The 271584-nt window shown below is 47.0% G+C and overlaps 1 protein-coding gene across 4 annotated transcripts; it reads left to right on the top strand.

Moving 5' to 3' along the window:
- The first annotated feature begins 135030 nt into the window (after nucleotides 1-135030).
- TP63 (tumor protein p63) lies at nucleotides 135031-265240 on the top strand. 4 transcript variants are annotated; one of them, XM_054982854.1, is made up of 12 exons: nucleotides 135031-135201; nucleotides 161834-162088; nucleotides 224150-224336; nucleotides 227246-227361; nucleotides 230360-230469; nucleotides 232155-232279; nucleotides 234109-234191; nucleotides 236346-236482; nucleotides 255695-255852; nucleotides 257452-257596; nucleotides 260346-260439; nucleotides 262406-265240. In XM_054982854.1, the coding sequence occupies exons 1-12, from the start codon at nucleotides 135160-135162 to the stop codon at nucleotides 262700-262702; spliced, it is 1749 nt and encodes a 582-aa protein (XP_054838829.1). In that variant the 5' UTR covers nucleotides 135031-135159; the 3' UTR covers nucleotides 262703-265240. The 4 variants fall into 4 exon arrangements, with proteins under 4 accessions (XP_054838829.1, XP_054838828.1, XP_054838827.1 ...); XM_054982853.1 differs by having other exon boundaries at nucleotides 232155-232291; nucleotides 255698-255852; XM_054982852.1 differs by having other exon boundaries at nucleotides 232155-232291.
- Nucleotides 265241-271584: the final 6344 nt, after the last annotated feature.

The following is a 271584-nucleotide window of genomic DNA, read 5'->3' as shown; positions in this document are numbered from 1 at the left end:
CCCTCAACAGCCATTTAGGGGTCTCTGGCCATGGAACCATCTCTGGCCAGAAGGTGAGTTGATAGCAAACGGCCGTTTCGTATACCCATGTGTGGGGGAGGGGGAGCAGGAATAATTCTGCATTCTGGACCTGCGCCCTGAGATTGAATCCAGGTTCCGAGGCCAAGTCCCGGTGCAGCGAGGCTCAAATGAAGGATCAACTGTGAAGCATTCCAGGCTCGCCGATCACGCCAGGCACGCCAGCATTGGAAGAGATGCCCGTCATTCTTGAGACTGCTATGGAATCTTAATCCGTTCTGCTCTCTCTGAAATAGTTTTAGCAACCGGAGAAAACTGGGCGGGAGAAAAATCAAGGACCAAGGTGAACTTTCTACTTGGGGAGGGCTAAACCATCTGAGAATTCACAGGGGAGGTGCAGTGTCCCACTTTCAACCGGCACATAAAAGTTTTTTTGGTACCTTTCTTGAGTGCTGCCTTCTGACCTACATGGACAAGAAATTTCAATTCTGTCTCAGAAAGTACTGGCTAGTGTTTGGGGGCATGGGTTCCAGACTAGACTCAGCCACCATCTTGCCATATATTTCTGGGCAAGCCATTCTATCTCAGCCTCGGTTCCCCCTCTATAAAATGGGTATACAGAGAACAGACTGATTGTGAGTAAAGGACTGCAAGCAAAGCACACCTCCCTGTGGCTTTCTCCGCTCCAGGTTCATAGACATGAAAAGCTCAGATGAAGGCCGTTTCCACACATCCTTAGCAGCACAGCCCACCCACAGAACTCTAGTGGCTTTTCCTCAGGCTTCCTCATGTCTACATTTGCAAAATATATGCATACTGTTTCATTACCACCTTGGTAGGTGCCGGGCCTCTGACCACCCGGGGCGGGGGGGGGGGGTCGAGGGACCTGGTAACTCTACTCCAAACTAAAAATCCCTGTGTCTATGAAGCAGAAAAGATTATAAGAGAAGCCAGGCAGTATTTTATCTAGCTAGTCGGCCCTGAAGGCCTGTGGAAAGGATGGAAGAGCAAGAGATAAATTCGTCAAAGAAACCTGTGAAAAGTCCCTGCTAGAGATGGACGTGAACTGGGAAAACCGAACCATGCAGTTTGTGGTTTGTTGCGTTTCATGAACCATGAACTTTCGCAAACTTGCCCCGGTTCACAAACTGGTTCGTTTGGTTTGTGAAAACGTCACTTACAGGGCTTCAGAAAGCCATCCCCCCATTGCCTAGGAACAGGGCCGACGCGTCCATTGAGGCAGAGCCGGCAGCTGCCTCGAATGCAGCTCTCTGAAGGAGGCGCTGTGGCCCGTGCCAGCCCCTGACAACCCCCCCGCCCAGTCCGACCTGGGTTCTGATGGACTGCTGGTTCGTGAACCATGAACCGGCCTAGTTTGTGATGAACTTTGGTTTGTATTTTGACTCATGCCCATTTCTAGTCCCTGCCCATGGATTCAGACCCAGAACCTCCTTTTTGCAAAACGAAAGTCTTCCCATTCTTAATCGCACTAGAGCCTTAGTAACCCATTTGTTCTGGTCAGGTGATCCTCTGCAAATTCCCAGCTGGCCATCAATCGAATAAAACTGCAGTGCCCTGCACACTCGCCACACCTTCTCCATCTGTTGCTCTTGGGTTCTTCTGCACTCTGCCTCAGCCTTTCAGCCTGCTCACAGTAGCTTGTTTCCTTCTTTACAAAATCTCTCTGTTGCCTCTCCATAAAGTGTTTGAAGAAATGTATGACGTAAAGCCATTAAAATGGAAACAACCAACCCAAGTAAAATGAACTCAGCCTGTAATAAAACTCTGTCCTGCAGCCACAAAAACATAAAACAACATCAAAGTGCATATCAAAACCGGGATAAAACTATGGAATGCAAGCCCTGGGATCTATACTAACAACCTTCTGAATTTCCCAAATCAAAGAAGATGAACTGGTATAAACCAACAGAACTCCGGCTACATAGATCCCTCTCCTAAAGCATCTTTTCCAATTGGAGAGTTGCAGGGACTGGGCGGGGCAGGGGGGAGTCAAGTCAATACATGACAGCACTGTTGTGGCTTGGCAAGGAAATATGAAATTGCTTCCAAAATAGAACACTCAAAGAATTTTAGTTTTCACGGTAACACACATTTATCATAAACTCAACCATTTTACAACCATGGGTATAAATGAACCACAGTTGCTAAGAACACAGCAATCTTTGCAGAGACGGGCTTTAGTGCCCTTCAGAAGGGGCACTCTGAACAAAGGCAAGCCCTAAGCAACGGTGTCCAGTTATACTAAGAGAACAGCGTGTCCAAAATGTTCACTTAAAGCAGAAGAGCAGGGCTGTTTCTTCCCCATTGTTCCTCCATTGGTGCTGCAGCTCTTCAGGCTTTCTGTTTCTGCCTTAGACCTGCAAAGAAATTAACAGCAGGGAACTGGCAACCCTACCTGGAAGTGATGTCATTGCACTGCCCTGGGAGCACACCTGCACTTTACAGCAGGCTGTTTGGGGCCCAAATCGGCCCTCTATGAAGCACAAGAGTGCTCCGTCCTGACTAGAGATGGGCACGAACCGAAATACGAACCAAAATTAAGCATGAACCAGGCTGGTTCGTGGTTCGCAAACCACAGTTCGTCAGATCCGATGATCCCCCACAAACTTTTAGGCTGGTTCATTTGGTTCGTTTTTTGGCTCATCACTGCAGACAGCCTGGTGCCAATCAATCAGTTTCCTAGGCAACAGGGGATGGACTTCCTGCAGACCTTCTGCTGACCCGGAAGTGAACTTCTGCTGACCTGGAAGTGAGTTTTCTGACCCAGAAGTGACATTTTCACAAACCAAACAGGCCAGTTCGCAAACCAGGGGCAGGGTCGTGAAAGTTCGTGGTTCGTGAAATTTGACAAACCACAAACCACATGGTTAGGTTTTTTCCAGTTCGTGCCCATCTCTAGTCCTGACCCCTGTGCAATGGCATCACTTCCCAGAAGTGATGTCATCACGATACCCCAGGAACACGCACATGAAGATGTTACGAAATGTGAGTGCCAGGTCCTCCCCTCCCCCACCAGGAGGGTAAGAAGACCCAGCAACCCTATATCTAACAAACTTCTACTTTGCAATATTTCCTAAAAGGGAAACTCTTAACGTGCAATTTCTCCCTGGTTGGGCCCATTGTTTACCTGCAAAGATATCAGCTAGTTTCCTCAGCAAGACAGAGGGCTCTTGTGGTTGGTAATACAGGAGCAACTTTATCAATGGTCCAAGAAGAAGAAGAGTTGGTTTTATACCTGCCTTTCACTCAGAGAAACTTAACAATCACCTTCCTTTCCTCTCTCCACAAGAGATACCTTGTGAGGTGGGTGGGGCTGAGAGAGCTCTGGAAGAGCTGTGACTGACCCAAGGCCACCCAGCTGGCTTCAAGCGGAGGAGCGGGGAATCAAACCTGGCTCTCCAGATTAGAGTCCTGCTGCTCTAACCACTGCAACAAACTGGCTCTGTGTGTCCTTTTTCTCTCTATGCTCTAAATTCTAACTTTTAATAGAAATAAAGAAAAAATGGCATGCACACGCTTTAGATTTCAGGGTTCCTCTGGAGTTTAGTCAGACTCGGAGCTTGGGATAGTTTGTGGATTTATTTAGTAGTTGTATGGTCACAGGAGGCCCTCTCTACCCTACTTTTCTACCGGGACCTTTCAAACAGCAAGCACAGTGAAAGAGCTTTGAGCCCCTCCGACTCTGGGTTTTTTGAAAAGAAGTATGGCAAGTCTTCCGGCTGTGTCAAGTTTATTGGTAATGCACAGCCCCAACAGCTAAAGCGTCTTTGAATCCTTCCCCTCCAAATGCATTTTGAATGTTGCTAGTAATCGTGTTCCTCGCTGTCACCACCTCTCTAAACCAGGAAAGCAAAACTACAGTCTTGGAGATGAGTCATTTGGAACCCCAAAAGAGTAGATTCACATGAGATTGTATCTGTACTCTGTCCTGCCTCCTTTGTGGCCAGCTAGGCCTGGGGGAAGCCCCTATAACAATCCCAAGGTAGCATAGCACAGCTGCATTGCCAACACCAATGCCTTTTTTTGTTTTGTTTTCTAGGCTCTCTTGGGGTGGATTTTTCTGCCTGTGGTTTGCAGTTACACCCCAGGCAAGATTGCTTTTCTAGCAGTGCAGAGAAATTGCAGCCTGTCCTGATTTTGCACTCCAAACCCCTAGATTCTCGGTAAGCCAGCTGGTCAGGCCGGGGGCTATTCCTTTGAAGCTGACCAAATATGTATTTTCATTAAACCGTTATCCAATCTTTCCATCAAAAGCTCAGGGCCATTTCCACACTACTTACCTTCATCTGGAACGCCATGGAACGTTGCAAAAAAACCATGGAAGATAGCATCTTCTTGTGCGAGTTTTCCCACATTTTTTTTCACAACGTTCTGCAGCTTTCCAAATGAAGGTGAGCAGAGCTTTTTTTCTGGGGAAAGAGGTGGTGGAACTCAGCGGGTTGCCCTCAAAGAAAATGGTCACATGGCTGGTGGCACCGCCCCCTGCTCTCCAGACAGAGGGGAGTTGAGATTGCCCTTCGCGCCATTTGGCGCGGAGGGCAATCTAAGCTTCCCTCTGTCTGGAGATCAGGGGGCGGGGCCACCAGCCATGTGACCATTTTCAGGAGGTTCCGGAACTCCGTTCCCCTGCGTTCCCCCTGAAAAAAAGCCCTGAAGGTGAGTAATGTGGAAACGGCCCAGGATTGCCCACTTGACCTTCTTTCAGTTATTCCTCACAGCAACCCTGTTAGATGGGAGCAGGGTTGCCCATCTCCCGGTAGGGGGCTGGAGATCTCTTAGAATTACAACGGATCTCCAGACTGCAGATATCCACCCCCTGGAGATAATGGCAGCCTCAGAGGGTGTACAACAAAGTTTCACATCTCCACTTAGCTCTTTCCTCTCCCCTAACTCTGCCCTTCCCAGGCCCCGCCCCCAAATCTCCAGGAATTTCCCAATCTGGAGTTGGAAAGCTGTTGGTAGTTACAGCAGCAACGAGATATGATAATAATAATAATAATAAATTTGCAGAGTAGCAGAGTTTGATAATAGCACAGGGGAAATAAGTAGACAGACTTCTGTGATTCTAGCTCTATAAAAATACTTTACTACATAATAGGGTAAAAAGGGTACATTTGATAGGAAAAACAAATAACAGCTTCTGACTACATCTTGATAGTCTCAACTAGGTACTAGAGAGAGAGAAGCTTAGACTGCATGGTCTAGTGAAGTAGTAGAAGTGTAGTAACAGACTGAACAAAGAGCAATAAAACCTTAGTACATGGTGCTAGCTAATTGCCCTCCAATAACCTGGCTCATCCAATAGACAATCCTGGATTCCCTCATTAAGACTAAAGGCTTCCACTTTCTCTGGCGGGAACTTCTCTCCAGGCCTAAGTGGTCCTATGCTAACTAGCTATCTGACTAAACAAACAGAACAACAATTTAACTCTTTCACGACTGAGCGTAGGACACTTGCAGATTCCAACACAAGCCCAGATGGGTGAGGAACCGACCCAGGCTACTCAACTTTCCTCATGCCATGACCCACTCAAACAATCTGGACAAAGACTAGAGTTGCTAACTCTAGACTGCCAACTCCAGGTAATTTCTCAGAGATTTGCCATAAACTTCACCCTCTGAAACGGCCATTTCCGTCACGGAAATTTTCCTCATAGAGATTTGCCATTCCGGGAAATCTCCAGGCTCCAGCTTCAGGTTGGCAAGCACATTGGAGACTGGTTTTTAAAAAGTCCCCACAGGACCCATTTATTGTTAACCTCCAGCCTCTGAATATATCAAATTTTTATCCTTTTGGTCTGCACCTCTGAACATAAGAATCTACAGCCTGCTACCTTTTTCCTGTACCTGTAGTTTTAAGCTAGCCCCTGAGCATTCACAGAGTGCAAATGCAACATTTTTTGCAAAGTGGTAAATTTTCACACAGATACTTGGGGTGAAATGCCATTTGTCCACATTGATATTAAAGGCACTCTGAAACAGTACGAGAATACAGATTTTCTAAGAATATGTGCTATCTGGTGAATTTTGGAGTGCCCAAGAATGAACAAGTCAGGATTCACAAAGTCCTTACTTCACTCAACCCACATTTTGTTTGTATTGTTTTAGGAGAACAAGGTAACGCACACCAACATTGTAATGGTAATTAACAATCACATCACATTTTGAACTACAACCACCACCATTTCCTACAAGCCACTTTCTTTCTAAATGGGCTCTGAGCTAAAGAGGCCAAACATGATGCGGAAATGTTGCTTTTTTCAGCAACTGAGTTTGCTTTGTTTTGTGTATTTCTTTGTTTTTATATTTCTGATCCTGATCTGCTAATCTTCTCCTACTAGTTGTTAAAATAAAAAGAAACCAAAATGCAGCTTCGGTTGTCAAGGTAGCAAGACAGGAACTAAGCATGAAAAACAAAAATATCCCAGGGCTTCGCTGGGACTTTTCAGCCAGTTTTTGATATTTTTTTTTAATTCAAATCTCAAAGAGTTTCAGCTGCAAATGTGGAAACCCCCCAAAACGCACCGTAGGAAAAGATACAAGCAAATGGGACCAGGGGTAGCCGGCCACAACTGCAAGAACAGGCTGGCCTTCTATGGGGTGAGAGGACAGAGTGAGAGCAAAGGCAAGGAAGCCGTTATTGGCTATTGGCACTTCTCTTGCAGGGACCACATTGATGGCCAATTCTTATCCCATTTAATTTCATAAACTCCAGTCCAAGCTGAGCAGCTTTGCATGAAAGCACTTTTTGGAATTCATTGTGCACTTTGGTGTATGACAGACGTCACTAAGCTTTAAAATGGAGGAGGTAAAGCCCTGGTGGGAATTTTTCATTGGCTATTAGGACCTTGTGCTGATAGGTCAAGAGGCATTCCTGGACCTTCACCCAGTGACCTCTGACTTCTCATTCCCTCTGAACAGAGGTTCACTAATCACCCGTACAATGTGGATAAACAACAACCTGCCAGATAAAGCCTAGGCATCACATCATGAGCTACTGTGTGTGTCTGTTGTGTGCCATCAAGTTGCCTCCAACCTATTTATTTATTTAATCAATCAATCAATTAATTAATTAATTTATATTCCGCCCTCCCTGCATCAGCAGGCTCAGGGCAGATTACAACTGGTATAATAATTTAAAATACAAATAGCTTTAATAGCTTTATGGTGACCCAATGAATGAAAGACCTCCACAACATCCTATCATTAACAGACTTGCTCAGATCCTGCAAACTGGAGGATGTGGCTTCTTTTATTGAGTCCAGCCATCTCGTTTTAGGTCTTCCTCTTTTCCTACTGCCTTCCACTTTTCTTAGCATTATTGACTTTTCCAGAGAATCTTGTCTTCTCATGTTGTGACCAAAGTACAATAGCCTCAGTTTTGTCATTTTAGCTTCTAGGAAGGATTCAGGCTCGATTCAATCTAGTACTCACTTATTTGTCTTTTTGGCTGTCCATGGTATCCACAAAATTCCACAAAATTCTCCTCCAGGACCACATTTCAAATGAATCAATTTTCTTCCTGCCAGCTTTTTTCACCATCCAGCTTTCCCATCCAGGAATACCATAGTTTGGATTATCTTGATCTTAGTCCCCAGAGAAACATCTTTATCTTTAAGGATCTTATCTAGCTCCCTCACAGCTGCTCTTCCAAGTCTCAATCTTCTTCTGATTTCTTCATTTCATGATGATTGAGTCAAGGAATAGAAAATCCTGAACAATTTCCATTTCCTCATTATCAGCTTTAATATTGTGTAATTCCTCAGTAGTCGTTACTTTTGTCTTCTTGATGAGCAACTGAGTTTTATTTTTTTTCTTCATTTTTCTTCATTTAAACCCCAACTTTCTTCACAATGGAGACCCCCCAAAGAGGCTTATATCATTTTCCTGTCCACCAATTTATCCTCTCACAATAACCCTGTGAGGTAGATTAGTAACAAGGTGTGACTGGCTCCAAGTCACACAGCCAGCTTCCATGGCGGAGTGGGGAATCGAACCTGGGTTGCCCAGATGCTAGTCCATCACTCTGGCCACCCATTCTATAATTACAAATAAAGCATCATGGATAACTCCAGGGCTCATTTCGAGGGGGAACGCGCAGGAACGCAGTTCTGGCAGTTTCCCAAAGAGGTCACATACCAGGTGGCCCCGCCCACCTGACTCTCAGCCATTTTGGGCCCATGTCAGCATGGATTTGGCCCTTTTCAGCCCGGATTAGGGCTCTGATGGGTGGTGGATCACTCTCCCGCTCATCAGCGGCCTGATCCTGACCATTTGGGGCCCCTTTTGGGCCATTTTCAGCCCCTTTTTGCCATTTTGGGCCCAATTTCGGCCCTGAATGGCCAGGATTGGGTCCAAAACAGCTAGGATAGGTGATGCCAGGGGGTGTGGCATATGCAAATCAGTTATGCCAATGACACACTTCCGGTGATGGCAAGGGGCGTGACATATGCTAATGAGTTATGCTAATGAGCTATGCTAATAAGTTCCTCCAGCTCTTTTTCTATGAAATGACCCCTAGACAACACCAATTCTCTCCTCAGGTGGAGGAAATCTACACAGGGACATGGGAATGCCACCTCCAAAATATTGATAGTTGAAACTCTTTTAGTTTCCCTTGAAGTGGTCCAGATGCTCTGCACTGAATTCTGCTTTATCGGAAAACTAGTGACAACCTGGTGATGTGTGCAGCCCCTCTCCCCCTCCCAAGAAATTCTTCTAGCCTTACAGGAACAATTTTTGCATTTCTCAAATAATGCGCCTCAGTACATTTGGGATGTCTCTATAAGCTACATTTTGGAGGCAAAGCAATCCGGCCTTTCCGTTCTGGGCTAGCAGGCACACTTCACCTTCTCATGTCAGTACAAGATGGGAACAAGAAAAAATTTAGTGAAGTAATTAGCTGTTTCCATTGCAGGCTCTGTCATAGGATAATTAAGTACTGCCTGGAACTGAAATGTAACAATTATCAGCATAATTACCTGAATCTGTCCTCACCGGTATTTTTATGACTGTGTGAAAGAGTATTCCCATTCCATGGGTAGAGAATCCGAGTGCCACTTTCAGGCAGTGTGGTTTAGGATAGGGGAGAGTTTTTCTTGCTGATAGTTTTAGGCGGGTAGTCCTGTTGGTCTGTGGTAGAAGAGCAGGATATGAGTCCAGTGGCACCTTAGAGAGCAAGATTTTCAGGGAACGAGCTTTCGAGAGTCAAAGCTCCCTTCTTCAGATAGTTTCAGGTAGGAAGCCATGTTGGTCTGCAGTAGAACTGGAGTCCAGTGGCACCTTAGAGACCAACGAGCTTTTCAGAGTATCAGCATTCAAGAGTCAAAGCTCTCTTCTTCAGATAGTTTCAGGTAGGCAGCCGTATTGGTAGAAGAGCAGGATTTGAGTCCAGTGGCAACTTAGAGAGAGAGCAGCAAGATTTTCAGGGAATGAGTTTTTGAGAGCCAGAGAACTGTCTTCTTCAGACACGGGTTTCTTGTCGATTCACTTGATTGCAAAAAGTGCACTTATAGGACATACATGAACTGCTATGATGGGGCACCTCCATAAGAGCTCCAGGAATCATACTTTTGTGGGCCTGGGTCTTCTAAAAAAACCAGGACCCTCAAGATTTCGTGCAGGACTGTTCTGACTACATGAGCCTCCCCAGTGTTCCTTGTGGGGACTAGAGATGGGCACGAACAGCAATATGAACCAAAAAAAGCCACAAACAGCCCAATCTGCTGTTCGCGAACAAGCTCTTTGTGAGGCCCCGTTCTAAACAAACAGGTGGTCGTTGCACGCCTCGTTCGTTGCTGTTCATTGCTGTTCGTCAAGCCAGACAGTCTGGCACCTGCAATCAATTCCCTTGGCAACTCAGGCAGGGATTGTCTGAACTCTGTCTGACCTCCTGCTGTTGCCCTGGAAACCCCGATCTAAGCCCAATTTAGCTTGATAGGCAGGTCTTCCTTTCAAGTGTGGAGCTCCAAATTTGTTACAAGGAAGCAAAGAGCAGGGGGGAGGGGGGCTCCCAGCTTTGGCTTAGTTTGCAGACAGTGGAGAGTGAGAGACAGTTGCTGTTGGCATTTTGATAGAGACAGGGAGAGTGCATTGGAGCTTGAATTTTCTTTGTGTGTGGTGGGATAGGGATCTACCCCTTCAAGTTCCAGGGCTGCTCCCAGGCTCTGGGCCAAGCTATTATTTATTATTGGTACCTGTCCTGCTGCCTGCTCAGGTCAGGTTTCTGGGAGTGGAGCAGTAGGGATCTTGACTTGTATGATGGCTGGAGGAGAGCCTGCTGGCCCCCATGAACAGCCAACCATGAACATGTTCATGAACAGGGCCATGTTCGTGGTTGTTCGTGAGTCCCTGTTCATGGATGGAAACAAACAACGAACATCATGTTCATTTTTTTTCTGTTCGTGCCCATCTCTAGTGGGGACACAGTTGTGCCTCAGTGTTCTCCCCAACGTGTTCTGGAGCACAGCATTTGGATTCTGCAGTGTTGTTCATGGTGGGGGAATAGAGTTGACAGGCTCCAAGTGGTGTCTGGAGGTCTCCTGGAATTACCACTGATCTCCACGTGACAGTTCCCCTGGAGAAAATGTCTGCCTTGGAGGCTGCACTCTATGGCATTATACCCCACTCAGGTCCCTCCTCTTACCAAACCTCATCCCCTTCAGGCTCTACTCCCCAAATCTCCAGGAATTTCCCAATCCAGACCTGGCAACCCTATGGAGGAGGGGTGCCAAAATACCATGTGCCAAGCTGAGACTATCACCTGAGGGAAGCCTTTTCCCTAGGGAGGTGGCCAACATGGCCAAACTCATTTGACTTTGTACAGTCAGCATGCTTTCTGTGGCAGCTGTAACTCTCAGCTACAGACCTCCCCTACCCTGATGGTGCATCGTCCCCTGCCTCTCTTTCCCTTTTTCAGTCGGGTGGCCCCACTTGCAACCTGATGGGCCCCACACAAAAGAAGATGTCTCTTGGCATCCTCTCATTTAATGTAGGAGGTGTGTTCTGAGCTTGGGAGTGTTTCCCCTTTCAATGGGGGAGATATTTCGCCTCCTGAGATACTTGGACAATGCAGGCCTTGTTGCTGAGCCCAAAGAAGTTGCCGCCTATGGAGGGAGCAATTCATGAGATGGAGGGTGAAGGTTTTCCATAGCAAGATCTTTTCCAATCATGTCGCAACTGTGCATCCCAAACTGAGCTCATGTCTCATTCCAGTGCCCCATTGTGTGAGAACTTACCTGCCAGCCTAGTTCATGAACCAGAGCAAAACAACTTTTCACCATATAACTTTTTGCCATATCCTTGAAAACCTTTGGGCTTATCCTAATGATATTTCCCCCCTTTATTGAACATTGACCCCTGGACTCTCAAACTCTCTCCCCACAGACTGATATTTGGTCTTCACACTGTTCCCAGATTCCAAGACTAAAGATGGCATAATACTTGAGGAAATTTCCCTTTGTGTTATAAGGAAATCCATAAAAGGCTTGTCAGTAGCATTAAAGAATATATTGTTCCACTTCAAACCCAGCTGTCCAGATTAGAGTCCCGTAACCACTACACCAAACTGGCTCTCCTACACCAAACTGGCTCTCATTTTACAGAATGAGTTTCGGATGCTGGAAGATGGAATTCCACTAACTCAAAAAAAGATGACTAATTTGATTTTAAAATATTTTTTGCTACTATAATTCTGATGTACATTGTAGGACTGAAAATATTCTTTTGAGGATTTATATACTGCTTTTCTGTTATTTTATGCTTGTACTGCTTTTCTTCAGCTAAAACCCCAAAGTGGGTCACATCAGTAATCAATACATCAATTAAAATCAACAAAACATAATAAAAACCCAATAAGATATATAAAATTATGTATTACATTTATTTTAACGTATTTCATTAAAATATTTATAGTCCACATTTCCTCGTGGCTCAAGGCAACTCACAGATAAATACATTAGTAATCTTTAAATTGAAGAACGGTCACTGATTGGAAGTCCAGACCTTGGCTGGGGAGGGGCCAATTAAAATGGCCTTCAGGAATTTTTCTAAAAGCCTTCAACTGTTGCTAGAAGGCCCGTAGTGAGGGGCAATCCTCAAACAGGGATTCACGAACAGCCACGAACATGGCCCTGTTCACGAACATGTTCGTGGTTGGCTGCATTCTGAGACAGTTGAAGTTTCCAGGGCATTTTCAAAGGCAGCCCCTTGGACAGTGTGTTACAGTAGCCCAGCTACATCATCTATTTGTCAACTTGTTCATGGGTAGTAGAAAAGAGCAAGAGTCCAGTAGCACCTATAAGACTAACAAAATTTGCAGTAGGGTATGAGCTTTCATGAGTCACAGCTCACTTCTTCAGCAAGAGTCCAGTAGCACCTATAAGATTAACAAAATTTGTGGTAAGGTGCGAAATTTGTGAGTCACAGTTCACTTCTTCTGAAGGGTATCTGAAGAAGTGAGTTTTGACTCACGAAAGCTCCTACCATACTACAAATTGCTACTGGACTCTTGCTCTTTTCTGCTGTTGCAGATAGACTAACACGGCTACCCATCTTGATCGTATTTGTGGGTGTTCAACTGTGTTCCTTCCTAACAGTGCATGACAGCACAATCGGCTTTCTGTGCATGTGCAATTCTCACAGGGTGTGATAGATTTCCACTTCCCTCTCCTCCTAGGTGACACTGCGCCAGTCGGCAGGGAATTGTTCAAATAGTTAAATCACTCATAAACCAGTCAAAAATAAATAGTTTCTTTTAAAAAACTCCTTCCATTTAACGTTCATCTACTTACTTCTCATTGACATTAATGGTTGCTGATCTGTTTGAATCGGCTGCGTTTTTCCTTATGTGCAGTCCTGGGAAAAAAACAATCTAAACCTGTTCAGCAGGCGTCATTCGATCTTGAGCCAAACAGAATGAGTGATCAGTTCATATCTGATCATCATAAACGAGTGTGATAAGTCTGATATGTTCTCAATGACATTTGTATTTTAATATAAGTACGTATTGTATCTCTCGGTGTTTTAAAAAAAATGATGAAGGGGATGGTGGAGAGAAATACTTTGCGGTTTATGGATTCTGTTATATATAACTAGCTTTGATTTCTTCCTTTCTGTATCCCTTTTATTATTATTTTGTTTTTCACAATAAAAAATGACATTTGCAGCAGATGTCTGTCGATGAAATAAAATAGGAGTCCGGCACCACCTTAGGGATTAACAGGAATTATTTCACGCACCTAATGACGTGAGCTCTGACTCACGGAAGCTTCTGTAGGAATAAATCCCGTCGGTCTCTAAAGTGCCACTGGATTCCTGGTTTTAAAAACTGATTGTTTTATTTGAATCTGATGAGACTACACACAGCCAAGTTGTTGTTGTCAGTAGTATTATTATTGCTTGTTTTAAATTAACTTTATTTTGTTGCTAATCATTGTTGTTAAATTATAATTATGACTTTTATTTTAAATTGTTGTTAGTGTTTTGATGTTCGTTGCTTGGGGGACCCTTTTTTGGGTAGAAAGATGACATAGGAGTGGTTTAAATAAATCATCATCTTCATTTGTAGTTCACCTTTCTCAATGAGAATCATGCAGCAAAGACCTCCCATGAGCAATGCAATAGAGCTAGGGTTACAAAACTGTAAAATAGTGCAAAGAAAAATATATATATACAAAGCCAGTCAGTCAGTCATTTATTATTACAGCAAAAGCCAGTAAAACAAAACAAATCTGCAATAAAAAATAAGTTATTACATCAGGGCATAACAATAAGATCAGAGCATTAGTGCTGGAAAAATTGATGAAATAAAAACAATGAAGATAAAACAGAGTTAAGAAAAAATAGCAAAAGCAATTATACCCCATTTTAAGCTAAAAGGAATCTGCGTTTCAGATTCAGATTACTTTATTACAGCACTTAGCCAGTACATTTACCATAGAAGTTTAAGTGCACATTTTACAACCATTAAAGCATGGAACATATGAGTATATACAATTTGAGAACATAAAATCCTAATATCTATCAATTTGTAAAAACCAGGAAGTCAGCATAGTTCTAAGCAAGCAACCAAAACGGAGGTCTACACTCTAATGGGCTTTAACAACCAGAGCACAAAATTTCGCTATCTGGTGTAGTGCAGTCAAATCTGAGTTTGACAACAGTTTCTCTAATTTGATCTTATCTGAATATTCTGAGATACCTTCCAGAAAGGGAATAATAAATCTCGTACGGGCTTCCTTATAGAGAGGGCAACTCAGGAACACGTGTTCCTGGGTTTCAACCTCCCCAAGTAAACAAGGCCATAGCCTCTCATTCCAAGGAATCTTCCTGAATCTGCCATCGAGAACAGCAGAGGGTAGTCTGCATTTCCTAATGGCTAAGGAACAGAATCTGGCCACAGCATAAGTCACTGAGCTCTGAGTGTCTTCTAAAAGGAGGTTGCACAAGATTTCTGGTCTAAAGTTGAGATAGGACTGCAAGGGGTTAAATTTAGACAAGAGAGGCAGTATAAGACAAGCCCTTTCCTCTTGATATAGTCTGCAGAATAAGAGAACATGAGTGCCTGATTCCACCATGTTGGTCACGCATGGGCATAAGCGTTCATGCATTGGCACATGAGCAAATTTACCCTGCAATACGGCAGAAGGAAGTGGCTCAAATCGGGCTGTAGAGAATGCCCATCTGTAAGGCTCATGAGTGATATTGGAAAGGTAAGGAGCAGCAATAAAACTGGGGCTGGATTTTAGACATTTGAAGTTCTTGGGCAGCAGAGCTTCTTCATTTTGTAATTCAATATCAAGAAGTCTCTGCGTGATAGAAGTTCTTGCCATTTGTAGGCTTCCATGAAAGAGATCCTCTGAATATATACAAAAGCAACAAAAACTCTCTAAGGGCATGACATGCCATAATGAAAACAGGCATAGGAAGGTACAGTGCATTGCAGTAAATTATGTTGATTTCAAAGTGGGAAATATATGAACATATTGAAGCTAACTTAAGAATCAATGGACATGAAAGCGTTCATCTTATCTGGACCAAACACTCCTCCACATTTACTTTTATTTTAATTATCAGAATCTTAGTACGGGCTGCAAAAAGTTTTAGAGGTATTGCTTTCTCCAAAAGCAATTCTTTCCAAAAGTAAATAATTTATGCAGAGCTTAAGGATCCAATCCACATCACATAACTTGACCCAACTCCATCATGTGGTCCCAAACTGAAAACTGTCTATAGCTAGTAACCAAAAAGCCCCTTTCAACCCTGTCAAATGCCATCACTACTAGAGTGCAATTGAGCATGGGGCTTTTTCCTCTACTCGCCCCCCTTTCAGGGAATCAATCCTCCAGCATAAAACAATCGCTCGTTATGTTGTCTTCCTTGTTTCAGTAAAGCAGATTGCTCCTTGAATGCTGTTTGGGTCCGCCACCCCACAATCTCCTGCCTTTTAAAATGCATGATGGATCGAGGTTATTGCATCTATTTATGTACGCGTTAATCCTCTTAGCACAGAATGGAATTATTGTTTTTTAAATCTAGAATCACATTTGATCATTTTTAAACCTATAAATGAACTATTTCACACACATGCATGCACACATGCACACACTCAAAGCAGCCAGTTCACGTTTGGTGAATTGTTTCCATGTGTAAGAAGACTGTCCTGCAATGCTGGCCACTAGAGGGCAGCATGATGAAAACAGCCACTGGGTTTCTGGCAACCAACCTCAGGTAAATGATTCAAAATGCTGTTGTCTTTCTCTGCAAGGCAGTGAACCTTCTCCAGGGTCTTGACTCTTGAGCAAAGAAAAGCTTTAAACTGGAAATACCAGGGCTTGAACCCGGGACCTTGTGGACGTATGTTCTACCATACTTTTTGTCGTTAGAGTGTTTGTGTCTGGATGGCTCTAGCTTGTTCAAACAGGCAGGAGAATATGGTGGGAGAGTTCAGAGGCGGCAGAATGGACATACAGGGTTTCCAAGTCTGGGCTGGCAAATTCCTGGAGATTTTGGGGTGTAGTAGGGTTTCCCAATCCCCCCCAATTCCAAAAGGGGGGGGATTGGGTGCCGGGGTACAGGATACTCACCTGTGTGGGTGCACAAAGTGCACCTACGCAAACCCCTCCCCCCACTCACCCCTGGTGATGGCGTCATTTCCAGAATGACCTGTGGCTTCCAGATTGTGCTGGAAATGTTATACGTTGCTGAGTCCCTATCCTGCTTGGCAGTAAGAAGAAACCCTGCACTTACCTTCCAGCTCCCTGGACTTTTTCCCATGTGTGAGCTCTTTGTGTGTCCGTGTGCTCCCAGCATTTGCATAATGTTGTCACTTCATCAGGCCAGCCACTCACATGCTCTCGTGCTTTGCCCGGGGCAAATTCAACCCATCTGGGGCCAAAAACATTGAACCATGGGAGCCCTCCTGCAGCTGGTGCATGATGTCACTTCAAGGATGTCATCATGGTTCACTGGGAGAACACCTAGTGCGCTCTTTCTGGGGTTTGCAGGGAGTTTGCAACCTCCCACTGATCACCAGAGATCAGCAGGCAACGGGGCAAACCCCTGGGAGATTGCTCAGCAGCACTAGTGGGCAACTGGGAAGCCTCGTCTGCAGGCACATGCATATATCACATGCGTACTTGCCGGCCTGCCTCCCTTCTTTCTGGACATTTCCCCTCCATACTGGCTGAGTGAGTGGCAGTACGGGGCAACCATGGTGGTAGGGAATCCCCTGATATAGCTGGGGACCTGGGACTCCCAGGCTGGAGCCCTTGGAAGGGCAGGGTTTGGGGGATGTGGGGCCTCAGTGGGGCATAACGCCGTTGAGTTCGCCCTCCAAAGCTGCTGTTTCCTCCAGGGGAACTGATCTCTGTAGTATGGCGATCAACTGTGATTCCAGGAGACCTCCAGGCTCCCAAGACTTGTTCCCATGGAGGAAATGGCTGGTCCGCTTCTGAGGGCAGGTGACGGGGTCCTGCTCTGAATGCTCCTCGGCCACCTTTGCAGATAGAAAACTAGCCCACCAGCCTCCGGAACCACGGCAAGCCTTTGCCCACTTGTTCCCCCGCATGTTGCCAACCAGGCCTCTGTGTTGACCTGCTGTCGACACCAGTGGGATTTAATCGGCATACCATCTGCATTCTCACGTTCACATGTAAAGATTTGACCCAGAGTCACATCTTTCAAATGCCTGTGTCAAATGATATCCCAGCAGTAAAGCTCAGGCATTAGACTAGAAAGAAAAAGCTAGCTAGGCTTGGGAGAAGGTGGTAATCAGAAGAGGCCTGGCTCAGGAACCCGACAGCCTCCTCCACCCCATCTTTCCTCACAGCCTGAATGTAGCCAAGTGTGGTGCAGCTGAGCTCCCCAAACCTCCCCAAACTCTGTCTTCTGCAGGCTCCACCTTCAAATCTCCAGGACTTTTCCAGCTCGGTAACCCTGGGGAGAGGGTGATTGAACCCTTCATCTGCCTTCCAAACCTCTCCTGCAAGTCCCACCTCTGTCCAAGATGGTGGATCAGCAGACAGGAGAAGGCAGAGTGTGCAGAGACAAAGCCACTGGCCAGGTAGTGAGAGCTGTCTCATGCCTTCAAACCTAAGAGCATCTGAGCATGGCAAAAGAACATTTTATTGCATGTTCATAAGCCCCATGCTGTTCATTCCTTTAGTTCAGGAGGCGCAAGAGGTTGGAAAGGCACATGTGGGGGCTAGATGCCATATTTCCTGCTTCATCACTCTTAATACTGGGAGAAGCTTCCCTCCCTGTTCCAAGGAATGAATCCCCCAGCATAAAATAATGCCTGGGTTAAAAATACCAGAGTGCATGCCGTTCCATGCTATAGCATAGTACCATGCCCCTTTGGCAGCGGGCACCAAACTGGTAACATAATGCCCAGTGCGTTCACATTCTCCTGGGATATGAATGGAAGGAAGCAACTTCGTGTCACCCTAGAAGCAACAGCCCTCCTGGGGAAGCAAAGCTCTGGAGCCAACGGTTAGCTCAAAGCCATTTCTGCTACGTGCTGCAGGCCTCGACGTGACACCCAGAGAGTCATTTGAAATCCGCCACCTTCTCAGAGTCCTGACACTTCAGAGCTGAAACATAGAAGCTGCAATCTCACCTGATGGGTGTATCTCCTGTTAGGCAGTACCACTTCAGTGTGCAAGGAGGGGGGATGTTTTAATTGCTCCCCCTCATTGAATACCCCGGATCAGAGCACAGGTAGCCACTTCCTTTGGCCGTGCTGTCTTTATGTATGGGTTGAGAGGAGCACATTCATATATTTGATCCCACGCAGTTTCCAGTTCTATCGCCTTTTTAAAATCCTGGTCTTCCTCCATGAAGCTCAGAGAAGTGCTTGTGGCTCTCCCATCTCCATTTTGTCCTCACAATAACCCTGAGAGGTAGGGCAGGCTCTGTTAGCAGTCAGACCCTTCCTCTCACTGAGGGGCAGTTCATGGATATAAAACCATAAACACCCTTCCTCAAATATCACATCAAATTTCATAGTTGCAAGGCACTGCCTGGACTAAAATGAAACAAAATGGATGCCAGCCAGGTAAGAGCCTGGGAAAATATTTTAGGATTCAGAGTGGCTGACTAATGGCTCCCTCTATGCCCGGGAGAGGTGCATAATTTAGAACAATGGGTCTCCCAAGAAACTCTTGACTAATCTCATCCACGTCTGGCCTCCTTTCCCCTAACCCATTTACCTTAATGAAGCAACATTTAACACTATTCACCAAACCTGGTGGCTTTTCCCATCCAGTACTCACAGGGTCATCAAGCAATATTTATACTCATTAGTCACCTCTGGAAAAACCATCAAGTTATTGTTTGAGTTTTCTCTTCTTCTCTCTGAAAAATGCTGGTTGGTTGTTTTGCTACTGCCTTTGCAGACCTCCATTTTTGAGGCTGGTAATCGTAGCCTTCCCCGAAATTGCTTTCTCCCCTCTCCTCCCTGATTTCCTCTTAGTCAACCTCATACATGTTCTGTGCGTGATTGTATGTTTGCCCTTTTAATTCTATTTGAATAAAACCCATTCCAACTGAACATCTGCCCAGTTTATTTCAAGAGTTCTCTCTAGGGAACAATCCCTGTAGACATTGGTGGAGAATCCCAGTTACTCCCCCCCTTGATTCCAGTAGCACCTTTAAGAGTCCAGTAAGACTCCAGTAGCACCTTTAAGACTAACCAACTTTATTGTAGCATAAGCTTTCGAGAGCTGTGGTTCTTGAAAGCTGATGATGCATCCGATGAAGAGAGCTGTGGCTCTTGAAAGCTTATGCTACAATAAAGTTGGTTAGTCTTAAAAGTGCTACTGGACTCTTTGCTATTTTACAGACTAACATGGCTAATTCCCCTCTTGATTTGTCTCTTTTAAGCTAATTTCCCCCAACTGATTAGGAGACTGCCCATTTGGGTAACAGCTCAGAGAAGTGTCATGGAAGAATGGAGATTTGAACCTTGGAGTCTTCGTTCCTAATCTGATATGGTAACTCCTACACCACACAGGGTCTCTTTTCCTGAGCTCTAGACTGCTGGCAGATCATGGAGTGGAGCCCCACAGGATGGGGCACAGCCTGGAGGTGCCTGGTGGGGGCAGAGGATGGTATCTGACAGTAAAGCCTGGTATTACATGGTTCTAGAGGGGCAGGACCTAACATGGAGGAGCACAGAAATACACCAGAAGAATATTGCTGGTTCAGGCCAGGGGACCAGCATCCTCTTTCACATAGTTACTTGCCCTAGGGGGGCTGCCAACAGTTACACAAGCCGAGGCTTTCCTGGCACCAAGTTTCAGAGGTTTACTATGTAGATACGCACTACTCCAGAAGTTATTTGTGTGTTGGCACAATACTGAACCACCTCTCCCATTTTCCCCCTGTTGCAAGGTGTTGGAAAATCAGGGCCCCAGGCTAGGAGGCCTCCTGCTACAGGTGGAAACCTGAACCCCTTAGAAAAAGGGCTTTCTATGTATGTAGCTTCTCTGCTGTTCTCAGGTCCTCTCCCGCCACTGTTCCAATTTGCTTGGTCCCCAGATTATCCTATAGAATAGAATGCCTTTGATAAAGATGCTCTTCCCAGAAGAATGAAGGATGCTTCAGACCCACCTCTGCTAGGGATGGCTAACTTTTGGGTTCTTGACTGCCTTATTATTCTCCAGGCAACCATCCAGCCCTGAAGTCCAGTTTGCTGAATAACCTGATCCAACGCATGTGTGCCTCACCAGTTCTGCCTCAGGACTTTTCACCCATCTTTTGAGACTTTTTTGACTTCCTTTGATACTCCCAGGTCTTTCTGAGGACCCAGAACTTTTCAAATCCCCCTTGGAATTTAGCTTCAGGCAAAATGTGGTGACAACCTAGGCACTGGTCTCGTCGAAACTTTTTGTGTGTGTGCCATCAAAATCCCTTAGATGTTTCACTTTAGGCTAAATTTTGGTGACAATCCCAGCTTGGGAGAGGAAAATCTCAACTAAGGATCTCTGGCCTGTTGCCACTCCCCCTGCATCTTGGTTTAATATAGGACATTTCAAAAAATTATTTCAGAATTGGTGCAGTCAGAGCTTGCAGTAATTCTCATTTAACATTTCTCTCTCTCAGTCTTTTATGCCAACCTCACATCAGGATTCTGGGCTGACAGCCATTTACTGCAAACTGGACCCTGAGAACCAAGTCCTTAGATAAAGAATGGAAGTATGGCAGATCCCAATCACATTGGTGCCACCTAGAAAAACAAGAGCAAGGGATCTGGGACTGTCAAATTTAGCTTTTCATAAGCATCACTAATCTAACTTAGAGGTGCCACGGGCAGGGCAGGCATCTCAGTTAGGAAGTACACAAGAAACCTTCTTTCCTCTAGTGCAAGAAGAACAATTGCATCTGCTTCTTCCTCCTCGCTGCAGCTCCCCGTGTTGTCTCTTGTGTCCATGCTCCTCGAGTCACAGCATCACCTTTGAGTCAGGGCTCCCAGAAGGCTGATGGGGGAAGGAGAAGGTGGGAGAGATCTGCCCCCACCAGAACCTTCTATTTCCACTGGAACTCCAAGAAAGCAATAAAAGCGTGGAATGATGTGTTTTTCATGCACAGAATTTCTGGAAACATTTCCCCCTTATAGTAAAGAGTCCAGTAGCACCTTTAAGACTAACCAATTTTATTGTAGCATAAGCTTTTGAGAACCTCAGGTCTCTTTGTCAGATGCATAGAAATTTAGACAATTTTTTTCATGCCTGCTGCAGCTTGAAGGCCAGATTTTATTAGAGGGTTGAATTGAATTTATTTCAGTTCGCAACCAGCTTTAAACTAGTAAAATAAGACATTCCCTTATTTGGTAAGTATTATACAAGTTAAAACTTCAGTTAAAATAGTACAAATATAAATATTATAAAATCTAATTAGCACACGTCACATATCTTATAACAGTTATCATAAATATAGCCCTGCATAAACGCTTTAAAATTAGGAAGGCCAGATTAAACTGTGGCCAGATGTTGGCTGATCTCATCTCTTTCTAGCACCCCTCAGTATCAGACTCCAAAAAGACCTGCCCCTTGTGTTCCATCTCCAGGGGTGGGTTTAGCACCCATACAACCAGCTGTATGCCACTGAAACCAGATCCATGGAGCAAAATAAACAAATGAACAATTACACACACACACAAAATCAGTCCTGAACTTGACTTGTGGAATCAAGACCACAACAATCCACCAGGAAGTCTGCTTGCACAACAGTGGGAGAGAAACCCAAACGAGTTTCATTCTAGTCCCTGTGGCAATCAATTCCCTGTAAAGCATTTGCATCTGAGGATTTTAGAAGGGGGAGGAAAGGCCGCGTGGTATAGCCTAATCTCGACAGATCTCCAAAGCTAAGCGGGATCAGTCGTTGGACGGGCAAACACCAAGGATGGCTCTGCGGAAGAAGGCAATGGCAAGCCACCTCTGCTTCTCACTTACCTTGAAAGCCCCTTGCGAGGGTAACCACAAGTTGGTTGCAACTTGACATCACCTTTGTATTTTCATATTTGAAAGAAAGAAATTTAAAATAATAGTAACTGCACTTCTAGATCGCTCTTCTAGAGAGATTAGTGCCCCACTCAGAGTGGTAAACAAAGTCAGTGTTGTTATTATCCCCACAATGTAGCTGGGGAGCTGGGGCTGGGAGGAGTGGCGGATCCAAGGCCACCTACTGAGCTCATGGCAGGAATGGGGGTCAAACCAGCAGAATGATGATTTGCAGCCCAGCCGCTTAACCACAATGCTAAAGCAGTGCCTATAATAATATCTGCACTTCTAGACAGACTAGTGCCCCACTCAGAGTGGTAAACAAAGTCTGTGTTATTATTATTCCCACAATTCAGCTGGGGAGCTGGGGCTGGGAGGAGTGGAGGATCCAAGGCCACCTACTGAGCTCATGGCAGGAATGGGAGTCAAACCAGCAGAATGATGATTTGCAGCCCAGCCGCTTAACCACAATGCTAAAGCAGTGCCTATAATAATATCTGCACTTCTAGACAGACTAGTGCCCCACTCAGAGTGGTAAACAAAGTCTGTGTTATTATTATTCCCACAATTCAGCTGGGGAGCTGGGGCTGGGAGGAGTGGCGGATCCAAGGCCACCTGGCAGTGGTGGGGAAAAGACATGATCCGCAGCTATAGGCAAAGCATGCAAAGCTGTACAGGAAGGAGGGATGTCTATAGAGTAGCCCACGCTGAGCCCTTTTCCCACCGGCTCTCATCCTACAAGGATAGACAGTCCCTTAGGTATGAACTTCTCATCTTGTGAACGCTCCTAAAGACAAGAACAAGCGCCATGAACCGAGCCTGGAAAAGGAATCTCAAAATCATTGTAACATGTTCAGAATGGCTGCCTCCAGCCACAAGGAGAATAGCCACATTCTGCACATTGAAATGTCCTAGTTGCCTTCAAGAGGCAGTCCCTTTGAATGTGTTACAGTAGTCAATCCATTGCGCTTGCATGGATCACTGAAGCCAGTTCAGCCGAGTATAAAAATAAAGACAATCTACAGAGCAAAAGCAATTGAAAAAGGCACATTATGACACCACATTAAGCTGTTTTTCCATCAGCAGAGCAAGATCCAACAAACCTCACAATTTGTTGTTGAGTTGGTCAGTTATCGCCCCATCAAGACTTGGCCTTCTAGAACATCAGCCTTACTAACCAGAATCACCTCCAGCCAGGAAAATGCCTGATCAGGTAAGGTTGGACCATCTTGGTCCAGCCAGTTTGGTGTAGTGGTTAAGAGCAGCAGGACTCTAATCTGGAGAGCTGGGTTTGATTCCCCACTCCTCCACTTGAAGCCAGCAGGGTGACCTTGGGTGAGTCACAGTTCTCTTGAGCTCTCTCAGCCCCACCCACCTCACAGGGTGATTGTTGTGGGGTAATAATAGCATACTTTGTAAACCGCTCTGAGTGGGCATTAAGTTGTCCTGAAGGGCGGTATATAAATCGAATATTATTATTATTGTTATCTTGATAGAAAACATTCTCAGAAAAATAATAGAGTCCAGTAGCACCTTTAAGACTAACCAACTTTATTGTAGCATAAGCTTTCAAGAACCACAGCTCTCTTTGTCCGATGCATCGTCAGACGCATCTGACGAAGACAGAGGTGGTTCTCGAAAGCTGATGATGCATCTGACGAAGATAGATGTGGCTCTCAAAAGCTTACGCTACAGTAAATTTGGTTAGTCTTAAAGGTGCTACTGGACTCTACTATTTTGCTACTACAGACTAACACAGCTAAATCCTCTGGATCTATTCTCAGAAAGGGGACCTTATTTTTTAAACAAGAGGGAATATTGGCACAGTTTGGGATGGAACATTTTAGAACCTCCTGTCAAAATGCACATGAAATCTAGAGAAGGAGGGCGGAACTAAATGTAGTGGGGGTATTTTGTCCCCCCGTGGAAGGCATGGCCCACACTGCCGGGCTGCCACTTGCTGCGTCCAAGCCAATCCTCTGTGAGTCTCACACCAAGGATGGCCTGGAGGGAGCGCCATCCCTACAGTGCTTCGGTACTCAAGGCACGTGGCTGGGAGGCTGGGCAGAGAACCGGTCTTGATGGTGGGAGACCCTTCATCAAATCTTCAGATAGGATCTGCCTTTCAAATCAGGCACAGGAGGGGGACATTTGGATCCGGGCTACAGTGCTGAGAAAGGAGCATGGAAAATTGCACTTTGCCCCCCTTCAAACTACTACTGGTAGGGCTGCCAACTCTGGGTTGGGAAATTTCTGGAGCTTTGGGGGTGGAGCTTGGGAAGGGCAAGGTCGGAGCAGGAGAGCGACCTTAGCAGCATATAACACCATAGAGTCCATCCTCCAAAACTGTCAGTTTGGTGTAGTGGTTGAGAGCGGCAGGACTCTAATCTGGAGAGCCGGGTTTGATTCCCCACTCCTCCACTTGAAGCCAGCTGGGTGGCCTTGAGTCAGTCACAACTCTCTCAGAGCTCTCTCAGCCCCACCCACCTCACAGGGTGATTGTTGTGGGGATAATAATAACACACTTTGTACACCACTCTGAGTGAGTGTTAAATTGTCCTGAAGGGTGGTATATAAATTCAATATGATTGTGATTATGATTATGATTATGATTATGATTATGATTGTGATTGTGATTGTGATTGTGATTGTGATTGTGATTGTGATAGTGATTGTGATTGTGATTATCAGGACTTTTTTTCTGGGAAAAGAGGTCGTGGAGCTCAGTGGGTTGCCAGCACAGGGAGCAACTCCTGGTGGGAGGTGGTGCCCCTGGTACCACATGCATGTGCGCAAAGTGTGCACACGCTCCCAGGACTGCACAATGATGTCACTTTGGGTCAGCTGGAACACGGAGGGAGCTTTTAAAAGTTTAAATCGCCCTCGGCAACAATGGTCACATGGCTGGTGGCCCCGCCCCCTGATCTCCAGACAGAGGGGAGTTTAGATTGTCCTCTGCGCCACTCTTCAGCGTGCAGGGCAATCTAAACTCCCCTCTGTCTGGAGATCAGGGGGGCGTGGCCACCAGCCATGTGGCCGTTTTCAAGAGGCACCAGAACTCCCTTCCACTGTGTTCCAGCTGAAAAAAAGCCATGATGATGATGATGACAATTGTATTCTCCAGAGGAATGGATCTCTGTCATATGGTGATCAGTTGTAATTCCAGATCTCCAGACTCCACCTGGAGGTTGGCAAGCCCAAGCTGCTGGTCCGGGGGTGGCTGCAGGTTGTTGCCAAAGAAGTCCAGCTGCTGGTAACTGATATGATCTCCCTTTTAAAGCTTTTTCTTCCTCCTCCACTGAGAACAATGGCAGGCCCATGGATGATGAAGTCCTTAGAGTGTGGGGGTGGGGGGGCTCCTAATTGCTGTAAAGTTGCAGAGTTTGCTGAAGGCCAAGACAGGAATACGAATCAGATGAGGAAGGCAAGATTGATTGGTGCCTGCCTCAGGGCCTGCCGGAGTTGTCTTTCTCGTTCCTGAACGAAGACATTTCTAGAGGACTATAAATCTTCAACTGCTTCCCAAAAGGAGGGAGGGAAGAACTGCTGATTGTAGGTAAATTACCCTCTTGCTTTTCAGCTCAGAAATGTACACAAGCAGCACAGAGACTAGTATGACCTCGTGGGGAGGCTGGTTAGCTGCAGGCAGAATGTCCCCACCAAAAAAACCAGGCAACCAAGAGTCTCTCTACAGTACACTAAAAAAGGTAAAGGTGTGCAAGTACCAAGTCATTACTGACCCATGGGGGGGACGTCTCACCACCACAACGTTTTCTTGGCAGACTTTTTACGGGGTGGTTTGCCATCGCCTTCCCCAGTCATCTACACTTTACCCCCAGGAAACTGGGTACTCGTTTTACCGACCTCGGAAGGATGGATGGCTGAGTCAACGTTGAGCCGGCTACCTGAACCTGGCTTCCACCAGGATCGAACTCAGGTCGTGAGCAGAGCTTGGGCTGCAGTACTGCAGCTTACCACTCTGTGCCACGGGGCTAGATCTACAGTACACTAGACTTCTTAAATCCAGAGGAGTTAGCCGTGTTAATCTGTAGTAGCAAAATAGAAAAGAGTCCAGTAGCACCTTTAAGACTAACCAACTTTACTGTAGCATAAGCTTTCGAGAGTCACCGCTCTCTTCGTCAGATGCATGGAGGGTAAGGATCTAACGAAGAGAACTGTGATTCTCGAAAGCTTATGCTACAGTAAAGTTGGTTAGTCTTAAAGGTGCTACTGGACTCTTTACTATTTTAGACATCTTAGAGTTTCTTTACATGAGACAACTTGGCGCGTGTTTGTCAAGTGAAGGGAGATGCAATGTGAGCCGGGAAGCGTAGTTTAAAAAGACAGAGCCAAATTGCTCCTCAGAGGGTTAGTTAATTTCATCTTCTTCTCCCTGAAGGCTCTGTCAGTTGCACCTCTCCAGTCTACAACTGTGTGGGATGGCGACCAGAGGGCAGCAACAACTGGAAATGGGACGGAGCTGTTTTCCAGAGGTGGGCTTGGACCCGGAGAGGTTCTAATAGGCTTAAGGTTTCCTTCTGGCATTTCACAGCCCCTTCACACAGCTCCAGTGTATAGCAAAAGCCTTCGCCCTGCTTCCAGCTCTGTCTTTTTAAACTACCCTTCCCGACTACCATTGCATCTCCCGACATGTGTTCTTCACCTGTAAGACGTCTTGTGTAGAGAGACTCTTATACGAGTAGGATCAAGTGAAAGATCTTACGCCTGTTCTCCCGTTGTGGATACGCATGCACCGCTAGGGAGACAGAGTACACTTGAATATACAACCCCACAGAAAGTAAGTCACTTGAGCATCCCTGTGTAAGATATTTTGTGTAGAGAGACCCTAAGATGGCAGCCACCTTTCCTTGCTACAGGTACAGGGAAAATTTCCCATAATGCGTCAGTGCCCCTTATTGCCCTCTAATATCTCTGTTATCTTCGCAAATGCAAGTCTGGGAAGATGCATTTGCTGAAATTGCACACACAGCACACCATGCTCATTTGCTGAGGAGGAGATTCCCACAGGGAGAAAGTATATCGGCTAGCTAACCAGTTGGGAAGATGGTCTTGGTCCAATCCGGATTTGGAAGACACGGTTTGGTTTTCTCTGCAGCAGCCCCGTTAGCTGTGGCCGGCTCCCTTCTGCCCCTGCTCTCCTGCGCACACAGACTGCAGGGCTCTTTTCCCATCTGTCAGGAGCACCAACTGCTGATAGCATCATCCCGGGAGGCTGCTGTGGAGGGGACATGGACAAATAAGGCCAGATTTCTGGGGCCAAGGTCATTGATGCATTTCCTTATTTATACCCTCTCACGCCTGCTAATGAGCATTTTATGGTGACTTCAGGGGGACCATCCAGCAGGGACTTTCCACCTAGCTTTGCCTGGATGCGTCTCTGGTAATGTCACACATCTCCCCGGCCGATTATATGCTCCTCACCCCTAATTAAGGGTCTTTATCTGATCGAAAAGGACACCTGAGCACGCAGAGGAAATCAGCATGCATTTGGGATGGTGGAGGGGGGGCCCGTGCTAAAGTAATGTGAGTCAATACTCCTCTATTACTTCACAGAGAAGAGACCCCAGAAATCTGCCATCTAACTGCAGTCTTAATGGTTAGTGGGAGGCAGCAAAATGCGGCCTCCCACTGACATAAGCTGGAACTTCCACATCCTCAAAAGACTACCTAGATATTCAGGAAAAGAAAGCTTTTTATTTTTTTAAAAAAAGGGATTGGGGGTATCCAAATGGCCGGAGGAGGCCAGAACGTGCTGAAGGCTACCCAGGAGGCACAAAATGTTGGGCTGACCTGTTGGCAGTGAAAAGGGGGAAATGGAGGTGGGAGGGAAGCTGGCCTTCCGAAGTGCTGACAGGGTCCTGGTTTGGGGAGCATTTGTTTTTACCACCAATTTACTTCATACATCAACAAAGAAGAATGTGGGTTGGTCTTTTTTCCTCTGGGTGGCTCTGCCAGTACCACGGAGGCTGCTATTAACTGCCCGATGCCCCCCAGCATGGAGTAGTTCCTATTGACCCACCTGAGACGGCATTTCAGCTTTGGAAGTCAATAGCCGGGCAGACGGGTCATTAGGACTGTCCGGGAAAGTCCTGGTGGGCCAACGGGGTGTGTGTTACCCTCGGCAGTGCCATCCTAACCCAGAGTGAAGCAAGACTCACCTCATACAGTGGACTTCTGCAAGGCAGGCAAGTGGGCTTATCCACAGGCCCCCACTTATTGTGGGAGGGCAGGCAGGCTGCGCTGGCAGTCTTCACTTAGCACAGGGCAGGCACATGTGTTTAGCTGGCAGTAGGGCTGCCAGGTGCATGCCCAGAACACCAGGGAGACTTTGGGGGGGGCATAGTGGGGAGAGTCACCACATTGGGTGCCGCTCTAGGAATTTTCACAATCTCCTTGGTAAAAAGCATAGAGATGGGGGGGATGTAGCATAGTGGTTAAGTGGTTGGGGTGCAAATCAGCACTGTGCTGGTTTGAATCCCACTTCTGCCATGAGCTCAGTAGGTGGCCTTGGGTCAGCCACTTATCTCAGCCCCAGTTCCCCAGCTGTATTGTTGGGAGAATGATAACATGGCCTTGGTTCACAACTCTGGGTGGGGTTCAAATCTGTCTAGAAGAGTGATATATAAGTCCAATGACTTATATATCAGAGAGGAGACTGAGCCCTATGCAGGGCCGGCACCTCCACTGAGGCAGGTCCAGCAACCGCCTCCAGAGCTGAGGCACCAGAGGGGGCGCCAGGGGCGAGGGTGCACTCTGCGGAGCTGGCGGCAGCAGCGTGCAGGCGGCTGAACAGGAGGGATGGGAAGCCACCCCCGTGCTGCCCCGGCTGCCTGCCATGCCTGGCCCGCAGCTACTGCAGCCTCCCAGCCTTCCCGCACTGCCACCGCTGCCAGCACGTGCCCCCAGCTGGGGGCAGCAGCCACAGGCCGGACGCAGCAGGCGTCCAGGGTGGCGCATGGAGCAATGGAGCAGGAGGGCTGGGAGGATGCATGCACACCTCCTTAGCTACCCACCGTGCCAGGCTGGGAGCGCACACCAGCGGCAGCAGTGCAGGGCAGTCTGAGCGGGCAGCTCTCCTGCCCAGCCACCCACTCCCCCACAAGAGCAGACCTGAAGCTACCCCCGGCCTCAGGCGCCAGAAACCCTGGCACCGGCCCTGGCCCTACAAGGAAAGGCTGAGGGCCTTGGGAATGTTTAGTTTGGAGAAGAGGAGGTTGAGGGGGGACATGAGTGCTCTCTTTAAGTATTTGAAAGGCTGTCATTTGGAGGAGGGCAAGGAGCTGTTCCCGTTGGCTGCAGAGGGTAGGACCCGAAGCAATGGGCTTAAATTACATGCAGAAAGGTACCGGCTGGATATTAGGAAGAACTTTTTCACGGTCAGAGTAGCTCAAAGGTGGAATCAGCTGCCTAGGGAGGTGGTGAGCTCCCCTTCACTGGCAGTTTTCAAGAAGAGGCTGGAGGAATACTTGTCAGAGATGCTTTAGGATCATCTTGCATCGGTCAGTGGGTTGGAGTAGAAGCTCCGCTTGGCCCCTTCCAACTCTGTAATTCTGTGTGATTCTGTGTGTGAGTGATTTACTAATTGCTACTGAAATGTTTCCTAAAGTAAAGTCCAAGATGGATTTTGGAAGACGTTTTCCTAAGATTAGCTTCAGGGAATACTGCTATCCAATAGATTTCGCCTAAGCCAAATTTTGAAGTCATCTCTGGCAAAGGTAAAACAAAGTGGAACTCCCACATTCCACCCTTTTCTGGAATATGTCTCTGCACCGTAGTCCATTTTTAATCCTGATTTTCCACCAAGGAGCTCTGGGCGGTATAGGTATAATTTTGCTCCTCTCATTTTCTTATCACACCAGCAACAGGACAATATTAGTGTTTTACTAAATTTTATCCTGCCCTTCCTTTAAGAAACTCAAGGTGTCATGTATCATTTTCCATCTCCTCCACTTTATCCTAACAACAGCCCTATGGGGTAGGTTAGGCTGAGAGAAAGTGTGACCGGCCCAAGGTCGCCCAGCGAGCTTCATGAACGAGTGAAGATTTGAACTTGGGTCTCCCAGATCCTAACCTGACAGTCTAACCACTGGCTCTCTCACATGCAATGAATGCCAGGACGGCAGGGCCGGATCTAGGGGGACAGGGGGGTTGCTTGCCGCTGGCACCACCAAACAGAGGGTGCCAGAGCGGCTGCTGGCTGGGAGCATGTGCTCCTGGCCCTCTAGAGGCAGCACAGGCGGCTGCGCAGCAGGGCTGGGAGATGGTAGGCACACTCCCGGGGGTGCCCTGCATGATGACATCATGGAAGTGACATCATCATCACACTCCTGGGAGCACACACGTCTGGGGACAGGAGCACTGCCGGACTTGGGCCGTTTCCACACGTCCCCCCCTCCCGAAAAATGGCGCAAAACTTATGGACCGGTGTGCCTTCATAGCGTGATTTTCCATCATGAATTCGCTTCACGGCCCGTTTTCTGATGTCATTATGCCACGAAGCAAAGTCATGTTGGGAAAGCATGCCATGAAGTCATGTCATTCTGTATGTTTTGTGCCATTTTTTGGGAGGGGGAGAAGATGTATGGAAATGGCCTTGGATTGCCCTGGGTGCCGCCAACCCAAGATATGGCTCTACAGAACAGTGCAGGTAATGGTCCCAGTGTGGAGTCACACTGTGTGTGTGTGTATTTGTGTGTGGGTATGTGTAGAAAGGTTGGCCTACTTGTCCTTTGAATATGCTCCAGCATTGTGATTTTATGCCAGCGCGATATAGTTCCTCTGCTATCTTTTGTGCATGAGGCATGGACAGTCCTGCGATGTTGTTTTTTGTTGGGGTTCTATTCTTGGTCAGATTATGCGTCTCCCATCTGATCATTTAAATGCTGCATTTCAGCTTCTTCCATTCTGTTCTAAGTATAGCAGCACCTATACCAAGGAAGATATAAAAAGACAAGTCATGAAACCAACTTCTCAAGGCCGTGCCTCGTGGATCTTCAGTAATGCCCTTGAGACAGTTGCGTGTCCCGTGAGAGTTGTGCTGTCACCCTTAGAGAAGCAGAAACAAGTCATGGGTCAATGAGGCCTAGCCTCATGTACAGGCAGCACATTTTCTTCATTGAGCTTTTCACGTTTGCTTGACTTCTAGCAAACAAAATTCCCTCTGCCACAGTTAGCAACCAGCTTCGGAGTAACTTCTTTACCACATTGGTAACTAGTGTGGCGTAGTAGCTACTCTGTGGAACTAGGAACTAGAAGGCCCGTACTCAATTTAGGGTAGACTCTATGGCATTATAACCGAGAGAGGTCCCTCCACTCCCAAATCTCTAGGAATTTCCCAACCCAGAATGGGTAACTCTAGTTCACATCAGCCTTAGTTCACTGGTAACCTTGAGCCAGTCACTCTATCAGCGCCTATCCCATCTTGCGCTTCTGTGATTCTGCAGAATGTGTAGAAGGGAATTGTTCAGGAGGGCATTTTTATCAAGAGAATCATAGAATCCTAGGGCTGGAAGGGACCTCCAGGGTCATCTTGTCCAACCTCCTGCACAGGGCAGGAAATTCTCAACTACTTCCCCACCCCACGCACACACACCCAGTGACCCCTGCTCCATGCCCAGAAAATGGCAAAAACCCTCCAGGATCCCTGGCCAAACCAGCCTGGAGAAAATTGCTTCCTGACCCCAAAGTGGTGATCGGCATTACCCTGGGCATGTCAGAAGGGGCCATGAGAACTAAGCACTGATGTAGCCCTTCCTGCCCTCCCAAATGATCTGCCCAGGTTCACAGAATCAGCATTGCTGTCAGATGGCCATCTAGCCTCTGCTTAAAAACCTCCAAAGAAGGAGAGCCCACCACCTCCCGAGGAAGCCTGTTCTACCGAGGAAACCTGTTCTAACTGTCAGGAAGTTCTTCCTAATTTTTAGCCGAAAGCTCTTTTGTTTTAATTTCAACCCATCGTTCTGGTGCAACTTTCTGGATCAATGGAAAACTACTCCACACTGTCCTCTGTATGACAGCCCTTTAAATACTTGAAGGTGGTTATCAATAGGATAGTAGTCTATTGTTTATTAAATGTATTATCTTGGTTTTGCTGCCCCATCTTCTACATTTTTTGCATCATATATTATACAGTTTTTTTGTTTGAATTTTTTCCTTATTTTTGTAATCCACCTTGAGTCTTGGATGATAAATAAATGAAATAAATAATAAGCATCTCAAGGATAAAATGAGGAGGAGGAGGCCGTGTGCACTGCACCCAGATATGAGCGGATTTAGTGGTGACGAAGCAAGATAAGGGACATTGTCATTGCAGTAAGTGAAAAGCTGAAACGTTTTGAAGCGGCTCGAAGCGTTTTTGTCAGAGTAGCATGTCTGTGTTACCCACTCCTAAACTATTCCATATTTTCAAAAATCTGTGAACAATATTTCCATCCGAACAACTGAGAGCAAAACTCCATGAGACTCCCGTGAGACGTTTCAGGTTCCCGTAAGTTTACCTGGGAAGTGTAATCGGACCAGCTGCAGCAGAGCCAGAAGGATGGGAGGGAAAGAGTCAACGAGGGGAGTCCGCTATATTTGCACGTGAGACTAGTTAGATGTAAAGAAGAGTCATTGGTCCCCAGAACCAATGTGCAAATCAGCAAATGTGTTCCCTGGTATCATGTCACGTCTAGAGGCCTTTGGAACAAGCTGCATTTTAGGTGCTCGGTGTAGTGGTTAAGAGCGCAGGACTCTAATCTGGTTTGATTCCCCACTCCTCCGCTTGTAGCCAGCTGGGTGACCTTGGGTCAGTCACAGCTCTCTCAGAATTCTCTCAGTCCCACCCACCTCACAGGGTGTTTGTTGTGGGGATAATAATAATATACTCTGTAAACTGCTCTGAATGGGTGTTAAGTTGTCCTGAAGGGTGGTATATAAATTGAATGTTGTTGTTGTTATAAATCAGCTGTAGTACTGCCTCCAAACCAGAACACAGAATATATTTTTAAAGATAACTCGTAGCAAGTATAGCTAAGGCATCTGACAAAGGGTTCCCAGGTGCCCTCTGGTGGCGGGTAAACTCCTGGGGATTTGCTCCCTTGCCTGGCAATTGCCCAGCAGTTGGCAGGAGGTAGCAAGCCCCCTGGAGTTTGCCCACCACCAGCAGGCACCCAGGGAACATGTGCCACGTGTGCATTCCCTGAGGGCATGGCATCATCGCGCCAGCTGTGGGAGTGTTCCCGTACTTTGTTTGGGGCCAATCTGGGCCCCAAATGGGCTGAATCAGCCCTGTGCAGAGTGCAGGAGTGCTCATGCAGCCAACGTGGTGATGTCACTTCCACTTTAGGACCCAAAGGTCAAAGCCAGAGTAAGCAGAGTAAGTTTGGGATAACCAAAACCTGAAGTCTTAGATACTGGCTACTTCACTCCGACAGCCAGTTTGGTGTAGTGTTTAAGAGCGGCAGGACTCCAGTCTGGAGAGCCAGGTTTGATTCCCCACTCCTCCGCTTGAAGCCAGCTGGGTGACCTTGGGTCAGTCACAGCTCTCTCACTCAGCCCCACCCACCTCACAGGGTGATTGTTGTAGGGATAATAATAACACACTTTGTAAACTGCTCTGAGTGGGTGTTAAGTTGTCCTGAAGGGCGGCATATAAATCGAATGTTGTTGTTGTTGCTGCTGTGGTTGCTGCATCTCACACCATCCTTCTTTACCAAGAAAAAGGCAGCTCTGATTCTTGAAAGCTCACACCCTGAAAATCTTGTCTGAGGGCCAAGCTACAAGTGACGAATGACACTTGAACGGCAAGTGAACAGACTCAGGGCGAAGCTACAAGTGACGAATGACACTTGAACGGCAAGTGTATTCCTCCCTGTTCACTTGCCCTCCACTCAATCCACTTGCCGTTCTAGTGTCATTCGTCACTTGTAGCTTGGCCCTCAGAGCCAAGCTACAAGTGACGCCTGACACAGGTTGGACACTTGTCAGCTTCCCTCAAGTTTTGACGGGAAATGTAGGCATCCTGGTCTTGCAGCTGTAAAGGAGAGCCAAGCTGTAAAACCAGGACGCCTACATTTCCCATCAAAACTTGAGGGAAGCTGACAAGTGTCCAACCTGTGTAAGACGTCACTTGTAGCTTGGCTCTGAGGTGCCACTGGACTGAAATCCTACTGCTTTACCAAAGAGACTGAAGAATTCCTAGAGGGTCTCATGATGTGGTGATGTCACTTCTGGCGCTTCACCTGGAACCTCCATGGCCAGAAGCAGTCAACCTCTGAATCCCAGTGCCAGGAGGCAACTTCAAGGGAAGGCCTTGGCCTGTCTACCCTGTTTGTTGGCCCTCTAGAGCAACTGCTGGCCACCATGTAGAGCAGGGTGCAGGACTGGATGGACTTCCGGTCTGATCTAGCAGGGCTCTCCTTATGTTCTTCTTAATCGCACATCGATGGATATTGTGTTATCATTGTGCTAATTAGGGTTGCCAACTCTAGCCTAGGAAATTCCTGGAGATGTAGTTTTGGTGCCTGTGGAAGAGGAAATTTGGGAAGGGATTTCACCGAGAATTTATGGTATACCCAAAAGTTCACCCTCTAAAGCTACTGTTTTCTCCAACAGAACTGATCTCTATTGTCTGGAGATCAATTGCCATTCCAGGGGGGCTCCAAGAGGTTGGCAACCCTCAAAGTCATTTGCAACTCAGTTGTCTTGTCCACACAGGAAACTCTGGCGCACACTCTAAAATCGTTGCTGCGCACACTCACATACCCCTCTGATGCGTGGGTGAGAGAGGGCCACAATACAGGCCCATGACAACGTGCCTGGGGAACGTGACACGAGCAAAACAAATGGGTTATTTATTACCCACATTGCCTTGCTCTTGCCATTCACTGGGCCTGGCAGCTGTTTCTCCTGACTGACAGCCGACCCCTCCGCCAGCCCTCCTCCCCTTCCTCTCGGTTTTCACTGCCTGTCTTCCCCAGATGACCCTGGCTGAAAGAGAGTGCCAATGGAGCAATTATACCCCGGCCTGCCAGCCTCCAAATTCATGTCTGATGGGTCTGTCCTTTTTACAAGCTCATTAAACTGCCCGGAAGCCCCCGTGGCAGTGAAAGGGACTGTTGTGATTAGCGCCGAGGCACTGGGGGAATCTTCGTCTTTGGCTCTGGTAGCTGGTGTTTACTAGATAGAGGGTTCGCACCTCCGCAATGCTTTAAACTAGCTTAGTAAAGTGCAAGAGTCCAGTAGCACCTATAAGACTAACAAAATTTGTGGTAAGGTATGAGCTGTCATGAGTAGACATGGGCACGAACAGCATTACAAACAGAAAAAACCCACAAACAGCCCAATCTGCTGTTCGCAAGCAAGCTGTACGTGAGGCTCCATCCTAAACGAACAGGTGGTCGTTAAAAGCCTTGTTCGTTGCCTTCGGCAGCCGTTTGGCAAGCCAGACAGTCTGCAATCAATCCCCTTGGCAACCAGAGGCAGGGAGGGACTGAACTCTGTCTGAACTCCTTCTGGCTTGCCTTCTGGCTTTAACCCTTCAAAGTACTTCCAGCAGAGAGTTCCAGTTTTGCCACTGTGAAGAGAAAATGACAACAAAGGGGGAGAGCCATGCATCATGCCTTTCCCAGGGTGCAATCTCTCTGAACCTTGGGAGGTCTTCAGAGGACAGTGAGGACTAAAGGGGGAGAGCCATGGATCATGCTTTTCCGGGGTGCAATCTCTCTGAAACTTGGGGGGTCTTCGGAGGACAGTGTGGACTATGTCCCCTGCAAATTTGGTGGGTATTGGACATTGGGAAGGTCAGTTTATAACCCCTCAAAGTAGCTACCAGCAGACAGTCCAGTTTTTGCCACCATAAAGAGAAAGTGACATTAAAGGGGGAGAGCCATGGATCATGCCTTTCCCAGGCTGCAATCTCTCCAAAACTTGGGGCGACTTTGGAGGACAGTGGGGACTAAAGGGGGAGAGCCATGGATCATGCTTTTCCGGGGTGCAATATCTCTGGACCTGGGCGGGTCTTCAGAGGACAGTGAGGACTAAAGGGGGAGAGCTGTGGTTCATGCCTTTCCTGGGCTGCAATCTCTCTGAAACTTGGGGGGGGGGTCTTCAGACGACAGTGGGGGGACTAAAGGAGAGCCATGGATCATGCTTTTCCAGGGTGCAATCTCTCTGAAACTTGGGGGGGGGGGGTCTTCAGAGGACAGTGAGGACTATGTCCCCTGCAAATTTGGTGGATATTGGACATTGGGAAGATTCTCCCGGGTGCAAGAGGGATGGGAAGAATCTCTCCACCTCTCTCGCACTGGGCAGGCAGCTTGGCTGTGCGACTGCTCTCCCGGCCCTTTAAACTATCAGCTGGCAGTCGGCAGGGGGAATTCCTCCCCTGCAGCCTGCTAGCTGATAGTTTAAAGGAATCTTTAAAGGGCCAGGTAAGTGCATTTGAGGGGAGGGGGGCTAATTGGGGGGTTTGGGTGGGGGTGGTTCTAGCCCCCACGAACAATGAACAACAAATATGTTCGGGAACAGTTCATGTTCATCCATGTTCGTTGTTTGTTGTTCATGGATGGCACCGAACGACGAACAGCGTGTTTGGGGTTTTTTTCCGTTCGTGCCCATGTCTAGTCGTGAGTCACACAGCTCACTTCTTCAGATGGGTGTCTGAAGAAGTGAGCTGTGACTCACAAAAGCTCATACCCTACCACAAATGCTGTTAGTCTTATAGGTGCTACTGGACTCTTGCTCTTTTCTACTGCAATAGACAAACGTGGCTACCCATCTTTATCCAGCTTAGTAAAGGTTCTTTTGTCCCAATTGTACACTTGAGTGGTTCCCTTTGACTTCAGCCTCTTCCTGAGCCAGCAATCAAACATTAGCATGCATTAACTGTACCTTAGCATATGCACCTGCTATCTGAGGCGTTCTTGAGTTATCTGGGGTGTTCTTCACATCCCTGCCCTCTCTCTTGCTAGCTGTGGTCTCCTGGAGAGCAGGCACCAGGCAGCAGCAGTCCATTAGCCTTTGTGTGGCCTTCATTGGCAACCTCTGTGACCTCTAAGCATGTGTGAAGATGCATGAGAGGCGACATTCCAGAGCTCGAACATACAGAGGTAGAATTACCCAGCTGGAAGACTTGGGGGTTTCTGAAGCGAGAGATACAGTTACTGCGTAAGATAATGGCGACGTCATTCCAGCACAGCTCAAATACTCCAATGTTGGTTTCACACAAGTTCCTACAAGTTGGCAACTGTAGTATTAGCAGCAGCAATAATAGTAACAACAACATGAGCCGAATCGAAAGATCCAGCTCCTGGAGGGACCCGGTGGATTTTTTTGCTTTTTATCCTCTGGCGACAGATTGCTTTGTCACATCGCAAACTCTCGCTGAAAGCCCTCTCAGTTTCAAAAGTGGTAGGCCAATTGGTGAAGGGAGGCGTGGTGTTGGAACAGAGGTGTGCATTTGGATATTCCCAAGCTGAAACTATACCTGTCTGAAATTCACTGCTTTGGGGTCAACTCGGAGATATTTGAAACGACCCAGAGCACTCCTGAAATTTTCAAACTGGTGAAAATTAATCTCCCAGAAATTTGGGAGCATTTGGGGCCAGGAATAAGGAGAGAGAGAATTAGAAGAAGTTGGAGCTGCAAACAGTCTCTGTCTCTATGATATTTACTATAGCATATGAATTGAGCACTTCGAGCACACTTGTACTTTGTATAAAAGTCTTACTGATTGGACCGTAATTTGGGGTGGTTTTTCTCTTTACCTCCAGGTGGTTTGTTCCCTTTGGATACTAGCTGAGCTATACCTGGTGGTGTCCTTTTGTTTTTTGTTTAGTATGTTTTTGCTGCCGCAGATTAACATGACCATTGTCCAGCGGATGACAGCCAATCAGAGAAGACAATGCTGTGCTACAGGGAGCTTTGTTGGCTGAGAATTAGAATCTGAGAAAGAGCAGAACTAGTAGAAAAGAGACAGGCAAAGAAAGGGAAGCTGGTTGGGTGGAGCCCTGAGTGTCACCCTGGGGAGATGCAAGTTCAGGGCTGTTTCCAGATGGCTTACCTTCTGCCGCTCCATGCTGTAACATTGTGGCTCATCCTGGGGCGCATGCGAAATATCGCACGAGTTTTGTGTGACGTTGCACAAAACTCGAGCGAGGAAACGCTATATTTCGCGTTTTCCCCGGCACGAGCCACGACGTTGCGGCATGGAGCGGCAGAAGGTAAGCCATCTGGAAATGGCCCAGGTTGTCACTCACTCATGAATGTCACTGGATGACCTTAAGCAAGTCATTGTTTCTTGTCTTAACCTACCTCACAGGGTGGTTGGAAGCTTGGAAAACTATGTACGCCACTGCCAAGCTCCCTGGAGAAAAGGCAGGATAAAGTTGGAGGAAAAGCCGTAAAGATGATGGAATTCATGCCAGAAACTAAAACATGCTGGCAACTTTCCAGCTTCCAGATAGATCTTCTTATTCAAACAGTTCCTGGAGAGAGAACTAAATCCTTAAAAGGGTCAAAGGAAGAGGAAGACCTGATGCTTCAGAGATGTCATTCTTTGGTGACCATCCATGTCCACGTCTAATGAAGAGCCAGTGTTGAACTCAGAGTCCACCCAAACAGGCAGAGATCCAGATCACGCTTGCTTGCTTGCTTGCTTGCTTGCTTCCTCTACCTCTCTGCACTGCTCTAAATGGCCCTTGGTCCCCAATCTCTTTAACTGTTTTTCGGGATAGGGTTGCCTGCTCCAGGTTGGGAAATTCCTGGAGATTTATGGGACAGAGCCTGGAGAGGGTGGGTTCGGCAAGGGACCTCAGCGAGTTATAATGCCATAGAGTCCACCCTCCAAAGCAACCATTTTCTACAAGCGGATTGATTTTTGTGGCCTGGAGATCAGTTGTAATTCTGGGAAATCTCCAGCCACCGGCTGGCAATCCTATTTCCGGAGCATCGACCTGCTAGCAAGCTGCAAACCATGAACCATAATTTGCCCATCTCTGTACTTAAAAAATTCCTTGGAAGAGGAGCTCGGCAGAAATATGAGAAAATGCAGTAGAGAAAAGCTGGAGTTTGTCCAAAAGGCATTTTGCTGGGAAAGGCTAAAAAAAAATTGGCTAAATACAGGTTGGCACAGGCAGGAAAGGAAAGTTGTCCATTGTTGAGAATGACTCCTCCTTCATCGCTCTTGACTCTCAGCTGGCCTCTTGTCTTCTCTCCATTCAAATTCCTCGGCCTAGAACAGCTTCTCTCAATTTACCGACACCTCCCTTGCTCAGGCTGTTATCAAATTGGAGAGGTATTTGGGACTAGAGATGGGCACGAACAGCGGTATGAACAAAAAAAAAGCCACGAACAGCCCAATCAGCTATTCACGAACAAGGTGTTCGAGAGGCCCCATTCTAAACGAACAGGTGGTCGTTACAAGCCTCGTCCGTTGCTGTTTGTCAAGCCAGACAGTCTGGCACCTGCAATCAATTCCCTTGGCAACTCAGGCAGGGACTGCCTGAACAATGTTTGAACTCCTGCTGTTGCCCTGGAAACCCCAATCTAAGCCCAATTTAGCTTGATAGGCAGGTCTTCCTTTCAAGTGTGGAGCTCCAAATTTGTTACAAGGAAGCAAAGAGTGGGGGAGGGGGGCTCCCAGCTCTGGCTTTGGAGAGCTGCTGTTGGCATTTTGATAGAGAGAGTGCATTGGAGCTTGAATTTTCTTTGTGTGTGGTAGGATAGAGATCTACCCCTTCAAGTTCCAGGGCTGCTGCCAGGCTCTGGGCCAAGCTATTATTTATTATTGGTACCTTTCCTGCTGCCTGCTCAGGTCAGGTTTCTAGGAGTGGTGCAGTAGGGTTATTGACTTGGATGATGGCTGGAGGAGAGCCTGCTGGCCCCCACAAACATCCAACCACAAACATGTTCATTAACAGGGCCATGTTCTTGGTTGTTCATGAGTCCCTGTTCGTGGATGGCAATGAACAAAGAATATCATGTTCAGTTTTTTTTTTCCGTTCGTGCCCATCTCTGTTTGGGACCCACAAACCCCAGGAGGACCATGCCACTTGGGCCAGACTCACCACCACAATGCCAACAACACACACTCTCCACATACGGAGGGAGCGCTACCGTGGCTCCTCCTTTCCCACAGAGGCAGTTGCCACAGTGCCCTTGCAACTGTTTGGCTGCATCAAGTAGAAGATGTCCGCTCCCCTCTTCTCTCTTCCTCTCCCTAAGAGGCTCAGACTTGGCAGTTCTGGACACATAAGCTCCATTGCTGCCCGCTCCTTCATTCCTCCAGGATGGGTGCCATGGCACACCACCAGTGGCAAACAGGACTGCTTGTGTCCCTTCACTCCATGTGTCTCCCCAGATACTTGGAGCCCAACAGGTGGGGGGGCTTCAGGTGGGTCTGTAGTAGAAGAGTATGATTCGGTTCCAGTAGGACCTTGAAGACCAACTCGATTTCCAGAGTGTGAGCTTTCAAGAGATATACCTCCCTTCATCAGATACAAGGAGTGTGACAACGGGAGCTTTGACTCTCAAAAGCTCATACCCTGGAAATCTAGTGGGTGTTCCTGGACCCAAATTTTGCTCAACAGGTAGGGGGACACTCCTGATGGCAACTTGTCAGGAACCCCCCAAAATCTGGAACAAGTGACCATCCACCTTCTGTACCTTATCGTAACCCAGAGATCTCCAACTAGATGCCCATGGGCACCATGGCACCCACCAACATCTTTCCTGGCATGCACCAAGTATTTTTAGAAAGGAGACTGGGCCAGGTGGAGCTTTTGCCCAGCACAGCTTCTGATTGGCCAAGGCAGATCTGATTGACTATAGAGATGTTTAAAAAGTTACTTCAGCAACAGTTGACACCACAGCCCAAGGATTTTCACTGCACAACTGTATCTGTATGCGAGGAAATGTTTTCAAGCAGTGTGTTCATTTTAAAAGGCATCCTGTTAAATAGGGCGTCTGCCTGTAATGCTGAAGAGTTACACTGCATAAACTCCCTTGCTGACAGTTTGTGGTTAGCTCCGCCTCCTGCAGCAGCCATTTTGTATTTGTGCCCCCACCCCCCTGTGCCGGAATTCCAAAGGTGCCCGCTGGCTCAAAGAGGTCGGGAAACCCTATCCCAACCTCTTAACTTGTCCATGCGAAAACAGAGGTGCCCATTGAAGCCCTCCATCCCAATTTATAATTCATCAAGGAACGCCCAATTAATTACCCAGATTGACATTCGAAAATTAATCCACTTAATCATGAATTAGCAAGAATGCTTTGCATGCCCGATGGTGTTACCAGCGGCTCAAAGGGGTCTCTTTATACACTCTGCAGACTCTAAGGGCCAAGCTAGAAGGGACGAATTAGACTTGAATGGCAAGTGAACAGGCTCACGTGTATTCCTTCCTGTTCACTTGTGCGCCACTTGATCACGTAGGGCCAAGCTACACATGACGAATGACACTTGAACGGCAAGTGTATTTCTCCCTGTTCACTTGCCCTCCACTCAATCCACTTGCCGTTCAAGTGTCATTCGTCATGTGTAGCTTGGCCCGTAGTCTGTTCACTTGCCATTCAAGTGTAATTCATCACTTCTAGCTTGGCTCTTAGCTGAATCAGGAGGACTCCTCTGTCACACACACACACACACACCCTGCTGCCCCCTTCGTGCTGCAGATGGGGAGTAAGGACAGCACGTGATTTTCCCATGAAGGGACCAGGTCTCTGAGCCCTTTTGAATAGTTGTTGATATTATTCGAAGAATAAAGGGAGATAGAGGGTTCAGGGAGGCTTAAGCCATTTCAGGAGCTGGGGGCTTTCTCCAAAGCTTTGAAATAAGTCAGAATAAATGGACTCCATCTCCTTCCTGGGCCCACTCATTGCAAAATTGGGTGCCCCTCTCTAGCTTGGACCCACCACCAAAGAAGGACGTTTGGGCCGCGATAGTTTTGTATCTCGTGTCCCTGGTGCTGGGATCATAGCTGCACATTTACTATATGAGATATTTTTATCAAGTATCCAGTAACCAAACGGAAAGGGTCACCCTTTCTAGGGTTACTTGTGGCAGGAGGTGGCCCTGAGGTTCAGTCTCCAAGCATCTTCGCTTGCACTCAGAGCACGATTGGCCAAGGGAGGCTCCCCTTTGCCCAACCAGAAACAGGCCACAGGGTTAGGGAGAGGGGGTGGCTAGCAACACCTCGAGGCTTGGATATGAGACACGGAGAAGCTGAGGTCATCGGTGTATTTCAGAAGTTACCCAATCTCTCTGAAAGGTGTTGTTACCTAAGAAATATGTCACCAAGGCAAGGGCAGCTCCTAAAACATAACGACGCTGTCTTTTTAAAGATCCGTGTGTAATGCAGACCTAAAATAAGCTCTTACGTTACGTTTCCCAGGATGGGTGTTGATGAGCGTTGATACATTTTGGATGGTATCTCAAAAGGTCCTTCAAAGCAGTCCATCCACTTAGCGATACTCCAGAATCCACGCCTGCCACCCAAAGCAGTGTTAGATAATACAGATAACGCATGGAGCGGCAGGAAGTAGACCTGAGTCATACTTCCTGCTTGCCATGATATTTTGGCGCATCAAGAGTGGGGCACATCTAGAGGGGGACCTTCTGCCTGACTGGGGTGTGTGTATGCTATAGGTGTCAGTCTATGGGTGACAGGCTATGGCAGATCGACCCCTGTACCCTCACAGCAAGAAATCCACGGTCTTGGTTGAAAAGGCTTTATTCAGGAATCCAATCATATCCACAGATATGTCCATAGGATTGCTCAGAAGAAAAGCAAGCATACGAGCAAGTTGACAGGAATACCTAAATGTGTGAGAACCATTCTTCTTATAGAGCACAATTACTCGTCCCCCTCCCAACAGTAAAACATAACTTTTGGCGCGAAGCAGTCTTGAGTACTCTTCGCATAGTTTACATATCAAGTCTAGACACTAGGAAAGCACAAGATTAAAGTTGAAACAGTGATTCATGAGAACAAACAGTTTGCAAGGTCAGAAGGGCTCTGGGAGCTTCCAAGCAGTTAGATAAGGCACCTGCGGTTTCAGTCGGCCTGTGAAAGCAAGGCAATTTATGGCATTGGCAATATGACATCAAGACACAGCATCAATAATGGTTCACAGTAACAGCAATGGCTCATTGTAACAGCTCAGCAAAGAACTTTTGAGGAGAGAAGCTGAACGGATTTTTACATTGAATAGTCTTAAGCCCCATGGTCTAAATAATGAACTTTCATTCCAATGCTTCCTGAATTCAGTTCTTGGTTCTTTGAATTAAGAGGATGTTACTGCACCTTTAAAATGAAATTGATCTAAGAATTAAACCCGTGATCCCACAGCCCCTGAGGAAGTCTTGATGATGAAATCTGCCGTTTAGCCGGTTGCAGTTTGGGCTGTTCTCTGTTGGATCCTTGATGTTACATCCTGAGTGACACCTGAAAAGAAAAAAACAGTATTGGTTACAAACTTACCGTTTTGTTTACACCTGGAGTGTCCACCTTGTTCCTAAAAAAGCATTGGAACAGGGCACTGAGTCCCTTGTTTGAATTGGACTAAGAGACTTTGGACTTTTGGATGTATTATGAATACCTGGAATGCACTTGTTGCATATTTGCACATGTATTGAGGATGATATGATATGATAATACTGTTGAATCTCATGCCTTAATATATAGATATATTTTTCCACTTCCTGGGTGGGTTTCCATTTTCTCTACAGCTTAAAATAATGGCATGAATGAGGTGCAGACATGTCAATAGGTATTCCAGAAAGGCTAAAGAATACAGGAGTCTTGTCCACATTGAAATTCAAACTTGGTCCTTCTGCATTCTGAGATGGAGTGTTGCATTCTGTAGAAAAACCTTAAGGGGCAATGGACAAGTCCACAGAAGTCAGGTCCTTGTCTTCTAGTAGCCATGATAGTTATATGGAACCTCTGATGTACCCCTGAATACCACCTGAAGAAGGGAGTTCTGACTCTCAAAAACTCATACTCTGAAAATCTTGTTGGTCTCTAAGGTACCACTGGACTCAAATCCCACTGAATACCAGTAGCTGAAGCCCTGACCTGGATAGCCCAGATGAGCCTGATCTCGTGGGATCTCAGAAGCTAAGCAGGGTCAGCCTTGGACAATAATTGGATGGGAGACCTCCAATGAATAATTGGATGGGACAATAATTGGATGGGAGACCTCCAATGAATAATTGGATGGGACAATAATTGGATGGGAGACCTCCAATGAAGACCAGAGTTGCAAAGGCAGGCAATGGCAAACCACCTCTGTTAGTCATTTGCCATGAAAACCCCACCAGGGGTCACTCACCATATGTTAGCTATGACTTGAGGGCACTCTCTCCACCATCAGTAGCTGAGGACAAGACCACCCGTAAGGGTGGTTATCTTCCTGCCCTACTTGTGGGCTTCCTGGGAGAATCTGGTTGGCCAAATTCTGTGAGAAACAGAAGACAAGATGGACCTTTGGTCTGGTCCAGTAGGGCGGCTCTTAAAGTCTCAAGTCTGTGAAAAGCCAGATCTTCTTTTCTCCTGCCTGAGCCCCAAAGGAGCAGAAGACCCGTTCAGGGTATGTCAGGGTATATTTCTTTATAAAATGTTGAACCAACAGTTGATTGATAAGGAGTTGAAGAACTAAATGACTTCCATCCAATCCTACGTTTCAAAGGATGCGTTGTGTATCCTCTGACGTGTGGCATCCTGCTACACTCATAAAGGTTGGTCCAATAAAAGACCTCATGCTTTGACCAAACTAGCATACAAAGTTTGCTCAGCAGGACCCTCCAGAATGGACCGCTACCTCAATCTTCCATGAAGAGAGTTTCAGATGGGTAGCCATGTTGGTCTACAGCCGAAGAACAAGATTTGAATTCAGTAGCTCCTCAAACACCAACAAGATTTCTAAAGTATAAGCTTTCAAGAGTCAAAGCTCCCTTCATCAGATAGGAGGAAGAGAGCTTGGACTCTCGAAAGCTCACACCTTGGAAACCGAGTTAGTCTTTAAGGTGCTATTGGACCCAGATCTCCCTCAATCTTGTCTCATTCCCTTATGAACCTTAAGGAGAATGCACTTTGCCCCAATTTTCTTCCCTGACGAGTATATTTTTTCACCTTCTCTTTTTCTTGCAACATCCTTCAACATTTGCATTCAGTGAATCATCAGCCAAGATACAGGACTTCTGAGGAAACATACAACGAAAGGTCCACACCATCCTATGGAAATGTAATAAACGTGTTACTCAAGATGAGATGGATCAACTCCTTGGCTCCGGGATGCGAGCGACGGGTTCTCTTGCTGGGTTTTGGCTCGACAATAGAGGTACCTTCCAACTTTTAAAAAAAACCAAAGAAGGAAGGGAAGGCTCCTCCTCCTGTTTGGTGACCCCTGGGTGAAAGCAAAGGAAAGGAAACCGAGGCAGAGATCAGCATTCATGCACACAAGAAGTGAGGAGGACAAAAATACTTGGCTCTGTCGAGGCAGATCATGAGAGGGAGGGCAGGAAGGGTTGCATCAGTGCTTACTGCTCAGGGCCCCTTCTTACACGCCCAAGGCCATGCCAGTCCTCGCAGGACTGTATTAACCCACAATGAGGCCTCTAGGCTTTCAGGTATTTCAGACCCCCTCCAGCACTTCAATCCTTTACCCCACTACAGCTGACAGCCTGACCCTGGTATTGTAGGTACTAGACCACAGTAAAAGGTAAATGTAAAGGTAGTCCCCTGTGCAAGCACCGAGTCATTACTGACCCACGGGGGGACATCACATCACGATGTTTTCCTGGCAGACTCTTTGTTTTGGGGTGGTTTGCCATTGCCTTCCCCTGTCATCTACTCTTTACCTCCAGGAAACTGGGTACTCATTTTACCGACCTCAGAAGGATGGAAGTCAACCTTGAGCCACAGTACACAGCCCTACATCCATTTTGAGGGTCTTCTGAAGAATTCTATTCACAATTTTTAAAGTATTTTTATTACGTGAGTAGAACTCTTCAGGAAAGCATATTTTGGGGGTATTGTTCAATACTGTAATAATTTTTTATTATTTATTAAAATATATAATTTATGGATAATTGTTTTAATATAAGAGAAAATTTGTTTCACTTCAATAAGCAAGCAGTTAATTATCTTATTAATAGAGGTTATATGAGAAAATCAATTAATTGTAATTTATGTGGGTGTGTGCCTCAGCAAAAAAAATTTGGTGGGCCCCTAGTCCCTGCAGGGCCCCAAGGCTTCAGCCTTGTCAACCTTATGAATAATACGGCCCTGAGTCCTCGTGGCCCCTTCTTACACACCTGGGGTAATGCCGATCGCCACATTGGGGTCAGGAAGCAATTTTCCCCAGGCCAGTTTGGCCAGGGATCCTGAAGGCTTTTTGTCATCTTCTGGGCAGGGATCGGGGAGGGGCGGGGAGGTAGTTGTGAATTTCCTGCTTTGTGCAGATGGTTAGACTAGATGACCCTGGAGGTCCCTTCCAACGTTATGATTCTATCATTCTAAGATTCCATCACTCCAGACTTCCAGCCTATGAGGAGCAGTTCCAAAATGATTTCACTCTCAAGGAACCACAGGATTTTTGACAATACTTTAACTGTTCTGTAATTGTGTTTACAAAAACATGAGCAGGTTTGTAAATTTTTTTACAACATTAGTAACAACATGCTATTGTCTACTAGGCTCACAAATGCCCCAGAGCATCATTTAAAACTGCTACATTTCAAAAGCATGCCCTGCTTGCTTTTGCTCCTGCACATTCAGAGACGTTTGTCATGTTGGCACATGCTCAGAATGCGCCAGATTGAACTACAGTTCCCAGGTGACAGTGTGGTCATGCACAAAGAATTTGCAATCCAGTTGAGAACATTTGATAATCATAACTGATAAGGTGACAGAATGCCATCTTTGGTGGCCTTTAGGAGGCACCGTAAGGCTGTTCTTTTTGCCAAAACTTTTAACTGAGGGGAAATTGCAGACATTTTATTAGATGTGTATGGGGGATGGAGTTTTACTGTTATTGAATGGTTTTAATTAAGGATTGCAAGCTGCCTGGAGTAATGGTAAAGGTGGGATATAAAAGTTTAAATAAAATAATTTCTCAGGGCCATGATCGGGTTTGGGAGGCAAGGCTTAGAACACGGGTGAAGAAAGGGGGGCGCACCAAGGCAAAACGAAGATGAAGAGACAAGAGGTGCCCAGGGAAGGAATCTGAAGCGCCGTTTCATCTGGGGGAATCTTTCTGAATTAAAAAGAATCCGTAAAATTCCCCCTGACGAACCTGCACGAGAGACACATAATGGTTTCTTTTCCTCTGCACCGATTGTCTCTTCTCCTTCGTTAGAACAATGGAGAGACAAACCACGAAGCGTCCTCACTTCCCATCCCAGCAGGCTCAAGGCAACCAAGCAAGCCACGTCTTAGATTAAGGGATATTTGTCTCTCTCAGGTGCACGGGGTGGATGGTGGAGGAAAACAGAGCCAAGGACTGCAACATGCCAGCAACACAGGAGTGAGCATGGGCCAAGTGTCTATGATCCAGTTAAGAACAACTTTGGGGCGTTCAAAAAAAGGGAATGATTCCTTTTGTGTTCAAGCATTTTGATCATATTGAGAGTTTCCAAACAGGGGAGTGTTTGCTCCTTTATGCAGAGGAGTTAGCCGTGTTAGTCTGTAGTAGCAAAATCGAAAAGAGTCCAGTAGCACCTTTAACAGTAACCAACTTTATTGTAGCATAAGCTTTCGAGAATCACCGTTCTCGAACTGTGCCATGCATCTGACAAAGAGAACTGTGATTCTCGAAAGCTTATGCTACAATAAAGTAGGTTAGTCTTAAAGGTGCTACTGGACTCTTTTTGATTTTGCTCCTTTACTATTTCATGCCATGTTTGCGGATTTCCTAGTAACATTGGAATGGCTGGTGTTGGAAATTTGATGCTGTTATATGACATCTACTCTCTCTCTCTCTCTCTCTCTCACACACACACACACACACACACACACACACACACACACACACACAGAGTGACCCCTGCTCCATGCCCAGAAGATGGCAAAACACCTCCAGGATCCCTAGCCAAACTGGCCTGGGGAAAATTGCTACCTGACCCCAATGTGGCAATCGGCATTACCCTGGGCATGTAAGAAGGGGCCATGAGGACTAAGCACTGGTGTAGCCCTTCCTGTCCCCCCTCTCATGATCTGCCCAGGTTCACAGAATCAGCATTGCTGTCAGATGGTGATCTATTATTATTGTTGTTGTTGTTACTTGAATTATCCAAAACACAACAATAAGCAGAGGTCATATGTTATTATTGATATTATTATTATATCTTATATTTCGCTCTCCCCACTTGCTCTAGCCTCTGCTTAAAAACCTCCAAAGAAAGAGAGCCCACCACCTCCTGAGGAAGCCTGTTCCACTGAGGGACCACTCTAACTGTCAGGAAGTTCTTCCTAATGTTTAGCCGAAAACTCTTTTGATTTAATTTCAGCCCGTTGGTTCTGGTCCGACCTTCTGGGGCAGCGGAAAACAACTCTGTGCCGTCCTCTATATGGCAGCCCTTCAAGTACTTGAAGATGGTTCTCGTTTCACCTCTCCGTCGTCTCCTCTCCAGGCTAAGCATTCTGAGCTCCATCAACCTTTGTGGGGAAACGCCATGCAAACAGCTTCAGCAGGCATTCACGGCAATTGTACATCAGCAAGGCCACCAGGTCAAGCAATTGTACATCAGATTGTACATCGAATATTGTAAGTTCAACAGTTGCTTCTTCGTGTTGATTGATTGATTGATTGATTGATTGATTGATTGGATTTTTAGCCTTCCCTCCCCGCAAGCAGGCTTAGGGTGGGTTACATTCATAGATAAATTACAACAAATAAAACCAGTAAAATACAACTCAGTACCAACGTGGATTTCAACATTCCAGATGGGGCACCCTTCCCCCGCCCACCATACACAAGGGAAGAAAAGGGTGGAGGTGTGGGTTGGTGAACCTCTAGCTCCTCAAGCATGGGGGGGCAGATGCTCCCCCCCTCCCACTGGCAGGAGACCAGCAGGGAGGCTAATTAGATGGATCCAGTGCTGGCCTCAACCATGTGCCTGGCGGAACATCTCTGTCTTACAGGCCCTCTGAAAAGATACAAGATCTTGGCGGGCCTGAGTGTCTTCCGACAGAGAGTTCCACCAGGTTGGGGCCAGGGCAGAAAAGGCTCTGGCCCTGGTCGAGGCCAGCTGAGCCTCCCTGGGGCCAGGGACCACCAGTAGGTGTTTACTTGCAGATCTAAGAGCTCTCCGAGGTACATACGGGGAGAGGTGGTCCCTCAGGTATGCTGGTCCCAGTCCGTTTAGAACCAGAACCTTGAACCTGATCCAGAATTCCACGGGGAGTCAATGCATCTGCTGCAGAGTTGGAGTCACATGTGCCCACATATGTTAACCGAACTCAGAAGTCTTTATGTGCATATTGTCAAGTTTGCTTCATCAAACTTACACAATTTGCATGTAACATAAAAATCATGTTTTAAAAAAATGAACAAATTGTGAACACAGGCAACACTATATGGAAACAAAAAGGGCAAGTTTATACATCCCTCCTCATGAGTACATGTTCCTCTCAGGAAGCCCTCCTTGACTTTTGATCAACTTCCCTGCATTTTGGTTTAAGCGCGCTGTTCCCTCCCTCAAATCTTATCCAGCACTTCAAAATCTTTGGACAAACAGAGAGATACAAAGATCGGACAGATATTTTGTGCGCATGTCTTTTAAATGCGCATCCCTTTCCTTCTGCTTCTGTTTTCTAATCAGTGCTTTTGCTTAATTAAATCTAGAGGCAGAGGAATGGCATGAGACGACGCCCATAGAGAATTAATTACTCCGTTTCGTAACTGCTAACGGATATATATCTGCTTCTCTTTCTCCATCTTTTGAAATTTCTTTTCTGGAAAATTGTAAACAAACATTTTAAGCCTTGGTTCCTTCTGTTTTATTTGCATGCATTTGTGAGATTTGGGGTTGGTGGTAGAGAGGGCCCTCAAGTAATAGCTGAGGGCCAAGCTACAAGTGACAAATGACACTTGAACGGCAAGTGTATTTCTCCCTGTTCACTTGCCCTCCACTCAATCCACTTGCTGTTCAAGTGTCATTCGTCACTAGTAGCTTGGCCCTGAGTTACGGTAACCTCTGGTGGGGTTTTCATAGCAAGAGACGAACAGAGGTGGTTTGCCATTGCCTGCCTCTGCAACCCTGGTCTTCACTGGAGGTCTCCAATTACTAACCAATAATATAATAATAATTTCAATTTATATACCGCCCTTCAGGATGATTTAACACCCACTCAGAGCAGTTTACAATGTCATCTTTATCCCCACAACAACAAACACCCTGTGAGGTGGGTGGGGCTGAGAGAGCTCTGAGAGAGCTGTGATTGACCCAAGGTCACCCAGCTGGCTTCAAGTAGAGGAGTGGGGAATCAAACCTGGCTCTCCAGATTAGAGTCCTGCACTCTTACCCATTACACCAAACTGGCTATACCAAGGCCTACCCTGCTTAGCTTCTGAGATCTGATGCGATCAGGCTCACCTGGGATATTCAGGTCAGGGTCTACCTTTGATTTCGAGATGCAAAACCAACAGTAGTAAGCCAGCAAGGGAGAGCTGTTGTCTTCATGCTCTGTTTGTGGGCTTCCTAAAGACATCCAGCTGCCCCCCACTGTAAACCAGACGAGGATCCAGGTGGATTTTTCTTCTGATCCCACAGAGCTGCCATTATGTCAGAGAAGATATTCACATATAACAGGCGGAGGATACTGTTTTCTTTTAGGCTTATGGAACTCACTACCACAAGATGGACTGATGGCCTTTATCTTAACTAGTCATTAGCTTAGATGTCTTTTAACAAGGTTTAAATGCATGGAGGAGAGATCTATTAAAGGCTATTAGCCAAAATAGCTAAACAAAACTTTGGTGTTCGGTGGAAGACCATTTTTCACACGTCCTTATAGGGACAGCCTGCTCACAGAATGCTGGCAGCTTTTTCCCAGGATTCCAAATGTTTCCGTTTGCAAAATGCTTGCAGGCCGCTTGGTTTCCATTTTTTTGGGAGCCTTTTCTGGGACTGCACTTTCCCTGATCTTTTCTTTTGCCATGGCTGACAGAGTGCTTCTTCTGTGTTCTTGGGCATGTGAACGGTTAAAGCGCTCTGAAGAATTGTCCAGTTACAGCCCAGCTCCTCTCTCTCAGCATGCAATCACACATGTGCAGAGCAAAAAAAAAAATTGAAATGGAAACTGGTGATGATGACAGAAGTGACCGACCTCCCCTCCCAAACCACCCTTTATAAGAACTGTGGGGGCTGTCCTGAGACCATAAAGCGCAAGGTAAGGGCTTTCGGGAAGTGTGTGTGGAGGCTGAGTTTTCAGAGCGACTCAGCAATCACAGACACAAAAAGTGAGCAAAGGATGGGAACAATTGGCTGTGTGGAATCAGCTGAAGTGCTGGGTGGTAGAAAAGCAATGGAGGTAGGGCTGTACCTTCACTCCTGTTCTTCTTGGAAGCACCTGGCTGGCCATAAATGGAAACAGAATACTGGGTTAGATGGACCCTTGTTCTGATCTAGTATGGACTTGGTGGCCTTCCTCTAACATTATTCTGTTAAACCCACAGAGTGACCTATTAATGCATCCTTTGTACTGCAACATTAGGTATAGTCATAATTTACAATGGTATTCTGAGACCACAAATTGTTGGGCTGGAAGAACCTACTCTAAGAGTACTTTAAGAGTTTCTCAACCCTTTCATGAAGAAACACCCAAACTTTTTTGAAAAACTGTGCTCTCCATTTCAGCCAAGCTCTGTTAAGAAACATTTCAGTGAAGGGGTGTGACAGTTTAGAAACAGCTTTGCAAACAGTACAAGACTATGAGTCAGCCCCGGGACGGAGTGACCCCAGAGGAAATCATCCCGATCAGTACCAGGAGTCACCCCTTTCCACAGCGTACCTGATCAAACGGCACCGTCTGCAGCTGCCTCCAGCTAGCCAGGATGTGTCATGCTGCCTCAGGTCTCCACCTCATCAGGCACTCACTTGATGTGGTCCCTGTATTGCTTACGCTGCAGTCTTCTCCCTTTCAGTCCCTTTTCCTGCACATAGACCGTGGCTTTCTTGCTGTGAGGGTACAGGGGTCAATCTGCCATAGCCTGTCACCCACAGACTGACACCTATAGCATACACACAACCCTCTACCCTCATCAGCACACATTCACTTTTTCCTATGCAGCTAATTTCAAGAGGTGAAATGAAGTAGGGAATATTTACATTCCTGCCAAGCTTCCTGTAATGATGACACATTCTAATACGGGCAATTGCCAATGTGCAATAGCTGCTGTAAACCACTCAGAAGTGCTTCGACTACAGTCCAGAGGGGTCTTTATAGACAAGGAGGCAGATAATGGTCATGGGATAAGGGGCAGTGAGAATGGTTTAAGGGAGATTTAGAACCAGCTGTCTTGAAGAAGTGGATCTTGAAGAGGGATCAGAGAAGGAGCTGACCTGAGGAATACAAAGGGCGAAGGTATTGTGCAGCACCTTACACAGCAAGAGCCAGCTTCCACTGGCGGATGAAGGAGAGGGGACCAGTGCGTGCCACAGCTGTCACTGTTGAGTGATGCTTGTAGAAGGGACGAGGTGCTGGGCTCTGCCTGTGAGGTGTAAGTGATGCATCTGCAAAGGCAAATTGTGCATGTTCTTGCCCATTATCCTAAGACCTCTCTGCTATGCACCCTTGAACCCATTTCAGAACCCTCTGCAATGCACAAGGGTTCCATGGGGGGGGAGAACAAAGTAAAAAAGATGCCAGGAAGGGAAAAACACTTTGAAAACCCCTGAGAGGTGACAGTGTGTAACAGTGCCCACTGTTCTTCACTGGTCATTAGGTCATCCCTGACCTGGATAGCCCAGGTGAGCCCCATCTCATCCGATCTCAAAAGCTAAGCAGGGACAGCCTTGGTTAGGAATTGGATGGGAGACCTCCAACAAAGACCAGGGTTGCAGAGGGATGCAATGACTAACCACCTCTTTTAGTCTCTTGCCATGAAAACCCCACCAGGGGTCACTATAAGTCAGCTATGACTTGACGGCACTCCTCCACCACCACACTTAAGTCTCATTCATCCTGCTATGAAATACTACTGCATGCCAAATACTGAAATCCAATAGTATTGGAGGTAAGTAAGAACACATTCAATGTCTGATCCCCAATTGAGCATGAATAGGTGCTTGCACAGGGGACTACCTTTACCTAATATCTGTCATCAGACTCTGCGAAAGAGAATTTAGAGATGCAAACAGAAATTCTCGAGGAGGTCAGCTCAGCCTGATTCACCGTGTTCTGAACGGTTCCTTTTGTTCATCATCAAACAGAAAGCACAAGCAAACTTGTTCAATCTCTTGTCAACGCTCGAACAGAAGTGCATTTCTACAATCACACTTTTATCATCTGGTGTTTTTTTTCTGTTTTCTTGCCTTTCCTGTCTTTTTAAAATCTTCCTTCCCGGTCTGCATTTCTTTCTTTTGTGACTGGGGATGTCATTGTGATCTCCTGCCGGAGAACGCTCTATTCATGTCAAGTATCCCATTGTGAACTCCAAAAGTACTGATAGAAATGATGTAAATGTTGACTACATGTGATATTGCTGCATTAATCCAGAGGAGTTAGCCATATTAGTCTGCAGCTGCAAAACAGTAAAGAGTCCAGTAGCACCTTTAAGACTAACCAACTTTCTTGTAGCATAAGCTTTCGAGAACGATGTCAGAGGCATCATCAGCTTTCGAGAACCACAGCTGTGGTTCTCGAAAGCTGATGATGCATCTGACGAAGAGAGTTGTGGTTCTCGAAAGCTCATGCTACAATAAAAATCTTCTTGAAAACTTATGCGAGAACAAAATTGGTTAGTTTTAAAGGTACTACTGGACTCTACTGTTTTGCTGCATTAATGGCTCAGAAATGGTTGGCCAAGGTTTTCTCCAAGGGCCTTAATTATTTAGAAATGTTTTTTTAAGCCTCCATGAATGCTGGGAGGAGGTAAATGAAGGTGGGTGGTATGTTTCTTTATGTGCGTAGAAAAAGCAACAAGTACAAACGGAGCTGGCACACTGATAAAACAAAACAAAACCTTTCCGCTTAAGAAATTAAAATGGGTTCATTTCTTAAAAAGAAAAAGAGAAGAATTGCATGGAAACATTCATTCTGGGCAGGAAGAGGAGACAGTTGGTAAAAATATCCACGGGCATCTCATCTAAAGGAGAGGAAGGATCTTTTTAAAGCCCCATTGATTTCCAAAGGAGAAATTAAAAAATTTCTTCTCCTACTTTGCCGTAGAGAGGGAAACAATAATCCCAGCCCATTCAGAGAACCCAAGGATCTGCTGGCTGAATCTCAATAACTTCACTGCAAGAGTCCAAGACTGCAAGAATTAAAGATTTATTGATGATTCCCAGTTCAGAATCCCAAAACGTTCTTTGTTAGGAATAAAGTCTGGTTCTCAATACCCAGCAGATATAGACAGCTCTGCCCCCCCCCTTCTATTTACAGCAAATCTATCTACAGCGAATGGGAAGCAATCTAGCTACAGCAGATATCTACAGGAATGCAAGCAAAGAGAGTGTTTTTATAAAGTCAAGGTCTATGGCAACAGCTCTTTTCTTGCTAAAAGTTCAGCGTAATCAGATAACATAGTTTTTGCCATGTCAGCTATCAGGATCCTTTACACACAAGATTTTACACAGCTTGTCAACGAATATCAAGCCCCAGCATAATAGTTAACATTCATTCCCTAAAGTATGGCAGGGGCTACTAGACCATGAAGCTTGTAAAGTATAGCTTATGGTATAGGCCGTGACCCTGACATCTATGAACTAGACATTTCTTTAACATATCACATAATGGTTCCTATTTTACTCAAAATGATATCTTGAATTAGATGGCTGAAAAATAGACATTTAAAGAACAAACGTAACGAAAGAATCATTCCACATAGGGACAATAAGGCCCAGCTCAAATATTTTTTAAAAAACTATAAGAACCAGAATTTGCCAAGGTCTATGCATTCCTGGAGAATCTGGATTTTTTTAAAAAAAAAACCAAATTGTCTATTTAATTTTGAACCAGGCCACGGTATGAGACTCAAAAACTTTCCCAGAATGGAGCCAGGAACAGGTGGAGGCATTTCTCTACAAATCTGAAGGAAGCCCTAAGTTTGCAGAAAATTTGAAATATAAATAATAAAAAATGCATTAGAGGATTAACCTCCTCCCAAGATAAATAAGACACCATCTATAGCTTTAAGAAAAGAATGCCCACTGAGACTATGTTCTCAGATCTCAGTGGCTATTTTGGGGGTTGCTAAGTAACCACAATATTACCTAGCCTTCCAAGCCTTGGTTTCTGTAAACCAAAGCTTTGGGGCGAAAGAGGAGTTGGTTGGGAGGCCAAAACAGCCACGCCTGCCACTCCTGTCATGTCCCCTGATGGAATTGGACTCACTGGAGAGTGACCTCGCAATGACCACTGGAGACTCACTACTCACACAAACTGTCTGGCCCAGTGGTGGCGTCCACCACACAATATTTCACATTTATTTATTTCAGCAATACTTTTAGTAACCCTGCAAGATTGGCCAGTGTTATCCCCAATAATATTTGGGAGGAGATGAGGCAAAGTCACGAGTGGCTTTTCTGAAGCCATCTGGTGAGTTCCAGGATAAAGCAAATTTGTCTTTTCCGGGCTCACAGCATGCACTCTGAAGGGCTATACTGCAGGGATAGGGGAAATGTTGCTGCTGAAGAGCAGCAATAGCAGGCCAGGAAATGCTCGGAGAAGTTAACCAGAAGAAGAGCATCGGGAACATTCTTGAATCCAGACAAGCCTCGGGTGAAAATTAGCTTGGGAATCTCTCATCAGCCTTGGAGGAACGGGTGCTAGCCTAGAAAACAAACAAGTCCCAGAGGCACTAAGAGGGCGATGCTTTGAAACACAGACACGTTTTTCTTGCGCTGTGTTCAGCAACAAGCATTGTCCTTTTAGGCTCCAGGCAAGATAAGACGCCCACCGAAGATGGGGGCTCCGCTCCAGAAGGACTCTGCGGCCCACGAACGGGAAGCCTCGGCTTTCTCTTGAACAGATCCGTGGAGGGTGTAGGTGTTTGCTGTAGGCTACGATGACAAGAGAAATACCTCTGCAGGGCGAGGTCGGGGTGTATTTGGGCGTGACACAGAGGAAGTCAGCGCAGAGGGATTGGCTGGTGTGTGAGTGAGAGAGAAAGCTCTAGTCACTTTAATTATACCTCTGCTGGTAACTCGCTGTCTGATTTTATTTTGATTATTAATCACTGCTTAACAACTCCTTTCTTAGCTAAGCTGGGAGAGATTTCGTCTCTCGTTTTTGCAGCGTCCAAGATTTATGGCAGACACGCACGGCAGTTTGTAGCCAAGAATATCTGCCGGGAGGCAGGTGGGATGGACAGAGAGACCTGAAGGAACAAGACCGCTAAGCTCGTCACCAGAAGATGCTGCTTGCGTGAGGCAGCAAAGAGTCCAGGATATGGCCAGCCAGGGTTAGAAACAGGGTGCTGGATTAGAGGTGCCCATCTTTAGCTGACTCTGCAGTGATACTGGCTGATTCCACACACGTTGGATAATGCACTTTCAATGCACTTTAGCTATCGTTTGGAAGTGGATTTTTTGTTTCACTTGAAAAATTCAGGCTGATTCCGCACATGTTGGATAATGCACTTTCAATGCACTTTATCAATCGTTTGGATAATGCACTTTGGATAATGCACTTTCAATGCACTTTATCAATCGTTTGAGGTGGGTTTTTTGTTCCGCACACAAAAAATCCGTTCCAAATGATCTATAAAGAGGATTGGAAGTGCATTATCCAATGTGTGCGGAATCACTCACTATTCCATTTCAGAACAGGATGATATCCAAAGTAACATTAGTGGCATGACATGTCTGGGTTCAGTTGGATCTGGGCATTGAGATACTCCCTTCCAGGCATCCTAGGAGAAACAGAGATCCAGAGAAAGAGGTTTCAGAGGAATTTCTTTTTGGATTTCTCCTGGTTAGCAAAAGTGCTTCCTCTTTTTTCCTGAATGCAACATCATGGGAATATGAGATTGACTTCTGGTTTTCTGTTCACACAAGCTGCAAAGTTAGTAACACCAGAAAAGCTTACAAAACCAAAGCAGCTGTTGTCAAAGGAAATCTCAGGCAAATGTCCCCCAATTCTACATTGCTATTCAAAAAATTCGTATTTTATTATCCTAATTTTAGATTTTTTAGGATGCTATTTTGGTGTTTCAAAGTCCAGGGTGAAAAGTTCAGAAGTACTTGTTTAAATTTGAATTAAAAGCAACACTGTACAAGTGTCTATTTCAAATTTGCTAAAATGGCACATTGTCTTTAAAATGTCTTAAAACTCAACAACAAAACTTTTTAACCAAACATAACTTTTGACCCAAATGAGCTGTAGAATCGGGCAGCTAAATGTTTGGTATTAACCAGCCAAATTTAGTTTTCTCATTTTCAATGGAAAATCTGAAGATTGTCAAATCCTGAATAACAACAACAACAACAACGTTTGTGTGTTTGTTTGTGTGTTTGTTAAATTTATAGTCCACTCTCCCTGTGAGCGGGTTCAGGGCAGATTACAAATAAATACAATAAATAAAACAATAAAATCACAGAATCACAAGACCCAAATTCAGTGGCATAAAATATAGCTCCACAACATAAATTCCCGGTGCTCCGGGATGAGATTTCATAAATTTCAGATTTGGATTTTGAAAAGTTGATTACATTTGGTTCATTTCCCTTATTTGTTTGTTTATTAAAATATTTGTACTCTTCCTTTCTTCATTTTTTAAATAATTGCATTATTTATAGTCCACTGTTTTCACTGAGATTTAAGGCAAATGACAGTGTAAATCAATATGATAAATGGTTGGAACATTCAATCAACAATACAATAGCATACGGATTACGGTAATTTGGCAGGGGGAGCAGAAACCCAATACAATGCTGAAACAAAACATAAGCAATTTAACACGACATATTAAACGACATGGAAACTATCCAGTAGGAGCGTACTTACAGCAACAGACAGTACACAGTAGTCTAGTCTACAGGTCCTGTGCCTTTACCAGAACATCTCTCTGAACCATTTTTTACAGCTCAGCCGTGTCATCTGTGTACAAAAGCCTTCTTGAATAATTCAGTTTTGCATAGTTTGAAGAAAGCCAAGAATGGGAGCTATCCTGACCTCTTCAGGCAGGTCATTCCTTAACGCAGGGGCCACCTCAGAGAATGCATATGTACAGGTAGGTGTTGATTTTGCCCATTTTCATGGTACCACCTGCAGAAGGCCCTGTTCAGATGAGCAAAGTTGCCATGGCAGAGGAGGTGGTCCTGCAGAGATGAGGACTAGGACCATGAAGGGCATTACATTAGTCTTGTCTGGATTCCATCTCAGCTTGTTCTGCCTTTGCTGCCTGATCACAGCCTCAAAGCATTGGTTCACAACCAAGACCGATGCTTACGGACACCAAAGTATACAGCGAGGTGTTATCTGCATGGTTTTTTTAAAAAAAGATTTTTGATTGGGTGAGTAAAATTTAATATTACAATTTTTTTTATTAATACCCTCATTTCCATATTCCCCCACCCTTTCCCCTCCCCCCTTTATCTCAGACTTCCAACAGTTTTCCAACCCGCTGTCTAAATCTACTGCTTATATCTCTTTTTCTTTTCTTATTCATTCTAATATACTACTAAAATAGATATTATATGTTAAACTATAAAAAACCTAATATCAAATTAACAATTTCTAACTTATCTCTTCTCCTCTTGTAAAGATCGCCTTCTCTTCCCTTCTGCCAAATTAATAGTTATCTAGCACCCGTGTTATCTGCATGTTGATGACACCCAATTCCAAAGCTTTGGGCAAACTCATTTAGCCATTTCATATCAATATTACAAGCCCTGAGTTTGTCATAACTGGATCAGGCCAACTACCTAACCTGTTTCATTGTTTTTTTGTATCGCTGCACTGTGAAAGAATCCTTGTCCCTTCCCATCTCCGCTTCTGGCAAACAATGCTAAAGTCAACACAGACAGCAGTGACAGCTAATATAAACCACAAGGAGCGACTATAATGGCTGAATTAACTGCTGCTTTCAAATAACCATAGTATGAAGGAATGACTCAGGCCTTCCGGGTAATGAGGCTTCGCTCTCTGACAACCTTTTGTGTGCTTTTTCTTTTTCTTTCTTTCTTTCTTTCTTTCTTTCTTTCTTTCTTTCTTTCTTTCTTTCTTTCTTTCTTTCTTTCTTTCTTTCTTTCTTTCTCTTTCTTCTGCCTGCCTTTCACTTGTTTCCACCACCACAAGGGCAGATTGAAGATTCTGTGCACAACCCCCTGAGAAGATTCTCTTGGAAGATTCTCTCCGCTCCAGGGCTTTTTTTCTGGGGAAGGAGGTGGTGGAACTCAGTTACCAGCACCTGGGGCAACTCCTGGAAGGAGGTGGCAACCCTGTCACTGCATGTATGTGTGTGCGCTTCCAGGACCGTGCAATGACATCACTTCCGGGAAGTGACATCATCGCACAGGGCGTGGCCCCTTCCACTTCCCCCCTCCCAGCTGAAGCACCACATTCAGCTGAATGGAGAGGAACTCCATCAGCCTTATGAAGAAACTGGCACAGATACAGACATCACCTTCCTTTCTAAATGCAAAAAACTGGACATTCTACCCAAGGGACTGTGTATGAAGAACCCACTTAAATCCACTAACTGCACAGACTAATAATGGTTATCTCATTACCAAAAGTAACTGCCTTCCAGCATTCTATTCAGATTCTGCCATGGAGAGGAGGGGGTCACACCCAGCCTGGATTGTACATTCCACCTCTTTCATGAACTTAACTTATATTTACATCACTCCTTGCACCCTCTTCCCCCTCCTCTCACCACCTATATATCTCTGGCCAGTTTCTTCATCTCCTCCATGCATCTGATGAAGAGATCTGTGGTTCTTGAAAGCTTATGCCACAATAAAGTTGGTTAGTCTTAAAGGTGCTAGTGGACTCTTTGCTGTTTTGCTACTGCAGACTAACACAGCTAACTCCTCTGGATCTAAGGGCCAAGCTACACATGACGAATGACACTTTAACGGCAAGTGGATTGAGTGGAGGGCAAGTGAACAGGGAGAAATACACTTGCTGTTCAAGTGACATTCGTCATGTGTAGCTTGGCCCTAAGTAAAAGTAAAAATCCATGCATCTTACCAGCAGCAACATTCTACAAAACATCTTAAACCCCAGCATGAAATCTTAAAATCAATCCATTTGTTTACGTGCAAGGCAAATTTCTCAACAGATCGCCTTGATGTGACTGTTCAGGGTTTGAAAGGAGTCGCTTTCTGTCCATGCTATATCCAAGTTTTGTGTCTATGTTATAAAATTTCATAGCAAGCAATAAGGTTATATACAGAGATCTATTTCTCCTTCCCTTTTAGTATGACATTCACAATTTTAACGTTTTAATCTGTATTTTAAATCTTATGATGCATTTACCATATATCGGAAATGTAATGTGCTTCCTGTATTTGGGAACTCTGTAACCATTCACTGATGATTCTTAATGGTCTTAATGACTGTAAACAAAATAAACTAAACAGTAGCTGCTTTGATGGAAGGTGAAAATCATGCCATTGTCTAAGGAATTGTAGGTCTTCCTGAAAAAGAACTACAGTTCCCATCAGGCAGTGTTGGAATGTGAATGTGTGGAATATTTCAGATCTGAATAGTTGGCCCATCTTTCCTGTTATGCTGCCCAGTTCTTCTCTGTACTACAGCCTTTGTCCCATATGTGTCCATGCAGTTCCCAGGAGTCTCAGCCATTTTTTGGTGGCTTAAGAGGACCCCGTTCCTTTTTCACCATCAGAAAAACCACTTGGGTTCAACCCACTCATTATGCAGACATGATGGGTCATGAACACAGGCCATACAGCACAACAAATTTGTTTTCTTAGCAGAACATTTTTAGAATTAGAATTTGGAGGATGCAGGAGGGAGGACTACAATTCCCATGAGGCAGTGTTAGAATTTTCGATTCAAACCTGATTCATCCATATCAAGATAGGCCACCTGCCTTGAGCTTTAAGAAGCAGTGGGTCAAGCAGCTTTAAGAGACTCAGAGCTACTTCACTGTAAAAACACTGGGGATTTTCTTTCTTTTTTAAAAGCTCAAGCATATGACATGCCAAGACTGAATATGAAAGTTTTCAACTAACTCCATTTAGTCCTGACATTTGACTTAATAAACTGAGGTTAGTGTCTTTCCCTGGGATTCTTAAGTACTTAAACTAGTTGTGGGATTCTTTATTAGTTAAACTAGTTGTGTTTAGAACTTTGCAATGAATGTGATTTCCAGATGAATATACTGTGTCCGTATTGCATCCTACATGTAAAAAGATCCTCAGACGGTTTCGTCCAGTTCTTACTGTTTGCTGCCCAACTTGAACACCAAAGCTGATGCTGGTTGATAAATGTTGTTTCATTGCTTCTGAGCCTTTATGATTGATGTGTTGTTGACTTGTATAGTCGGTGGTATTTATTGACTGCAAGACTCAAGGCATGTGTGTGTTATTAATGTTTGTGCAGGACAGGTACCTAAGAAACAAACCAATAAATTTGGAAGAAAAGAAGCCAATAATTTATAGAATCCTCACCCTGCACCCTTTATTATTTGTTCATTATTACTTGGGTTAAAATATTTTTAATTGATAGAGGAGGAGATAAACTACAATTCCCATGTGGCTGTGCAAAAATGAGAGGGCATCGATATGCTTTGGATGCAGGCAGTTTAGCAGCCCTTGACATTTAAACAGCCAGACCCTGAATCAACCAGGAAGTGATATTATTCAAATAATTCATTTATTTAAACAATTGACAGTGGTGGTATATAGTGGTGGTGGAATTGCATTTTTGTGCATGAGCAGAGATAGCGATTCCCTGCCCAACAGGTTCGAAATGTTTGCATGTGATCTGAACAGCTTAGCAAAGGTTCAGTGTCTGTGGTCTCAATGTATTATTATGATGTGACCTCAACAAGTGGATGATCAAGCATGTTTAGATTAAAATGTGGTTCCGAGTCCCAGTTTGTGTGAAGTCATCAATGAACCAAGACGGGCAATCACAAACAAACTCCGAAGTTTGCTGAAACGAGCTTACAGTTTCCGTTTCTTGATAACTGGAGCTGGATTCTCACATCTGTTCTCTTAATTGCAGTTTTGGATGCCTTTTTTAGATAGCTGCATTGGGTGCTGCATAGCAGAAAGGTGAGCTAGGCATTTTCACAAGAAAACAACCAAGCAAACACTCATCTAAAAACAGAACCACCGATTTGTAATGGTTTTGCTTTCAGGCAGGATGTAGATAACCTCTTTGTGGTGGGGTTTCAGCAACTGGGTTGGAGGCTCCCCCTTTTAGATTTTCCAATCTTACCGGGCACATCTATCAAGCTCTCCCAAAGTTATTCCCTCCCCTGCCCGCAGTGGAGTTCAGAGAAGCCAGTGTGGTAGCATGGGATGCTCGCTCTCCTTTGCCCCAGGCTAAATTGTATTTGACAGCAGTGGATTTAATGCCTCCGTGATGTGAGCAATTGCTTTGGAATTCACCCTGAGTTGCCACGGAGGTCAGGGTACATGGCAGAGACACTCAGGATCTTCTTCCTCCTCCTCCCGTCATGTCACTGAGTCAAGCAAGGGCTGATGAAAGGGTAATCTCTTTCTCTTTGCTTAAGACATTTTCTAAAGTGAATGTCAGGATGGTTTGTCATCCCTAGAGCCTTAAATCTTGACATTCTCCTACCCCCAGGTGCTCAGAAACAATGGGTAAAAAACCAAGAAAAGAGTCATCAATTTTTATTACATTTTCTGCTATTAAAGCTCTCTGGACCACCAGCTGATAATGTTGCAAAGATTGTCATGACCAAGAAAAATTTTCCTGACTGGTGTTCTTCTGGGGAGACCTTTGGACCTCTGGCCAGGGGCGGTAGTGCAGAAAGGAGCATTTAGCAAGAAAGCAACCATTCCACTGCTGCCGTTTTGCTGTTAGGCAGGAGTTACACAGTGTTGAAGAAAAGCAACTTGTTTTGTGTGAGACCTGCATAATTTAATGCTGAGGCCAGCAATTTCCACACTCCAGGGCCAGTTTTGGGGGCAGGCATGGCCTGGGGGTTGGAGATAAGTCTGCCACACATTGTAACGTTGGAGGCTCCACATATTGTGCTAGCAGAATCCTTCACCAAGCCACCATCCCAGAGATACGGTGCGCATGCACCTAGCCATAGCATGACACACATGTATGTATATTTTATATATTACAAAAGGGGGTTGGAACACATTTTCATTGGTTAAAATACATTATACTGTTTGTAAAGTGTTGTTTTCTAATTTTGTAAACTAGTTTTACAGCATTGATTGTTGTATGTATTATACTGTCATTTTAGTGTGCGTTTTGATGTGCTGTGTTATATATATTTATATTGTTTTTATTACATTGCTTTTTTCTTGCCTAATCCACCTTGAGTGGTAATCCACCCTGACCTAGATAGCCCAGGCAAGCCTGATGTTGTCAGATCTCAGAAGCTAAGCAGGGTCCGCCTTGGTTAGTAATTGGATGGGAGACCTCCAAGGAAGACCAGGGTTGCAGAGGCGGGCAATGGCAAACCCCCTGTTAGTCTCTTGCCATGAAAACCCCACCAGGGGTCGCCATGAGTCAGCTATAACTTGCTGGCACTCTTTACCACCAATCCACCTTGAGCTTCAGCAAGCATGGTGTAATATAGCTGAAGTAAATATATGGAAACACCAGAGAATGAGCAAGCAAGGAATGAGCAGGGAACCCAAACTCTTTAGAAAAGCAAGTGTTTAGTTTGACCCCTAAGTAGAGATGGGCACGAACAGCATTACGAACGCAAAAAAGCCCACGAACAGCCTGTGCGGCTGTTCACGAACAAGCTGTTCATGACGCCCCGAATAGGTGGTCGTTGCAAGCCTTGTTCGTTGCTGTTCTTTGTCAAGCCAGACAGTCTGGCACCTGCAATCAATTCCCTTGGCAACTCAGGCAGGGATTGTCTGAACTCTGTCTGAACTCCTGCTGTTGCCCTGGAAACCCCAATCGAAGCCCAATTTAGCTTGATAGGCAGGTCTTCCTTCCAAGTGTGGACTGGAGCTCCAAATTTGTTACAAGAGGAAAAGACCAGGGGGGAGGGGCCTCCCAGCTCTGGCTTTCAGGGAGAGACAGCTGCTGTTAGAGAGACAGGGTGGAATTTGAATTTTCTTTGTGTGTGGTGGGATAGGGATCTACCCCTTCAAGTTCCAGGGTTGCTGCCTGGCTCTGGGCCAAGCTATTATTTATTACTGGTACCTTTCCTGCTTCCTGCTCAGGTAGGGTTTCTGAGAATGGTGTGGTAGGGATCTTGATGGCTGGAGGAGAGCCTGCTGGCCCCCACGAACAATGAACAACGAACATGTTCGTGAACAGGTCATGTTCGTCAGTGTTCATTGCTCGTTGTTTGTGGATGGGAACGAACAACGAACACCATGTTCGGTTTTTTTTTTTTTGAAAATTTTTTATTGGGTTAGAATCCATTATTTCCACATTTACATTCAATTTTCCCCAATTTTTTCATCTCTAACCCCCTCCCTTCCCCCCCCCTTTTTGTTGACTTCCAACAGCTTTCCAACCCTTTGTCCCCTTTCCCTTACTTTTATTAGCTTCCTCTATCTAAAACAAATATATATTCTCCATTATTCTAAGCAGTACATCCTTAACTATTTTTAACATTATATGCCCAAACTGTAAGTCTTTGTTTCCATCTTAGATAAACAATTTATCCCAATTTTTCAATTTCAGATATTTCTATATATCATAAACCATATAGATCATACATTCGTTTATATCAAACAATTTGACTTATTCTCTATATATATTACTCATTCTATCTTTTTATAATAGTTCTATATATCTCTCCTCACGTAGTCAATCAAGGAGCGATTAACTGACAATATTTTCTTTTTTTCTGATAAGTTTTGTACCAAACTGAATGTCTGAAGATATAGATGGGTTTTTTTTTTCTGTTCATGCCCTAAGCAGTTGTTCACATGGATCTCTAATTCTGCAGTCCTAGTCCTATTGCATTGTTCATTGGTCGTCTTCTGGTGTCTGGTTGCATCACTTTATCTTCTGTAATCCGCCTTGAGTCTCAGCAAGAAAGATGGGCATAGATGAAGTAAATAAATGAATACCTGTTCTCTTTCTTTTTCTCCTCTCTTATTCTTTGTATTTATTTTCCAGGAAGAGCCTAGCTCCTTATGAAACACCAGGAGTCAACCCACACAAAAGATGAGTTCCTGGTGACATAGTGCATCAGAGAGCTGGCCATCCCCCCTCCCCTTTCTTCTTTATTTTTGTCCTGCTGCCTACTGAGAATGTGGTAAGCGTGCCTAGGACAGGTACCCACTTCTGTGCCCGACCAGTGCCCAACTTTGGGGTAAATTAGCATGGTTGCTGGTAGGGAAGTTGCAAACTTCATGGCACTGGGGTTTGGCAGGTGAACTCGCCATGTTTAACAATCACTATCCCTTATGAGCTGAGCCTTGGACCAGTTCCCATTGCAGGCATTCACCTTGAGCAGTCACCGAAAAGCTTTGCGCCGGCACAGTAGCAGTCATGTTTCACTTGTATTTCCTCCTGCCTTGCAAGCTGCTTTTGCACCTGTGCAGTTGGGTAAAACACTGATTCTTCCCTCGGGTTATGGACCGTCAGGTCAGATAAATAAATAATGTGGGACTTAATGATTCTCATAAGGTCGGTGGACAGACACAAGCAAGAGAAACGGCTAACTCCTCTGGATCTACAAGCAAGAGATAACGTCAACAGTAGCACAGAGTTAAGCGAAAGCCAACTGGTGAGAGTTTTTTTTTAATGCCATGTCATCTAAGCTATCAGTCATTTATTTCTTTATTTCTAGTCCACCTTCCTTGCTGGACCTCAAGGCAGATTACACAGAAGTAAATACACTCAACAGGATGGGACATCCAATAAACAGTGGTTGATCAAAATGTCACACCTTTGAACCTCAGTGCTGAATCATTATAAAAGAAAAAAAAATAAAACAGGGAAATAAGAAGTTCTGCATAAGAAAGATTCCTCTAAAATGGTTGAACCTTCACTGGGAAAGGGGATCCAAGCCAGTTAAGTCCAAGCAGAAGCAGGATGTTTTCCTGCAGCTGTTCAAGACTCTGCTGCATTTTTGCACAATAAAACTTGCACTTGTAGAAATTGGAACCAAGAAGCCAAGGGGATAGCTGGCTGCCTGGTCTTCTGTAGCCAAGCCAGACACAACCAGATGGGACAAAGCCTGCAAAGCACCACCAAGAATTGGGGCCAGATCTTTCCCATAACTGCAAAGTTAGTTCTGTCCATCCCTAGTGGGAAACTTGGGCCCATCCAGCTCTTTGGAAACAGCCAATGAAGTAATTCCAAACACGCTGATTCTGTGACTATAGGAAGATCATGAGAGGGAGGGCAGGAAGGGTTACATCCGTGCTTAATTCTTGTGGCCCCTTTGTACATGCCCAGTGTAATGCTGATCACCACCTTGGGGTCAGGTAGCCGTTTTCCACAGGGCAGTTTGGCCAGAGATCCTGGAGGTGTTTTGCCATCTTCTGGGCATGGAGCAAGGGTCACTGGGGGTGTGTTTGGGGGGGGGAAGTAACTGTGAATTCCCTGCATTGTGCAGGGGGTTGGATTAGATTACCCTGGAGGTACCTTCCAACCCTATGATTCTATCTTGAGGTAAAACATAGAGCGGAACCACAAGTGACAAAAGGCACAGATTGGACACTTGTCAGCTTCCCTCAAGTTTTGATGGGAAATGTAGGCAGCTTGGTGGAATGTTGGACAAGTGACTAGGGATGTGCGTTTCGGCATTCAGAATGCCGAAAGAATGCCGAAACAAAAGTGTTTCGGCTTCTTTCGGGGAATGCCGAAACGTTTCGGGGAATGCCGAAACGTTTCGGGTAGCCGAAAGAAAAAAGCCGAAACGTTTCGGGATTCTTTCGGCTTTCTTTCGGCTTTTCAATGGGAAAATGCCTCCGTCTTCCCGGACGTCTGGGGGAGGCATTTTCCCACCGAATAAGCCCAAAATTGGTGGGGACCTTCCTCTAACCCTTCTCTAACAACCACCCAAGTTTCAGACAGATTGGACTTTGGGGGGCCATGTTATGGCCCCCCAAAGCAGGTCCCCCCATCCTCCCATAAGAAAGCGAAGGAGCAGCATATTGTTAGCATGCTGCTACTCATCTTCTTCATTATTTCCTATGGGGAAAAAATGAAGAGGCAGGCTTCCTTTGCCAGGGGTGGCATTTTGCATGCAAAATGCCCCCTCACCCTCAGGGGCCCTTCTCCCACCCCTCCTCCCACCCCCCACCAAGGCTCAGCCTGCTCCCACTTGGGGGGGCCATTTCATGGCCTCCCCAAGTAGGTGCTCTAATCTCTACCACTGACAGCTGGGGGAGGCTTGTGTTGCCAGGGGTGGCATTTTGCATGCAAAATGCCCCCAAGCCCTCAGGGGCCCTTCTCCCACCCTTCCCCCCACCCCCCACCCAGGCTCAGACTGCTCCCACTTGGGGGGGGCATTTCATGGCCTCCCCAAGTAGGTGCTCTTTTCTCTACCACTGACAGCTGGGGAAGGCTTGCCTTGCCAGGGGTGGCATTTTGCATGCAAAATGCCCCCCAGCCCTCTGGGGCCCTTCTCCCACCCTTCCTCCCACCCCCCCACCAAGGCTCAGCCTGCTCCCACTTGGGGGGGGCATTTCATGGCCTCCCCAAGTAGGTCCACTCAGCCCCTAAAGTCCACCCCTTACAGCCCCACACAAACCCAATTCCCCCCCAGCTGCCACACACAGACCCAAATCCCCACATTAGCCCCTCACAGACCCAAATCCACCCCCACCTGCCCCACACCCATAACCCCAGGAACAGGCTGGCAAAGGCCAGCCCTCTCCCTTTGTTCCCTATGCTGGGAACTTCTAAACTCTCTTTCCCTGGGCAATTCTGCACAGCCCAGGGGTGCCACAATGGTGGGCACACTTCTGAGTGCCAGCTGGTCCCTGTGAAAGAGCACCTGAACCACAGACACCCTCCCTCAAATTCCCCCACCACCTACAGAGATGGCTGGCCAGCCAGCCCCATTGTTCCCTATGATGGGAACCAACTGCACAACAAAGAATAAAACAAGAACAACACAAAATAAAGTTTTAATTTTTTTTTCTCCCTTCCAAAGTACAAGTAGGCAAAGCATTATGACACATTACACCAGCAGTCCCCCACACAGAAAAATAACACAACTCACTTAAGGGTTAGAGGAGGGCACAACAGGGCATGATAGCAATGTACTACAAAAAATAATACAACCCACTTCACCGTTTTTGACAGCAATTGTGTTTGTGTGATTCTCTGATGTGAAGTGAGTTGTGTTATTTTTGTGTAGTACACTGCTTTCCTGCTCTGTGGTGCCTTCCTACTGTGTAACCTAAAGCAGTTACAGAAATAAAGTGCTTTTGACAGCAATTTTTTGGGGTGATTCTTTAATGTGAAGTGAGTTGTGTTATTTTTGTGTAAGATAGTGCTGCCAGGCCCTTTGGTGTTCCCCCCCTGCTGTGTAGCCTAAAGCTGTTCAAGAAATAAAGTGTTTTTGACAGGAATCATGCTTTGTGATTCTCTGATGTTAAGTGAGTTGTGTTATTTTTGTGTAAGATAGTGCTGCCATGCCCTTTGGTGTTCCCCCCCCTGCTGTGTAGCCTAAAGCTGTTCAAGAAATAAAGTGTTTTTGACAGGAATCGTGTTTTGTGATTCTCTGATGTTAAGTGAGTTGTGTTATTTTTGTGTAAGATAGTGCTGCCATGCCCTTTGGTGTTCCCCCCTGCTGTGTAACCTAAAGCTGTTCAAGAAATAAAGTGTTTTTGACAGGAATCGTGTTTTGTGATTCTCTGATGTTAAGTGAGTTTTGTTTTAATTTTTCTGTGTGGGGGACTGCTGGTGTAATGTGTCATAATGCTTTGCCTACTTGTACTTTGGAAGGGAGAAAATAATTTTTTTAAAACTTTATTTTGTGTTGTTCTTGTTTTATTCTTTGTTGTGCAGTTGGTTCCCATCATAGGGAACAATGGGGCTGGCTGGCCAGCCATCTCTGTAGGTGGTGGGGGAATTTGAGGGAGGGTGTCTGTGGTTCAGGTGCTCTTTCACAGGGACCAGCTGGCACTCAGAAGTGTGCCCACCATTGTGGCACCCCTGGGCTGTGCAGAATTGCCCAGGGAAAGAGAGTTTAGAAGTTCCCAGCATAGGGAACAAAGGGAGAGGGCTGGCCTTTGCCAGCCTGTTCCTGGGGTTATGGGTGTGGGGCAGGTGGGGGTGGATTTGGGTCTGTGAGGGGCTAATGTGGGGATTTGGGTCTGTGTGTGGCAGCTGGGGGGGGGAATTGGGTTTGTGTGGGGCTGTAAGGGGTGGACTTTAGGGGCTGAGTGGACCTACTTGGGGAGGCCATGAAATGGCCCCCCCAAGTGGGAGCAGTCTGAGCCTGGGTGGGGGGTGGGGGGAAGGGTGGGAGAAGGGCCCCTGAGGGCTTGGGGGCATTTTGCATGCAAAATGCCACCCCTGGCAACACAAGCCTCCCCCAGCTGTCAGTGGTAGAGATTAGAGCACCTACTTGGGGAGGCCATGAAATGGCCCCCCCCAAGTGGGAGCAGGCTGAGCCTTGGTGGGGGGTGGGAGGAGGTGTGGGAGAAAGGCCCCTGAGGGCTGGGGGGCATTTTGCATGCAAAATGCCACCCCTGGCAAAGGAAGCCTGCCTCTTCATTTTTTCCCCATAGGAAATAATGAAGAAAGATGAGCAGCAGCATGCTAACAATATGCTGCTCCTTCGCTTTCTTATGGGAGGATGGGGGACCTGCTTTGGGGGGCCATAACATGGCCCCCCAAAGTCCAATCTGTCTGAAACTTGGGTGGTTGTTAGAGAAGGGTTAGAGGAAGGTTCCCACCAATTTTGGGCTTATTCGGTGGGAAAATGCCTCCTCCAGGCATCCTGGAAGACGGAGGCATTTTCCCATAGAAAAAAGCCGAAAGAATGCCGAAAGAATGCCGAAAGAATCCCGAAAGCCGAAAGCCGAAAGAGATTCTTGTTTCGGCTTTCGGCTTTAACGATAGAGAATCTTCTTTCGGCTTTCTACTTTCGGCTATAGCTGAAAATTTTTGGCTTGCACACCCCTACAAGTGACAGTTGAAAAGTCCGTTGGACAGCAGTCGGAGAGCGAAGCTGCGAGACCAGGATGCCTACATTTCCCATCAAAACTTGAGGGACGCTGACAAGTGTCCAATCTGTGCCTTTTGTCACTTGTGGTTCTGCTCTTAGGGAGCACACATGAACCATCATTGTTCCTATTAAATATGGTACAAAAAGCTGGAGATGAGGGGCACCTTGGAAAGACTTTATTCCAGGATAATTTTGCATGAACTAGCCTCGGCTCTGGTCTGCATGAAACCACCTCAGCTCTCGTCTGCAAAAGCTAAATGCTGAATTAAAATTAAAACCGAGCTTCATTCAGTTGACTGCAACTATTTCTTAACCCAACTGCCTTCCTCTCCGGGTGCCTGGGTTTTCCCCCACCCGTCTCAAGAGCAGGTGGTCACTGGGAAATTCCTCTGCGTCCTTCTAGACCACAGCTGCTCTTCCTGCAGCCTTTCAAACAGGACTGTGTGGTCCGGCAGACACATCTTAGGGGATGAGAGAATTGGTTTGGGACAGAAGACTCAAAAGCTCTCTCTAATTCATGGAGGATTCTGTGCCCGCACATCTCTTAAAACAAGGATGTTCCCGGAAGGAGAAGCAGTGACACAGCTGCAATGTGGGAAAACTGAGTATACGGCAGAGTTTTATCAAAGTCAAAAGAGTTCATTGTCTATAGCCATAGGCCGTCACAATTCACCAAACATTGACTAATAAACAGTTAAGTCCCTTATCACAGTTTATATAGGTTACTAAAATTAATTAAAATGATACAGTATGCCAAACTATCCCAGGGGTCACGAAACAGCCCCATTCAGTACCACCTTAGATCTTATCTTTTTGGCTGCGAGTGCAAACTGAGAGACTCTATAGGACGCATGATTATCAGTGCCAGATAACAAAAACACAGTCTTCTCGATTCCAGAGTATGTGTTTGTCACTGATAGAATTCTAGCAGAAAATTTAGCTCTGGGTACACTATATAATGGACAATAAAGTAGGCAGTGGGAAAGGTTCTCCACAGTAGGTAATCCACAAATGCAGGTGCGATGTTCCATAGGAGTGTGGTAGAGTTTTATCAATTGATGCCTGCATCTTTCTTCTTAGAACTTGGTGTGGAGAAGGGGTGGGTGTACCCAATGAAACTGACTGTCCGGAGATTGAGAGTCTCTCTACACAAGATATCTTACACGGGGATGCTCAAGTGACTTACTTTTTGAGGTGATATGATAGCCATCTTCGAGTACCTGAAGGGCTGTCATGGAGAGGATGACGCAGAGTTGTTTTCTGTCACCCCAGAAGGTTGGACCAGAACCAACGGCTTGAAATTAAATCAAACGAGTTTTCAGCTAAACATTAGGAAGAACTTCCTGACAGTCAGAGCGGTCCCTCAGTGGGACAGGCTTCCTCGGGAGGTGGTGGGCTCTCCTTCTCTGGAGGTTTTTCAGCAGAGGCCAGATGGCCACCTGACAGCAATGCCGATTCTGTGAACTTGGGCAGATCATGAGAGGGAGGGCGGGAAGGGCTGCATCAGTGCTTGGTTCTCGTGGCCCCTTCTGACATGCCCAGGGTAAGGCCGATCGCCACCTTGGGGTCAGGTAGCAATTTTCCCCAGGCCAGTTCAGCTAGGGATCCTGATGGTATTTTGCCATGGAGCAAGGGTCACTAGGGGTGTGGGGAGGGGAGGCAGTTATGAGTTTCCTGCATTGTGCAGGGGGCTGGACTAGATGACCCTAGAAGTCCCTTCCAACCATATGATTCTGATTCTCAGTGTAAGATCTTTCACTTGAGCGTCCCTGTGTAAGATGTCTTGTGTAGAGAGACTCTCATAAGAGAAAAAAGAAAGCATTCTTCAGCCAGTACACATTTAGATTTAGTTGGAAGGTTCCTTCTAGGCCATTTATCCAACTTCGAACCCAGGACAGGAAATCCAGAACTTGAGCCTGCCCAATAAATGTTTGATTTCTGAAAGTTCGTTGTGATTCCTGGCCGCTGGTTAGAAAGTCTTGGGGTATACACCTGGATGATTAGGAATGTGTACTCCACCTTGGGTCTCAGTAAGAAAGGCGCACTATAAATAAATGAAGATTTGGCCCAAATTATCTCCATTCCTAAATATAGGAAATACACACTGCAAAGAATTATTTCCCAACATTTGGGAGCTGTCAAAACTTTACTTCTGGAAATCTCCTTTCTTCCCTCACCCTCACATATGCAATATCAATTGCAGGGCATTTCTTTTAGAAGCATTTATCAGATATAATGAAGATGAGGGTGATGATGATGATAATGATAACAACAACAACATTCAATTTCTGTATCGCCCTTCAGGACAATTTAATGCCCGCTCAGAGCAGTTTACAAAGTGTGCTATTATTATTATTATCCCCATGACAATCACCCTGTGAGGTGGGTGGGGCTGAGAGAGCTCTGAAAGAGCTGTGACTGACCCAAGGTCCCCCAGCTGGCTTCAAGCGGAGGAGGAGTGAATCAAACCTGGCTCTCCAGATTACAGTCCTGCCATTCTTAACCACTACACCAAACTGGTTCTGGTGGGAGCTCCTTGTGGTACCCAGTGTGGCCTGTAGTACCCCTTCCATGCCACAAAGGCGTTATGGAACTGGCTGCAGAGCTAGGAAACGATGCCCTTATCAAGCGCATGGCCTACCAATGGCTGCCCCCAGGGGAATCTCACAGCTTTCCATACAGCCTTTCCTGCTCCCCATTTCAGTTAGTGGCGCAGGGGTGAAGGAGCACGGAGAGCGCATGATGTGCAGTTAGCCACTGTTTGCATCCAAGATGGAAAGAGTGTGGAACTCCTGGTTAGTGTTCATAAAGATTCAGCCAGAGCAAAAGGACTGGGGTGCGTGTGTGTGGTGGGGGGCAGCTGTTCTGGCATGCAGGAGGAATTCAGCAGTGCCCAGGAGAGGATGAGATGGGGAAGTTATAAGCAGAGGGGTTGGGGTGGGGGAATCTCAAGCCTGAAGCATGGAAGCTGCTCCTGGAAAAGTATTGGGCCAGGAGTGGAACAGTAGGACTTTAGGGTCGGATAGCCCCAACAGCTATTCTTAAAGACTCTATCCAGGGGTCCTCTTATAAGAGGCAGAAAGTCACACCTCATTCAGAAACTCATTGAGTGTTCCAAAGTTATTTCTCACATTGCGGGGAACACTTTGGCCTCCGAACTACTCCAGGCCAGCCCTCACTCCGCCAACTTCTGTTTCCCGTTATTGTTGTCTAACATATGACAGTAACTCTTCCGAAACTGATTGACTCCCAAACTCCCTGGCTTACAGAGCCATCCCAAGAAGCCCAGTAATCTCCGATTACCCCACACAGAGCCCAAGACCATTTGGCGTGGCTGGAGCACTTCTCATTTTTGATATAATCCCCTTAATGGGAGGATCAGTGTGGAGCTCTTGGATTCCAGGAGTTCGGGGTAATTTTAACTTGCAGGGCCATTTCTGTGTCTCGGGGTGAGGAACGCCGGAGAGATTGGAAGTAAAACTACCTGAGCTGGAGCAACGGGCACAGGGGGGCAGAGGGACACACAATTCGCCACCCAAAGCACTAGGCTTTGGTCTTTCACCGCTCAGTAATGTCTGAGAGAGGAAGAACAGGCGTCCCTTAGCAATGACTTCAGAGCAGGATCATGAGGTCTGGTAGCATGTCTGAACCATCAATTTTGGTAAGAACTTCATAGGGTAAACCAGGTACTTTAGCTTGCTCTGCTTTGATCATATCCAGCTTGCTCTATGCTTTGATCATATCCAGGTTAGATTACTGTAATAGGCTGTGCATGGGGGGGTGTCCTTGAAATCTCTCTGAAATGTGGAAGCCAGGTTATTGTCGGGACAGGGGGCAGAGATCATATCACCCCCGTGCTGAAATATCTACAGTGGCTGCCCATCAGTTTTCAGGCACAGTTCAAAACCCTGTGTCATGTATGCCAGCATCCCTGCCATTACTGTATTCTGCATTTTCTACTGGTCAGTGCTGTTTGCCAGAGTTATATTCTGTATACTGTGTCGGTCATCTGAGAGTGTGTAAACTGCTAACATTAATTGCAGGAGAGCCAGTGGGGCCCTCTCCGTTATCGGTTGAAAATATGTACTTTCACTCTTCCAGCAAGTATCCTTGAAGACGAGCTGCTAGCAGCGAACGTGGTATCTTTTCCCAGGGACTGGGATATTTTCACTTTGTACTTCATTTAGTCTAAACTAATCCGTTCCCATGTAACTTCTTTGGGGTTTCGCGCCAGAATGTCAATGGACCCCAAAGGGCGGGAAGTTTCCCTATAATTAGTAATGCCTTTGTTTGAATTCTCACTTCTGCCAGTTGCTACCTTTGTGTGAACCCCCTGAACTGCATGGATCTCAATAAAGTGACTTCAGCTGGAATACCTGTGTGTTAACTGTGGAGGGCTTGAGGGACCTAACAGCCAGGGACTGACAGCCTGGTTCTTATCTTTGTGGTGGTGGAGAGTACTCTCAAATCAAAGTTGACATATGGAAACCCCTGGTGGGGTTTTCATGGCAAGAGACTAACAGAGGTGGTTCGCCATTGCCTGCCTCTGCAACCCTGGTCTTCGTTGGAGGTTTCCCATCCAATTACTTACCAAGGCCAACTCTGCTTAGCTTCTGAGATCTGATGAGATCAGGCTCACCTGGTCTATCCAGGTCAGGGCGGTTCTTACCTTTCGGGCCCTGAAATGTCTCTGAGGAGCCCATATTTGCTCTATTGTAGAAACTTAACATGCTGTAATTGGCTACCTGTTTGTTTCTGTGATGGGGTACAGAGTGGCTCCCCAAGGACATTTCAGGTTGAGGAAATGGAGACATCTCTCCTTGCATGCCATGATGCCCAATCTGAATCAGGCCCACGTGTGCCTGGAAAACATGGATCTCCCAGACCACTTCTGTCAACCTGGCCTAGTGAGGTACTCAAGAAAAGTGTAGACCTTAAGCAGGTATTTGAAGCCAGGTTTCCTGAATTCTCTGCTAACACACCAACCACTTTACCCCTAGGGAGTGAACTCCACTGAGCTAGACTGGCATAATAATGTCACTACTGGGTATTCATCAGAAGTGATGTCATGCCATTGGTGCGACATCATTGCTACTGTCTCACCACTAGAGATGGGCACAAATAAAAAAAAAAACGAACATGATGTTTGTTGTTCGTTGCCATCCACGAACAGGGACTCACGAACAACCACAAACATGGCCCTGTTCAGGAACATGTTCGTGGTTGGCTGTTCATTGGGGCCAGCAGGCTCTTCTCCAGCCATCATCCAAGTCCAGATCCCTACTGCACCACTCCCAGAAACCCGACCTGAGCAGGCAGCAGGAAAGGAACCAGTAATAAATAATAGCTTGGCCCAGAGCCTGGCAGCAGCCCTGGAACTTGAAGGGGTAGATCCCTATCCCACCACACACAAAGAAAATTCTAGCTCCAATGCACTCTCTCTATCAAAATGCCAACAGCAACTCTCTCTCTCTCCACTGTCTGCAAACTAAGCTAGAGCAGGGAGCCCCTCCCCCCTGCTCTTTGCTCCCTTGTAACAAATTTGGAGCTCCACACCTGAAAGGAAGACCTGTCTATCAAGCTAAATTGGGCTTCGATTGGGGTTTCCAGGGCAACAGCAGGAGTTCAGACAGAGTTCAGACAATCCCTGCCTGAGTTGCCATGGGAATTGATTGCAGGTGCCAGAGTGTCTGGCTTGACGAACAGCAACAGCAATGAAGGAGGCTTGCAACGACCACCTGTTTGTTTAGAATGGGGGCCTCATGAACAGCTTGTTTGCGAACAGCAGATTGGGCTGTTTGTGGGTTTTTCTAGTTCGTATTGCTGTTCGTGCCCATCTCTAACCTGGACAGATGATGGGGGGGGGGGTGTGCAGAAAGGGTTACATCAATACTTGGTTCTCATGGTTCGTACTTGGTTCGTACATGCTCAGGGTGGTGCCAATCACCAACTTGGGGTCAGGTGGCGGTTTTCCACAGGCTGGTTTGGGTAGCAATCCTGGTGGTGTTTTGCCATCTTCTGGACATGGAACACGGGTCCCTGGGGCAGTGGGGGGGGGTATTTGTGAATTTCCTGCATTGTGCCCTGGCCCTGGTTGAGGCAAGGTGAACCTCCCTGGGGCCAGGAACCACCAACCAATGTTGGTCTGCCGAGCGAAGGTGGCAGGTAGACTCCAGGTCTTGTTTTGTAGTGGTACTTACCAGTACTGAGTACCAGCATCTGATGAGGGAATTTGATGAGGGAATGGGTGAAAATCAACGCACGCACATGCACTCATGTACACACTCCGCCAAATGGACTGGTAGACTCTATGCCATCACATCCCCGATGAGCTCTCTCTCCTCCTCAAACCCCGCCCTCTCCAGGCTCCACCCCCAAATCTCCAGGAATTTCTCAACCAAGAGCTGGCAACCCTAAAGCAGCTTCAGGCCCTTATTTAGAAGGAAAGGTGGAATAAGGCCTGTTTTAAATAAATGAAAATAAATAGCAACAATGTATAAAAGCTGCTTAATTTTATGGGGAGGTAAGGTCCAACCTTTTCAGGTGATCATATGTAAGCGTCTACCAACCCCCCCCCCCCCCCCAAGACACTGAAATGAAGATTCCTCCAGATGAATCTGTGGCTGATTCCACACATGTTGGATAATGCACTTTCAATGCACTTTAGCAATCGTTTAGAAGTGGATTTTTGGCCGTTTCCACACATGTTGAATAATCCACTTTCGATACGCTTTAGTGCACATTTGTAACTGATTTTCCATGTGTGGAACAAAAAATCCACTTCTAAAGGATAACTAAAGTGCATTGAAAGTGCATTATTCAACGTGTGTGGAAACGGCCTTTGTTTCATATGTGAAAAATTCAGTTCCAAATGGTCTCTAAAGAGGGTTGGAAGTGCATTATCCAACGTGTGCAGAATACACAGAGGTGTGCAATTATTAAAGAGTCTTCCCTTTAAATTATTAAAGATTCTTCCCTTTGCATCAATTGCCCCCCCCCTTTTTTTGTTCAGTACAGGAAAAAGACAAAAGGAGGAAAAAACCCAATCTGAAACTTAAGAACCAAAAGGTTGAGCAACAAGAAAATAAAATGCAGCTATTTATTAGTGCAGAGTATCTTAGGATCAAAAACTCCATATATAAGGTACCATTAAAACTCAGCTCGTAGTATACAATAACAAGATGAAGTTACACATCCAATAACCAAGAATCACTATAATGGTGACGCATGTATATTATTAACCAAAAGACCCAACACTTTTTGGCCCAGTAGCTAAATTTTGTTTTGCTTGTTGCTGAAACTTCTGTTTCCTATATTGTCAGCACCAGGGCTTTTTTTCTGGGAAAAGAGGTGGTGGAACTCAGCGGGTGGCCCTTGGAGAAAATGGTCACATGGTTGGTGGCCCCGCCGAGGCGAGTTGAGATTGCCCTTCGCGCTGCCAAGCAGCACAGAGGGCAACCTCAACTCCCCTCTGTCTGGAGATCAGGGGGCGGGGCCACCAGCCATGTGACCATTTTCAAGAGGTTCCGGAACTCCGTTCCCCCGCGTTCCCCCTGAAAAAAAGCCCTGGTCAGCACAACCAGAAAAAGGCATCCTTATTCTAAGCCCGTTGTTTAAAAAGAAAAAAAATTACTCCCACCACAATCTGATGGAGTTCATTTTTAAGGGCCCTCCCACCTGCCTGTTCGTCTATTGCTGGCATCGTGAAACGTAGAAGCAAGATCAGAAACCCTCCAGATTCCCTCCTTGATTGTTCCTTCTGAGACTGGGGGTGGCAGAATGTGGGAATGGGTGGGCCACAAATGTCCGCCCTGCTCTGCTTTCGTCTGACTCCCCCAGACTTAAAAACAGCCGCTCCGGGTGACTAACAGCATTTCAAGACCACCTACACACATTCTTCAGACATAGCTTATGGAGCCACCTGAATACTGCAGGGCCAAGAAGGCCTGCGCTGTAAATCCTCTGGCTAAACAGTTGTGCAGAGCCCCGGATTGACCCCGACACTCCAGCTGGTCTGTTGGAGCAGGGACTGTCCCAGCTATCTGGTTCCTGCCCCTATTCTGCTCTTCTTTTTTGCTTTTTAGGAAATGCCGTGTAAAAAGTTTTTGTGTAAGTGCTGGAGCCGTCATTTTCTGAGGGCCAGCTCCTTGACCAGAGTGAAAGTTAAATTTCTGAGTAGAACATGGTAGAACATTCTGAGCCTCTGAGAATGTGTAAACGTCTGTCTGTGTAACGGTCTAACTGTGTAGCTGTGAGTTGCTTATCTCACAGGTGGTTGCTTTCACTTTCTGGGCTGGCATGGGAAAATGTCCTTGAGATGCCAGCCTGAGCCATAACTCCCAGAGACAAGTAACGAGCTCATCTTTCCCTCTCCTATCCGCCCCCCATCCCCCTCCTAGGCCCTGTGTGCCTAAACTTTAACGTTCCTTATCCCAGGGCGGGAACTTCGCCCTATAGCTAACATTGCTTTCCCCCTTTTCGTCACTTCTGCCAATGCTGTTGCCTGAGTGCACTGATACTGATGGTTCTCTAATAAAGAAACTTTAACTGGGCTCTTGGGGTGTCTGCAGTGAAGTAACTGGGGATCTAACAGGCAGAGCCTGACACATAGTCACCTAGGGTAACCAGACAGAGAGAAGGGTATCCCCCCACCTCGTGGTACTCAATAATTCTCAGTCTCAAAGGAATGTAAATTATTTCAAGCAGTGCAAGAAGAAAGTGCAAATGTGCTAAAGTGCTACTAGTACAATCAATCTGCTTCCTAAATACAGAATACTATATACAATAATTGGATAATAAACAAGTTACATGAGTTATGACAGCCAAGATACAGAATGGCAACACAGTTCATAACCGTTTCTGGCGCCTGAGGCCGGGGGCAGCTTCAGAGCTGTTGCCGCCCCCACAGACGCGCGTTTCGTGTGACGTCATCACACAGCATGTGCTGTGAGCCGGCCCCATTGGCACAGCAGGCAGTTGGGTATCATGTAATTGCTGAGCTTGGGGAAATCCTTGAGATGCGGGGACAGAGTCTGGGGATAGGAGAGAGCTCCGAATTTATTACAGTCAAGAGACCAGCATTAGAAAATATCCACAGGAAATTGAAATTTAAAACATTTAAAAGTCAATTAAAAGTCATAAAGCTCAAACTATGCGCCTAGGACCTTTAAAGAAGAACACTAATTCAGAGTTCCCTCAGCCAAGCATTTCTGCTTTCTAATTGCTAATGTGCAAAATTTTGCTACCGCGTATGATACAGATTTCTGGGCATCTTCTAAAAGATATTTCCAAAGAGACAGCTCCCCAGAGATGTGTTTCCATACAGTCCACCCTCTGAAGCAGCCATTTCCTCCAAGGGAAATGATTTCTGTCGCCTGGAGATCAGTTGTTGTAACCCTAGGAGAACTCCAGGTCCTCCCTGGGGGATAGCAACCCTAATTGTGCCCTACCAGATTTAGGAACGTTTGCAGCCAGGTGGGAGAAAGCACAGAATGAGAACGAAGAGAGGAAGAAATTGGTGACTTGCACGCAGGTTTTTTGCTCCAGTTTGGGCTCCCAACCTCAGTGGATGATTTTTGAGCTTCCACACAGCATTGTTGCCCATCCATTGTCTTTCTGTGGTTTCTCCACGCTTTCTCCATTCCTCAAACCACATTTGATCTGACATTTCCTGCTGGCATACGCAGCCGAAGCAGTTGCCTTCCGTGCGGAAGGTATACTCCTCTTTGAAAGCTGCCTCTCACTTTTGCACCAGTTTCCCTCTTATGTCCCTCAAAGCTGCCCTTTCATCCCCTGTACCATTGGTGGGGGGGGGAGCTTTTTTTAAAAAAAATCAGCAATAGCTAGATGGCTGAAGTGTTATAGCCCTTAAAACAATTTATCAAATCCTCTGAATGCCCAAACTTTAATCATTTTTTAAAGTTAAGCGCTAATGTTTTCTGTTGCCAAAACACACTGTTTCCCTTCTATCTCCTCAATGAAAGGGGCTAAGAAAGGGACTTTCCTGTTTTTAAAAGGAAAACTGAGCGTCCAGAGAGTCTAATAGATCGATCATCATAACATTACAATGCTATTGTGATCTAGCTATTGCTGATTTAAAACAAAGAAAAAAGGTTCTGATTTGAGGAGGGAGGGCGCTGCAGAGGAATGGAAATGCAGATGTGGCTTCCAACATGTGGAAGGCCCATTTCCACTGCAGTGAATTGACAGCTGCAACGGAAGACAAAAGAGAATCATGCCGTGCTCTTGTAGACAGCACTGCTTAAGGAAGCCAAAGTGGGGCAAAATATCCATGCGGAAACAACCATACAATGCGCACCAATGGGCAGAGGCAAGAGGGAGTCAGGAAGTGATCCACGTTAGGAAAATTGGGATGTTCCTATTTTCCACCTGTGAAATGCTGGGTGTTGGTTATGTTTGTCCCTGGGCAACCTCCTCAGCCTAGTGAGGGTTGGCCAGACATATAAACGCAGAGGCTCTTCCACTCTGACCTGGTTTATAGGAAGCCTGGTGGATCATCCACACGGCTGTTTACTTGATTTCATTGACTTTAACTCTCGTAAAGCAGGCAGGCATCTGTCCTTGTTCTTCACTGTTAAGTTCCGATTATACGAGATGTGAAATGTGATCCCTCCAACTCGACTCTCGTTTCTCGTCTTGGGCAGTCAGATGTTTGGACAGAGAGCAAAATAGACTTGCGAAGCAGAAACACTGCAACGTTGGAACAGCCACGGGCGCTCTGGCTGCTCTACACCCTACTCAAAAGGAAGCCCTTTGTCTTTGGGGCAAATGCCCTGCTGGATTTCTGATCTGGCCTCTGACATCACTTCCTGTCTGGTATATTTTAATTCCACCCTGACTCTAGAGGAGAAACCCCCTCTCCCCCATTTTATCCTTGAAACAAACCTCCAAGTTAGGTTAAGCTGCGACTGAGTAGCAAGCATAGGGGGTGGATGGAGATTCAAACCAGGCCAACACTCTAACCACTACAACAGACTGCCACTACTGCAATAACGATTGGAAGCATTTGCGTGTTCAGAGGTCTCTTGTTCAGAGTCACACCAGTAAGGTCAATATCAAAGGTACCAAAAAACACTGTGGCAGTTACGATACAAAAATCTTTATAACTTATCAACACACAACCAAAGACCACAACGGTGTCACCAGTTTTCCAAACAATTCTGTAAATCACAGAGAAAAATCTCCCTTCAGTCTCTTTCGAGGATTCCGACAGCCGCAGGTAGGTGGGGAAGCCAACTCCCTGGCTGGAGATCCATATGGGACTAGAGAGGAGAATTTCGTCTTTGGAACTAATCTTGAATATTGCGGCTGGTTATCAACGCTCTTGAAAAAAGCACCACCAAAACAGGAGTCCAGCTTGCGCCCTGTTGAGCTGTTGATAGCTGGGATCCACTGCAGGATCGAAAAAGGCAGAGATCACTCTTCAGAGGGTTTGTCGATTTCACCTTCACCTCCCCAAAGGCTCTGTCAATTTCACCTCTCCAGTCTAAGACTGTGTGGGATCCCAACCAGAGGGCAGCGAGGAATGGAAAGAGCTGGAACTGCTTTCCAAAGCCGGGCTTGGACTTGCAGAGGTTGTAATGGGCTGAAGTTTCCTTTCTGACATTTTACAGCCCCTTCATACAGCTCCAGTATATAGCAAAGCCTTTGCCCTGCCACCGGCTCTGTTTTTTTAAACTACCCTTCCCAGCTAATATTGCTTCTCTCAACACTTATTCTTCATGTGTCAGATGTCTTGTGTAGAGAGGCATTATTTTTCTTTGTGATAGACTGGCTGAACTGGAATGCAAACAGGGTCTTCTTTGGATGAGAGATGCAGAGGAAGCCCGCAATTGTCCTATGTTACTAGCAGTTTGGAACAACCCTTTCTAGCTCTAGCAGGTGAAATAGCAGACTGGGCTCATTTTGAGGGGGAACGCGCCGGAACACAGTTACGGCAGTTCCCCAAAGAGGTCACATGACAGGTGGCCCTACCCACCTGACTCTTGGCCATTTTGGGCCCGTTTCAGCCTGGATTGGGACTGAAACAGCTTGGCTTGGGCCTCTGACGGGTGGTGGATCACTCTCTGCACAGCAGCGGCCCGATCCTGACCATTTCGGGCCCCTTTTCAGCCATTTTCAGCCCCTTTTTGCCATTTTGGGTCCAATTTCAGCCCTGAATGACCAGGATTGGGTCCAAAACAGCCAGGATAGGCGATGTCAGGGGGTGTGGCATATGCAAATCAGTTATGCTAATGACACATTTCTAGTGACGTCAAGGGGTGTGGCATATGCTAATGATTATGCTAATGAGTTCCTCCCGCTCTTTTTCTATGAAATGACCCTTACTTAGACACTATCATGCTCACGTATGCACTCTCATGTGCACAAAAGTTGAGATGCCTTTCTGTTGCAGAGGTTTATGCTCTGGAGAAGAGAAATGCCAGGGACCTACTAGGCTTGCCGAAAATGAGACACTGGAAGAGGCAAAAGTACATTCTCAGAGGACTTTGCCTTTGTTCAGTGACATGGTGAAATTAGGGATACCACGTGTCTTGGTCGTGGCAGAAAAACTGCCCTTTATTGTCGATCATTGACCAGTAGGAGAAAAAAGGGGGGAAACATCATTGCTGACATTGTGACATCACTTCACTGGAAACGATGTCATAGTGGCCATTTCCACACACCTGCCTGTGGAACATGGCGCGAAAGACCCGGAAGACAGCGTCTTCTCACGTGAAATTGCGCCAGGAAGACGCTGTTATCCGGGAGTTTTGCACGATTTAGTGCAAAACTCCCGGATAATAGCATCTTCCTGGCGTGATTTCGCGTGAGAAGACACTGTCTTCCGGGTCTTTCGCGCCATGTTCCGCACGCAGGTAAGACATGTGGAAATGGCCAGTATCTGCAACATATTAGCAAGAAGTTCCCCTAAACTGCCGTAAAGATTGAGGAAATTCCTAGAGTATTGGGGGACTTGCTAGGATATCACTTCCAAGTAATCCCGTGGATGAGGTATCACAACATTGATGGTGCTTCCCCCCTCCCTGGGCCCTACCCCTCAATAGCTCATGGGATTACCAGTTCACGGCCAGTCACCTTAGTGGAAACTTGGTTGTTAATTGTGCAAAGTGGCTATATTGATGCCTGCAAATTGCCCTCTTTTGGGTTGCTGCAAAACTCCCCTGGTGGGCATGACCACTACATTGGATCGCTAACAGCCCCCCTGCCCCCCTTTCTAGCCTAGGATATTAAAGCAATATTCTTGAGTTTATTTATTTGCTAGGAAGGGAATGCTTTGATTTCTGTTAATTAATCACTAACTGATGATTGTTGGAAGAGCAGGATTCAGCGCTGTCCTTTCATCAGGTTTCAGAAGGGGACAAACCAGAGTTAGAAAGATAGACAGGTCAGGGCACTCTGTTTACTGCTCTGACTGTCCTTTGATAGGTAGATTGCTATTCTCAAGATTTCCTCCTCCTGACTTCCTCCCTCCCTCTCCTTCTCTTCCTAGCTTTGTTCCAGGCAAAACTTCTCTCCTTCTCCTCCCTCCATCTTGGCAGCATGGATGCAGGCCTTGTCCTGCCATCCATGTCCATCCTTAGACTAGATAGGTAGGTAAGATGTCCTCCTTTCCTATCAGAGTATGGAGTTCCTGCAATAAAGAACTCTTATTTCTTTTCTAAATATAAACCAAGTGTATGCTTTTATTATTTTCATTCCTGCACACACACCAGCCAACAGAACCAATTCACAACCACCTATAATCACGCTTCCTATGCCACACGATAGACTCTGCTAACATGGAATCCTTTAATTAGATTTCTGGGGCCTACATAATGATTTCTTTATCAATGTTTCTTCAGCAAAGCTTTCAAATTGTGTATGTCTTGATGTCTTCCCCATGCAAATGTTATTCAACTAGTCTTCAATCAATACATACATTTTCTCACATCCATCTTGGAAGCCAAGTGCACTCCGTTTCTTGGACTCAACCCAAAAGAATCCATTCCTTTGCTCCCTGCCCCCCCACCCCCCAGTTCACAATTCACAGATGTTGAGAACTCATCAGACGGAGGGTGGGCGGTGGAGAATGTCAGGTTTTAAATAACTTTCCCCGCCAAGGCTGCTAAAGAAATTTTATTCCCCATGATAAACTTAAAGTTCCAATGACAAGACCTTCCCCCCACTTCCTCGAAACTTTGAGCAAAGGGGTCCACAGGTCCTGCTTGGGAAGTTAACATTAAGGAAAATGGAAATAATGGCACCATGAAACTGGACTAAGCTATGGAAAGATACAAGGTACAACCACTGCGCTCTTTAAGTATATAATGATTGGGCAATTGTGGCTGTGGAAGATCTTGTATCTTTCCATTAGGCAGTTAACGTTAGCAATGCCGTCCACAGCATATTGGGTACATGTGTGAAGCCTGCACTCATGTGTGGGACAGACCTCCTTTGCCGAAGTGCAATTTCTTCCCTGTTGGAATCCGTTTTTATTTAGCTCCTGATTAATAACTCATTCATCCTCCAAAACCACAAACGAGGTATAAGTTTACAGTTTATCCTCTTGGGTGAGGCAAGAAGGGACTCGGTAGGTTACCTCTTACGCTGCAAACCTTAGCACTGTAAATCCTGTTTTCTTCTAGACACTGGGCTGCTCTATTTATACATTTCCCCTTCTATCAAGCCTCTGTTTTGCTGTGAAACTTGCCCGAGTCCCAGAATCATAGAATCATAGGGTTGGAAGGGACCTCAAGGGTCATCTAGTCCAACCCCCTACACAATGCAGGAAATTCACAATTACCCCCCACACCCCCGTGAACCCTGCTCCATGCCCAGAAGATGACAAAACACCATCAGGATCACTGGCCAAACTGGCCTCGGGAAAATTGCTTCCAAAATGGCGATCGGCCTTACCCTGGGCATGTAAGAAGGGGCCATGAGAACTAAGCACCGATGTAACCCTTCCTGCCCTCCCTCTCATGATCTGCCCAGTTTCATAGAATCAGCATTGCTGTCAGATGGCCAAAAGTCACCCAGCATGGTGTGGTGGCATCATACTGGGGCTAGGGACTTCAAAGTCCTCCTCAGCCGTGGAAGCTCACTGGTGGCCTTGAACAAAACACTCCCAGCCTAACCCACCTCACAGGGCTGTTGTGAAGGCAAAGGGGCAGGAAGCATAACCTTGTATGCCATCCTAAGCTCCTTAGAGGAAAGGTGGGGGAAAAATGGAATTCTATGCTGAAACTTTAGAAAATGAGATCTGTGCAGGCCCCTCCCTTTATATCCCCCCTTTGGTGTAGTGGTTAAGAGAGTGGGACTCTAACCGGGAGAGCTGGGTTCGATTCCCCACTCCTCCACTTGAAGCCAGCTGGGTGACCTTGGGGCAGTCACAGCTCTCTCAGAGCACTCTCAGCCCCACCCGCCTCACAGGGTGTTTGTTATGGGGATAATAGTAACATACTTTGTAAACCGCTCTGAGTGGGCATAAGTTGTCATCAAGGGCGGTGTATAAATCGAACGTTATTGTTATTATTATTGTTACTTTTAAACAACCATGTATTGACTGCAAAGTTTCCTGCAGAATTTATTTACGTCATTTATATAACTTCCTGTAAATTACAAGCAGAAAATGCTTAGAAAGCCTCCACTCCCCCACTTTTAAAAAGTTTAATTGTTCAAGAAGAGAGACTCAAGATGGAGTTGGCCCCGGCCAAGGAGCTAAAATTCTGAGCTCGATAAATTTACCAGAGGGATTTCCCTCATTTTCAGCATATGCCTTATGAAACCACCATTGTTTGCAACGGGCTGATGCTGTAAATAAAATTTCCCTTTGCTCAGAGTTTCCGCTGCAGGCAGCTGGCCACCGAAAGTTCCAAATGAGTCCTACAACTGGGACCCACTTAAGATGAAGGTGCCCCCAAATTGCATGCTGCCGGTGTCACCTAGTGGAAGCCACCAATGGATGGAGGGATCAGAAGTTCAGCACTGGGCTGGGCCACTTCCCAAAGACCCATGTGGCTGGTGATGTTGAGGGATGCTGCCGGCCAAGGGGGGTGGGTGGGAAACATTTGCCCAGGGTGTTCATCTCGAGTGACAGTTTGCAATGCTCAGAGTCACTGGACGAATTCAATTGGCCCAGCCTCTGGAAGGCTCCACCCCGTTGCAAGGGTAAAAGAACCCTCGGAAAGCCCTATCTCCAAATGCCACCTGACCCTTTTGCTTTTGGCCGGCTGACCTTATATTCCAGTATATATTTATTTATTTGGTTTGGTGGGCATCCAAAGAGCAGCCTGGGAGGAAATGAACTTGGAGCCTGCCCCGTATTCCAGCTTTCAATGCTGCCCCGACTCCTACCTCCAGCGGTGAGTCTGTTAGTAACTGATTTTTTCTGCTCTCGGTGTGTGTCGGCTGCTGGGCAATGTTGGTCTCTCCTGCTATCAGATGGTGGCAGCTGCCAGGGCCAGCACGCGTGCGTGCGTGTGTCTCAGAAGAAATGTGCCACTCGCTTCATGCTCTGTAGAGCCGATTATTATTCTTGGCTGCCAGTTAGCAATTGTTCCATTTTAGGCATCTCTTCAGAATATCTCTTCTTTCCTCTTTGGCTCTACGTGTTCTGTAAATAGGAGGAAGTGTGTTGGAAACCTTGTACTCAAGAGAGAAGGCTTGACAAATGTCAGGCAGGGTGACTGGAAGCAAGAAGGGACCGGGCAAAATTTAGAGAAGCATTCCTTGACGGGGCTGCCTTTGGCACTGGGGGGAACCGGCGAAGACTGAACAAATTGTAACGGAAGTTCTGTCTATATGATTTCAGAACTCCTCATGCACACAGAGAAATGTAGGCACAGAGATTGTTTTGCACATATTGACCGTCTCCACATTCACTCCAAGAGAAGCAGATCCATTTCCTCCATCGAGAGGTAGAGGGGAATCTTTATGGGCAGTGGGGTCCATGTGTGCAATGCAGCTTTGGTGCGCAGCGTGCTTACATTTTAAAATGAACATAGCAGCATGGGAAGAAATTTGTCTTGCTGGACCAAAGGTCCACCTACTTCAGCGCTCTGTTCTCGTGCACTAGCCAAGCACGTGTCTCTGGCGTCTCACAAGCAATGCTTGAACATGATGGCGGCTGTCCCATTTCAAGGAGGTTCCGTTTGGCTATCGTGGCTAAGAACTGTTGATCAACTGGTTCACCATGAATTTGCACCTCATACATCTATGCTGGGAAGTTGCCACCATCAGATCTTGCGGCCCTGGCTTCCAAAATTTAATTTCATGTTATGTAAAGAAGTGCTTCTTTTGAACAACCAATACCTGTCACTCACTAGATGACTCATAGTTCTATTCAGACAAAACTGAGTATTAGGAAAGATGCTAGAACTCGGAGGTATCCTGCTTTTGGACATGGAGGTTCTGTTGAACTATCATGACTTTCAGCTTTTGACAGATCAGGCCTTCCTAGAATCGCAACTTCTGATCAGGAAGACTTTGTCCCTAATTGAAAAAGCATATTTAATATATTAATTCATCAAGACATATATAGCCCGTCTTTACATATAACACAGTGGGGGTTACTTTGATTATTCACTGGTGAAGGAAAGGCATCTTGCATATGCTCAGAGACACCATCTTTACTGCTCCAGAATCTCTGGGAGTCAGCCATTGTGCTGTAGTTCGACTCACAGTTTGCTCTGATGCGTTCAACAGTAGGTCCAACCTAACTGTGTTTAGTTATGGTCACTTTCTAAAATGAGAAGTTCTGGAATTCAGACCTTTCTAGACGTCTCACCTTGCCTAGAAGCCTTTCTCTAATCCCAGGTTTGTAAAGTCTGGGAGCTGTGTGGAAAATGAACTCTGCATATGCTCAGAAGCACTCTGAAAGAGTTCTTTCCTTACTGCACAGCTTTGCCTGGGGAAAATTATTTCTCGGGCAAAGGCGTTGTAGCTTGACTTTATGTAATCCTTGCCCAACCTCTTAATTAAAAGATATTCCGTGTCTGTTTTGAACCACATGAAAATTCAGTGCTTGCATTTCCAGCTGTCGTGAGGGCCTGGAGCAGCTAGAATGGGATGCCTTGGGTATAAAATTGCTTTACTGTTTTCTCTCCCCATTAAAACAAAATAAACAACAGAGAATAATAAAGCCCAGCACATAATCTGAGTTAAACCTGGAACCTGCTTTCGGTTCCCAGTGCCTGCTTTGGTACAAGGAAAGCAGTAAGAAAAGTGCCTCTGAGCATGAGCAGAGTGCCATGTTGTTCTGCACAAACCACAAGCATTCAATGTACCTAGGGAGCAGGGATTTTAAGAAGAGAATTCTAGGTTAGAGTGCAACTTTTCAGAGACATTTTAGTATTTAACTATTACTTATTTCTTCTTGGAACAAAGAGACTTTTGCTTTTTTCAAGATGTCTTGATGGGCTGAGAAAACTGGTCAAGGCATTGCAGGCTGACATGATCTCCCACCACTGGCGTCTACATCGCAGAGTTGTGGGATGCCAGAAGCCCTGCCTGGGGATTATGGATGTTTGGGGGGGGGGTCTCTCTTTAGTCTAATCAAATTTGTTCTTGAAATGCTTCCCTCTTGCATGCCTCTCTGCCGGCCTCCCAGTTGCTGCTCCTGGTTGGCAGAAAAAGTAGCACGAAAGGCTGGCCGGGAACGAGCAGAGCAGCAGCCGTGTGAAATTGCTGGCGGTCTTGAGCTCCAGAACCCTGGCTCGGGGAATGTGGCACGTGGCCAGGCAAGGGGTGGCGGAGGGGACGAAATGGGCGTGGTGGCACAGAGAACAGATTTGTTTTCCTGGGGAAGAAACCTTCCACAACAGAGGCTGTCTTGGACTTTCAACAAGCTCCGCCAGCTGCTGAGTTCAGAGAACGCTTGTCCCTTTATCCGCCTGCCATAGGGGAGTTCAGGCCCGAGGGCACTCCAAGAAAACGGAGGCAGAGCCATTCATGTTGCAGCCCCCTTCTACGCTGCTCTTGAGGGTCCCCAGGAGATCAGTGGGCTGCAGTGGGATGGGAAGAGGCAGGAACGTTCTGTTCTTCTTTGGAAAATTTAGTCGAGATTATAGGGTTACCAGCTCCGGGTTGGAAAATTCCTGGAGATTTGGAGGGGCTGGAGAGGGCAGGGTTTAGGGAGCAAAGGGATCTCAGCACTGTAAAATGCCATAGCGTCCATCTCTGTGGAAGATCAGTTGTAATTCTGGGAGATCTCCAGCTACTACCAGGAGGCTGGCAACCATAACGAGGTCCATCCAGTGACTGCCTCAAGAACTTTGGGTCTAATACGTGTGGGCCAGATATGAGAGGGGGCTTCAGCCCCCCCCCCACCTTGGGCTCTTTTCTCAATCTGAAACGGCCTTGGGGAGTCAGGAATAGGGTTGCCAACTCCAGTCTGAGAAATTTCTGGAGATTTGGTTTTTTTTAAAAAAAAATATTTATTTATTTACTTTGGATTTCTATTCCACCCTCTCCACAAAGGACTCAGGGAGGATTACAACAGTTAAAAAACATATTAGAATTAATTTATACAGTTAAAACTATAAATAGATTTAAAAGAGAATTCACTCATAAAATATACACGGCTCAAGAATATAAGGTGGTGGACGGCCCTAGTAGAGAGGGATTCAGGTTTTATATTCTCTTGTATGGGGGGGGGGAGGAGTTCAGCGGGGATGTGACCTCATGTCCTGTGAAGTCACATCATGTGGTGCCCCGGCCAGGTCAAAGGGCAGCTCCTCCAACTTCCCCCTGTCTTAAAAGACCCATTTCTTCCACCAAAATTCACATTTTTAATTTAAATTTCCTGCCTCGTTTTCCATCCCCCGGCCTTTTCCACCCACCTTACGTCACGTGTAGGTTTCTGCTTGCGTGTGATCTGTATCTCGTACTAACCCTTAGATCTTAAATATTTGTGCTGATATAACCGGCTGCTCTCCGGTTATCTTCCACTCAGCCTTGAAAACCTTAAAATCCTCTTAAGGTTTTTCGCAGAGTTGAGGAGGAAAACGCACCCTGGAGTTGGGTTGGGAAATTCCTGGAGATTTGTAGGAGGAGCCTGTGGAGGGGAGAGAACTCAGTGGGGTATCATGCAATACGTGCCATCCAAAGCAACCATTTTCTCCAGGGGAACTGGTCTCTTCTGCCTGCAGATCAGTTGTAATTCTGTGAAGTCTCCAGGCCCCATCTGGAGGTTGGCAACTCCACTGAAGACACACAAGAGGATCCCCCGACCAACAGAAGTCCGTTCCCTCTTTCAGTTCCCAAATGGCCTTTCGTGTCCTCACAGGCAACAATCAACCCGTTTTTCCTCGTCTTTATGGCACGTCAGGGCAGAAGCAGAGGGCACGCTTCACCGCTGCTTCTGCTTCTTTGTCCTCCATAGCTGTCACTTCCTGCAAGGGAACCAGTCTCCATATCCTGATGATCAACTGAAATTTCAGAATAACTCCAAGACCCATCTTGGCTAGGTAGCCCTAGTTTGGAATCTTATGCGTAGCGATCAGTGTGTGGCAGTTTCCCCAGTGGGCAAATAATGACTCCTTGGGGCTGTCTGGGGGTTGCCAGCAACACCTTGGGAAGTGCCAGGAGATGCCTGGGGGGAATAGAGTTTGGGAAGGATGTGATGTCACGTCCTGAAGAGCAAGAGAAAAAAGTGGTAAAGACCATAGAGACTGGAGGGATTCCTAGAGTGTAACCTGGAAGTGACACCGTGTCATCTAAAATTTCAACTGGAAGTGATATCACATCCTCCATGATACTTTAGGAACATCCCCAGTCTCTATGGTGTTTACCATAGAGAATAAAGGAAATTCCTAGATAGTCATGAAGGGTATTACAGAACATCACATCCCCTGAAAATGCACCCTCCCTAGGCACTGTCCCGCCAAAATCTCCCAGCAGGGGTCAATTCATAGAAAAAGTGCTGCAGGAGCTCATTAGCATACCTCATTAGCATACGCCACGCCCCTTGACATCACCAGAAATGTGTCATTAGCATAATTGATTTGCATATGCCACACCCCCTGACGTCACCTATCCTGGCTGTTTTGGACCCAATCCTGTCCATTCAGGGCTGAAATTGGGCCCAAAATGGCAAAAAGGGGCTGAAAAGGGGCCCAAAATGGTCAGGATCGGGCCGCTGTTGAGCAGGAGAGTGATCCACCACCCATCAGAGGCCCAATCCTGGCCGTTTTGGGACCAATCCTAGCTATTTTAGGCCCAATACTGGTCATTTTGGGCCCAATCCAGGCCAAAACTAGCCAAAAAGCAGGTGGGCGGGGCCACCTGACCTGTGACCTCTTTGGAGAACTACCGGAACTGCGTTCCTGCGGGTTCCCCCTCGACATGAGCCCTGTCTCCCGGCGTTTGCTACTGCAGGTTTGGCAAACCTAACTCCGACATGCAGATCGTACTCTCAAATCCCCAATCTCAGCTTAATGTATCTCAAAGCATTATTGTTGTTAGGATAATTGGAGGAGAATTTTGTAATCCAACTTGGGTCATGACTGGGGAGAAATGCACGGTATAAACAAATAAAGCATTAAAAATATAGTTTACCTTTGATGAACCATGCTCAACTTAGGTGTATAACTAAGGACGACAAACTTGATTCTGAAACAAACAACGTAACAAGTTATATTATTTTTTTAAAAAAGCGAGGAATAAGCATGGAGCAGGGGTCACTGGAGGTGTGGGAGGGAGGGAGTTGTGAATTTCCTGCAATTTTCAGGGGTTGGACTAGATGACCCTGGAGGTCCCTTCCAACCCTATGAGTCTATGATTCTGTACAAGCCCCCACAATCCAGGCAAAATTCTGAGATGGGTGGGTGTGGGAGCCCCCCCCTTTGAAATCAACATCTGCGGAAAAGGCAGGCAGGTCTGGGGAAAACAGCCCAGGCCTTCCAAGAATCACACCCCTGCCTGAGACAGAAAGCAACCACAGCCAAGTCCACAAAGACACAATAATTATGATCAAAGGCTCAATGCTCAGAGCTATGCAATTATCCCCCCCCCATCTCCATCCCAGATTAGGTGGGGGGGAGGGATGTTTGCAGCGCAGCCACTCCCACTTCGGAAATGACAGCCAGACTGGAGGGAAGCTTTGAGCGGTGCGGTGTCAGGATTAAGCGCAGGCAGCTTTGACATTGCTGCACCTGTTGTGGGGAATGCTTTCAGCGCTGGGCTGGGGCTCCAGTGCCCTCCTCCTCCACCACCCGGGCATGGAAAGCTCTCGACGCAGTTTCCCTTTTCCCGTGACTCCCCGAGATTTCACGCGCCACGCCAGGCCGCTCTGAGACAGTCGCTCCCCTCCTCTCCTGGGCCAAGGCTCAAGCAATGCCTTCGAGGAACTGGTGGGGAGTGAGCTGAAGGGGTCAGAAAGGCCACCCCATCTAAATGGCAAGCCCCAAAGCAAAATGTGCCATGCATCAGTCCAGCCAGGTATTTATCTACCAAACTATTTGTTGCACGCCGTGCCGCAAGGAAAGAGGTGGTGGACCTTATCAGGATGTCTTCAAAGCAGCTCAAACTAAAGAGAGTCCAGTAGCACCTTTAAGACTAACTAACTTTATTGTAGCGTAAGCTTTCGAGAATCACAGTTCTCTTCGTCAGATGCATGGAGGGCAAGAAGAAACTGGTCAGATATATAGGTGGAGAGGGTAGGGAGTAGTAGATGCAAACAGTAGCTTCTGATGTGGAGATCAGTTTGCTTCTGTTAAGGAAGTCAGTTACTTCTGATAATGAGATAACCAATCATAGTCTCTATTCAATCCCAGTCTGACTGAGTCAAATTTACATATGAATTCCAATTCAGCAGCCTCCCGCTGGATTTTGTTTTTGAAAGGTTTCTGTTGAACTACAGTGACCTTTAAGTCCTTGACGGAATGTCCTGGTAGATTGAAGTGTTCTCCCACTGGTTTCTGGACGTTGCCATTTTTAATGTTAGACACATATCTCTGTTCACTTGCACTCCACTAGATCACGTGATCAAGTGCAGCGCAAGTGGAGTGCAAGTGAACAGGGAGGAATACATGTGGGCCTGTTCACTTGCCGGTCAAGTGCCATTCCTCACTTGTAGCTTGGCCCATAGTGGAGGCTGCTTCCATTCCCAGAACAGATCTGCAGAATACCATCTGTCTGTCTTTCCCTGCCTATATACCTAACGTTAACCTTGCTTTTTCCCCAAGGAGGTCAGGCTTTAGAAGCGCCTTCTGGGTTCTCAAATATTTTCAATACTGAGGGTTTTTTTTTTAAAAGGAGCTATCTTTAATGTATTGTCGAGGGCTTTCACGGCCGGCGAACGATGGTTGTTGTGGGTTTTCCGGGCTGTATTGCCGTGTATTGCCCAAGACCACGGCAATACAGCCCGGAAAACCCACAACAACCATCGAGCTATCTTTAGTTTGCCTTTTTTCCCCTGGAAGTTTAGACATGCACAGAGTTTGATCTTTCTTTTTTTAAAAGATGTACAAGTTGCATTCAGACAGGCGATCCCGCCACTTGCACCCGGCATCCCGATGAAACATCACCGGTTGGTGCCAGGGCCTTCCCCTCTTTGGAGCCTTCCCTTCCTCCTTTGTTCTAAGGATGTTGCTTGCAAATTCATAAACACCAGAGGTGCTTATACGCTTTCAAGACAATTGTGCAGAGGAATAGACTAGTAAGCTGCCTGTCTGAGCGAGGCCTACACCGAGTCTTTGGAAGGATTACAGCGGCACTGACTCACCCATTCTTGCTTTGTTGTTGCTCTCTGCCTGCATTCCCTGAGAGGAGGCAGGTAGAGTATTCCTGGTCTTTCATGTGGTCCTTCCTGCAACAGAGAAAGCGAGAGAAAGAATGTTTCCCACCCGGTCCCCACCTCTGGGAAAGCTGGAGGGATTAAAGCATCAGGTGCTCCACGGCATCTCTCCATAGATTTTGCTTGGGGCAAAAAGGATCTAAACAGAATTCCTTGTTCATCTGCATCGGGTGCCTCTCTGCAGAGCGAGTCTGTTACGCCCTGGGATTGCGGCGGTTTTCAGTGGATTTCCCTTCCCCATGGTGCATAGTAAGAGAAAAGGCAGGTCCGAGGCCGGTTCCGCAGGCAGAAGATGAGAAGGATTGATTCGTCAGAGATTCGCAGTGCAAGCCTAAACAGAGTTACTCCAGTCTAAGCCCATTGACTTCAATGGGCTTAGACTGGAATAACTCCTTATAGGATTGCACTGTCAAGGGATGGTTCATGGTGTATGGCGTATATGCCCCTCCCACTTTCACCTCTGCTAAACAAGCAGTGCAGGGCTGCGAGGGGTTTTTTTGCACTCTTTCAAAAACCTGCAAGAGCTGTTTGATCAGAAGCAACGGTGGGCAAAAGCAACATGCACACATCCAGCGATGCTTTTTCCAAATGCCTTCCTACTCTCTTAAACATTATTGTCTGCCACTGGCCAGAGGTTTTAACTGGGGTCCTGAGGACCAAATACGGGAGGAGGCCTTATGCATTCAAAGGGGCTCCTCGGCTGCTGAGCCATCGCCCCAGTCCTGAATTCCATATAGTGGGTGTTAGTAGGTGTAGAGAAAAGATTTTTAGAGCTGCTGCAGCCCATCTGAGTGGGACTAAACTGCATAGCCCAGGCATGTCATCACATCTCAGGAGCTAAGCAGGGTCAGCCTTGGCTAGTAACTGGATGGGAGACCTCCAAGGAAGACCAGGGTTGCAGAGGCAGGCAATGGCAAGCCACCTCTTTTGCCCTTGAAAACTGCACTAGGGGCCACCTGTGACAGCACTCTCCACCACCACTGGCTCTTGTGTCTTCCAAGAGGGCCTGTGGCTCAGCGGGAGAGCACCTGTCCTGCATGCAGGAAGTCGCAGCTTCAGTCCCTGGCATCTCCCATTCAAAGGCTCACAGGTAGGTGATGTGAAAGACCTCCACCTGAGAACCTGGAGAACTGTAGCAGTATTATAGCTGCTAGCCAGAAGAGACTGTAGTGACCTTGACAGACCAAGGGTCTGATTCAGCGGAAGGAGTGCATTCGAGGTTCGGGGGGCTTTTTAAAAATTACAACCAGATTCAAAATGTGCAGTTCTAAGAGACCAATGTGCACTTCATACGGAACACTCTATCTATCTATCTATCTATCTATCTATCTATCTATCTATCTATCTATCTATCTATCTATCTATCTATCTATCTATCTATCTATCTATCGATCTATCGATCGATCTATCGATCTATCGATCTATCGATCTATCGATCTATCGATAATAATAACAACAACAACAACCTTTGTAAACTGCTCTGAGTGGGCATTAAGTTGTCCTGAAGGGCGGTATATAAATCGAATGTTATTATTATTATCCATCCAAATGTATTGAAGAAGTGAGCTGTGACTCATGAAAGCTCCTACCCTGCCACAAATTTGTTAGTCTTATAGGTGCTACTGGACTCTTGCTCTTTTCTGTGTGTCTGTTTGTCTGCCTCCCTATCGGTCTGTCTATTTACATTATTTATAGTTCGCCTTTCTCCCTGAGACTCAAGGCGGATTACACAGCGTGAGCTAGTACAGTCAATTTCAAGGACATGTCAATAAACAGTATTATAGTGTCTATAAGTGCACATTTGCAAGGATTTAAAAACAGGCAAAAATATAATACAGAGTTGGAGAAATGCTGGAACAGAGCATAAGCAGTTCTAAGAATGATACATTAAACCACATTAAAACATCCTAGCATGCATGCTGTCAAATTTCCAGCGCAGAGAATCCACCCTTTTTAGGTTTTGAAATATCAAAAAGCATCTCCCTAAGACAACACAGCATGCACGCACACCCCAGGAAAATGCACGTTGTGACAGCGGCTGCTAGAGGCACAACTTACACCCATGTGGCACTGCGCCATTCCAAATTTTCTCAGGGCTTTTAGTTCACGGTAGATAAAACGAACCTCTTTGCTCAGAGGCAGTTTACCACTGAATACTTGTTGGAGGGGGGCAGCCAGAGGGGAAGGCTGTTGCCTTCATGACGTGCTTGTGTGTTTTCCAGAAGAATTTGGCTGGCCACTGTTGGAAGCAGGACGCTGTAGTAGGGGGGTGTTGGTCGGATCCAGCCGGGATCTTCTGTCCATCTGTTCCTATGTCCAGTAAGAACAAGCTTTCTTCCTTTGTGACGCTGCTAGGGGCTGGATTGCATGCACTGGTCCCCACTGGACTGGTTTGTGACTCTTTCTGGCCTGAATTATCTGTACTGCAGGGCTGAATTATCTGCAGCATGATTCAACTCTGACGGTTTTTGCAAGCCAGTATTGGTCCCCCACTCGGCAGGAAGATATAGGGACCTGGCAAACCTACTGGGGTATAAAGGGTATAAAGGATCAGAGATCTCCATTCGTACTAGCGTCTGAAGAAGGGAGCTCTGACTCTTGAAAGCTCATATGCTGAAAATTGTGTTGGTCTTTAAGGTGCCACTGGACTCAACCCCTGCTGTTTTACTGCAGATCAACACGGCTCCCGATCCGAAAAGAGCAAGAGTCCAGCAGCACCTATGAGACTAACAGAAATCCAGAGCAGTTAGCCGTGTTAGTCTGTAGTTGCAAAATAGTAAAGAGTCCAGTAGTACCTTTAAGACAAACCAACCTTATTGCAGCATAAGCTTTCGAGAACCACAGCTCTCTTCGTCTTTAGTCTTAAAGGTGCTACTGGACTCTTTACTGTAAGATGAACAAAATTTGTGGTAGGGGATGATCTTTCACGAGTCACAGCTCACTTCTTCAGATGCAGCTAGAATGTGAGTCCACCTGACAGATTCTAGCTGTTAGTCTTGTCGGTGCTCTTTTCTACACCTACAACTAGCCTCAGTTTAGTCATTTTAGCTTCTAAGAAGAGTTCCGGCTCGTTTCAAAGATATCAAGGATTCTGTTTGGAAATGCAAAGCATTATCTGTGAACCAAAGCCTGTCTGGGATCTTCGGCTCACTAGAAATGTATAGGATTCCTGATTCATTCTGTTTTTTTAAAAGATGGCCTTCTTGATTTCCTGTTGGGAGCACGGGGCCAAGATCTCTTTGCTCTGAGGTTAGAGTTCTAAATTTGTGCATCTCGTCATGGAATGCAGGAGCCATGACTTCACCCACCCCGGCCGGGCCTCTTCTCCTTATCTCCCCTGTCCATGATGTCACCTAGGCTGCCTGTCACTCTTGCTTCCCTCACGGTGTCTGAATCTGGAGAATGCCTGACTTGCATGACCTGCGATAACACCCCCCCCCCCAGCACCTGCTCCCCAAAGTGCTGAGCGACTTGGTGTGCTCGCCAGCCTGAACTCCACAGAGCTTCGAGCCCTTGTAGATGCAAAACGGGCATGTTTGCAAACCCTTGTGGAAGGAACCTGATGCCAGCAGGCGGCATGTTGCAGCAGGGCCTGGGCTGACCTCGACAAATTGGAAATGTCCGGTCCCAAGATGTGTTAGCACAAATTTGCTCTGAAACTGAGCCACAAGAGAGAAGAGTGCTTTGCCAAAAGTCAAGAGCAGACTGTAGAAAATCAAGCACCTTCTGAGATGGAGTTCAGTATCGGTATCATTTTTTGTTGCGGTCCTTAGACCAAACATACAAAAAGAAATACATGCTTAAAATCCAGCTTCAAATATAATAAGAATATAAAACAGTCACATTACAATCTAAATACCCTAAAATGTCCTTAGCCTGAGTACTGCCATACAGAAACTGGCTGATTGGTAATAGATCCAGAGGAGTTAGCCGTGTTAGTCTGTAGTTGCAAAATAGTAGAGTCCAGTAGCACCTTTAAAACTAACCAGCTTTATTGTAGCAGAAGCTTTCAAGAGCCACAGATTTCTTTGTCAGATGCATCTGATGCTTTCCCACATGGGTCTTCTTCACCCCTAGCTGAAACAAGTCCCCAACTATACAGGGAGGCCCATTACTCGTCTTCACCCCAGCTTATCCTTGCTAGATGCCTTCGCTTGCCCTTCATCTCAATCTCTGACTGTTGTAATCTAGATTGTACCCTGCTTAGACTTAGATACAGGTCGGACACTTGTCAGCTTCCCTCAAGTGTTGATGGGAAAATGTAGGCGTCCTGGTCTTGCAGCTTGGCTCTCCGACTGCTGTCCAATGGACTTTTCAACTGTCACTTGTCCAACATTCTGCCAAGCTGCCTACATTTCCCAACAAAACTTAAGGGAAGCTGACAAGAGTCCAACCTGTGTCATTTGTCACTTGTAGTTTGGCCCTCAGTTAGACTTAGGGCCAAGCTACAAGTGGCGAATGACACTTGAACGGCAAGTGTATTTCTCCCTGTTCACTTGCCCTCCACTCGATCCACTTGCCATTCAAGTGTCATTCGTCACTTGTAGCTTGGCCCTTAGTTCCATTGAAAGAAACTAGGTGTTTACGTACCACCTCTATGCTGATCCTAGGCTGTAACTCACTTCCCCCATCATGTGTTCTGTTATTACCATGTTGAGCGCCCTCTCCCTCGCAGGAGAAGGCTGAGGAAAAGCAGGAATTGAGCAGTTCTGCCCTCTCTTCATCGCCTGTTACAATTTCAGTTCCCTGTCCTTGCAATGGGTCTGCCATGTCCTTGTTCTTTTTCTGACTTTGAACATAAGAAATTTGTTGTTGTTTTTAGCATCTCTTGCTAGCCTAAGCTCCTACTGAGCTTTAGTTTTTCTAACACTTTCCCTACAAGCATTGATTATCCTAGTACATAATTCCCTAAACGGGTTCCCGATGACTCACAGGTATCTCATGGCGCAGGCGCGTGAGTGTGCCCCTAGTGGGGATAAGGGGAGGGGGTCGCTTCTGGCTGCAGTCACCGCCTTCCACTGCCCGATCTGTGTCCACAAGGCCAGAACGGGCCACTGCCTGGTGCACAAGCCTGTCCGGTGCGCCCCCCACATGCCCTGCTGCTTGCGTGCACACCCCCGGCCAGCAGCTGCAGCTGGAGCCGGGCGGCCCCTCAGTGGCCCCAGTAGGAATGAGACGAGAGAGAGACCAACCTGTTTACGGGCTTAAAGGTGTGCCGAGAAGCTCTCTGAGGCAGCCCACAAACTTAGCAGCAGCCCTTCCCTCTGAGAAGGCAGGCAGGGGAGAAGCCGCACAGCTGCTGGCTAGGCAGGCAGGCAGGCACCCAGCTCACTCTGCTGCCTCCTGGCCGCTCAAGGCAGGTGGACGCCACATGACCTGCTCACTTGCGCATGCACCCACCGGCTGCCAGGATTGTCATGGCAGCAACTCTGGCTCCCCCACCCCAGCAGAGCCCCTGGGAGAGCGTGGAGCTTGGACCGCCAAAGGACATCACGGGTGGGTGGGCAGGCAGAGGATGCTTTTCCTTTAACCCTCTCCACACTGGGCCAGGCCGGCTGGGGGCTCCTCCTGAGCCAGGGGCTGACGGCCAATGGAGCTGCAGAGAAGGAGAGCCCGGCCGAGTCCCCGAGGCTGCGCTGCCCCTCCCTCCGCCCAGCTGGGGTTCAAAAAGCAGCAGGAGGCAAGCTTGTGGGTTGCCAGCTCCAGGTAGGGATATTCTGTGGGATCAGGGGTGGAGCTTTGGGGACCTCAGTGCAGTATAATGCAATAGAGTCCACCCTCCAAAACAACCCTCTATTCCAGGGGAAGGCAATCTCTGTCAGCTGGAGTTCAGCTGTAACTCCAGGAGATCTCCAGCCACCACCTGGAGGTTGGGAAGTAGGGTTGTCAGCTTCAGGTTGGAAAATTCCTGGAGAGGGTGGAGTTCAGGGAAGGATGGAAGCTTAGCTGGATATAATGCCATCGAGTCCCCTCTCCTAAGCAGCCATCCAGGGGAACTCATCTCGGTGGCCTGGAGATGAGTTGTCATTCCAGACCTCTGTCACCACCCGGAGGTCGACAGCCTGCCTTCGATGACAGAGCAAGTCAGGGGGAGAAGAGACTCTGAGGTTGCAGGCCTCTCCTGCTTGCTCAGGGGCAGAAGGAATCGCTGCCCCATGGCAAGGAGGTCCACCCAAGTCAGTAAGCAGAGACGGTTTCCATTTGCAAATCAGGCGCCCTTCTTGCCTGGGTGCACCCTTCTTTTTCTGAGATAAATGTGCCTGGAGATAAGAGGTGCAGTCACTGCTATTGGTCTTTAGGGCTCAGCTAGATTCCCAAGTTCACTGGGGTCTTGAGTGTGCACGTGGGAATGCGCTTAGACGTAAGCCCCACTGCGCACCGCAGCATTTAGTTCTGCGTGAAGGCTCAGTGCTCTAAAGGGTCTTGCGGTTGCAGGGTGGTACTTGCAGAAGGCTTTGGTCAGATGAGTGAAACTGTTGCAACGAAGTATATTGGGAGAAGTAAGTATGAGTCCCAGACCATGAAGGACTTCTTCTTGCCTATAAAGAACTTGAATTGAACCTGAATATGAATGGAGCAGCTGATCAATTGGTGCGATGGGCCTACTCAGCCTAGCAAAACTATAGTCCCATCCTAAAGAGAGTCACCCCTTTCTACGCCCGTAGACTTCAGTGGACTTAGAAGGGCATGTTTAGGAGCGCACTGCTGATCTCCTTAGCCTGGACTGTTGGGAAAAGTGCTCCAATCTCTTGATCATTCTGGATGCTTTTTGGCACCCTTTCCAGCACTACAACCGCTTTTTTGAGATAGAGCAACTAGAATTGTACACAGTATTCCAAATGAAGCTGCACCCTAATGCCATAGAAAAGCATTACAATATTGCTGCAGAGGCCCGGCACAGCGCATCCCTCCCAACTGTTTGCTAGAGCCCGTTGCATTTTTTCATGCAGCAGGTTTTGTTGCTAGTAATAACATACTTTGTAAACCGCTCCGAGTGGGCATTAAGTTGTCCTGCAGGGCGGTATATAAATCGAATGTTGTTATTATTTCAACTGATCTCCAGAGTACGAGATCAGTTCTCCTGGAAGAAATGGCAGCTTTGGAACGTGATTTCTACCGCATTACGCCCTCTCCAGCCCTGCCCTCTTCCGGCTTCACCCCCCCCCCCAAATTTCTGAGCCCAGAGTTGGCAACCCTAACTTTAGCCCAAACATATGTGACAGGAGTTCCAATCAGCTTTAGTCTCTGACAGTCATCACTGATTGGAAAAAGGAGAGGAGGGAGGCGGGCCGGCTTGAATTAGGGGAATTCCAAGGGATCCGGAAACGGCTCAGCCCGTGCTGCCACATCCTCCCCTCCCCTCCCCTCCCTCTTCTCCATTTGCACAGCTGTGTGTTCCCTTTCAGAGTGGTGTCTACCAATCACTATCGTGTTAACGGCAACACAGGGGGAATTCCAGAGAACCACGAGCTGCCAAGTTCCCTGGAGCTTTGAGCTGCATGTGCCATGAAATGTCTCCCCTCCCCTCAATCCCATCCAAGACTGGGGTGGGAGAGAATCAGTCAGGTCAGGAGAGCCCCCACCCTCCTGGCCTTCCACAAACGATGCAAAACCGAATTATGCAAAAAGGCTTTTTACTCAGATAGGAGGGAAGTATTGTAGGGAGGGGCTATTAGATGCTTCGCTAATGAGCTAGGGACCATAGACTTCACCACTATGTTGCATTGCATATTATCTGTTGCTTTCAATATGTACTCCTATGTACTGCCCCTGCTTCATGTTATCTGTGTCAGTCCTAGAATTGATTATGTTCTGTTTCAGCCGTTCTTCAACTTTGTATTGGATCCTTGCTAATGCTATGTCGTTGTAAAATCCTATGACATTGTTTATGGAAATGTCCTTGACATGGTATGGAAATGCCTGCCCTTGTCCTTGCTACTGATTGTACTAATCTCACACCCCTGCTGCCTTGAGTCTCAGTGAAAAAGGCGGACTATAAAGAAATAAATGAATAAATTGCACTGCCCTGCTAACGGAGAGAGGGCGGGCAGTGCGACATAACTTGAAAATGTAAAAAAAATCTCTAGCAGAAAAAGTTTTGGTTTCTTGTGTAAAAGTTTTTGTATTTTTAAATGCCTCATTATGTTGTCCCCCCCCCTTATTTGCCCTTTATAGTACTAGAAGGATTGTTCTGAGATCTAAAAGATTCTCTTGAGGATGCTGCCCAGTTCTTGTGAACGTAGCCTCCCAGACTGTCAATGCAAGCATAAAGAGAAGAGTCCAGTAGCACCTTTGTCAGATGCATCTGACGAAGAGAGCTGTGGTTCTTGAAAGCTTGTGCTACAATCAGGGGTCATTTCGTAGAAAAAGAGCTGGAGGAACTCATTAGCATAACTCAATAGCATATGCCACGTCCCTTGACATCACAGAAAGTGTGTCATTAGCATAACTGATTTGCATATGCCACACTCCCTGACATCATCTATCCTGGCTGTTTTGGACCCAATCCTGGCCGTTCAGGGCCGAAATTGGGCCCAAAATGGCAATAGGGAGCTGAAAATGGCAAAAAAGGGGCTCAAAATGGTCAGGATCCACCAACCGTCAGAGGCCCAATCTGGGCTGTTTTGGGACCAATCCTGGCTGTTTTGGGCCCAAAATAGCTGAAAGTGTGCCCGGATCAGGACCAAAACAGCCAGGACCAGGTTGGTGCCAGGCGGGGGGGGGGGGGTTCCAGGCTGTTTTGGTTCTGATCCAGGCTGCAACGGGCCCAAAATGGCCGAAAATCAGGTGGCCGGGGGCACCTGACATGTGACCTCTTTGGAGAACTACCGGAACTGCGTTCCTGCACGTTCCCCCTCAAAATGAGCCCTGTGGCTACAATAAAGCTGGTTGGTCTTAAAGGTGCTACTGGACTCTTTACTATTTTGCAACTGCAGACTAACACGGCTAACTCCTCTGGATCTATGATCATAAAGAGAAATAACCCTTCTAACCCGTTTGATTTCAGTGGACTCAGAAGGGCATTGACTCTATTTAGGTTTGTGCTGTAAGAGACTGAACCGAAACAGATCTTTTCAGAATCTACTCAGGTCTTTTCAATGGGGCTTACTCCCAGGAAAGTGTTTTTAGGACTGCACTGTTAGGAAGCTTGCTTTGGAATGCACCGGGAAGGGCGGGAGTCATGCCTCCGTCTGATACGTGACAGCCGCAGCAACCACCGGTATATCTATCCTAGAAGCTGGCAAGTCACTCAGCTCTTTGCATGCCACCATTCCTGGCACATGCCAGGCACTGCTAGAGTACGTCCCTCTGCTTGCATTTCAGACTTCCAGAATTTTTCTCTCTACTGATCTCCGTGTCACTTCTTCATTTTCTGTTGTCTCCCCTGTATACACAAACTTTCTTACAGTGCAGGTGCTTGCTCGTTGCTCCCTAACTTTAACCGCTATACTGTACTGCCAATGTCATCCTAGCAATGTTTGCTTCCTCCAGTATTTGACACAAGAGAAGCAGCAGGTGAAGCACTCAGCCTACGGCACTGCCACACCAATAACAGATGTGATCCTTGGATTTATTTATTTTCCCTAATTTTACATCATTCATACTTCGTCTTTCTCTCTGGTGGGGACCCAAAGGGGCTTAGCACATTTTCCTCTCCTCCGTTTTATCCCCACAACAATCTTGTGAGGTAGGTTAGGCTGAAAGCATGTGGCCAGCTTAAGGTCTGCCAGCAAGCTTCCATGACAGAGTGGTGATTCGAACCTGAGTCTCTGAGATCCTAGTCTGACCACTACACCATCTTGCTAGGTTTATTGCTCAGTCTAAGCCAAGATTCTGCTATGGAACATGTCAAATAATGACCAGGAGTTATTACAGAGGCAGCAAACTTCTGGATCCCAGAACCGGTAGGTAGCGTCAGAAGAGGGCCTCAGCTTCTCGGCCCAGTTTGTTTGGCCTGCCATGGCAATAGGTTGGCCACTGTGTGAGACAGGAGGCTGGGCTGCATTGGGCTTGCTGGAGCTCCTGCTATAGACTTCTCGCCTAACTTGCCCTTTGCTTGCCAGCAGCTGTGTGAGGGGTTAGGGAGTGGGTGAGCATCGCATTCCTGTGCCAACATCACTTCCGGCAAAACCCAGAAATGACATCACTGGACTTTCTAGGATTTTCATAAAACTCTATGGGCTAGATGTGTGCCAGGCCCTGCCCTCTTTTTGTTCCCACCTGTTGCCAGCTGGAACTCCTAGATGCTCACTGGTCTAATCCGGCAGGACTCTTAACTGTCCAAAGTATTAAGTGGAAAAATATTCCGTTTCTCCTAATAGAAAGAATATGTTCACATATCAGGGGTATGGATTTATACATTTCTAGTCCCCCGCTCTAGCTACAATTCTCACCTTGTATGAATTTCAAACTCCAGCCCAGACATTCAAAGCTGAGTTGGTCCCTTGGGCCATTGAGCCCTGCAGTCTAGTCCAAGTAGCAAGCGGAAAGAGATCTCTTCTGTTTTGTCACCCGAAGCCCTTAAACAGGGATATTCTACATATAATCTACATCCTTGACCACTGAGTAAGCTAGGAGTCCCCGTGCACAGATATTTTGGGAAGCTGACATAGAGGCACCCTATAAAGCTGTGCTAGAACAATGACAAAAACCTGAGGCAGTCCAAAAGGAAAATCCAAAAAGTCAAGTACAGGATCCACATAGCACCTTTTATTAGGACCAACCCCCTGGCACATAACAGTACGCCAGCTTTGGAGCTTAGCAGAACTCTTCAACAGGACAGATGTTTCAATGGGGATTTTTGGTGGCGAGAGGAGTTAAAAACCTGATTTTTCAGGTCATGATTTTAATACCTAGTCAACAATGCCATAACATTTTTTTTAAATAATGAATTCTCATTAATGAAACAAGACAAACCTTTAAGAACAAGCCAGTGTATACAAACAACCAGCGATCACCCTAAAAGAAAATCCCACAAAACAGACCTCAGTCAAGAAGCAGGGCTTGAGTGGGCACACGTGCCAAAGAAGGTTGCCACCTGGCCCTGGGGCAGAGGTTCTCTGCTTCTAGTTCTGCTGTACCATGTAGAAATTCAACAGGAGAAACTCACCTTTCGCGGCCTTCAGTTGCAGCCCAGCAAGAGCAGAGAAGGACTCCAAGATCAGGGAATGTCCTGAGCGTCCCACAAAGGGTTGCCAACCTCCAAGTGGGCCCTGGGGTTCTGCCGGAATTACATTTACGATTCGTCTCGAGACTACAGAATATGAGAGCTTCGGGGGTGGACTGCGTGGCAGTATACCTTGCTTAGATCCCTCCCTTTCGCAAATCATGCCTTACCCAGGCCCCACCCCCCAAATCCCCGGGAATTTCCTTTCCCAGAGTTGGCAACCCTATTTGGGTTGCCAACCTCCAGGTACAGTCTGGCAATTTCCTGGAATTGCAACTGATCTCCAGACGACGGAGATCAGGTTCCCTGGAGAAAACAGGGGCTTTGGAAGTTAGATTGTATGGCATTATACCCCCCAGAGGCCCCTCCCTAACCCCCCCTTCCCCCGGTTCCACCCCCAAATCTTCAGGAATTTGTTGATACTGGGGGTTGGGGCAGTGTGTGTGTGTGATGCTGTTTAGATGAATTGTATGTTGATGTTTTTATGTTTTTATTCGACCCGGTTTGATTTTATAATTTTTGGTTGTAATCCACTCTGAGCCCGCTTGCAGGGCAAGCGGAATATAAATCTAATTAAAAATATTAAAAAATAAAGTTTCCCAACCTGGAGCTGGCAACCCCCCCCCCCCCGGCCCCGTTCTGTTAGTGAAGGGCATTTAATTGGGAAGTATTGCAAGGGGGCGCGGTCGCACCTTCCATTCTCCCCCCGCTGGACTTTTGCAACCGAAGGCCAGAATTCCCACTGCAAAAGCCCCGCATTTCTTTCTCCCGGTCCTAATCTGGATTTGCAGCCGAGATTCCGTGCAGCGGAGGCGGGAGAAGGCCCCTCCCCCTGCAGGCCGCCTTCCCCGGAGCCCAAGGCAGCGGCCGCCTGTTTTTTGCACGAAGCAAAAGGGAAGTCCTCCAGGTTTAGCCAAGGGACTTGGAGTTTCTAAAACAAGGGTAAGAGTAAAGATTTAATCCTGAGGATCGGTTTCTTTTTTTGGCAGCGGCAGAAGAAGAGCAGGAAGCTTTCTAGACATCCCCTTTGCTCCCCTGTGAGGAGGAGGAAATGCAAAATGCAGGCTTTTTGTTGCGCAGCAATAAAGCAACGGTTTTAGGGCCCCTGGTGTATTTGAAAGGCAGGTCGTTTCCTAGAAACTTCCATCTGTTCCCTGTATAAAAACCCAGATTTTTGCATGCTCGGACGCCCCTCCTGTCTTGCAACTGGGCAGTGGAGAATTTTAAAATTGCAGGTAGGGAAATGAAAAAGAGGCCGGAGGTTCAACAGCCATTGGGTGTGGCTGTAGAGGGGGCGGCTGAGGAATGCTTTTGAAAAAATTTCCAGCGAGCCCTTCTGCAGCCTCTTTTTTTGTTGAGTTGTGGCCTGGGTTCTGTGCTGCTTTGCAAACCAGCATGTGGTGCTATTTAAGTTAAAAGCCATGCGGAGACCTGAATTCAACAAGACCTGAATGCTCTGGAGAAGTGGGCAGCTGTGAGTAGGATGCAATTCAACAAAGACAAGTGCACAGTATTACATCTGGGCCACAAAAATGGGAAGCACAAATACTGGATGGGGGATACACTTCTGGGCAGTAGTATATGTGAAAGGGATCTTGGGGTAAGAGTGGACTGTAGACTGAATATGAGCAGTCAGTGTGATGCGGTGGCAAAAAAGGCTAATTCAATCCTGGGTTGTATCAAAGGGGCCATAGCGTCGAAATTGCAGGAGGTCATAGCCCCTCTCTATACTGCCTTGGTCAGGCCGCACCTGGAGTATTGTGTGCAGTTCTGGAGGCCTCACTTCAAAAAGGATGTGGACAGAATCGAGAGGGTGCAGAGGAGAGCGACGAGGATGATCAGGGGTCTGGAGACTGAGCCCTATGAGGAAAGGCTGAGGGCCTTGGGGATGTTTAGTTTGGAGAAGAGGAGATTGAGGGGGGACATGATTGCTCTCGTTAAGTATCTGAAAGGCTGTCATTTGGAGGAGGGCAAGGAGCTGCTCCAGTTGGCAGCAGAGTTCATCGAGCATATTTAGCACTCGGGTATATCTGTGTGCTTTGTGCCCTTTGCCGCCTCACCTGCTGTGTCCTGCCTGACCAGACTGCAAACCGCTTGCTGGCCGTGCGGTCTCTGTTCCAGTTCTTCCATATCCGACTTGAAATGAATGCATGATGGTGGTGGTAGTAGAATGCCCTCAAGTCATAGCTTATGGTGACCCCTGGTGGGGTTTTCATGGCAAGACTGACCGAGGTGGTTTGCAATTGCCTGGCTTTGCAGCCCTGGTCTTCGTTGGAGGTCTCCCATCCAATTACTAACCAAGGACGACCCTGCTTAGCATCTGAGATCTGACGAGATCAGGCTCACCTGGGCTATCCAGGTCAGGGTGTAATGCAGGAGAGGAGCTAAGAAACGTTTATGCAAAAGTGGCTTCTCCTTTTGAGCAGTCCCAAATGACAGGTGTGGCTGGGAGGCTGTGAAGAATCCACAGGGACTGGGAACTTGCCTGCGAGATGCATTTATGGCCTGGCTATGACCTGAAGGGGCGCAGCAACTTGATAGCTGTCTGGGCTCTTCTTCCAAGCCAAGCCTGTTGAGAAGGATGGCAGAAAGAGGGGAGGGTGGCTTTTCATCCCTTTGGAAACAGCCCAGTCGGTCAGTGAACGCCAGGCACATTGCAAGGGATGAGTTGGACTAGGCCATCCGAGGGTCGTCGTTTCTGTGGGCCATCTGGCGTCTGTAGTCCTGTAGCAACTGACCGTTGAAGCTGAGCTGTAGTGGGTCGTGGGCTTTGCTGTGGCGGGGGGGGGAGCCATTTGGGGTAGGGGTAGGGGAAGAAAGGTAGTGGGTCATGGGGAGAGGCAAGCGACTGTGTATTTGTCCAGACTGGGGGCAGGGAAGCAGTATGTTCTTTTGCTACTGAGCAGCTACATTTCCAGCTGCAGGGGGCCTTCTGTTTAGGTCCTGGTGGGGAGAGATGGGAGGTGCTACTGGCTGTGCTGGAAAGCAGGCTAATTTCTGGATGGGGCTGGGAAAGCCCAGAGGGGGGTGGGCAGGCATCCTGGGGCACTCTGCAGGACATCGGACCCCTCTTTTTATTTTTACTACCTCTCTTCCTCCTCTATTTGGGGATATCTCCCCAAGTAGACTGGCTCCTCTATATTCACGGGCAGCGTACCTCCAGCTACCCAAGAGGAAACAATTCTCTCTTTCATGTCTTGCTTGTGAGCTTGCAGCATAGAGCTGTGGTCTGCTCCAATAATGGCAGCTCCCAAGTTTGTCCGACGTTGATGCTACTGTGTCACGCAGAATGTTATTTGTGTCTCTGTAGGTTTGTGGACCCCCCTGGCCATTTTTCCTGGACAGAGAGTTACTACCGGTCCACCATGTCGCAAGGCTCGCAACCCAGGGAATTCCTCAATCCAGAGGTTTTCCAACACCTCTGGGATATCCTTGAGCAGTAAGTAGAAAGAGGCGGTAACTGAAAAAGCAGGGGAGGGGGCTTGGATTCAATATTGGGTTGGAACAGCCTCTAGGCTCCCGCTGGTCTTGACTCCGGGTCCCGAGGTTCTGAAGGGGGTACAGCCTCCAGCAGTGAAGGGAAGTTGCTCTCTCACAAATGCCTTTGGAACCTGTGGTATTGGTGCTTCCGTATTGCAGTCGGCTCTTCTGCGTTCCCAGTTCAGTTTGCTGGCTCTGTAAGCTGAAATCGAGCCACGCACAAGGCTTTCACTCTGCCAGCAATTCGTACCGGTGAAAGAGTACCAGACGCAGGCAACTTATGCATTGTGGTTGGCTGGCGAAACTGGTACTTGCTCCATTTTGCTCCTCTGGACCAGAAATGGAAGAGAAGTGCAGATGCGGTAATCCTGGCACCCTCCCTCCCCACTTTTGGTAGGGTGCAATAAACCTTGCCTGCTTCCCCAAAAGCGGGGAAGAGAGACACAAACATTCTAGAGCTGGCATTCTGTATTTGCAGATGCCAACTCGATTTAGAATCTCCACTTGGTTCAGGGTTGAGTCTGTGTGATCAATCCTGTTGCCAGCCAATTCTCAGTAGTAAAAGAGGCGTTAAGGAACAGGTCAGCGACAACAAAGGCCCCCGAGAATGAGTGTGCGGCGCCCGCCTCCTCCTGCTTCCTCTTCTCTTTTGCAGGCCAATTTGTTCCGTTCAGCCGATTGACTTGAACTTCTTGGAGGACGCGACCGAAAATGGGCCCACCAACAAAATCGAGATCAGCATGGATTGCATCCGGATGCAGGATTCGGACGTTGGGGACCCGATGTGGGTAAGGGACACCAAACTGCTTTGGGGATGGTGGGGGTGGAGGTTGTCTTAGTTGCGAAAGACAGAGAGCTCCACCGGGTCGGCGCCAGGGCTGAAAAAGCCCCGGCCCTGACCGAGGTGAGGCGAACCTCCTTGGGGGCCAGACTGCTTTTCCGCTGACCAGAGCATTCTCGGGGGAACATAGGGCGAGAGACGGTCCTGCGGGTATGTTGGTCCCAATTCACTAAGCGCTTTCAAGGTTAAAACCAAAACTTTGAATCTGATCTGGAATTCCACGGGGAGCCGATGCAGCTGGCGCAGATCAGGTGTAATGTTCATCAGGAACGGTGTCCCGCTTAGAATATGCGCTGCTGCATTTTGGATCAGTTCTGGAGCAGGCCCAAGGTGTTTGTATTTGTTACCCGCCCTGAGCCTGCGAAAGCAGGGAGGGCGGAATATAAATATAATAAATTAAATTAAATTAAGGGTAGCCCAGCATCGAATGCGTTACAGTAATCCATCTTGAATATGATCCCCACGTGCAAAATCACGTCTCTTGTTACATGCACTCAGCTTTCAGTGAACAGCCAGCCAGGAGTGGAGCTCGGCAAGTTGCGAGTGCAATCTTGAACATGGATCCCGAGGAAAGGGACTTGGATGGGGTCTTTTTGCAGAACTGAGGCTGCCTGTTTCCAGAAAACCTGTTGGCGGCAGTTGCCTCTTCCCTCTGCGTTTGCAAGCACTTGCTTGTCTGCTGGAAGGCCTGATTGTCTCCAGAGGTGCGCTTGGGGCCACCTGCCTTTAGGTTTTTAGTGCCGCAAGGAGGAAGCGTGGGGGCTCTCCTTCTGGCACGCCGCTTTGTAATGCAATTCAGCGCAACTCCGGCGTGTGGCTCTAATCTGCTGTTGACTCAAGGCCGGCTCTAAGTGCTCTCTGCCCCCGTGTTCGTGTACAAATATGCCACTCTCCCGGCACTCCTGCGAACGCCCCCTTCATTCAGTCATTCATAAAAGGCTTTTGGCAGGGACTGAAATATGCTCCTCCGGGGACTCTGTGCAAACAGTTTGTTCTCGAAGCAGGGCGACGTTTGCTTTCTCCCCGTTTGGTGGATTGTCAAACATCACTTGACAGGTGGCAGCCCAGCCTGTCGGAGGAGCCGGTGTTTGCTTTGCTGCTTCAGAGAAGGAACAAGGAACCCGTAGCCCCAGGGAAGGTGTTTTGTTGTATTTAATCAGAAATGCCTTGTCTCCTCGGCCCTCCTCCCCTGCCCTTCCTCTGCATAGCCCCGGGCCGGGCGTCCGCCTCGCACCTGTCTCCAGTCTAACCCCTGCGGTGGCACTTTAGACACAGTGGCCTGGGTGCCTGACTTTCTCCTGGGGCGGGAGAGGGTTGAAGAGGGGGGCAGATAAACATGAAAGAATGCGGCAGGAACAAGAGGCCGTCTTCTTGTCCGCAAGGCAGAGCCACTGGCTGGCCAGGGAGATGGTGGGCGGTGGGGCAGAGATTTTGTTCACAACGCCGGATCGGAAGAATGTCTCGGTCTTTGCTTCTGAATAACATTGGCCGTTTTCACACGTCTCTACCCTTGAACAGAATCGCGCGAAACTCTCGGAACGACGGCGTCTTCGTGGTGCGATTTTCCATCATGATTCCGTTTCACGGAGCGATGACTTCATAAATCGTACCATGAAGATGCTGTCGTTCTGTGCGCTTCGCGCGCTTTTGTGCAAGGGTAAAGATGTGTAAAAACGGCCATTGCAAGGACGTGGCCCCGTCCCTTTCTGTGGGTGGAACATCAGAGTTGCCCATAAGGAGATTTTTGCATCCTTGCTTAGAGGAGTTTGCTGCCTAGCTTTTGACCCAGGCAGGAGGAGGGAGGCCGGGGAAGGGGCACAAAGGAGAAAGGGGTATTTCTGTTAATAGGAAAAGCATGTTGTCGACTTTGGCCTGGTGCAGCCATGCAATATGATGCGATCGTATGCTCTACTCTGCTCTGGTTAGGCCCTGACTAGCATTTTGTGTTCAGTTTTGGGCACCACAATTTCAGAAGGATATGGACAAGCTAAAACATGTCCAGAGGAGGGCAAGGAAGATGGTGAGGGGTCTGGAGACCCAGTCCTATGAGGAAAGGTTGAAGGAGCTCAGACTGTTTAGCCTGGAGAGGCGACGATTGAGAGGTGATATGATAACCATCTTCAAGCACTTGAAGGGCTGTCATATAGAGGATGGAGTGGTTTTCCGCTGCCCCAGAAGGTCAGACCAGAACGAACGGGCTGAAATTAAATCAAAAGAGCTTTTGGCTAAACATTAGGAAGAACTTCCTGACAGTTAGAGCGGTCCCTCAGTGGAACAGGCTTCCTCGGGAGGTGGTGGGCTCTCTTTCTTTGGAGGTTTTTAAGCAGAGGTTAGATGGCCACCTGACAGCAATGCTGATTCTGTGAACCTGGGCAGATCACGAGGGTGAGGGCAGGAAGGGTTACATCAGGGCTTAGTTCTCGTGGCCCCTTCTTACATGCCCAGGGTAAGGCCGATCGCCTCCTTGGGGTCAGGTAGCAATTTTCCCCAGGCCAGTTTGGCTAGGGATCCTGATGGTGTTTCGCCATCTTCCGGCCATGGAGCAGGAGCCACTGGCAGTGTGAGGGCGGGGGGGGGGGAAGTAGTTGTGAATTTCCTGCATTGTGCAGAGGGTTGGACTAGATGACCCTCGTGGTCCATTCCAATCCTATGATTCTGTGAACATAATGAGGAAGCAGAGGGCCAAGTGGTGGTATAGACTGCGCTGTTTGAGATAGTGGGAGAGGGTTAACTCTTTTTTTATGGGGGGGGAGTTCTCTACACTAATAATATTTTTTTATTTACAGGGAGTTCTTACAGGGGGGATTGCATGTGTGACTCTTCCTACACACTTAGTTTGCTCCGTTCTTCAATTTATTTTACTTATTTATATACTTCCTTTATACCTCCATTTTCTCCCCCGAGTGGACTCAACAACCCTGTGAAGTAGGTCAGGCTGAGTGTACCTGACTGGTCCATTAGCAGGGAAATCCTAAACAGAGTTAGTCTAGACTAAGCCCATTGACTTCAGTGGGCTTAGAGTGGAGTGACTCTGCTTAGAATTTCACTGGTCATAGATCCAGAGGAGTTAGGCTATAGACTGTAGTTGCAAAATAGTAAAGAGTCCCGTAGCACCTTTAAGACTAACCAACTTTCTTGTAGCATAAGCTTTCGAGAACCACAGCTCTCTTCATCAGATGCATCTGACAAAGAGAGCTGTGTTTCTTGAAAGCTTATGCTACAAGAAAGTTGGTTAGTCTTAAATGGGTCTTTTTTTCTGGGAAAAGAGGTGGTGGAACTCAGTGGTGGAACTCAGCACCGCGCAATGACGTCACTTTGGGTTAGCTGGAACAAGGGGGGAGTTTTTTAAAGTTTAAATTGCCCTCGGCGAAAATGGTCACATGGCCGGTGGCCCCGCCCCCTGATCTCCACCAGCCACCGGCCATGTGACCATTTTCAAGAGGTGCCGGAATTCCGTTCCACCATGTTCCCGCTGAAAAAAAGCCCTGGTCTTAAAGGTGCTATTGGACCCTTTACTATTTAGAATTTCACTGTAGTTCACCCAACAAGCTTCCTTGGCCTAGTGGAGGTTTGAAACTGGGTCTCCCAATTGCTAGCCCAGCACTAACAGCTGCACCACACTGTCTCTCATGTCAAGATCCAGAAGAGTTAGCCGTGTTAGTCTGCAGTAGCAAAATAGAAAAAAGCCCAGTAGCACCTTTAAGACTAACCAACTTTACTGTAGCGTAAGCTTTCGAGAACCACAGTTCATCGTCTCTGCATCTGACAAAGAGAGCTGTGGCTCTCGAAAGCTTATGCTACAGTAAAGTTGGTTACTCTTAAAGGTGCTACTGGACTCTTTTCTAGTTCTCATGTCAAAGCTGCTCCTCTTTCTGCTGCATGTTTATCCTAGGCTCTGGGCAGTGCTGCAAGCTGCAAAACGCACGCGGGATTTAACATTTGCACAATATCCCCTTTAGACTGGGCTGATAGCTGTGCAAAGCAGGTGTGCCTGTTTCATAGCTGCTTTGCTTAGCTGATTTAACCCAGAGTCCAGTAGCACCTTTAAGACTAACCAACTTCATTGTAGCTTAAGTTTTTGAGAACCACAGCTCTCTTCATCAGATGCATCTGACGAAGAGAGCTGTGGTTCTCTAAAGCTTATGCTACAATACAGTTGTTTAGTCTTAAAGGTGCTACGGGACTCTTTACTATTTTGCAACTACAGACTAAGATGGCTATCTCCTCTGGATCTATGATGTAGTCCAGGCACTGGATGAATGCAATCAAAATATAAAATTGGTTTTGGTCACAGATTGGTTTTGGTCCCTTCGCTCTCACTCTGAGCTCCTGCTCTTTGGCCCGTCGCAGGGTCCCCTGGATAGCCATCTTGGAGGTGTTCACAGTGAAAAGCCCTGTGTTGCTTACGGTTTTGTAAACTTATTCTATGCAGCTTGCAAACGCAGCACCATTTACAAAAAAATTATAAAATAATTCAACACCAGCTGAAAACTGAAATCCAAACAAATGACAGCGACGGCATTGAGATTGGTAACCAAGGGGAAAGTGAAAGGTTGGCATAAACAGGAGGGAGGGATATTCCTTTAATTTCTTTCATTTAGATCCTGCTTTTTCCCCCCAGAAGAAACCCAGCGGTGCTTTCAACGGTCTCCTCTTCTGTCTTTTTTTCAAATTAAAAGTTTTATGTAATGAAAAAGATAAAATGACAAAAAAAGTTACACAAAGTTGACTAAAGAAAAAAATGAACTAAAACACACAGAAATAACTAAACATACAAAAGAAAAAGCTATATGAACTAAAACTCGGTATCTGAAGAAGTGAGCTGTGACTCACGAAAGCTCATACCCTACTACAAATTTTGTTAGTCTTATAGGTGATACTGGACACCTGGTCTTTTCTAAGCTAAAAGAAGGCTTTTGGTTTTCTCCATGAGAAATATGTCATTTCAAATTTTCTCTTACTCTGTGTCAGAGATCAAAGCTCTCTTTTTTCTAAAGTCTAAGTTCCTTATTCCTTAAATCCACAAATCATTATTGTCTGTTGCATGCAAAAAGTATGTAAGGGGGTTCCATTCGACAATAAATAAACTTATCATCTTCTCTCTAATCAATGAAGTCAGTTTTGCCATCACTGCAAATTCCAACACCTTTATCAACCATTTTTGTATTGCAGAGGAGTTAGCCATGTTAGTCTGTAGTTGCAAAATAGTAAAGAGTCCAGTAGCACCTTTAAGACTAACCATTGTAGCATAAGCTTTTGAGAACCACAGCTCTCTTCGTCTATTGCAGGCAATGTTGGACTCTTCCAGTTTCGCTGCTGTGAACATATATAGAAACATGATTCCGGGACTTCTTTCCAACTGAGTATCCATCATTCCCAACAAAAAAAGTCTCTGGTTTCAATTGTATTTTAATCTTTAAAATCTTCTGAATTGATAATTGTATTTGTATCCCATTTTTTTGCTTTTTTACAAGTCCACCACATATGGGGAAATGTTCTTTCATGTTGAGGACATTTCCAATGTAAGTTCAAAGATCCAGCATTCTCCCCTTCTCCATTTCCAGCCATATCTTTCTGATCCAGTTTCCTGTGTTGATTGATGCAGCCAAGGAAGCCGAAGTTAGCTGCCCTTTGGCCTGTTGGGGAAACTTGCGTGTAGCCTGACAGTAGTTGGAAGCGGATAGAAATATCGGTCCTCCTTTCTTCTCATCATGGGCCAGGGGGTGGGCCTTTCAGATCTGGATTAGGACCATGTTCTCCCTTTAGATATTCCAAAAACTAAGGACACTGTGGCTCAGTGGCAGAACATCTGCTTGGCATGCAGAAAACGCTGGGTTCTATTCCTGGCATTTCCAGTTAGAAGACCAGGTGATATGAAAGACCTCAGCTTGAGATCCTAGAGAGCCAGCCTGAAGCCTTTTTTGCACGGATGGTTTTTGCCACTTTTGGCCCCATTTCTCGTTGGGCTTTCTTCGGAATTCCAGATAATTAACTTCCCCTTCGTATTTCAATGCAGTGTTTCAAGGGTTCTCTGCTGAGATTTCCACCTGTGCTTTTTCTGCCCAGGGAGGAAATTCGGAAGAGAACCCTTCAAATGCCGCATGGAAGCCTGAAGAGGTGTGAGGCCAAAAGTGGCAAAAATTGCCAGTAATCGATCGATTGCCTGATTCATAGAAGGCAGCTTGCTGTGTACCTGTTTATAACAATATAGTGTGTGATAGGGGACATAAAGGCTATGAAGAGCTGAAGGAAAGGGCTGTAGAAGAGACGATGTCCACGTATTATTGAGCAGACTTCTTATATTGCTCTGGAGTCTTCCAAGTGCATTGAGTACCTCTTCCAACAATTTTTACAAACAGCACTGTAAGGTAGGCTAGTATCCCCAGAGAAAGAGTCTGGAGATCAGTAGCTTGCTTAAGGCCGTCAAATAGCAGAGATGAGATTTGTACTGTGGCTTCCTCGGCTCATTGCTTTGCCCCATAGTGGTTCTCAGTAGAGATGGGCACGAACCACAAAAAAACCGAACCATGAGGTTCGTGGTTTTTCACGAACCAGGAACCACGAACTGGCATGAACTGGGGCTAGTTTATGAACCAGTTTGTGGTTTGTGGGGTTTAAAAGCCCCTTTCTGGCTGCTTAGCAGTGGCAGGGAAAGGGGCATTTGACAGTTTAAAGGGCCCTTTCCTGCCTTGCAAGCGGCTGGTCCCTTTAAACTATCAGCTGGCAGGCGGCAGGGGGGATCCCCCCCTTGCCGCTTGCCAGCTGATAGTTTAAAGGGACCTGCAACTTGCAAGCGGGGCCTTTTAAACTGCCCAAATTCCACGCCCCAGCCCCACACTTACCTTGCCCTGTGGGCCTGCGGCGTTCTCCTTCTCCTGTGAGGGGCGGGAAGGCTGTTTTTGGCCTCTTCCGTTGCTGTGTGGGTCCGCAGGGTGGCGGAGGAGGTTGAAAACGGCCTTCCCACCCCTCAAATGGCTGCTGCAAGGGGGGGATCCCCCCCTGCCGCCTGCCAGCTGATAGTTTAAAGGGACCTGCCGCTTGCAAGCCACAGGAAAAGTTTCCCGGGGGAAATGGCCATTTAAACTGTCCCTTTACGACCCAAACGAACCAGTAGACCAGTTCGTGGAAGTTCGTGGAAACGGGCTTCCACGAACCACTGTAATTCGATTCGTGCCCGTCTCTCATTCTCAGTGCTAGATCTTCAGTACCGTCTTTTTTCAGTCTCCTCGGCCTCCTCCGACCCGTTTTTTCACCACTGCTGCAGCGTTGCAAAGTTCTGTACAGCACCTTGCTCGAGCCAAACAGAGTTTGAGTCGATGCTCGTGGCTGCCTTTCCTTGGGGGATTTAGAGGAACCCTGTGAAGGCTTTTTTCAAGAAGGCCGGAGCTGGGATTTGGGCAGAGTGCTGCCTGAGGTGCAGGGAGTCAGGCTTAAACCCCCACCCCCACCCCCACCTCCACTCACCACCTTGGCTTTATTTGTGGCCCCTGTCCCTCCCTCCGCCTGCCTGCGCTCTTCTTCTCCACTACCCCTCGGGCAGTCTTGTCTTGCTGAACCAGTTTGACGGAATGCCTTCTTGCCAAAAGTCTCCTAACTCGGGAAAGGCTTTTTAACTTAAGGTGCTGCTTGCTCTAAAGTGTTTGTAATTTTTAAGAAGCCAGTGCCTTTAAAGGAAAGGGGCTTCCTCCATTCTCACATCCAAGCCCCTCTGCACTGCTGTGACTAGAAAGGCAGACACGAGGGAAGGCTACCATTTTGTTTATCTCTTTCCCTCAAGTTCAACTGTGGGCTGGGGTGAGTGTGTTTGTTTGGAGCAGCTTCTTTTAGTGTCTCTGGATTGCCCCATCGTGAGCTGCGCTTCCCTCATTGTAAGACCATTTTCCCTCTCCGCCAGTAAGCCATCTGACAGTGTGCCTCCATGCCTGCACAGCATTCAGCAATCGAGTCTCAAGTGTTAATACTTCTGTGTGGAGTCCGACGGCCAAGCAGTTGAAAAGCCTCGAGATTGAAATCTGTCCAGCAATCTGAGTAGAGCTTTGTATGTGTCCCGGAGAGTGCTCAGATCAGCAGGTAAACACCTATTGGTGGTCCCTGGCCCCAGGGGGGCCCAACTGGCCTCGACTGGGGCCAGGGCCTTTTCAGTCCTGGCCCCAACCTGGTGGAACTATGTTGGCGGAGACTCAGGTCCGCTCTGATCTTGTATCCTTTTGGCTGGCCTGCAAGACAGAGATCTTCCGCTAGGCGTGTGGTTGAGGCCAGTCCTAGGTCCCTCAAATAAACCTCCCGATCGGTCTCCCGTAAGGGGGGGGGGCTATATAGCTATCTGCCACCCCCCATGTAAAGTTACAGCAGGATTATACCAACTCATACCTCCCTTCTCCCCTATGTATGGTGGGTAGGGAAGAATGAAGGGGGCCCCATCCTGGGATTTGAAACCTATATTTATTGAAATTTCTGATTTTACTGCGTCAGTGGTTTTATCCTTTGTATTTTTATATATTACCATAACCTACCCTGTGCCCGCTTGCAGGGAGGGTGGGCTAGAAATTGAATTATTATTATCATCATTATTATTAATAGTAGTAGTAGTAGTAGTAGTAGTAGTAGTAGTAGTAATATTTATTTTTTATTTTTTATTTATTTAGGTTATTTATAGTCCGCCTTTCTCACTGAGACTCAAGGCGGATTCCACAGTATGAGATTAATACAATCAGTATCGCATACATTTCAATACAGTATCAAGGACATTTCCATAAACAAGGCCATAGGGTAAATAGATACAAGTTTAAAAGACATAGGATTAGCAAGTATCCAATACAGAGCAGAAAAAATACTGAAACAGAACATAATCAATTAACATTAGACAACACGGAGCACTGGTGGTACATGGGAGTACATATGTATAATATATATGTATAATGTAATAGTAATAATGATAATAATCGGCTCTGAGCAGATCTACAGATTGCTTACTGAATGTGTAACTTGGGGAGTAGAGGATGTGGAGCTAGGGTAGAGCTTGGCGCAGTTGCTGGTGTGTTGCAGTGGGCAGACTTCCAGCGGTAGAAGGGGATCGCAAGAGCCAGCGTGCCGTAGAAATTCAAGTGCTCGACTAGGGAGACCCAGGTTCGAATGCCACGGAAGGAGACTGGGTGATGTTGGGCCTGTCGTCCTCTCGCTGCTGAACCTACCTCGCAGGGTAGTTGTGAAGATAAACCAGAGAAGGGGAGAGCCAAGCACTCTTCCCTTGAGCTCTTTGCAGGAAGGGTTGGATAGGAATGTATTTTAAATGTGATAAAAGGTTTGCCAAAGTGCGGAAAGGGCAGGCCCTTCTGATTAGCAGATGTCCCTCTTGGCTGCGGCAAAAGAGCTCCTGAAATGTTTTCCTTGTTAGCTGCCACCTGAATGCCTGCTGCGGACCTCAGGTAAAGAACCCCTGACACAGGAGGCAAAGTTGCAGTCCAGTAGCCTGAAGCCCAAGCCCAAAGGCCTCCCTCCCCAGCAGGGCGATTCACACGTACAAGTATGTTGCTTGAGAGCTCTTGGCCGAACGTGTGGATTGTTTCCCCAGGGGTGATGTGGCGTTTTGGGTTGACATTGAGTCGGATGGGCATCTGGGCTATGCTGGTCCCACTGGCATGGCTCGTGCACACAAACAGGTCCTCTTCAGTAATAATATAATAACATTCGATTTATATACCACCCTTTAGGACAACTTGACGCCCACTCAAACCGGTTTACAAAGTGTGTTATTATTATCCTTACGACAATCACCCTGTGAGGTGGGTGGGGCTGAGAGAGCTCTGAAAGAGCTGTGGCTGACCCAAGGTCACCCAGCTGGCTTCAAGAGGAGGAGTGGGGAATCAAACCCTGTTCTCCAAATTAGAGTCCTGCTGCTCTTAACCAGTACACCAAACTGTCTCCAGGCACTGATGCTATAGCCAGTTGGCCAGTCTCAGCTGTGTTAGCCACCTGCCTTCTGAATCTGCTGCAGCAGAATTGCATGAAAGTGGAATCGCTGCCTGGGACACTGTCTCATGGTATGATCAGATGCTGTCGAAGAGGCCTGACGTTTAGTATAGTGAGGCTGGTGGTGGTGGCTAGAGACAGGGCTTTTCAGTGGTGGCACCTCAATTTTGCAGCGCCCATCCCCTTGATCTCTGCCTGGTACTGAACTTACTTTTAAATGGAAAAGAGCAAGAGTCCAGTAGCACCTATAAGACTAACAAAATTAGTGGTAGGGTAGGAGCTTTCGTGAGCCACAGCTCACTTCTTCAGATACCTGAAGGTATCTGGTATCATTAATTTTGTTAGTCTTAGAAGTGCTACTGGGCTCTTGCTCCTTTGCACTGCAACAGACTAACTGAAGAAGTGAGCTGTGGCTCAGGAAAGCTCCTACCCTACCACTAATTTTGTTAGTCTTATAGGTGCTACTGGACTCTTGCTCCTTTGCACTGCAACAGACTAACTGAAGAAGTGAGCTGTGGCTCAGGAAAGCTCCTACCCTACCACAAATTTTGTTAGTCTTATAGGTGCTACTGGACTCTTGCTCTTTTGCACTGCAACAGACTAACTGAAGAAGTGAGCTGTGGCTCATGAAAGCTCACACCCTACCACAAATTTTGTTAGTCTTATAGGTGCTACTGGACTCTTGCTCTTTTCTGCTGCTACAGATGGACCAACACAGCTACCCATCTTGATCTTACTTTTAAGTGAAAGGCCAAAATGTTGACCCTAGGCTTTTAATTTCATTTTAGCTTTTTGATGGCCTTTATTTTGGATATGTGTACCCTGTACATTTTGTATTTATTTTTTATATTTATATTTAATATTTTGACTTACAGCGCTGTTCTCTCGCCTACATTTTATCCTCATTGCAACCGCCTGGTGAGGATAAGAGACAGCGATTGCTCAAAATAATCCAGCATGCCTCCGTGGCAGAGTGCCAAGGATTCGAACCTGGGTCTTAAGTCCGACACTCTCACTTCTACATTATGTTGGCTCAGGCTTCTAGCAACAGAAAAAACAGAAGCACCTTTAGTATCAGCAACCAAACCAATAGTGGATAACGACACCTAAGGGACTCTAATAGAACATTGAGACACATAATAAATAATTGGAAATTTTAAACAATTTTTTTAAATTTAAAGTGGCCTAGTACATATGATATCAATAAATACAAATTGTACAATCTCATACAAAATTCCAAATTGCTGATTCTGCACACGTCGGATAATGCGCTTCCAATCCTCTTTAGAAATCATTTGGAACTGAATTTTTCGAGTGTGAAACAAAAAATCCACTTCCAAAAGATAGCTCAAGTGCATTGAAAGTGCATTACCCAACGTGTGTGGAATCAGCCCATGTTCACTAGAAAATGCCAGGATGTACAATAACATTTCAAAGGCAAACGGCCAAGCAACAAACTTCACCCTATCATTATCACAACTTCTGAAAAAGTTCTTTTATTTATAGGTGCGAAGATGCTGGAGCTGTTCCAAAGGAATCCGTGGGGATGATAAGATGCATTTTGTTACTTGGCCGTTTGCCTTTGAAATGTAATTGTATATCCTTGCATTTCCTATAAAGATTGTTTAAAATTTCCAATTATTTATTATATGTCTCAGTGTTCTATTAGAGTCCCTTGGGTGTGGTTATCCACCGTTGGCTTGGGGGCTCCGGCTTCTAGCCTGAGAATAATCCAAACTGGTTCTCCAGCCAGTCCACCCAAGAGGGAGGCAGCTGACAAGGAGAGGCTTGTGCTGATTTGGAGGCCCTGCTGGCGGTGGAGAGTGCCCTCAAGTCATAGCAGACTTATGGCGACCCCTGGTGGGGTTTTCATGTCAAGAGACTAACAGAGGTGGTTTGCCGTTGCTTGCCTCTGCAACCCTGGTCTTCGCTGGAGGTCTCCCATCCAATTGCTAACCAAGGCCGACCCTGCTTAGCTTCTGAGGTCTGATGAGATAGGGCTCACCTGGGCTATCCAGGTCAGGGCCGTTGCTTCCTAGACGCACCTTTTCGGTGGTGTGGGGTGTGAACTGAGCTCTTCCAATTGTGTGGGAGGAGGCACTGGGTGTCCTGTTCTTTGGCTGGCAAAATCTATTGAAGCAGCCCGGACTACAGACCTCGAGCGGTTTATAACGCTTCTGACCATTGCAGGTTCTCAAAGAATCCGGGCAAGTACAGAATGGAGAGGGGATGGTTCCCAGCTATTCTTGTTCCACCACCCGCAACTTCAGAGCTCTGTTTTCCCTCATGTTGATAATCCTGTTCAGGCCCCCCTTGTTTATAGGGCAGTGGCCCATCTCACCCCATTGGCAGCTGCTCTCTGAGGTCCTCAGTTGAGTAGGCCAACGACTGAACTTGCCTTAGTTTCTTATTTTGTGTCTTTTCCACGTTATAGAGATTTTCAACTTGGGTACTTATTTCAAGTCTCTCCTCCTTTGGAGGTTTTCAAGCAGAGGCTAAAGGGGCATCTGGCAGCAATGCTGATTCTGTGAACCTGGGCAGATCACGAGAGGGAGGGCAGGAAGGGCTACATCAGTGCTTAGTTCTCGTGGCCCCTTCTTACATGCCCAGGGTAATGCCGATCGCCACCTTGGGGTTGGGTAGCAATTTTCCCCAGGCCAGTTTGGCTAGGGATCCTGGAGGTGTTTTGCCATCTTCTGGGCATGGAGCAAGGGTCTCTAGTGGTGTTGGGGGGGAGGTAGTTGTGAATTTCCTGTATTGTGCAGGGGGTTGGACTAGATGACCCTGGAGGTCCCTTCTAACCCTATGATTCTACGACTCTTAAGTCTCGTTCAGAGAAAGACTGGACTTTTCACCATCTTGGAAGAGGTTTTGGCCTTCCCATGTTTGCAACTCTGAACGGAGTCCACTTGAGACAAGTCCCCGGGATCATTTCTGCGAATGAGTTTGTAGTCTTTCCTGCCAGAGTTCCACCTTGGTGTACAGTGGGGAGGACGGAAGGAAAGGAGACGCTCGTTCCAGGGCAAGGGAGAGGGCAGCTTTCCCAAGCTCTCTTTCCCTGATTTGGCTGCACGTGTTCCTGGCTTGCAGTATGAAGCAATCTTCCTGCCATGCTTCTTAACACTCAGCTCTGCGTCTTCAAAGTGCTGCGTAAACATTTAATTAAAAGTGATTTTGATCTCAAAGGCACGATGCCTCTGGTGCTTTGCCCTCTGGGCCTTGGAAGCAGAGCAAAGAAGAACCCTTGCAAAGATCCTCCACAACCCCCCTGTCCGTCCCGAATGTGCAAAGAGTTCCTCCACTGTTTAATTTCCTCCTGGTTTGGGGAGGCAGATTTGCCCTGAACTGTCTAACAGGTAGCAGGAAGGGTACTCCTGGTGCTGCCTCTCTGGGGCTCTAAACCTGTACACAGTTAATGTGTGTATATGGTTCCACTGGAATTGTGCTGCTGCGGTGGTTAGAGTATTGGGTGGGGAACTGGGTACCGGCGGTCTCCCAGCCACGAAGCTCGTTACGTGACCTTGGGGCAGTTGTTCTCTCAGCCCAGCCTACCTCACAGGGTTGTGAGTGCAAGGGGAGAATAACGTTTATTTCCCTGAGCTCCTTGGAGAAAAAGACTGCGTAGAGATATGAATTGGAGGTATTTCTCAAGGCGCGTCCAATGGACTGTAAATTAGGAGACGCCCATATTGCTTCTGTGTGTGTTTTGATCTCTGGTTAAAAGCTGTGAAAGAGTGAACTTGCAAGCGCCTCTTCCTTTGGGTTGGTCCACGGGAGGTTGGAAAACCTCCAGCTGTCCCAAATCTCCACCTGGCGATGCCAACGCTTTCCCTCCTCTCTCCAGGGGTGCCAAAACAAACTGGTCACAGATCCAGAGGAATTAGCCCTGTTAGTCTGTAGTTGCAAAATAATGAAGTGTCAAGTAGCATCTTTTAAGACTAACCAACTTCGTTGTAGCATAAGCTTTCGAGAACCACAGCTCTCTTCGTCAGATGCATCTGACGAAGAGAGCTGTGGTTCTTGAAAGCTTATGCCACGATAAAGTTGGTTAGTCTTAAAGGTGCTACAAAACAAACTGGGCAATTGTCTCTGCTCCCAGCAACTCTGAGAGTATCTCCTGCTAAACAGAGGTGCACATCTAGCACTCTGTAGCCGCGTTGCCATTAAGAGGCTGGGCCTCGTCGTTGCACCTCCTGCTTTGCTCCTGCAAGCGGGTGTAGGGTCGATCTGTTGCAACTTCACAGTTTTGAGCTATCGCACTCCAGGGATTGTGAGCTTACCTGCTGCCCGCCCCCTTTACCACACTTCAGATAGCAAGTCCAAAGAAACGTCGTGTGTCTCCTGAAATCAGGCTTAGAACATTCAAAATATAAGCGAGTTTAACAAACGAATAAACAGAATACACATGGTCTATTCACACATTTCAGGTCGAACAAAGCAACAAAGAAAAGATGAAAACATGCGGTGCTCTTTTCCTACACTCAGGAGTCGGGACATATCATAAGCAAGAGCAGCTAGCTTTAATAAAAGTTGCAGCAGTTTAAAGATCGGCATTACCTTAGTCATCATAGTTGGGAGGACTTCTCCCGTTGTCCCTTGCCATATTGGCGAGATGGAGTTATGCTCCCAAGTCAACAGCAAGATGCAGAAGAGTAAGAGAGGGCTAGAAAAAGAGAGCACTTCTTTGTGTTTGGAGAATGTATAATCGTCATCCCACTTTGGGATTTTAGGTGGGGAGCCGTGTTTGTCTGCAGTGGAACAGCAGGATTTGAGTCCAGTGGCCCCTTGGAGACCACCGAGAACTCCAGTATATGAGCTTTTGAGAATGTCAGGCTATGGAGGACAGGATATGGTAGACAGGTCCCTGTACCATTGCAACAAGAAGTCCAAGCTCTTGGTTAAATGGTCTTATTCAGAAATCCAATCTTTCCATATATATTTCCATAGAGTTACTCAGAAGCAAGAAAGCACCCAAGCAGTACACGCTTCCTTGATAGGAATAAAGACTTGAGGAAAGTACAACTCTAAATACCCACTAATTTCCCCCCTCCCAGCTAGACTCGTGAAAGGGTCTGGGAATGCATGAAAGTAAACTGTAACATTTCAGACAGTGCAAGGTCACGTCTGTGAGCTTCAAAGACTGAACAGATAAGACAGCTGCGCTCCCAGGCTGCTAGCGGGAGAAATGAAAGAGATGATTAGAGCATTTGCAAAATGAAATCAAGGTACAGTCTTAGCAATGCTTCAACACCTAGAACACATAGAACAATGACATGGATGTAGGGGTACAGACATGACAGCCAGAGCTTTGGTCAGAGCTGTCAGCATAACCCGCTTGTGCTTTGAGCTTGACGGCTCCTCCCCACCCCCACCCCCACTCCGCTGTAGAGCTGTTTCGGCCTGCGAAATGCCCTGAGATGAATGCAGACTGAGATTAATATAACCTTGATATTTATTTATTTACGTTATTTATAGTCTGGCTTTCTCAGTGAGACTCAAGGCGGATTACACAGTTCAAGTCAATACAGGCAACAGCTAGGGCATTGGTTGAGCAATATAATAAGGTATGGGATGCAGAAATCTGAAAACACTCTCAAACGAATTACAAACCTCGAAGGTTATATTTACATATTTAATATATTTTGTAAATGTTTATATTTTTAATTCATACAAAAGTGCAAGTGCTCAAATGTGATAAATATTCTAAAATCAAATATAAATGTTTATATTTTTAATTCATACAAAAGTGCAGGTGCTCAAATGTGATAAATATTCTAAAATCTACAACTAATAAATATTCATAAATATTTTGTCGAAGGCTTTCACGGCCGGAGAATATTCATAAATATTCATCAAGCGTCCAGTCCTTCCAGTCCACTTTGAATAATCAGTTCCAATTTCCAGAGTTGTAAACTGTGTTTTCTTTGTTCTTGTTCTATTTCAAAGCTGTTAATATCTGTTTGGAGCTTGAAAGCTATGAATATCCGTGTGGAGTATCCTCAGATGACAACTTTTCCTAGTGGTTACAGCTGAAACTCTTCCAAAATTGGGCTATGAAAGCCTATATTAGCTTGTTCTTTGTGCTATTTCAAAGCTGTTAATATCTGTTCGAAGTTTCAGAACTGTTCATATCTGTATGGAATATCTTCAAATGACAACATTGCCTAGTGGTTAGAGCTGAAACCATCCAGAAAATGAACTGTAAGAGCCTGATGGGTGTCACCAGCCTACTTTCCCATTTCGACAATGTCTTTTTCAAAGGCTCAAATCAACATACACATCACTCCCAACACCACCACACTCATTCCCTGGAAAATGAAGGAGCCAAAAAGCATTTCCTCGCAGAAGCATTGGAGGCGCATGTGGTCCTCTGGCCCACTCTTTCCCACCGTCCAAAGTTAAGGCCACCAGCAATGCTGTGCATTTCAAAAGTGTTGAGCTTTGCTTAGCTTGTTCGTTCTAAAGCTGCCCTGGTCACAATTATGTAGGTTGTACGAATCGGGAAGGCACCTGCATGCTCTGGGTGCAGCAAATCTGCAGTGTGATCTCTGCCATTTCTAGTTTTAAAAAGGTTCTTGGATAGCAAGCATGGCAGAGGCTGAGGCTGACTCTCTAAGGGCCAAGCTACACATGACGAATGACACTTGAACGGCAAGTGGATTGAGTGGAGGGCAAGTGAACAGGGAGAAATACACTTGCTGTTCAAGTGTCATTCGTCATGTGTAGCTTGGCCCCCAGTCGGTTTAGATTGCCCTGAGAGCGTTAGTTCGGGGGGGTCTTTCCCCCCCCCCATAATGAGCGACAAGTTAAGCCCAAAGTATGAGCACTGTTCTTGCCCCACAGGCCACTGATGGGGTGCTCCAGCGTAGTTGCATCGAGGCAGGGGGTCTGTGTGGCTGCTGTAGCTAGTTTTTGACCTGTTACACGTCAGATTAGAAGTGTGATCTCTCTTGCAGGGGTGTTGGTATAGAAAAACTAGATTAGGTAGCATCGTTCCATAGGGACATCAACCATAGAATCATAGAGTTGGAAGGGGCCATACAGACCCTCTAGTCCAACCCCCTGCCCAGTGCAGGATCAGCCTAAAGCATCTCTGACAAGTATTCATCCAGCCTCTTCTAGAAAACCGCCAGTGAAGGGGAGCTCACCACCTCCCTAGGCAGCTGATTCCACCTTTAAACTACTCTGACCGTGAAAAAGTTCTTCCTAATATCCAGCCAGGTACCTTTGTGCATGTAATTTAAGCCCATTGCTTCGGATCCTACCCTCTGCTGCCAACTGGAACAGCTCCTTGCCCTCCTCCAAATGACAGCCTTTCAAATACTTAAAGAGAGCAATCATGTCCCCCCTCAACCTCCTCTTCTCCAAACTAAACATTCCCAAGGCCCTCAGCCTTTCCTCGTAGGGCTCAGTCTCCAGACCCCTGATCATCCTCGTCGCTCTCATAGAATCACAGAGTTGGAAGGGGCCATACAGACCTCCTAGTCCACCCCCCTGCCCAGTGCAGGATCAGCCTAAAGCATCTCTGACAAGTATTCATCCAGCCTCTTCTTGAAAACTGCCAGTGAGGGGGAGACCACATGACGGTTGAGAGTGCGAGATGTGGTGTGTTCCTGGCAGACAGCAAGTCTCTCCTCCATCATGGCTGTACGTCAGTGCGTGCCCTTTGGGCCTGGGGCCGTGGCTGGTTGGTAGCAGGCATGATTTGCCCGCAGAAAGTCCAAGGGCCAAGCTACACATGACGAAAGACACTTGCCTGGCAAGTGGATTGAATGGAGGGCAAGTGAACAGGGAGAAATACACTTGCCATTCAAGTGTCATTTGTCACTTGTAGCTTGGCCCCAAGCTTTGGTTCATGGCAGCTCCAGTTAAGAGATCTGGAGAAGCAGAACTGGGCAGGGCTCTTCCCTGCCCAAGCCCTTCTGGAGCAGACAGTACTGAGGGGCGTGGACCACGGCAGAGCCCGGCTTGGTATAAGCACGCTTTGCTTCTTTATTCTTTTTAAATTTCTTGTAGTGCGAGAACGTTGTTCTCCTGGAGATGTGGCCTTCTGTATTTGTGAACGGAAGGATCTCTCTTGTGCAAGAGCGAGCGCAAAGACTTTGCAACGCTTCTTCTTAGAACGGGCATAAATTTGGGACTCTAATTTAGAAAAAAAGATAGCACTGGGAGGGGAGAAACATGACAGCGTCTTATAAAATTATGCATGGGGCGGATAGAGTGAATTTTTTCTGCTTATACTAGAATTTGGGTTCGTCCAAAGAAACCGGGGAGCTGTGGATTCAGGGTGAGCAAAATAAAATACTCCTTCGCTCATTGCCTTGATAGAGTTTGCTGCTATGAGGGAGTGGAAACTCTGTGTTCAGACGCAGTCTACCCCTAAACACCCACGGCTGGGGCAGGGGGGGGGACACACAGTGAGGGAGGCGTTGTCTTCTCCGCTTGCTTGTAGCTTCCTGGGCTTTATCCAGGAAGGCTCACATTATACCAGCTACTGTTGTGAGCAAATAGTATTTGTTCCAAAATACAAAAAAGGGAATACATTTTGAAGTCAAAGGAGCTTGCCAGGTGCTGTTCTGGATGAGGACAAATAATCCATTTGGCTCAGCGTCCTGTCGCCGGCAACGTCCTGCCAAATGCCCCCGGAAGCTCACAAGCCGGGGAGCCGATGGCAGTCCTCTGTCTGTCTCCAGCATCTGGCCCTTTGCGCACGGAGGTGGCGGCTTCTTTGTGTGGCAAAAACTGTTGGCAGGCCTGCATTCTTCACAGACTTGTCTAACCCTCATTCCTCACCGGCAGTGGCCATTGTAATATCCTGTGGCAATGAATTCCACAGGTTTAATTTAGCATCACACGAAGCTATATTTCCTTCTCCTAGTGCTGAGCTTCTTGCTTCTTTATCTAATGATGAGCGTAGATTCTTTGTGTACATGGTTCAAGGAGGAAGGCAGGACAAACCCTAGAAACACTGGCCTTGGACACCCCCCCCCGCCCCAGGGAGGGCATCACTCCCCCCAGTTTAGGGTTGCCAACTCCAGATTGGGAAATTCCTGGAGATTTGGGGGATGGAGACTGGAGGGGGTGAGATTTGGGGAGGGGAGGGACCTCAGCAGGGTATAATGCCATAGAGTCCGCCCACCAAAGCAGCCATTTTATCCAGGGGAACTGAATTCTGCGGCCTGGAGGTCAGTAGTACATTTGGGAGATCTGGGAGATCTCCAGGACCCACCTGGGGGTTGGCAACCCTTCCCCCACTCCTGGCCCAAGGAACTCAGCTTCTAAAAGATGGGCAGCCCGGGTAAGCTCTGAGCACCTTGGCTTACCCAAAGAAACAGTGACGCCCATGCAAAACAGTGTTGCGAGACCCTCTTTGGGAGATAAAAGGGGGCTTTTTTAGTTGTGGCACCCGTGAATCTTTGTGCCTTGGAGGAAGTCTGGATGAGTGTTAAAAGGTGCCAATAACTGAGATGTGCATTTCCTGCCGGTAATCTGCAAAGCATACAAGATAAGAGAAATCTGGCAAAATAATGCCGGCGTCGCATCTCCGGTCGCTGATGTCAGAGCAATTTGGGGCTGTCAATCAGCGGCTCCTCTCTCTTAATTCTTAAAAATACACACAGAGAGACACTGTTTGAGGGGGCTCTAAATAGAACTTCACCTGGGGAGGGGGAAGGCTTGCGCTACTCCGTTTCCTCGCCCCAAATTCTCCTGCCGCTCTTCCTGGGCAGCGGTCTGCCTAGGGTTGCCAACCTCCAGCTATTGGCTGGAGATCTCCTGGAATTACAACTGGTCTCCAGGCCACAGAGATCAGTTCACATGGAGAAAATGGCTACTTTTGGGGGTGGACTCTATGGAATTATGCCACACCAAGGTCCTTTCCCTCTCCAAACCACATTTTGTCCCAAGTTTCTCCAGGTTTCATCCCCCAGATCTCCAGGAATTTCCCAACTTGAAGCTGGCAACCTTAGGTCTGCGTCTGAGGATGCTGGTGGGCAAGGCTTGCAAAAGGCCCCTGTGGGCCAAGCTACACATGACGAATGACACTTGAATGGCAAGTGGATTGAGTGGAGGGCAAGTGCACAGGGAGAAATACACTTGCCGTTCAAGTGTCATTCGTCATGTGTAGCTTGGCCCTCAGTTGCAAGATTGTCTGTTGCTGCATAGTGGCACATTCACGTGTTCCTTTGTAAGGCGTGCAATTAAAATGCGACAGGTTCCAAGTATGTCTTTCTTGCATAGGGCCAGGCGTGGCTGCCTTTTTCTTTCTCAGTTTGCTGTTGGGGGGGGGGGGGAGCTGCTTGGCTTGGAGATGGGTGCTGAAATTTCGGGCACCATTAATCAATAAAGTGGCTTGTTTTGTTCCCCTCACTTGCTCTAAATATTCTGTGGAGACGGCCAGCTTGGAGATGCCGGGTGCAGCTGCTGCCTCTTCCTTCGGGGGCTTGCGGCGAGGGAGGCTGGTGGGTGAACACCCAGCTGCGCTTTTAAGGGAGGTGTGAGAAGGCGTTGATGGTGCCAGGCGGGGACGCTGCCGTTTGATGCTGTGGGCCTTGACCCGTGGGAAATGGGGCCTGTTCTTCCTCTCCCCCATGGGAAAGAGGGCCAAGCCAGCTAGCAGAAAGCCCCTGTCCTGCTCAATAGCAAAGAGTCTTGGCTAGTTAGTCTTAAAAGGTGCTACTGGACTCTTTGCTGTTTTGCTACCGCAGACTAATGCGGCTGACTCCTCTGGACCTGTCCTGCTCAGATACCTCTTTGGAGCCGGTCTTCTCCTGCTTCTGACGTAAGATTAGCCAAGCACCTGCAGCCCTCTTTTAGCCCACCAGCTGCTCGGTGCCTGCTGGATGTGCCCTCTGGGTAGAGCCGTGTGTGCCCCCCTCCTTGGTGTTCATGGACTCCTTAAGCACATGCCTCCATGTTTTTAGCCCTCTCCTGGGGCCAAGCATTGGGATAAGAACACAGAAAAAAGCCCTGCTAGACCAAGCCCGCTAGTCCATTAGATTCGGCATCCTGTTTCCTTCATTGACCAAGCAGGTACACCAGCAGTGGCCCACAGCAGGAGCGTGGAAGCCAATGCGCGCTCCCCCTATAAAAATGTAGAACAGCACCATTTGTTCGCGAGTGATAAAAAATATTGGGAGAGAAGAGCAAGAGTCCCGTAGCGCCTATAAGACTCACAACATTTGTGGTTGGGCATGAACTTTCGTGAGTCACAGCTTGCTTCTTCAGCACATAGGGTTAGTGCAACCGATAAGACAGCTGAGCCAATCTTTGGATTTTGTGGGGGAGCCTTGGAGTTAGGGGCTGAGTCTAGTTATAGGGCCAGGGCCATCACCCGTTGGCGCTGGTAGCAGAACCTGACCCTGACAGGTGGTTTAGGTGGCTCCTGATGGACCTGGGGAGGAAGAGTTGGCGGTGAAGCTCCTCAAGGCCAGCAGAAAAGAGCTCTCCTCTTTCTTCTCTCCGCCTGTGATTCTGGCCCCATGCATTATTTATTTATTTATTTATTTATTTTATTTGTAACCCGCCCTCCCCGCAACCGAGCTCAGGGCGAGGTACAACATTGATTAAAATACAGCTTAAAATCAATTATAAAAACAGATAAAATACTGTGCCCCTTTCGGGGCAACCAGTGGGAGTGGACTCTCCATACCCCTTGTAGAGGGAAACGGGTGGAAGGCTTGGCAATGATGGGCTAAAATCAGCCTCCACCATACGCCTGGCGGAACATCTCCGTCTTACAGGCCCGCCTAAATGATACAAGATCCTGGCGGGCCTGAGTGTCCTCAGACAGAGAGTTCCACCAGGTTGGGGCCAGGACCGAAAAGGCCCTGGCCCCGGTAGAGGCCAGCCGAGCCTCCCTAGGGCCAGGGACCACCAGTAGATGTTTTCCGGTTGAACGAAGTGCTCTCTGGGGAGAGACGGTCCCTTAGGTATGCTGGTCCCAGTCCCATTGGGATGTGGCTCCTGCCCTGGGAGGCTTTGAGAAGGCAACCGAGGCCCTGGATCTTCAGGCTGAAGCCTGGCACCCGTGACAGTCCTCTTGATGCTTGCATATTTGGGGGGGATGAATGGCAATATTGTCTCCCCCTCAAACCTCCCCAGCTGTCTGTGCCACCTTTTTCTCATGATTAGAAGCCGAGTTTCAGCCAGTGCTCTGGCACAGAGAGGAGAAGACCTGGATGTGTGTCCAGTGATAAAATTGGGGGCCATTCCAGCCAGAACCGGGCAATGCAGAGTTGAATCTTTTGCATCATGCATCAACTCTGTCATTTCAGGAGTCTGGAGGCGATGCCAGTTTTCTTGTATCGTTCTCTTACCCTTTTGTCTTCCACGCTCTGTAATTTCGTATCTTTCCCATTTTTGATTCTGTGTCTCTCATCTGTGCAAGCGGAATCGGGAACGGGCTGTGGCTCAGAGGCAGAGCGTCTGTTTGGGAAGCAGAAGGTCCCAGGTTAAAAGAACCAGGTAGAAGGTCATGTAAAAGAGACCCCGAGACCCTGGCAAGCTGCTGCCAGTCTGAGGAGACAAGCTTGATCTTAATGGGCCAACGTTGAAAGTTGACAAGGAGGAAATTGAAGTTGTCCAAGATTTTCTATTCCTTGGCTCAATCTTCAACCAACAGGGAGACTGCAATGAAGAAATCAAAAGAAGGTTGAGACTTGGAAGAGCAGCTGTGAGGGAGCTAGAGAAGATCCTTAAAGATAAAGATGTCTCTCTGGGAACCAAGATCAAGATAATCCAAACTATGGTATTCCCCATTGCCATGCATGGATGTGAAAGTTGGATGGTAAAGAAAGCTGACAAGAAGAAAATGGGTTCATTTGAAATGTGGTGCTGGAGGAGAGTTTTGCGGATACCATGGACAGCCAAAAAGACAAATAAGTGGGTACTAGATCAAATCAAGTCTGAATCTTCCCTAGAAGCTAAAATGACAAAACTGAGGCTATTGTATTTTGGTCACATCACGAGAAGACACAATTCTCTGGAAAAGTCAGTAGTGCTAGGAAAAGTGGAAGGCAGTAGGAAGAAAGGAAGTCCTAAAACAAGATGGCTTGACTCAATCAAAGAAGCCACGTCCTCCAGTTTGCGGGATCTGAGCAAGTCTGTTAATGATGGGACGTTTTGGAGATATTTCCTTCATAGCGTCGCCGGAGGTCAGAGGCGACTTGACGGCACGTAACACACGCAGTGGACAAAATGGTCAGTTTCAGTGTCTGTGATCACGTGAAATTCATGACTCTTGATGTTCGGTCTTTTTTGTTTCATTGGGCCATATTCTTTCCCCCATAAAGTGTGTACATTCCACTGTTTGTATGTGAACAGATGATACACTGTACCTATAAAATGTGCGCTAAGACCGCGTGGAAGCGGTTCCTATTTTTCAGTCTTAACCTACTCAAGTTTAAAATTGGAGGGGTGGGAAATGACGTCTGTCACCCTGAGATATCTGAGAATAGCTAGCTGCTAGTTAGCTGGAAAAGTTTGCTTGCTGGAAATTTAAGCAGCTAACTCAATATACTCAGTATGCTGTATGAATTTTATTCTTGACAGTCTTATTCCAGAGGTTCTGGACAAGGAACCGTCTTTTAGGTATGACAGGAGATGGCCTGCTATTCCGAGGGTTTAATTCCACCCTCCAGAGTGGTGTTTTCCTTTCCAGGGGTCAGCCTTGGGCTGATTCCGCACACGTTGGATAATGCACTTCCAATCCTCTTTAGAGATCATTTGGAATTGAATTTTTCGTGTGTGAAACAAAAAATCCACTTCCAAATGATTGCTAAAGTGCATTGAAAGTGCATTATCCAACGTGTGCGGAATCAGCCTTGGTTTGTGAGGAAGGGTAAGGAGGTGTCCAAGTATGTGATGTGCAACCCCAGTGAGTATGTGATGTGCGAGTATGTGATGTGATGTGCAACACCAACAAGTACGTGATGTGCAAAATCGGGTTTTCCCATTTTTAAAGCCCCTGACTGGTGTTGGCACATCATGCCCTCCAAATTTAAGTGTTGCTGGAGGTGATGGTGAGGACTTAACAATATAAATCCTGATTGGAATTTTATTTTTGCAGATTTACACATACGAGTGTTTCTTTATTATTTGGGGAAGAAAGAAAGGTCTTTGGCTCCAGAAACCTGAGTGTCGTTGTTGTCTTGGAGATTATGCGTAGAAGTTTGCTGTCGGGTACCTCTCTTTTGTGAGAGGTGTGGTGGGGCTGTGGCGTTTAACCAGTTGGATCAGACCAAAGGCTCTGTCTAGTCTGGCATTCCTTTTCCAGCCGGGGCTAGCCACATACTTCTGTGAAGACCACAAGCAAGGCAGGGAGGCAACAGCACTTCTTCCTTGTTTTCGTGGTACACTTCTCCTGAAAATGGAGGTTCCACTTAGGTATCTTGGCTAATAGCTGTTTAGAAATTTAGTTTCTCTTCCGTCTCCAGCTTGTAAAATAAGGAGGATCGTTATTTTATTTCCTGTAGCATGTTGCCCAAGGTAAATTTTGGGGTATCTGTTGGGTCGGGTGGGCATAGTGTTTAGCTAAAGCATCTGTAGGACATTGAGAGATCTCTGTCTTTTGGTGCTACACCTCTGAAGATGCCAGCCACAGCTGCTGGCGAAACGTCAGGAACTACGATGCCAAGACCACGGCAATACAGCCCGGAAAACCCACAACAACCATCATTCTCCGGCCGTGAAAGCCTTCCACAATACATCTGTAGGATTCTTGGGCAAAGCCGACTAAATTTGGATATGGCTTGCAAAATTAAAACTGGGAGGGCTTATTATTTATTTTTATGTACGTTTATTTAGAGTCCCCCTTTCTCACTGAGACTCAAGGCGGTAAGCACTTTCTGAGGACGGAGAGAGGTCGTGCCGGATGAGACCTCTCAAAGATTTTCTAGACCTTTGCAAAAGCGGTCCATAAACGGAGTCCTTGAGCGACTTCTGACAGCTGCTCCTCTTTTTCGCCTTCACAGGCAAAGGTCTGCAGGTCCCCCCACCTCCCACCCCATCCTTTTCTCCCTCTCTCTCCCTCTCTCTCTGGCGTGTGTTCGTCTCTCCTCTGTTCCTTCCTCTGCTCCTTCCCTTTCTAGCGATGTGGTGATAAGGATTCCTTAACCACTTAATGAGCTGGGAGAGGCCTCCCTCCATTGGAGTGGAGGAGTCCAGGTGTGCAACATTTTGACAGGTAGAGCGTAGAAGGCCCGCCCCACCTCCTCTTTCCCCAAAGAGCAGTATATAAGGGAACCTTAAATTATGTAGCCAGGCACACACTGTCCCAAGAGCTTGCCAGCAGAATCGCCCATTTCTTTTTCCGAGGGTCTCGTTGGGGGTGGGGGGCCCTGGTGGGAAGGAAGGACGCATCCTGGAGCCCGAAGAGAGGACGGCTGCTCTCCTTAACCTCACTGCGAACATGTTGTACCTGGAGAATAATGCCCAGTCTCAGTACAGTGAGGTAAGGCGCCCGAGGTCTTTGCTACCCAACTCTCTTTCTCTCTGGTTTTATGCTCTCTCGAATGCAGACCCAGGAATTTGGGCATTCCTGGAGTCACAGTTGGCAACACTTAGGGTGCCTTTTAGATTTTATTTTTAGTATTTTTAGAGATGGAGGTGTCTGCAGACACCACGAGTATTTAGGTGTAAAGTTTCCCAAGCAAAGAGGAGTGCAAAAAGTGATTTATCTGTTGCGAGAAATGGATGCATCCGAGTTTTTGCGTCTGTGTTGACTGTAAACTCGGCAAACTCTCCTTTTTATTGCCATCATAGATCGCTGGTGTGCAGAATTGCATCGAAAAGGACTCGGGTTACTTTAGAAAGACATGCCAACAGAAGCCTTTTCCGATACGCTCATAGATAGCGAGTTCACAAAGCGGGTTTTCTTTCATGTGGTTAATTGTTTGTGTGTATTCCCCCTGTACAGACAGAGAAATGCCACTGTGAATCTGTGTCAACAACTCCTGTACATAAATGCGGCTGCAATGTGTGCAAGGCATCACCTGGGTTCTTGTTTGCAGAGCAATTATGTCTGTTTGGGTGAAAGGGAGACGCTTTGCTTGAGCAGCGGGTGGACTGGAAAGGTTGGCGTGGCGAAAATTGAGGATGTTTGTTGGGGGGAGGGTGAAGAGATGGCACATACTGAGGAAATGAGAACTCCTGGTCCAGGTGAACGAGAAGCTTTATCTTGCATTCCAGCGGGGAGAGCAGCTGCTTTGACACCGTCAGAGAGGGAAGGCGGCTGAGCCCTGGGATTTGAGCAACTCTGGCATGGTGCTGGCCGGAGCACTGTTGAACGTGCAGGGTGGGCCCCTGTGGGAGACAGTGGGAGCCCTCCAGAGAGGTTAAAGGAAGAGACGGTGCGCTGAAGCGTTCTCACTTTGCAAAGTGTCAGGGGCGCGAGTATCCTGAAGCCGTTTTAAGAGTCCAGCGGCTGAGGTCAGTCACGAAACCAGGGTAGCTGGATCTGGCCAGAGGTCTACCACTCAGTTCCTTAAAGTTGCCCGGCATAGAAGCCCTTTCAGTTCACTGGTGCCTTTTAGGCTGGATTGTGCGAAACCCCAACTGCCGTTGTGCAAACATGGAAACCTTCGCAGCATCGCCTTGTTAGAATGCACACATCTGGGACCCGGCGGACTGGATTCAGCTCAAAAAGTCACCCCCCTCCAAGGCTAAATGCCTGGATGGTGGCTTGGCTCAGTTCTGGCATCTGGTTTGGGGCATAGTTTTGCTTACGCGGGCCTGGTGCGTCCTGAACTGGCTGCGCCTGTTGTGGCGGGCGTGAAGCGACGCTCCTGGCTTTCCATTGTTCATGCCCCATTGCTATCCGATCAGCTTTCATTGCCTCTTCGGGATGGAAGGCAATTCCACACGTCCGACGGTTTTTTTGCAGAGCTCTTTTGTCTGGCCGTGACAGTCGCTTGGTGGCCTTTACTCACGTCGCTGAAATGTGCCCTTCGTTAGGGCATGGCAACCACATTTCTTTGTTTAAAACCTAGGGTTTGGCTCTGCTTTCGGGGATTTATTTTAAAAGTGCTGATCTCTGCAATTGCAGTGGTCTTCGAACTGGTTTTGTTCCCAGCGCAGGGAGGGAAAAGGCCATTTAAAAAAGCAAGACACGTTCATTCCTTTGAATATATCCATAATTAAAAAGTGAAAGCGGCTGGGTAGTCTTAAGACAATTATATGGTGGGGGAATGGTGGTGCTTCCCTAGCACTATTTTAGTAATACTCTTTGGGGCTTGGTCCCATTTCGTTGCAATGCAGGGGAACATGAAAATCTTGCTAGTTCCAATGGTTTGGCATGTCTCCAGAATCTTACTCCCCTTTTTGTCTCCAGAATCCTGGTGGCCCCAAAGCTGCACGGACATGCCAGTTTAAAAGTTTTTAAAGAATTTTTACTCAACCTTTCCCCAAGAATGCCAATATTCAAACCCCAGCTACGTTTCCCAGACAGCTCTCCGATCCACCCCACCCTACAACTTCTCTGAATTGGAGTGGGGGGATTCTTTACTTCTGCAGTGCCCCATGTGTGCTAGGCCCTGCACAGACTGGGGAAGTGGAGCAGTTCGCACCCAGGGTGCTTGGCATTGGCCAACTCATGGTGGGGCCAATGGAGAGTGCCTAGGATGGGATTTCTGAAAACATGGAGCTGGGAGGGAGCTCGTTTTTTTAAAAAAAAGGGTGGCTGCTTCTGCAAACTGGAAGAGAGCTAGGGGACAAAATGGGGTGAATTTTCGAGCCCCAGCAGGAAATAGGGTGGAACGGAAGAAGTGCAAAATCAAGGGCCCGTCTCTTCTTCCCCCTGCAGCAGTCCCTTTCTGGGAATTCCTGCCTCCTACTCCACCTGGTGACTAATCCTTCTCTTTGCCAGACAACGTCTCTGGCCTGGGGTATGCAGCCTGCTCCACCCAGGAGCTTGGGAAGGAGTTGTTGTGCCTGGTGTCATGAAAAGCCTGCGGTGAGCAGCCCTCTTGGATAGCTCTCCAGATGGAGCGCTTCTTTTGTTTGGGCCTGGGCTTTTCCCAGGCGCTTCAGCCCTCTCCCCCTGCCCTCCCGTAGTGCTGGAGACCAAATCCAGGGCTACTGGCTGGGCTTGAGAGACCAGCCCTGGCGCATGCGCAGATCTGTGTACTGCCATGCTGAACCCCAAGAATGCAGACGGGGTGGCAAAGCGGTTGGGTCACTGAGTCCAGTTTTGAGTCTCCAGGACGCTGGGGAAGTGCAAGGCAGCCAGTGTGATTGTGATAAGAGTGAGGCAAGATTCATGCAACTCCCTCCTCCCGGGGCAGACGAGCGGCTCCTGCTCTGCCGTGACTCATCTGGTGCATGGCGCTGAGGAACAATTGCAGCTGTTGGGCAAGGGGAGAGGGGAAAGTGCGCCTGCAGAAGCCCTCGGATGTAGATCATGAACTCCCTAACCTCTTGGAGGATGGGGCTGGTTAGGCAAAGCCGTTGGCTTTCTTCTTTGGGGAGTGGCGATGGAGCTCTCCTGGACTGTGGGTGGCGCAGAAGACCCCGCCCTCTTTGCGCCCAAACTGAAGCCAGAAGCGCCTCTTTCTCAGGACTCCTTTTGTTCTGCGGCTGGCAAATGAGTCTGGGGTCCACTTCCTGAAGGTGGCTTCAGATAGGGTGGGTTGCCAGTGATATGTGGTGTTCCATTGTGATGCTTTGTGTAGCCCGACACGGGAGGAATTTGGGTGCGAATGCCGCTTTAGAGAGACCCAGTGCGGCATCGTGATTCGAGGGCTTGAGTTCAAATCTCCACTCTGTCATCAAGAGAGCAGTGCTAAGCAGGTCTACTCAGCATCCTATCTAAGTCTGTTTAGTGGTGCTTACTCCTAGGAAAAGGTTCTTAGGATTGCCCTGTGAGTGACCTTCAGCTGCGGTTTCTCAGGCTCACCTACCTTGCAGGGTGGTTGGGTGGTTAGGAGGAGGGAGGGGCCTATGCGTGCCCTTCTGAACTCCTAAGAGGAAGGGAGAAATAAAAGTAAATACGTTCCTATCTGCTGGTGCTTAGGGGCAAGGAGCAACTTTGAAAAGTAGAAAATTGCAAAAAAAAATAAATACGATTTTGCGCTATGTTGCTTATAATAAAATTAAAAGCAGATTATTTCCAAAACATGTCTCTTTTTCATCCTGCACTGCTGACGTAAATCTGTCTTCTGAAGGAGTTACGCAGCAAGAGTTGGCCTCGTCTCTGGAAGACGCTGCACCTTCCCTTTGCTTTGTAGGCTATGCAAAGTCCTGTTAGTGGATGCCACTGAGGGCCAAGCTACAAGTGACGAATGACACTTGAACGGCAAGTGGATTGAGTGGAGGGCAAGTGAACAGGGAGAAATACACTTGCCGTTCAAGTGTCATTCGTCACTTGTAGCTTCGCCCTGAGGCATGCGTGTCTTGATTTTGGGGTGCTGGTATTTGCTGTTTGAAGAGGAACCTTTGGAAAACTTCTGGGAAATGGGCAAGCTGAGATTGTAGCAGACCTTCCCGGAGAGGGGTGTCCGAGCTCTTGGGAAAAGGCCGCTGTGCCACGTACGCTTGGCCACATAACCCACGAAAAGGACATGCGCTTCTGTGATTCTTTGCTGAGAGAGGGGAGATCCAGTCAACTTGAGGGAGGGCACGATAGAAGCTTGAATGCAGGGAGAGGTTTTTTAACCCTCTTGACGCTGCAACGTCTATTGAAATCAGTCGGCGGTGTCAAGATGGAGACAAACATGGCGGACTTCATTGCACAGCACACCGTTGCACAACTCACTGAAGCAACATGTAGGGATGCCTGCCAACTTCCAAGGGGCTGGCCGAATTAATGGCAAGGAGAGGCCGAGCAAAAGGCAGCAGTGGGGGTAGCGAAAAGCACTTCAGGGCAGTGCGGTCTTGGTGCCCAGGTCGCCAGTCACCGCTAGTGCGTGTGTGTGGAGGAATAACCTGGGGAAGGGGAAGGCTGTTTCCGTCATGCCCCACTTGTGGGCTTCCCAGAAGCATCTTTCTTCCTACTGTTGGTGGCTTCATGTTGGAATTCCCCTTTGGCTGGGTCCAGCAGAGCTCTCATTACGTTCTTGCAACTTAGGCAACGGTCATTCAGCTGAGATTTATCCCGGGGATGTTTGTGCATGTGTGAATCTGCTCTACAAAGTTGCTTGCAATTGCTGTTCCCCCTGGCCAGCCCTTTTCCTGTATCTCCAGGCTTCCAACGTGTCTTCCTCAATGCCCCCTTGATAGGTTTAAAGGTCTGGGGGGGGGGGCTGCAATCCGCAGACGTGCCACCCCTTCAGTCTTTGGGTCATTGCTCAAAGGGTGGTGGAGAAAGCATTTAGACTCCTTTAGCAGCACACACAAAGGCGACTTTCTCCACCTACCCTGTGCCTCCCCCCTCCCTGTTTTGTTTTTCTGGCCCCTTTCCAAGTGTGTGTGGGAGGGGGGGGTGTAGTTTAGTCTTCAAAGGAAGGGACTTAACCATTCATTCAGTGGAATGAGTGTAACCACCCTGAAGGTGATGACAGGGAAATGAGTGCGACTCCACAAGCGCTGATGTTGCCCTCCCTGGTAAAATGGGTGGAAGATGCGCTCCGTTGGAAGGAGTCCAGTTTGGCATTCAGGCAGACCTGTTTGCTGCTCCAGAACTTTATATCGGATTCTTTCAGAGTGCTCTAAAAGTTTCGCCAAGAGGGAAACGGAAGCTGTGTGCAGAAAATTGGCCATTGAATACGCACGAGTTCAACCCTGATTATGAATGCAGAGCTCTGTGCTGCAATATTATTATTATTATTATTAGAATTTCACGCAACACGATCAGTAATAAGTAAAGATCACATGTTATCATTGATTGGCCTTGCTGAGCTGATACAAGTTTCCACCAGAGACCTAAGTATCAGCCAGGTATCGGTGTAAAACGTACGCTGTCCCAAGTAACGCAGGTCTTTTGCAGTTCTGTGTTATAACAGAAAGCCGCAGTTTTTCCATATAAGTTGCAAATTTTTTCTAAATTGTTCCCAGTGCCCTGATGACAATGTGGTCTACTTATGTATTCTTCATCCATAGTCAGATGGTTTAAATTGTTGTTGTTGTTGTTGTTGTTCAGAGGAGTTAGCCGTGTTAGTCTGTAGTAGCAAAATAGTAAAGAGTCCAGTAGCACCTTTTAGACTAAGATGACGAAGAGAGCTGTGGCTCTCGAAAGCTTATGCTACAATAAAGTTGGTTAGTCTTAAAGCTGCTACTGGACTCTTTACTATTTTGCTATCATCATTATCATTATCATTAACAACAACAGCAATAACTGTGCTTATATACTGCTCTTCTAGACAGATCACTGCCTCACCCAGAGCGGTGAATTGCCTCCTGCCTGATCCAGTCTTTGTGAGTTTCTCACACTCTGATTTCAGAGGACTGAATCAAAGGAGCGCTATTAGTTGTCCTGGATTCGTTCAAATTTCTAAGATGGGGTCTCTGGGTAACTAGTCTCCTGCTAATAGAGCAAGATGGTTAGCCGTGTTAGTCTGTCTGTAAGAGTAGAAAAGAACAGGAGTCTAGTAGCACCTATAAGATGAACAAAATTTGTAGTAGGGTATGAGTTTTCATGAGTCACAGTTCTGAAGAAGTGAGCTGTGACTCACGGAAGCTCCTACCCTACCACAAATTTTGTTAGTCTCATAAGTGCTATTGGACTCTTGCTCTTTTCTTCTCCTGTTAATAGTTAGGCTCGTTTGGAAAACAACACACACTTGTAAACTGTGCACGTGCTGAGTCTGTTAACCTCTTTGGGATGGGGCCAAAATAGTCCTCAACCAGTCTGTGTTTCCATGCCATGTCCAGAAGCGGTCTTATGTGGTTGGGTGCCATGTGTTGACCTTGGCCACGATCAAGAGTCTCTCCTTCTCTTTGCACATTGTGATGTGCCCTCGGAAAATCTGTTCAGTGGTCTGTGTGTGGTTCAGACGATTGCATCAAACCACAGCTGTGGAAAGCCAGCATGGACCACCATCTATGGATGTATAGAAAAACCTCTCGGAGAAGCTTTCCTAATATTTTTGGGTGGGTAGCCGTGTTGGTCTGCAGTTGATGAACAAGTTCCGGGTCCGACGGCACCTTAAAGACCAACTAGATTTGGCCACACCTTGGGCTTTAGGGTGCTATTGAACGGGAATCTCGCTCTAATATTTTTGCTTTCCTTGAAAGCCCTGTTTTCCCCCTCCCTCTGTCAAGACTCTCTAGACTTACCCTTGAAATGTTGCTGTACGTGGAACTTTGCAATGACTCTACGGATGGCACATTATTTGGAGAGGCGAACTCTAAGGCTTGCCGTATTTACTATCTCCTGTCTGTCTTCAGTTTGAATTTGCACCTTTCTCCCCCTTTTGAACTTAGCATGCCACCTCCGTTTGGATTAGTTCCCTGGGCGGGTGGCTGTGGCTGGGCAAATGCATTTAACCCTCCTTTTATGAGAGAAGACTTCCCGATGTTGCCTTGTCCCCTCGAGATATAGTCCTACGGCGGCGAAAAGGTTTTCTGCACAAGTTGTGACTCCCCGTGTTTGTGTATGTGTGTGTTCTCTTTTCCCTGAGTGCTAGCGAGTGACAGATGGCAGCTATCAAGAGGGGATTATGGAGCTGTCTTTAGAAAAGGACAGAAATGCTTCATGGGAATCTCCTAAAACAAAAGCTGTGCGGCAGGCACGGTCCATTTCCGGATCGAGGGCGGCTTTGAGTCATGGGCGCTGTTCGGTGAGCCGTCAGCCCTGTGGAGACGATGCCAAGCCCACGTTGGTGATCTCCAGTCCAAATGACAGGTCAGGTTGGGTAGTACAGTGCAGAGCGGGGTGTGGCTGCCAAGTTTGGTGATTTCTTCTCAGGTAGAAGATGGGCCGGATTCCAAGGGGAGTTGATAGAGTTTCAGAAAAGGGGGCAGAACTTCCCAGGTTTTCTTTTTCTTTCTCCTCTCCCTCACCTGAAGTTTGACTCTCTCTTTGACACTTTGCTGCCCAAAACTGCTTAATGGCATACAGTCCAAGGGGGTTTACCATGGACTTCCTAACAGCAACAATAACAGCGTTCTTATTATACCACCCTTCTGGACAGATTAGTGCCCACTCAGAGCGGTGAACAAAGTCACTGTTATTATTATTCCCACAGTACAGCTGGGGAGCTGGGCTGAGAGGAGTGGCTGACCCAAGGCCACCTGCTGACATCATGGCATGAGTGGAACCAGCAGAGTGCATATTCGCAGCCCAACCAGTATGCTAAAGCAGCTCTCTGTAATAATAACAGAGTTTATATACCGCTGTTCTAGAACAAAGTCAGTATTATTACTGTATTACTGTACAATATTTTTATCCCCACAATACAGCTGGGGAGCTCATCTGAGAGGCTCACCTAAGGCCACCTGCTGAGCTCACGGTGGGAGTCGAACTGGCAGAGTGCGGATTCACAACCCAACCACTATGCTAAAGCAGCTCTCTGTAATAATAACCGATCTTGTGTACTGCTCTTCTAAACAAATTACTATTATTGCCACAATTGGGGTGGCTTCCCCACGGCCACCTGCTGAGTTCATGGTAGTGGTGGGAGTCGAACCAGCAGAGTGCTGATGCGCATCCCAACCACTTAACCACTATGCTACAGAATCCATGGCTCCATGGGACGCTGGAGTGCCATTCAGGAGCTGAATACTGTGTTTCTTGAATCCAACATTGAACCACTAGCACCCTTACAAAATATTGCTTGGATTTGCTCCTGACCTTTGGTCTAGTTCTTTATCTATAAACCAGCTAGGAAGAGAAGTTCTGCCGGAATAGGTATATAACAACAACAGCAACATTCGATTTATATACTGCCCTTCAGGACAACTTAATGCCCACTCAGAGCAGTTTACAAAGTATGTCATTATTATTATAAAGTTTTCAGACTCCTTAACAGTGGCTAAGCCGTCAAGAAAAGCTTTGTTTACATGAGTGGGCAGTTAATTGGGGTGGTTTAACGGAAGTGGTGCCCATGTTTCAGAGCTGGCCATTTAGGAAAATGTTACAGCTTTGATTGGAGTCATTGATTGGGGGTGCACAGTTTGGCCTACTAAGATCTTTCCTGATGTTCATGCCTATTTAAAAAGATCCACTTATTTTTGAAATGCAAGAGGGACATATTACAGGCTGGGTCACCCACTGCAAGAATAAAAACATTTTTAGCATGACGGTGATATGTGCATATACTAGAATTATGGACAGCGAGAGCGGGAAACCCGTGCCTCCTTTGACTACCTCCTCCGTCTTTGTACCCTTGGGGTCTAGGAGTCCGATGCTCTGTTATCCAGCCCTGGGCCTCTCTCTTCTAGGCAGTACCAGCTTCTGGGGCATCTCTCCCTGGGTAGCAGGTGAACGGGCACCCAAATTCCTGACATTTAAATGGGCAAAGTAAGAACTTAACCTGCTTGTGTGGGCAAGAGGCTTTCAGATGTTTTGGAACTGTTCTGTGATCTGGGCACGTAGAACAGGCACCAGGGTGGCCTTGGCCTTTGCCAGGCTGGTCTGTTGCAATTTGCAGTGCAGACTGGAGCGTCTTCGCCAAGCTGGTGAGGGGTGGGGGTGCCCATTGGCCCATCTGCGCATACTCAGCCAAGCGAGCAGCTCCTCCAAACCAGCACTGTGTAGCCTGAGCGACGTGGAGACAGAGAGATCTGCCAGGAATTCAACCGGTGCCCTGCTATGTGCCAAGCATGCCATCTTCCTCTGGTCTCTGCCTCATCTTTGCCATGTGCTGTATGAAGACCAATAAATACATAGAATAATTTCCCTTCTTCCCGTGTGTCCCCTGCCTCCAAAATGAAGGTGGCAATAGAGCGCTCCGGAGCAGAGCAAAGCATCTGGGTACAGCCCCCTGACTCATCCGCAATGCAGGAGGCTCTTCCGGCCTCCCGAGCGCCCCCCCCCCGTCCGGTGGCCGTGTTTCACCTGCCGTTGTGACATCTGCTCAGCTCTTTGCTCTGTGGGTGACTCTTGCACGCATCCTGTCAGGCCTGAGTGATGATGTCCTCTGCCCATTGCAATAAAATGCAAGATGGAGCTGATAATCTGTTCCTTTCCCCCTTGTTGAGCACTCTGTCTTCAGTGCTGACTCATTTTGCTTCCCGTAATGGAACTTTTTTTCCTTTTAAGTCTGCTCGCCGCCCCGAATATAGTTGCCACCCCGATTTTTCCTGTACTCAAAGCTTGGCAAAAAAATTGCAGTACGCTATGTAACTTGTGTTTATCAGAGGACTGCTTTTTTATCTAGCAATCTGTCTTTTTTATGATGGTCTTGTTCTAAATGTCGGTTTTCTGAGAGATTAACATGACTGCTACCCATCTTGATACCTGAAGAAGTGGGCTGTGACTCTACCACAAATTTTGTTAGTCTTATAGGTGCTACTGGACTCTTTTCTGCAGGGAGCCAGTGAAAAGCCAGATGGGAGTCGAAGGTTCTCCCGCGGCATGGCCCTGTTTTAGAGCCTGCTTACTCACACAATTTACCGTTCTTAGGTGCAATCCTGTATTTTTGCCACGGCTCTTTTGGAGCTGATTTTTACTTTGCAGCAAAAAGGTGCTGAAGTTTAAAGCTGAAAAGTGGGTGTGCGCTTGTGGAAATGTGTGCATGCATCAAAGAGGCCCTGTCGTTTGTAGACTATGCCGGACTAAAGCCCAGTTTTCCTGCAACAGGCGAGTAGCGCTATGCAAAGAACCAGGGTCTCAATTTCACACCCATTGCAGAAAAATGTGGTGGTCTGTACAATTAGAACTTGAACTTTTCGTCCTGGAGTTTACTGAGAGGTGGTTCCAGTTCTCTCGTGGATGTTACATTCTTTTTCTCTATGACCTAGTGAATGGGGATTTGGCCTCTCTCTTCCTCTTTCCTCGCTGGGGAGGTGGGGTGTGTGTGCTCTTCGATAATCCAGACCTCAAACAAGCCATCACTTTATTGTCAACCTCAGGCAGGTGGTAGGAGACCAAAAATGGCAAGCATTTGGCCCTGGGGCTCTCTTTGTTTAAAGGGCCCCCTGCTTCTGGCAGGGTTGCTTGGAAAGGGGAAAGGAAGGAGGGGGGAAGAGTTGAAATGATCTCTGGAAAGGGCAGTGTTGCATTGGATAAACCGGCTTGTGCTAAAAGTAGTATAATTCACATTGGTGATTGGAAGACTTGGAAAATCTGTCTTGGGTTTTTAAAGGGAGGCTTTACAGTTCTAGGGTCCAGGCTGGTGTCGTGAACCATCTTTTGTTCCTTTGTGTCCGGTTTTTAAACTCTCCAAGTTTTGTTTATGACTCTGCGCTCAGGCTAGCCATGGAACTCCAAAATATTCATTTATTCCTATCCTCAGAGGCTTACAATGAAAGCAATTATAAACGTGTAATTTAGGTCTTTTAACTCGTTATCATATGGATAGCAAGTTTTTAAATGCTTGGAATTCATTAAAAAGAGCCTAGGGATTATGAGAATGTAAAGTCTTAAATGTTGCATTTTAGTGAGAAATCACAGTGTGGTCCGCAAAGGCGAGCTGCCCGATCTCTGGCATGCTAATCTGGAAATGAGGCCCATTGAATTAAGTGATAGCTCCAGAGGAGATAGCCCTGTTAGTCTGTAGTTGCAAAACAGTAAAGAGTCCAGTAGCACCTTTAAGACTAACCAACTTTATTGTAGCATAAGCTTTCGAGAACCACAGCTCTCTTTGTCAGATGCATCTGACGAAGAGAGCTGTGGTTCTCGAAAGCTCATGCCTCAATAAAGTTGGTTAGTCTCAAAGGTACTACTGGGCTTTTTACTGTTTTGAATTAAGTGAGGCTCATTCTTGCACCCGGGTTGTATCCTTGGGGCCTAAATCCTTCTTGTTTCTACTCCCCTTTTGCTTATTTGGGAAAGGGTCTCTCTCCACTCGTACCCCCAGCCTCCACCCCTCTCTCAATGCAATCCTAAACTGAGAAATGCCCGCCTAAGCCCGCTGACTTGAGTGGAATCGAAGGCTGTAATTCTTAGGATAGTTCTGCATGCTTATTTTTGCCCGTGAGTGCAGTTTGTTCGTTTAGATATTTATACTCCACGTCCCCGACACTTATAACCTACTTGCAACACTTTTTCGTCTCTCCAGTTCATCCTCCTCACAACAGCCCTATGAGGTAGGCTGAGACTGTATGACCAGCCCAAGGTCATCCAGCGAACTTCCATGGCAAAGTGGGGATTCGAACCTGGGTCTCCCAGATCTTAGTCTGACACTGGCAACTATACCATGCTGGCTCTACAGTGGGCAGCGGTCATCCCGGTACTCAGCTGAGCTGTACGTTAGCAAGATCAAAGGAGCCATTCATCTGGGCTTGCAAATGTCCGAATGGAGCGAAAGTGGAACTGCATCACGTGGATTCACACACCCGTGGCCCTTTTCACACTTCTTATTTGCTTCCGGGACATCGCAAAACGTAGCGCAAAACCCGCGGAAGATAGCAAAACTCGCGTGACATGGCGCAAAACTCTCACGAGAAGACGCTATCTTCTGTGGGATTTGCGCTGCATTTCGCTATGTTCCGGAAGCAAGTAAGTAGTGTGAAAAGGGCCGTGGGGGGGGGGAGAGGAAGTATAAACTGCAGCTTGGTATGTTTCACTTTTGGAGGGCCTGTAAACTGAACAAAGGAACCATCTTGACCAAATCACACGTTCGGCTATAAACTATTTCTTCTGACTTGGTTACTTTTATAACCGAGGCTGGTAAATGGCTGCTTGGTGGTGAGTGTGAATCACCTTTGATTTCCTGTGCCTGGAGCTTTTGCCCCAAATGACAAACGGGTGGAGCTGGCTGGATGCATACAAAGACAATTGTTTTGTGTCCACAGGGTGTTGGGCTAAGGCTGGGAAAACCTGGGTTCACATTTCCGTTGATTATGAAATTTACCGGGTGACCATGGACTGGTGGCTCTCTTTTCACTTATTCTCACAACCGCCCTGTGAGGATAAAATAGTGGAGAGATGAACGTTGAATGACACCCTGAGCTTCTTGGAGGAAGAGCCAGATAAAAGTGATGAAAATAACCTGAGATGTGTCGGGGCAAGAGTTGATCTGAGGACTTCATTGGTTTGATCTAAATGGCTAAATGGCCCTCTGACAGCAATGCTGAGTCTGTGACCCTGGGCAGACCATGAGAGGGAGGGCAGGAAGGGCTACACCAGTGCTTAGTCCTCATGGCCCCTTCTTGCATGCCCAGGGTAAGGCCAATCGCCACCTTGGGGTCAGGAAGCGATTTTCCCCAGGCCAGTTTAGCTAGGGATCCTGGAGGTGTTTTGCCATCTCCTGGGCATGGAGCAGGGGTCTCTGGTGGTGTTGTGGGGGAGGTAGTTGTGAATTTCCTGCATTGCGCAAGGGGTTGGACTAGATGACCCTGGAGATCCCTTCCAGCACTATGATTCTATGATTTTTAAAAAAAGAATCTGTATCCTGCCTCTCCCATTGCAGGTCAAGGTGGCTTACCAGTTCCATTCAAACCATAAATGTAAAATGCTTCATTATTTTAATAAATTGAGGGGGGGGGCAGAATGCATTGTCAGTCACGTGCAATTTTTAAAATAGAAAAGAGTCCAGTAGCACCTTTAAGACTAACCAACTTTACTGTAGCATAAGCTTTTGAGAATCACAGTTCTCTTCATCAGATGCATCTGACAAAGAGAGCTGTGGTTCTCAAAAGCTTATGCTACAATACAGTTGGTTAGTCTTAAAGGTGCTACTGGACTCTTCTGTTTTGCTACTACAGACTAACACGGCTAACTCCTCTGGTGCAATTTGAGGCTGAGCTCAAAGGCTGGTGAGGAAAGACGCCTTCCTTTTGGCTGTCAGAGTTGCCTCCCAGTTTGGAAGCACAAACCGTGGTTTGGGTTTTGAGCTAGGGAGAGCGCTCACTGTGGCTAGGTAGGTTATCTGAACCAGACAAACTCTTGTTTGGTGAGTCATTTGGCATCCTGCAGCTGTTACATCACAGAGATGCATTTAAGAAAGCTTTGCAAATTTGCATGCATATTCCCTATTACATGTGCATTGAAGTATCTTTGAAATTGACTGTACTGACTCACATGGTGTAAGCCTCCTTGAGTCTCAGTGAGAAAGGCAGACGGTAAATAATGTGAATAAACAAAAATAGACAAATAAATAAAATAGGAATGTGGAAAAGCTGCCCTTTAGCTGTAGTTTACCAGCAGATGGCTGAGAATTCAGTATCTGCTTCAGGCTGTCCCATTGAGCTGGCCTGGAGCCCTTCCCATAAGAAGGCCAGCCTTAAGTATGGGAAACAACGACAATTGTATTGTGTCCACAGGGTGTCTGATGATGTTGCTTGTTTGTTTGCTTATTTCTCTTATAGTCCACCTTTCTCACTGAGACTCAAGGTGGATTACACAGTGTGAGATTAATACAGTCATAAACAATGCCATAGGGTAAATAAATGCAAGTTTACAAAGACAGAACATTGCAAAAATCCAATACAGAGTTGAAGAAATGCTGAAACAGAGCATAAGGAATTCTAGGGCTGACATTAGACAACCTAGAACTATCCAGTAGGATCATGCATAAAGCAACAGTACATAGTACATAAAGCAACATAGTGGTGGAGTCAAAAAAGTCCTTTTGAATCATTCGGTTTTGCATCGTTTGCAGAAGGCCAGGAGAGTGGGGGCTCCCCTGACCTCAGGCAGGTCATTCCATGGGGCAGGGGCCACCCCAGAGAGTGCACATGTTGCAGAGAAGTTTCCGAATGGGTGCTTCTCCACACGATGCTCTTTGTTGCCTCCACACTGATTGGAAAAAGCTGCATCGTGGCTCTGAGCTGAATGGCCGGTGATCCATTTGCTCTTGTGACTGGGCTTTCTCGGTCTTCGAGGAACTTGGGAGCAGTCCCTTTGTGTGGTTTCTCCTAACTTGTTTTTCCTGGCTGAGGTTCCGTTTGCGCTCACCTGCCTATGGCATCTCTGGGAGGTGGGCGGCCCTTAAAAACTATCCCTTGGAACAGCAGTTCTTTGCTCCTGATATTTTCTGCTCCGTTTTGAGTGCAAGAAGAAAAGGGCACGGTTTTGAGGCCTGTGGTTTTGGAGGTACTGTCTGTTTCAGCATGAAGGATTTTGTCAATCTATAGGCTACATTTCTGCATGGCTGGTGCAGTTTTGGTGTGTAGTTTCTAACTCAGAATGGTAAGAGTCTCAGGGCCAAGCTACAAGTGACGAATGACACTTGAATGGCAAGTGGATTGAGTGGAGGGCAAGTGAACAGGGAGAAATACACTTGCCGTTCAAGTGTCATTCGTCACTTGTAGCTTGGCCCCTAGTTTTGTGTCAGGTTCAGGTCCTCTTGCATCTTAAAGACCAACTAGATTTCCAGGATATGAGTTTTCAAGAGTTACAGCTCCTTTAATCTGATGAAGGGAGCTCAGACTCTCGGAAGCTCACGCCCTGAAAATCTGCTGCAGACCAACACTGCTGCCCACATGAAACTATCAGGGCCAAGCTACACGTGACGAATGACACTTGAACGGCAAGTGGATTGAGTGAAGCGCAAGTGAACAGGGAGAAATACACTTGCCCTTCAAGTGTCATTCGTCACTTGTAGCTTGGCCCTCAGTCTTCTCTGAAACCAACACCTTTTTGTCTATTTCCAGGCAGGGAGGTGGGTGGGCTTTGTATGGTAGCTCCAGTCCTTACTAATCACTCAGGGCCCTTTAGTACTACACTTTTCCTTCTCTTGCAATTGGCCTTTTCTAGGAAGAGCTCCTTCTTCTGCCAGGCAGCCCGTGCTGAGCTGACCGGGACAAAGGGAGGGGAGTCCACTGGCTCTTCTCTTCCTATTGCTTTGTCAAACTTCTCTGTCTGCAGCCACCCCCTTTCTGCTTTAGAATAGAGGGCAACTTGTTTTATCCATTTAGCTTGGAGGGTAGTTTATTCCATCAATCCATCCATCCATCCGTGTTTCGTCCATGTTTCGTCCCCTTGCCCTGCCCAGATTTGTGTGTTCATGGGTAGGAGTGGCAACCTGTAAGCATCATAAATGTGTGTGTGATAGGCCATCACATCGCTTCTGACTTAAGGTGTCCCTATGAATGAACAACTTCCAAAACATCATATCATTAATAGCCTTGCTCGGATCTTGCAAACTGGAGGCCGCGACTTACTGAGTCAAGCCATCTCATGGGTGGTTTTCCTCTTTTCCTACAGCCTTCAGCTATTGTGAATAGAGATGTGAAATTTTCAGAAATTTTGAAAACTTGAGAAAAAATGGAAATTTGGGGGGAAATTGAAATATATGCAATTTTTACTTTCCTATCAAACCAACAGTTCTTTTTACTAATTGAACAACATAAAATGCATCATTTATAACTTAGTTAGCATATACACTTGTAGCATTAGGCATATGTATGGGATTTAAAAGTGTACACATCTTCAGTTTTTGTAAGAGAAATTGCAAGTATGTCCCGTATTTGAGGAGTTGCAAACTGCAGCACTTGATGCTACCAAAGCACGCACATCTTTAATTTTAGCTCACTGAGAGATAGCAAAAAATAAAAATTAAAGACAGAGGAAATGTTCTACAGTAAACAAAAGAAAGTATATTATTTGGACACAAATTCTCTCATAGAGTCTCAGCAGGTTGGACTCGCCTGCATTTTTGGATATTAAGCTAAACTTTATAACACTGAACACTTGAAAAAACGTGTTTTTTATCATTAAACACATTGTAGCATATTGTTGCCAAAATTATTCACAAAAAAATGAAAATGTTGTTTATCTCCACAGTATATACAGTATTGTTTTTTCCACTGTGAAAACTAAGTCCTTAGGCGTCTTCATACTGTACATTTTTGAGTGTGAAAAGCCTTGCCTTAAGAAGCACTTCACGCATTCTGAGGGCCAAGCTACACATGACGAATGACACTTGAATGGCAAGTGGATTGAGTGGAGGGCAAGTGAACAGGGAGAAATCCACTTGCCGTTCAAGTGTCATTCGTCATGTGTAGCTTGGCCCTAAGAGGGAAAATATTGATCAGCTTTCCCCCCCAAGACTCCCCGAAATTGTCTACATTTTCTGTAAGAAGTGGAGAAAAAGAAACGGGATCTGGTTGATGCCAGGTGGGCTGTCTTAAGTTGGAGGACGGCCATTAAGTGGCAGCCTGGAAATCGTAGTTTATCTCATTTCTCATCTCCTCCATTTTATCCTCTCAGCAACCCTGTGAGGTGGGTTAGCCTGAGAGTGTCTGGCTGGCCCAAAGTCACCCAGCAAACTCTCAAAGCTTCTGGCAATGAAATGAGCTGGACTCGCCCCACCCACACACCTTCACAATGCACTAGTGAGACTTTGAGAACCAGTGTGGTGTAGTGGTTAGAGCATTGGACTAAGATCTAGAAGACCTGGGTTCGAATCTCCTCTCTGCTACGGAAGCTTGTCGACTGGCATAGGGCCAGTCCCACTCTTTCAGCCTAACCTACCTCACAGGGTCGTCATAAGGATAAAATGAAGAAGGGGGATATTGTAATCCGTTTTGAGCCTCCATTGCGGAGAAGAGTAGGGTATCAGTGAAGTAAATGGAATAAAAATGTCTTTATGAGCTATTTGGACTGTTGATTCAGCTCACGTGTCGCCTGCTGTGCTTCAGTGGGGTGTGTTTTTAAAATTCATTCGAGGACACATTTCCTATTTAAATGTCTGTTCCATTAAAGAAAGTAGAAAACCTGTCATCTAAACAGGGTCCCCTGCAGGTGCCAGGCTGTGCATGGGTGAAGCTAGCAGCAGTCCGTACACGGGCTATCTCTGTGGTGGCCCCTGCCCTGTGGAATGACCAGCCTGAGGAAGTCAAAAGAGCCCCCACTCTCCTGGCTTTCTGTAAATGATGCAAAACCGAACTATTCAAAAAAGCTTTTTACTCAAATGGGAGGGCTGCATTGGAGGGAAGATTCTTCGCTAATGAGTTAGGGACCATAGACTTCACCACTATGTTGCCTTACATATTATCTGCTGCTTTAAATATGTACTCCTATGTACCACCAGTGCTCCATGTTGTCTAATGTTAGTCCTAGAATTGATTATGTTCTGCTTCAGTATTTTTTCTACTCTGTATTGGATACTTGCTAATCCTATGTCTTTTAAACTTGTATCTATTTACTCTATGGCATTGTTTATGGAAATGGCCTTGATACTGATTGTACTAGTCTCATACTGTGTAATCCGCCTTGAGTCTCAGTGAGAAAGGTGGACTATAAATAAACAAACAAACAAATAAATAAATAAATAAATGTAAAGGTGTGCAAGGGTGCTGTGAGGATGGGGTGAAGGGAAGTGAGCTGCTGACCAGTCAGTGCGGTGCGTGGCCAGTTGCTTCTGCAGACTGGCCAACCTGTTTTCCCAGGCTTAGCCCTTCCGGGAATGGGGCCACAGTGGTTCAGTCGTTCCGTTAACGTGCGCGTGCAAGAAGTGTGCCAAGCTGCACTCAGTGGGTAGGATTAAATCTTCCTTTTAGAACTGGAAACCTGTTTGCACATCCCTCTTCTTTAACGTTCTCCAGGCTAAGTGTGCATCTCAGGAAGGAGCTCTGGCCGACCAAAGCCCATGATGGAATAAACGTTGCTCTGGTCTGTAAGGTGCCTCGAGCTTCTGTTTTATTAAGCGTGCTGTGCTTTCCTTCACCTTCATTTTACAGAGTAGTTTTAGGTGGGTAGCCATGTTGGTCTGCAGTAGAACAGCAGGATTTGAGTCCAGTGGCACCTTAGACACTAACAAGATTTTCAGGGTGTAAGCTTTAGAGAGTCACAGCTCTCTCTTCCCGACATTCTCAAAGAATCTGAAGAAGGGAGCTTTGAGTCTCGGAAACTTATACACTGAAAATCTTGTTGGTCTCTAAGGTGCCACTGGACTCCAATCCTACTATTGTACTGCAGACCAACATGGCTTCCTACCTGAAACTCTCCGCATGCTGAGAACTATGATGCCAAAGAAGGGGGCAGGCTGGGGTGTTTCTTCCTCCTGCATTTTCTATCTACACCTATAGCAAAGAGTCCAGTAGCACCTTTAAGACTAACCAGCTTTACTGTAGTATAAGCTTTCAAGAACCACAGCTCTCTTCATCAGAAGGTTTTGTAAACATGGAGGAAAACCATTAAATGTGCCATCTGTCTACCTGCTATCTGAAGTGGTCTAGTCCACGTTGGCTATTTGTATAACTAGCAAGCTTTCCACCTCTTCTTTGGCCTTTAAGGGTTGCATGGGGATCCTTACTGCCTCCTGGGCAGAGGCTGTCTATTAAGTCCCCGAATTGCTTTTGAACAGACTGTGCATTGAGCTGATTGGCTTCTGTTTGACAAGGAGTTGCGCTGTTCGTTCATCGGGCTGCCCATCTGAGGAGCGATCGATCAAGGGGAGAAAGATTCACGTTTCTGACAACTACACACACACTCGCACACACACATAAAGCCTTGTGGCATTCAATTAAAAAAAAAAAACCTCCCCCCCCTCCCCATGAGCCTTCATACTTCATTTAAAATAACCAAACCGTAGTCCGGCTGAGGTCACTGTTGCACTTGGCAAGGCTGTGGATTGTGAAGCACCTTTCAGAATCCCTTGAGACCTACAGCCGCCCCGGCTTCCACTTTCATGGCTGTCTGGATGTACAATAGGATTCAGTTCAACCCCTTGTTCCGTCTGGCTGAGTGTTGCCAACTCTGACTGGCAGCCGCTCTTCAGGGCCCGTGTCTCAGAAGTGTCTGTCCCAACATTTGATAGCTGAGGTTCTGCAGCTGAACGAGGCAGGAATTGAACCTGGACCTTTCTGCCTGCCAAGCACATACTCGTCCACTGAGGTTCCTTAACATTCACCTCCCTGCCTGGGTCCTGGACTGCCTGGTGAATGCTCAGGACCGAGTCCAGAAGAAGCGGACAATTGGATCAGCTAAAAGGTCCATTTGCAGGGCTGTCCATGCAGGTTGATCAAGCTGGGTAGCTGTGTTAGTCTGTCTGTAGCAGTAGAAAAGAGCAAGAGTCCAGACGCACCTATAAGACTAACAAAATGTGTGGTAGGGTGTGAGCTTCCGTGAGTCATAGCAAGAGTCCAGCAGCACCTATAAGACTAACAAAATTGGTGATATTGTAATTGGTGTATCGTAGAGTGTCAGATATCTGAAGAAGTGAGCTGTGACTCACGAAAGCTCCTACCCTACCACAAATTTTGTTAGTCTTACAGGCGCTACTGGACTCTTGCTCTATCCCATGCAGAGTCAGTCCAAACGGTATCTGATAAAGGGAGCTCTAATTCTCTGAAGCTCATAACGTGGAAATCTGGTTGGTCTTTAAGGAGCTACTGGATTCGAATCTTGCTCTCCAAACATGCAGGTCCATCTGTTGCCACCAGTGACCGTGCCTCCAGGAGGCCCGCAAGCGGGGCATGAAGGCAAACCCTAACCTTCACGGCTGGGCTAGGATTGGGCAGTATCCTCCTAACTGAACATGCAGAATTGGGGATGGGGGACATTTAATCCCACGTTGCATCATCAAGGCGGACCACCTGACGAGTAAATAACTTTCCATCGTGTTCTCTTCAAAGACAGCGATGGCATCGATAAGGTGAGCAAGTCCCCGGAGCTCTTTTGTTCTCAAAAATGCAGCCCGGGCCGAGCAAGGCGCAAATGACGTTTTGATGCCAAGCCAGCCCCGGCTGCCGTGGAGTCAAATTCCACTGAGGCTTTGCCTCCCCTCCCCTTCTAATTGTTCCCTTGTCAGAAGGCGTACGCCTCCGAGAGAGTTATCTGATGGTTACCTGGGGCTTGCCAGAGCCTCAGACGTTGACCCCTGCGTGCCAGCGGCCGCTCCGTCTCCATCTGGCCTGGGGCTCGGCCTCTGAGTGGCTCACCTCGGCCAGGCCCAGGGTGCGTCTCCATGTCTTAACTTTGCTCCTGTCACCTGGACGTTTTGCTACACCTGTCTGGGGAGGGGGGGGGAGACTTCAGAAGGGCCAAGGGTGAGGGGCTCCGAGGAGCAAGAGGGAAGGGGAGGCAGTCTGCCGGCTGTTCTTGTCAAAGCGAGGATTAATGGCTATTTAAATAGCAAGCGAGGAGATGGTATTAGGCGCTGGAATGTGCCTGGATCAATGCAGAGGAATGGCTGCTCCCCTCTTCACCATTTAGACAGATGGTTTCTGGCTTTCCTGGAATGACGCTTCCATATTTACACTCCCCTTTTATTATGATTTAGCATGCATAATCTGCTCTGGTCAACAAGGGCTCGGAACTCGGGACATGCAAGCTGAATGTGAGGCGCTGATCGCCCCGGGCTCAGCAGATTGAATGGGAAACGGAGACCTCATAAAAATCCCGCACCGCTGTGTTCCTGACCCCGAAGGGAAGGGGTGTGAATCTCTCTTGAGAATCTTGAACCGCCTTGACTGAAACGCTTGGCTGTCCTCGGCCTGAAAAGGGAGCCCCAGATTCTCTTTGAATGTTGCTGTGGCATGAAAATTCCATGCCAAGCTCTTGCCCAAATAGGGCAGTTCCTCTTCAAACTCTCGAGACTTGCCATCCTAGAATTGTTTGAATTCCTGAGTTTGGCTACAGCTGTCCATAATTTCACGATCTTCTCCTGCTTTCCTGTGGCTCCTCTGGACATCCTGCCAGTGGCTTGTGGGCAGAGGCAGCCTGGTGTAGCGGTCAGAGTGTTGGACGAAGATCTGAGAGACCTGCGTTCCAGTCCCCACGCTGCCAATAAAGCTCTTTGGGTGACCTTGGGACAGTTAGTCTTTTGTAGCCTAGAGAGGTAGTTGGGAGCAAAAGGAGGAGGGGATAACCCTGCTTGGCACCTTGGACTCTTGTGTGGATGAGTAAAATAAAAATGTACTTAATAATAAAGAGGGAGCTCCTTGAATTTCCCAGTGTTGCTGCTGACCCAAAGGCAGCTTCTTGCTCCTGAATAGGAAACTTCTCACCAAATCTGAGCTGAGCCTTGGGATTCTAGATCCAGAGGAGTTAGCTGTGTTAGTCTGTAGTTGCAAAATAGCAAAGAGTCCATATGGCCCTCTTCCCCCTCCCCTCCCCACCTATATATCTCTGGCCAGTTTCTTCATACCCTCCATGCATCTGACGAAGAGAGCTGTGGCTCTCGAAAGCTTATGCTACAATAAAGTTGGCTAGTCTTCAAGGTGCTACTGGACTCTTTACTATGTTGGAATTCCTGGCCCCCTTTGCATGCTTCTAGGAGCAAACCACCGGAGCCCCTTCGTCGTCTTGACACTTGGGGTAGAGTCACGCATATTTAGGTATTGTACCATCATCATCATTCACCTGTACAGACAGGAAAATCCAGGAGTTGCACGAGTATGATAGTTCAGTATTCCACACTGTGTTTCTTACCTTGGCTATGGGTCTCCCCCCTTTTCAATACTGTTAGAAGACAGAAACCAGCAGCCTCGCAAGCCAGGAGCCCTGACGCTTGCGCTTCCTAACTGCAGTCAAGTTACATTAAGTTTCCCACTGGAAATTCCTTGATGCCAAGGACTGGCCCCTTGTTTTTGTGCATTTGGTGTTCTGTAAAACTGGAATTATTTCACAGGGGTGGGAGAGGGAGACATTTTCAGAACTTAGTTAGGTTCCTTGGACTGAAAGGGATTTCGAATTTGCTTACGAATAAAGGGAGGTGGGCTGACAACCAGTCTCCAACCTGGAGGTGCTACTATAATGATTTTTACTATAAATTTAAAAGGTAACAAAGGGGAGTAATGAACTATTCGGACAAATGATCCGCGACCCTAGATTGCTCCGCTCCACCATGTTTTGGGAATCTGGGCTGCTGAAAATGGCGCCGTCCTGGTACAAAAGTTTCTTGTAGTGTTGTTTTTATTACTGTATATTTAATGATGGTTTTTTCGGGAGATGAGAGAGAAACATTTGAAGTGCATGAATAAGGGTTCACAGCACTCAGGTTTTTGCCGACGTGGAGCCATCTGGGGACTCCCGAGCTAATTAGGGACTGAGTATTTTCAGCAGTGGTGCCATATCTCTGGAATGTTCTCTTCCCGCCACACACCCCTAAATTTACCTTCTGCTTTCTCTGTTTGGCATTTAGGCTCCAGCCAGAGCCGCGATTCTTTTTGTTTTGCATTGGGTAAACTTCCTTTTGGCTTCAAACTGGAGCCAGTTTGGTGTAGTGGTTAAGAGCAGTGGGACTCTAATCTGGAGAACCAGGTTTGATTCCCCACTCCTCCACTTGAAGCCAGCTGGGTGACCTTGGGTCAATCACAGCTCTCTCAGAGCTCTCTCAGCCCCACCCACCTCACAGGGTGTTTGTTGTTGTGGGGATAATAATAGCATACTTTGTAAACCGCTCTGAGTGGGTGTTAAGTCGTCCTGAAGGGTGGTATATAAATCAAATGTTGTTGTTGTTGTTGTTGTTATTACTTACCTATCCTGACCCCGTTTTATCCTCACCCTGTAAGGTTGCTCAGACTGAGAAGATGTGACTGGCCAATTTCCTGGCATCTGAATCGAGATCATTGTCTGACATTCCCACCATCCCACCACACTGGTTCCATTCCTTCGTTGAGGTTGTGACTGGTTGGATTCTCCAAAGATTCTTTTTAGTTCCGTTCTCGTATACGGGAATTGAGAATTCCGTTCGCATATACATATATCTAGTTCCGTTCCTGTATATACCCCCCTACGTGTTTTGTGTGCAGCTTGGTCAGGAGGAATCTTCCAGTTCTGTTCCTGTAAGAATCTGGAAAATTCCCCCTGACGAAGCTGCATGTGAAACCCGTAGGGGTGTACAGTTATTAAAGATCCTTTTCTCCGGCACCAATTGTTTCTTCATCTTTGTTTTGCCTTGGTGCAGCCCCCTCTTCTTCCTCATTGATCGGATTCTCCAACATAGAACTGCTAGTTTTTAGAATCAGTGGCTTGTTCACTTATTTAGTGTCACTTTTATTTCTAAGGACTTGATTGTTCAAAGCTGCTTTGGACAATTAATTTGGAAGAGAGTTTTTTTTAAGTATCCTCAAATTAAACTATCCATCAACAAATAAGTGCCCCACTACAAGTGTTCAGTTAGCATAACAGGTAAGAATTTTGTGTGTTCTACATTTGCTGCCGTCGTCTGTGAGTCTTTCTACATGGGGCATCTATCACAAGGACACTCAAGTGTAGGCACAAGGGTAGAGTCAGTGTCAGCCGGGAACTGTGGTTTAAAAAGACAGCGCGAAAGGCTCTGTTAATTTCACCTCTCTACACAGGAGAGGGTTTGTTAATTTCATCTTCGCCTCCTGGAAGTGGAGGTGAAATTCACAGAACCTTAGGGGAGGCAAAGAGGAAATTAACAAACCCTCTGAGGAGCGATCTCTGACGGCTCTGTCTTTTTAAACTGTGCTTCCCAGCTAACATTGCATCTCTCTACACTTGAGTGTCCTCATGTAAGATGCCTCGTGTAGAGAGACTTATGTTTCCCGGCATGTCCCTGTCTTCAATTTTGCATGTTAAAACCCCGGACCTCCTGCGTCTCAAAAGCTTTTGGTATTACTGTTGACAACTTTCTTCCCTTTGGACCCTTTTTGTATATAATCTTGCCGAGCTAGATTGTCCCCCAAGCCTCCTCTAATGAATTGGTTTTGGTCTCTAAAAGCATCTGCTAGCATAAAAAATGTTGAATTATTATTATTATTATTATTATTATTATTATTATTATTTCTAATCCCCTGTCCCTGCAAACGGACTCAGAGCGGAATACAACATTCATGAAGGTCCTAAGCAGCTCTTTGTTTTGTTTTCCAATTGTTGTCCCACAGTCTAATGTGGCTGCCATGCTGGAATGTGCTGGGATTTCACTTGTATGAACACAAGAGTGAATGGCGGTAGCACAGCGTTAAGGATACTACTACTGAATGTAAAGGTGCTCCTTGTAAATGGATTCGGATCCCGGGAGCCTGGTGGGAAGCAGGCGGTTCAGAGAGAGGGCAGAAACAACTTAACGTTAGGGCTGGTTCAGACATGCAGTTCACCATGTGCTGGTTGTTGCATCATCAGCTGGTGACCTGCACGTATGAATGAACCCTTCATTCATTACTCGTTACGGATTGCGCAAGCTGGGTCCGGGATCCCCATCTTGCATAACAGTCAGACGTGAGTTGTGGATTCTTCCCAGTTCCCACATGCGTGGTGCCCAATTTAGATCTGTGGCATACAAGGAGGAAATAGCTTCCGGCCTCTCAAATGCCATTTTCCTAACCTGAAGCAGTCCCGGAGGGCACTGTGTGGCCCACTGGGGAAACGTGTGTGCAGTTGTTGGATCCCCCAGCGGGCCAAATAACACCTCCCCTGCGCTCATTTCAAGTTAAGAAAATTGTGGAAGGGGGAATTCTGATGTCCCTTCTCCATGCACACCACCGTTGTGATTTGGATTGGGCGCCACGCATGTAGGAATTGAGATAAACTCTTGGTCTGAGCCGTGACTGTTCCAAAGAAGACGTTTTTCCTGTTCAACAGTGGACATTCCAGTGATATACGTGTGTCTACAAACCAAACCAGACTTGCGATTTCACAGGTCACATAAACTTTGCAGAGATCCTTGATTATTTATTTATTTATTTCATTACATTTCATTACATTTGTAGACCGCCCTCCCCATCAGACGGCCTCTAGATGTTGGGGAGAAAAATGCAACCCCGAACCAACAAGATTAATGGGTGTTTTTTCCTCATGTGAGATAATCCATTTAAAAGCACCACCCAGTTCCTTTGTGTATGTTTTTTTGGAGCACCATTGTGTATGTCGCTTTACACAGTAACCCAACAAAACACACACAAGCTCAAATAGTACTTTAGAAAAGGACTTCTTAAGTTTTGGGGGGCACATATGTTATGCTGGAATAAAGTTGGTTAGTCTTGAAGTTGCTACTGGACTCCTGTTTTTTATTACGTTATAGTTTAGTATTTCTCAGCAGGCTCAGGGGACATCTGTAGCCTCCGTTGATGCGTGTATCCTTGTATCCGTCGTTCTCATGGGATCAGTTGTTTTAAGTGCTGCCTTGGGAACGGCTCGATCGGCATTGTCTCAAAGACTACTACTACTTCTTTTAAATCTTTTCTTCTTACAACCAGTAATCCCTGAAAAGAAAAGCCCGGTTGATGGATTTTGAATCAAAGCCAACTTTTTTTGTCAAGGGATACTTAAACTAGTCCTCTCTGTTGCGAAGTTGTGTGGGGCCAGAGGGCATCAGACGGGAAAAAGTATGGGAAAGTCAGGGGATGGAGAAGGAGCCACAGAAGGGGAAGGAAGTTTAATCTCGGTTCCTTTCCTACCACTTGCTTGCTCCAGTGTTTTCCTCGCTCCACAGTTGCTTTCATCCAGGAGCTCCTTCTCAAGACGGTCTGATGTTTTCAGTTCATGATTCAGTTCAGGCGCCTGGACTATTTTAATTATTGTTTTAAATTACCTCTGATTTTATAGTTTTTTATGATTACCTTACTGTACTGTATGCATGCTGTGAGCTGCCCTGAGCCCATTTGTGGGGAGGGCAGGGTATAAATAAAATAAATAAATGATTTCTAGATACCTTTCTCTGTTCGAGAGCTGCTGTAGCACAAGGGTTAAGTGGTTGGGCTGCAAATCAGCACTCTGCTGGTTCGAATCCCACTGCTGCCATGAGCTCAGCAGGTGGCCTTGGGTCAGCCACTCCTCTCAGCCCCAGCTCCCCAGCGGTATTGTGGGGATTATAATAACACTGACTTGGGTCCCTGCTCTCAGTGGGGCACTGATCAGTCTAGAAAAACAGTATATAAGCGCAGTTATTATTACAGAGAGCTGATTTAGCATAATGTGAGTCAGCGCTTTGCTGGTTCGAATCCCACTACTGCCATGATCCTAGCAGGTGGTAAGCCGCTCCTCTCAGCCCCAGCTCCCCAGCTGCATTGTGGGAAGAATAATAACACTGACTTTGTTCATTGCTCTGAATGGGGCACTAATCTGTCTAGAAGAGCGGTATATAAGTGCAGTTGTTGTTGTTGTTGTTGTTATTGTTGTTATTGTTGTTGTTATTATTATTATTATTGAGAAGTCCTTTAATGTTTTTTCCTCTCTTTCTCCCCGTCAGCCGCAGTACACGAACCTGGGGCTCCTCAATAGCATGGACCAGCAGATGCAAAATGGCTCCTCCTCCACCAGCCCGTACAACACAGAGCACGCTCAGAACAGCGTCACGGCGCCCTCGCCCTACGCCCAGCCCAGCTCCACCTTCGATGCCCTCTCGCCTTCCCCTGCCATCCCTTCCAACACCGACTACCCAGGACCTCACAGCTTCGATGTATCATTTCAACAGTCCAGCACGGCCAAGTCTGCAACATGGACGGTAAGACGCGTTTCAGCCAAGGAGTTGGGTCTGCCTCTGTGGCCACTGGGGATTGTAAGAGGAGATGGCCGACGCGAAGAAATTGCACGAAAAGTCTGTCCCGGGGGGAACGCAGGCCGTGGGTAATTGACTACGACCCGTACATTGTTCTAAGGAAGCGGAGAACATAGATTGGATAAGGCCGCTCCTGCAGTGCAGCTTCTTGGCGGTGCTGATGGGGGAAGGAGGGTGGCCAGTCATGAGATTGTGTGTGTGTAAAGTGCTGTCAAGTCTCAACTAACTTAGGGCAGCCCCAGTAAAGGGCTGTCAAGGCGAGCGAGAAGCAGAGGTGGTTTGCCATCGCCTTCCTCTGCTGAGTCTTCCTCGGTGGTCCCCCATCCAAGTAGCGACCCTGCTCAGCTTCCGAGATCCGATGAGATCGAGTTAATACCATTCTGCCCTCCCTCCCAATAGTCAAGAGGTGACATGTCTCCTTTTGTTGTTTTGGTTTGTAACTAGGGGTGTGCAAGCCAAAAATTTTCGGCTATAGCCGAAAGTAGAAAGCCGAAAGAAGATTCTCTATCGTTAAAGCCGAAAGCCGAAACAAGAATCTCTTTCGGCTTTCGACTTTCGGGATTCTTTCGGCATTATTTCGGCATTCTTTCGGCTTTTTTCTATGGGAAAATGCCTCCGTCTTCCAGGACGCCTGGAGGAGGCATTTTCCCACCGAATAAGCCCAAAATTGGTGGGGACCTTCCTCTAACCCTTCTCTAACAACCACCCAAGTTTCAGACAGATTGGACTTTGGGGGGCCATGTTATGGCCCCCCAAAGCAGGTCCCCCCATCCTCCCATAAGAAAGCGAAGGAGCAGCATATTGTTAGCATGCTGCTGCTCATCTTTCTTCATTATTTCCTATGGGGAAAAAATGAAGAGGCAGGCTTCCTTTGCCAGGGGTGGCATTTTGCATGCAAAATGCCCCCCAACCCTCTGGGGCCCTTCTCCCACCCCTCCTCCCACCCCCCACCAAGGCTCAGACTGCTCCCACTTGGGGGGGGGCATTTCATGGCCTCCCCAAGTAGGTGCTCTGCTCTCATCTCTACCACTGACAGCTGGGGAAGGCTTGTCTTGCCAGGGGTGGCATTTTGCATGCAAAATGCCCCCCAGCCCTCTGGGGCCCTTCTCCCACCCTTCCTCCCACCCCCCACCAAGGCTCAGACTGCTCCCACTTGGGGGGGCCATTTCATGGCCTCCCCAAGTAGGTCCTCTCAGCCCCTAAAGTCCACCCCTTACAGCCCCACACAAACCCAATTCCCCCCCAGCTGCCACACACAGACCCAAATCCCCACATTAGCCCCTCACAGACCCAAATCCACCCCCACCTGCCCCACACCCATAACCTCAGGAACAGGCTGGCAAAGGCCAGCCCTCTCCCTTTGTTCCCTATGCTGGGAACTTCTAAACTCTCTTTCCCTGGGCAATTCTGCACAGCCCAGGGGTGCCACAATGGTGGGCACACTTCTGAGTGCCAGCTGGTCCCTGTGAAAGAGCACCTGAACCACAGACACCCTCCCTCAAATTCCCCCACCACCTACAGAGATGGCTGGCCAGCCAGCCCCATTGTTCCCTATGATGGGAACCAACTGCACAACAAAGAATAAAACAAGAACAACACAAAATAAAGTTTTAAAAAAATTATTTTCTCCCTTCCAAAGTACAAGTAGGCAAAGCATTATGACACATTACACCAGCAGTCCCCCACACAGAAAAATTAAAACAAAACTCACTTAACATCAGAGAATCACAAAACACGATTCCTGTCAAAAACACTTTATTTCTTGAACAGCTTTAGGTTACACAGCAGGGGGGAACACCAAAGGGCATGGCAGCACTATCTTACACAAAAATAACACAACTCACTTAACATCAGAGAATCACAAAAGCACAATTCCTGTCAAAAACACTTTATTTCTTGAACAGCTTTAGGCTACACAGCAGGGGGGGAACACCAAAGGGCATGGAAGCAGTATCTTACACAAAAATAACACAACTCACTTCACATTAAAGAATCACCCCAAAAAATTGCTGTCAAAAGCACTTTATTTCTGTAACTGCTTTAGGTTACACAGTAGGAAGGCACCACAGAGAAGGAAAGCAGTGTACTACACAAAAATAACACAACTCACTTCACATCAGAGAATCACACAAACACAATTGCTGTCAAAAACGGTGAAGTGGGTTGTATTATTTTTTGTAGTACATTGCTATCATGTCCTGTTGTGCCCTCCTACTGTGTAACCTAAAGCTGTTCAAGAAATAAAGTGTTTTTGCCAGGAATTGTGTTTTTTGTGATTCTCTGATGTTAAGTGAGTTGTGTTATTTTTGTGTAAGATAGTGCTGCCATGCCCTTTGGTGTTCCCCCCTGCTGTGTAACCTAAAGCTGTTCAAGAAATAAAGTGTTTTTGACAGGAATTGTGCTTTGTGATTCTCTGATGTTAAGTGAGTTTTGTTTTAATTTTTCTGTGTGGGGGACTGCTGGTGTAATGTGTCATAATGCTTTGCCTACTTGTACTTTGGAAGGGAGAAAAAAATTTAAAACTTTATTTTGTGTTGTTCTTGTTTTATTCTTTGTTGTGCAGTTGGTTCCCATCATAGGGAACAATGGGGCTGGCTGGCCAGCCATCTCTGTAGGTGGTGGGGGAATTTGAGGGAGGGTGTCTGTGGTTCAGGTGCTCTTTCACAGGGACCAGCTGGCACTCAGAAGTGTGCCCACCATTGTGGCACCCCTGGGCTGTGCAGAATTGCCCAGGGAAAGAGAGTTTAGAAGTTCCCAGCATAGGGAACAAAGGGAGAGGGCTGGCCTTTGCCAGCCTGTTCCTGGGGTTATGGGTGTGGGGCAGGTGGGGGTGGATTTGGGTCTGTGAGGGGCTAATGTGGGGATTTGGGTCTGTGTGTGGCAGCTGGGGGGGAATTGGGTTTGTGTGGGGCTGTAAGAGGTGGACTTTAGGGGCTGAGAGGACCTACTTGGGGAGGCCATGAAATGCCCCCCCCCCTAAGTGGGAGCAGTCTGAGCCTTGGTGGGGGGTGGGAGGAAGGGTGGGAGAAGGGCCCCAGAGGGCTGGGGGGCATTTTGCATGCAAAATGCCACCCCTGGCAAGACAAGCCTTCCCCAGCTGTCAGTGGTAGAGAAAAGAGCACCTACTTGGGGAGGCCATGAAATGGCCCCCCCAAGTGGGATCAGGCTGAGCCTTGGTGGGGGGTGGGAGGAGGGGTGGGAGAAGGGCCCCTGAGGGTGAGGGGGCATTTTGCATGCAAAATGCCACCCCTGGCAAAGGAAGCCTGCCTCTTCATTTTTTCCCCATAGGAAATAATGAAGAAAGATGAGCAGCAGCATGCTAACAATATGCTGCTCCTTCGCTTTCTTATGGGAGGATGGGGGGACCTGCTTTGGGGGGCCATAACATGGCCCCCCAAAGTCCAATCTGTCTGAAACTTGGGTGGTTGTTAGAGAAGGGTTAGAGGAAGTTCCCCACCAATTTTGGGCTTATTCGGTGGGAAAATTCCTCCCCCAGACGTCCGGGAAGACGGAGGCATTTTCCCATTGAAAAGCCGAAAGAAAGCCGAAAGAATCCCGAAACGTTTCGGCTTTTTTCTTTCGGCTACCCGAAACGTTTCGGCATTCCCCGAAACGTTTCGGCATTCCCCTAAAGAAGCCGAAACACTTTTGTTTCGGCATTCTTTCGGCATTCTGAATGCCGAAACGCACATCCCTATTTGTAACCAATAGCCTAGTGTTGCTTAAAAGAGGTGGGGATTTTCCAGAGTCTGTGAGAAGCCTGCGACCGTTAAAAAGGCTGTGCAAAATGACTGACCTCCTGGCGGGGGTAAAGGAATGCTCTCTCAGCGCACAGTGACATCCACGCATAATTGGGGTGTGTGTGATGTGCTGTAGTGATAATTTGTATCTTCCTGGAGTGGAGAAGACAATTCAGGCATGAACGATTGCTGCCCTGTGCCGGCAGCAGTACGATGTGCGGATGCAGCCCGTGATGTTGTCACCGCTGCATTTGGTTGAGCCTGGTATGTGACCAAGGACCAAAGAGTTAAAAGGGTAATGCGGCCTAGTGGCAACCAGGTGCTGTTTTTTTTTTTCATGAAGACCGGCAAAGGAAGCTTTCCCTCCACCGTCTTTCCCCTCAAAAAGCATCCTTGCCATCTAGACCTGGTCTGTCCAACTAGTTCTAGATCTAGAACCCGTTCCCCCGACCTCTCCGTGCACTCACGGCTGCTTCCTGCTGTCTTTTTCCTTCTTCCCTTTGCTGAATTCACCCTGTGCAAATTGACAGTTTGCATTATTTCCCGTGAGTGCGTCCTGACTTAAGGCGCGTTGCGGCAGTCTGCAAAATTGCAGCTGGTGGAACAGTCAGAGTAGGGAAACGAGTACCCCGACACGGATTGTGTGTACGTGTGTGTGAGTTTGCAATTAACAACGGAAGGTGGGAGGTGGTTTTGTCCTGTGCCTTTGCCAAAGGCCTCAGTCTTGTCGTGCATAAAGGGTTCGGTGCTAAATCCATGTCGACCCAGTTCTACTCGGTCCACGTCCTTGTAGAGCCGAGAGTCCTTGGACAGGAGCTGCATCTCTGCAGTGGAGTACGTGGACAAGGGCAGAAAAAATGTGCTTTGTGCGGCTTGGGCGTGTGCCTCTTGCCGTGTCTGACTTGGGTCATGGTAAGGCTTTGTGGATCCTTCCCTGCTTGGGATGAGGCTGCTGGCTGCCACCCGCCCTGCACGGTGCAAAGGCCAGCCCTCTGGCGGTCCTGGCACGCAGTGGGAGTGTCCTCCCAGGCCGTCGACCCACTGAGACTTTTCCCATTGGCCTTCACAGCCGATCCATCCCTGGACAAGAGTTCTGCCCCTGGCGCCTCCAGCTAACAAGATCCTGAGGTTTGGGATCTGCTGCCGTGCCGGTGGGCGGGGATGGGGAATCTTAGCGGCACGCTTCCCCAGGTTGGGTCAGGTCCACCAGTTCAGCCCTCGCAGCTGTCCCTTGCAGCCGTGGGGAGAGGGCCGGCTCCTCCAGGGCCTTGAGTGACGGTCGGGTTCTAGAGGCATCCTTGGCTACCGGCAACAGTCTGGATGTGTCCGCTGCGGCTGATCTCTGGTCCCTGCTGGCTCCTTGCGGTTGTGCAAATTGGCCTCGAGTCAGAAAGCATGACAGTCAAGTCGACAGCACTTTCTTTTGTCTCAGCCTCCTGACGTGGCTGCAGGGCTGGCTGATGAACGCCCGTCATCTTCCTTTCTCCTTAATGACACTGCAGGAACCGACCCGACTGGAAGGTTCTCTTGGGTTACAATGACCCATTAAAAATTTAATTGCACGATGCCCCACCCTTACTCAGAGTCCCGAAATCTGCAATGCCTCTTTCAGGCTTCCAAGGGCTGTTCCCAAAGGCGTTGTCTCGGAGGAGCAGGCAGGCTCCCTTGTGCTGCTTTCTCCTCTGCCCGCCGCCCCCACCGAGCTAGCCGGGCCTGCTGCATTTGGCCTTGCTGGGAACGGGCGTCTCTTGTCGGTTGGCTCATCTTGTTCTCGGCAGGGGTTGTACAGCCAAAGGAAACGATCTGGGGAGGCCGCCGGCTGAGTCATGCCGTGCTTTGCTCCTGAGGGCTGCAGCCGGGGTGCAAAGATTTGGCAGCTGTTCCTGGGAGAGGATGGAGCTCTAGCTGCAAAGCTGTTGGTTTTCCTTCAGTTATTTCCATGCAGGGACCAAATGTCTGGCTTGAGTCCTGTTTGCATATTACAGCGAACGCAGGAACAAGCTTTCTGCACAGGCAGACACACAAAAAACAAGTGTTTATCGTACATGGCTTATACATGCATTCACTGTAACTTGTGAACAAGGCTACTGAGAACGCACATAGAACTTGCGTGTTCGTGCATACACCCGTTTGTAAGAAAGAGCCAATTTTTTCTGTAAAAGGTTCCCGAATGCCCATGGACCTGTCACTTTCTCTTTCAGCTTGACCTACCTAACAGGGATGTTGTGAGTAGAGATGTGAAGGCTTGGGGAAAAGTTGGAAAATTCAAGAATGGGGATGGTGAAATAGTTTGTATTTTCTGTTCCCCCCCCCCCCCGAGGACTTTTTTTAAATGGCAAAAATTAGAGATTTGATGGAGCAAACTCCTAGGATTTTTTTCCCTCTGAAATGAGTAAAATACATTCTAAGATGATAGTTTACTCACTCAAAAACCAGAATATCGAAAAGTAAGAGTTTTCCGTTTTTCCAATGGAAAAACCGGGAAATTTGGAAGCGCCCTAGGAAATATTTTTTTCTTTTGAAATGAACAAAGTATGTTAAGATAGCAAGCATGCAACTGCTTGGACCTCTCTTGCTTTAATATTGGTGTATTTGCTTGTAGAAAACTAAGGCATTTATACTTTTCTGTTCCATAATTATGCCAGTTAATATAGTTTGATGTGCTAATTAGCTAAGGTAAATGGTACATTTTATGTTAAATCAGCAAAAGAGGTTTTGGTTTGATAGGAAAGTAATTATTGCATATATTTCAATTCATACTCCCTCAAATAAATGTAGTACACAGAACCTGAATGCACAAAAATGTGTTCTGTCCCTTTTCTCTCTCTCCCGCCCCCCCCTTGATACTAGCCTCATAGGTTTGAAAGGTACACCAAATACCATTTGCCATGTCTCCATTTCTGTGAATCTTGACTTCAAAGCAGAGCGATGGGACATCACTTGAAAAGCAGTGGTTACAGCTGCAATGGAAATTCCCTGAAAACCACATTAGAAAAAGAAAAGAGAAATCAGCGGTGCTAATTGGATAGTGAACAGATAAGGGTGTGTCTCACACCGCTTGCGTGAGGTCCCGAAGCAACCTGCTTCGAACGGGTGTCGTCATTTTATTGTGGGATACTCGGAATTGCTGGATTCCCATATGCCAAGAGGTTCAAGATGTGCCTCCCTCCTTTCCTTAACCAGAGGAAAATAAGGCATATCAAAGGTGTTACGCTGGTGGTGTGGGGTTTTTTGCCATAAAAGGAAGAGCTGCGTGCGACTTTTCTGCCTCCCGCTCGACTGGGGGAACTGGCACAGAAGTTTCCTGTGAAATAGGGCTTGGCACTCACTGCCTGGTGTGAACAAGCCTATTGAGTGAAATTCAGGCGAGACACCCCCCCCCCCAACTTTCCATTTTCCTCCAGAAACCCTGACCAATTGAAATCAGACCGTTTTCCACTTGGTTGAAAGTAGCATTCTTTCTAAAAGTTTTTATAGTTTTGCAATCGCAAGAAGACGTGGGGATTCCTTCTGGAACTTCAGCTGGCCCACCGCTAGATGAATGGGGTGGACCAACGTTGCGTTGGCTTCCTGACAGCTTCCAGGCCCCATTCAAAGTCTTGGTAGTGACCGGCGAAGGCCTGATTCTTCTGGGGTCTGGCCTTCTTAAACTCGCTCCTCTAAATAAATCTGTTCTTCAGTTAAGAGTCTGACACTGGTGGATGTTATTGGGGCAACCCTCGTTTGCCGGAATTTGGTATGGAGCTGCTAGAGACAGGGCATTTTGGGTGGTGTCACCCATTTTGGAACCTCACCCCAAGCCAGATTTGCCTGCTACCTCTTTTAGGTGTCAAGTGATGTTTGCCCTGATGACCACGTGTTTAATGTCGACTGCTTTTTTTTGTGCTGAGCCTTAAAATTTTGAAGTGAGCAGAATTATTGGTCTATTGGTCTGTTAGGGGCTTGTTCTAGGGGTGGCCAGTGGCGTGACATCACGACCGGGAAAGCCCAGCATGCCAGTCCTCTCTAGAAATCGCCAACAACTCTATGCTTTTACCATAGAGTTCCAGCCAGTTTCCTAGAAAGGCAGACTGGCAGCCCTGGCCTGATTTGTTTTGTTTGTTTCAGGGTGTATTTTTGTGTGTGGGTGTGGGAGTTTGGTTTTAATGAGTTCTGATTATTGATGGACATTTTAATTAGCTGTCTTGGCATCCTCATTTGGGTTGGGAGAAAGGCTGGCACGTAAATATTTTAAAATCTGTAAGCTGTGCTGCTGGATTTGTTTTTGTATTATTGTTCGTTATTTTATTTCCCCTTGAGCACTGTCTGTTGTAGAAAAGCAGGATGAAAATAAAGCACTAGATACAACGTGGTTCAAGGCCCGTGTGCCCCTGGCAGCATTTCCCAATCCTCCTTTTAATACTGTTTTCTCTAAGTTTGGAGGCAGAGCTCTGTCTCTTCTGATGCCCCAAATGGTTTCTTTTTGGAGTTTCAAAGTGTAGCACGAAGGGCCTTTGGGAAGAGTGTGCATGTTACCGATCTGTGCATGTTACCGATCTGGGGGGTATCTCCTAATCTGAGGGAGGTCAGTCCTGAGCAGGCGTGTGTGCAGAGTCACTGCAGCTCAGCTCCTTGGTAGGGCAGGTGTTTGGGTTCGCAGCAGACCTGCTTTCATTTCATTTTTGAAAATGTATCTCATGCACTTTAGAAAGGGTGATTCTAGGGCTGGTACACAAGTACAGATGAGAAGACCTAGGGAAAAATGGGGAAAATCTGGAGGGGAAATTGTTTTCCATTTCCCCCCACTGGAGGGGTGGGGTTTTTTTGCCATCTTCTAGGCATGGAGCAGGGGTCACTGGAGGTATGGGGGGGTGGGGGTGGGGAAGGTAGTTGTGAATTTCCTGCGTTATGCTGGGGGTTGGACTAGATGACCCTGGAGGGACCTTCCGACTCTGTGATCCTATGAGTCATTTTTTCCAATGAGAAAACTGAATTGCGGAGGAGCGGGGGCTTCCTATTTTATGTTTTGGAATCAGTGAAATGCAAGGCGAGGTTTTACTCACTCAAAATGAACATTTTTATGTAAGAATCTACTCCATTAGAGAATAATTCTTTTTTTTTTAATTTACATTTTTACAGTCTGCCTTCCTCATTGAGACTCAAGGTGGGTGGCACAGAGTGAGTCAGTACAGTCAATTCCAAGGACATTTCAATAAACGGTGTAATGGAGTACGTAAATGCAAATCTGCAAAAATTTAAACCAGCAGAAATCCAAAACAGAGTTAAAGAAACACCTCAGAGTGTAGTCAATTATAAGGCTGATATATTAATAATAATAACTGTGCTTATATACCACTTTTCTAGACAGATTGGTGCCTCCTCCAGAGCAGTGAACAAGTTAGCGTTATTATTATCCCCCACAATACAGCTGGGGAGCTGGGCTGAGAGGAGGGGCTGACCCGGGCCACCTGCTGAGCTCATGGCAGGGGTGGGATTCGAACCAGTAGAGTGCTGATTCGCGGCTGAACCACTTAACCATTGTGCTACAGCCACTACAGTTTAATATAGATGCCACCCGGCAGGCTCACATCCACAGCAACAGACAGTTTGCAGCAGTAAAGTCCACAGTCCACATCCCTCTACCTTATTGCATATTATTTGTGGACAAAATTAGTTACATTTAAACAATAACTGCATTCTAGGAATTTTGTATATGACAGTAATACGCAGTTGAAGAGCCCTGGTTCTCATAGTTATATAACTCGACATCCAGATAAGTTTTTAGCCCTGTTGTGACTATACCATATGGATCCCATCCAAATAACACCTGTCTTTTTGTTTGGCACAAGATGTGTGGGGTTCTGCCCGATTTTTTCCTCTCTTTCAGATGACAAGCACTGAGATACATATGCTAAAGTAGCATAGGTTACAGCAGGGTGCACTATTGGGCGTGTTTGAAGTTTTGCTTGTAGGAAACTAAGTGTCCCTGTTCCATTTCATAACCATGCTGAATTATACAGTTTCATTTGCTGTTATAAATAAGGCCGCATGTGGTTAGAATAGTAAAACAATAGTAAAATAAATCTTTGCTTGATAACTGACCACAGGTGTTGGGCGGTGGTTTAAAACCTCTCCTGCATCACCAAACGATGTGGATAGAGAGATACAGCGCTGGCTGTCATCTGTATATTGATGCCATCCAATTCCATAGCTACGAATTATTTCTCATAAAGGCTTTACATAGAGGTTGAATAACATGGAGGATAAGATTTTGCCCTGAGGAACCCCGCAAGATCATTCCCGTACTGAAGATAGCTGGTGCCCAACAGCAACCCTTTGAGCCCATTCCATGAGAAATGAGTAACCAGGGCGAGGCACGTCCCTTGGTGCCCACTTCTGCCTCCAGGCACCTCAATGGGATGGCGTGGTCTGCTGTACCAAGGGCTGCAGATAGATCCGCCCTGAGCCTGCAGGTGTGGGGAGGGCGGAATATAAATTGAATATAAATAAAATAAAATTTAAAAGGATCCAGGAGGAGCAACAGAGATAGATGCCTGACCTTTGTCTGCATTCAGATGGAGGCCGTCCGCTCGAGCCGTCTCCATCCAAAGCACCAGCCTTATCCAAGAAGCCCTGGAGTTCATCAGCTGCTTCCTAGAAAGGGCAGATTAGAGACTGGGTGGTAATTGGCCCCATCATTGTTGTCCAGTAAAGGTACCTTGAGTTAGCGACTGATTTATGATAATAACGTAATGATAATAACATTTAATTTATATACCGCCCTTCAGGACAACTTAATACCCACTCAGAGGGGTTTACAAAGTGTGTTGTTATGATCCTCATGACAATCACCTTGTCACGTGGGTGGGCTGAGAGAGCTCTGAGAGAGCTGTGACTGACCCAAAGTCACCCAGCGGGCTTCAAGCGGAGGACTGGGGAATCAAACTCGGTTCTCCAGATTAGAGTCCCGCGGCTCTTAACCACTACACCAAAATGGCTAGACATCAAGGACTCCTATATATAGTCTTTACAAGCCAGGGTGGGCAAGGATCCAGTGCGTAAGTAGCGGTCTGCATAGATGCCAGGATCCCGTCTGTATCACTCAGTGTAACTGAGTCAAAATGGGCCACAAGCGGACCAGGCAGTGTCTTAAGGTACTTCTTCCACCTTGCCTAGAGGGCAGCCAATATCCAGGTCAGTGCATATTCTTACTAATTTGCCAGTAAACAACTTTGCAAAGGTGTCGCAGCTAATTGTCAGTTCCTGAGACAGTAATGGTTGAGGTTTAGGAGTCAGAAGGCGTTGTGCTACCTTAAACAGCTGGGATGGTTGTGAATGAGCTGATACAGCGGTTGCAGATAAATATATTTTTTTTGCCGCTATCACTGCTGTTCCGTAGGCCTTCCAATGGGCTCTGTTGCACCCTATGTCGGATTCTAGTTTTCCTCCAGCATCTTTCTAGAAGTCTTCCAGCCCTCTTTATGTTACCCAGCTCCACAGTAAACCACGGGGCGTGATTCTGCCCCAAGGGCGGGAGAGGTCTACGAGAAGCAGTCCTGTCAATGGCTTTAAAGAGTTTTACGTTCCAAGCTTTCACCGCAGCCTCAACAGAGAAGATGTTAGACATTCTAAAATCCACCGGAGCATTTTGGAATCCAGAAGGATCCATGAACCTCTGTTGGTGGACCATCTTAATGGGGGGGTCGCCATATTCACCCTTGGTGTTGGGGCCATATTCACCCTTGCCTTTGGAAGTTAATGATCGCCCCACAGTTCAGGCTGAATCTCCTACCCTGAAAGAAGACCTCCGCTCAAAAAGCCCAGTGTAAGGTATTAGGTCCAAGGTGTAGCCTCTTTCATGTGTTGGTCTTGTCACTATTAGAGAGAGGTCCAGGGCAGCCAAAGAAGCTAGGAAATCCTGAGCCAGTCCTGTTGAGGTATGTTGTTGGGATTGTGTATGTTTATGTATGCTGACACGGGGGGGTAATTTTTAAGTTCGTGTGTGGTTTTGATTTTGCATAACTTTTAAGCTGGGTTTACCGTACAAGCTTGGGTCTTGGACAGTGGGTATTTTTTGTGGGTGCTTGGAGAGCTCTGGGCCTGACAAAAAAATGTAGCTCCCAGGACCGGTTGGAGAGTCAAAGGGAAAGGGAACAAATCTGTGCTGCGAAGCCTGCAGTGTGGCTGTGGACTCTGGGAGAAGAGACAGGCAGAAATGTATTCATTGTGTTTAAAACACTTCTGTGCCTTCTTTCCACCCAACTTAAGAGTCCCTAAGGCAGCGAACAATCAAAGCCGTTTTAACAGCTTTTAAAAATAAGTATTATGAGAACAACAGTTTAACAAAGTACACAGACAATTAAACACATTGACTGGAGGCTCCAGTGTGGTGCTTGTGGGTTCCACTGTGCCCACCAACTCCTCTTCTGGCGCCTGCCAAGAGTTTTAGGAACTATGTGGGCAAGGTGGAGCTTTTGCCCCGCAGGGCAACTGATTGGCCATTGGAGATCTCATTGGCTGTGTAGAAGTTTCTTTGGTAGCAGCTGCCCACACAACACACGGATCTTGACTGCATGACTGAAGGCAAGCTGTGCGTTTGCAAGGAAATGGTTTAAAACGATATGTTTATTTTAAAAGGCGTCCTGTTAAACAGAGCTTCCGTCTGCCAAGCTGAAAAGTTAATGTTCGAGTTACGCATGACCTCATTCCCTGGCATTTTGGGATTGGCTCTGCCTCCCGCGGCAGCCATTTTGTACTTGTGCCCACACCCTGTGGCACAGTTCCAAAGGTGCCCAGAGGCTGAAAAAGCTTGGGGACCCCAGATAGAGAGACAGGAAGGAGGGTCAGTGAGGGAACGCCAGAAATCTTTCTTCATCTGCTGGTGGAAGGAAATGATCGAAGGGGCGGATGAATCTCTCCGGGGGATCTTCTTGACATAGTGAGCTAGAACGCACCTTAAAGAAAGAAGCCAGGAGGTCCTCTGTCCCTCTTCTTCTCCTTCACCATGCTGTGCCACATTTTTCTCCGCGTATGCAAGAAGCACAGACCAAATATGCAAGGGGAAGTTGACTTGGGCCTTTTCCACGCTTGCCATCTCCTCTGTCATCATTAAACTTGTACTGAAGTTTGCCCAGCTCCTTCCCCTCAGGGAGCGCACAGGCCTGACCTATCCGTGATGCGCTGGCTAAGAGCAAAGCACCTCTCACCCCCACTTCATGGGCCTTTGCACTCTTATGCTGTTGAGTTGAAACTTCCCGGTGCAAAGCAGTACATGTTGATTGACAGCACCCTGTGCAGGTCCTATGCCCTGCGATGTGCTCTTTGACTTCAGCCAGTGACATATTTAAATCAAGCCTTGCAGGCGTCTGAAAGCGTGGTTGTTTCTAATGGTACTCCAGGTCAGCTGATTAAACAAAACTGGCTTAGTCTGCGTTATAAACTCACTCTTTGTATTGAGCTGTAATCGTTGTGTGTTGTCTGGTGCAGTAAAGTATGTATGCCGCTCTTTGCATTGCTGGCTGCACAGAGATGTGGCCTAGTAGTGTTGAAAGTAAATGCAATCTCAAGCGCTGTAAAAGGAGTTTGAGCAGGCTCCTGAAAGAGAGAATCCCACAGTGGCCGTTGATTATCATGGTTGTATGGAGCTTCCAAGTTCACGGGCGGTATATCTTGGAGTAAGAATCGCTCAGGCACGAACCGTTGGTTTATTGGCTTTATGCTTGGCTTGTGTGCTTCCTAGAGGGATGTGATCGGCTGTTGAAGGAAGCAAAATGTTGGACTAGATGGTAAGTACTTGTCTCCTCTTGGCAATTTGTTAGGAACATGAGGTGTGTCCAGTACATTTTTTTACTTCCCTTTTCCTCCAGGGAACTCTTTTTTTTAATGAATTTTTATTTTTTTACTAAAAGATAAGGGGTACAGAATAAAGGGGATGGGAAAAAGAAATTCATATTATATATATATTGCTAATACATTGCACCGTAAATCTAATATATTTCTTCAATGTGTTCTGCAGATCTTGTGTTCTTGCAATTTTTTCCATTCATTTTAAATAATGTCCATAAAAGTCTTCATCCTAACTAAAAGCTAGGTTTCTTCAGATTTCCTCTGTATCCAGCTATAAAATGGGTCCCAAATGTCATTATATATTGTATTGTCCACCTCTTTCAATAAACGACAATTTATCCATTTCAGATGTCTCAAGAATCCTTTCAATCAGGTTTTCTTGCGTTGAGATGACTGTCGTTTTCCAAAGTTTCGCATATAGTATTCTGGCTGTTGTGATTATATTCCAAATCAAATGTTTTTGGTTTTTATTAACTGGAACCACCATGTAGTTTAATAAAAAGAGTTCTGGTTTCAAAGGCAATGAAATCTTAAGTATCTGTTGAGTCGTTTTGTGGACCATCTTCCAGAACTCTGCTGCTTTTTTACATGTCCAGCACATATGATAATATGAGCCCGGGTTACTCTCACATTTCCAACATTTATTTGACATATTTAAAGACATTTTAGCTATCCTAATAGGAGTTAGATGCCATCTATAAAACATTTTGTAAATATTTTCTTTCAAAGTATCTGCTTTTGTCATCTTTAAATTGCCCTTCCACATTTTCGACCATTGCTCTAAGTCAATTGTGTGTCCCACGTTCTCTGCCCATTTTATCGTGGCATCTTTAACTTCCTCCCCCTGTAATTTTGCGTTTAAAAGCATACTATATAATTTCTTTATTATTTTAACATTGGCACCACACATTATCATGTCGATATTCTCAACCTTTTCGTAGAAGCCCGTTACCTTCCTCCAGGGAACTCTGAGGCACAGACACACATCTCTTCTGCTTTATCCCTACAACAACCCTGTGAGGAAGGTTAGGCTGAGAGAGAGAGAGAGAGAGAGAGAGAGAGCCTGGCCCAAAGTTACATAGCAGGGTGGCCAACTCCATGTTGGGAATTTTCTACAGATTTAGGAGTAAAGCCTGGGGAGGGAAGAGATGCCATAGAGTCCTCCTCCAACGCAGCCGTTTTCTCCAGGGAAACTGATGTCTATAGCCAGGAGATGAGTTGTAATTCTGGGAGATCTCCAGACCCAGCTTGGATACCAATCACCCAGCGAGTTACCTGGTAGAGGTAGAACTTGAACTCTTGTTTAGAGACCCTGTTTGGGTGGAAAGGTGGCATATAAATGGTTAAAACATATAATAACATTTCCCAGATCCTCTAACCATTGCACCACCAAAGAGAGCTCGGACTTTCGAAAGCTCCTAACCTGGAAATCTTGTTGGTCTTTAAGGTGCTACTGGACCCGAATCTTGCTCTTGTGTAGGGAGAAGTCTGGCTGTTGATTGCTGAAGGATGCTGGAAGCAACAGGCACAAGAAGAGAGAGGTGGGGCGTTGAGGTTTTGAAAGAGGAGAGCGAGGGCCCAGAGAATGGCAAAGCAGCCCGGTGGAAATCACAAACGTAGTTGGTATGATTTGAGTTGGTCTTTGGAGAGGCGGCTCATGGATGTTCAGAATAAATAAACAAGGAGTCCATCTATCCGGAAGCAATGGGAGTCTTTGGCTGCAGGAAAAGTTCTTATTAGCTGCCATTTCTCTGCAATAAAATCTCTGGAAATCTCTCCGCGAACTTAGTCTAGTGTCAAGTTTGCAGGATTCTTTGAGGTATGCAAGATTTATCCCTTGCCATTCGAAAGACATGATGACTACCTGGAAAGACTGGAAATCTAACTTTCTGGGTGTTTTTTACTATTACTATTATTATTGTTTCCCGTTCAAGGAAACTTTTTATATTTAGTAGCAGCTCGGCCTGTGAGAACCAGTTCAGGAGGGGTCCGCCTGTGCTATTTTAGTGTTCAAATTAAGTTCCCGGATGTTTATTCTCAGTCTTGTTTCTGGAAATTTTTTGCTGTTCCATCAGTAGCACACATTTTCTCCTAATGCGGCTAGCAAGAAGGTCACGGCTTCCAGGAAATGTGCATGACTGCTTTCTGCCTCTGCAGGGGTAGTGTGCTGCTCTTTGTCCTGCTGTCATGTTTACATGTAGCAGGCCCAGGGCACATGGGGCATCTTTGCACAGTGCACTCGGCTGTGGACTCATCAAAGCCAATAGAGAGGAACGAACCCGATGAACGCTCCGCTCGCATTCGTCACATGGAGACGCTAACTCAGGGCCAAGCTACAAGTGACAACTGACACTTGAACGGCAAGTGGATCGAGTGGAGAGCAAGTGGAGGACAAGTGAACCGGGAGGAATACACTTGCCGTTTAAGTGTCATTCGTTACTTGCAGCTTGACCCTCAGGGCCAAGCTACACATGATGAATGACACTTGAACGGCAAGTGGATCGAGTGGAGGGCAAGTGAACAGGGAGAAATACACTTGCCGTTCAAGTGTCATTCATCACTTGTAGCTTGGCCCTCAGTGAAACCGTGGCATGTTCCATTGTGAAATGCTGGGCCGACTCCAGGCTCTCTGAGTTTTCTCCTTCCTCCTCTCCCTTCACAAAGGTAACTTTCTCAAGTGCCAGCTGGCCCAGAAGAGGAGAGGAACGAACCTGTTTTGACAAGGAAGGAGATGCAGGAAAGGGGGTCAAAGGACTGGGTCATCCAACTGGCTCGCTCCTGTTTTCCGTTCACCTTTTTCTCGGTAATCCCTTACACAGAACCAAACGTGGGGGTTGCTTGGGGTATATTCACTTCCAAAGAAATGCCTTCTAAATGTTTGGTCCCTCCACACCTTCCAGATTGCATCAGAAGGTACTTCTCCCTTCTCATTTTGCTGGCAGACCTCTGTTCTATCGGGGATAAGAGAGGGAGGATACGTTTGGGACTCCCCCCGCCCATTTTATCTCTAATGACTTTGTCAGTTTTTCTACTGGAAAAATTGTGAATGTTAGAGAGCTCTTGGGAAAAAGGAAACAGCTATGAAATGTTTTGCCTTCTGAAGTGGATGAGATGCTTTTTAAGACACAGTGTGAACATTTTTATGTACGACAGTACCCAGTATTAGATGCTGTACCTTCCTTCCTCTGGAGAAAGGTAGGCTAGAAGTGTAATAAAACACTCCCATATGTACTGTAGTATATATGTAGTATATACTTTCATAGTTCCATTCATTGTAACTAATTTTATCCATGATTAATATGCTATAATGTATATGATAATACACCATTGAACAGTTTATTGTTTTCTGGATTATTTAAGTTTAACTGGAACAAGCAGGTTTAGAAACTAACAAGATTTTCGCAGGATAAGCTATCGAGAGTTAGAGCTCCTTTCTTTAGATTCTTTGAGAGCTTGATAGCAAAGAGTCCAGTAGCACCTTTAAGACTAACCAACTTTATCGTAGCGTAAGCTTTCGAGAGCCACAGCATTCTTTGTCAGCTTGGGCTCTCGAATGCTCTTACACTGAAAATCTTGTTGATCTCTAAGGTGCCGCTGGACTCAAATCACACTGCAGATTGACACAGTTGCCCACCTGAAAATAAGTGTAACTGGATATCTAAATATGCTGATATTCCTAATGCAGCTATGGCTCAAACCACACGAGACAAAATACACTTAAATTATACTCGAATTACACTCAAATACACTTGAATTACAAAATACACTCAAATTACCTGTGTGATTTGAGTGTATTTTGTCTCGTGGGGTGAGATCCGAGATGAAGCTGTTTCTGTCCATATAGCACTCTTTTTTTCCTGCGAAGTTTGTTTCCTGATTTTAACTTTTGTTAAAATCAAAAAATTAAGATACATGTGCTAAAGTGGCATAGGGTACATTGATTTGCAGTAATCTCTGTCTTTATCTTTAGTATTGGGTATACTCACAATTTTGCTTGTAGAAAACGAAGGGATTTATAATGCTAAATCCCACAAATATGCCAAATGGTGTATTTTTTCATGCAAACTAAGTTATAAAAGATGCATGTAATGCCTTTAAAGAAGTAAAATAAGCTTAGGTTTGATACAAGAGAAACAATTACAGTTTGTGAGGGCAGTGTATGACACCCTCCCCTTTCACTTCCCACCAGTGATGGATAGCTTGAATGCTGACTGCGTTTTGCGCGCCCTTACATAAGAATGTGCCCTGACCTGGATAGCCCAGGTGAGCCTGATCTCGTCAGATCTTAGAAGCTAAGCAGGGTCAGTTTTGGTTAGTAATTGGATGGGAGACCTCCTGTCAGTCTATGGAAGACAGGATACGTTGAAGCTGACTCTAACCCCTTGCAGCAAGAAATCCAGGCTCTTGAGTAAATGGGATTTACAGAAGGAATACCGAAGTCCCATTTGATTTAGCAGATATTCTGTGATTCTTAAAAGCCAGGGCATACAGCCTTACAAAGATCAAGAGACCAGTAGCACCTATAGGACTAACAACATTTATTGTAGGGTATAAGCTTTTGTGAGATGCAGCTCACTTCTTCAGATACAGTTTCTAGCTGGATCTGAAGAAGTGAGCTGTGTCTCACAAAAGCTGATACCCTACAATAAATTTTGTTAGTCTTACAGGTGCTACTGGTCTCCTGCTCTTTTCTACTACTACAGAAAGACTAACTTGACTACTCATCTTGAGCTTTCCAAAGTTTCTTTAGAATTTGCCTAGTCTGTTGTATGGACCCTTCCTTGGGTATTGACCACCTGAGACCAGTGAAGTGGTTGGTCAGTAAATACGGGCAGTTGGACATGTGTCCCCTTTGGAAACGATCTTGGATCTCTCCAGACCAGTTCAGTCTCCTACGACTGGCACTCCAGGGTCTCCAGGAGATCATTCTCACCTGACTAGGGCCGATTTCAGACGGCCCTCCCCATCCCAAAACGTCGCGCGTTGTCGCACGGAAAACGTGAAATACCGTGTTTTCCGCGCGACGATGCACGACGTTTCGGGACAGGGAGGGCTGTCTGGAATCGGCCTAGGAGACCTTTTTTTAGCTGGAGCTGCTGAGAATTGAACCTGGAGCCTCCTATGTGCCAAACACATGCCACTGCCCAACTGAACCTGGAGCCTCCTATGTGCCAAACACATGCCACTGCCCAACTGAACCTGGAGCCTCCTATGTGCCAAACACATGCCACTACCCAACTGAGCTCTGATCCAGCAAGGCAGTCATTCCTGAACACTAATCCCTCATGTTTGCAAGCCTGCATTGATGAAGACAACCTTTTTTGTTCGTTGGTTTGTTCTCGTTCTTGGAATTATTATTTTTTCGGAGGCAGAAAGAAGCTTGGGCTGTTGCCAGAGCCCCACCTGCTTTCGCGGGAAGGCGAATCACAGGATTTGAGGGATTGTTTTGTTCCATGTTAAAAGAGAGACAGAGAGAGAGGAGCATGTGAGAAGAAATTAATTTTGTGAATCAAATTGTGTCTTCAGAAGAATTACCTTGAGGGGGTGGGGAAGAGGTTAACTTTTACATGGAAGGGCTCTGAGCTGGAAGAGGGCTGGAGTCGGTGAGGGACTGGGGGAAACTGATGCACGCTGTGTTGTGCTTTGAAAATGGTCTTCCTTTGATGTGTTCGAAGGAAAAGCTCCCCCACCCATTAAAAAAAATGAGCATGCTTTCACGACACTGTCCCAAAACTTGACTCAATTTTTTAACCCCCTTAGTTCACTTTTGAATCGAGATTGGGGTCCCAGGATTATCATGTTTATGTTTCCTTTATGTTTCCGCTGTTCTTCAGAGTGTCGTAACAAGGATGGTTGTTGTGGGTTTTCCGGGCTGTATTGCCGTGGTCTTGGCATTGTAGTTCCTGACGTTTCACCAGCAGCTGTGGCTGTCATCTTCAGAGGTGTAGCACCGAAAGACAGAGATCTCTCAGTGTCACTGAGAGATCTCTGTCTTTTGGTGCTACACCTCTGAAGATGCCAGCCACAGCTGCTGGCGAAACGTCAGGAACTACAATGCCAAGACCACGGCAATACAGCCCGGAAAACCCACAACAACCATCGTTCTCCGGCCGTGAAAGCCTTCAACAATATGTCGTAACAAGCCTTACTAAACATATGAGTACAGTCCTTCAGTGTGAAAGGCCAGCTGGAGTGGACTCTTTACTTGCTCCGCTGTGTCGTTTAGATGGGAAATCTGAGATCCTGAAACTGAAAGTTTCAAAAGTGCGTGCCTTTTTCGAGGGCTGTGTGTAGGATGACCCATTTGTAGGGTTTGACAGGCCCAGTGCCTTAGCAGAAAAGTTCCTGGAGGGTTGCTTACGGCCAGAAGAAACCCAGATTTGCAAAATTGTGTTTTATTGTGTTTTATTGTGTTTATTTACCCTATGGCATGGTTTATGGGAATGTCCTTGAAACTGACTATACTGGTCTCACACTGTGTAAACTGCCTTGCGTCTCAAGTGAGAAAGGCAGACTGTAAATGACTTAAATGATATGAATGAATGAATGAATGAATGAATGAATGAATGAATGAATGAATGAATGAATGAATGAATGAATGGGCAGTGCAGAAGGGGCTGCTCGGCTCATACCCCATCAGTGGCAATGATAATGGGACCTGCCACCATTGCTGCAGGCCAGCCCAAGCCAAGAGGCTTCCGCCTGGGCCAGGACTGCTCCTGCATAGGGGTACAGTAGATTTCATCGTGAACATATTTGGCAGTCGAACTGTTCCATGTTCCGAGTTGTTGGTCAGACATGATTGGATCATCTAACCTGTTTGGTTCATGTTGAACAGCTGTAAGTACTTGCCAAGGAGATTTGCACCTTTTTTTTTTTGCACAGCCGTGCATACGGGAAGATGCTGCAGCTTCAAACCGATGTAAGATATGCCAGTTGAATCTCAAATAACTTTACTGCAAGAGTCCAAGACTGCATGAGTTAAAGATTTATTGATGATCCCCAGTTCAGCATCCCAAAATGTTCTTTGTCGGGACTAAGGCCTGGTTCCCGATACCCAGCATATATAGACATTTAAGCACAGCCCCACCCACCCCCCTCATCCCCCCTTCTATCTGCAGCGAATATGGGGAGGAATCTAGCTACAGTAGATTTCTACAGGAATGCGAGCCAAGAGAATGTTTTTATAAATGTCAGGGTTATGTATCTATGGCAACTGCTCTTTTCTTACTAAAAGTTCTTGCTAAAAGTTCAACATAGATAAGCTTCTCTGCCTGCATGCAGAGAGGAAGCAGTGTCATATAACAGGATCTTGTACACACAATATTTTACACAGCATGTCAATGAATATCAAGCCCCCAGCTTAACAGTTAGCATTAAGGGGCTGCTAAAACCATTAAGCTTTTAAAGCTATGGCTCTGACATCCGATCAGCAGCCAGTTGTTATCAGGGAATAAACGTGGCATTTATTTGTGAATGATTTATATGATTTGTTACTATGGTTGGCTGGTGCCCACCGGGGGTAGGCAAATTCCCAGCGGTTTGCCCTGCTGCCCGCTGATCACTGGCAACCTGTGAGGAGGGGGCAGGGCACCCAGCGATCGCCCACCACCACCAGGCAGCCCGGACAAATATGCATGCGTGCTTCCAGCCCCGTGTACGATGACATCATCTCTGGAAGTGACAACGCACAAGGTGCGGGAGGGTGCATTTCTTTGCACCCGGGCCAGTTCTTTATGAGTCAGCCCAAAACGTTCTGGAAGTGACAGAATTGCACGGGAGGCTGGGAGCGCATGCGTGACGATGCAGACCTGGCAGCCCTATTTGTGTCTGATTGAATTGTCTATTCAAACAATTGCCTACTGAGGGCCAAGCTACAAGTGACGAATGACACTTGAACGGCAAGTGTATTTCTGCCTGTTCACTTGCCCTCCACTCGATCCACTTGCCGTTCAAGTGTCATTCGTCACTTGTAGCTTGGCCCACAGTGAAATATCGATGCTGCAAGGATGGGGTGGCGTGTGTGTAGTAGAACTTGGCTTTTGTGAGAATGCGCATGCGCAAAAAAACCATTGTGCTGTAGTGTATGGTTAGGAAGGAATACAACAAAGTAAACTGCCACAGTCTCTAACCAGTCAATGAACAGTTGAACTGATCGTCAAAAAAAAAAACGTTTTCCATTGTAACTTTCCACACACACACAGAGTTGTGTCATTGTGATTGTAGTCTTGAATGACTGTCCTAAGCAAGCCATTGTTTAGACCGGGCAAGCTTCCCGTTGTGTAAGTGGGTAGCCTCAAGTTCAGGGAGCAGTTAGGTGTATCCGTAATTAGTTCCTTCACCAAGACTTGATGACTCACGTGCACGAGTGTTTGTCGCTTGAGGGCCACCTCTGCCGTGTAACGTTTTTATTTGTTTTATAATTTTGGCGAAAACATTTTCACGCATTCCCATTGCTTGGCCACAGGACAGACGGGTACTCTGAAGGAAGGAAGAATAAGTTTAAGTTTTTCTGCATGAAGCCGGTTGTTGGCTCTTTCCAACTCCATGGTAATAAGGGGAAAACTACCTGTATCAAGGTACAGCTACTGTGTGGGGGCAGCCCTGGTTGGCTACCACTCCCTGCAGTACACACTCCCTCAGTGTGTTGCTCTCATGCGCAGAATGGCCCACTGAGTCGCATTTATGTTCTCCATGCAGAGATACCCCTAGGCACCATTGGTGCATGATCTGAATGGTCCAAGAGCATCTGTGAACACCTGGCAGGAAGGGCATCTGTGGCATTGCCAGTGACCAAACTGCACACCTGGAACACCTGGATTTGAATAGCACTCCTGGCCTGAACTCCCTTGGTGGCTTCAGGCGTGCAGTTTGTTCTTGGCTCCCGTCAGCCTGTCTGTAGTGCGGGGACAATTCTGACCTACTTGATAGAGTTGCCGGAGGATCCCAACAAGGCAATTAAATGTGGAGAGTTTTGGATGCTAAAGAGGTTGCGATTGATGCTTTATATGTTAGCAGTCTTCTCCTTCTCTGATGGCCTTCACATCTTAGTATCTCGGTGATCACAAAAATTGTTTCCTGGTCTCTGTGGAGGGTCCAGGGACCAAGTGACCCCCCCTTCCCCCCCAGTTGGGAAGCTTTACATGGAAGGAGACTCTGACTGCATTATCTGGGCTTGGCTTACCATATCCGAGTGTTGTTTAGCATTCTCAGGAAGCAGGAATGTATTTTTAAAAACCTTCCTTCAAAGGATGATGACAGATGACTTCGACGGAGCTGAAAAAACAACAAAAACTACCCGTGTAACCTTACTAATAAGCTCAGCGTGTCCCATTACAATCCTATTTTATTAACAATTCATTTATGTAAGTCACACAGTAAGTTCACTATAACAAGTTAGGAAATTTCTCAACCATGAAAAATTCCTACAATACTCCTACTCACAATTGGAAAACTATTGACGCAAGTGCTACAATAAAGGTACCTTCAATCAATGATTAGTAAAGTGCTAGTGCCCAAAGTGCTATTGTAATTTTTCGTTGCACATAAATATTTTAAAGTGCAAATGCATATACAGCACCACATGAACACAAGTCCTTCACACAAATGTATAAGGTCCCGAGCACTAAGTGTCCAATCCGTGAGGAAGAATCCAATCTCTATAAAGTCCTAGGGCCGTTTCCGTACGCCTTACCTTGTTCCGGAAAACAGCGAAACCTTGTGTGAAATCACGCACGAAGATGCTGTTATTGCGTCTTCTCGCGCGATAACAGCGTCTTCTCGCGCGATTTTGTGCAAGATTTCACTGTTTTCTGGAACAAGGTGAGCCGTGTGGAAACGGCCTAGATTGCAAACCACTCCAGATGACTGTGATGATTCCAATATGATAATAAAAGATCCTCTGACGGGTTGTCTAGATCCTGGTTAATCCCGTTTCGTATCATCTTTCTCAAAGAGTACACAGACAATGATTCCTTCATAAATATTTCTTATAAGTACTTAATACCACATCCATTCAGTATCACATCACACGGGGCTGAAGCTGTCCGGTTGGGCTGCAGTCGGCATTGCGATGGTCGTACAGCCAGCGGCTTGAATGGCTGCAGAGTGCAGACACATTCTTGGATGTGCACAAACGCACCATTTTCTTCTCTTAAACTTCATTGAGGCTCCTAATACCTTTTGAGTAGTGCTGATATGATGGAGTGAGCCAAATTCAGTAAGATTTAGAGAGTACGTAAGGTACACAAGACTGTTTTAAACAGTCACAAATCTGTTGCAAAGCTTCAGACCCAAATAGAAGGCTTGTGTAGTCTTTTTAATTCTAATAGAGATAGTCCCGTAAAGATATTTGACCCATATTTGATAATATTCAATTAGTCGGTCACTTTAGATTTGTCGCAGTGTGATGTAGTAGAGCATTAGAGTAGAACTTGAAAGATTTGGGTTTGATTCCCTGCTCTGCCTTGGAGGCTAGTCTTACTCTCTCAGACTAACCAACCTCACAGGGTTGTTGTGAATAAAGGAGAATGATATAAGCTGACATTGGAAAGAAAGGATCCAGAGGAGTTAGCCATGTTAGTCTGTAGTTGCAAAATAGTAAAGAGTCCAGTAGCACTTTTAAGACTGACCAACATTATTGTAGCAAGCTGGTGAGAACCACAACTCTCTTAGTCAGATTTATCGTCAGCTTTCAAGAACCACAGCTCTCTTCATCAGATGCATCGTCAGCTTTCGAGAGCCACAGCTCTCTTCGTCAGATACATCTGACGATGCAGCTGACAAAGAGAGCTGTGGTTCTCGAAAGCTTATGCTACAATAAAGTGGGTTAGTCTTAAAGGTGCTGCTGGACTCTTTATTATATTGGAAAGAAAGACAGTTTTACTTTATTTATTTTTTTTAAAAAAACTGCAGATAATCCTCATGGTTTTTGGAAAAGAGAGCCTAACTCCTTGAGTGGTATCGATGGATTTTGCCTCGTGGCACAAAAATAAATGGGATGTGCAGTCTCCTCGAAGGAGATGCCCCTGCCCACCTCTCCTGTCTTGGCTACCACTGATAAGAGACAGCATTGAGGTTCAGGGTGGAGCTTGGCTGGAGAGTGTGGGAACAAGCCAAGAGAGATACCGGAGAGCACACTTGGGAAATTCATCCATCTCCATCGAACCTGCCTGCTAGGCTGGGCTGGCTTTGCTCCCAGCAGCTGGGAAAAAAAGGTGGCACAGGATGGTGGGGGGGGCAGCTGTGATTGGCGGTACCCTCTGTAAACCTGGCAATATGAGGGCACTGCCATGCACTCTTGATATGCTGCACTTATGCCTTACTTGTTTTCATTGTGCGTGCATTTGGGAGTACGTGGTGCTTGAAGAGGCAGGGTGGGTGGCGGCTGCTGGTTAGGTGCATGCTACGAGGTGTGTGAAAGGACCTGCTTTAGCAAACTAGTTTTTCTTTTTTGGGTATCAAAAAGGAACAATGCTTTGGTATTGTGGTTGTTCGGAGAAATTCTGTTAATTGCTTTTAACCCAGTTTCTTTCAAAAATCCAACATTTTTTTTTCCTTTTCCTCTTTGGGGGAATTTGGAGTCTGTTTTGATCAAAGAAAAATTCAAAGAGTGGAGGGGCAGGAAGAGAGGTTGTACAAAATTTCAGAATTTTGCTCCATAGATGCTCAGAGACAGGCAGTGTCTTCCCAAACGTTCCTATGTTCCCACAAGAACACCCCTCTGTGATGTGTAACATTAAAACAGCTGCAACTGCTGAAGTTACAAAAGGGTGCATTGATTTCTCTTCAAAGAGAAATGAAAGAGGAATCCCTCTTTTAAAAGAGGGAAAAGAAAATAAGAGGAATCAATCAATCTCTAAAAAAGCGGATTTCAGAAAAAGAAATTCCCCACCCCATAACAACACCATGCGGTACTCGGGGTGTGTGCAAGGAGAATGCTTTCCAACAAACTTTTCTTTAGTGAAAGCTACAGCTGATGCTGCAGATCCATGGCTGGATCTCCTGCCTTGTAAAATGCCTTCAAATAGCAACCATGGATGGTCCACTGGGCCAGAACTAAAGGGCCAGGTGTGGAGGAGAGAGTCACCCCGTATTCCCGCATGGCCTTTTCTTGATGCCATTTGGCCAAGTGGTGTTGCTTAGTTGCTGTGGAGAAAAAACATGCTTCCCCCCCAGGTAGGATCCCTGCTGCCTCATTTTCTTTGCCCTACATCGAGGGAAGACCGAGGGGCTCCATGTCTTTCGGGAATGCAGGTGGTGCAGAGTGAGAGAAGCTAGACTGCTCTCATAAGGATGCCAATGTGTCCTCGCTTTCTGCCTCTCTCTCATCAAATAGAGATGCATAGTGTGTGTGAAATAACCCACTTTCTTTTAGTCACTCTGTTATGCAATGCGTTCAGCTTTCCCAAGGGAAGAAACACCAATTTGTAGACTTCTGCTTTGGCTTTGCCATCACCAAGATGGTTGAACACTTGTGTGAGCTCTTTTGTTTGGCTGCCAAAGATTCAGAGTCTAGAGAGATATTCTCCTAAAATGTTAGAATTTAGTCACTCTCCATGAATGGGCTTACCAGGGGGTTCAGGACAAACACTAAAAGGTACTTTCTTCAGGCACAAAATTATGGAATTCTTCGCCACCAGATACGGTTAGGACTGTTGGCTTGAGTCAATTCAGAATGGTCAGGCCTCTTTTTGGCTATTACCTGTGGTGATTCCTGGGGAACCTCCAAATTTCAAGTCACAGATACCGGTTGCTACTGGGGAGGAGCACAATAGTGTTGGGGTGTGCGTGTTGTATTCATGACCTGTGTGGGATTCCCGGAAGTTTTTGTGGTTGGCCACAATTGGAAGCTGGAGGCTGGGCTAGATTTCGTTCTGATCCAGCACTCTCAGGTTGTTTTCTGAAAGTTTGGGGGAGAGAACAGAGTGATGGCTGTTCCACTTCTCCTCCTCCTCCTCCTATTATTATTATCATTAGCATATTTCTGTGGTCCTTAATATCAGAGGAGGCACTGTTTGCTTCCATGGATCTGGAAATTCTCAACGCCCTGAACTGTGCCCATTCAAAGAGGAGCCCTCCTGTTGTGGCATTTGGTAACTACTCCCCCCTGCCCCCCCCGCCACCACCGGTGTGGTACTGCTTGTAAATCACAGAACAGCTCTTATAAGAAGCGGGTGCATAGGGATAAAGGAATGGCTGGCAAGTGCGTGGTGAATTGCGCCGTACAGTCCGCCCTGGCCCAAAGAAAACGTCTGCGCATTTCTCTGAGCCAGATCTCAGCATGCCTGCTCGTGTCTGAAGAAGGGAGCTCTGACTCTCAAAAGCTTACACCCTGAAAATCTCTTTCTTCTCTAAGGTGCCTCTGGATGTATATCCTGCACCTCATCTAAGACATCTATCCAGCCTCTGCCCACTTTCCTCCGGAGATGAGGCAAAGGATTTATGGTGGACCATTGAGTTGACCTGGTTTAAAATCTGTTTCCGTTGGAGGGGGGGAAGGATGAGGAGGAGAGACGTTCTGGCATTTTGGAATCGAGTCACACCTTTGCCAAGCCGTCCTCAGCAGTTTCTGGAGGTGAGCAGCTCCCTGGCGGGCTTTCCCAGGACGTCAGCATCCCGTCTGGAATGGAGGCAGCTTTTGCATGACCTCGGTTGCCCTTCTTAGGGAGGAGATGCAGCTCAGTGGTGGAGCCCAAACTTTGCTTGCGCAATGCTCCAAGTTCAGCTCCCAGTGTCTCCAGTTCAAAGGACTGGGAACAAGTCTCTTCCTGAGTCTAACGCGCTCTGCCAGATTTCCATTCTGGGTTCTAAACATACAGGGCTGATGGGGCACCTCTCCAAAGTTACCGTCCCCGTATTTATTTATTTTGTATTATTTACAGACCATCTTTCTGACCACAGAATGGAACATCCAGTAAACTCCACAGTAGGGTTTGGATCCATTATTGACTTTTAAAAGGCCTATCTCTCCACGATAGTTTAATCCTACCCTTTATTCAGTGAGCTCAACATAGTGTATATGGCTTCCCCTTTCCCCACCGAACAATCACAACAGCCCTGTGAGCTGGGTTAGGCTGAACGAGAGGCTAGTGCATGATCGTCCAGCAAACGTCATAGTAGCATGCGGATTTGAGACACGGTTTCCCAGATCCTGGGCCGATTCCAGACGACTAACCTGAAGGCGCTGCATGCTGCCATGTTCCGGATCGCGACGGGGAAAACGCGACATCGCGCCAAACTCGCGCGAGAAAACGCGATATTGCGCGTTTTCCCCGTCGTGATCCGGAACGTGGCGGCATGCAGCGCCTTCAGGTTAGTCGTCCGGAATCGGCCCTAGTCTGAGCGCTGTCCCGTTCTGGCTGGGAGAACTCATGGAGGACAGATCTACCTAGGGCAGCTAAATGTTCAGAGGCAGTGTACCCCGGAATACTGGATCTTTGGGGCAAGTAATAGCGGAGGGCTTACTGTTTTCATGCTGCGCTTTGGGTTTCCTAGAATATTGAACTGGCTGCTATTTGAAAGAAAATGGTGGATTAAACAGATCCATCGGGGCTCTTTGTATGTTCTTGTGTTTTGCATTTTTGCTCTATTTTCAAAGAAAAAAACTGAAAAAGAAAAATTGGTAGCGCTTGGAAACACCTTCCTTTTTTTCCTACTAATTTTTTCCTACTGACCACGATCAGTTTGGAGGTACCTAACATTTGAGACCGCAGCTATTGGTTTCACCGAAGATATTGTAGACATCCAAGTTCTCCTGATGGGTGCAGGTTTACGCAAAGTGGTCACTATCAAATTTCAAATTTGCATAATGAGAATAGCCATATTTTGCAGACCCAGTGCAAATTCGTGGCGGAAACCGTCACTCAGAGGCAGCGAATATGTATTTACTTTTATTTCGTGTACACCCCACCTTTATTCCCAAAGCGGCTTACATCATTCTTCTCTCCTCCATTTATCCTCATAGCAACCCTGTGAGGTAGTGTAGGCTGAGAGAATGTGACTGGCCCAAGGTCACCCAGCAAGCTTTGATGGTAGAGCGGGGATTAGAACTTAAATCTCTCGGATCCTAGTCCATTACATTGCAATTTTACAGATTGCCTGCATAAATCCCATGTTAATCCTTGACAGCTCCATTTAAAGGATTTCAGGTGACAGATCCTGGAAAAGCCCTTTTTCTGCTGGAGGCCCTGGAGATCAGCTGCCAGTTAGACTAGAGAAAGCTGAGATGGAACAATGTCTGACTCTGCATCAGGCAGCTGTCTGTGTTAAGAACATAAGAGAAGCCATGTTGGATCAGGCCAATGGCCCATCCAGTCCAACACTCTGTGTCACACAGTGGCCAAAAAACCAGGTGTCCTCAGGAGGTCTGCCAGTGGGGAAGGGACACCAGAAGCCCCCCCACACTGATTGCCCCCCCAAACACCAAGAATACAGAGCATCACTGCCCTAGACAGAGAGTCCCATCTATACCTTGTGGCTAATAGCCACTGATGGACCTCTGCTCCATATGTTGATCCAGTCCCCTTTTGAAGCTGTCTGTGTTCCCAGTTTGAGGTTGGGTTGAGATTTCCACCTGGCAATATCAAGATTGAGAATTCCACCCGCTCACTCGCAGGTTTATGGATGTTCTCCATAAAATGGCACACCTGTATTCTGCACTTGGTGTGGGCCTGTGTGTCGGATTACTCCATGACTTCGCTCAGTTACAATGGAGGGTGGAGGTGGGAAAAGGTGATGTCAGTATGATGCATATCATTCCAACATCCCATTTTCATGACATCGTGATGAAATCAACTAGATGTTATTGGGGGTGGGACTTGCCTTGAAGCTGTGGGGAATATGTTTGCACCAGTCTGTGGGCCATGCACTGACCTGGATAGCCCAGGTGAGTCTGATCTCGTCAGATTTCAGAAGCTAAGCAGCGTCAGCCTTGCTTAGTAATTGGATGGGAGACCTCCAACGTAGACCAGGGTTGCAGAGGCAGGCAATGGCAAACCACCTCTGACAGTCTCTTGCCATGAAAACCCCACCAGGTGTCGCCATAAGTCTGCGATGACTTGAGGGCACTCTCCATCACCGCCACCTATATGCCAGGACGTCTCGCATTGTGAAGTCTCTTATCTCTTGTCTGCTCGAGGCCTCGTCCTTACGCTTTAAATTTGGAAGAGTTTCGGTTCCGATTCAGCTTCAAGCCAGTTAATGTGGATTAAACGTTCTGATGGAACCCTTTCCAACGAAGTGTTGCTAATACAACTGACCTTGTGCCTTGAGAAGGCATATCGTGTCTGCGCTATGGCTGGAAACCCGCGCTCAGGGTTCTCCAATCGTGTGAGTTTTAATATTGCTAAGTTGGAGAATCTCTTGAACAAAGGATTTGGATTGTCTTCTCAAGCCACCAGCATCTTCTTGGGCTTTTGAGCGGAGGGTGCTTACTAGAGAAGCCACTTTTATAACTCAGAACAGACTGCATCTGGCTCCAGCATGCCGGCACCTGCTAGATCAAAGAATCATAGGGTTGGAAGGGACCTCCAGGGTCATCTAGTCTAACCCCCTGCACAATACAGGAAATCCACAACTACCTCCCCTTCCCACCCTCACACTGCCAGTGACCCCTGCTCCATGCCCAGAAGATGGCAAAAAACATCCAGGATCTCTAGCCAAAGTGGCCCGCGGAAAACTGCTTCCTGACCCCAAAGTGGCGATTGGCATTACCCTGATGGGTCCTGATATAATCCTTCCTGTTTTCCCTTTCCTTCTTAGGTATTTCCTAGCAAACATCCGGTGGGATTTATTTCTTTATAAACCACCTTCCTTACTAAGTGAGACTCAAGGCAGATTACATAGTGTGAATTAATACAATCAACAGAACGGGACGTTCAGTAAACAATATGATAAGTTATGGACAGCAGAAGTTTGAAAAAGACTTGCCAAGAAAGCCGTGATGGACTAAGAAGATATTATATTCCAATTAAAGATTTACTAAATGCTATACAAAGAATCTCTAAGTGCCATTAAAATTTTTTGAATGCTCTGCCTTATCTGTATATGTAACCAAACTTTAATGTATGTATTAATTTTTCCTACACTTAGAGATTCTTTGTATAGCATTTAGTAAATCTTTAATTGGAATATAATATCTTCTTAATTAGTCTATCACGGCTCTCTTGGCAGGTTTGAAGTTTGAAAAAGAAGCGTGAATCTGAATACAGACCTGAGAACAATGCCCAAACAAACGGAGATAGATCAAGATGGGTAGCCGTGTTAGTCTGTCTGCAGCAGTAGAAAAGAGCAAGAGTCCAGTAGCACCTATGAGGCTAACAACATTTGTGGTAGGTACCTGAAGAAGGGAGCTGTAACTCACTAAAGTTCATACCCTACCACAAATTTTGTTAGTCTTATAGGTGCTACTGGACTCTTGCTCTTTTCTGCTGCAAAGAAACTGAATCGTTCTTCTTGAATGGAGGATGTGCGGGTGGTGCTCCCCACTTGGCCTCTCTAAGACAATCCTGGAATGTCTGGGTCATCTTTCCCAAACAGGAAGGAGACATCTGGTCCCCCTGGCTGCTGACTCATCTGACCCTGTCTGTCTGCTGCATCCTAATTGGAGGAAGTGGAATTGGGTATGGGGCAGCTCCAGTCTCACTGTGTGGAATGTGTGTTGACAAATGGCTCGGTTGAATCCAGCTATGAGACGGTCATATGTGGCCCTGGGACCATCAGAGGAGTTAGCCGTGTTAGTCTGTAGTAGCAAAATAGTAGAGAGTCCAGTAGCACCTTTTAAGACCAACTAACTTTATTGTAGCATAAGCTTTTGAGAGTCACAGCTCTCCTCGTCAGATGCATTGTCAGCTTTTGAGAACCGTGGCTCTATTCGTCAGATGCATCATCAGCTTTCAAGAACCACAGCTCTCTTTGTCAGATGCATCTGATGAAGAGAGCTGCGATTCTCAAAAGCTGACGATGCATCTGACGAAGAGAGCTGCGACACTCTTGTGAGTGAGAGCGCCCTTCTTGTGGCATTGGTGACTGCAGTCCAGACTGCACGTGTCTGCAGCCCACAGGGGAATTGGTGGTATTGAGGTGGTGGCAGCCACTGCAAGTAGCAGAGGAGCGTGCAAGAGCAAAGTGAACAGGATGAGGGCTGAAGGAAGCTTGGTTGCCCCACTGAAGAATCGCGATGTTCTTGAGGTTCCCTTCTTGCATAAATTGCCTTCTTTCATACATTTTGCATGTCAATGAGTTCTAATCATTAATCTATCATTTCTGTTGGAGAAACTGATGGAGGTGACTTGGTAGGGGCTTTCACTTGGTAGGCTACAAGCCAAAGGCATTTTTTGGTCTGATGCATCCCTCCAACAGGGCTAGGAAAGAAAAAGACAATTTAATTTAGTTTAAATTTATTTAAAATATTTATATATACCTTCCTTCCTTCCTTTCTTCCTTTCTTCCTTTCTCCTGTGTACCACGGTGGCCTTTCCTTCCAGCAGTGGTTTTCAGCTTTTTGTTGTTAAACTTGTCAGGATTTTATTTAAATCCTATCTCTCAAGAGTCTGATGACAGCTTATGACTTTATTATAAAAATGAAAGAAACTCTACTAAAGTATCAAATACCAGCTGAAACAAAGATAACCGTAAAAGCAGCCCCTGAACGAAACGGCGTGTCTAGCTGGATCTCCTTTTTTAACTTGGCACCCAGAAGTCATAAAGGTGTGAGATCAGAGAACGTAGGGAAGGAGTTCCGTAGCCACCACCAAAAAAGACCTCTCCCTTCCCTCCAGCAGGGGCCAACCAGAGCCAGGCCATGCTAAGTCAGTGTCTCTTCAAAGAAATAAAAACTGCTGTTGAAGTTTCGAGAATATGCACATTTAAATTCGTTAACGATTCATGGTTTAAAACACAGATGGTGACTTGAATTACAGCTTTTGCCCAAACCCCATTCAACTTTGCTTCATCTCATCTCATGTGTCCTGTTCTTTTGCCGAGGAGTTTGAGGTGGCAAAAGCTTGAGATGTCTGCAGTAGAGGAACTGGGCATGGTGGCAGAGTAGAGATTTGAACAGGAGTCCTGTTGAGCGTCGTCTGCCCTGCTCTTGCCAGGCCATCTCGAATGATCCGGTGTGCTTTCTTTCCTTTTCTCTTGCGCTTTATGTGCTCATCAGGATTTTTTTTAAAAAAGGGATTAGATTTTCTTTTCTTTTTTTTTTAAGTCTTCCAAGTTTGGGCTGCGGGCGATGTAGGTGAAACGGTGTGTTTTGGAGAAGAATGTTCTTGCAGAAGGCAAGATGTAGCTTGTAGGAGAACATCTGCGCCCGATCTGTTCTGCAGGAGACGTGTTTGTGTCCCGCTGCCTGCTCCAACATGTTGTGCAACAACAAAAATGTCTCAACGGGAAAGACAGCGAGCTCAATGTTTGCTTAAGAGCACAGGGGTTCCCCCCCTCCTTTCTAAACCCCGAGGAACTTTTAATAAATTTTTGGCTTTAAAAAAAATATCAGATAGTGGGTGTGGTTAGGGAGCTGCAGTCTGTTTGTTTGTTTGGAAACATCCCGAGTGGGTGGCATGAGCCCTCCGTCTCTTTCTTGTCAGATCCATCTTTGGCAAGGACGGATTGGCATGTTAACAGGGCCAAGCTGAGCCCCAGTGGTGCTGCCATGGCCAGAGGGGCCGCTCAGACCCAGCTGGCAGCAGTGGTAATATATAGGAGGAGGATATGATGTGCAAGCCTGTCGTCATCCTTGCCGTGGAATGGTTCCTGGAGCACTGCCAGCGCCGGAGAGGCTCGGCTCGGCATGACCCTATCCCCCAGTGGCCCGCTGAGAACTTTCCCAATGAACTAAGGGACTGCTTTTGTTGTTTGGGTAGGGTTGCAGACTTTTGAGTCACACTGGTGGGAGTGCAGAATGGGAGAACGATGAAAGGATATTTGCGGCGAAGAGAGTGGTCAATGAATGTGGGGCTTGGCAAGGAAATGGACTGGCAGAGGGTGGATATCTCCGGGGCGAGCCCTTGCCCTCCCTTGTTCTCTGCGCTGTACAAACGTGTCAGGGCAGGGGTGGGTCGTGCTCTCTCCGCAGTTGTAAGAAGGGGAAAACTGAAGCCTGGTTGCCGAGCAGGGCACCATCTTTGCTAGCAGCGTCCACGGATCCACCGGAGGTACACGGGGTCCCTCTTGAATGGCAAGCAATCTGACCCGAACCTGCCAAAACTGGCCCTGCTGTTGCTTTGGTGCATAGCTGGTAATTTCCCCTCTCTGAAGGGTATCGATACACGGTGGAGGGCCTGGCACATTCTGCAAGAATATGGCAATCCATTTCTTGGCTGTATATCATAGAATGGTAGAGTTGGAAGGGGCTTACAGACCATCTAGTCCAACCCCTTGTCTAATGCGGGAACAGCCGAAAACATCCCCGATATTTAGAACTAGAGTCAATGGCGTGAGTCTTAAAAAGACATTGCGCACCATTGGAGCCATTGCTACGGTTGGACCAAAATTTGGCCGTTTGGCAAAATGTGTGAGAATTCTGTAAGAGCCACACGTGGACCTGATCCAAAGCAGGTTGTGAGTGAGGGGCAGTCTGCTAAAGTTGATAAAGGCTGCGGGATTTTGAAATGAGACGACTGGCATACTACAACTGAGGGCCAAGCTATAAGTGAGGAATGTCACTTGCCTGGCAAATGAACAGACTCACGCGTGTATTCCTCCCTGTTCACTTGCCATTCACTTGTGCTCCACTTGATCAAGTGGAGCGCAAGTGAATGGCAAGCGAACAGGGAGGAACACACACGAGTCTGTTCACTTGCCAGGCAAGTGTCATTCCTCACTTGCAGCTTGGCCCTAAGTCTTTCTTGCCTTCTCAGTCAAGAGTACTTTGTGAAAAGTCACCCGTTGGCCACAGAGTCTGAAATCTGCTGTCTTGATACCTCTAAATCTGGATTTTTAGACATCCGTAGACCCGTGAGAAAAAGCCTCCTCCAAGCCCAAAAGAGATCATCTTGTTTTATACCGGTCAAAATAACCTGCTTGAGTTCCAAGTGTTATTTTGAAAGTAGTAGTTAATCTCTGTAGGAGTTGCTGCCTTTAAAAAAAAAATGGGGTGTTACACAATCCTCTCTTTTTTAAGGAGCCAGAGGCCGCAAGGGAGGGGGAAGGTGCCTGTCTCATCTAGGGATGTGTTTGCATGCGGTTGCCCTAAGCAAGGGCGCTTCCTATCTCCCCCCAAATCTGTTCACAGGGGTTCCAGAAGTGTGAATCCTCTCCTTGCCTTGCTTTGCTTGGGAGGCTCCTGCTCAAAACAGCAAGGCACCGAGGAACAAAAACAGAGGTTGGATGTCTTCTGCCTCGTTAAATTTGCTAAAATTATAGGGTTTGTTCCCCCCCCCCCCGCTTTGTGTTTCATTATATTTTTTTCCTTCAAGTGCCCAGCCCAGACGCCTCCGCCCTCTCGGAGTTTGCACATCAAACTTCTCTGTCCTTCGGAAAGCCAGCTTCCCTTCCAAACGGCAGCTCTCGAATGCAGCCCCCTCTCTGTTTTTTTCTACCGAGATGTTGGGTGATGAATGCGGCGTCCCCGGCTGGATTATTTCCCATATCCAAAATAAGAGCGACTGTGAATTGCACGTCTTCTACCCCCTCCCCTTTTTCTAGGAGCTCAGAGCAGGCTAAAGAAGGATTATCCCCAGTTATTAGTGTTGCCAACTTTGGGGTGGGAAATTCCTGGAGATTTGGGGGTGGAGCCAGGGTAAGGCTGGAGGAGGGACCTCAGCCAGGGTGTAATGGTGTACCCTCCAAAGCAGCCATTTTCTCTAGAGGACAGATCACTTTTGTCTGGAGGTCTGTTGTAATTCCGGGAGATCTCTAGGCCCCACCTGGAGCTTGGCAACATCACCTGTTATCGTTGCTAGGCCAGGAGAGCGGCTTTTTCTAGGCCATTTGGTGTGAAGCGCCATGGCGTGGGGTCTGCTGGGCGTGTCCCAAGTCCAGCGCTCTGCCCAATAAACTGGTTCTCCATTCCAGATGCAAACGTCAAGAGCTCCATTACTACAGTTTCTCGACAAAACATTATTCACGTAGATCACACGATCTGTGAGAAGTAAACGAGTCGGGTACGTTGCGCAGGATTAAACCCGTTGTGTGTGCAGTAGAGATTCAGATCTGCTTTACGGTGCCTGGAGAGATGTGTTGTCGAATGAGGAGTGTGATGCACAATTAAACCAATTAGGGGTTGTCGCTAATGTGCGTGGCGTGTGTTTTGCAATGTGGCTCTGCGGCAGTGTTAAATTGCCACATCCACTCGGGACAGGTTACTATGCTTTATGTGCTAAAAGAGCGGGTGGGAGGCAGCAACATCCACAGAAGTGAAAGGCGCGTTTTCGCACGCCCTTATCTGGGTCTGGCCCAGCAAGCTCTGAACGGGGCCCTCACATTCAGCTTCTGGGGATATTCCAGAGGCAATAGGATGAGATGTGAGCCTGTTATTTTATTTAATTTATTTATACCTTGTCTTTCCCCCAATGGGGACCCAAAGCAACTCCATTCTCCTCTCCTCCATTTATCCTCACAACAACCTTGTGAGGTAGGTTAGGCTGAGAGGGCTTGACTGGCCCAAGGTCTCCCAGTGAGTTTCTGTGGCATAGCAGGGAATTGAACCTGGGTCTTCCAGATCCTAGTCTGTCACTCTAGCCACTACACCACACTGCATGTGTGTATATATGTGAACACACTGGACAAATAGGTGTATCCCTTTGTGTAAAATTTTTTGTCTTTTAAAGTTACATTTGTGGTCCTTATGTTTGAAAACAAAGGCGGAAAACAAATATTTGAATATATGTAATTTTTTTTAAAGCTGCTGTAATATAGCAGTTAAGTGGTAGTTCGAATCCTACTCCTGCCATGAGCTCAGCAGGTGGCCTTGGGTCAGCCACTCCTCTCAGCCCAGCTCCCCAGCTGCGTTGTGGGGATAAGAACACTGACTTTGTTCACTGCTCTGAGTGGGGCACTAATCTGTCTAGAAGAGCAGTGTATAAGTGCAGTTATTATTCCAGTGAGCTGCTTTAGCATAGTGGTTGGGCTGTGAATCAGCATTCTGCTGGTTTGACTCCCTCTCCTGCCATGAGCTCAGCAGGTGGCCTTGGGTCAGCCCCTCCTCTCAGCCCAGTTCCCCAGCTGTATTGCAGGGATAATAACATACTAACTTCGTTCACTGCTCTGAGTGAGATACTGTCTAGAAGAGCAAGCACAGTTGTTGTTGTTGTTACTGCTTTTACAGTGATCCGACAGCCTGGTGCAGCTAACCCCATGGTCCCTATATGCCTTATGGCAGGCTCTGCCTGTACAAAACTGTTTTGCCAGCTAGTACTAGAGCAGTAGGTTTTGTACCTGATTAAGGATAGGCTATTGGACTGGCTTGCTTTCTGTGGAAATGTTGAGTTGTAAATAAGAGGGAGATAACTTTGGAGGAAGGTCAACTACGAAACAGGCTTACATCTAGACGCTCGTCGGCTCATCTTACTACAGCTTATCACAGAAGCTGTATTATAATTTCACAAGAGTGAGATTTTTCTAAATTTGTGATACAGGATCACATTAATTGTGATAATTTTCTGTCATTTACGTAATGTGTTAGGACTAGAGGCGGGCATGAACCGGGAAGATGGCGGTTTGTTGCGGCTTGTGGTTCGTCGCGTTTCATGAACCACGAACTGCCATGAATTTGCCCAGTTCGTGAACTAGTTCGTTTGGTTCATGAGTATGTCACTTCCAAGGCTGCAGAAGGTCTGCAGAAAACCTATCACCCCCCTCGTTGCCTAGATAACAGATTGATCAGTGCCCGGCTGTCTGCAGTGACGAATCAAAAAACGAACCGTGCGAACCTCTGTAAAAATCATAGCAATTTGTCAGAAATGAGCTCCGACGAACCGCCGGTTCGCGAACCAAATACTGGCTGGTTCGTGACGAACTTTGGTTCGTATTTCCATTCGTGCCCATCTTGTGTATCTTATGATATAATATAGTAGCCATAAATCACAGTGTTGGTTGTCTTTTTGTACAAAAGATTGTGGCATTCTTTGCTGGGAATGTATTTTGCGCTAGATGGGCTGCAGTCAGACAATTTGCTTTTTGTGTCTGTCCCATTTCCCCTGCTTTCATTGCTGAGCAACCCCGTAGTTCCTAATGATGGCTAGAACAGTATTTGAAATTGCATCTGCAACCGTGGAAGCTGTGGATTCCAGAACATCAGCATATTCTGTGGATCCCAAAGGCCAGCATATGGGATTTTGCCCAGGTGTGTAACCCTGTTCAGACAACTGCTAACTGGGAACAGTGGGGGAAAGGGTCTCTGTGCATTTCCCTGATCTTCTAGACCGTTCTAGACAGAGCATATACATAAAAACTCTCTAGAGAAGAGCAGATAAATGCATGCGGTGGATACCATGTGAAACAATTTCCTTATAGCACAGCCCTCCTATCTGAGTAAAAAGCCCTCTTGAATAATTCAGTTTTACATCATTTGAGGAAGGCCTGGAGAGTGGGAGCTTTTCTGACCTCCTCGGGCAGGCCGTTCCATAAAGTGGGGCCACCACAGAGAATGCACGTATATGGGCAGCTGTTGACATCTGCTGCTGCGGACCTGCTTCCTCACGATTCGAGTGGCGCGCTGTTGGAGCATTGAGGACAGAGCCAGTGCTGCAGTTTTGCCCTTCTTCTTGTGCAATCCTTTTGTCCAGCTCTGTTTGGCTGATGTTGTAACAAGAATTCTTTTAATGTTTTGGGGTTAGCTTCTGGAGAAAGGCGATGTCCAGGTTTGTGTCCTTGCCCAAGTTCAAAGTGTGCGCCATGTTCAGAGCTGTGTACACAACACCAAAACATACCACAAATCAGACGTGATTTAATCACAACCTTATTAGTAGCAGCAAAAACTGCTATAGCCTCGAGATGGAAGTCACAAAAACCATCTTCCTTAGACCTCTGGTATACCAAGATCTGGGACCAGCTAACAATGGAAAAGATAAAAGTACTAATATCATCAGACTCCTTGGGAATATCAGATTTTCTCAAAAAATGATATCCCTTCCTGGAATATTTATCTAACAATGACCAACCACTAACTAAATTACCTTACCAAACAATACTCAATCTGGAATTATAAACTCAACAATAATGTTAATAGACTATTCAATGTTTTAACATTATCTGGCTTATTGTACATAGCTGAATACATTGCTTTATGTTACATTATGCATAAAATCATTATGTATATTCGAATGTAGTTTATTATTGTTTGTATGTGGTTAGTAAGAAAATAAATAAAAGTTTTGGGTTTTTTTAAAGAGCTGCATACAAACCAGCTTGGCCGAAATCCCCCACCCCGCCCCCAGCGCCACATCAGTGTTTTGCTCTCGTATGAGATTCCACGTACCTTGCAGCCAAAAAGATGCTAAAAGGAAGAACCAACACCAACACAGAGTGAAAAGCCCGGAGGGCTGTGATAACCATCCATAATCATCGCGCATAATTTGGGAGGTGCGTACTTGGAAAATCTGATTAAGCCGTATATTCCTGAGGGAATGCCTGCCTCTCATGTTGTTGTTGAGTGGGAAGGGATTGGTTTTTACTTGGAAAGGCCTTGATGGTGGGAGTTGCACCTCGAAATACACGCACGTTTGCACACAGTCGCTCTTTGTGCAAGGTAACACAACTGCAGCAGTCTGTGTATTTGACTGTCCGTTGAAGGCAAAGTTGGAAGATTCCTGAAACTGTTGTACGCACGTTGCCTACTACTGACTTTCCTAGCAGGCCTCCTCTACCACTGTGCCCATTGGCTGAGCTGTTGTCATGCCATGGAATGTTCCCAAACATTCCAGCTTCTGGCTGGGGAAAAGGAGGCATTAGCAATAGCGTGTTAAGTACACAGTTCTGCGAGAGAGACGAGAGGTCCATTCTCTAGGCTCTTGCAGGATGTAAGAATAAAAAGAAGGGTTAATGGAGAAGGAGGAACGGAAAGTATGTTGTGAAAGCAATGGTCTGAGGTTTTATGAATCTGGATAGGGAAAAGACTCTGGAGGGAAAGTAGCAAAGAAAAGAGTAGGATCTGGTGGAGGATCCCAATACAACCCTATGCAAGTATTCAAGGCTCTATGGGGAAAATGTGGCAGAGGATGGGTGGAAAGGGGGCAGGAGAGCGCGGCATATGAGTGCCTAAAGGTGGGGGTGGCTGATTGGCAAGAAAGAAATGGGGCAGACTTGGGGGCAAGAAGCTAAGCAGACATTTGAGGCCGCTGATTGGCGGTGGTGGGAGGCATTAATGTGTTGCAGATGAGCAGGCAGCTCTGCGCAGAGGGACACTGTTGGCACAAAGCCTGAGAACCATCCTGCTTCATGCAGGTTGCAACACCCCGGGTGCTGCTGCTTTTGATTTCCTTGTGCGCTGTAACTCGTTTGCATCCAAGCTTCCCTCCCCTAATTAGTTAGCCCTTTCATTTTTAAATTTAAGAGAGGAGGCCATGCCACCTGCACATCAGAGGTTTTGTCCCTGTGCGGTGCTACTGCGCTTGGGGCCACACTCAGAATGCAGGGCCTGGGGCTGAACGGTACCTCTTATGACCCAGAGATGAGAAAATGTGAAGGGTTCCAGGGCAGTAAGCTTAGGCTGAAAGAAGTCTGGAGACCTGGGGGTTTTTTTGGTTCAGAGTGCGAGTTTATCCACACAATTTTGTGCTGTCTGCAGACTGACACATTGACTTTGACTGTGGCTGATTCCGCATACGTTGGATAATGCACTTTCAATGCACTTTATCAATCGTTTGAGGTGGAGTTTTTGTTCCGCACACAAAAAAATCCGTTCCAAATGATCTATAAAGAGGATTGGAAGTGCATTATCCAACATGTGCGGAATCAGCCTGTGTGCTTAAAGTGCCCTCAAGTCGCAGCTAACTTATGGCAATCTGATAGGGTTTTCAAGGCAAGAGACGAACAGAGGTGGGTTGTCATTACCTGCCTTGGCCTAGTGACCTTGGGCTTCTTTGGTGGCTTCCCATCCAAGCCCTAACCAGGAGGGCCAACCTTGCTTAGCTTCCGAGATCTGATGGGATCCGGCTAACCTGGGCCATCCAGGTGAGGAAAACAGTGATTGAGCCTGGAAAAACAAAAGTACATGTTCTTCTGATATATATCTGAAGAAAGTTTCAGGTAGGTAGCTGTGTTGATCTGTAGTAGAAAAAGCAAGATTTGGGCCCAGTAGCGTCTTAAAGACCAACTAGATTTTTCAAGAGTCAAAGCTTTCTTTGTCAGACTCTCTAAAGCTCATATTGTCTATAGAAGTAAGCATAACTCACAAAAGCTCATGTAGAAACAAATGTTGTTAGTCTCAAAGGTGCCACTGGACTCTTGTTTTATTTTGCTACAGTAAACTAACACAGCTACCCCCTTGCAATCATGCAAGCAAGAGAAACCATTTAGGTTTCAGAGACGGGAGAAAACAATTGTCTCAGTATACAGTGTTGGCAGCGGAAACATTAGGTAGGTTGTTTAGGATGCTCTGTTGAAATCTAGGTATGTGCATTTTAAAAATGGGATTTATTGGTGATGACAAAGAACGTGCGCTCAGGCAGGAGTAGGATAAAGAAGTAGGATTAATTCTCTGCTGCATATGTGCGCATAGGGGGTGAATCTGTAGCATATGGTGATTGATACGTCAGAAATGCATTCTGGCTGACCCAGCCCCAAGCAACTAATGTGCAGCACCTACTGGTATATGCACGATGCATTGAACGTATATTTGAGCCCCCTTGCAGCTAAAATCCCTTCTGCAGGGGCCAACTTTGCTGGTTCAGTTCCCGTAGCGCAGCATTTTTTTCCTGACCATCTGCACCCGATTTGCTGCTATGACTAGTAACTCCGGCTACTTTGCGGCTTTTCCACAGCTTTCCTGAGAGCACTTATACCCCGACTTTTAAAAAAAAAATCCATTTCCCATCTGCTGTTTCCCATCTGCACACTCTTTAGTCCGTCTTTTAGCATTCTGCCCTCTTCTGCCCCCCTCTCACCCTCCGCCAGCCCACTTCATTGTGATTGGCCACTGTTGTCTATCCAGCCACTCCCTCCCCCTCCTTTCCATTCCTTCCCCCTCCCCTCTTTCCATTTTCCTTTCCACTTGTTTTTTATAAATCCAGAGTAGGATCGATGTACTGATGGGTTGAGAAGGAGAAATCCAGGAAAGAAATTGATCCAGCTTTCCGGTGATGCCTCAATTCCTCACGTGGGCAAAAAAAAAAAGGAAAGGCCTGGAGCTGTGATGTCACTGGTGACGGCATCAGTGACGAAAGCGCCAGCACTCATCAATCTCAACACATTTTTTTAATTTAAGAATTTTATTTAAAGAAAAGAAAATAGAATAAAGTAAGTGCATAGTATAAAAGTGATACATATTCTAAATTAAACAACAATTTGAGAGTTATACATCTTATACAACCAATAAGTATGTAAACGATACATTTGTAAAAGTCTTGGGAATAAAACAAGCAGTACCTTTAAATTTCTTTAAGCTCATAAGGTAATTATTACATATCTCAACACGTTTTGACACCGTGCAGACTAAAAAGAACTGACCAAACATGAGAGGTGCAAAAGGGCCCAGCCAAGCCGATTCCGTGCCTTTTGGCTTGGCTTCTGGGATAGTGAGGAATTACGTCCCCTGTGCAGAAGGGGCTTAAATTTCTAACTGGAACTGGGTGGGAATGCCAATGTCTCCACTTGCCCGTACATACCCCCGTTGTCATTTGGGGTGCAGTGAGCACTGATTCTCCTATGTGCCAGCTGTGCTCTCCCCTCAGCCCCTCTTTGTGCCCCCTCCAAGTGTTTGATCCTCTTTGGCCCATATGTGGGCTGTGTTAGGGTTGTGGTTTCGATTATGATTCTGTGACTTGGAACAAAGGGTTTAAACTGCGCAAAGGAAGGTCCCGGCTGGATGTTAGGAAAAACTTCATGCTAAGAGTTCAGCTGCGGAATCGGCTGCCTGGGGAATGTGGTGGGTTCCCCCTCATTGGCTGTCTTCAAGGAGTGGTTGGAGGAATCCTTGTTGGGGATGCTTTAAGCTATTTCTGCATTGAGCAGGGGGTTGGACTAGATGGTCTTTAAGGTCCCTTCCAACTCTACCATTCGATGTGGCGCAGCCTGCCCAAGGAGGACAGGAGGGTGCCGTCTCTGTCAGTTTGGAGGAAGAGACGTGAGACAGAAGGCATTTCAGTCATGTTTTTAGGGCATAGGGGCATGAATGTTGATGAGGGCTCTCTGTGTGGCCCGGATGGGCAGTGACTGTGTTGTGGTGGTTTCATCGCTGGTGTGTGTATAACTGATGTCTTTTAGGCTTTTTAATAAGCTGTCTGGGGCCTTCTGGGGGAGAAGCAGAGCCTAAATAGTCTGAATGAATAAATGAGGCCTGAGCCTGCTTGCGGGGAGGGCGGAATATAAATACGATAAAATAAAAAAATAAAATAAATAAACCACAAAAGGAATAAGATGCCAGCTCTTTTCTGCCTGATTTAAAGATGAAGACAAAGAGTGAAGCAGCAGGTCAAGTAGCCAAAAGTGGCTTGGCACAGGCCCCACTTCATCTAGTTACCCCCTCCAGCATTTCACAAAATGGGGAGTCCAGGTTTCTTTGGGGCAAGACATGCCCGTTCAACTCGCATGAAGCAGTTCAGTGCCTAGAGGTGCATGTTGCGTGCCTTTGGACAGGTCGCTTTTTCAACCCAAATTTTGCCATCCGTTAAGACTAGAGTACGTTGGGCTTTTAAATTGGTAGTACAACATTGAATTGAATACTTCCAGGAAGCACTGGGCTAAAACTACATGCACAAAGGTACCGACTGGATATTAGGGAAAACTTTTTCACGGTCAGAGTAGTTCTAAAGCGGAATCAGCTGCCTAGGGAGGTGGTGAGCTCCCCTTCACTGGCAGTTTTCAAGAGATGCAGAGAAGTTAGCCGTGTTAGTCTGTGGTAGCAAAATCAAAAAGAGTCCAGTAGCACCTTTAAGACTAACCAATTTTATTTTAGCATAAGCTTTCGAGAATCAAGTTCTCTTCTTCAGATGACTGATACAGAGACTGTATCAGGCATCTGAAGAAGAGAACTTGATTCTCGAAAGCTTATGCTAAAATAAAATTGGTTAGTCTTAAAGGTGCTACTGGACTCTTTTTGAGTTTTCAAGAGGAGGCTGGATGAATCCTTGTCAGAGATGCTTTAGGCTGATCCTGCACTGGGCAGGGGGTTGGACTAGATGGTCTGTATGGCCCCTTCCAACTCTGTGATTCTATGACCCCACAGAGATTTACAGCGAGTTCAGGAGAGAGTTCTTTTAGCTTGCGTCCCAGATGCTGGCATGCAAAGTCAAACCTGGGTACACGGGCAAATGGCATGGATCTTACATGCAAATCCTGATCCCAGAACGCCACTGAATTGCCCATCAGCTTTGGGCTGGGCACCAAAATGCAGGAGCAGAAATCCCAAGAAATTCTTGCTTCTGGTTCTTTGCCCTTCTTTCTAAGACCCAGTGGAAAGTTTTTTTGCACTTCCCTTGAAGTTCAGATGTGCCAGTGACAATTCTGCAAGCTTCTCTCAGCGGCTGCTCCAGTAGACCGCGGTGGTAGCCACGGCTGAGAAAGAGGGAGATGGTCTTTGAATGGGCTGCTATAGAAATTTGCACATTCTTTGGGCTTTGATGTGATACGACGGCTGACCTGGAAGCAAGTCAAGGGCCGCAGCGTCTTTGGCATTGGGTGGAGTTGGTAGGAAGCCTTCCGAGCAGTCCAAGTTCCGCCTTGGATCCACAAGTCCTGAAAAGCTATGTACTTGTGGGAAAGTGCAAAGAACGTGCCCACTTTTTTCACTACTTTTTCATACTTTTTCACTACTTTTTTCATACTTTCATACCACTTTTTTCATACTTTGTAAACCGCACTGAGTGGGCACTGTTGTCTTGAAGGGCGGTATATAAATCGAATGTTGTTGTTGTTACCCCGCCCCCAAACCGTACCACATATTTGTGACAAACGTGAGTGGAGAGAGCCCCCAAGGGTGCCTTCTCTGGTTGAACTTCACGAGCAACCAAACTCCTAGCTACGTAAAGTCCTGGCGTAATGGACTTTGAGGCCTCAAACTCCCAGCTAGTACTTGGCAGTGCCTTCTCTTGTTGCAGTCGACAGAAATAAGGTTGGGAGCATTTGGCTACCTGAGGACCAACTGTTTGTGGGTGGGTCCAGATGAAGCGGGTGAAGGTCACCAACGGGCCCAGCGGCTTCAGGCCTTCCTTGGCTCCCCCTCCCTCATGGACGTTCTCGCTGAATAGGGGAGCTCACAAAAGCTCCTACCCTGGAAATCTAATGGGTCTTTAAGGTGCTACTGGACCCCAGTCTTGCTCTTCCCCTACAGACGAACATGGCTACCCATTTGAAACGCGCTGTCAGAAAGCTTTGTTACCCCCAAATTGCAGGACGTGAGGGGAGATTTTTATAACAACATTCAATTTATATACCGCCCTTCAGGATGACTTAACACCCACTCAGAGCGGTTTACAAAGTACGTCATTATTATCCCCACAACAAAACACCCTGTGAGGTGGGTGGGGCTGAGAGAGCTCTGAGAGAGCTGTGACTGACTCAAGGTCACCCAGCTGGCTTCAAGTGGAAGAGTGGGGAATCAAACCCGGCTCTCCTGCTGCTCTTAACCACGACACCCTTCCTGCCCGGAGTTGAGTGGTATATGGGATTCTCCCCTACTGTTATGTCCTAACAACCCCGTGAGGGAGGCTGCGGAAGTATCTGTCCCAAGGTCTCTCAATTTCATGTCAGAGTGAGGATTTTTACTGGCTTGATTTATGTTGCTTATGGGCCACCATTCTCTCTCAGACTCAAGTTTCCCAGTGAGAATCAATACAGTCAGCAAGATGGGATAGCCGATAAACAACGTACGAGAATTAGGATGCGCTGACTTGGATAGCCCAGGTGAGCCTGATCTCATCAGATCTCAGAAGCTAAGCAGGGTCAAATCCTGGTTAATGTTTGGATGGGAGGCCTGCAAGGAACTCTGGGGTTGCTACACAGACACGGGCAATGGCCGACCACCTCCGTCTGTCTCTTGCCTTGAAAACCATAAGTCGGCTGCGATTTGATGGCATCTTACACAGGATTAGGATTGCAGAAATCTGAAACAGCTGAAATGAAGCATTAAGTATTAGCATGACATGTTAAATGATGCAGCAAACGTAGTGCTGGTAGTGGTGGTGGTAATACATACAGGGTAGTACATACAGCAACAAATAGTTTGTACTGTACGCAGTAGTATAGCCCACAGTCCCTTTCCCTTCATGAAATAATATTTTTGAACCATTTTATAACAGTACAGCCCTATTTCCTTTGTAAAAAAAAAAAAAAGCCCTGCTGAATGATTCAGTCTTGCATAGTTTGCAAAATGACAGATGCATGGAAGCCTTCATAGAATCCATAGGGTTGGAAGGGACCTCCAGGGTCATCTAGTCCAACCGCAAGGACAAAAAAGGCGGGGTTGGGGGGGAAACCCCACAAACTCAACCCATACAAGGAGGGGAACACACACACACACATATATATAGATATATATAGATATAGATATATCGATAGATATATATATAGATATAGATATAGATATATTAGAGAGTATTTATTATAGATGTGCACCAATATAGATTAAAAACAAGTTTAAAACATAAGGCCTGAATGGCAGGCTACATATATATACACTCTAAAACTTGCTAAAACATCTCAAGATACAGATGATGGTACAGTGCAATGACCAACACAAATAGACCAAGGTACAGTACAAAACTGACCAGACATGTTTCGGCCCTAAGGCCTTCCTCAGTGGTCAATTGTGAACAATTTATGATCAAACACACCCACACATATAGAAACCAATCATGCAATGCTCCTGGTGTTTTATCTAGAGCTGTAACAAAAGGGGAGGGGGAATTTTTCAATATAATATAGTCCATTATCAAGTGCTAGAACTTCCTACTGGATTTGTGTTGGTCGTTGCACTGTACCAACATCTGTATTTTGACATGTTTTAGCAAGTTTTAGTATGTATATGTAGCCTGCCATTCAGGCCTTATGTTTTAAACTTGTTTTTAATCTATATTGGTGCACATCTATTTTATGTATATGTATATGTATATGTATATGTATATGTATATGTATATGTATACACACGCACACACATATATATAGGTATATATATATTATAGGTATATATATATATTAGAGAGCATTTATTATAGATGTGCACCAATATAGATTAAAAACAAGTGTGTGTATATATATATATATATAGATATAGGGCCAAGCTACACATGACGAATGACACTTTAACAGCAAGTGTATTTCTCCCTGTTCACTTGCCCTCCACTCAATCCACTAGATAGATAGATAGATAGATAGATAGATAGATAGATAGATAGATAGATAGATAGATAGATAGATAGATAGATAGATAGATAGATAGATAGATAGATAGATATAGATATAGATATAGATATAGATATAGATATAGATATAGATATAGATATAGATATAGATATAGATATAGATATAGGTTGTTACTTAACCCCTCTATTTTGTTCCTCATCTAGTCCAACCCCCTGTACAGTGCAGGAAATTCACAGCTACCTCCCCTCCCCACACACCCAGTGCCCCCTGCTCCATGCCCAGAAGATGGCAAAACACCCCCGGGATCCCCAGCCAAACTGGCCTGGGGAAAATTGCTTCCTGGCCTCATTGGGCAAGCCATTCCACACGAGGGGGGGCGGGGGCTACAACAGAGGATGCATGTATCGAGGCAGTTGTTGATCGTGCCCATTTGCAAGGTGGCTCCTGCAGGGGCTAGTCCCGCACTCTGACCACTATGCAGCACTGCCCCTGAAGGCTTTCCAGCAAGCTCCCATCTGTGGCAAGACCTGAACTGGGACTTCTCCACCTACTGCTTCACAGGCCCCGTGATGTGCCAGTGCACAAATTAGGTTGCTCTTCGATTGAACCCGCCGTGGTTTGCACCTAACGCCTGCCCCGGCCAAGCTGTCTGTGGGCTCTCGGTCGCTGGTCCAGGGCTTCTCTGGAGATTGAAGAGGTCTGTCCACCTGCCAGCCTTTCGTGCCTTTCGGTGCTCACCCACTCACCTGTCAGAGGGCTTGTTTTGCTAACATGTGCAATGGGAAAGGAGCCCGCAGCTGGGAAGGAAAGATTTCAACAGAACTAGTCCTAGAATCTGGCCATAGCAGCTCAAGAGGAAGTCTGTGCCTTTCCGTGGAAGCCGCTTGCCGTGACTTGTCCTTAGGTCCCAGCAGCCCCAAGGGAAGCCCGGAAGGGCCTTTGGGCTAAAGGGATAGAGAGGTGACCCCCCCCCCCCAGCTCATGCACCTCTTCCCCTTTGGGAGCTGCAGAAGTCTAAGCGGGACTGGTGTTCAAAACCTTCCTTGCTTTAGGGCCCCCCCCCCCCCGCCTATTCCTTGCCCCAGTCGGGAGTACATTTGGGTTTCTTCTTCCACAATCAAAGCCAAGAAGGCTGGAAGTGGCTGCCTGGCTTGCCTTGCGTGCGCGGCAGATGAATTGGGCCAGAGGAAGGGAGAGCATGATGCTACTTGCCGAGTGCGCTCGGAGACAAGACCAGAGGCGCCGAGCGGTGCTAGAGAGCCGTTGTGTGCCTGGTTGGGACTTGCCTCTCCCACGGTAGCCTGCAGGGCTGGTGAGGAAATGGGGTGAAGCTGCCAGTGGCTCTGAAGCGCAACCTGACGGGACCTGCCCGCCTCTTACGTTTGGGGCTGGAAGTGTGGGGCGGGGGAGGGGGGATGTGTTTGAAGTCAGCAGGAAATTTACTGGCTTGAAATAGCGCAATTGGTGGCCACGGACGGATGCTGCCCTGAGAGCTCTCCGTCCGGTCCGGGAGCTGAGAATCTGCTAAGCACCTCCACTTCCCCGATTGTTTCAGGTCCTTGAGTAGTTTTATTGTCCTTGAGGGTCTCTGTTGCTTTTCATGTATTACGATTTTTAGGTGAGTGATCCCCCCCATTTCATAACACGGAGGGATAGAAACATGATTTTTTTTAAAAAGTGAAGGCTGAGTTCTTGCGAATCATTTAAACATCTTGCGAATCGTTTAAACATCCATTTGGGTTGAAAAAAATTATACCATGACGGCCGGTTGTAGGTAGCTGCATTGGTCCAAAGCAAAATAAAAAAGAAAGTAATGCTTTTTTATTTGGACCAACCAAAAGAATACAGTGGAAAAGAGCCACAGTCCAGTAGCACCTATAAGACTAACAAAATTAGTGGTAGGGTGTGAGCTTTTGTGAGTCACAGCTCACTTCTTCAGATAAGCTGTGACACAACCGGATGGGACTTGCCCTCCTCTTACGTTTGGGGCCAGAAAGGGGGGTGGGGGGGATGTGTTTGAAGTCAGCAGGAAATTTACTGGCTTGAAATAGTGCAATTGGTGGCCACATCAGGCTGCATGTTGGGGGAAGAGGTTTCAAGACCTGGTCTTTATGGCCTCTGTAAGCCTCCTGTGTAGACTACTGAACACGAGTTGTGAACGTAAAACGATGCTAGTTGGAGCTGCTGTCATGAGCAGAAATGGCTCCTCCCCTCGGAAACAGAAAAACCAGCAGTTGATCAAAACATCTTCCTGACACCAGATGGAACTCGGGAGTCCTTCAGAAGCCTAATGACAGAGGAGTAACGGGATTAGAGTAACCGTGAAGAAATTGTTCAATGCAGACACAAAAACATGATGTCATGGTTCAAACAGAGTAGTTTAACCTCCGGAACTCATTGCTGCAGGATAAGAAGAGGAGGCGATAAACTGACAACAAGAATATCTCTCTGGCCAGCTACTGTGCATGCGTGCAGGAAGATTATGTGTTCAGAGAGCCAGCAAGTCTCTGTCAATCAGTTCTTGAGAACTGCTGGCGGGGGGGGGGAATGGAGACATACATCCTCCTTTCCTCGGACCTTCCCTGAGGTGCCTTGCTTATAATTGATGTGAGAGTCACCTTGTGAATGACTGGAGCTTTTACGACTGCAGGTGGCGTGGTGGAATGCTTCTCCAGAAACACTTTTCCTGTGCATGGACAAATTAGTGTATTGCAGGGAGAAGCTCTAGTTTGGCCTCATCCCCAACCTCCTAGATTTCAGTGGGCATGGATTTTTTTTTTAATTATTCCCCGTGAGCCTCCCTGCCTGCAGTCCAGCTTCAGTGGGGCTGCCTCGTAGGTGAGAAATGGGGCTGCTATCAGAATGCTGACCTCGGTGGACCCTTTTTTCTTCGCCGCCGCTGCTGACTCTTCTTCTTAGGCCTAATCTGAATTCGCGTCTTTGCACTCTCACAGCATCACATTTAAACTGGGCAGCCATTGAGTTACCAACCTCCAGGTGGGTCCTGAAGATTTCCCCAAATTATAACTGATCTCCAAATGACAGTTTCCCTGAATGACTGCTTTTGAGGGTGGACTCTGTAGCATTATGCCCGTATGAGGTCCCTCCGCAAACCCCTTCCTTCCCATACTCTGCCCCGGAATCTCCAGAAATTTCCCAAACTGGACTTGGCAACTGTAGCTTCCAGCCGTGCTGCATAGCTTCTTTGCAGGTGTAGCTGCCCAATTTGAACAAGACATCATGTGAGTGCAAATCTCAGTGCAAAATCAAGCCGTGCGTTCCTAATTCGACCCTCCCGTTGCCTCCTTTTCCCCCTGTTTCGTTTTTCTTTCCCTTGCCTTTTTTGAGTGATGAGCCAAATGGAAGTTGCAGTTAGTAAAAAAAAAAAAAAAAAATCCAGCCGCTGGAAGGGCCAGACAGGAGATGTGGTGTCGTGCATGGGGAGAAACTTCAGAGGGAAAGATTCCAAGGAAGAATTATCCCACATGCTCTCTGAATTGGCACCTGGAGGCTATGCGTCTCTACCCTGCTTGGCCGCTTCCTTGGACCTGCCCTGACCTCAGAGGGGCCTGCGAGGATTGCCGAGGAGCTGCCCTCTTCTTCCAGTCCACCTGTAGGAGCCGTGCCCCTGCCCTGGGGGGACGCAGGAAGGCAGGTGACACATTCCTCCACATATCGGCTGCTTGTGGCGTGCGCACCGTAAAAGTTTCCCCTTCCCAGTCCACCGCATGGAGCTTCCCCACCCCCAGCTCCCCTCTTGCGGTTTGTGGCAGCACGGCTCTTGCCCCCCCCCCCAGCATGCCTGATGTCAACATCTGTGGGCGCGGCCTGGAGAGGAATGCGCCGCTCCCAGCTCTCGCTCAGGTAATTAATCCCCACAACTGACAGGTGGCAACAGGCGGCCTTTGGCTCAGGCTCTCCGTCGAGCTCCAAGGAAGGATTTTCATAGCTCATCCTGCCTGGTTCGGGGCCATTTCTGGCAAGGAGACGGAGTCTGGGGAAAAGAGGGGGAGCAAGCTGACTGCAGATTCCCAAAATTGTTTGGCGGGGAGTGAAAGAAGCTTCTAACCCGACGTCTGTAGGCCAAAGATCTGGCGTGTGTCAGTTCTTATTATGGACAACTGTTGTGACTATCTTCCGTGTCTCCAGAAACTGCACGGCTGCTTCCCCAGCCATCTTGTCTTCAGAAAGTGGTCCATCTTTACTGTGTTTAAATTAATGTTTGAGTCCAGTATCACCTTCAAGACCAACAAAATTTTCCACACTTAAAAGCTTCCAAAATAGTAAAGAGTCCAGTAGCACCTTTAAGACTAACCAACTTTATTGTGGCATAGGCTTTCAATAACCACAGCTCTCTTTGTTTGGGGGGGGCAATCAGTGGGAGGGCTTCTAGTGTCCCTTCCCCACTGGCAGACCTCCTGAGGACACCTGGTTTTTGGCCGCTGTGTGACATGGAGTGTTGGACTGGATGGGCCATTGGCCTGATCCAACATGGCTTCTCTTATGTTCATCAAATGCATCGTCAGCTTTCGAGAACCACAGCTCTCTTCGTCGGATGCATCATCAGCTTTCAGGAACCACAGCTCTTGAAAGCTGATGAGGCATCTGATGAAGACAGCTGTGGTTCTTGAAATTTATGCTACAATAAAGTTGGTTAGTCTTAAAGGTGCTACTGGACTCTTTACTATTTTGCGACTACAGACTACCACGGCTAACTCCTCTGGATTTAAAAATTTCCGTGAGCCAAAAGCTCACCGTCATTGGTATCTGACAAAGTGCGCTTGGGCTTGAGTGGACTCAATTTTTTTGTGTGTGCTGCTACAGACTGAAACAGCTACCCACCTGACAATTAATTTTCATACCAATTCTTAGACAACTTTTTTTTTTAAAGTTCTTCCCTCCTGTTGATGGGCCTTTTTTTCCTTTTGCTCTGCAACTGATGGTTTCTTTAAAAGCTGCCCAAATACTTCCTTGGGAGTTCTCAAAACAGCCACAGAAGAACCGAGCAGAAAAGATGTCCAGAAGCTCCGTCAAGACCTTCAGGGAATGCTTGGGTGGGAGGGGGACTTGACATGCTAAGGGCTTCCATGTTGGAAGCTCAGCTAAAGCCCGGGGAGGGCGGCTGGTCTGCTTGGGGTGAGGTCAGTCATGGGTTAAGACTTGTTTTCTTGGTGTCGGCCCAAATTTCTGCACCCAATGAGATCCTCTTTCCATAAAGGCTAGCACAGTCACCAACCCCACCACTGACTTCCTTCTTGGATGGTCTTTTTCATGGGTTTTGCTGATGAATCACATTTCGGTGGGGTTGGTGATTGCAATAGCCTTTATGGAAAGAGGCTTACGCTACCTTTTCGCACCCTGCTTAAGGTGTCTTACAGCAGTGCTGTCCGAATAAATCCACATCGAAGGTTTCCAACACGGTTATGAAAAAGCAATGTAGAACACAGAAGTTGTCCTTACTGTCCTGGGCCCTTCGCACGAAAAGCATCGCATGAAAAACGCGGAAGATAGCGTCTTCTCGCGAGAGTTTTGTGCAACATCGCGCAAAACTCTTGCGAGAAGACGCTATCTTCCGCGTTTTCGCACGTTTCGCAACGTTACGAAAGCAGGTTAGTAGTGTAAAAAGGGCCCTGGTTTTAAGTATCAGGTCTCGCGCACTTGCTTGATTGCCGAGAAGATCGGCAATTTGCAAAGGCCTGAAAATATATAAAGCAGTTTCATGGGCCATCCTGAAGCTTTACAAACAACTTCTGGTAGACGCTCCCAGGAAAGGCGAGCAGCAAAAAGAGACCAGCTCCGATGTTGCAATCCAAGAGATGGGACAGACAGAGGGTCTGAATAGATGCTACGCTACATGCAAGCTGGGTTCCCCCCAACCCAGCTTGCGTTTAAGGTGTGACCTGACACGACCCTTAAAATAGCATTATGTGTGGATGAATGTGAACCAGCTCCCAAGGGTGTGAGCACAGAAGGGGCAGAATCCTCATTTCCTCTCACCCACATGATCTCATATGCAGAGAAAGGGTATGAGTGGAGGGCTGTTGGCGTTACTGCTGGTTCCACATGTCTCCTGGGTCCTGGCATGTTCTTAATTTATACTTGGGTCCTTCCTTGGGTTGCAAACCTCCAAGTGGTGGCTGGAGATCTCCCAGAATTACAGCTGATCTCCAGGCCATAGAGATCAGCTTCCCCTGGAAAAAATAGTAAAGAGTCCAGTAGCACCTTTCAGACAAAGAGACCTGTGGTTCTCGAAAGCTTATGCTGCAATAAAGTTGGTTAGCCTTAAAGGAGCTACTGGACTCTTTGCTATTTTACAACTACAGACTAACACAGCTAACTCCTCTGGATCTACGACCCTGGAGAAAATGGTTGCTCTGGAAGGCGGACTCTCTGACTCTTCCCTTCCCAAAACCATGCCCTATCCAGGCTCCACCCTCCCAAATCTCCAGAGATTTCCCAGGCTGGAGCTGCAACCTTGTCCTTACTGGGACATGTAGAGTAGCATTGCCAACCCTGGGATGAGAAATCCCTGGAGATTTGGGGATGGATGGTGGGGGAGGGCAGGGTTTGGAAAAGGGACGCATCTTTGCCATAGAGTTCACCCTCCGAAGCAGCTGTTTTCTCCAGGAGCTCTGGTCTTTGTAGTCTGGGTTCACTTGTAATTCTGGGAGGTCTCCAGACTCCACCTGGTGGTTGGCAGCCCCTGTGTACTGTTCCTTTTGTGTGTCTGTTTTGGTTGCAAGTTCCTTGGGACAGAGAGGACTCATTTTATTGATAGTGCTCTGCAAATGGTGTGTAACTCCCCGAGAGTTGTTAATACCACTCTCATTATTTGCTTTAAGGACAACACGTGGATGGGAAGCCATGGATAATTGGAAAGGAGAAAATGTTCCTTGAACATTCATCTTTTCAATAAATAAACCTGGCACTGAGGTAGGGTTGTCTTAGGGGTTTTTTTAAAAAAATTTTTTAGAAAATTGTAATGTCGCCTCTCCAGGAGGCTCCAAAGTGGCTTACAAAATAAAAACAATATAATATGAAAGGGTATCAATTAAAATCCAGCAAAACCCACATTCCAGTTGTGTCTTTGTATTCCAAAATTGACAGCGCTCAGAGAACCGAGAAGAAGATTTTGTAAAGAGTCTTCCTTTAAAAAATGTCGTACGTGTGGACTTTGAAAAACTTTTGATGCACCTTAAGGAGAAGGTGGGTCAATGGAAGGGACTGGCTGGTTGAGAAATCAGGCAGGTGTGAGCTGATGCTGGCTGGCAAGAGGTGTGCACGAGAGGAGGCTGAATTACCAACCGGGGTGCCAAGAGTATGTAATATGGTCTGTCGATCTGGGCAGGTGGTGTGGGCAGGGCGACGGGCACAGCATTGCTGCTCCCCCCCATCCCATCTTGTTCTTGTAAACCATATTATTATTGAAGTTCTGGAGTCCTATTCTCTGCAGTCTCCCTGAAGACTGCCTATTTGGGCCTGCTGCAGAGTACTTGAATGCCAAAGAGAAAACGCAGAGGAATTTCTTAGTCCCTTCTGTTTCCAAGACTGGTGGGCTTGGGTAGCTGGATTGGAGTCCAGTGGCACCTTAGACACCAGCAAGATTTTAAGGGTGTGAGCATTCGAGAGTCACAGCTCCCTTCTTCAGATAGGAATACATGTTCGTCTGCAGTAGAACAGCAGTATTCGAGTCCAGTGGCACCTTAGACGCCAGCAAGATTTTCAGGGTGTGAGCATTCGAGAGTCACAGCTCCCTTCTTCAGATAGGAATACATGTTCGTCTGCAGTAGAACAGCAGTATTCGAGTCCAGTGGCACCTTAGACGCCAGCAAGATTTTCAGGGTGTGAGCATTCGAGAGTCCCTTCTTCAGCTACAGGGCCCTTATTGGTTTCTAAGGTGCTACTGGACTCAAATCCTGCTGTTCTACTGCAGACTAGCATGGCTACCTTCCTGAAACTGTCTTCTTGGCTTGGGTAGCAGCATTCCTGGTGCAGCTGAAACACCACCACCACCACCACCACCTCGTCCGCCCCAAGAAATCCTCCCAGCCTGCTCCTCTGGGCTGGGCTGCTTTAGTGAACTCCTGTTCCTATTAACCACTGAATCATACTTGGCAGCGACCGAACGGGCCAATGGTGCACCCTTCCGCTCCACCCTTTCTCTTCCTGCCTGCATGGTCCAGATCTCACGCTGCGTTTAGGAGGGGGAGCAATTGGTAGCTGTAGGCAAGTCAGGCTGCTGGCGGGCATCTGAAAGTGCCCTGGAGTGAATGGCTGGAATAGGAAAATAGTAGAGTCCAGTAGCACCTTTAAGACTAACCAACTTTATTTTAGCGTAAGCTTTTGAGAATCACAGCTCTCTTTGTCAGATGCCTCTGATGAAGAAGCTGACAAAGAGAGCTGTGGTTCTCGAAAGCTTACGCTACAACAAGGCTGGTTAGTCTTAAAGGTGCTACTGGACTCTGCTATTTTGCAACTATAGACTAACACAGCTAACTTCTCTGGATCTATGACAACCCCCTTCTTGACTGTCCAACAGAAGGTCCTTACAGAAACTCTTACAGGATGACTCAGCTCAACCCCACCCCTCCTGAGTAGATACAAATGACCTGCCAACACCTTTTCCACACTGTGACACTGAGAGATCTCTGTCTTTTGGTGCTACACCTCTGAAGATGCCAGCCACAGCTGCTGGCGAAACGTCAGGAACTACAATGCCAAGACCACGGCAATACAGCCCGGAAAACCCACAACAACCATCGTTCTGCGGCCGTGAAAGCCTTCGACAATACATAGAAGGTCCTTAGATGGACTCTGGCTTCTCCATGGGAGGGGCTGCAGCTCAGTGGTAGAGCATCTCTAGTCCCTTTTGTTGCAGAGGTGTGCCTTTCTGCTTATATCTCCACAGCGAAAGGGGCTAGAGATTTCCTTCTTAAAAAAACGAAAGCTGGGAATTCAGACAGCCTGATACACAGATTGTTGTAAGTAACGATGTTCAATTGCCAATGTAAAAACAATGTTTAAAAAACTCATGAGCGGGAAATGTCTGCTTAGTGGGCCAGAGGAGGAAAATCTGAACTTCCCCTCCCGCATGGCAGCCATCCAGACCATGTTGTGATCTTTCCCAGAATTGCACAGCAAAGCAGTTTTGGGAAAGATCAGAGAAAAGCCAGGGAAATCCTGGGAGGTGCATGAATGCACCACAAAGCTGTGGGGAAGCAGGGGAAGAAACCTGTTTCCCGTCCGCATTGAATAACCAATTTGGAAAATGCCACATTCACGCTCATCTCTTCCATGTTACGCATTAATGAATTTGAAAAAACTAACAAACACACGCCTGGCCTCTCTATTGCTGAAATGGCTTAGAATTAAATCTTTACTGAAAAAAACTGAAAAAAAATATAGTCCTTGTGATTCTGTTTGATTCTATCGGGTTTGTGGTGGTACCCCATGGTACAAATGTCCGTGAAGGTTAGCCAAGCTTCATTAATGTTCTTGACTGCAGATCTTTCAACGGCGAGATCTGAAATTCTGGCCACCATATCAGAAATCTACTTTTTCCCACAAGTGTGTTGTGAAGAACATGGAGATTTTCAAAACCTTAATTTAAAATGATGTACATCAAAATACTTTGTTTTGTCTAAAACCCTGTGAGCTGTATAGACGCACCTGTTAATAAATGAAATGGAACGGTATGTCAAAGCCGTAAAGAAGTGTCATGTTCAAGATGGGCTTCCGAATTCTGGGCTGCGACCTTCAGAGTCGGAAGCTTTGGCCTGTGCTAAACTCTGCCATCCCTGCAAAGAGAAGCCACAACCCCGCCAGCTGTTTTCATCTGGATAATGTCAGGCCCTCTTGTGTACATATTAAACTGGGACCATTGGGATGAAGGTCCAGTTTTAAAGTTGAAAGCCTTTTTTCCCTCAAAATACTTGATGCACAATCTGTGTGTGTGTGTGTGTGAGAGAGAGAGAGAGAGAGAGAGAGAATGAAGAGCCACAGTCCAGTAGCACCTATAAGATTAACAAAATTTGTGGTAGGGTATGAGCTTTCATGGGCCACAGCTCACTTCTTCAGATACCATGAGCTGTGACTCATGAAAGCTCATACCTTATCACACATTTTGTAAGTCTTGTTAGTCTCTTGACATAAAAACCCTGCCAGGTGTCGCCATAAGTCAACAATGACTTCAGGGCAGGGTTTCATTCATTCATAGGTGCTACTGGTCTTGGATCTATCTCCATTTTCCCTCCCACCCTTTTGGAAGTACATCAACAAAAAAGCCCTTGTGGTTATGGTTGCCAGTTCCAGGTTGTGAAATTCCAGGAGATTTGGGTGATGAATCCTGGAGAGGGGGGAGGGGAGGGACCTCAGCTGGTTATAATGCCATAAGAGCCCACCCTCCCAAGCAGCCATGTTCTCCAGGGGAACTGGTCTCTGTGGCCTGGAGATCCGTTGTAATTCCGGGAGAACTCCAGCCACCACCTGGAGGCTGGCAACCCTATACCAGTTCCAAAGCAACTGGTATTCAGAGAACCTGTTAACCAAGTTCTTTTAACCCCCTTAAAATCCCCAGTTCCAGGTTGCAATGGTACGGCCCTGGCCACGTGAATGCAAATTCCAGTGGCAATGGGGGGAAGAGAGCCTTCAGATATTCACTGTTGGGAACAAGATACTGGGTTGGGGGTCCCGAATGCCCTTTCCCCGTGTGCTTTCCTTAGCTGGCTCTGCCAGCTTTTCAGTTCCACAGAGCTCCACAGTCTTGGAGTTTTATGAGCCGCATTCTCTTCAGTGCAGAGAGCTGTCTAATGAGAATTTTTAAAAGAAGACGATTCTTCAAGGAGAGCCTTTTTCAAGCAACGTGCTGTTTGCTTTGAGTGTCGCAATTTGGCGTTCTCTCTGTTTTTTCAAATGGCCTGGCACGCTCCGGTTTCCGCAGGCTGTGTAAATCCTTTGTCTGCATAATCCGTAGCCTGCAGGCATGAAAAAGAAAAGATTGCACAATCTGACATTGTCACTTTGTAAAGAGGGTTTTAGAAATCTGCACAGTCCTGTGTACTGTGATGACCTAAAATCTCTGGGGCACTGGGGGGTGGGTGGGAAGGTGCGTGTTGCGGGGAGGGGAGGCCGCCTTTTTAGAGAAGGGACAGAGGAGGTGGTAATTCTTTCAATAGTTATTTATTTATTTTAATATTCTGTTCTTTTCATTTCCCTGATCTGTGGTTTCTCGCCCGTTCCACCCACCCGGCTCTTTCTCCCTCTTGAATATCCACCCCTAATCCCTTCGAGTGCCACGTTACCACCCACCTCCCTCACTTTTCTGCCAAGCTCTCGTTGTCCGGACAGGATGTGATGGGCAAATTTGCTTCAGTAACATGTGCGTTCCTGCAGCTCCATTGTGTGAGCAATTGGTCTCGAGCCCAGGAGCAGAGCGCTTACGGGCCACTGTCGAGCCAACAGGCAACGTGTGTGCTTTCTTTTCTTTTGAAAGGGCTCTCTTCCTCGGGGAGGCTTGGTTCCATGAAGCCTGTCCTGGCTAGCCGTGCCTTATGACCAGGACGGTTGAGTCCAACTGCAGGAAAAGACTTTGATCCAGATCTTAGCGTTAAACTCTTTCTTCCTATTTTTAACAAGTTTCTACTCCTTTTGGAGTTTGAAAACATGTGAGAAATAACTAGGTTAGTAAGGCAGGGGTGGCCGACCACTTCAGCCTGCAGGACTGGATTCTCGTGACCCCTCCTTACATGCCCAGGGTAAGGCCGATTGCCCCCTTGGGGTCAGGAAGCAATTTTCCCCAGGCCAGTTTGGCCGGGGATCCTGACGGTGTTTTGCCATCTTCTGGCCATGGAGCAGGGGTCACTGGGGAGGGGGGGTAATTGTGAATTCCCTAGGAAGACCCTTCCAACCATATGATTCTATAATTCTATGCAAAATCAAAAAGAGTCCGGCAGCACCTTTAAGACCAACCAACATTATTGTAGCATAAGCTTTCAAGAATCACAGTTCTCTTCGTCAGATGCATGGAGGGCAAGAAGAAACTGGTCAGATATATAGGTGGAGAGGGGAGGGAGGAGTAGATGCAAACAGTAGCTTCTGATCTACTCCCCCCTCCCCTCTTTACCTATATATCTGACCAGTTTCTTCTTGCCCTCCATGCATCTGACGAAGAGAACTGTGATTCTCGAAAGCTTATGCTACAATAAAGTTGGTTAGTCTTAAAGGTGCTACTGGACTCTTTTTGATTCTGCTACTACAGACTAACATGGCTGACTCCTCTGCATCTATAATTCTATGATTCTCCTTTTCATTGGCCAGAAAATGTCTTTGCCCAGTTTCAGAAAGTTTGGCCAGTGCAGAATGAGTCACTGGCAGGCCCAAAGGGGGGTTCAGGGAGCTACACTTCCGTTCCCTCTGCATCCATGGGTGGCTCTGCCATTACACTTGTCCGGAGTCGGCGCACGGTCTTGGATGGCGATCTAAGGAGAGAACCTTTATCCCAATGTGCCCACTGGCTAAAAAAAAGGATCCAAGCAGGGCCCCTTTCTTCAGTTCCACTCCTCCAAGTGGGATGTATTGGAGAGGGGGGGGCAGATGCAGCCTCATCCTAGAAGCCAGAAGTGTAGCTGAACACATTTGCCAAAACTCAGGGCAGAGCTCCAGGCCCCCACCACATATCTGTCCCTATGACTGGAACTGGAAGATGCAGAACAAGTGATGCTAATGAGCAGAGCAGACCAACGTTGTTTGTGGTGGTGTGATATATGCAGGTTGCAGCGTTCCAAAGGCATTCGGGATCTCTCTTGAAAGCAGTCGCATTTGCAAAGCCCTGCTTCTACCAGTGTGCCAAGGGGCAAACTCTGATGAGCAAACTTCAAAATGCTTGGTCCTGTCTCTTCCAAACCCCTAGACAGCTGAGCCCCCACCCCATAGATCGCACCCCATAGATTGCTTTTCTTGTGTATGTTTACACTCCCCTGAAATTCATCACTGACTCTGCAGTAACAACACCACGTAGATCAGCAAGAGTGTGAAGAGCAGGCAGAATATGTGGTTGGTCCCCCCCCCCGAGAACTCCTTTCTACTGTAGATTCTCCAAAGTCCATATTCAGTCACTGTCCTATGGCAAGACCCACCTGTTTGGCCTGGCTTTGAGGATGCAATCAGAACAGGGAGGGGAGATCCCAAGGACGAGGAATCGTCTGTCTTGCTGACCCTCGCGGCTTTTCTTGAATGATGAGTATGGTGCCAATCTCCTTAGAGTCTAACCAGTACGCTTCCAGGGGCAGGTGGGCTTTTGTCTAGTCACTGTTGGGAGTCGAAGTGCAGAATTGCAATATAATTCAGCATGGCAAATTACACGAGCAGGTGGAGGCTGTGACACAGTGAGGGAGGGGAGGTGTGGTTGCTTGTGTTAAAAAAGTGAGACATCAGGTAAAAACATCCCATGGCTCATATATCACCAAACAGTATCAAGACTAAAAGAAGTATATCCAGAGGAGTTAGCCATGTTAGTCTGTAGTCGCAAAATAGTAAAGAGTCCCGTAGCACCTTTAAGACTAACCAACTTTATTGTAGCATAAGCTTTCGAGAACCACAGCTCTCTTCATCAGATGCATCTGTCGAAGAGAGCTGTGGCTCTCGAAAGCTGACGATGCATCTGACGAAGAGAGCTGTGGCTCTTGAAAGCTTATGTTACAATAAAGTTGGTTAGTCTTAAAGGTGCCACTGGACTCTTTACTGTAAGACTAAAAGAACAAATTCTTAAAGAAGGCGGTAGGTTGAGAGAAAAAACAGAATCTGAACTGTTAATATCTGGAGATTTTAAACATCTCCTAAGGAAAATCTGCAAAGTTTTATCACAATACAACAGAGAAACGGAGCAAGTCAAAACCTGTATGATAAAATGGGTGGAAAATTTTGGAGAAACTATTTCGATGAACCTATGGGAAGATCTGTGGACGAAGGGCATAAAATTTACAGGCTGTCAGTTACAAAGAGAGAATTGGTATAAAATGTTCTTTGGATGGTACACTACCCCCAAAGACATTGCGAGAGTTAGTAAGGATTATAGTGGACACTGTTGGAAATGTCAAAGCACAGATGCAACGTTTTACCATATGTGGTGGTCCTGTAAGAGAATGCGAAAATACTGGATGAAGATACATGAAGAGATGTAGAAGATTCTCAAATTCAGATTGGAGCAAAATCCAAAAAATATGCTCCTAAACATTCTACCAACTAAGGCTAGAAAAGAACGGGGAGACCTTTTCCGTTACATGGTGACAGCAGCGAGAGTGCTAAATGCAGCACAATGGAAAACAGACACATGTCCTGATGTGTCAGAGTGGAGAGATAAGATTTCTGAACACACATCAATGGTCAAATTAACTACTTACCTACACAATAAATAGCCAAATTTTTGGGGAAATGGAAGGATTTCTTTGACTACTTAGGCAGAAACTAACATTAATTAAGGTAACTTAGGATAAAGTTAAGAAGATAAAACATAGGGAAATGACCAATCAAAAAGTTGATATAGTGTATATACAAGTATAAATAACCAAAGAGGGGGAAGGAGAGCCATTATATACTTACGTTCAGTCATGGCAAATTTTGAGTGTATTTTTGTATTAGTTGAATGTAATTTTAAAACAGTGCTTGTGTAAGTCTTAAACTAATTCCAAATGTACTGTTTATATGTTTGTATGAGTCTCAATTCAATTGTAATGTCGTGGTTGCATAATCTTTTGTTATGCACTTTCTATTTTCATTTCTTTTAAATAAAACTTCTATTTTTAAAAAAAGTGAGACACTGACTGAAGTTCTATCTGTGTTTTGTGTGCGAGGAGTGAGAGACTGAAATGCTACACAATATTGGGAATCCTGGTTGCGCTCCACACCTCCCAGCCAAAGGTCTAGGGTTCATCTCAAGGGCTCCTTCCCTTTGCAGCAGTTCTTTGATGCGGCATTTCTTCTTTTTCCATAGTACTCAACCGAACTAAAGAAGTTGTACTGCCAGATCGCCAAGACGTGCCCCATCCAGATCAAGGTGATGACCCCCCCACCTCAGGGTGCTGTCATCCGGGCCATGCCGGTGTACAAAAAAGCCGAGCACGTCACCGAAGTGGTGAAACGGTGCCCCAATCACGAGCTCAGCCGTGAGTTCAACGAGGGTAAGTGTTCGGCCCAAGTGTTTTGGTTTTTGGTGTGTGTTGAGTTCCTCTGCTGGAGTCAAGGGAGGAGGGGCTGATGGAGCTGGCGATCTGAAAAACTGCCCTGTGGTTTTTGTGTTGGATTTTGTGTGCCTTGACATTCCTCGGATGTCATGGCAAACTGTGTCTTAGGACTATTCCAGCAAGCCCAGAAGCAGCTGTAGCCGCGGTTGAACAAACATGCCTTGTGAGTAACAGTCTAGTTAGTTATGCTTTTATTGTTGCCTGCACACTGGCAAACTGTGGTTTATACTTTCCCTGTTATTCAGCGATCCAGAGGAGTTAGCTGTGTTAGTCTGTAGTTGCAAAATAATAAAGAGTCCAGTAGCACCTTTAAGACTAACCAACTTTATTGTAGCATAAACATTCGAGAGCCACAGCTCTCTTTGTCTGACAGCGTCAGCTTTTGAGAATCACAGGTCTCTTTGTCAGATGCATCTGATGAAGAGCGCTGAGGTTGTCCAAAGCTGACGATGCATCTGACAAAAAGACCTGTGGTTCTCGAAAGCTGACGATGCATCTGACGAAGAGAGCTGTGGTTTTCAAAAGCTGATGCTACAATAAAGTTGGTTAGTCTTAAAGGTGCTACTGGACTCTTCCCTGGTATTCAGGATTCCAAACTGGTCTTAAACTCCTGGAATCCTTGGAACCTGAGAGCAGCCATGCTACACCAGACGAACTAGCGGCCTAGTTAAGCATCCTGTTCCACACAGCGGCCAACCAATTGTCCCCAGAAGGCCTGCAAGCCTGACAGTTAAAGCCTCCCCCTACTCCTGCCCCCCTCCAGGCACTGGCATTCAGAGAGAGAGAGTGCCTCTGAACATGAAAGTTCCATTTTGTTGCCGTGGCTGTGAGCCACGGGCCTGTCTTCCATGCACTTTTACAACCACCTAAAGTCGCAGCAATTCCTATATCCTCTGGCAATGAGTTCCGCAGGCTAATTGCTGGTTTACAGGGACAGCACAAAGCATAGCTTGGATGCAGTGGCAGACTTGTGGTTTGCTGCAACGGCAGAAGGAACTAATTCTCTCCCTCTGAGAGGGACTCTTTCAGTGATCATTTACACTGCAGCAGAGCTGGGCTTCTCTTTACTCCTGAACTGTGTCTTTAGGCCTCGGTCTATAGAATTTGAATTACTGGCCTTTTTTGGCATTTCAGGAGCTTGGAAGATGTGCTGAAAACTCAGAGAAATCCCTGAGAAATTTGCAAGCTGCTGATGTTCCCTGCTCAGGGACCTTGCCCGCAATAAACAGGCAGTCCAAAATCATTCTTTGTGGGTGTGAGCTGCTGCAATTTCTGCACACTGCTCTTGATCCTCCTAAAGCACGTTGAGCAGTAACCCGCAAACTACACAATTTGAGCAGGTGATGAAGGATTAGGAGCACCTGTTCACAGTAAGCACACGGTGTCCCACCGTGGAACAAAAAACGAGCAAGCCATGCTGTGCCGGGCTGCGTGGAACAGTCGTCAGTCAAGGCAGCATTTTGCTTGCTCTGTTTTCAAAAGTGTTCCCATACGAAGGGGATTACACCAGTTTACAAGGCTCAGCATTGCTGCCTGGTGATCATTTTTAAAACCGATACTTGCTGTCTCAGTGCGGGATGTTTAATCTTGCAACTTGAGGCGGAAGCTGTTCTGCTCTTTTCTGAGCAGAAGTTCAAGCGTTTGTATCTCGCGGTTCTAAATAAGCCGCTTGGAACGCGAGCCCCGTAACCGGCCTCGTCCAGGCAAGCTTGGATATGCTCGGAAGCTGGGCACAAGCGGCTGCCTCTGTTTCGGCTTAAGCAGAGGGGAAAATCTTCAGCTCGGCCTCTCAATTTTTTTTTTCTGAATCAAGATGTAATTTTCACATCCTCGGAGCAATGCCCTAAAGGAAAATATCTTCGTTGTCATATGTGCTAGAGCTGAACCGGAAGAGAAATTTTAAGGAATGCTGGCAGCGCCCAGAATTTTTTGGAAAGGTGCATGGCAGGGTGTGTACCCCCTCGTTCACACACCACACTGGCATTGCTTCCTTCTCTGCACACCAGATTGGCTGCTTGCTCTAATGCCATTTTTTAAAAGTTGTGCACTTGCATAGAAACTCTTGGGATTGCAAGCGATGTGGATGAGGAGGGCAAGCCAATCTTAGGGGCAGTAGGAGAGCTTGGCACACCTGCAGTGATGCGCCTGCCAAAATCCGACTGGCGAATGCCAGCTTCGTTGTAGGCCAAACCAGAGTTGATGCTGGAAGAGATCGGTCAGCGTGGTTAGGATTGCCAGAATTTGGGAGTTCAAATCCCCGTTGGACTGTGAAACAAATCAGGTTTCCTTTAGGCAGTCATAGATCCAGAGGAGTTAGCCGTGTTCGTCTGTAGTTGCAAAATAGTAAAGAGTTCAGTAGCACCTTTAAGACTAACCAACTTTATTGTAGCATAAGCCTTCGACAGCCACAGCTCTCTTCGTCAGATGCATCATCAGCTTTCAAGAACCACAGCTCTCTTCGTCAGATGCATCGTCAGCTTGCGAGAACCACAGCTCTCTTTGTCAGATGTATCGTCAACTTTCGAAAACCTCAGCTCCCGTTAGATGCATCTGATAAAGAGAACTGCGCTTCTCAAAAACTGACGATGCATCTGATGAAGAGAGTTGTGGTTGTCAAAAGCTTATGCTATAATAAAGTGGGTTAGTCTTAAAAGTGCTACTGGACTCTTTACTATTTTTCATACAGTTGCTCTCTTTCAGCCTGACAAAGAGGGTGGTGAGGGAATGGGGGGAAGGAAAAACGTTATATGCTGCCCTGGACTGCCTCTTGGAGGAAGTTGAAGATACAAAGGGACTATGTAGACTTAGTACAAAAGACCAATTCCCTTCCTCTTGTGCTTCTGCAGGCCAAATAGCTCCTCCTAGTCACCTGATCAGAGTTGAAGGAAACAGCCACGCCCAGTACGTGGAGGACCCCATCACTGGCAGACAGAGCGTCCTTGTGCCCTACGAACCACCACAGGTGACTTGGCAAATGGAGTCTCTTGAGCGGCGCCCTCTCTGGGTCTTGCTTCAGTGGGATGGGATGCTTGGGATAAGAAGCTGTTCTACCCGGCTGGCTGGGCGTGCAGCAACCGAACACGCCTGCTCGGTGCATAGCCTGAGAAGGGAGGATTCCAAAATGGGGTCGTGCAGGATTCTGTCTCAAGAGAAGGAGGGGAGAGACGTTGCTGTGGCAGGCTCTGGTCTGTGAGCTGTCCCTTCCTGGCCAGGGCCCCACAGACCTAAAGGACTGCTTGCCCCCTACGTGAGCCAACTTGGGAGTTTACAGCATCTCACCATGTTGGGGGGCGCCTCAGGCTGATGTAAAGAGGCCTCCTCACTAGTGGCTAGGGTTGCCAGCCTCCAGGTGGTGAACCAAAGCGAGGCCAACTCCTGGAACGCACAAGTCAAGAGAACAAGGAGGAAACCACTCCCCAGGAGCGCAATATTCACTTGAACCTTTGCTCCCCCTTGGCTCTCGATCCTGTCTGGTTCTTATGTATATTTGAGGAACTAATTTTTGTATTGATTAGGTGTTACTATACATGTCCTGTATTCAAAGAATGTACTTTTGTAATTAGTTCCTCTGTACGTGATACGTGTGAATAATAATAAGCAGTTCAACACATCCTTATAAGAGTTTAATGAATATATAAGTTTTAGTGAAAAGGAAGAAGGTTCAAGTGAATATTGCGCTCCTGGGGAGTGGTTTCCTCCTTAGCCTCCAGGTGGTGGCTGGAGACCTCCCGGAATTATAACTGATCTCCAGGCCATAGAGACCAGTTCACCTGGAGAAAACGGCTGCCCTGGAAGATGGACTCTATGGCATTATACCACACCGAAGTCCCTCTCCAGGCTCCACCCCCAGATTCTCCAGGAATTTCCCAGTCTGGAGCTGGCAACCCTACTGACAGCTGCAAGTCACTTAGAAGGAGGTTTGAGGAATTGGGGCGGGGGGAGGGGTGTTGCAACCTTGATTTTAAGGGCAAACTGTGTTTTTTTAAAAAAAATGGCAAATCGGGTCTTTTATATCAATGGGTTGGCTTTGTTATAAGTTTTAATTAAGTTTTTAGTGTATTTATTTATTTATTTACAGAATTTTATACCCTTTTTCTGCCCTCAGTAGGGCCACCAGGGTGGCTAACAGATCAAAAACACAGCTTAAAAACTATTAAAACCAAACAGATCATTCAAACAGTTACGACCGAGCTAAAATACACATACCTAAAAACGACAATTAAAAACTGGTCAGGAAGGAAAGATCGCGTAGAGAACATCAGACCAAACAAAAATGTTTTCACCTGCTGGTGGGAAATAGCAACGGAATGGGACAGGCGAGGAGTCTCTTTGGGGCGAGAATTCAGTCGGGTTGCTGCCGCGTCCCAAACGGGCCTCTCCTGGGTTGCTGCCTTCCTAATCTCAGAGGGCAGGGGCACCTGGAATAACGCCCCAGAAGATGGCTGTACCAATTGGGTAGGTTCATAAGGGAGTAAGCCTCAGACGTGTCCTGCTGGGAGCTGCCTTGAGTCCCAGATTTCTGGGGGAAAGGTGAGCTTATAACTATTTTTTAAAAAATATTTAATTATAGGAATGAGAGACTAAATTGGCATAAGTTTTCATTTTAATACAAACAGCACTTCTGAAGAAAAGGTATTGCTCTGGTTTTTAGGGGATGCTTTGTATGCAATGTACCGGGTACCATCTTCCAAGAAGGGATTCCCTTATGTGGGAGAGCAGAGGGGTCTTTTTTCTCAGGGACGGGGGTAGTCAGCCATGGTTGTCAAATATTCCTGAATTGAAGAGTGTCAGGCCTTGCCAGTCAGATCCCCAGATACTTCACTGTAGACACTCCAGGAGTCCAGTTGAAGTTTCTTTATTAGAGATCCATCAGTATCAGGGCGCTCAGACAACAGCATTGGCAGAAGTGACGAAAAGGGGGAAAGCAATGTTAGTTATAGGGCAAGGTTCCTGCCCTGGGATAAGGACCGTTAGGATTTCGGCCCGCAGGGCCTAGGAGGTTGGAGGGGGAAGGGGAAGGGGAGGATGAGCTCATTCCATGTTTCAGGGAGCTACGGCTCCAACACTTTCCCATGCCAGCCGAAAAAATGAAAGTAGCCACCTGTAAGAAAAGCGATTCATAGCTACACAGTTCCCCAGCTACACAGGTATTCCTCCACACATTCTCAGAGGCACAGAATATAACACAGAGCGCAAAAGACATACATGGCCCGATAAGCAGGGTACATCTGACAAAAGGAATTATATTTTAAAACAATTGACTGCCCAGTGAATCAGAAATATCCTTTCAGTCAATCAAAGTATCTTTCATCAGTTAGTTCAATGTTGAGCTTCCTGGATGGAGGGAAAGGTGGGGTAATGAGTATTTTAATTAATTGAAAAAAATGTTGACAGGTTGCAAAGTTTCAAAAGGAGTGGATGAGAAGTAAATGCATGCATAGCTCTGGTGACGAGTAGGCCTGTGAGCTTGAAACATTTGCCTGGCGTGGCGGCATTCCCTTCTCTCTTCCATGGTTTCCTGTCACCATAGTTCTAATATTTCATGTACTGGGGCTAGGTATGGTTAGTGCTAACCAGCAGTCTCTCGAAACCGGGGCTGGAAGTCATGGCTTGAAAGAGGTTTGTGATCTTGGCTGGTTCAGACACCCAGCTCTGAAATAAGCAGAACTTAGAAAGATGCTTACTGCCAACTTGGTGGGTGGGGTATAATTTGCACGTGAGGAGGGAGTGTGTGAGACCATTGGGTGTCACTTATCTCCAACTGTGTTTCGGAGAACGGGCATGTCATGTCTGAACCGAGCCTCGGAGCACTTCCCACAGAGCCCTCGGAAAGAGGCACGAAAGCCAGAATCTCTGGTGGTGGTTTTGTCTGGAACGATGGCCGCTGTCAATCTCCTGTTCTGCCTGCTACGTGACTCTTGACGTGCACCCCAATGAATCCTGCATTTCCCTCCCTCCAGGTGGGCACTGAATTCACGACCGTGTTGTACAATTTTATGTGCAACAGCAGTTGCGTCGGGGGCATGAACCGGCGCCCCATCCTGATAATTGTGACGCTGGAAACGAGAGAGTGAGTAAGAACAGTGTGTGTGTGTAGGGGGAAGGGGGTTAATGTGGAAAGCAACATCCACTGTGCCTAGGGTTGCCAGCCTCCCACTCGGGGGGTCCCCTGCTCCCACCCTCCACCCCTCGCCCTTGCTTACCTGGTCAGCGGGGTGGGGATGTGCCTCCTGGGGTACGGTATGCTCCTGGACCAGAATTGGCCCAGATTGGGCTGCTGCGGAGCACAGCAGTGCTCCCACACTCCACAGCAGCCTGATCCAGGCTGCATTGGCCCACTGTGGGTCTGATTGGGCCCAAATCAGGCCCCTGCGCAGCACGGGAGCACTCCCAGGGTGGCCCGTGGCCCGCAGGATGACATCACTACCCGGAAACGACGTCATTGCGCAGGCTGGGAGTGAGCACGGCCAGAGAAGACAAGGAAAGTGCCAGTCCTCCCACCTGCCACCGGTGGGTAGGGGGACTTGGCCACCCTAGCTGTGCTGAGTTGGATTTTCAGGGCTTGCCAGAGAGCAGGAACCAACTGAATGCAACTCTTTGGCATGCCGTTTTCATTGCCCAAGTGCCGGCCATTGTGAGATTTTGAACTCTTACCTGAACCTGGATCAGGCTTCTTTCAGACAGCTTCTCCTTTTGAGTAAGCCAGTCACTTCCTGGGTGTGACCCTCAACCTCCTTCAAATCTGTGTACACGAAGCCGTAACGTGGCTCCTGTGGAACAGTGTGAAAGGAGGATTGGGGCTGGTCCTGTTTTCTCTCTTATTTATTAGCCATTATTGTTCATGCATTTATTATCCCACTTTTCTCCAATGGGCCTCCAATGGGGAGGTTACATTGTTCTCCCCCCCCCCCCTTCATTTTATCCTCACAACAACTATGTGAGGTAGATCCAGAGGAGTTAGCCGTGTTCGGCTGTAGTTGCAAAATAGTAAGGAGTCCAGTAGCACCTTTAAGACTAACCCACTTTAAGACTAACCCACTAATGCATCTGATGAAGAGAGCTGTGGTTCTTGAAAGCTTATTCTGTAATAAACTTGATTAGTCTTACAGGTGCTACTGGACTGTTTACTATGTGAGGTAGATGAGGCCGAGCGTGTGTGACTAGCTCTTCTGTGATTCAAACTCAAATCTCCCAGATCCTAGTCTGGCACTCTAACTTCTCCACCCCAGTGGCTCAGTACCATTCAGACTCTCTTACATCAGTATATAAATGGCAGTACATTGTATCCAGTCTGAGCATAAAGGAAGTTATTTGGGCATTTGTGGCAGTTAGCTGCTGACCTGAACACTGTGCAAGCATTTGACCTATGTATGAAGGGGGTGGGCCGCGATTGTGCATTTGAAGCCAGAACCTTGAATGCCATGAGGTTCTAGCTTCAAATGCACAATCTTTAACCCTTAAAAATAATATATATATATATTATTTTTAAGGGTTCCTGTGCCGAATGTTCGGCCTAGGTTCCTGTACCGAACGTTCGGCCTAGGTTCCTGTGCTGAACGTGCGGAAGTCAAGAAGAGCCTTCAGGTCTAATCCCAAGCCCCTCCCTCTACTTTGTGTATGTCAAGTCTGCTCGCACCAAGCTCTTGTTCGGAGCTTATGTGAGAAGCTCTTGGGTGGTGCGTTCATTTTTCATCGCATGGTGCCAGGCTTTGGGCGCATGTGCAGTAACTGATCTCCATGTTCTTGATCCTCCAGTGGGCAAGTCCTGGGGCGTCGGTGCTTTGAGGCTCGGATCTGCGCATGCCCAGGCAGGGACCGCAAAGCAGATGAGGACAGTATCCGGAAGCAGCAAGTCTCCGACAACACAAAGAACGGTGATGGTACGAAGCGCCGTAAGTAGCCAGGAGCAAATGCCGCTCAGGGCTGTGGCTGGATTGCGGACACCCCACTGCTTAGCTAAATGCGCCAGACAGAGCGGGAAGTTCTCCCATGTTCTGCTGTTGCAGGTGCATGCAGTTTTTTCTGTTGCACTGATGTGGACTCATGACACCACTGTTCTGTGTCTCAGGGGCCCTATCCATGTGTCGGAGGTTGCCCTGAAGCCAATAAAGCAGCAAAAGTTGTGGGTTAAAAGAAAGATAGGAATTGGCCAGGGTGTTATGAAAGATCTTGGCAGAGCCACATCCTGATAAGAGACATTTAGTTTTACGTAGTTAAATATCTGTAATTGCAGCCTCCTCTGCAGAAGCCTTTATTTGCAGCTGTATTCTTCTGAGAAGTTCCCATGCGTGGTCAACCATACTAGGTGGCCTTGGAATCCAGAGCAGAAGAAAAACTAACTTTTTGTGGTGGCAGAAGGTTTAGCGGGCTTGAGCACAGGTTATCAGAGGCATGAAATGGATTCCCAAGCAGCAAGAATTTTAGACACACTGAGAACAAAGAAGAATATGAGTTAAAAGGCCTGGTTTGTGGCCGTTCTGTTTAAAACTCAGAAGTAGGGATGGGCACGAACTGAAATACGAACCAAATTTCAGCATGAACTGGGCCGGTTCGTGGTTCGCGAACCGGCAGTTCGCCAGAGCTCATTTCTGGCGAACCTCCACGAACTTTAGGCTGGTTTGTTTGCTTCGTTTTTTGGTTTGTCAGTGCAGACAGCCTGGCACTGATCAATCAGCTTCCTAGGCAACTGAGGATGGACTTCCTACAGACCTTCTGCTGACTTGGAAGTGGCTTTCCGCTGGCCCAGAAGTGACCTTCTGCTGACCCAGAAGTGATGATTTGCTGACCCGGATGTGACGTTTTCATGAACCAAACACACCAGTTCGCGAACCAGGGCAGGTTCATGGTTTGCGCTTCATGAAATGCGATGAACCATGAACTGCACGGTTCGTATTTTTTTCTGGTTCGTGCCCGTCTCTACTCAGAAGTATGCAGCAATACTTCATAGCTATAATTGGCAAACACTTAAATAGCCAGGAGTACAGTGGCACCTAAAGAAGGACAAGTTTTTATTCTAGTGTAAGTTTTCATGGACTTATGCAGGGCTTAGATGCACATAGGGCTTATGAAGCCCTATGGTGCACAACAGGGTCAGTGGGCCTGTAAAGTAAAGGTGAAATCAAGAAAACTACAAATCTTGTTAAATTTTAAGTGCCAGTTAAAGAGGATACCAATAGTGAAATCAGGGGTGCCACTGCTGAACATTGTAAATATGTCTGGGTAAAACAAGAATAGAATCAGAATCATAGGGTTAGAAGGGATCTCCGGGGTCATCTAGTCCAACCTCCTGCAGAATGCAGGAAATTCACAACTACCTCCTGTAAGAAGGGGCAACTAGAACTAGGCACTGATGTGACCCTTCCTGCCGCCACCCCTGCCCCCCCCAATCTGCCCAGGTTCGCAGAGTCAGCATTGCCGTCAGATGGCCATCTAGCCTCTGCTTTAGGTGATGTCAGCAGGATTTCAGGCGCATGTCCTGTCTCTGCCACAGACTCATTGTATGGCTTGGGTAGCATCACTTGGCCTTTTAACAAAGCAGTCATCTTTCCTGCTGGACTGATTTTGTCGTGGGCACAAACACTAGTTATAAAACTCTTTAACTTCTAAGCTTGTGAATTTGACTGGAGACGGCACCAGTCTCACCAAAGCGCACAGCTGAGATGGGATCACGGATGGAGTGTGACGGTGACCTTGTGTTTTCCTTTGGCAGCTTTCCGGCAGAGCACACACGGCATCCAGATGACATCGGTCAAGAAACGGCGCACTCCAGATGATGAGCTGTTATACCTACCGGTAAGAAGGCTTACACTAACCTGGATGGCCCAGGCTAGCCTGAGCTCATCAGAGTTTGGAAGCTAAGCAGGGTTGGCCATGGTTAGTACTTGGATAGGAAACCACCAAGGAAGAAAATCCTGTAGCGAAGGGTCACTATTAGAAATGGGCACAAACCAAAATACGAACCAAAATTAAGCACGAACCAGGCTGGTTCGTGGTTTGTGAACCACGGTTCGTCAGATCTAATTTCTGATGAACTGCCACGAACTTTAGGCTGGTTTGCTTGGTTCGTTTTTTGGTTCGTGACTGCAGACAATTTGATGCCAATCAATCAGTTTCCTACACAACGGGATGGACTTCCTGTAGACCTTCTGCTGGCCCGGGAGTGCCGTTTTCACTAACCAAACGAACCGATTCACGAACCAGGGGCAAGTTTGTGAAAGTTCATGATTCATGAAATTTGACGAACCATGAACCGCATGGTTGGGTTTTTTTCCCGGTTCATGCCCATCTCTAGTCACTATCAGTTGGCTGCAACTTGACGGTACACAAGAGTAGTCATCCCCAAATCCAGCATTAAAGTAATTGAACAGGATGAATCCCAGCCCTTCCCCCAAATCCTTGGGCATGTAACAGAATGCTTATCCGCATCTTGTTAAGTTTTCCCACTGTTCAGTGTAAAGATTCTATCTTTTACTCTGAGCAGCATCCAGTCCTTGAAGCGAGACCTGAAAACAGCCATCGCTCCTTTAAGAGAGACCGTTTGCCCGTATAAAATAATTTATAGAGTTCTTCTCGCAGAACTCTCCCTAATAAGACATAAAGACTCCTCTTAAGACTTTAATGATTTCGTTTAAAATAAATTCTAGTCTTTTAAATAAAGCACAATATCAAAATATAAATGCTTATTACGATAAAACCTACAAAGATGGGACACATGAAGGCAACAAGAATTAAGTCTCCTAACATTTCTCAATTAAATCTAAGTTTAAATCAATCAGATTTACTGTGAAATACATCGAAGTTCCCATAATACACATTACAAAAGTAAGTGTCTCCCCTGGATCTCCATGAGATTTCTTTCAGCCAAACCGCTGATCTGCTATCTGGGTTAGCATCTTTATATGTTATCTTATGTAGAAATCGTAAGATCTTTTTCATGTGATAGCATAGATAAACTATGACTGGCTTGAGATTTAATTAATAATTCTTATTTTCAATCATGTGACATTCTGCCTAGCCAAAAAATGACGCTAGGTCCAGCTGCAAGATAAAGAGATATAAATCGGTAAAGATGACAGGAAAAGTTAAATGAGCAAATCATCATCGGTCCATTCAGACAATTAGAGAATAGTTATCTGATATTGTCCACTATTTTAATTGGCTGTCAAAGATGAAAGAGCAATCAAGAGGGGGGGACAAAATATCCAAAAAGACTATACAATATAAATTTATCAATCACAAACATTCAATACGCATTTCCACAATTAAGGAGTTCATTCATGAATAGTCATTTCCTAAATATAACCAACCAAGCTTGTATTAAGCACAGTGTCCATCCTATATAATACTTCCTTGTCAAGTGTCCTTCCAAAATAACATTCAGGCAACAGACCCGTCGTGGCCACAGGGGTTCCAACCGACGGACAACAAAGCTCCTGGCACCCAGGAGTGGTATTTTGGAAGGACACCTGACAAGAAAGTATTATATATGGGCACTGTGCTTAATACAAGCTTGGTTGGTTATATTTAGGAAATGAGACTATTCATGAATGAACTCCTTAACTGTGGAAATGCGTATTGAATGTTTGTGCTTGATCAATTTGTATTGTATAGTCTCTTTGGATATTTTGCCCCCCCCCCTCTTGATTGTATTTAGGAGACTATCCCCCCTTTTTTGTATTGATCCCTGAAAGATGAAAGAGCACCTGTGTAGTTATACAACATGCTAGGAAAAAACTGCAGTAAAGTTCACACAAAGTTCACTAGCGTACACGTGTATCACTAAGTATATTGTATTCTAATCCATATTTCCATGACAGGCACATGCACCTTGGGCTTATCAAGGCACGGCCACTCCAGATGTCTTAGCCAGGCTGCTTTTGAAATCTGTCCAGGTAGCCTCCGGGTCCAAGCACACCCTCTCACTCTTCCTCGTTCCCCTTGGTCCAGGTACGAGGCAGGGAGACATATGAAATGCTGTTGAAGATCAAGGAGTCGCTGGAGCTCATGCAATATCTCCCGCAACATACGATTGAGACGTACCGGCAGCAGCAGCAACAGCAACAGCAACATTTGCTGCAGAAGCAGTGAGTATGCATGCGAGCACGGCCTCCGTGGGGAGGGACAGGCAGGGGTGGGATGCGCAGGGGGGAGCTCTATGTGTGTGTGCATGCGTGCTGTTGTTGCACTACACGACCTACACTTCTGGGTGTTAAGCTTTGTCGGATCGCAGGTGGCTGTTCTGATGCGCTCGTTTGTTGTGGGCCTCTGTGCTTTTGACACGTGGGAGGTTCCTTGCAGCTCCCAGCTAAACATGTTGCTGTGGTCTGGGAAGACGACGTGGGTGCATAGTAGAAAGCTGTGCATGCAGATGGGTGTGAGCTGCTTTTTGAGGTGAACGTTTGATTTAAACTGAAGTGTGGCTCGTCTCTTCAGAATATTTGGTTGATTTATGCCTTTGGACTAATGCACGTACGCAAACACTTACGTGGCTTAACGCCGTAACATCTAACCAAGATTGCAATGCTTCAAGAACTTAATAAAGCAAGCGGCAAAGGAAGCCAGATAGTATCAGTTAAGGAGGCCGTTGACCCGTTTTTTAAAATTAATGTGCCCAAGCAAGCTCTGGCTCCTCACCGTTTTCACAGTTATCTCCAGGGTTACTGGTGGTCCCCCAACCATGCTTTAAGAGCTGCTTATCTTGAGAAGAACCGTGGATGTAAGCTGCAGCAGAAGGCGTGGTTGCTACATGTTGTATTTTATTCTATTTTCTTTTTGCTCAACCTTTTGGTTCCTGACTTGACTTCAGTTTGAGTTTGCCTTTGTGCTGCATGTTGTATTTAGAGGGACAATAGTTGTGGACATCTGCCAGGAAATGCAGTGGGTTCTCCATTGTTTTCTCAGATCTGCAATGCAGCCCTTTCTTTCTTTTTGCTTCTCATTATAGCTAGAGAAATACTTTGGAAGTTTGAGTCCAAGGGGCACCTTAGAGACCAACAAGATTTTCAGGGTGCGAGCTTTCAAGAGTCAGAGCTCCCTTCTTCAGATACTTTGTTTTGGAACAAAGTTCAGTCAATTTTAAGGTCTCAAAATTCTTGCTGTTTTATACACAAGTCAAGGTCAAAATGTTACAGTGGCAACTGAACTGTTGGGTTGTTGTTTGAATCTCACACTTGGTGGCACGGGGTGTGTGCCGTCGCTTAGCAATAGCACTCCCAAATGTTGACACCCAATCTGGATTTCAACGCAGATTTAACTTCTGAAATCACTATTCAATATGAAACTGGCAAAATTTCAAATTCTTTTCTTTCAAATGCATTTTATCCTCCCATCTCAAAAAAGAAAAAAAAGTCAGTTCTGGTTTCTGCCAGTTGAATGTGAAACACTGAATCTTGGACATCTTAGGGCCAAGCTACACGTGACGAATGACACGAACGGCAAGGGAACAGACTCACATGCATTCCTCCCTGTTCACTTGCACTCCGCTTGCACTCCACTCAGTAGTGATCGAGTGGAGCGCAAGTGGAGCACAAGTGAACAGGGAGGAACGCATGTGAGTCTGTTTGCTTGCCGTTCAAGTGTCATTCGTCACGTGTAGCTTGGCCCTTAGACGGGACACTCAAGTGTAGGAATATGCAAAGTTAGCAGGGAAGCATTGTTTAAAATGACAGAGCCAGCAGAGATTGCTCCTCAGAGGGTTTGTTAATTTCATCTTTACCTCCCCTAAGGCTGTATCAATTTCACCTCCCCTTCCAGGATGCAAAGATGAAATTAACAAACCCCCTGAGGAGCAATCTCCGCAGGCTCTGTCTTTTTAAACTACGCTTCCCAGCTAAAATTGCATCTCCTTACACTTGAGGGTCCCCATGTAAGATATCTCATGCAAATTACTGATAAGGGACAGAAGTTAATCAATGGCAGAGGCAGCGTGCAGTAGTGGCTTGGAGTGACGAAACCTGGGTTCGCATCCTCACTCTGCCATGAAGCTTGGCTTGAAGACCTTGCTGTCTCGGCCTTACCTACTTCACAGGATAAAATCGGTGTGAGCTTTTTGTGCTTCTCTGAGTTCCTTGGCGGAAGGCTGGAATAAAAATGTGCTATTTAACAGCCAGTTGGATTTCAGCCCATCAGTGTCCCCTTAAAGTTCTTAGGCTCTGTTGTCTCCAGGGCCAGGATATTCCAGATTGTCCCTTCTCCATTTTGCTCCCACAACAGCCCTGTGAGGTAGGGTAGAACAAGATAGACTGGCCCAACATCACCCAGTGAACACCATAGTTTTGTGGTAAGTTGAACCCGAATCTCCCAGGTCCGAAATACTCTGGCCATTACACCACACTCTTAACAGAGGACCTTACAAATTATTCATTTTCTTAGTCGTTGTGCCATGCTGGCTGCAGTATTCCTCGTTGCTGTGAGCACGGTTGAACTCAGAAGACGACCAGCACGCTTGGTGCCAAGTGGAACATGGAATCCTGTTTTCCAGAGGGATTTCTGTGTGTGCTGATTAGTCTACAATGGGGAAGGCTGAATTGGAAGATTGGGATAGAGCAGAGGTGGCCAAACTGCGGCTCGGGAGCCACATGTGGCTCTTCTAGACATATTGTGTGGCTCCCAGAGGACTCTGGGTATCACTGTGGCCATACATTTTAGTTTACTTTAGTTTATTTCCCTCACTTCCCTCCCTTTCCTTCTTTCTTTTCATGTCTTTCCTTCCCTTTTCCTTTTTTCCTTCTTTCTTTCCATGTTGGGGTTGCCAGGTCTGACTCAGAAAATACCTGGGGAGTTTGGAGGTGAAGCCTAGCAAGGATGTGACATCACTTTTGTGATGTCACTTCCAAGTCAAAGGTCAGGTTATGGCTTTTCCCAAGTCCCACCCCTTCTGATGACGTCACTTCCAGCACACTGCACCAACCCCCCCTTCCTGTGATGTCACTTTCAGGACACTCCCCCAAACCCGCCTCTTCACCTGAATTCACTTCAATGCACCATGTCTTGCGGCTCTCAAACATCTGACGTTTATTCTATGTGGCTCTTACATTAAGCAAGTTTTATCACCCCTGGGATAGAGGAGAGTCAGACTGCTGTGAAGTTAATAAAATAAAGCAGGGTCAGTTCAGGGATGGCTTTGCCAAGGTACAGTCACCCCTTGAGATGTGCAGTCATGCCTCTGGTCTGTTGCTGTCGAGATCCTCGTAGGAGGCCCTTGTCATGGCTGCCCTGGGTGGATCCTCTGTGCTCCCTTGGGGGCCTTGCCAAATTTCCCAGCAAATGGGCTGCAGCAGCGTAGCGTTTGGTGGGGCGGGGGGGTTGCAAAAGCTGTTTCTGGGCTCTGTTTGCGTATATTTGGGCGTGCACTCATGACTTGGGAGGTTCCCCTAAAACAAGAATTTTTTTAAGAAGCAGGAGAAATGCTCTCATGGGCAAAGCTGCAGGAGAGTCAATGAGGGCCTTCCCTCTTGGTGCTGACGGAGTCGCTTTGGGCTAATTACTGTTTTTTGCCTTCCTGGGAGGCAGAGCTGCCGTTTCCAAAGCGCCTTCCCCAGTCTTGAGTCCCTCCCCTCACTTAGGTAAACTTCTTTCGGCAAATCTTCTTGAGGCTCCTCTTTACAGTGAGAAGGACGTGGCTAAAGAGGGTTCGTTTTTCGGCAGATCGTTTTTCACATGAAATCACCCTGTGGGGTTCTGCCTGTTCCAAACTCCAAGTGAGGGCCAAGCTACAAGTGACGAATGACACTTGAACAGCAAGTGGATTGAGTGGAGTGCAAGTGAACAGGGAGAAGAACACTTGCCGTTCAAGTGTCATTCGTCACTTGTAGCTTGGCCCTGAGATAACTGCATTGTTTTGTTGAAAGCCAGATTGGACTAGAATATCCTTTCAGGGGCCATTTACTGTTCGAGCGCCCTGACCTGTCCAAGGCCACCATCGAAGCTAGACGTGGAGTGAGAGATTAAGGATCAGGACCGGTGTATTGTCGAAGGCTTTCACGGCCGGAGAACGATGGTTGTTGTGGATTTTCCGGGCTGTATTGCCGTGGTCTTGGCATTGTAGTTCCTGACTTTTTGCCAGCAGCTATGACTGGCATCTTCAGGTGCTACACCTCTGAAGATGCCAGTCACAGCTGCTGGCGAAACATCAGGAACTACAATTCTAAGACCACCGCTATACAGCCCGGAAAATCCACAACAACCAACGATCAGGACCTGGTTTTCTCTTCTGCAAAACTGTAGGGGGAGGGAGGATTGCCAGTGAGATAATTGTATTCATCCCCCCCACCCCCCACCACCACTTGGGGTAAAGCTTCCTGGTTGAAGGATTATGGCTACATCACTGTTTATGGATGTCAAGTCTATCTGGCATTTGGCTAAAATTACCTTTCCTGTCTCCCTTGCTGAAGTAGCTGTTACCGGTCTAAATGACGTGTGTGTGTGTGTGCGTGCGCGCGTGCGCGTGCAGAGAGTGTGTGAACTTGGTATCCCCTGCTCCTGCCTATGCCACAAAAGGTCCCCTTGACACATCGCTCCAGTGATCTGGTAGTCACTGGTGAGTGATTCTGGCAACAGATCACGCCAGAAGCCGTAATGCTTGTAGGGATCGCTGTGTTAAATGGCCCTCCCCTGATATTTCTCCTGCTCTCCCTCGCCCCTGTCAAAAAAGCAGCATTTGCTATACAAATGAGACTTGCAAGAAAAGCTGAAAAATCATCCCAAAATTGAGGGGTTGCTTTAGAGACTGCAAGTCGGGTTTTTTTGCAAGAGGCCAGAGTAATTACAGCTGTCTGGGGATGTAAAGATGCTTCGTTTGTCGCTGTCAAAGCAGGCAACTATTGGTTTTCTTAAGCAAGCATAAGCTTTTGAGGCTGTGTGTCCCACCCACCCCCACCCCCCAAACACAGAGTGTGGGAACCAGGCCCAGTTTACCAGCTCTGGCAGTTCAAATGAGGTGATAAACGTTCCACTGGTCTGATAAGTGATGTTGCGTTCACATCTAATTTGTGTTGCAGCAACAAGAACAGGTTTGTGATTTCTTGTGATTCGCTTTGTGGTTAAGTACGGCCGGGTGATCTCATGGATCGGTGTTTAGCTATGGCGGGATCTAGAGCTTATTTGCTCTTTCAATTTGCATAGCAGGTATTCTATAAACAAAGAAAGCCTCTCTAGGATCTGAGTCTTTCTCATTAGGTCAAAGCATATGTGTGAATGCTTGCAGTTGCATGTGCCACGCAGGCCTAAATGTGCCAGAATTGCACTGCATTGTCTCTTGGCATGTGGCACTGATTCGGATGTTGTGGCTCCTCTGCAAAGAGACTGGTTGGTGTGTTTGGCGAACGCTTTGGTTTGTTGCCTGATTTTTGTTGAGATTTTGTCCGTCATTCAGAAGGTAAAAAAGTGCATGAGGTGTTGGGGGCTGTGATGCAGCATAACTTCATTATTGTGTGCTTTGGGAGCCATATGAAAGAGCATGCCAATGGCTCTTGAACATCTGCCTGAGGTCTCCTCTAGAGACTTTGGAAACTGAGGGCCAAGCTAGAAGTGACGAGTTATACTTGAATGGCAAGTGAACAGACTCACATGTATTCCTCCCTGTTCACTTACGCTCCACTTGCACTCCACTTGATCACGATTCACATGTATTCTTCCCTGTTCACTTGCGCTCCACTTGCACTCCACTCGATCACGTCACACATGTATTCCTCCCTGTTCACTTGCGCTCCACTTGCACTCCACTCGATCACGATTCACATGTATTCCTCCCTGCTCACTTGCGCTCCACTTGCACTCCACTCGATCACGTCACACATGTATTCCTCCCTGTTCACTTGCGCTCCACTTGCACTCCACTCGATCACGATTCACATGTATTCTTCCCTGTTCACTTGCGCTCCACTTGCACTCCACGCGATCACGACTCACATGTATTCCTCCCTGTTCACTTGCGCTCCACTTGCACTCCACTCGATCACGACTCACATGTATTCCTCCCTGTTCACTTGCGCTCCACTTGCACTCCACTCGATCACAACACACGTGTATTCCTCCCTGTTCACTTGTGCCCCTCTTCACTCCACTCGATCACGACTCACATGTATTCCTCCCTGTTCACTTGCGCCCCCCTTCACTCCACTCGATCACGACTCACATGTATTCCTCCCTGTTCACTTGCGCCCCTCTTCACTCCACTCGATCATGACTCACATGTATTCCTCCCTGTTCACTTACGCCCCCCTTCACTCCACTCGATCACGACTCACATGTATTCCTCCCTGTTCACTTGCGCTCCACTTGTACTCCACTCGATCACGACTCACATGTATTCCTCCCTGTTCACTTGCGCTCCACTTGCACTCCACTCGATCACGACTCACATGTATTCCTCCCTGTTCACTTACGCCCCCCTTCACTCCACTCGATCACGACTCACATGTATTCCTCCCTGTTCACTTGCGCTCCACTTGCACTCCACTCGATCGCGACTCACATGTATTCCTCCCTGTTCACTTACGCCCCCCTTCACTCCACTCGATCACGACTCACATGTATTCCTCCCTGTTCACTTGCGCTCCACTTGCACTCCACTCAATCACGACTCACATGTATTCCTCCCTGCTCACTTACGCCCCCCTTCACTCCACTCGATCACGACTCACATGTATTCCTCCCTGTTCACTTGCGCTCCACTTGCACTCCACTCGATCACGACTCACATGTATTCCTCCCTGCTCACTTGCGCTCCACTTGCACTCCACTCGATCACGACTCACATGTATTCCTCCCTGTTCACTTGCGCCCCCCTTCACTCCACTCGATCGTGGTGGTAAGAGGATGGATGCCTGAAGCTTTATAAAAGACCCAGAAGTTATTGAATGACCCTCAGCATGGCCCTTGCCGCTCCGTTTCCGTTCCTTTTGTGTGTGCTTTTCTTACTTTTCCATGTCAAATACCTTCATGATCACAGATGTTCGTGGTCAAATGAAACTTGCATCCTTGTGGCTTCCTGTCGAATTTGGAAATGGCCGCTAAGCTCAGTTGCAGTGACTGCTGCCTCTGGAAGCCGACCTCTGTCCTTGGGGAGAGAGGTTTACGCATCCTTTAAAAACGACTGCATCAGTACAGGGGCTTCCTTGTAATGGTGGTGGAAAGTGCCCTCAAGTCATAGCTGGGGTTTTCATGGCAAGAGACTATGGCCGTTTCCACACGTCTTACCTGCCTGCGGAACATCGCGCGAAAGACCCGGAAGACATCGCCTTCTCGTGCGAAATCGCACCAGGAAGACGTGATTTCGCACAAAACTCCCAGATAACAGCGTCTTCCTGGCACGATTTCGTGCGAGAAGATGCTGTCTTTTGAGTCTTTCACACGATGTTCCGCAGGCAGGTAAGACGTGTGGAAACAGCCTGAGAGAGGTGGTTTGCTACCGCCTGCCTCTGCAACCCTGGTCTTCTTTGGAGGCCTCCCATCCAGTTCCTGTCCAAGGCCAAACCTGCTTAGCTTCTGAGATGTGATGGGATCAGGCTTGCCTGAGTAATATTCAGCCCAGAAAATTCTGTTGCTCAGTTTCAACTCAGTACAGGTGCTTTCTTCGAGGGCAGTCGATGCAAAAGCTTCGACCATGGCATGGCTGTGACCAAAGGGGCCTTGCGAGCTTGTCACACCATGAAGGTTGTCTGCACAAGTCCCAGATTCACAATCTAGGGGCACACTTGCCCTGTTACCTTATTGGGAAAGTTCCTTGGGGGAGAGCCTGCCCTAAAGGGACTGCCAATGGTCGGAATGACACAAAAACTGAAGGGCTCCATGGAATACTGCAGCAGTGGAAAGAGACACAATCTTCTGCAGAGGAAATTGCCGATCTTTAACCGTTTTATTAAAAAGATCAGCAACCTTCTCCATGGAAGATTATGTATCTTTCCACTGCTGCAACGGTCGGAGTGAGCCAGCTTCTAGCGGCGTTGCCAGGACCGCTGTGCTCAGTTCCAGTGAGCAAAGCAAAAAGCGGGCTCCTCCGAGTCTGGAAAGCTACCCGATGAGCAAGAAAAACCTCGGGGGTACACTAAAGAGAAATTGAATTTTTTTAAAAAAAAATGTGTACAAAGTGCCAAAGTGCTAATGTACCCTGTGGTGAAGCTATACCGGTTGGACTTTGGATTGAATTTGTGTATATATATTTTTGTATGTAATTATTGGATATTTATATATAATATTTATTGGATGATGTACATTAGCACTTTGGCACTTCGCACTTTGTACAAAAAAAATTATAAAAATATTCAATTTATCTTTAGTGTTATATTTATTGGATGATGTACATTAGCACTTTGCACAAAATTTTTTTTTAAAACGTTCAATTTATCTTTAGTGTGCCTTCGAGGTTTTTCTTGTTCATTGGGTTACAGTTCCAGTGAGCGGTAGTGATGCCACTGCTGGCGGGGCCCAAGCTTAGCACTCCCTGCAGAGCATTGGCCAGTTTGCCACAGCCCTTGGTTCTTTTTGCTCTTTGCCGGATTTTACGTCTACGCCCATCCCTCCACAATCATTTGAAATTTTTGACATATTTTGGTAGGCTCCTCAGTAAAAAAGGCAGGCCTTCACAGTTTGTGACTCAGCGAGCTGAACCCAGCCCAGTAGCTGTGGATGGCAGCCTGCCGGATGCTTGGCGAGCCCAACTTCGCTTTCATGAGCCTCGTGTGGGTCACTCGGTGTGGCCGGTGGACTGCCAATCGGTTTGGCAACTTGCAAGTTGTGCAAGCCTGCTCCACGTAGATAGAGTCTGGTGTTGAGAGCCAGCGTGGTGGAGTGGTTAGAATGCCACACTAGGATCTGGGAAACCAGGTGCAGACCCCCAATCTGCCGTGGAAGCTAACTAGGTGACCTTGGGCCGCTCAAACCTTCTCAGCCCAACCTCCTTTGCTGGGTTGTTGTGAGGATAAAACGTAAGAGAGGAGAATTATATACGCCTTGGGGCCCCATTGAGGGAAATGGTGGGATGTAAATGAAGTAAATGAATAAAAAAGAGATTGGAAGCTCTTTGCAAGGGAAGATCACCATATAGAAGCCACATTAAAGCAGCAGGAGAGGAGAATTTGGGGTGGGTCCAACCTTCCTCCAGCCTTGGTGGTTCTGTTGGAGAAAGCCCCCTTAGATTGGAGAACAGTTTCAAACGTGAGCCAAAAGGAGAGGTGGGATATAAATATTTAAATAAATAAACCACCCTGCCTCAAGGTCTGTTGCTGATTACGACAAATCTGTAGCAGATCGACTTCATGGCAGCCTTGATCAGCATCAAAATGAATAATCTTCTTGCGCAGCAGGCTTCTATGAAGAGCAACTGACCAATAGACAGCTAGTCCCCGCAAAATACAATCAACAAATCCAAAATCTTTTTAACAGTTTTAAAATGCGAAGTGCTTCGAGTATTAATAACAGCGAATCTTAATGAATAGAAATACAATTTTTCACCATTGCCAGCCACCGGCAGATACAAATTGAGTGTAAATTTTCACCGGAAGTTTCATTTATAAATCTACAATGACTGGTCATTCATAAATATACATGGGTACTACATTTATCACCACTGACCACGACTGCAAGAATAAATATACAATAAATATCACAATAAATAGTTCACAATAAATAGTTAATAAATATATATATAAAACATTGTGCTACAAGTTCGTATTGAGCCATACTATATGGTCGGTGGGCCAAAGTTCTTATGGTAGCCTGGGCCATATATTTATTGTATATTTATGAATGAAACGTCCGGTGAAAAATTACACTCAATTTGTATCTGCCGGTGGCTGGCAATACTTAAAAATTCTGTTTCTATTCATTAAGATTCACTGTTATTAATGCTCGCAGCACTTTGCACTTTAAAATTGTTAAAAACATTTTGTATTTGTTGATTGTATTTCGTGGGGACTAGTTATCTATTGGTCGATTGTTATGTACCCGTGAGAGCCCTGTCTTGGGGGCTTTCTATGAAAAGCAAGCAGGCCTAACGGGATAGCTTGTAGCTATTTGAATTTTCCCGAGTATAGAGAGCCCCAGCTCAAGGAGGTACAGAAAGGAGTTGAAATGAACACCTTCTGTCTGTAAATAATGGACCATTTTATGTAACAATGAAATAAACCAACCAGATCAAGTCCAATATCAGTAATCTACAAAGTCCCATTCACAAAGTTATCATATGTTGTCTTGTTTCCTTGATTTTCAAGGTTGCCTTTTGTGAAGCACACACAGTCTTTCGACCTGTAGTAAATAGAAGCCGCTTGTTCCCCTATGGAATAGGTAGAACAGAGGCGGTGTTTCCAAACAGATGGCTATGAGCTTTGCCGGCCCCGTCTCTTTCAGCTCGTTTCGAGTACAGTCTATTTTGTATTCCTCCTATGCAACAAATTCTATCTTGATGTATATTCTTCTACATACGATATTTCTACATATGATATCGGGTTGACCAATAGGAGGTTTCCTTCTTACCTTTTGGCTGTTTGAATTTTGCCAAGTGTTTCATTCAGTTGACCCGAGGCTTGCTGCATGCTCCTTCACAAAGGCCCAGATGGTTAAGAGCGCCATCGCTGCCACTTCTCCCGGGGAGTGGTAGGAAGAGAGGCCTCCGACCATCAATGCTGCCTGGTGGTCGATTGGAGAGGTCAGATCCCGTCCACGGCAGGCCACCTTTCCTTCTGTGTCCCCCAGGTTTCTCTTGCCCTTCCTATGATCATGAAGGTATTCCCCCCCCCCCCCGCTCTCAACTGCTTGCAGTAGGTGTGGTCCCTTCACCTTCTTCTCTCCTCTCTGGTTCCTTCTTCTACAGTCTTCTCTCAGCCTGCTTCAGGAGTGAACTTTCGGAGACGCGGAGAGATCCCACGAAACGCAGTGAAGCCGCCCTGAAACATTCCAGTCTCTCAAATCCTTCACTCTACTCATAAATGAAGCTGGGAGGGTGGCGTTTTTGTCCAGCACTCTGGCCTCCAAAGAAAGGGCTGTAGCCAAACGGAACGGCTCGATGGGAACGGGGCAGCTAAATGGTGAACAAAGACCCGGGAGGCATCGCGCGCATTTGCAAGAGTGAGCGCCTCCTCCACTTAAGTCTCGCATTGCTGGGTCTGGAACCGTTTCGTTGTCACCGTCGGTTGTAACAAATACTTTCTCGGCTTCTCTCCCATCCTGTTGCTGTCCTTGGGAAATCTCTCAGATGAGCAGGTCTCAGTCATCTCAAGAGCCTTGGGACTGCTTAACTTAAAGATCGACACCGGCGACAAAAAAAATTGCCGCGTCTGCCGCAGCTGCTGTTTATGACTTTGTGCTTTTCATGCTGGTCTGAGACTAGTAACGTGTGTAGAAATTAGAGAGACGTTTCTGCTGAGCAGATGGATGTCACGAGCGCATTTGGGAATCGGACCCTCTGTGGGGTCCCCCTCTGTGGATGTGCTGTTGCGTCTGTACAACTTTTCTACCTTGTCTACCCTATGAAGGCCTCGAAATTAGAGGGAAAGCCTCTTTGTTGGTGATTTTGGGCCTACCTCAGTCCGTTTTTAAGGTTCCCATTTTACCTACATTGCAGGGAATTGTCTCAAGGTTAGCAAAAAGCTATTTATTAGCTGTGTCTGTAGTTCCATAGCAGTCCCCCAAAATCAGCAATATAGCAATAGCATCCAGGTATCAAGACCCCTGACCCCTGGTGTTATGGTGTGACTTCTTCTAGCGAGAATCCGCTCTGTATAATTTTGCTATTTTTCTAAAAAAAAAGACCCAGTCAATATACAGGATTTGAGGGACTCGTATTTTCAACTTCAGATCCGGTCTTGTATAAATTGATATGGATTAGGGGGGTCTAGCATGCTTTGACTTCAGCTTGATTCTGGTCCGAAGACCTCTCCAGAGCAGAGAGATGCGTTGTGTACCAGAGGTTCCAGTGAATGTCTTGTTGCACTGAGATGTAATCCGTGCGCCCACGATTCTGAAGGGAGCGGCAGGAAGCAGCCTTCTGGGCCTCGTGATAAGCAAACATCTCCAGGCACAAGCTAGGAGCTTCTTTGGTGCGCTCGTGGGAAAAGATAATCTTCTTTTGTCCGCGAGTTCTAAACTTGGCCAGTTGCCTCCTCACCACCCATCCCCATTCCAGTCCCTTTTACCTACTGAGGCTGTGGAAACTCCTATTTATCTCTCCTCCCCTATTTTGGCAACATCCAAGATGATGTAAACTGTGGTTTCTGGGGAGTCCGGTGTCAGGGAGGGGCAGAGGAAGGTCTTTGCTTCCGCTCAAATTGCTCGGTAGCTGGATTTGCAGTGGTGGCCTCGTGTTGACCATGGGCGTTAGGAGCCACGGTGGTTCGTATTCTGATAGGAATTTCAGTGGCATCGTTATGGCCCCGATCCCTTCGAAGGAGAAGCCCCGATCCCTTCAAAGGAGAAGCCCGTGCAAGTTGTCAACCACCTTGCGGGTGGGCTGTTCTGCACTGTAGCTACCAGTTTTTTGGAGGGGAGGGGACCATTGAGGTAAGCAGAAGTCCTCAAGAATGTTGGGTGTAGTGTATTGGCGTGCCGTTCGGAGCCGTTCCGCAGCTTCATCTTCCTGGGGTTTCACTCGCCATTATTTGGGACTGCCGGCACTTCGTATAGCAAGTTCCCTCCTCAAGTGGAGAATCTCAGGAGGAGCTGAAGCTCCTTTGCTTTGCCACCACGAAGCACCCTCTAAGCCAGAAGTTGTCAACTTTCCATATCTTATGTCCCACGGTTAGTTTGCCGAAAAACTTAGTTCCACCATGAGAGAAACAGAGCGCCCACTTTTCCCTGAGAAAGGAGATTTATATGTTTACAGGCATTCTGCTACTATATTGATCATTGCAGATTGTGGGTGAATGAGCTCTTCGTGGTTGTGATGAAAGCCCCTTTCCCCGTTGACTGAACACGTCCCACTGGTTGAGAACCCTTTCTCTAATCAGCCGTGCAAAGTTTAATTCAGAGAATCCCTTCATTTCTGCTCTTCTTCTGACTGTGTGGTGCTGATTTTCAATAAACTTTTTTCATCTGGGTTTTACCTGTTCTTCTGTCTCCTCCTTTGTATCTTGTTTCACCTTTATTCTTTTGCAGGGTAGAGTCGTGTGGCTCTCGCTACCTTTGTTCTACATTTCCCCCTCTCACACTCATGCCTTTGCCTGTCTGCCCATTGCTGGATGGGTTGCCACAGATGAGACCCTCTGTGCTCCAGCAAGATGAATAACTTTGTTTGTTTGTTTGTTTGTTCGTTCGTTTGTTCGTTTTCTAGTCTGACCTCCCCGCAACAATATGAGTAATACAACCACTAAAACAGTAAAACCGTTAAATACACTAAAATCAGAATTTCAGTACAACTATATTCCAGATCCAAGATGGAGCCCCCTCCATTTTTCCCTGACCATACACGGGGGAGAGAGGATGCAGTTGAACTCGTCATATGGGAGGGGGAGATGGTTATACAGCCCCCCCCATGAGAGACCAGTAGGGAGGCATTGCTAAATGGCTCTAAGACTGACCTCCGCCATATGCCTGGCGGAAGATCTCTGTCTTGCAGGCCTGCCAAAAGGATGTAAGTTCTTGGCGGGCTCGGATATCTTCCAACAGAGGGTTCCACCAGGTTGGGGCCAGGGCTGAAAAGGCCCTGGCCCGGGTCGAGGACAGTCAGGCCTCCCTGGGGCCAGGGGTCACCAGTTGATGTTTACCTGCCAATCTAAGCGCTCTCCGGGGTACATATGAGGAGAGGCAGTCCCTCAGATATGCTGGTCCCAGTCCATTTAGGGCTTCGTAGGGCTTGAACCTGATCCGGAACTCCACGGGGAGCCAGTGCAGCTGCTGCAAGATCGGAGTAACGTGTGCCCCGTATGGCGTACCCATCAGGACACGCACAGCAGCGTTCTGGACCCGCTGTAATTTCCGGGTCAGATCCAAGGGAAGCTCTGCGTAGCGCCAAAGCTGTGGTTCCTAACCTCCAAGTACGCAATGCTGTCATTGAACGCACCCTCAAAGCCTGACTCAGTGGTAGAGCTCCTGCTTGGCGTGCGGAAAGCCCCAAGTTCAGTTCCTGGCATCACCAGTGAAAAGAATCGGGTTATCGGTGATGCGAATAAACTCTGCCTGAGATCTTGGAGAGCCACTGCCAGTCAAAGGGGACCGTGGTGGCCTTGATGGACCAACGGTCTGATTCAATATAAGGCAACTTCATGTGTATCTTGTGTGTGTTCAACCACAAGTAAAAACCGTGCACACCAAAATGGCACCCCAGAGAAGACTTTACTGGGTATATTCATGATTGCTTGCGTACAGCATGCAAACCTCAGTCTTACGTTCAGCTGTGCCATCAGCCGGTTGATTCCCGTTTGCCACTATTTTAAGGGACTGGAGGAGACACCCGGGATATTTTCCTTGTGTCCCCCATTGGCCTCCAAAACTTCTGACTCCCTCCTCCAAGGTTTGTCACTCGACTTCTTTGGGGCTGTATGCACTGGAATTGGTGAGGCTTGGGTTCAAATTCCCCTTGGCCCATGAGGTTCCCTGCCTGATCTCTGAACCCTTAACCTGCCATCTGCCACAGGGCAATACCAGTGCTGGCCTGGCCTACTGCAGGCTGAACACCTAGAAGGGCACAATGGAGAAAGGAAAACCACAGCAGAAGTTGGTTGTTGTGGGTTTTCCGGGCTGTATAGCCGTGGTCTTGGCATTGTAGTTCCTGACGTTTCACCAGCAGCTGTGGCTGGCATCTTCAGAGGTGTAGCACGAAAAGACAGAGATCTCTCAGATCTCTGCTGGCGAAACGTCAGGTGCCAAGACCACAGCAATACAGCCCGGAAAACCCACAACAACCATCGTTCTCCGGCCGTGAAAGCCTTCGACAATACAAAAATAAAATAAATAAATTCTACTACAAACCCCCCTGAAACTACCAAAACCTGATGCAGGAATCTTCTGATCTGAGAAGTTGGGGTGGGGGTGGAAAGGCCCATAACTCAGTGAGTTGTGGTTCGGGTTACAGTTAAAACTCAGGTCTGATAAGTCAGCGAAAGAATCTGGAAGCCGATCTATTGGTGGTGGAGATGAAAAAGAGACGAAGTAGCAGAATCAAAAAGAGTCCAGTAGCACCTTTAAGACTAACCAATTTTATTGTAGCATAAGCTTTCGAGAATCAAGTTCTCTTCGTCAGATGCATGGTACAGAAACTGGTCAAATATAGAAGATATTAGCGCATTGGAAACAAGTAGACAGACTTCTGTGGGTTTAGCTCTATAAAAATACTTTACTACGTAACAAGGGGGAAAGGGTACATTTGGTAAGAAAATGAAGAATAGCTAACTAACTACATCTTGATGGCTAGAGAGAAAAAAGCTTAGACTAAGACTGAGAGCAGAGAACATTGAAAACAAAGAGCAATAAAACCTTAGTATATGTTGCTAGCTAATTGCCCCCAATAAACTGGCCCATCTAATAGACAATCCTGGATTCCTTCATTAAGACGAAAGACTGCCCTTTCTATGGTGGGAACTTTTACTCAAGGCCTAAGTGGTCCTATGCTAACTAGCTATCTGACTAAACAAACAGAATAACAATTTAACTCTTTTTGCCTTCGACAATACATCAGTTTAATTCTTTCATGACTGAATGTCGGACACTTGCAAAAATCCCAACGCGATCGCTACCTGAGATCCTAGAGAGCAAGTCAAAACAGACAGCTGGGAACTAGGGGGACCCATGAGTTGACTCAGTGCAAAGCAATTCTGTGTGTTTGTGTGTGTGTGTGCGTGCACATGTACACGTGTGCACACGTTCATAGATTGAAAGTCATAACATCGGAATCAGTGAACTGAGTGGTGGTTGCACCCCCGGAACAAGGTTTTGAAAACTGGTGTTATTCCTGAGGTTTCTCAGTTTTAATCCCCCTCCCCAATTGATGGGGCAGTGACAGAAGCTTGCCTCATTCTGGCCGCCGCATGCCGGCGATTACATGGAGCAAGCGGATTTGAGCCCTGCCCTTGCCGTGGGCCAGTCAGTGACTGACTCCTTGGTTTCTTACCGGGAATGTCAGAAGATGTGAAGGACGACCAAAACACGGATTGTGAAAGTCTTTGCTAATTACTAGCGCTATAAAAATAGTATCTGATTAACTGAAGGTGGTGGTGGGTGGTGATGATATTTTGGGACGTGGAATGGTAGCTGGAATTAGGCCATGCAAGGAGTTGTCCTTTTTGCTGGAGCTTGGAAACCAGTCTCCCTTCGCCTCCATACAAACATGTAAAGTTTCGACTTCCTGTTTGGGATCCATGGAGGTCTAACGCAGCTCCACTTGCGGAGCTGACCGGACTGCCGTTTTAACCGGCCGGCGGGGTGAAAATAGCCCGCGGCCGACTGCTCTCAGGCGGGGAGCAGGCAAAGAACGCTCAAGACCCTAGGGTGAGCTAGATCTCGGACGAGGGGGGGCTCTATACAACGAGTCTCCCCCCGATCCTTGAGGTCCCACCTTGCGACGGGTCGGCTATAATCTCTGCGGCAGTTTTGGGGCCAATTCGGCTGGCATAAGACCTACATACCCAAGCATCGATTGGGGGAAGAAGCTGAGAGGAGAACTTAAAATCGAAACAGCGATTACAACCCGAGAAAAGTGAAGAGAAGGTAAAGATCATTATCTTCTGAGACGGGACAGATTGATAAAAACAGAGAGGAAAAAAAGTAGATTTTTAAACTGCAACAGACTAGTGAAAAGGAGGGGAAGACTCGGCAGGAATCGAATTTAAAAAGAGACTAAGTTTAAAGAAGTTATTAAAGAAATGGGACTATTGTTTTGAATACCTGTGGCTTTGGAGCTGTGAGAAAAAGACACCATCGCGAGATCTGCTGTGGGAAGACGGGAGACAGGAAGTGCGTAATAACAATAGAGTGGCTGGAGAGAAGCGGCCCTTGCTGGAGGGCAGGAAGTAGGGAATCGCCATTTTTGAAAGGGGAAGGGTCGCGGCTTCAGCGGAAGAGGAAGTAGGCCATCTTGGATTACAAAATCATAGAGAAACCATAGAGAAAAGACGCCCGACATTTTGGACTCTTTAAAATTTAATTTCTATAAGAAGACCGGGACATTTAAAATAGAAAAACGTTAAATTTTACGCCACGGAGTTAAGGAAGAGAGCGGATTCGTGGGAGCGAGCTAAAGCAAGCCCCACGATGTCAAAAAAAGAGTGGCAATCGGCAATAGAAAACCTGGATAAAAACCTGGACAAAAAACTTTTAGATATGATTAAAGAACTTAAGGACACGAAATTGGAGCTGATAAAAGAGGTTAAAGAGGTTACACAGACAGTAAAATCGGAGCTGTCAGAAGTGAAAAAAGGTATGGAAACAATACGAAGTGAATTACAAGGAACGCAGCAGAGAGTTAAAACAGTAGAAGACGCGATGGAGAATTTAGCAGACACGCAACAAACAGAGATGAGATTGGTGAAGGGGAGAATGTCAGTTGCAGAAACTAAACATATGGAGAAGCAGTTTGTGGCAGTTTGAGAACTACTGAAGTATTGAAGTAGAGGGGGGAGACTTTACCGGGGGGAGAAGAGATAAATGTGAATTAATAAGCAGTCAGATTAATAGATTGACATATATATAGATATATATAGGTTAACAAACAGAACATAGAGAAAATAATTAATTATAAGGACTAAATATAAGGAGCGATTAACTAACAATATTTTCTTTTTTTTCTGACAAGTTTTGTACCAAACTGAATGTCTGAAGATATAGATGGGTCAAATTGATTGACTACGTGAGGAGAGATATATAGAACTATTATAAAAAGATAGAATGAGTAATATATATAGAGAATAAGTCAAATTGTTTGATATAAACGAATGTATGATCTATATGGTTTATGATATATAGAAATACCTGAAATTGAAAAATTGGGATAAATTGTTTATCTAAGATGGAAACAAAGGCTTACAGTTTGGGCATATAATGTTAAAAATAGTTAAGGATGTACTGCTTAGAATAATGGAGAATATATATTTGTTTTAGATAGAGGAAGCTAATAAAAGTAAGGGAAAGGGGACAAAGGGTTGGAAAGCTGCTGGAAGTCAACAAAAAGGGGGGGGAAAGGGAGGGGGTTAGAGATGAAAAAATTGGGGAAAATTGAATGTAAATGTGGAAATAATGGATTCTAACCCAATAAAAATTTTTTAAAAAAAAAAACAAACATGTAAAGTTTCTTCATACCTCCATGCATCTGACGAAGAGAGCTGTGGTTCTCGAAAGCTTATGCTACAATAAAGTTGGTTTGTCTTAACGGTGCTGCTGGACTCTTTACTGTTTTGTAACTACGGACGAACGCGACTAATTCCTCCGGATCTATGAACATAGAGACGTCCGTATAGTAGCAAGTCGGGAGTTCGCACGGTCAAATGACAGAATATAATTTGTACATGCATAGAAAGCCAGCATGAACAGCAGGGAGTTGATTTCTGTACAGAGAAGCATTTGATTCTACGAGCATCTACGTGCATTCTGAAGTGGCTGATCCTGTCGATGAAAAGCGGCCCTGCAGGGTAGGCAGCCAGTGGTTGCGACTTCCAGCCTGCTGTGGTTCCTCTTAAACATGGGGGTTGTGCATGTGTCGTCTGTGGATATTTGTGAGTGCTGGGCCAGTGTGTGTGAATCCAATCTGTCCCTACCCACCCCCTGGAGTTAGGTCCTTCCTCGAAGAGGCAGTGTCATACAGTGTTCAGAGAGGCGGCAGGGAGACCTGGGGGGACTGCCTAGCGGGCCTTGGGCCAGTCTCTCACTCTCTTGCCCTAGGCTACCGTGCAGGATTATTGAAGAGAATTGTGTGCACTACTTTGAGAAATAGTAAAAAGTCCGTTCGCACCTTTAAGACTAACTAACTTTATTGAGGCATAAGCTTTTGAGAACCACAGCTCTCTTTGCCAGATGCAAGCTTTTGAGAACCACAGCTCTCTTTGTCAGTTTGGCATCTGATGAAGAGAGCTGTGGTTCTCAAAAGCTTATGCCTCAATAAAGTTGGTCAGTCTTAAAGGTGCCACTGGACTTTTTTACTATTTTGCAACTAGAGGTTTAACATGACTAACTCATCTGGATCTATACTTTGAGAAAGAGTAGGATAAAAATGTGACAGACAAAGAGACAGAGATTGAGATTTCCTCTCTTCAACTGAAATATAGCCAGGCCTTCTTGCCCTAATGATGAACTGCTACCAATCCAGCGCCAGCTTGTATTGGGCCGGACCAGTGTTGACACCTCTAGCAGATGCTTGATTTCTCTCTCGTGTTTTGCAGAAGTTCCATCCAGTCTCAGTCTTCCTACGGGTCCAGCTCCCCTCCGCTCAGCAAGATGAACAGCATGAACAAGCTGCCTTCGGTCAGCCAGCTGATCAACCCGCAGCAGCGCAATGCCCTGACGCCCACCACGATCCCGGACAGCATGGCAGCCAACAGTAAGAGGCTTCCCTTGTGCAGCTCTCCCCCCACACCCCGGGCCTGGAGTAGTCGCTTGCAAATGGGCGTCAATGATAGTGACTAGAGACGCTGCAAAACGATGGGTCTGTGGCGCCTGAGAACGTCCCACAGATTTCTTGCAGGCTTCCATGAGGTTGGGTGATGAATCATTCAGAAAAGTGTAGTGAAGTCAGTAATCAAGTAACTTTAATCAAAGCAATAATTTTATTAGGACAGTATTAGCAGGTTTGAGGTTTGCTAGTTACAAAAAAAAAAATCACCTGTTCATGTGAAACGATGACATCGCCTTTTTAAATGTGGTGATTAGGGGTGTGCAGGGACAGAAAGATTCGGTTTTCCCACTTCAGAATTTCCGAAGCAGAAAAAAGAGTTGGAAATAAGCGATTTCCAAAGTGGCAAGCTGCTTTGGAAACCACTTATTGCCCCACTTTGGTATGATCCATGAAGATTCAGAGCACACCAAAACTTCCTGCTGGATGGGAGGGAGAGGAGGGGATCCCTCCCTCTCATCGGGTGAAATAAGCTGTGGCGGGCTTCCCACATGTCAGCTGGCAAGGGGGATCCCCTTCCCGATTGCCAGGTGATGGTTAAAGGGCCCTTTCCACACTGCTTGCGAGCAGCACGAAAGGGCCCTTGCCAGGGGGTTGAGAGTGCTTCAAAGCAAGCCGAATCGCTTCGGGAAGTTTTGATTTGGCATTTCCGAATTGAGGCCAGCATATTGGGCCTGATTCGGAAATCCCAAATCTTTACTGTCCGATTTGGGTATTTCTCCCGAATCAGAAACCCGAATCACACACCCCTAATGGTGATAGTTGCACTCTGTAATGAGGTTGAGTAAGATTTTTCTAAACGCAACCAATTAATTGTACAGTTCTTCTGTTCAGATTGTATCTGTCCTGCCATACCAAATTCAGCCTACAGTTAAAAATCGCAAGAAACCAACTATTAAAAACCACAAGGCAGGACTTTTCCTGCCAGTGGCAACTTAATGAAATTAAAGAGGGAAGCTGCCATTCCTACAGTGGCATTCCTGTCTTTTTTGGGAACGACTGGCAATATTAGAAGGAGGTATGCCAGAGCCCCAAGGAGGCAGGTTGATAGGATTCTCAGGGGAGCTAATTGGATGGTCTCCTAAGTCCAAAGTTGCTCCCAGGACAAAAAGCCCCCCTCCCCGCCAATGATTTCTCCAGAGGAAACTCATACGGAGCTAGCCTTACTCCTGAGTAATTGCAGGTGGGCAGGATAGACCAGCATTTCCCGACCTGCCAGTCATGAAGGCTGTGAAAACAGGCCCCCAACTTTTGAAGTGCTACCGAGTTGTGCGTGCTCATTTTGTTTTTAAGTGGACCACCCTAGCAAAAAAGGTTGGGAGCCACTGGGGTAGGCCGAATGTCGATGGGGCAGGCTGCAGCCCTCCTCTCTTCATGCCTGGAGAACAGCCTGAGGTGCTGCCGGATCGAGACCTGCTTGAGCTCCCCGGGGCAAGGAAGGGCCCTGCCGTTGTCTTAGCCGTAGCCGTTGGCTCCCTCCAGGCCACTGACTCTCCGCTCTCCCTTCTCTCCCCTCCTCGCATACAGTTCCTATGATGGGGGCCCACATAGCCATGGCAGGGGACATGAACGGGCTCAGCCCCACGCAGGCGCTGCCCCCTTCCCTCTCCATGCCGTCGACGTCCCACTGCACTCCGCCTCCTCCCTACCCCACAGACTGCAGTATCGTCAGGTAAGTGAGCGGCGCTTCTCTGTTCTAATGCCTGTGGCTCAGGATTGTTGTGTACTCAGTTTGGGTCTGTGATGTTCAAGCAGCCGTTTGCAGGCCCGTCAAAGCCCCCTCGACGGGCTGACCGAGTTTCCTATGTCCTGCCCACCCCCCATCGCTGCTGTAGCCTTGCGGCTTTTGCTGGTACTGCCAACCCCGCTTTCTGCATTCACCGTATGTTGCATTGGCGCCTGCTAAAAGCTGTCTCTGGACAAGATGGGGGTAATACTAGGGGGAGGTGGAGTTCTCTGTGTGTGGGGGCAGGGGTGAAGCCTGGCATCAGTCAGTTGGCATCAGTCAGTCCCATTAGCTTTGGCCTGCTTCCGCAGACTGCATTGCAACCAGATTTTGCAGTAGCCAAAGACACCTTCGTCAGCTGCATTTGATAGCCTCACTCCTCCTTTTTGCTCTATATAGAGGATCTTCATTCTTCTTGAATAGTCCTTTTATTTATTATTTAATAATAATAAAACAATCCCTTGGATTGACTACTTCCTTGCATGTTAAGAGGGCAATCCTTGGAAACTGTTCAGAAGCTTCAGTGGTTGCAGAATGCCTGTGCTTGGCTCCAGAGGAAGGTCGAGAGATGAGAGCCCAGCCAGATAGTTCAATGACTGCCTGTTGGCTTCTGAGCTCTGCTCGAACCGCTTTTAAAGCCCTTTCCTACTTGAGCAGAAGTGCCTGAGAGACTGTAAGGCCCCTCACAGGTTTGCCTTGGTTCATCAGATGCTCATCTGCATACCTTTGTGATACAGAGCCAGAGCATAGGTGTGGCAAGCGACCAGCCCTTGTGGCTGAGCCAGGGAATGATGGAAGATTGAGAGCTGCTTGCCGCCATCACCCTTCTCTCTCTCTCTTCCCCCCCCTTTCTTTCTTTGCATCTGACGAAGAGAGCTGCCGCTCTCAAAAGCGTATGCAACAATAAAGTTGGTTAGTCTTAAAGGTGTGACTGGACTCTTTACTCCCTTTCTTTGCTTTCCTCAGCCATAAAATGGGCATCCTGCCATGTTCCCTGATGGCTGCCCAACTTTGCCTGGCCAGAGAAAAGGCCTTTGTTGAAGCAAACCAGGGTTTGAGTGATGGAGCTGAGCCCTGGTTTCACAAACTATCATTAGTTAAAAAAGAAAATAAGCCCTGTTTCTATGCTATGTGAGAACTGATTTTCTCCCTCTCTCTGACTCCCCAAGGGGCTGTGAAATCTTTTTCTTCTGTAAGCCATCCAGCTGGCTGTCTTTGGAGAGGGGGGGGGGTTCTGTGCATTAGCAGAGGGGTGGGTTCTGTAATGGGGTTTGATTTCTGCACTTCTCAGAGTCTCTCTACATGATGTTACTAAGTACCTAGGGATGCTCACGTGCAGAATTTTATGTGTGACCATTCTTGCTTGGCACACGTGCATACCGCTTTCACGGGAGCTCCCTTTGTGTGATTACATCTGCTAGTGAATCCGGAGGGCAAAACGCCAATTCAGCTCTGTTTTCGCTGCAAGAACAAGTACTGGAGGCTCTTTTGACTTGCCAATTTGCATTTCTTTAAGGTGTGAGAAAGTGTCAAGATTTGCATTTCAATAAATGGATGTGGGGGAAACTGGGATACTTTTAGCAGTTGAGGAACTGATCTCAAACGCAGAGCAAACTGAAGTGGGACTGTGCGAGCGAGTGCATGGAAAGTTGGATGGGGGACATGTGAAATGAGGTTCACTAGCCCGTCCCTAGGGACTTAGTAATGTGTAGAGAGACTCTCAGACGTTCCTTGTGTTTGTTGAACTTTGGCAACAGCAGCGTCTAGTACAAGTGATTTGGGTAAATCACCAACCGGGACTGGAGTGCCGGTCTGTGAAGTGGTTGAGAGCAGAAACTTATTTTTAGATTAACGAATCCTTAAAGTGGATCCCTCTGTTACAGAGATGTCGTGGGTGTTGCTACATATGGGTAACCAGTAGGAGGGAATTTCTCAGTATTGTCCACTGATGGAGTCCACCCTCTTATATTTATTTTTATTTATTTATGGTATTCACAGTCCACCTTCCTCACTGAGGCTCAAGGCGGATTATGCAGTGTAGCAGGTCAATAGGAAGAAACGTTCAGAAACAATGCAATAGGGCGGATTGCAGAAATGTGCCAGTTTGCAGAATCTGATACAAAGCTGAAAACAAAGCCGAAATAAAGCATAAACGAGACGATGCAGAAACTACTCAGAAGGTTTTCAGGGCATAAGCTTTTGCGAGTCTCTTCTTCAGATACTTACCTACAACTAATCAGTGGGTGCACACAGTAGTATAGCTGGCATCCCCTGTCCCTTTACCTTCCTGCATTGTTGCCTTACAGCCCTCCAGCCAGTGCAAAATAGCCATCCTAAATAATTCAGTTCTGCATAATTTGTGGAAAGCCAGGAGAGAGGGGGTGCTCCTAACCTCAGAGGGGAGGCAACCTTTTGAGCACGGAGAACCCACTTAGACGATAACTTTCTGTATCCCTCTGGCATAGCATCCACTGTTACTTCTCATTTTCCGCCTGCTGCAGAGGAGACCAGAGGAGGGGGGCCAGGGGCAGTCCCTCCCCATTCCACCCCACCGGTCCCCCAAGCCTATTGCATAGCAGAGCGCCTGGTGTGGTTCTTGCCGTGTTGGGCTGTTGCAATCTGGGTGACCTTCTTTATCTCTCTCCTCCTTTCTCTGCCCTCTTTCCTCCACTTCCTCCTCTTCCTCCTCCTGCAGTTTCTTAGCAAGGCTGGGCTGTTCGTCCTGCGTGGATTATTTCACGGCGCAAGGGCTGACCACCATCTATCAGATTGAACACTACTCCATGGATGTAAGTAACCCTCTCGACCTTTCGCTTCCCAGGGAGGGGGGCCCTCGACCCCGAGCTCTCGGCTGGGCAGGTTGCAAAGCCTCTCTCTGACTTCAGGGCAACCGATGTGCAGCATCCTCAGGACAGGGAACTTTGGACTGGGGACAGCGTGGGAGTGAACGGAGCCTTACCCCCCTCCCCTTTGCCAGCTGATTTTTAAAAATTCAGCTGCCCCCCATTTCCAGATAGGATTAGCAGGGGGAAGATGGGTCTGGAGCACTGGGTGGGGAACAGTGTTGTCCCCCCATCTAGCTCCAAATTCCAGATGGAGAAATAGTAAAAAGTCCAGTAGCACCTTTAAGACTAACCAACTTTATAGTAGCATATACTTTTGAGAACCACAGCTCTCTTCATCTGACAGTGTCTGACAAAGACAGCTGTGGTTCCCGAAAGCTTATGCTACTATAAAGTTGGTTAGTCTTAAAGGTGCCACTGGACTTTTTACTGTTTTGCAACTACAGATGAACATGGCTAACTCCTCTGGATCTATGACAGATAGAGAAAGTATCTCTTGGGGCTCCCGTTTGCTCCTGAGAGGAGGTGCAACGGGACCTGGCAAAAGGTTCCGGCCCATCAGACCCTCTTTTCTACCCATCTTTCACCTCTGAACTCCACTGTTTCTTTGGGCTGCCGGCTCATGCCTCGCACGGGCTGCCAGTGCTGCTGTGAGATTGAAGTGGATCCCCGTAAGCCTTCTGGGGTTCCGCATTCACCCCCATTTCCTTCTGCGCTCTCAACTTCCAGACTCTCTGCTTTGCTGTGTCTGTGGGGCTGCGGTTTGGGGCTTAGCCTGAAGGGAAGAGAACCTGCATGCCTTTGGGGTTTGGGAGCTCTTTGTTTCCTTACTGATCCTTGTTCTGAACTGAATTGTTGCCGAACAAAGCCAGGCTTCTCGATTCCGGGGAACGAGTCCCCTACCACTGCCCCAAAGAACTTCCACGAGTCCTTGTGAGATTGCTGCAGAGAATCTGCCCAAGCAGGGCCCCTCCAAAGACCTCTGGATTTGGGTTTGCGTGAAATTTGGCAGCAGCTCTGATTAGACCCCAAATGGGGTGAATCGGCTTAGTTTGGGCAAGAGCTGTGATAGAGATGATCTGGTTCATCTCATGTCAAAAAACCTATCCTAGAAACTCGCCCCATTCTCTTGGAGTCTGTGTACACAGGACATCTTATGCGGGGACGCTCAACTGTAGGGAGACACAACGTTAGCCTGGAAGCATAGTTTAAAAAGACAGAGCCGGCGGAGATATCTTCGCCTCCCTGGAGGCTCTGTCAATTTCACTCCCCTTTGGGGAGGCGAAGATGAAATTAACAAACCCTCTGAGGAGAGATCGCCGCCATCTCTTGTCTTTTTGAACTATGCTTCCCGACTAACATTGTGTCTCCCTACACTTGAGCATCCCCGTGTAAGATGTCTTGTGTAGAGAGACTCTAGGTGACAAAGGCTTCCTGGTTGCCTCAGAGGACACATTCTAGGAGACCCACTTCTCTGAATTCAGATGCTACAGATGAGAAGGGAGGTTTCGCCCACACTGTTTTGTGTGCATGCTGAATCCCTGTTGGAGCAGACTGGTGCACAGAGGCGAGGCAGGACAAAGGGGCGTTGCGTGTTCTGAGACAGTTTAGCTGGGGTGGTAGTTGCTGCCTTCTCTTGTCCTTCCTAAAGTTGAGCAAAAGATTGATTTGTTCTGAGCTCTTCTTCCATGGGGTGGAGGTCGCTTTAAACTATGATTGATCCCAAAGGCTAGGAAGAGGGTTTAAGGCCTGATGTGTATTTTTCCAAATGCCAGCAGGGATTTCAGTCCTGAACAATATTTCACTTCTGTTGTAGCACTCATCAGAATATCTTTGGGTGGCGGTTTGACAGCAGACTCTCCTACCGCCATTTTTTTTTCCTGGGCTGACCCATCTTTTCCTTACATTCTAGGATCTGGTGAGCCTCAAAATCCCGGAGCAGTTCCGCCATGCCATTTGGAAAGGCATCCTAGACCACCGGCAGCTGCACGATTTCTCCTCCCCGCCCCACCTCTTGCGCACGCCCAGCGGCGCCTCCACCGTCAGCGTGGGCTCCAGCGAGACCCGTGGAGAACGGGTCATTGATGCCGTGCGCTTCACGCTCCGCCAGACGATCTCCTTCCCTCCCCGCGACGAGTGGAGCGACTTCAACTTTGACTTGGACGCCCGTCGCAATAAGCAGCAGCGCATCAAAGAGGAAGGAGAGTGAAAGGGGTGCAGTGTGGCCCCACCCCCGCCCCTCGTCCACGCTGATGGACCTCTCGGCTGCACCGGCCTGGTTTAATTGCCCTTCAGTGGGGTGGGGGGGAGAGGAAGGGAGGATCTTTCTCGTTGCCTGGCGCTTACCTGTCCCCACAGTTGTGGCCTGCTTGCCTCCTGGGGCTTGGGGACTGCCTGCTTTACCTCCAAAGTTGTGTTTCCTCATCAGCCGTTGCTTTTGTTCTTGGGGAGGGGGTGGACTTGGTGCCTTCTGCCCAGTCAGGGCAGGGGGTTGTGTTCTTCGGCACCTAAAAAGGGATGGGGGAAAGCCTTTGAAATGCTTCGAAAATTGTGGCACTTAATTCTTGTGCTTCTGCTGAACCAATGCACCTTTGTGTGCGTGCATGTTTAGCGCAAGGCGGCTGCCTGCGGCGTACGCGCCTTCCCTCCTCACAGTGCACGCTTGCGATCGGATGCCACGCCTCTTGCAAAGACGCCTGCCTAGATTCCTTTCTGAATGTCTGTTTTCTGGTGTTAGTTTGAGGATATTAAAGGCAGCCCGTGATCTGTGGCCACCTTGCAGTTTTGTAAGTTTGACGGCCACAAAGTTGAATGCTGAGCATTTGCCAAATGGGAAAGAGAAATGATGTGCCCAACTGGAGCCATGTGCTGTATTGTGGTGTCTTTCTGATAAAATGATGGCAGCGACAATGATGGAATGGCGGAGTGGCCCTGTGGCTAAGCAGGATACATTTCAGCCTTCCCATGCCAGTCTTATTCTCGACCCAGATGTACGGAGGGCCGTGCATGCCTGACACAGAGCCCCACGGGGGGTGCATTCCAGGGCAGCGGCATCTCCAGGCATCCTGTCTGCCGTCTGCCCGGCGATCTTCATGCGACAGGACAGTCTCACAAGACCCCTTGGCAGCCTGGCAGAGGCACCCAGATGTTGACGGTGCCGTTCTGAGTAATCTCAGCATTCATAAACCCTGTTTATAAGAACAACATTTCAGTTCCATGGGGCTTCAGCCCACGCTTACCCCAGTTGCAAATTGCACTGGTATCCAACATCTTTCCTAGGATGTAATCCTGAGCCTTTGGGCAAGTCTCCTGTTGGGAATGGGCTGATGGGATGGCTTAAGGAATTGCTGAGGGGGAAATGAAACGAACGAAGCAATGTGGATGCAACTTTTCCCCATGGTGTGAGAGAGAGTCTCCAAGGAGAGTGCATTGGGTAGCTCCCCCTTTGTTCATCAGGTTCCATGTCTCTATGCCAGCCACTCCGTGCCACAAAAAACTAGATAGTGGAAAGTTTGGAAACCAAGCCCTGGCGTAGCTGCCGAGGCCGGAGGGTCTGGGTTGGCCACACGGAGAGACCCTTTCTTGCTTTAAATTTCTCCTTGGACATGTTGGCCAGCCTTACAAGCCCCTGAAATTTAGAGCCATCTTTAAAAAGAGGGTGCTGGTTTTCGTTTTCAGTTCTTTTTTTCCTGCATCAGTGACAGTAGATTCAGCGTTGGCCCCAGTTCAGCCTTGACTGGGAGCATAAAACTGCGTCTTAGGAAGACTGCCCCAGGAGGCAGTTTGTAAACAAGTCGAGATGCTTCATTTGCTCTCTGGCAGTAAGCAAGAGCTACGTTCTGTTGGGTGCTTGGCGGGTTCTTTCCTGGATGAACCAGTCCCACCAACACCTCAATGTGACTTGGCCCATGCGGACCTTTCACTCCCATGGGAAGCCCTGCCCCGTCCTGCCCTGATTTTTCTCTCTGCTGGAGTTTCATGATTAATCTCTTTCCGCATCTTCCCGCTCACAAAATGGTGTCAAATGATTAGCTTCGTAAACATCCAACTGTATTTCTCTCTGTATATATATATTTTTTTTTTCAGCTTCTGCTGCCAGCTCAGCAAAGCCATGCATTTAGTCTTTCTTACTGGCATAGGCTCCTTTCTACAGCCGCAAGTCTCTCCTCTGTCCTTCCTTCTTCCCCTAACAAATATTCCCCAGCCCAATGTTTACTGCCTAACAGGCACTGCAGCTCTGCGATTCCCATCCTTCTGCATCTGTCTACAACTGAAATGAGAGATTCTTCTTTACTCTTGTAAAGTTTGTAAGTAAATTGTTTTGTTTGCGTGATTTTTGGGGGGTCATTTTCCTAGAGCAATCATTATTGATCTCTTTGTTTTATTATTATTGTTTCTTCTTGGGAAATTGGGCCTTTCAGAACCACAGTTGTTTTGTATTTTTTTAAATTTTTTAAAATTGTTTTTTTTTAATGGGAAAGGCTGTCTGTATTCTGATTTGCAAAACGCTAGTGACCCTGTTAATGCAGGTGTCTGCATTAAAGAGATGCGGGGGAACGGGTGATTGCAAAAAACCCTCACTTTGGGGAGAGGGGAAGGGGGGTTGACTTCTAGTCAAAAAGTCCGAGATTTCAAAACAACCATTTTTTCAATTCAAATGGCAGACATCCACAGGTTATTTGTGACTTGTAACAAGTATTAATTTGATTAAAAACACTCTGTTAATGCCATTGTAAATAAAAGCCAAATTCTAAAAGCTGTGTTGGGTGTGCTTGAAATTTTGCGGGGCTCCATTCATGGAGATGTTTGAGGCTCTGGAAATTGCAGTTTAATCCTTAACGGGGGGTAGATGTCCAAGGCCCCAGAAGATAGCATCCCTTTCACACACATCAAAACTTAGTTCTGAATAAATACCTAGAGAATTGGAATACATCGTGTGCGTTGAAAGTTCATTCTGTCCTTCCCACCCCGAGCCAGTTTGTGTTGATGGTACAGCATGGTTTCCTCTCCTATTACCAGCATAAAAATGGGTTGCCAGCCTCTAGGTGGGCACTAGAGATGGGCATGAACCGAAATACGAACCAAAGTTCGTCACAAACTGGGCCGTTCTTTGGTTTGTGAACTGGCAGTTCTTCGGAGGGCATTTCTGACAAACTGCGACGATTTTTACAGCAGTTCGTATGGTTCGTTTTTTCAGTTTGTCACTGCAGACAGCCTGGCGTTGATCAATCAGCTTCCTAGGCAACCAGGGGGGTAGGCTTTCTGCAGACCTCCTGATGCCCCAGAAGTGATGTATTCACGAACTGTTTCACGAATCGGGCAATTTCATGCCAGTTCATGTTCGTGAAACGCAACAAACTGTCGTTTTCCCAGTTCGGGCCCTTCTCTAGTGGGGACCAGAGATCTCCCATAATTAAATCTGATCTCCCAACTAGAGAGATGAGTTCCCCTGGAAGAAATGGCTACTTTGAGAGTGAGCTCTATGGCATTATACCCCATCCTCCCTGGGCTCCAGCCACATATCTCCAGGAATTTCCCAATCTGGAGTTGGTAACACTAGAGTAAATGGTTGTAAAGCCATTATTTTCAAACCGAGACTGGGAACAACTTCATAAAGAGCCAGGCTGTGGAGAAAAACGAGTTCAAGATGGCAGCAGAGCCGCTTGCGCCACGTGCCATCCAAAGGCATAACTGGCTCCTGAAAGGCGCATCTCTTGAAATTGGGCAAAGGGGGACCTCAGCAAATCTCCTCCGCAAAACTCACGGCATGAAGCATCTTCCTAGCACGATGACGTCAGAAATCGCTCCATTAAACAGGAACATGACGGGAAATCGCGCTAGGACGACGCTTTGTGCCGTGAGTTTTGTGCGATTTTCCGGAAGTTACAGGCATGTGAAAATATTCCTCATCACCATGTGTGTGACATCCGTGAGTCCCTAACTGCTGGGGCAGAGAGGCCCAGACAAAGGGGGGCCTTGAGCAATATTGACTAAAAACCCTTCTGACGTATCCTCCGAGGTTCTCCCTGGAACTGGCCATTCCAGACTTCCCAGAAGCTCTCTGTTGTTCCATTTTATTTTGGAGTTCCCAGACCTGGATAGCCCAGGTGAGCCTGATCTCATCAGATCTCAGAAGCTAAGCAAGGTCAGCCTTGGTTAGTAATTGGATGGGAGACCTCCAAAGAAGACCGGGGTTGCAGAGGCAGGCAATGGCGAACCACCTCTGATAGTCTCTTGCTATGAAAACCCCGCCAGGGGTTGCCATAAGTCAGCTATGACTTGAAGGCACTGTCTCCACCATCAATGGAGTACTAGGGATGTTTGTGCCGCCCTTCCCTGCTCACGTGACTTCATGTGGCTGGCTCTCTCAGTCTGCCCCGTGTGCCAGGAGTGGCGTCCCAACTCCCCTGTGCAAGGGCACCTCACGTCCTTCCAATCCCTCCTCAAAACACACCTTTTCTGGGAAGAGTGCCTCACAACTTACTTGTCCCCTGCGACAGGCTTCAGCTGGGGCTAAGATGATGCAACCGGAATGACCGCACCTCCTTTTGTGATCTCCTTTGTGCCAAATTTTGGACTAGGAGCTTCTTGAAGTCGAGACTTCTGAAAAGCAGCCATGATTCATTAGCAAAATATGTGTACTTCCTCTCCAGACCTACTCAAGGGAGTTCACAACTAACAATAAAACTAATCAAGAGAGTAAAATGGTAGTAGGACAGCCAAACTGATAGAATAAATAAATAGAAACAGAACAATTAAAAACAAGCTAAATTTTAAAAGCTAGGGCATAAAAAGGTGGATAAAATCAGCTGAGCAGTCTAAAATAATATTGATACAGCAAGATTTTGGCTCAAAGCACTCTGAGAAGGATGAGAGGGTCAAGCTAGCACTACAAAAGTATAACAAAATTACATATATTTATTATAGAGTGTACACACACACAAAAATTTAAAGTCTGAATATCAGACCGCAAGTAAGTGCATACACAATTGTAGTATTTCATACACAAAGGTGGATTGCCCAATGACCAATAACAATTACATCCAAATAAATAGTATCTCATAGACTACCTGCAAACAAATGGACGATATGTTGGATGGGCGAAGACTCGATCAAAAGATGCAATCAAATGGCCATCCAGGGATAGGAGATACTTCACACCCGAACAACACTGAATATAATAGCCAGATGTGTAGATGAAGTTACTATGAGAAACAATTCATGTGTATAAATCCTATTAACCACACATCATGTAAGTTGCAGACAGCAACACCTGGCTTTTAATTTTTAGTATTATTATAATTGGATTTATTTATTCCTGGATGTCTGTGGCTTATCACAATAATACACTGACCACTGAGGAAGGCCTTTTAGGGGCCGAAACCCCCTTGTTTCGAGTCCTATCCTTTGCTGTCAACAGGAACAGCTCCGTTCCCTCCCCCAGTGACAGCCTTTTAAATACTTAAAGAGAGCAATCCTGTCTCCCCTCCACCTCCTCTTCTCCAAACTGAACATTCCCAGGTCCCTCAGCCTTTCCTCGCAGGGCTCGGTCTCCAGGCCCCTGAGCATCCTGGTAGCTCTCCTCTGCACCCATCCCAATTGGTCCGCATCCTTTCTGAAGTGAGGCCTCCAGGACTGCATGCAATACCTCAGGGGGGCCTGACCAGTGTGGCATATAGTGGGACCCTGAAATCCAGGTGAATGTTTGTGTTTGTCATAGTATCCAAAATGGTGCCTGTGAAGAAAGGAGGAGCAGAGCCAGTGGAGGGAAGACAGAGTGGAGGCCGGGCACAGAAGGCGAGGCCAGTGAAGAAATGGGATTTCCTCTCCTTTGGCAGCCGGTGCCTTTCCCGACTTGCAATAAAACAAAACGCCTCAATCACCAAGTTGCGTGAGAGACGCCTCCCCTTTCAAGCCTGGAAAGAGCTCTTGGCGTGGAAAATTAACTCCCAAGACGTGCTTGGTTTGCTGGAGGCTCCCTCTTGATCTTCCTCACTCTTGATCCCTTATCAATCGGCTCTATCTACCGTTGGCCCTTGACCATCTTTTCTTTCCCAGGATGCTTTGCCTTTCCTCAGCCAACCCGTCAAACCGAACCCCGGCACTCCCTTCTCCCACACGAGTTGCCCATTTCGGCTCCCCTGAGGGGAAAGCAGAAATCAAATCTCTCGTGTCCCGTAGCCAAGTTCCTTGTTCGGTTCCTTGGGACTGATCCGCTTGGGAACCAGCAGCCCTTCCGTGAGGCAACAGATGCGCTTGAGAAATGAGGTAAGTGAGGGAAATGATGATCTGGGGGCTTATTCATGCCACAAGTATGACAATCTTTGCCATAAATGTTCTAGAAGGACCTGCCGGTGGCCACTCCCGGGGCGGGGCATGTTCTCGCTGTCATGCACAGGAACGGACTTTTTTGGACGCATATTTTGGAGCTGCACCTTTTAACAGCTCATAAAGACCTGTTTTGTTTTGTTTTGTTTTGTTTTGAGCCATCTTTTGAGAATACTGACTGCAAGGCAAAAAAGACATTTCTGTGCATTTAGCCAAGGGAGACATTCGTACAATCAAATTGTGAGAGGTGAGGAGAAGGTGAAAAGGGGGAGCAGCTTCAGCCACGGGTCAGAAGTTTGGGGGCCTCCACGGTCTTTAAGCAGCAAGTTTCAGGCCTGCAGCAAAAGAGTCCTGATTCATATAGTGCCTAACCACTCCTGCGGTACTCATTGCCACTGGGTGTTGAGACAGTTAAAGGAATGGATGGGTTTTTAAAAGACGCAGGTATGGATGGTGGCTACAGGACAGCAGTTATTTTGAAAAGATGCCAGATGTCCTCGTTTACTGAACGTAGCTGTCAGTAGCTGGTCAGACCAGAACCAATGAGTTGAAATTAAATTTTAAAAGTTTTCAGCTAAACATTAGGAAGGAAGAACTTCCTGACAGAGCAGTCCTTCGGTTGAACAGGCTTCCTCGGGAGGTGGTGGGCTCTCCTTCTCTGGAGGTTTTTAAGCAGAGGCTACATGGCCATCTGACAGCAATGCTGATTCTGTGGACAGTTGAGGGGGAGGGCAGGAAGGGCTACATCAGGGCTTAGTTCTTGTGGCCCCTTCTTACATGCCCAGGGTAATGCCAATCGCCACCTTGGGGTCAGGTAGCAGTTTTCCCCAGGCCAGTTTGGCTAGGGATCCTGGAGGTGTTTTGCCATCTTCCGGGCATGGAGCAGGGGATCACTGGGGGTGTGGGGGGAGGTAGCTGTGAATTTCCTACATTGTGCAGGGGGTTTGACTAGATGACCCTGGAGGTACCTTCCAACTCTTTGATTCTGCAAGTGGGTTAGGATCACCGCCTCTGGCCCACCATGGGCAGATCCACCCTAAGCTCTGCCACCCCTTTGTGCCCCCCATCCTCTCTGAGGAGGTAGGAAAGTGCTAGCAGTTGGCCACGGGCGGGGGCGGGGGACCGGACCACTCGCAGCAGGACAATTCCCTTTTCCTCCTGCTCATACACGTTTATCTCGCCTATCCTCCAAGGAACTGAGTGGCATCTATGGTTTCCCCTTCCCGATTTTATCTTCATAACAACCTTGTGAGGTAGGTCAGGCCGAGAGAGACTGGGTTACACAGCAAACTTCATAGGTGAATTTGAATTTGAATCCAGCCATTCCCAGCCCGCCCCATCAGACTTTCTCCCGGTTGCACCTGAGCACCTGACGGGCAACTCAAGGCAACTGCTGACTTGGCTGGTTCTCTTCCAACGCTGGTCTCAGAATTTCCACCAAGATGGAGGGCCTTGGATCGCACGAGGACACGGAGTGAGGGATGCCCAACCCAACACGGAAGATGCTACAAGAGGAAAAACCACCTTAACCCTAACCCTCTCCTGCCCTCCTTTCTTTTTTGCCGCTCTGAGTCATTTTTGTTTGCTTTAAACATGGACTCAACCAACTTTCTCCCAAATATCTGAGATCCCAGACAGCAAAAATAAAAGCGCAACAGAACTGAATCCTCAGGCACAAAAGTCTTACAAAGTTCACTGTCTTTCTAGCCGCCCACAAAGCAATTTCCAAAGAGCTGCGTTTTGCAATCCCTCTGGAACGGCAAGAGGGCCGTAGATCTTCATGTTTCCTCCAGGAGGCTATTGCAGCACAGAGGAGCAGCCACAGAAAAGTCCTGTGAGCAGGCGGCAGCAGCACATTTCCTTGTGGGGGTCGAGATCACCAAAAGAGGTAAATTAAGCTGTCACATGGGGGTCATTGGTCCTTCAGGAATGTGGGGACCAGACTATGTAAGGCTTTATTAAGCATCAGCATGGATGAAAACCAGCAGGCAACCAGTGCAAAGATTGTAAAATAGGTGAGATATGATCCCCATGATCCTGCCGCTCTTGATGGAGGAGCTGCTGCATTTTGCACCTATTGTCTTCAAGGGCTGCCCCATGTACAGTGCTCTGTAGCAGTCAAGCGTTACTGTTGCCTAGATCGGTGGACCCCCAGTTCAGCAGTCTCCAAAGTTCACAAGCCACAAAAGTAATTTTAACCGCTGCAAAACTTGTTTTTCCAGGGACTGTGTGTTCAACAAGACTTCTGAGCTCAAAAGGGTCAAATCCATACCCCAGCAAAGCAGACACCGTACAGATGGCACAGGGGGCACCTGCGAATGGCCTGTCTTCTCCTGGGTCCTGTATTTTCTTTGTGTAAATGGCAAAGAAGACAGTAAAGTCCAAGTCTACCCCCTTGCAAATGGTATAAAAGAGTCACGACTCCTTTCCATGAAGCGTGTAAATGATAAACCCAACAGCACCTCTCTATGAGAACCCTGGTAAACTGAGTAAAAAAACAATGAATTTTTGAAATGAATATGCACTTGGGGAAGGGAGGAGGTGTCATCAATAACATTCAGCAGTTTTGAAATTTATTCTCTGCCTTCCTGGGAATGAAAGATGCTAAGACAACGTACCCGCAAACACATGATATACCAGAGAATGCAAGCAAAGCCCTTGAGGCACGAAAGGTCATGTGACCCAGACCCAATTGGTGGACTTATCAATGCCCGGAGGGAAGAGCTGTCTGGGGCATTGGGGGGGGGGGGGTGCCACTTCACT

The sequence above is a fragment of the Eublepharis macularius genome, chromosome 6, assembly GCF_028583425.1.
Source record: "Eublepharis macularius isolate TG4126 chromosome 6, MPM_Emac_v1.0, whole genome shotgun sequence".
NCBI classification, from domain to species: domain Eukaryota; kingdom Metazoa; phylum Chordata; class Lepidosauria; order Squamata; family Eublepharidae; genus Eublepharis; species Eublepharis macularius.
This window is presented reverse-complemented; position numbering and strand designations above follow the sequence as displayed.

Coding starts and splice junctions, on each gene's coding strand:
- TP63 (XM_054982852.1), top strand. CDS start 135,160: ATGTTGTACCTGGAGAATAATGCCCAGTCTCAGTACAGTGAG. Junction 232,292..234,108: donor CGGTGATGGTACGAAGCGCC/GTAAGTAGCCAG, acceptor TTCCTTTGGCAG/CTTTCCGGCAGAGCACACAC. Junction 257,597..260,345: donor ACAGACTGCAGTATCGTCAG/GTAAGTGAGCGG, acceptor CTCCTCCTGCAG/TTTCTTAGCAAGGCTGGGCT.